Source organism: Microcebus murinus, chromosome 16 (genome assembly GCF_040939455.1).
Source record: "Microcebus murinus isolate Inina chromosome 16, M.murinus_Inina_mat1.0, whole genome shotgun sequence".
Classification (NCBI taxonomy): domain Eukaryota; kingdom Metazoa; phylum Chordata; class Mammalia; order Primates; family Cheirogaleidae; genus Microcebus; species Microcebus murinus.
The window spans coordinates 31,272,217-31,490,375 of record NC_134119.1 but is presented as its reverse complement, the minus strand read 5'-3'; the positions used below and the strand labels follow the sequence as shown (position 1 = coordinate 31,490,375).

Genomic DNA, 218,159 nt, shown 5'->3' with positions numbered 1-218,159 from the left:
TGCCGGCAAGGGTGCACCCCACTTTATAGACCACTGCTCTAGGGAACAGGAATCCAGTGAATAGTTTTAAGCAGGGGGAAGATACAGGCATATTGTGCTTTCAAAAGATCACTCTGACTATAGGGTGGGGATTGTAGGGGCACCGCTGGGCAGCACGCTTGGACACTAGTGAGGAGACTGGTGTACTGGTCTAAGTGGGAGATGGCAAAGGATGGGATCAGGCCATTGACCATGGGGTGGAGAGGAGGGGATGGATTTGATAACTCTTTTGATGACAAAATGGGCAGTTACTGGGTGAAGGGAAGTGCTAGCTTGCCAGTGAAATGAAGCACATGGATGGGTATGATGACTCATGCCCGTAACCCCAACACTTTGGGAGGCTGAGGTGACAGGATCACTCGAGGGCAGGAATTCAAGACCAGCCTGGGAAACATACTGAGACACCTTCTCTGCAAAAATTAGCCAGGTATAGTGGTGCATATCTGTAGTTCCAGCTACTTGAGAGGCCAAGGCAGGAGGATTGCTTGAGCCCAGGAGTTGGAGGCTGCAGTGAGCTATGATCGTACCACTGCACTCCAGACTGGGCAACAGAGCAAGATCATGTCTTAAAAAAAAAAAAAAAGAGGTAGTGGAAAGAGATAAGGTGCCTACCTCTACCTCTTCCGTTTACCATTGTACTAGAGGTCTAGCCAGTGCAGTAAAGCAAGAAAAAGAAGGTGTCAGGATTGGAATTCCCTGATGGAGGAGGACCATTCTTCAGTCAAGAGTATACCAGTAGCTGTGCTCCCCTGCTAAAAACCTCCAAACAAGCTCTCAAGAAATAAAATTGTCATCATTCATAGATGATATGATTGTGTACATAGTCAATACAAGAGAATTTACAGACAAGTAAGGGTTCAGCAAGACTGCTAAATAGATCGATCTACTAAAATCAATTCATTTCTATACATTTGCCACAAATATCTAAAAAATGAAAATTTAAAAAGACAGATTTAAAATAACACAAAACTCAGGCCGGGCATGGTGGTTCACACCTGTAATCCTCTGGGAGGCTGAGATGGGTGGATCGTTTGAGCTCAGGAGTTTGAGACCAGCCTGAGCAACAGCAAGACCCCATCTCTACTAAAAAAATAGAAAGAAATTAGCTGGACAACTAAAAAAAAAAAAAAAAAAATATATATATATATATATATATATATATATATACACACACACACACATATATATAAATTAGCCGGGCATGGTGGTGCATGCCTATAGTCCCAGCTACTCGGTAGGCTGAGGCAGGAGGATCTCTTGAGCCCAGGAGCTTGAGGTTGCTGTGAGCTAGGGTTACACGATGGCACTCTAGCCCAGCAACAGAGTGAGATTCTGTCTCAAAAGAAAAAGAATTATTAAAATAACACAAAAATCACCTAGGAGTAAATCTAACCAAATTCAAGTATTCACAGGCACTTAATCAATGACAGAGATGGCACTGCAGGTACCTGGGGGAAGGATGTACTATTCATTAAGTAGTGCTGGGACAATTGTTTATCCATTTGGGAAAAAATGAAATAGAATTTCTACCTCACACCTACACACATTTGAATTATAAAACTTTGAGATGTTATAGAAGAAATTCTTTATGATCTTGGGATTCCTAAAACAGTACAAAAACTCCCACTAACTTTAAAAGACAAAATTGATAAATTTGACTACATTAAAACAAAGAATTTCTGTTCATCAAAAAACAACATATAGAGGTTGAGAAAACAAACCACAAATTTGGAGAAGATATTTGCAACACATATAATTAGCAAAAGACTAGTATGCAGAATATATAAAGCATTCATATTAATTGAAAAGAAAAAACAAACCACCTATTTTTAAATGGGCAAAGACATGAATGGAAGTTTTACAAAGAGAGATTTGAGAATCTTCTTAAAGAGAAAAGATAGGTTATAACATATGAATAGATGCTTAACCTCATTAGTAGAAAAATACAAATTAAAACCACAATGGAATACCATATCATACCCACAAATTGGCAAAAAATTAGAATTTGATAATAGGAAGTGCTGGTAAGGACATAGAACAATAATTTGTAATCCACTGTTGGTGGTAGTGTAGACTGATGCAACCACTTTGGAAAACAGTTTCATATTACCTAGTTAAGTTGGGCATAAGCACACCCTATGATGAAGCAATTCAACTCCTAGATATAGATACACACAAGAATGTTAGAGCGTTATTGTTTGTAGTAGCAAAAACTGAAATGACCCAATGTCCAGCAATACCAGATTGTATAAATTGTGATATATTCCATTCAGTGGATTATTATAGAAATTATAATAAATGAAATGCAGCTATAGCATCTACATGAATGACTCTCAAAAATAATGTTGACAGAGAAAAGCAAGTTGCAGACGAATATATACAGTGTAATTTCTTTTATACAAAGGCAAAATGATCAGTCAAAACAAAACAATGTATTATTTAGGGATAGTCATATAGGTAGAAAAATCTATTAAGAAAAGCAAAGGAATGATTAAGACAAAAGTCATTGTGGTAACTCCAGGGGTGTGGAGAAGAGGCATGTGAGGAGGGACATAGGTGACTTCAGGGGTAAGGCAGTTGTAAAGTTTTCTGGTGGTGAAAGAAGCAGAGAGAGAGAGAGAGAGAGAGAGAGTGGGGCCAAACAACGTGGCTTTATTGAGTGTTCCCAGGTGAGGTTTGCGGGTCCCAAGAGAGGGAAGGGGGCCGAGAAGTCGCTTCACCTCCGTTTGGAGGGAGTGCGGGCCTTTATACTATTTGGGGTGGGCTAGGGACTTTTGGCGGGAAAAGCTAGGATTTTTCCACTGTGACCTTCCGCGGTTGTTGAGAAATAGGAGGGGCTGGTGGTATTTGCGGAATCCAGGAACGGAAAACGTTCTTTTCTGGGTGGACATCCAGGTGTGGTTGTTTTCAGCGGGGCCTGGCAGTTGTCCTTGGTTGGTTTGGTGAGCCTTTTCTTTTTTAACTAGGGAGGGGAGGGGTGCCTGCCACCAGCTTTACAGCAGTGTTTTATTCCATGGCACATGGGTCAACTGGATATAAGTGGTCACAGCAGCCATAAGTATGAGTGAGATGGCCCAGGAAGAGAGAGCAGAATAAGAGGAAAAAGGAACATCGACCATTGAAGGTATTGGAGGAGAAGAGGGAAGTTGCTAAGGCCAGAGAAGAAGCAATGAGAAGAGAGTCAGGGAAGTGGGAGCCAAGAGCAGTGGTTTGCAGCAGGGAGGTAGTTTGGGATGCTGCCCTGAGGCACACCAGTTACATTGCACCAGGTTCCCTGATGACCTTGGCTGGAGCAGTTTCAGTGGAGGCCTTGGGGGTGGACACCATACAGGTGAGGACTGAATAGGAGATGAAGAAATGCAGACCCAGTACGGGGCCAACCCTAAAAAAGTTTGAGTGGGGGAGGAAGGAGATGGGAGGGTGGGGGTAGAGATGGCATGATCTGGGGTACAGATAGGGTGGCATGAAGGGGTGGAGAAATTCCTTGAGAAATGTAAAAGGGACTTCAGGTGGCCAATTAAAACCAGAAAGAGGCTCATGCCTGTAATCCTAGCACTGGGAGGCTGAATTGGGAGGATCACTCAAGGTTAGGAGTTCAAAACCAGCCTGAGCAAGAGCGAGACCCCCATCTCTACTAAAAATAGAAAGAAATTAATTGGCCAACTAAAAATATATCTAAAAAATTAGCCAGGCAGGGTGGTGCATGTTTGTAGTGCATACTTGGGGAGCTGAGGCAGGAGGATTGCTTGAGCCCAGGAATTTGAGGTTGCTGTGAGTTAGGCTGATGCCACGACACTCTAGCCTGGGCAACACAGTGAGACTCTGTGTCAAAAAAAACAAAACAAACAAAACAAAAACCAGAAAGAGATATATTTTCACACTCATCAGTCCAACAAAACCTTGTATCAGACTAGGGGTGACACAGGTGTGGATCAAAAAGCCCTTCCAGGCACTGCTGAGAAAGTAAATGGTAAAACTACCTTGGAAAGCAACTGGCAATATCTAGGAAAGTTAAAGATGCACCTTCAGCCCAGAAACTCCACCCCTAGGTACACTTATGCCCCAGAGACACCCACTCATGGGCACCAGGAGACAAGTAAAGAAATGTTCATTGCTGCATATATGCAATAGCCACAGGCTGTGTACAGCCTGCATATTAGCTAAACAGGACAACAGATAGAAAATCATGGTACATATACAATAAAATACAGTCAGCCTCTGCATCAACAGGTTTTGCATCTGTGGGTTCAACCAAACTCAGAATGAAAATATTCAATAAAAGTAATAATACAATAAAAATAATACAAATTAAAAAACACAATATAACAGCTATTTATATAGCACTTACATTTTATTAGGTATTATAAGTAATGTTGAGACGATTTAAAGTACACAGGAAGGTGTGCATAGGATATATGCAAATACTACCCTGTTCTATATTAATAGAAGGAACTTGAGCATAGGCAGATTTTGGTATCCATGGGGGTCTTAGAACCAATTCCTCCCCATACCTGGGGATGACTGAACTATACAGCAGCAAAAGTGAATACACAAGCTACATGCATGACTCACAAATATAATGCTGACAGAAAATGGCAAGTTGCAGAAGGGTAAGTACGGTTGATATTTATGTCAACCTAACAGGAAGAGACTGAAGAACAAACTATGACTTAAAGACTTGAGCCAAAAGTGAGGACAGCTGCCTGGAAGACACAGACCCAAGTAACCTTAGATAAGAGCTCTGTTTGGCTTTTGTTACAAGCAGGTTTTTAAAGGCAAAATGGAGGGACAGGGAGTGGGCCCATATAAAGTTGTTTGTCAGGAATTCTCATTGGTTTACAGAAATATCATTGATTAGTGATTGGCTATACATTCTTAAGGGCGTGGGTTATAGTGACCAGTGCAGTGTGGCATTATTAGGCTAATTTATAGCTATCAGTGACAATAGCAAACAGTTTAAGGAGATGAATACACAGCTCAAAGGCGGGAGTATGACCTGATTGCTGGCTCATTTTAATGTCTTTTCTGATAATTTAAAAGGACTCATTCCTCAGATAAAATACATAGAGGTTTTATTTTTGAGACAAGAGTCTCACTCTGTTGCCCAGGCTAGAGTGAGTGCCGTGGCATCAGCCTAGCTCACAGCAACCTCAAACTCCTGGGCTCAAGCAATCCTCCTGCCTCAGCCTCCCGAGTAGCTGGGACTACAGGCATGCGCCACCATGCCCGGCTAATTTTTTCTGTATGTATTACTTGGCCAATTAATTTCTTCCTATTTATAGTAGAGACGGGGGTCTCGCTCTTGCTCAGGCTGGTTTCAAACTCCTGACCTCGAGCAATGCGCCCGCCTCGGCCTCCCAGAGTGCTAGGATTACAGGCGTGAGTCACCGCGCCCGGCCTACATAGAGGTTTTAAACACAGAAAGAACTTTTAAGAATTGTTTAATGATGTACACATAGGTGATAAAAATATAAAGAAATGCATAGAAATTTGCCTAAACTCAGGGTGGTGGTTACTTGGGGGACGGGGAAGGTCAGGGATGTGCTAGGTACCTAACATACAGCAACTTTCTTATAGTCTGTGTGGTGGGTATCCTTTGGCCCATTTTACAGATGAGGAAACTGAGACTCAGGGAAGTGAAGTGGCTGAAATTTCAGTTCCGCTTGGTTTTGACATTGAATTCACTGGCTGAACAAATGAAAGAACCTCTTGGGCTCGCTCTCAGGCCCTTCCGGCCCATCGCGGGAGGTCTACCGGCGCAACCGGTAACTTCTGACTCCTCTCAGCCCCGGGGAAGTCGGTTCCGGCCCCGCCCCCGTGCGTTGGGCCCCGCCCCCGTGCGTTGGGCCCCGCCCCGGACGGCTCAGCCCCGGCGGGACTCATGAATATGCAAGCACACGGAAGATATTTAAAGGCGCCGGCGCCACGCGCAGATCCCTGCCCGGCGCCGCCCGCCCGGTTCAGTGCCCTGCGCGAGGCCCGCCCCCTGCGCCCGCGTCCGTCACCGCGTGCGGAAGCGCTGCCAGCATGTCTGACAAACTGCCTTACAAAGTCGGTGAGTTCCAGGGCTTGCGGCCGGCCGGACCCGCCCCGCACCGCCAGAGGAGTGTTGGGGGCGGCGGCTGCAGGGCCCACCCAGGGCGCTGAGGACCCCCGCGACTCGCAGGCTCGGCGCGTTCCTGGCCGCGCGAGGCCACCTGGAGGTTGGAGTTCACGCGCCGCCTAGAGCCGGCCGTCGGAGGCGGCCACGGACTGCAAGTCCCAGAGTGCCCCGCGATGCTCGGTGCCGCCGCGCGGGCTGCGGAGCCGCGAGCGGGCGGCCTGTCCCGCGAGTAACGGGTGGGGAGGGCGCACCTGGCCGCAGCATGCCCCAGGGGCCCGGGTCTTGCCTCCCGGGCCTGGACCACACCCCGGCCAGCTGGGTGGTCCAGGACCAGGGCCCACCCCTCTCTGGGCCTCCTGCAGGGCAGGCAAGCGCCCTGAAGCCCCGAAAGGTGTGCGAGGGGCGGCCTGGGAAGCTAGCCGAGGCTGGCGCTAGTCCGCGCACCGGGGACTTTGGGCTAGTAATTACTCAACAGGGACAGCTGTGCAGAGAATCTCCACGAACATTTGGAAAAATGGTGCTGTCCTACGGATTGAACTCTGACATACTGATAGTTAACGTTTATTGAGCATTTACTGTGGGATGGGCACTGCCTTCTAGCTTTATTCAAGACTAATTCATTTTATTCTCCTGGCTCTCTGGGGGGACTATTCTCATTTTATAGTGAGAATCCTGAGACGCAGAGGTAACTTGCCCCCAGTCTTAACAGCTAGTAGGTGGTGGAGCGTCTAGACCTCTGAGCACACCCTTTTCACCATGTATACAAGCGAATACACTTGGAACAACTCTAATGAATTTTTAGCAAAAATCAGTTCAGTCTGGCTAGCAGCTTTTAAAGTAACTTCAAGACACCACTAAACCTGGGGAAAGGCACCAGCATTTATGGAGCGCTTGCTGTGTATCTGGAGATTTGCATGTGTTTACAGGATAATCTTTATGGAGACAGATGTTAGCCCATTATACCAGGGAAGAAGCTGAGACCCGGAGAGAAGGTGACTTGCAAATATTTTGTTGAAATAGCTCAAGTAGCCACCAGAGTAGACTGTTGTCCCCATTGTGTGGATGATGAAACTGAAGCCCAGAAAGGTTCAAGGTCACATGAGTAGTGGAGGTGGAATGGGGGCTTGTCATACTGTGGAGAGGTTGGTGGGTCAGGGTTGGGGGCACTGGGTTGTGTGGGTGGAGCTAAGGCTGGATTTGGAAGTAGGGGAGTGGCTGGGTGGGGATGGAGGAAGGAAGCTGCGCCACACTTTGCCCATGTGGCATCTTCTTTAATGCTCAAAGCACATAGCAAGGTTAAGGATGATTATCCTCACTTTACAGATGAAGAAGCAGGTTTAGAGAAGGTCTTGCTGTTCCTTTTGGTTTGTCCTGGGACCCATGTTCCTATGACTTCTGCAAGTCCTCAGCTCCAGCTCTCCTGGGCACCAACGGCTCTAGAGTTTGGAACACTAGCCCTTCCTGCATCCTTGGAGTTGAGGGTCCCCTGGAAAACCACTAGGCTGGCACAGTTGCCATGAGGGCATTGAAGCATTTATTTTTAGCTAGAGGGATAGGTGGTGGTGGGGGAAAGGGTAGACCTTAGCAGGACAGGACAAAACCTATTGTCTCATACAGCCTTTAGCCCCATCTGGCCACCAGTTCCACCTCTGCCATTGACTGGCTTATGGAACCTGGGGCAAACTCCTCTCTGGGTCCTTTCCTCATTGGTAAATGCTGGGAGTTGGACTAGGTTCAGATTTGTGTCATTTTTGTCACCTCTGTCGCATGCCAGCCCTCCCCCTTTAGTTGTGACAGCAGATATAGTCAGTAAACATTTGTTGACCCCTTCTCTGTGCCAGGCTTTGCTGGACACTGAGAAAAAAAGATGATCCAAGGATCGGATGGGATAGACATGAATACAGATAATGTAGTATTGTTTGTTTTATGTGAGCAGATCTGTCACTTCTCTTATCTCCAAGGTCACTACCTCTGTTCTGATCTCATATAGGTCTGTCTCCCTGGGTCTCTTGCTCCACAGATTCAGGCAGGAGCCAATGGGGTCTTTTCAAAAGATAAATTTGGTCTTTGAATGATACCCCCTTAAAACTCTAGGCTTCCCACTGCATTGGGAGTAAAATCCTGACTCCCTCTGTTTGAGTCACCAAGGCCCACTCTCTTCCTTTAGTGGGAACCCTGTTTCCAGGGGTTTTTTGAGCACCTACTGTGGGCCAGGTACTGTATTAGGTACTTGGGAGGAGCTGTCCAGACTGAGCTGCTTGGGTTACGGCTCTGAGGTAAGAATAAGTTAGCTTGTCTGGAGACAGGAGGTCTGTGTGCTAAGGGGCCAAGTGGGGAGTGGGATTTTATTCATGGGTTAGGGGAAGCCACTGGAGGTTTGTTTTGTTTGCTTATTTTAGTAGAAGAGTAGAGGTCATGTAACTTAAAATTTTTTAAAGCTTGCCCCCTCTGGCTGCTGTGGGGAGAATGGTATGTGGGAGCAGGGGGACCCGTGAAGAGGCTGTGTTAGTGACCAGCTGAGAAGTGGTGGTTTATATGAGGGTGGTGAGATGCAGTTGGATTGCATGTATGTTTGGGATGTTGAGCCAAAAATGTGCCGATGGAAGTGAAAGGGAGAAAAGAGGAATCAAGAAGTCATACACAAGTTTTTGGCCAGAGTAGCTGGTTGGATGGTGGTTTCATTTCCTAAAATGGGAAAATTGGGGGAGTAAGGTAGGGGTGGGGCCAGGAGTCATGAGGGCTCAAACTTGATACATAATAGATTAATAGATTCATTGGACAGCCAAATGGAGGTGCTGAGTAGGCAATTGGATTAAATGAGTCTAAAGCTCAGGGGGAAAGTTTGGGCTGGAGTTAAATATGGGAGAGTCATTGCTGTGGAGAAGGTATGTAAAGCCATAAAACTGGATGAGCTCATCTGTTAAGAGTTAGAGAAGAGGGAGATAATAGAGCCCCAGGGCTCCCAGACATTAGAGTCTATTAGATGAAGAAGAACCAGGAAGGTAGGTGGAAAAGCACAGGAGGACAGAGCCATAGAAGCCAAGTAAGGAAAGGGTTTTAGGAAGAAGTAATTAGTGGGGTCCATGCTGCTGGGAGAAACATGAACATAGGTTATTGACCATCAGTGGTGGGGATCAGGCTGGTCTTCCAACATCTTGAGAAGAGCAATTTCAGTGGAACAGTGAAGTCTTTGATGTGAGAGGATATGCAATTAGCCCCCACACAGCAGGGACAGCTCATCTATTTTAACAGAAAAGAATGCCTGGTCTATAGCTATAGGTCAGGAAGACTAGCGGATTCCACAGAGGGAAAGTGGCATGGTTCTGAATTCTTCTCAGTGAATTGTGAAGTGAGGTTGTCAGTTGATGGGGAAAGGTGTTGGAGGTTTGGAGAGAGTGGAAAAGGAGAGTAAATTTACTAGGAAACATAATAGGATTGCTGCAGTGTGCAATGTGTTCCTTTAAAAGACTTACGATCTTCATAAATGTGACCTTGGTGGGGTTGTGATTCTCCTCTTGCTAGGTTCAATGGCATAGGTACAGTGGAGGTTTGGGTTTAACTGGGTTGGAATTTTGCCCAAGTGAGTTCTCAAAGGGAGTGAAGAGGGGACAGTGGAAATTGGGTTAATGGATTATAGGTTCTGACCTGACAGACCTCAGCCACATTGGAGTTGGGGCTCTGGAGAGAGAGAATTGGAAAGATGGGACATGGCCAGAGTTGGTTGCTTGGAATCCAGATTTCCAAGGGAGAGTTATTATTGGTGATGGCCTGCCAGGGTAGGAGGGATGGGATGGAGGGTGGTGCTATGAGGAAGGGGTTGTGTTAAGGTGCATTGGGAGTGGTCCCTCCTGTGGGGGAGGAGTAATTCATCTCTGAAAATTATTTAGATACACTATAGAAAGCAGACTGACTTAGTTTTATTATTTATTAATTCTTAAGTTACTAAATTTTCTACAGGATCCTTTCCCTCTTTCTGTCCTATCCTTTACTTCCTTGGGTGATTGGCAGGATCTAAGCTTCTCTAAAGATAAAAATCACCTTGAGTCCCATCTTAGACCTGTTGAATTTAATTTTCCAGGGGAGATTTACAAGCATGCCAGATGAATATATCCCTTATCGGGGACATTTTCAAGCATTGACCTAGGGACTGACAGGAATGGGCCAATGTGGTGGAGGAGGGAGGAGGGTGAGATGATTAGAGGGAAGAGTACTGAGATAGTGAGGTAGCTTATCATAATATCTTTCTTTTCTGCCTGAGAATTTGGACAATTTTGAGTGGTAGGTGGAGCCCCAAGTATACCTTTTATTACTAATAACATTAAAGCCAGAGGATATAGATTAGTGTGAGATTCAAATGATCCTGCTAACTGAATCCCCAAATTCAGCAGTTACTCACCAGTTACAGGCAAAGTGAGCCTAGGTAGGTCTTTTTATATGGAAGAGCAGAGAACATCCACTTCCTGCAGGTGGGCAAGTAGGCGTTGCTTGCAGAAAGAACAGAGAGCTGAACTGAGTGTGCCCAGTTAATTCCTCTCAGATTTACTAAGCAGACTAGCCCACTCCACCTCCATTGGGGCAGGTAGAGGCCAAGAGTATCAGTTATACTGATGAGTTCCCAACACATAGAAAGAAGCATTTTCACATCTTCAAGGAGATCAAGGAACTGTGTTAATTCCAAGGTGTTAGATAATATTTATGACTGTTGAATCATCAAGATTGATGACTTGGAGAACTAAAATCTTTAGGGAATGAGGGGTGATGTGGAGGTTGGTAGGCAGCAGCAGAAAGGAAGGGTAGTGGGAGGTATACAGTCTGATAGTTAATTTCCAAAGGGACACATCTTTGAATTATAACTTCCATGTCCCTTTGTAATTGTTTGATTAAATGTGTTCTCCCACAAGGCAGTAAGCTGCAGTTAGGCAGGGACCAGGTCTTTCTTGACTACCCAGGCTCCATAAACACTTGTTGAACGAGTGAGGGAATGCAGTGACAGATCGGTAAGCCCTGGTGTTTCGAGTCCACACGTGGATTGGGGTCCATACATGGTGACCGTTTCTCGGTTGGTGGGATGAGGCGGCTGAGACATGGAACTCGCCCGGTTTTCCCCTCTAGCTGACATTGGCCTGGCCGACTGGGGACGCAAGGCCCTGAACCTCGCGGAGAACGAGATGCCGGGCCTGATGAGCATGCGGGAGATGTACTCGGCCTCCAAGCCGCTGAAGGGCGCCCGCATCGCCGGCTGCCTGCACATGACTGTGGAGACCGCCGTCCTCATTGAGACCCTCGTCGCCCTGGGCGCTGAGGTGAGGCCCACCGCTGTGTGACCCGAGCCAGTCCCCTGCCCTCTCTGGGTTCAGCCAGGGACGAAGACGACTGGGGGCGGTGCGGAGAATTTCAGGTGTGGAGACGACCTCAGGCCCAGCAGGGCTCCTCCCTGTCACTTGGGCTTCCTCTCCATTTCTCAGTGCTGCTGCCCTTTGTGGTGAATGTTCTAACGCAGATTTTCTCCCTGACTGGGAAGATACCTTCTGACACCGCCTAACACGTCGTTCTGACTGAGCTCTAGGAGGAAAAACTCAGCCCGATTGTCCCAGTTAGGATTGGCTCTCATTGGCCCTTGCCTTTCCTGGACCAATCATGGCTGCTAGGAGGATTGCGTGCTCTGATTGGTTTAGCTTGGGTCATGTGTGTCAATGATTGACAGCTCTTCCAAGAGCTCAGCAAATCAAGGAGCTAGGTGGTTTCCTAAAGCATGGCAGGGCATGGCACGGCAGCCCAAACTCTACTACTCCAGAGTTCACTCCTTGCACCTTTTTCTTTAGAACATTCACTCTCTTGATAGTCTAATTTTATGACCTTAAATACTGCCTTATATGGTGATGACTCCCAAATTTATGTATTATCCTGGACTTCTCCCTTGACCTCCAGACTTGCATATGCAGGTGCTGATGTGTCATCTCCACTTGGAAGTCCAGTACATGTTCCAAGCTGAACATGTCCAAACTCGTGACTTTCTGCCCCCTCCTCTTCTCGAAGTCTCCCCATATGAGTAAATGGTAACTCCAGCCTGCCAGGTTCTCTCGGTTCAAGAACATGGGGGTCATCCTGGATCTCTTTCTCACCCCAACAACTAATCCCTCGCACATCCTGGTAGCTCAACCTTCAGAATATATCCAGCTTCCCACTTCTACTGCTACCATTATAGTACTATTTCTTTTTTTTTTTTTTTTTTTTTTTTTTTTTTGAGACAGAGTCTCACTTTGTTGTCCAGGCTAGAGTGAGTGCCGTGGCGTCAGCCTAGCTCACAGCAACCTCAAACTCCTGGGCTTGAGTGATCCTTCTGCCTCAGCCTCCTGAGTAGCTGGGACTACAGGCATGCGCCACCATGCCCGGCTAATTTTTTATATATATATCAGTTGGCCAATTAATTTCTTTCTATTTATAGTAGAGACGGGGTCTCGCTCTTGCTCAGGCTGGTTTTGAACTCCTGACCTTGAGCAATCCGCCCGCCTCGGCCTCCCAAGAGCTAGGATTACAGGCGTGAGCCACAGCGCCCGGCCTATAGTACTATTTCTTATCCAGACTCTTCCTCAACAGCTTCTTCACTTGTCTCCTTGCTTTAGCCCTTTCCCTTCTGCACAGCACCAGAGTGATGTTTTAAAACCTGAGTTGGATTTTGTCACTTCTCTGGCTCCCATCTACTCACCCAGTGTCCCCAGCCTGTGGTCCTAGAGCTGGCTGGGCCTAGATTCTAAGCCTGTCACCCTACCTCCACAGCTTTCCCCTGTTCCTGTGCAGTGACCACAGCCTGTTTTGCTGGCTCTTTCAGGTGCGATGGTCCAGCTGCAACATCTTCTCTACCCAGGACCATGCAGCAGCTGCCATCGCCAAGGCCGGCATTCCAGGTGAGTCCTGCTTGGTGCTGGGTCACGTGGGATGTATGAAGGGGCTCTGCTTCTCTGTTTTTGTCACTGTCTTCTATAGCAACAGGCTTCCTTATGGCAGGGAGAGGGGTCATGGCCACAAAATCTTAGCCCAGTGAAACTTAGGAAAGAGCTACTTTGTTCCATTGTTATCTAAACTCTTTTTTTAAATTTCAGCATATTATGGGATTACACATTTTTTATTTTTATTTTTTTAGACTATTCAAGCGGGGTTACAAATTTTAAAGTTTCAAATAATGCCCTTTCCCCCCTCCTTATCTAAACTCTTTATTGACCCAACTCAAGCCTTGTGACCAGGAAGGGGAGGATCTTATGACAGGGAACAACAGGATGTAGAGGAAGGAAGGTTCCTTAAAGGAAGGTTGTGGGTCTGTTTCCAAAGAATTAGGAAGCGATATTGGGCAGGAAAAGAGCCCCAGAGGTTGGTTCATTGCCTAGGGTATGGTGGTCTAGGGGCCCAGGGATGGACCAGGACTAAAGAAAAAGCTGCTTTGTCACAAGCTGCTAGGCACATGTCTGTCTGGGCTTGGGGAGGGGAGTGCTTAGATCTGACCTAGTGATTGAATAAGACATTCAAGATTATATCTAACCAATCATAGGTAGAGGGGAGATACCTCCAGAGACTGACCAGGGCTGAATGGGCATATCCCCCACTCCTCAGCCTTGGCTGGGCTTCATGGTCCTCTTCTGGGAAAAGCCTTGTTTTTAAGACCATTGTCTGTTCCACATGTGGGGAGGGGCAGCTGGTCTGGCTTGGCTGGTGTCATTTGCTCACAAGAGGCTCCTGGGAGCCTCACACCCGAGTCCCAGTCATATACCACATGAAGGGGGGAGCGTAGGCTGGCAGGATATAGCCGTCAGTTCTGGTGCCTACTCTGCAATGCCATCCTTGGGGACCCTGGTGCATCTTAGCCCTTTTCTGGGTGTCTGTAGGTGGTGATGATGGTGATGCCTGCTTTACAGGTTTTCTATGAGGAGAAATAAGCTAGGGCATGAAGCAGTTAGAGTAATGTCTGGCATAGAGAAAGTGCTCCATATATGGTAGCCGCTATAAGTAATTTTTTGGCCACACTTTGCCTGAAATTAGCCACTACAGAGGCTGCTGGGCACTCAGTCCTTTCAGTGCAAAACAAACTCTGGATTCTGCCTCGTGGAACCCACAATGGCTGTAGGCATTGTGGATGAGAGCCTCGGTCAGTGTGGTTGATGCCCCTGTCCTTGGGGCCCAGGCAGAAGGGGACGGGAAAGGAAATAATTACTTCCTGATATGTATATCTGGGCAGCTGTACTTGGCCTCTGTCTCACTTAATCCATACTGTTGTGAGCCCCATTATAAAGGAGAAAACAGGCTCAGGCTCAGAGAGGCAAAGTGGTTTGCCCAAGGTCACACAACTGGTGAGCAGCAGAGCCAGAATTTGAACTCAGATGTATCTGGTTCCAAGTTGTGTTCTTACCACTGTTGAGTCCTCAGAGGGGCTGGAGGTGGCTGGGGCTGGGAATTGGAAAGAAGATAGTATTGGCTCTGCCAGGGTTGTTCCCTGGAGCAGGTACGGGTGGGAAAGGCCAGGCCCTGACGTGCCACTAATCCTCCAGTGTACGCCTGGAAGGGTGAGACGGACGAGGAGTACCTGTGGTGCATCGAGCAGACGCTGTACTTCAAGGACGGGCCCCTCAACATGATTTTGGACGATGGTGGTGACCTTACCAACCTCATCCACACCAAGTACCCAGAGCTCCTGGCAGGTGAGCAGGGCAGGGGAGGTGGGCTGGTGCTGGTGGCCGGGATGGGGCCTGCTCTCCCACACACAGGCAGCAGGCCTGGCAGGACTCCCAGTGCCTCGGGCAGCACAGTCTGTAGGAGATGAGAGAATAGCAGGTTCTGGCAGGCATGCTGGGGCCTGGCCTCCTGACTTCTGATAGTGTGCGGCTGGGGCAGCTGAGGGGGCCTGGCTGAGATGGCAGCTCATAGGCAAGCACAGGGCCAGGGCTGGGAACGGCTGGGAAGGAGCCAGCTTTATTCAAAGCAAGGCAGGGGCAGAGTAGTGGGAGGAGGGCGTGCAGCGAGTACAAAGGCCCTGGGGCAGGACAGTGTGGACTATTCAGGAAACAGAAGGGAAGCCAACATGGCAGCAGTGAACAAAGGGAGCCTTCAGTGGGAAATATTATAGGATGTAGTTGGAGCTTTAAGGAAGGCCAGATGTATGAGGACCTGATAGGCCAAGAGAAGAGTTTGGCTTGATTCTGAGAGCAAAGTGAAATAGTTGGAGGGTTTTGAAAAGATTGAGAATACGCATGTTAAAGTGGCTGCTGGCTGCTGTGTGGAGGGTGGGTAGTGGCAAGACCACGCCAGAGGTGTGATGGCAGGGACGAGGGCAGTGGCAGCGAAAACAGAAGTTGGGAGTTGCTGGGAGGTGGAATCATCAGGCCTGGCCGTGGATTCCCTGATGGAGGGCGTCAGGTGGCTCCTACCTCGTGCTGGCCTGGGTGGTTGGGTGGACTGTGGTATCAGCTACGGAGATAGGAACCCAGAAAGAGGAGTGGCTTTAGGGGGCAAAGAAGAGGGCTTGGGATGAGTTCAGGCATGGCCTCCCTGAGGCTCATCCCTGCCCCTCCTGTTCAGGCATCCGAGGCATCTCTGAAGAGACTACGACTGGGGTCCACAACCTGTACAAGATGATGGCCAATGGGATCCTGAAGGTGCCTGCCATCAACGTCAATGACTCTGTCACCAAGGTGAGCCTGAGGGGCAGTGGCAGCTCCAGCTCCCAGTGCAGCTCAGGAGTAGGCCCCTGAAGGAGGCTGCCCAGGAGGGCTGCAGGCTGGGACATGAAGCCCCTGTCTGAGGGGGGAGAGGGTTACAGATGGAGGGTAATAAGTGCATTAAAGAAGGAAGGGGCTGCACAGGGGGCTTCAGAGCTGGGTTTCAAGAGCTTTGTGGCTTTTGGTATGAAGATCTTCGAAGTTAAGCAAATTGTTTGACTGGGCAGTCTCTCCTAGTAATTGATAGTGGGAGAGGCTCTGGATGGGCAGAGAGAGACTAGGGAGAGGTCTCAGAGCCGATCAGGGTGAGGGGCGTGTGGGGTGTTGGCTGGCGGGGGGTCAGAAGGTGGTCAGCCAGGCTGGATGCTGTGGGCCCCAGGGCTGTGCCCACCCCATCGCCCCTTGCCCCCCCTCTCCTTTCAGAGCAAGTTTGACAACCTCTATGGCTGCCGGGAGTCCCTCATAGATGGCATCAAACGGGCCACAGACGTGATGATCGCAGGCAAAGTGGCAGTGGTAGCGGGCTATGGCGATGTGGGCAAGGGCTGCGCCCAGGCCCTGAGGGGTTTTGGGGCCCGTGTCATCATCACCGAGATTGACCCCATCAATGCACTGCAGGCTGCCATGGAGGGTACGATAGGGTGAGGGTTGCTGTCAGCCACTGGGGCCAGACGAGGGGCAAGGCCACCATACATAACCCACGGCCACTGTCTCTGCATAGGCTATGAGGTGACCACCATGGATGAGGCCTGTCAGGAGGGCAACATCTTTGTCACCACCACAGGCTGTGTTGACATCATCCTTGGCCGGTAGGTGCCAGGTGGGGCCAGGGGAGCCAAGGATGGAGGTGGGCCTGGGACTGTTCTTTGTCCCTGACAGTCTCCCTTGGGTTTGGGGCCTCCCATAGGCACTTTGAGCAGATGAAGGATGATGCCATCGTGTGTAACATTGGACACTTTGATGTGGAGATTGATGTCAAGTGGCTCAACGAGAACGCTGTGGAGAAGGTGAACATCAAGCCCCAGGTGAGGAGCTCCAGCCTGCCAGTGGGGTGGGCGGATGCAGGGCTGAGGAGGGACGCGCTGCTGTGCCTGACAAGGAGTGCAGCCGAGGAGATCTGCTGCGACCTGCGCAGTGGGATGGGAGGAGGAGGGCCTGGTTTCAGAGCCAGGCTCGAGGGGTCAGACTTTATCCTGAGGGCAGCCAGAATCCTGACGGCGAGGTTGCTGTTTTAAAAGGATCACTCTTACTGTGTGCAGGAGGAAAACAGTGGCAGGCAGGGAGAGGGAGGCTTTCAGAGGAGGGTCTTCAGTCCTGCAAGTGATGATGGCAGCCTCCACTTGGAGAGTGCCGGCATGGCCGGACTGGCCGCGGGGCCAGGATGGGGAGAGTTAGAAAGGAAGCTCAGTTTCTGGCTGGAGCAGCGGTGTGATAAACAGGCCCGTTGACTGAGCTGGCAAAGAGCAGGTTTGCGGTGGGGAATTAGAAGAAGAGTTCTGTGGGTATGGGAGGTTTTATTTGGGTTATATTTATTGTGGTTTATGTTTTCCCTCTGATTATGAAAGTAATATATCTCTGGAAGACAGTTTGGCCTTGGGTGCTAAGAGCTTTAAAGTTAAACTCTAGTACTCAGTGTTTTGTAAAAAGAAAAATAAATAAATAAAAATAAAGTTCAGTAAACTCTTTGGGCAATCTTTCCTAGTAATTGATCCTCAGGAGGTAATTGAGTATATGTGTAAAATGTTCACGCTTTTAAAAGGGGAAAAAACCCACTTACTGTGGGGTGCTTGGAGTTGGTGCCCACGCTGTCTTTGAGACGTTGTACAGATGTAGACACAGAGCTGGCAAAGCCCTGATAACCTCCAGTCAGAACCACAGCAGAAGCCCAAGCCCCAGGAGGCAGACAGGCAATTCTGTGAATGTGTACTGCATGTCACAGGCCCTGCACTGCTGCCCCTAGGCCCTCTGCCCCAGAGTGGGGCTTCTCCTTGGCCAAGTCCTACGCTAGCTCAGGAAAATCAGTTCCTGGCTAGACAGAGGGCGCCTCCATCTCTGTGCTTAGAAGGCCTGGCACTCAGCACAGCGTGGGGGTGGGCAGGGCATGCTTCCCTGGCAGCCACGCCCCTGAGAGCCAGCCAGACCTTCTGCAAAGGCATCACAGGGCTACATTGTGGTGACAGGCACCACTCTCCCATGCTACCCTCCAAAACTGGACTCTGTTCTCACCCTCAAAATCCTTGCCCAACTTCATCTCTTGTCTGTCCTGTGAAGGACCCATGCACGTAGGCCATCTTGGACCACTCCCTGAATATCCCCCACAGCTCCAGCTTCTGGTCATCTGTCTAGACAGCTCCTTTTGTTTGGATCAGAACACGTGTGCTTCTCTTTGCCCATCCTCTCTGCTCACCTCAAGAGACCCTCTTCCTAGCCAGCCCGTCAGGCAGAGGCAGGGCCCACACTCTCGGTACAGCACCACTTGGAGCCACACCATGGGCCACTTGAATAGGAATCTCTGGGAGTGAGGCCAAGGGTATCCCTATTTTTTAAAGCTTTTGAGGTGATTGCAACCTGCAGCCGAAGTTGAGCACCATGGCATTGAACCTTTACTAAGCCTTACTAAGCTGCATTCAATTATTTGGTGGTTAGCGAGAACATTGCATCTGTCCTCAGGCTGTCCAGACTCAAAATTGCAGCCACTTCTTAATGTGTGGCTCTGGACAAGTGACTTAACCCTGTGAACTTCATTTTCTTTATCTGGGAAATGGGGATGATAGCACTAACATCACAGGGTTGTTTTTAGGATTAAACGTGATAGTTATATGTAAAGGACTTAGTACAGGGGATGCGGTAATAATCATATTAGCTACTACTTACTGAGTACCTGATATGTGCTTTACACGTGTCAGCTCATTGAATTCTTACAGCGGTTGTGTGATGTCTGCAGCTCAGAGTTGCTTAATACAGATCAGCTATTATTAGCTGCAGTGCCAGGCCCCATGCTGGAGGTCGTGCAGTGGCAGTGCCGGCCCCTGTGGGCACTGTTGGAGGCAGGGAGGCCTGCTGGACGTGGGGGTAGGGTGTGGCGGGGTGGACTGTGGAGCAGTGCCCCGCCAGCCCTCACCATGGCTCTGCCCACTTGCAGGTAGACCGCTACCGGCTGAAGAACGGGCGCCGCGTCATCCTGTTGGCCGAGGGCCGCCTGGTCAACTTGGGTTGTGCCATGGGCCACCCCAGCTTCGTGATGAGCAACTCCTTTACCAACCAGGTGCTGGCGCAGATTGAGCTATGGACTCACCCAGACAAGTACCCCGTTGGGGTTCACTTCCTGCCCAAAAAGGTGGGTACTCACCTCTACCTCAAGCCAAGGGTCCTGCGCCTAACCCTGGGCTTCCCATGCAGGGCTTGCCAGGGCGTGTAGAGCAGTGTCCTCAAACTACGGCCCGTGGGCCACATGCGGGTGTTTTTGCCCATTTGTTTTTTTACTTCAAAATAAGATATGTGCAGTGTGCATAGGAATTTGTTCATAGTGTTTTTTAAACTATAGTCCGGCCCTCCGACGGTCTGAGGTTACAGTGAACTGGCCCCCTGTTTAAAAAGTTTGAGGACCCCTGGTGTAGAGTGCCGGCCTGTCTACCTTCTTAGAGGTCCTCTACAGTGTAGAAATCTTTCTCCCCAGTTGACAAAGGAGTAAACTAAAGCTGAAAGTGGAGAAAGAGTCCTTACAGCACACCCAGGGTGGCAGGTGAGAAGAGCCTGGGCTTTGAGACACTCCCAGATTTGAATCTCAGCCTCCCCACTTAGAGGCTGTGTAACTGGAAAAATTATTTGCCGTCTGTGCCTCCATTTCCTCCCCTGTAAGATGACGGTAATAGCACCTCCCTTAAGATTTCCTGTGACTGGGGATTTCCCTTAGATTGGGGTCACGAATCCACATGCCCACAGGCATTGGGCAGGTTAATGAGTGAAGCAGGCTGGATGGGAGCTGAAGAGAGCATGCCCCACATGCCAGATACTAAGGTCTTTGTGAAATAATCAATTTTTTAACATAGCCAACTCATTACAGTTTTAAAAAATAACTGGGTAGGTCAAGTTGGATATGTCTGTAAGCTGAGTGCTGTCCACAGGCTGCAGGTGTGTGGCCTTGGAATAAGGTGATGCATCACTAATCGTGGCATCTTATGTGCCATGGGTATGTGGTCGGCATAACTATGACGAGAGGTCCTCTGACATCAAATCCAGTGCTCATCCTAACACCCCCTGCAATCCACCCATCCCTCAGGGTCAGAATTGCTATGTTTTAGTCTTGGCTCTCTTTGCACACACATGGACTTTGCCACTTAACCCTGTCTGCTCCTCAATTTCTCTGTTCAGCTATATGGTAAGGGTAGCTCTTGCTCTTCTAGCCTTTGGCTGCTGGAGAGGTTGTGATGGGGTCTTCAAACTACCCATCCACCCCTTGGAAGGCGGGTTCTGTCCATTGAGACAAAAGCAGGAAAAGGTCTTGGGGGTCTCCTCAAGGCATGGGCATCTGTCCCCAGGGCCAGCCAACCCCTTCCTCCTGGTCTCCCTGGGGCACTTTTGCACATTTGCTGGACCAAATGTTTTACCCATAAAGATTTCAAAGGGGTACCCTGTTCTGTGCAGTCAGGTGCCCAGGCTTGTTGTGGAATTAAAAAAACTTTTCATTTGATCCCCCCATATCTCACCCCAGTCAGGTGAAATATGGCTGTGAATTTGGTGAGAAATTGGTCAGGTCTTGAAATGAGGCCAGGGTTGGAAGTGAAACAGGAAAAGATCTCACCTCCTGCCCTAGCACCTGGGCCACTCCTTACCTCCTTCCTCCATTGTTGCTAAGACGTGGGAAGACAGAACTCCGGGACAGGGCATTCCTGGCTTCACACTATATGTTGGCATGGGATAACAATTGGTTAACAACAATGAGAGTAGCCATCATTTATTAAATTACCTACTTGCACTAATCACCCTGAATATCACTGATCTTTATAACAGCCATGAGAGATAAATGATCCATGCTACAAATGTGGACACTAAGGTCTAAAGATTTTTGACTTGCTCTCACCAGCTGTTAAGTATTAAGCCAGAAGCAGAACCCAGCTCTGTCTAAGCTGTTACCCATTATGACATGTCACACTGCCTTCTGGTGTGGGGTGTTGGGAGAAGGAAAAGCTCTGGGCTAGTCCAGGCCATGAAAAAGGACAGTTCAGTGTGTATGCTGGGAGTTGGAGACCGTCATTCTGCTTATAGAACTGACATGGACTCGGGGCTGGGCTCTGGTCCTACCTTTGCCTGCCTCTCACTTGAGCACATCGTCACCTTCTCTAGGTTCTTCTCTTTATCTGTTAAATACCAGGAAAAACCCTGCCTTTCCTACTACTGAGGGGAGTTTGTGAGGCTCTAATGGGACAATGGATATGAAAACACTTGGGACTTGGGCTGGGCTGTGGCCAAAGGCTGTCATGCCATCATGGGATAGTACTTGGGGCCCTAAGGGGTAGGGTACAGAGAGGCCCCACCCAGAGCCAGAAGTGGAGAAAGTCAGAGCCACACCCAGAGTTGACCATCTTTAAGTGTGGCCCCTTGGCCTTCTACTCAGGCTCCTCTTAGGCGTGTCATCACTGGTCAGAGGTAGGGGCTTGCTTTATCTAACTCCAGCCTGTGTCCTCCTTGGTTTCTGTTTGATCTCTTCAGAGCTACCCTAGAGGCCATAAGCTGGGGTGCTTGAGACACGTTTTGGGGCTTTGGAGCCAGATGGTCCTGGGTCCAAATCCTAGTTCTGCTGGTCTCTAGCTGTGTGATCTTGGGCAAATCATTCTGCCTTTCTGAGCCTGGATTTCCTCACTTGTAAAAGGATGGTGGCAGTTTTTTTAGTCAAGATCCATTTGGTGGCAAATGGTAAAAACCCTGTTCAAACCAGTATATTAGTTATCTATTACCTTGTGACAATTTAACCCTCAAAACTTACTGCCTTAATGCAATGAACATTTATTATCTCAGTTTCTGTGAGTCAGGAATTTTGAGATCAGCTTAGCTGGCTGATTCTGACTCAGGTCTTTCATGAGGTTGCAGTCAAGATTTCTGCCAGGGCTGAAGTCATCTGAGGACTTGACTGGGGCTAGAAGATTCTCTTCACATCACAGTTGACAGGAGTCTTAGTTCCTAGCCTGTGGACCTCTCATGAGTCACTTAAGGGGGGGAGGGAGGAGGAATTAGGCTCTACTTCTCGAAGGAAGGAGTATCAAAGAACTTACAGATATATTTTAATCAAAAAAGGAACTGGCCGGGCGTGGTGGCTCACGCCTGTAATCCTAGCACTTTGGGAGGCCGAGGCGGGCGGATTGCTCAAGGTCAGGAGTTCAAAACCAGCCTGAGCGAGACCCCGTCTCTACCAAAAATAGAAATAAATTAATTGACCAACTAAAAGTATATATACAAAAAATTAGCCGGGCATGGTGGCGCATGCCTGTAGTCCCAGCTACTCGGGAGGCTGAGGCAGTAGGATCGCTGAGCCCCGGAGATTGAGGTTGCTGTGAGCCAGGCTAATGCCACGGCACTCACTCTAGCCTGGGCAACAAAGTGAGACTCTGTCTCAAAAAAAAAAAAAAAAAAAAAAAAAGGAACTGTATTGGTTGTATAGTGGAGAAGTCTAGGATTCAGATACCGGATCCAAGATTCAGTGTTGTCATATCTCTAGCTTTCTCTGTACATTGATTTCACCTGTCAGGTAAGACCAATACCCCTCCCTGTTCAGGAATCCCAGTGGAATTGGAGCACCCCTATCTCTATGTGTGATGGAAAATATGTCCTGTCTGTAGATAAATTCTAGAGAGGCATTTTGGTTAGCTGCTTGGGTTGGTGGAAGATGAGGAAGGAGATATAATTGATGGTCCTGCCTGGGCTGCTTGGTGGGGAGGATTGGCATGGTTCGCTCTTGAAGAGGAGCTGGGCAACCAAAACAACACATTCGCTGCAACTGGCTGTGAGGATAGAATGAGGTAATGTTGGTAACACACATAGCAGATACCACAGCAGAACCATTTCTGCCTTTGCTGGCGGCTGGATGCAGTTAAGGGGTCCTAGAGCATGACACTGATTCCAGGTCTTCTGTGTTTCTCCCCAGCTGGATGAGGCAGTGGCTGAAGCCCACCTGGCCAAGCTAAACGTGAAGCTGACCAAGCTGTCTGAGAAGCAGGCCAAGTACCTGGGCATGCCCCGTGATGGCCCCTTCAAGCCTGATCACTACCGCTACTGAGAGCCGGCCTGCCCTTCACCTTCCAGCCGCTGTCCTTGCCCAGGCCCCACTTCTCCCCAAGAGCAAATGGCACCAACTTTGCGATTGGTTTGTCAGTGTCCCCCCCATCGACTCCCTGGGGCTGGTCACTCAGTCTGTGTCCTCTGCTGTGTCCCTTAACGGTTTCAAGTGTGGCAGGGGAGTTGAGAGGCCCCTCCTCCAGGGCTGGTCATGATGGAGGTACAAGAGAGACAGCCACAGGAAACCATGAGCTCAGTGGTCTTGGAACTGCTCACTAAGTCAGTCCTCCTCTAGGCTAGAAGTTGGTAGGGGTGGTCACGAAGCCCATGTATTTTACCATCGAGGCTTTCACCTGGCCTATGGACTTATTCTACCCATGTGCTTGGTTTACAGGTTAACTAGTCCCTTAGTCCATGACAGATGAGAATGAGCTTTATTTTTTTATTTTTTTGAGACAGGGTCTTGCTCTGTCTCCCAGGCTAGAGTACAGTGGTGTCAGCCTAGCTCACAGCAACCTCAGACTCCTGGGCTCAAGTGATCCTCCTGCCTCAGCCTCCCGAGTGGCTGGGACTACAGGTCCGTGCCACCACACCCAGATAATTTTTCTATTTTTTGTAGAGATGGGATCTCACTCTTGCTCAGGCTGGTCTCCAGCTCCTGGCCTCAAGCAATCCTCCCACTTTGGCCTCCCAAAGTGCAAGGATTATAGGTGTGAGCCACTGTGCCTGGCCTGAAAAGGAGCTTTATTGAAGGGTAAGGAGGAACTGTTGGAGTTTGAATGTTCCTGAGAGCCTGGCTAGTCCTGGGCCTTTTTTTCTTAAACCTCATAACAATGAGGTTGGTACTTTTAGTCCCTATTTTATAGGGGTTAAGAGTAGACAATTAAGGGACAACCAAGAAAGAACTAGAGAAGTGACAGTCAGAGGTTGGGAGGGGCCAGAAAAACATAAAAGCAGGCATAGATCTGCCACTACTTTGTAACATGATGGTTCCTATCACAACCCTGGGTCAAAAAGATTAATTTGGTTTATAATGTTTATATAATGTTTACAATGTTAAAAGAAAACAGGAAGATGGGTAAATAAAAGTTTTGGTGCCTAAAAGAGTTTTGAGCCTTTGATATATAGATAATCAACTGCCAACAACATATGGTATGAACAAAGGGTTATAATCATGTACTGATGAAGCATTGAAAAGATAAGGGATTGTCTGCTGTGTGGGATGGCCTAAGGGCTGCAGATAACCCCTTAGGCTTGGAAGATGGGTGAAGAGGGAACTTTTTTTTTCTTCAGCTGTGTCTCTTGTAAATAATTTGTTTCTAACCCAATCTGAGGCTGTCATTTAATAGGTAGATTTAACCCATTTATAATTATTATAATCCTTGTTTGTATTTATTTCCTCTACTTTATTTTTTGTATTCCTATTCATATTTTTTCTCCCTATTTCTATTTTAGTTATCCAGTATACCTTGGGGGGGCTATTATTTGTTGAGCACTTACTAGGTGCCAGGGACTCTGTAGTTGATTTACTTTATTCTTACAACAATCTTAGTAATGGTATTTATTTTTTTAGAGATGGAGTCTTGCTCTGTCACCCAGGCTGGGGTGTAGTTCAGGCATGATCATAGCTCACTGTAACCTTGAACTGGGCTTAAGCAATCCTCCCACCTCAGCCTCCTGAGTAGCTAGGACTTCAGGTGTGCACCACCATGCCTGGCTAATTTTTTCCAAATTTTATTTTAGAGATGGGGTCTCACTATGCTGCCTAGGCTGATATCAAACTCCTGGCCTCAAGTGATTCTCCTGCCTCAGCCTCCCAAAGTGCTGGGATTATAGGTTTGAGCCATCACACCCAGTAGTAATGATATCTTAATTTTATAGATGAGAATGGAGACTCAGAGGTGGCTTTTCTAAAGTCACACAAGAGGCCTCATCATGATTTGAATCATAGAAAGGTGGGTGGGAAGTTGGGCTCCCTCTTACTTGCCTAAATGAGCATTTACTGAACTCCTATTCTGGTCTTGTAAATCAAATAAAAACAAGAAGAATCTGCCTGGGCAGGGTAACTGGAGACAGGAGACAGGGTAACTAACTTCCACTGAATGGAAGGCTTGATGGAGATGCTGGGATGCTTGAGATCTGACCCCAGCTGGCTGGGATCTCAAGCTGGAGGGAGAAAGCAGGTGCATAAGCAGCTTTGTCATCTGGCGATTCCCTTTTCCTGTCCAGTTTCAGAGTTCAGTGCCTGACAACAGTGGGGAAAAAGGCACCAAGGAAGAGGTGGTGCTTAAACTTGATTTTGAAAGAACTGAAGATTTTTAATAGGAGAAATTGAAGGCAAGGGCATTCCAGGCAGCAGAAAACAGCTTATGCAAGAGTGTGCATGGGGATAAGGGATAGGAAAGAGTTGTTGGGCTGTAGTGTAGAGGGAGCTATGTGATAGAGGGCTAGACAGGTGACCTGGAGGAAAGGAAGGAGAGGCCCTGACCACCAGGATGAGACCTTTGGTTTTAATCCTTGAGCAGCACAGACCCCTGGAATATCCCCACTTAATTGAATATTCCAAAATTGTTGCTTGTTGGTTTTTGTATTCTCAGCCTCTGGCTGTGAGGTGTATTACTGCCAATTTCCTAACGAGGAAAGAGGCTCAGAGAGGCCAAGTGGTCCAACCCAAGATCATACAGTAGGTAGTGACACCTGGACTCCAATTCAGGTTGATCTGAGTCCAGGACCACACTCTCATGTGAGACAAATGAGGAGTGTTAAAATGAAGACTGTTCCACTTAAGGCATGATGTTGTAGCAGATGGTAGTGGCTGGGGTTGGTGCTTTGTTTAGTATTCCTTTCTTCAGAGTTGAGAGTTGAACAAACAAGAGAACTTGAGGTACCTACCATAGGCTGAGGCTGACTGTTCCTCACAGATCACCTTTCCCAGCTGGGAGTCCGTAGCCTTGTGCTTGGCATTCCCTCGCTTGTATCCGGTATTGTAATTCCATCTCTTCTATTTGAGTGCAAATGCATCTGAGTGACATAAGGAAGGCCTAGTTTGCCGTATTTTTTTCAAGTGTACTGAGTGGGGAAGCAAAATCCTTGAGTCATGCTAAGTGGTCCATGGTCACAGTAGCATGAAGGGCTGAAAACTGCTCACTCGGGCTTAGATGCTCATCAAGGTGTTCTGCCCATAGACAATTAATTCTCACCTTTTTTTCCCTGAGTGCGTATAGTTGAAGTTGAATAAATTACATGCATATATGATGTGGCTCTGCTGTAAATTATAGACTTTGGTACTTCAATTAGTACCAGGTGATAGGGGACCCACTTCTCATCTGATCATGACACCAGTGGTCAAAACGATCAGACTGAGACACATTACATACCCACTGCCATTTCTTGTACTCCTATTGTGTGGCAGGCATTATGCAAGCATTTTTTAGGTATGATCCTTTTTTTTTTTTGGAGACAGAGTCTCTGTTGCCCAGGCTAGAGTGCCATGGTGTCAGCCTAGCTCACAGCAACCTCAAACTCCTGCGCTCAAACAGTCCTTCTGCCTTAGCCTCCCAAGTAGCTGGGACTATAGGCATGTGCCACCATGCCTAGCTAATTATATATATATGTTTTTTTTAGTTGGCCAATTAATTTCTTTCTATTTATAGTGGAGATGGGGTCTCACTCTTGCTCAGGCTGGTTTTGAACTCCTGACCTTGAGCGATCTGCCTGCTTCACCCTCCCAGAGTGCTAGGATTATAGGTGTGAGTCACCGCACCGAGCCGGTATGATCTTATTTGTTCCTCAGGATAACTGTGTAGAGACTTGTCTGGGGCTGTAAGGAGCAGTGAGAGTGAGCTGGCGTTTGTACTAGGTAGGACTCAGACCAAAATCCAAGCCCCTTGCACACCCACAGGACCAAGTTTAGGAGGAAAGGAGCCTGGTTTCTGTCTCATCAACTCTAGGATCAGTAACTCTGGAACTGTAACCCAGGTCCCCTAAAGGCAGGGCTGCCACAAGAGAGGAATGCCCACAACCCCACCTCAGTTCCTCTCCCATGGTGGCTGTTGGGACAATGACTTCTCAGTAGAAACGAGAGGGAGGCTGCTGTTCATCTGAGCTAGGAATGTCAAACACCTTAAGTTGTGTGGCTGCTCTGAGGGGCCCCTGCCTGTGTGTAAGTAGCTCCCTTCCCCCTAGTCTGTCTCCTCCCACACAGGAAATACTTTTCAAAATGTTCTCTTTGAGATCCCATGCAGTCCCCCACCTCCGGTCCTCCGGGGGTTCTGGTTTCTGTTAGCCTTTTCCTTTCCTATTTGGAGATACCCTGTCAATTCCGGAACGGTTTTTTCTTTTAAACCAAAAAAAACCCCCTCGTTTCACATCTGGTCTCAGACTTATCTCTGATCTCAGGTCAGCTAATCTATCTCATGTGTGACACAGACCAGGTACCCACGATGAAAGATGATGTCTCCTGCTCTCCCGTGCCAATTCCTGATGTCTGAGCTACACCATCAAAGCTCAGAGAAAGAAGGAATCGGTGATATCCAGGACTAGCTCTGGCTGGGTTTTTCTTTTTTCCAGGAAAGAGAGAGGGGAGGATGAGGCCTGGGGGGTTTTATGGAATAGTGGACTGAGCTTTAGAAGGAGACGACCTGGGTCTGTCGTCAACTCACTATATTATAACTCTGCAGGGATAGAAATACTTGCCTCAGATGATTGTCTTGAGGCTCAAATGATATGTGTGAAGAGCTTTAAGGACCGTGTCAGACACCAGCCGGTGCAGGTGGAAGGGAGCTATTTTGAGGGCGGGGAATTTAGAATACTTAGAAAATACCGTAGAGAAATTATAGGATCTTAGAACTAGGGAGAACCTTGGAGTTCTATAGAGCAAAATGCAACAAATGGAGGCCCAGAGAGTTATGACTTAATTGAAGTCACTCTTTCATGTTTGGATCTCTTGCTCGGGGTCTCTTTCCTGCACTCCAAGCCCTGTGTCCACCTCCATGTGACAGGCTGCGGTGGGAGGCCCTGCCAGGCTATAGGTGCTGGGATCCCTTTAAATTCCAGAAGTAATGAGCTTCAAGGACTTGGAGGTATCATGGGGCCTGTTTATGGCAGTGAGAGCTACAGGAGGCAGCAGGCATAGGGGTCAGCTCTGCTTTGGGGGTCTTGAGCTTTCAGGAGACCCCAGGAATCCAGATTCTCATCCCTGAGATCTACTCAGGACTACCCCAGGGGACAAAGAAAGCTAGGAAACCTGCTTGAGGTGGTGGAGACAGCTGGGGGTGCTCATGTGGTCCAGGATTTGTTAATCAGCTTCAATCAATTCCTCATTGATTTCTCCAAATTGGCTCAAAGACAGGCACATGGCTTACGTTGGTCCAGACTCAACACCAGGACTTTAGGACTTTTGCTAGAAATCTGTTGTGCAAGAGTGACCCCAGGAACTTACTCTCTGGGCTGCCTGGATCCACTGGGAGCTGTGCTTGGACAGATTCCCCCAAGACTACAGGCTTCCTCCCCCTGGCTAAAGGAGCTACAACTTCTAAAGGTCCCCAAAGTGCTGGGCAGTGGGGCTTTATCTGACAACTTCCATAATCATTGGTACCTAAATGCACACTGCCTAGCACCCTAATAGTCTGATCACCCCTACTCACGGTTGCTCTCATACTTGCCCTGTATTACAAGGGAGAGAAACAGGTGGGTGCCTCCCCTGGAACAGACACCCATAGCATGTCCAACAGAATGCCCTGCCTCAGTGTGTCTCTCCATGAGGACCTGTGCCTGCTTTTCCTACTAACTGTTGGCTTGTATGTATCTGCCTAAAGCCTGTTCCTTAACCCAGTGGTTCTTAGAGTTGAGCATGCCTCAGAACCACCTGGAGGCCTTACTAAAACACAGATTGCTAGGCTTCTCTGCTAGAGCCCTGATTCTGTAGGTCTGGGGTAGGGCCTTATAACATTTTAACAAGTTCCTAAGTGCTGCCAATGCTACTGGTCCATACCAAGTGTAGAATTTGCCCCAGTGCCTATTACACAGTAGGTGTAGGTGGCAACTGAAGAGGAGACCCACCTGTCCTCAAACTGTAGAAAAGGCGATCTCTTCAATGGGGCTGCCAGACTTGGCAGGAATGTGAGCCTAGAGTTGCTTCTTTGCCCCCTTGTGGGGAAGCTTGGCTGAGGATGAAGCCAACACAATTGAGAAAAATGACACATTCCAGAGGACTTGTGAGCACCTGAATCTACACATGTTTTATAATAACCAGATCTACCCTCTGGACTTTTTAGTGACATGAACTAAAGAAAAAAAAAAAAAAGTTCTTTTTTTTTTTAATTAATACTTAAACCCGTCTGAATTGGTTTGCTGTCTGACAATTTCAGGAGTCCTGCTGTAGTGGAGAAGACATGGAAGGCACCAGGTTGTAGAAAAACGAAGACTTTGAATATAGGGCAGAGTCTTGGACTAACGTAATCTCTTCATGGTTCAGATGGGGAGGGGACTTTGCCCAAAGCTAAACAGCAAGTGCTGGAATTTGGACCCCCTGCCTCTTTATCCACTCCCTCTCTGTTCCTCTCATGGCCTCTTAAACAAGTACTGACCCAAGAAAAGAAGTAGCCCTTTCTCTCCAGGAGCTCCACTAGTGAGGGGATTTTTTTTTTTTTTAAATCATCATCATTTTCCAGTAGTTTTGTTTTTACTATTGCTCTGGTAGTCTGTATAGCCATTGAGTCCAGGAGTTCTAGAGGAGCCCTAGAAGATGTGAAAATCTTCAGGACTCAAATGAATGAAATTATTTGTTGTGCTTCCCAAGCAACAAGAAGCCATAATCATTGTCATCATCATCATTACCACCATTCAGAGGTGTCACTTGAAAGGGGCGGCCTTGCAAAAATAACAGGAAAATACCTAATCCCACAATTTCCCCAGGAACAGTTAAAAGATGAATCTTATGAGTTCTCTCAGTAACGGGCACCTGCAGTTCTGTTTTGCACATCTTCTGAAAAGAGCTGAATGGACAATGGAAGGAAAAGACGTGTAAATCTCTCTTTCAAAACAGATTTTTGAGAATCTGCTTTTACAGAGTTCCTGAGTAAACAGCAGGAGACTGAGCTACAGCCTCAACCACATCTCAAGGATAGAGTCGCATCTCCTGTGACAAAATCCCTTCTCCAAGGAAAGGCAGGAAACCAAGTCTTGGACTTTGACATCCTTGCAGTTTTTGTTCTCTACCTGCTGCTGCTTTTGTTATCAACTGACAGCCATCAGTTGATCCTGTTTTTTCTGTTCATCCCCCCTAAAATCAGTGACTAATTGGCCTCGATGCTGGCACCCCTTCTCTTTCTTTGGGATGCCACACCATCTCTCCGCTCTCTCCTCCGCCTCTTTCTCTTTCTTCCTCTTTCTCTCTATCCTTCTGAGAGGATAAAATAAACTTTTTTTTTACTTTTACTTTTATATCTTAATTTCTGCATGAGAAATCTTTCTCCACCTATGCTGTGATGACCTATTAGGCTTTCCACCCCTAACACTCCCAGACTCTACAACTCCCAGCTGGGAGAGCTGGTCATTAGCTGCTGTTTCTATGTATCAGTAGGAAGCTCCTTTCTAGAGTGAACACAAAAGCATTTGGCAATTTTTAAGGATTTTACCTATAAAACAAAAGACATTCCTTCCTTATTTCCTGACTACAACTCCCCCCCGCCCCCCCCACTGCCCCAACACACACACACCCTGTACCCTTGGTACATGGAAAAAGAAAGTAGTAAGTCTACACTAATCTTAAATTTACTACAGATGGTTTGGCTAATTCAGTTCAAATTAAATTCTTTTCTTTGCTTATCCTGTCCCTTTCACACATGGGAATTAGCCCTTGGAGTTAAATTCCTTTATAAAGTTCCTATTGTATGACTGGGGGTAATTTCTCAATAGTGGGTGGTAATGCTAGATCTATGGTTGCTCAAACAGATGGAGGAGTTTAGAATAAAGATCTAATGATTACCAATTAGATTGGCCTGTTGGTCACAACCCAAGAGAAGGGGTCTGAGGCCCTGCAGCTCTTTACATTATCAGGGTGTGGTTTTTGAAGTACATTGCTTCTGTGGAATCATAAGTGTCAATATCTACTTTTAAAAACATTGAAGCCTTTTAAAACATGTAATAAAAAACACATGTTTAAATGTGCTATGCAGGCCAGGCACAGTGGCTCACACCTGTAATCCTAGTACTCTGGGAGGCTGAGGTGGGAGGATCACTTGACGTCAGGAGTTCAAGGCCAGCCTGAGCAAAAGCGAGATACCCATCTCTACTAAAAATAGAAAAATTAGCTGAGCATGGAGGTGTGTACTTGTAGTCCTAGCTGCTACTCAGGAGGCTGATGCAGGAGGATTGCTTGAGCCCCAGGATTTGAGGTTGCTGTGAGCTAGGCTGATGCGAGGGCACTCTACTCAGGGCAACAGTGTAAGACAATGTCTTAAAAAAAAACAAAAAACAAAAAGAAAATATGCTATGCAACAAATTTTAACACACCGAAAACCACCTGGACCAGATGCTAAAATAAACTCCTTGCTGTTTCTATTTGATAGAAGACTGTTCTGAGGTCATAGGGTGAGCTGTTAAAGCTTTTTTTTGCAATAACTTCTCTGTAAATTAGACCTTTCTCAGTACTGTGCAACCAAAACAAAAGAGGAAAAAAAAACTGCTGAGGATGACACTGGAGGGCAACTGTTAATCTCTAATCCCTGATTTCAAGTTTTTATATACATTATTATAACATCACACTAATTAAAACTGCTTTAATGTATATTATATAATGAGGTTCCTACTTAAAATTTCAGCAAATAATACCTCTCTGTAAAATAAAAAACTTGAAAACTATTGCTTTGGATTATGTTGCAGAATTTCCAGGGTTGGAAACATACTCAGAGTAAGTCTGGAGTCTAGCCCTCTCATAGTGGCAAGTTGCATTTTGCTCCCTAGCAAATATATCCCTAATTTTCTCTTACAGAATGAACCCTCCCACATTATAAATGGACTTGTGGGACTGTCAAAGTTTGGGTACCACTTTCTTGAGTATCACATGAGGTCACTCAGACTCTCTCCCCTGGGAATTTGAATTCTGAATGGTCCAATGCAAGGACTGAAGAGGTTGGGAGTTGACTTATCCCTGTGGCCTTGCCCTGAAGACATTGTCCATTGGTTTCTGCAACCTGGCTCCTCTAGTACCCCTGAGAGTCTTGTCTTTCCTGAGGTCTGTTGTATAGCTTTTCCTTTGAGGTCCCCAAACCTCTCCAGTAAACCAACCCCCACCTTTTTTGTTTTTATGCTTAAACTAGCCAGAGCTGTTTCTGTTGTTTGCATCCAAAATACTCTGATTTACTTTTCACTTTGTAAATGGGGAAATGGTAAATGGGGAAAGAAGTCACATCAAAAGTTACTTGTTCAAAGCCACACTATGATAATTTGGGGCACAAGTTTAAGGCTATGCCATACAGGAGGAAATGATCCTGAACCAATAGGCACAAAGGTAAAGCAAATCTTTCTAGGACAAAGTTCATTGTGTGTGTGTGTGTGTGTGTGTGTGTGTGTGTGAGAGAGAGAGAGAGAGAGAGAGAGAGAGAGATTGAGACAGAGATAGAATGAATAATGGTGTTGGAAATGGGGTGTCCAAGATCTTCATAATGATGGAACCATAACTCTAAGCCACAAATGTGAGTTTTCAGTTCTAGTCATCAGACCAGGTAGAGTTTTGCAGAGGTCCAGAACCATGGCCTCAGTACCCTAAGGCTTGAGGAGGAATTTTGAAAAGGTGGAGGAATCTCAGGATTTCAATCTGAAGGGGAACTTGGGCAGGTAAATACCTGACCAGGGATCTGAATAAATAGAAGAACTGAGAGTTTGAGGGACTAGACCACATGCTAACAGTGGTTCCAGCCTCTAACAAGAGCCAATGAACCGGCCAGGTGCGGTGGCTCATGCCTGTAATCCTAGCCCTCTGGGAGGCCGAGGCGGGCGGATTGCTCGAGATCAGGAGTTCAAAACCAGCCTGAGCAAGAGTGAGACCCCGTCTCTACTATAAATAGAAATAAATTAATTGGCCAACTAATATATATGGAAAAAATTAGCTGGGCATGGTGGCACATGCCTGTAGTCCCAGCTACTCGGGAGGCTGAGGGAGGACTTGAGCCTAGGAGTTGGAGGTTGCTGTGAGCTAGGCTGGCACCACGGCACTCTAGCCAGGGCAACAGAGTGAGACTTTGTCTCAAAAAAAAAAGAGCCAATGAACCATAAGCTCTGTAAGGAGAGGATCCATTTTGGACTTCTTCCCCACTATATTCACAGTGGCACATAGTAGGTGCTCAATACACATTTGCTGAATGAATGAAAGAATGGGTTGGTCTTCTATGTGGTTGTCTGAACAAAGCCAGGCAAGTAGCTTTGTTACTGATAGGTTTCTAATGGAGTAATTCTTTTCTTTCTTTTTTTTTTTTTTTTTTGAGACAGAGTCTCACTTTGTTGCTCAGGCTAGAGTGAGTGCCGTGGCATCAGCTTAGCTCACAGCAACCTCAATCTGGGCTCAAGCAATCCTGCTGCCTCAGCCTCCTAAGTAGCTGGGACTACAGGTATGTGCCACCATGCTCGGCTAATTTTTTGTATATATATTTTTAGTTGGTCGATTAATTTCTTTCTATTTTTGGTAGAGACGGGGTCTTGCTCAGGCTGGTTTCGAATTCCTGACCTCCAGCCATCCGCCCACCTCGGCTTCCCAGAGTGCTAGGCGTGAGCCACCACGCCCGGCCTCTTTTTTTTTTTTTTTTTTTTTTTGAGACAGCATCTTACTGTGTTGCCCAGGCTAGAGTGAGTGCCGTGGCATCAGCCTAGCTCACAGCAACCTCGAACTCCTGGGCTCAAGCAATCCTACTGCCTCAGCCTCCCGAGTAGCTGGGACTACAGGCATGCTCCACCATGCCTGGCTAATTTTTTCTATATATTTTTAGTTGTCCAGCTAATGTGTTTCTATTTTTCAGTAGAGACGGGGTCTCGCTCTTGCTCAGGCTGGTCTCAAATTCCTGAGCTCAAACAATCCACCCGCCTCGGCCTCCCAGAGTGCTAGGATTACAGGCTTGAGCCACCGCACCTGGCCTCTAATGTAGTAATTGTTAAGCTTTGCTTTCCTGGCCTCACCCACCACTGAGGGCCAAATGGTGCCTGGTTGGTGAACAGTGTCTGGAAAACACAAGAGCAGTGGCTGCAATCTGTTCCCAATAGTCTCATTATTAATGACCTTTACTCAGCAGCAGTTGTGGTACAAGGAACAAAAGGTTCCTGTGCTTGCAGCCTAAATGATAGCAAAACAAGCAACTGGCAGCTTTTCTGTGTGTGGGAGGTGTGTATGTGCGTGTGTGTTCTTGTGTTAAGGCACAGAGAAACAACACTACCTTGGATTTACAACAAGGACAGGAATGATTATTTCCTATTTTATAAACAAGTAAATGGAAGCACAGACACAAAGACTTGTCGAGCGTGCAGAAATGTGTTGACAACCTAGCCTGGAGCACCCAGCTTCTCTTCTTGTGCTCTGTCCAGGTGGTTGTCACTCTATCCATTGCAGGGTCCAGCTGGATAGAGGCGTTTACCTCATCATTTCCATACTAGCTCTGTCCTTATAGGCATAACCTCGGTCTCCAGTTGGGAAAAGGTCCTTGGAAAGAAGAGAGTTTTAAGGTATGTGAAAGGGAAGACTACAAGTGGATAAGTGGGATGGGGACAGGGGTGGCCCCACCTGTGATGGACCCTGAGCCCTCACTGTCCTTACCCACAGAGATACATAGTGGTTACCAGGGCTGGGGTAACCGGCTCAACATTTTTGTGTCTCATAGACTCTCTCTAGAAACATTCTTGGCATAGGCCTTTTTTGTTGTCTTCTGCTACCACCATTGTTTGCAGTTCCCTTGCTCTTGCTTAGACATAGTGATTCCCAGGGGAAGAGCTCCAGCTGCTGAGGGCCACTGACAGGTGGCATTTCTTAGCTTTTCTCCCCACTGGCAGGGATGCCCCCAGCCAACCACAGCAAGTAGATGATGTCATTTGGAGCCCTTCCCCTAAAGGTGCTGGGAATTTCCATGTGACCTATCCACCCCTTCCTCACAGACCCTTCTCCCCACCTCTGCCCCCTCACTCTCTGAAGCACTATCCAGGGGCTCCCCTTCCCTGGGTCCTTCCAGAGATACAAAGCTACACATTAGTTTCTCACAGACCTATGAGAGTCTTTAAGGATAGAATTCCTGGGAACAGCTTGGGACACTTTGGGCAACAGGTTCCTAATATTCAGTACAATGATTGCTGCCTACTCAATTGAGCCCAGGCGCCCACTGCCTCCTTACTGGCTGACAGAGCTGGGGTGGGGAGTGAGGAAGGATCCCTGAATCCTTGTTTCCTACTTAAGAGCCTGAACTCTAAGATATCAGAGTTCAAGACGCCTGGGGACCAGAGGTCGGTGTTCATTTAGCCTAGGATGGGAGAAACTCCTCCCAGGTCCCAGCACCTCTGTGAACCCTTGTTTGGGACCCGCCTAAGGGTCTAGGATCCTCAGCCCACAGCCTTCTGGCTTGAGGGACTCACAGCAAATGTCCAGTCACAGCTGGCTGCCCGCCTTTATCCATAAAGCCTCCCGGGCCCGACAGCCTGGCGAGACTGTGTACCAGGCTGTAACGTTTCCTGGCTTTTTTCGGGGGCGAGCGAGCTCCTTGGAGGAAAGGGCGAAAGACTGAGTGACTGCTCCTTACTGGCTTCTTTCTGCCAGTAAGGAGGCGGCCTCGGTGTTCCCAGGTTTAAAGGTAGGGGGCACATCGTCCCCGACGCCTAGATCCGGAGACGGGATCGCCGGTAGTGCCCGTGCAGGGTGGGGACGACCCCAGGAGACTGGCGCGGCGCAGCCCGCGGGACTTCGCGGCGAGGGGGCTCGGACCGCGAGCTTTCGCGTCCTTTACAGAAACAGCCACGCACCTTTGAGCAGCCTACGTGTACTTTATTTCGATTTTAGCCCAAGCCAGGTCTCCTTGAAGTCCCGCCTCCTGGACGCTCCGCTCGCGCCCGGTCCTAGAAAGCCACCCCGACCAGCGGTCACCTGCCAGAGGGGCGCCGGCGTCCCGAAGCTGCGCGCCCGCCGCGGCGGCCAGGCTCAGCAGTAGGGGTTGAGCACGCGGCAGGAGCAGGCGCTGCGGAAGAAGCGGCAGTGGCAGTAGGCGCACGGGTCGCAGCAGGCTGGCGCTGGCGGCTTGCAGCTGAAGCGGGTGGCCACGCAGGGCGCGGGCGGCGGGGGCCGGGGCTGCGCCACCTTCTTCACCGAAGCTTCTTTCTGCGGGGGAAACGCCAGGCTGCCCGAGCCGACCACACCCGCCCCCTCGTCCTCACCTCTGCCTGGGAACTCGTTGGGCTGTGAAGGCCTGGGACCAGACACCCCAGTCGGGCTGCCCACTGTCCGCTGGAATCGTGCCCATATGGACCCCAGCCGGTCTCTGCTTGCTCCCCCAATCAGGTGCCACCCCATCTGCTCCCCCAGTCAGGTGCCACTCTGCCTCCTCCCCATCCCTGGCTCTGGCCTGGCCGTCTTTTCTCCCTAGGAGGTCCTACTCAGTTTCAGTTTTTGACTTGTGTTTTCTGACTTCCAATCTGTCTGCACTCTCTGCCAGTTCTGCCTTCACAATAGAGACCCACTTCTCCATTTCCACTGCTGCTACCCTGAGCCATACCACCATCTTTTCTCCTCTGTCACTCTGACCCCCTTAATGTAAGTAAGCAGTCCACTCAGTGCACCAAAGAGATTCTCTATGAAGACCTATGATCGCATCCCACACTAGCTTAAACACTCACAGTAGTTTGTCTTTGCGCTTAAACTGAAACAGAAACTTTCTTTTGGCCCTTGAGACCCTCTGTGGTTTAGCACCTGTCCACTTCCCAAGCCTGACTCTACCAAGCTGTGCCGATGGCCTGCCTTCTGTGCACGGAACATAGCAAAGGAGTTCCTGCTGCAGGACCTTTGAGCTTGCTGCTCCCATTCCTGGGGACATTCTTTGCTAGCTGTCCCATATAGGTGGCTACTGGGTATTTGAAATGTGTCTAGTGGAACTGAGGACATGAATTTTCAAATTTTATTTAATTTTAATTAATTTAAACTTAAAATTTAAAACTGAAGCAGTGTTAAAAATTTTTTTCCCATTAAACACAACTTTGTTTTGTTAGAACTATGTTTCACCTTGTTGAAAATTGAGCATTGGAATTGAGATGTGCTGTAAGTGTAAACTATGCACCAGATGGCAAAGATTTAACAAAAAGAATGTAAAATATTTCAATAACTTTAAAAAGAAATTACATATTGAGATGTAAATATTTTGGATATAAAATATATAATGTTAAATAAAATATTAAAATTAATTGTACCTGTTTCTGTTTACTTTTAAAAAATGTGGCTATAGAAAATTTAAAGTTATATATGTGGCTCATGTTGTATATCTATTGGACATTGCTGCTCCAGGTTACTGAGTTTTTCAGTCTTTACCTAAACACTGCTTCCTTAGGCCTTCCCTGACCACTCTTCCATTCACTCTCTCTCATTACCATGCTTTATTTCTTCCCAGCCTTTATCATCTGAATTTAGTCACCTACTTACTGATGTGCTTGCTGTGTACCTGTTTTTCCCCACAAGAATATAAACTCCCTGAGAGCAGAGATATATCTTTCTTGTTCACTGCTATATTCCCAGTGTCTAGCATGTAAATTTATTTGTCAATTATATATTCTTATCTGTCAATAATCTGATCTGCTTATTCACTTTACAGCCAGCAAAACAAGCCTAGAGAGGAACAGGGACTTTTCTCAAGATCACATAGTTCTAGGTGCTACCTCCTAATACCTAGTCTAATATTCCTTGCTCTAGTTACAGTTAATCTGATAAACTGAGGCACACTAAAACAGGAATAAAGTGTGCATTTCATCAATGCTTTAACCCAGTATTTCCCAAAGTGTGAGAACCTGTATTAATGGTGATATTATTTTAGGTGGTACATGAATATTAAATGAACCTGAATTACATAGAAATGATTCTTTTTTCAATCCCTTTCAACCTGAAAGGCTCAGTGTTGTATCAGTATGTCTTTAATGCCTCTCCAACACTTTTTAATCTGCCTTTTAACAGAGAGATCAGGCCTCACGTTTAGAACCTTTGGCAAGCTAATACCATCCAGCCAGAATTCACCAACAATGTTTTATTTTCACGTTACCTATTTTTATAATATTTTATTTTCATGTTACCTATTTTTATACCTATTTTTATCATCACCTTCTATTTATGGCAAGTGATACTGGTTTCTTATCATAGTTATATACAGTTGACCCTTGAACAACGTGGGGGTTAGAGGAACTGACCCCAGAGCAGTCCAAAATCTGCATATAACTTCTGACTCCCCCAAATTTAACTACGAATAGCCAACTGCTGACTAGAAGCCTTACTGATATATAAATAGTCAATTAGGCCAGGCTCGGTGGCTCACGCCTGTAATCCTAGCACTCTGGGAGGCTGAGGCGGGCAGATTGCTCGAGGTCAGGAGTTCGAAACCAGCCTGAGCAAGAGTGAGACCCCGTCTCTACTATAAATAGAAAGAAATTAATTGGCCAACTAATATATAGAGAAAAAATTAGTCGGGCATGGTGGCACATGCCTGTAGTCTCAGCTACTCGGGGGGCTGAGGCAGCAGGATCGCTTGAGCCCAGGAGATTGAGGTTGCTGCGAGTGAGACTGATGCAACGGCACTCACTAACAAAGCAAGACTCTGTCTCAAAAAAAAAAAAAAAACCAACAGTCAATTAACACATATTTTGTATATGTTATATGTGTTATTATACTGTGTTCTTAACAATAAAGTAAGCTAGGGAAAAGAAAATGTTACAAAGACAATCATAAGGAAGAGAAAATACATTTATAGTACTGTACTGAATTTTCAATACTGTAAGTTTACATCATCTGTTTATAAGATGAATTGTCCATCTCAAATGGCAGCTACAGACTTCAGTCTGTGGTACATATCAAGCAATTTAACTTTTTCTTGTAATGTCATGACTTTTTTCTGCTTCTTGGGAGCACTTCCAGCATCACTAGTGGCATTTCATATGAGTCCCATGGTATCATTCAAGTTTTATAGTATTGCATTAAACTTGAAAAATACCCAAGAACTGTGAGAAATCACTTGTTACTGCAATACCCAGTTTGCTAGAGAGATGAACTAACTTGGAGATGATTTGCATTATATGGTGTTTTAAGAAGATACTAGCAATACTTGAGTTCACTGCAATGGCAACAGGAGGTGGCTATGAAATTATTACAGTAGTATAAGATATACTATAGTTAATTTTATGTAGTTATGATTTAATACTACATCTTTTTTTTTTTTTTTTTTTGAGACAGAGTCTCACTTTGTTGCCCAGGTTAGAGTGAGTGCCGTGGTGTCAGCCTAGCTCACAGCAACCTCAAACTCCTGGGCTCAAGTGATCCTTCTGCCTCAGCCTCCCGAGTAGCTGGGACCACAGGCATGCACCACAATGCCCGGCTAATTTTTTCTATACATATTAGTTGGCCAATTAATTTCTTTCTATTTATAGTAGAGACGGGGTCTCGCTCTTGCTCAGGCTGGTTTCGAACTCCTGACCTCGAGCAATCCGCCTGCCTTGGCCTCCCAGAGTGCTAGGATTAGAGGCGTGAGCCACCACGCCCGGCCAATACTACATCTTTTTTTTTTTTTTTTTTTTTTTTTTTTTTTGAGACAGAGTCTCACTTTGTTGCCCAGGCTAGAGTGAGTGCCATGGCGTCAGCCTAGCTCACAGCAACCTCAAACTCCTGGGCTCAAGCGATCCTCCTGCCTCAGCCTCCCGAGTAGCTGGGACTACAGGCATGCGCCACCATGCCCGGCTAATTTTTTATATATATATCAGTTGGCCAATTAATTTCTTTCTATTTATAGTAGAGACGGGGTCTCGCTCTTGCTCAGGCTGGTTTTGAACTCCTGACCTTGAGCAATCCGCCCGCCTCGGCCTCCCAAGAGCTAGGATTACAGGCGTGAGCCACAGCGCCCGGCCTTTTTTTTTTTTTTTTGAGACAGAGTCTCGCTTTGCTGCCTAGGCTAGAGTGAGTGCCTTGGAGTCAGCCTAGCTCACAGCAACCCCAAACTCCTGGGCTCAAGCAATCCTGCTGCCTTGGCCTCCCAGAATGCTAGGATTATAGGCGTGAGCCACTACACCCGGCCTAATACTACATCTTTATATTTGTTTATATTTCAACTGTGAGTGAAGTCTTGTATGGTCTGTAATTGTGTAAGTATTGATAAATTTTAAGTTTTTATAATAGATTTGTACATACTTTATGGTAGAAAATGATAAAATAGACTAGTATCTACATATATTTTATGTATTCATAACATACCTAACTTTTTTCTTAAGTTTTTCACTATTTCTAGCCTACAAGTTTCACCTGTGAGTTTTTCAAATTGTCACAGATCTCCAAAAAATTTTCCAATATATTTTTTTAAAAAAGCATCCACATGTAAGTGGACCTGCACAGTTCAAACCTGTGTTGTTCAAAGGTCAACTCTTTTTTTTTAAGTTTTAATTTTATTTTTAAATTTTATTATTATTATTCTGTGGGTTTTTTTTTTTTTTTTTTTGAGACAGGCTCTCGCTCTGTCACCTGGGCTAGAGTACATGCTGCAATCATAGCTCACTGGAACCTCAAACTCCTGGACTCAAGTGATCATCCTGCCTCAGCCTCCTAAATAACTGAGACTACAAGTGTGTACCATGCCTGGCTAATTTTATTATTTTTTTGTAGAGATGGGGTCTTGTTATATTGCTCAGGCTGGTCTCAAACACCTGGCCTCAAGCTATCCTCCCTCTTTGGCCTCCTAAAGTGCTAGAATTACAGGCATGAGCCACTGTGCCTGACTTTAAGTCTTAATTTTAAATAAATATATTAAATAAATAGGTGAAACTCAGATGTGGCAAAAATTGTAAAAGTGGTTCTAAAATGACTGAGGTTTGGGAAACACTAGATTCACCCAAAAGAATGAGTGATGGTGAAATTTCACGCAGGGGGCTAATTAGTATAGGAAACTATTTTTTAGCAGATAAGCTATTTTGCCCCCTAGACTTCTATGGGGGATCTAGGCCAGAAAGTCTTTAAGGTGGCTTTCAGTTTCTTTTGTTAATGTGGGCCTGGAAAATCTTTCATTTAAGTTCCCAGCCAGAGTCCGAGGGGTCTTCCCTTTTAAGTTCAGTGTAACCCCACAATGAGAACTCCCAGGCCTACCTTAGAAGATCTCTTCTTTTCTGCTTCTTTTCTGCTGATCCTTTTGAATTTCTTGTTCAGAGCTTCAAAGAGAAATGGAAGGAACAAAGCCAGATGTTTCTGGGGGCCCTGAGTGGCAGTGAAGTGGGAGGACAAGATGGGGCCCTGGGAAGTCTTGGGGTCAGAGAGGAGGGGTTGACTGGATGAGTCACACCGTGAGACTTAGGCCAGCAAGTTCTTGTTAGCCTGCCTGCTGATCTGGAGCCAGGGACTGAGGGCAAAGTGTCCTCTGAAGGAAGGCAAATGGGAAATCCAAGGAGGCCCTAGTCCTGTGGCATTTGTGAGGGGTCTGGTCCCTTGACCTAGTTGGTCCTGGACCACTCAGAGCCACCCCAGGTTCCCCTTCTTTAGTCTCCAGTCTGGGTGCAAGAACTTTGTGACACCCAGAAAACAGACTTAGTATCATGTACATGGATGCACCTGTATTTTCTATGTTCCTATTTGTCCATTTCTCAGAACTTTGGAGCCAGGCAGACCTGATTTGAATCCTGACTTTGCTGACAAAACAGCTGTGTGGACTTAGGTAACCTATTTAATTTCCTTGAGACTCAGTTTTCTCATCTGCAAAAAGGGTTCTGTAATACCTACCTTATAATGTTGCTTTGAGGATAAATGAGATATGTTTATAAAGTGAAAAGTCTGGCACATTGAAGGTGATCAATGAATGTTGATGCTTCCTTTCCCTGCCCTTACTTCTCTGATATATCTGGAATATCCTCTTTTCCTAGTAAAAGGCAAGGCAGTAAGGAATATTGTTAATAATTTTAAGCTTAGTTTCTATATTTAAGCACTTGGATTTGAATTCTGGCTCTGTTGATTAAGAACTATGTGATCTTATGCTAGTTACTTAACTTTCCTAAGCTCAATTTCCTCAACTGTGAAGTATGAATAAAAACAGTACTCACCTCACAGTGCCTACTGTAACACACACAATATGTGGGTTATTATTAGGTGAAGTCAACCAGAAGATCTCCAATGCCAGGCTCTAATGCCCCTCATATTTTTCCCTGAACAGTCATTCTTAACCCTGGCATGAAAGGACTGGTTCATTCCTGAAGTTTGTTATTATTGATAGGAGTTCTGTGATTCATTCAGTCTAAGAAATGCTAAGTTAAACCAAGTTCACCAAGTATCTTGACTTTAAGCTTTTCCAGAGCCTCTAACAAGCTAAACTGCATATTAGATTAGTGACATTTGGAAAAGCAGTGCTTTTCCAAATCAAATGAGTCAAGGGACACTCTATTCCCCCATGATTAATTCAGGGAATGAGCAAGAAGAAGCTGTGACCATGGCAGTGGGTACTGATAGTAGCCCAAGGAGCAGGCTTGACATCCTGCAGCCCCTTCTCATGGGTCAGAGCCCAGAGGCAGGTCCCAAGCCAGGTGACTTACCCACAATAGAGACAGAAGAGAAATCCAGTAGGTTCATGGAGGAGTTGCTCCTCAGGACCCTGTCATCCCTGGGCTTCTCTTCAGGTGGTAGGTGGCTGTAGGTAGTGAAGAAGCACATGAAGACCAGCAGGGTAGCCAAGAGCAGGCGGGTGACATCCATCCCAGGAAGCCTGAGTGGGACAGAGAAGGTGGTCAGGTGGGTGGGCCAGGGGGAGTGTCAAGAGGATGTGCCTTCTTGCTTTGTTTGTGTTTCTTTAAGCTGGTGTTCTGACCCCATTCTGCAAGTGGAGCCAGAAGACTAGCAAGGCTTAGGATGGGGAAAGGGAATTGATGAGGGAAGAAGAAAGAAAACAGGAGATGGGAAGAGGAAGAGAGAAAGACAAGGACAAGAGGGAGTTGAAGCAAAGAGAAAAAGAATGCATTGCATTCATCTCTGCTGTCCAGAGGGTGCGTTCTGGTATTTTTTAAGCTGGTGGCCCCAGGAAATGCTAGGCCTGGGCAGAGTTGTTGAAAGGCCTGCCTTGTAGTGGTAGAGGCTTCATGAAGGTGCAGAGAATAAGGCTAATTAAGACTCAGTGAGAAAGTTGCAGGGAAAAATGGCTCCTTTAGACTAGTGTGTATGTCTCTAGGCTTCCACATCCAGAGGGAACAAATGCAAGCATGGTTTGTGTCAGGAGGATGGGCCTATGGACATAGGCTAACTGGACTGATTTGTTTATTTGCTAGCTGGATTCTGATTGAGGAAGATGGATCTCACAGTGGGTTTCTTCCCATGAGTGCCTGGGTTTGCCTCAGTCATGGCTCAAAGCTTCAGCAGCATTTTTACCTTCTTGAGTATGGGGTCCCTACCTCTCACCCTCATTTCTACATTTTATCTCTGGTCTGGGAAAATACTGACACTGCCTTTTCAAGGTTCCCTCTACTCTAGCCATAGGCCCTGTAGGAGAGAAGAGAATGAACAGTTTGCTCATGCTGGTCTTGCCCACCCCTGGGCTTCCCCTTATAGCAGCTTGGCCATTTTCTATTCTAATTTTCTCAGTCTTTAGCTGGACAAAGTCAAACTTTCTGCATGTCTGTTACATTGCAGGAGGAGGGGGTCCAAACAGCCACCTCACAGCCTCATTCCAAGCTTCTTGAAGTTGGAGTGGACAGTCAGGCCCATCCTACGGATGGAAGAGGAGCTTGATCACCTTCTTCAGGTAGAAGGAATTCCCTGGGAGGGAATGTTGTAGCCTTTTTTGTGTGACTGTGTGAAAGTGTAGGGTTCCACGGCCCCTCAGCTAGGGAACTTGACTGGGTCCTCACCTGCATATCTGTGGCAGCCTTGTATGGCCTAAAAGTGACCCACTCTCCAAAGGGGGGTGACCTGGCCCAGGACTTATACGGGTGCACCTTAGCCAAGACATGCCTAAATCCCTGCAAGGGGAGCAGCCAGGCAGACAATTAAAAGACCTCCCCACCCTTGTGTGACTCCATTCACAACTTCATCATGGAAGACATAGAGTCCAAGCCCACAGTCCTGAGGTGCATGTTAAAGAATTTAAGAAAGGATTTTCAGGTGACTATGGAGTTAAGATGGCTCGTAATTGCCTTTGCACACTCTGTGAGCTTGAATGGCCCTCCTTCAGAGTCAGGTGGCCTGATACCCGCACATTTGATGTCCCAACTGTCTGGGCAGTTTGGAGAGCAGTCACGAACACTCCAGGACACCCAGACCAGTTCCCATACATAGATTCTTGGCTAGAAATAGCTCAAAATCTGCCTCCCTGGGTTTGGTTCTGCACAGAAAAGGGACAGAGTAGAGTTCTCTTCGCCCAGAAGCCTGGAGGAGCTAGACGTGGATCAAGTCCCAAGAAGTCAGATGTTAAAACTGTCCACCAGGGATCTCCAGAAGATGTCTTGATTCTGGCTCCACCATATAATCCCACTGACTCAACCCCAAAGCCACCACCACCTATGGCCCCGGACACCCCACCACCATCTGTCTCAGCACCTCCAATGCCAGAGCCATCCTGGTGGCGCACTGTCTCTGTTCTGCCCAGAATCTGACTCTGGCCCTCCAATTACCAGTCTGGGAGGTCCGAGGCCAGACCTTTGTGGTGGATGATGGAACTGTCCAGCCGGACAGCCAGTCCTCTACTATCAACCCTTTTCTACCACAGACCTCCTAAACTGGAAGCAACATACTCCCTCCTACACCGAGAATCCCTTCTACATGGTGTTCGGGGCTAAAAAACCCACTAATATGAATAAGGTTGCTCAGGTTACACAGAAGGCAGATGAGACGCCTAGCGACTTCTATGAGCGTCTCTGTGAAGCATACAGGTCCACACGCCGTTTGACACCAGGCACCAGAAAACCAATGACTGGTAAATGCAACCTTTGTGGCACAGGACTACCTGGACATACACAAATTTGGGAAGTTGGAGGGTTTCGCTGGAATAAACATCACTCAACTGATGGAGGTGGCCCAGAAGGTCTATAGATATCAGGATCGGGTTGCCCAGACAGAAAGTGACAAAAAAAGAGACAAAAGGTCTCACTCCTAGCAGCAGCACTTAGAAATCCTAAGGACCCCCAGAAACCTGGCCAACACCCAGAAAGAAGACATTGAAGGAGGGGGATGCTGAGACCAGACCAATGCGCTTATTGCAAGGAAACTGGACACTGGAAAAATGAATGCCCCCACTGGAAGACTGCCCTCCCCGCCCCCAAGACAGAACTCTCCCCGAGGCTTCCAGCTGGAACCAGAAACTCAAGATCTCATTGGACTTGCCAGTGTTGGCTCGGAATAGGGTTGACCGGGTTTCTTCAGCCTTGTCCCCCAGGAACCCATGGTTGTTATGGATATGGGGGGCCAACCAGTGACTTTCATGATGGACACTGGAGCAGAACACTCGGTGGTGACAACCCTGATAGCCCCGTTCACCATTCAGGAAACAACTATAGCAGGAGCCACTGGGGACCAAGTTGCCCGACACTTCTGTCAAGCCCGAACTTGCCAGATAGGGGGGACATAAAGTGACACATGAATTTATATACCTCTTGGACTGTCCGATCCCTCTACTGGGGCAAGATCTCCTACATAAATTAGGAGCCCAGATCACCTACCATCCAGAGAGTTCAGCCAGTCTCTTGCTCCGGGCCCTGGGATCCCTCATAATAGCAATCACAATCCCAAGAGAGACAGAATGGCAATTACATAGCAAAGCCAGAGAGGAAAACAATCCTCCTGATTTCAGACAGGACTTTCTAACAGTCTGGGCAGAAGACCACACCCTGGGCTTGGTACACCTGTGGCCACCTGTGATAGTGAAGATAAAGCCGGGAGCTCAACCCATGAGAAAACGACAATATCCTATCCCAAAGGAAGCCTGGGAAGGAATCCAAAAACACATAAACAGGCTCCAACAGGAAGGTATCATCACAGAATGCCAATCTCTCTGGAATACTCCTCTGCTCCCAGTGAAAAAGCCCAATAGGAGCTACTGGCTGGTCTAGGACTTACGGATGATAAATGAAGCCACAGTAACTCTCCATCCTGTGGTGCCCAACCCTTACGCTCTTTTGGGACTCATTCCGCCAGATGCTGTGTGGTTCATTCACCTGGATCTAAAGGATGCATTCTTCTGCTTATGTGTGGCACCATTAAGTCAGCCTCTCTTTGCCTTTGAGTGGGAGGACCCCTGCACTGGGAGGAAGAGACAGCTCACATGCACATGAATGTCACAGAGCTTCAAAAACTCATCAACCCTATTTGGAGAGGCACTAGCAGTGGACCTAGCCTCATACCCAAGGGAAGAGTTTGACTGCACTCTCCTGCGATATGTAGATGATCTTCTCCTGGCAAGCTGGACGGAGGAAAGTTGCCATCAAGCCACTTGGGCCCTACTCCAGCTGCTCGCCGAAAGAAGATATAAGGTCTCCTGGAAAAAGGCCCAAATCTGTAGAGAAAAGGTTAAATACCTAGGTTTCCACATCTCCCAGGGATGGAGAGCATTAGGACCTGAACGGAAACACACAATCTATACCAGCCCAAGACCCCCAAATTGGAAACAACTTCAAGAATTTCTGGGAATGGCAGGATTCTGCTGCATCTGGATCCCAGGACTCTTATTACTAGCAAAACCACTCTACGAAATCCTATGTGGACCTGAGGCCAGAAAATTCAAATGGGCAGAAGAAGCCTTTAAGGACATAAAAACCTTCCTACAAAAGGCTCTAGCAATAGGATTGCCAGACTCCACTAAGGACTTCAGTTTGTTTGTGCATGAGCGAGAACGTGTGGCAGTAGGGGTCCTGACTCAAACTGTGGGTCTGTGACAAAGGCCTCTGGCATATCTATCCAAGCAGTTAGACTCAGTGGCATCCAGATGGCCTTTATACCTCTGAGCACTGGCGGCCACAGCAACCTTAGTTAAAGAGACCGACAAACTCACTCTGGGTCAACGGATCCATGTGTGGATCACACACCTGTTATAAACCTCCTTGATAACACAGAACACCAGTGGCTCTCCAGCAGCTGGTTAGTCCAATATCAGGGACTATTGTGTGAAAATCCACAGATAACCCTTGAAACTGTAAGGACTTAGAACCCGGCTATCCTCCTGCCCATTGAGCCAGGACTCCCAGACCATGATTGCATGGAGTTAATGTAAGAAGTTTATGTCAATAGGCCAGACTTCAAAGACAGCCCCCTGCCGGCCCCAGAATTGGTGCTTTTCATGGGTGGCAGCAGCTATGTCAAGGATGGGAAACGAAGAGCGGGCTATGTGGTCACTACACATGAGAAAGTGATCATGGCAGGATCACTGCCAACCGGATGGTCCATGCAAAGAGCAGGGCTATGGGCTCTGATCCAAGTCCTAAAACATGCAAAAGAAAAGAGGACAAACATTTACACTGACTCAAAATATGCCTTTGCCAACTTACATGTCCATGGAGCACTCTACAAGAAAAGGCGGCTACTCACTATGGGATGCAAAGAAATCTAAAACAAAGAAGAAATTCTCCAATTACTGGAAGCCATATGGGAACCAAAGGAGATTGCAGTTATTCACTGCTGGGGGCATCAGAAAGGGACAGACTCAGTGGCCACCAGTGACTGGCTGATCAGACAGCTAAAGTGCAGCTCATCAAGAGCCCTCTAAAGACAACCCCCAAGGTATCACTCAAATCCTACTAGCACTGAAATGGCTAGAGAAACCAAGTTATACACTAGAGGAAAACCAGTGGGCAGAACAAGAAGATGCTACAAAGAATGAACTAGGATGGTGGCATCTATAAGACAACAAGTCTTCATCTCTTGGAAACTAGCATATATTATTACTTCCCAATATCACACTCTGTCCCACATGGGAAAAACAGCCCTCACCAATTTGCTCAACAAATATTACTACATTGCCAGACTCTCATCCCTTACTACAACCATCTGTGCTTGCTGCCAAGTCTGTACCAAGAATAACGTGACAACACAACCTAGGCCCGCCCCAGGCATCCAGTATGCAGGAACTTCCCCCTTGAAATATGTAGAAATTGACTTTACTGAAGTAAAACCATGCAGGAGATACAAGTACCTGTTGGTTATAGTGTGCACTTACTCAGGCTGGGTTGAGGCTATCCCCACATGGACTGAGAAGGCCAGGGAGGTAGTGAAAATCCTCCTAAAAGAAATCATACCTCCATATGGACTACCACTGTCATTTGGCAGTGATAATGGGCCTGGCTTCATGGTAGAAATTACACAATCTCTGGCTAAAATATTAGGAATCAAATGGAAACTCCATACTGCTTATAGAACACAAAGTTCAGGGAAAGTAGAGCACATGAACTGAACCCTCAAAACCATTCTTGCAAAGCTATGTCAGAAAACACAACTACCTTGGATAGATCTACTTAGTCTAGCACTCTTCATAATCAGGTGTGCCCCAGGGCCAACAGGATACTCACCCTTTGAAATTCTGTTTGGAAGGCTCCCACCCACAATTAAAACTATCAAAGGAGACATCAGACAGCTAGGGGAAATAAGTCTACATACACAACTTATTCTCCTGCCTAAAACCTTAAAACAAATCAACCTGGCCCGGCGCGGTGGCTCATGCCTGTAATCCTAGCACTCTGGGAGGCCAAGGCGGGCGGATTGCTCAACGTCAGGAGTTCAAAATCCGCCTGAGCAAGAGCAAGACCCCGTCTCTACTATAAATAGAAAGAAATTAATTGGCCAACTAATATATATAGAAAAAATTAGCCGGGCATGGTGGTACATGCCTGTAGTCCCAGCTACTCGGGAGGCTGAGGCAGGAGGAAGGCTTGAGCCCAGGAGATTGAGGTTGCTGTGAGATAGGCTGATGCCACGGCACTCACTCTAGCCTGGGCAACAAAGCAAGACTCTGTCTCAAAAAAAAACCAAAAAAACAAACAAACAAAAAAAACAAATCAACCATACTGTCTTAGAAAGAACTCCCATAGCCTCAGGACTCTCGGTCCATCCCCACCACCCTGGAGACTCAGTCTAGGTTAAAGCCTGGTAAAAGTCACCCTTAGAACCTACTTGGACAGGCCCTTATACTGTTGTTTTAGTCACCCCTACTGCTATTAAAGTTCCAGGTATCACACCTTGGATCCATAACTCTCAAGTGAAAAAGGCTGTGCCTGACAAATGCCTGGACTCCTGGACAGCACATCAGGACCAAGAAAATCCACCCAAACTCCACCTGCATTGGAAACCCACCAAGGCCGAGACACCAAGGACTGTATTAGGTGAAAGAACCAACTGGCCCCAGGCATCGCCACCGGACTTTTGGCCTTACTACTAGGAATAGTACACTATACGACAACTCCTAGAGACTGGACAGTTGGGGGGAGAATAACGTTTGTTATATTATATTGGGCCACTACAGGATGTTTCTTCTACCTTTGGCAATCACTCTAACCTTCTTATGCTTATCTACCAAGCCACACCCAACATGCTCAGCTCATGCACAACAGGGAAAGCCTGTGTCCAAATGCCATCAGGCCTCTGTTACTGTCACTCTGGTGGATTTGCCTATACTACCTATATAGCAAGGAGTTGTTATATCACAGCCACCCAATGTACCTATGGGGGAAAGATGTTTTGGACTGGAACCATTACCAGAGACCCGGGAATATGTCACTACCAATATGGAAAGCAGGCATGTTGGACATATTACACCCATGCAAGGATGTCAGCTGGAGGGAGAGTTCAAGATCCAGCAATAGATAAGTACAACAAAAAGTTAAAACAGAACTTATCAAAATAGGCTCAGCAACACCAGCACCATACAAACACCCTGATCTAAGTGGTGTATGAAAACTTAAAGACCCTATTGAAACATCCCCACTAACTACTAAGTTTTTAAATATAACCCTTTGGGTCCTACCCAACCATACCTCATGCTGGATCTGTCTCCCACTCCCAAAACGTGTCTATGTTAGAATCCCAGTACCCCCAGAGTAGAATTGGAACAATGGTACATCAGAAGCAGGGACTAACTGGACTGTTCTTCTAGGCCAGTAGCCAACAGTGTCAGACTGGCTATTACCCAGAACCAGAACATTACATGTTATAGTCAGACACAAGGTAATGTCACAGTGGGAGAAGTTCCTGGAGAAATTTGCACACAAAACATAACCTCTCCTTCCGGTAATAATACAACCTGTGCCCCTAGAGGAATCTTCTTTCTCTGTGGGAACCAAGCTTACTCCTGCCTTCCAGACAATCGGACAGGGAAATGTGCACAAATCTTCCTCACACTGGACATATCTATTTTCTTTTCTTTTGTTTTAACAGAGAAAATTTAATATAGGGAATTGCTACACAGGGGCTGAAGAATTGAAAAGTAAAAAAAGTAACAAGGGGAAGGGGTGAGATTTTTGGAAACTGGGAGCTTGGCGGCAGTTCTCAGTGGAGCTGGGACGTGGATCTTGGAGGAGGGGGCAGTGCCCAGCAGGCGCTGGCATCCTTGAGACAGCATATGAGGCTGGCTCTGGAAGTTTGGAAAGAAGCTAGAAGGGGAGGTGACTGCTGCTGCCATAATCAAGTGCTGGGTGTTCTGGACATATCTATTTTCAATAACGAAGAGTTAGAAATAGCCTTGAGCCCTCATCCAACAACTCGACAAAAGCGAGCCCTCCTAGCCAGCCTCCTAATAGGGAGGGGAATAGGCGGGTTAGGAACATCATTAAACATTTATTACAGACTTTCTAGAGAACTAAATGAAGACATGGAATGGGTAGCAGACTCCCTTCTATCCCTTCAAGCCCAAATAAACTAACTAGCTGTGGTAATCTTACAAAACGACCGGGCTCTGGACGTCCGTACTGTTGAAAAGAGGGGACCTTGCATTTTCTGCTACTATGAGAAGAATGCTGCTACTATGTAAATCAGTCAGGAATCATACACCAAAGTCAGAGAATTAAGGGAGAGAATTAGAAAAAGAAACCAAGACTTAGAACAGTCATGGGACTTTAACCTGGGATCATGGGCTACATGGTTACTACCCCTAGCCAGACCCATAATAACTGTACTCCTCCTAATAACTTTGGGTCCTCTCATTTTTAAGTCAATTACAAGATCCATAGCAAACACCGTCTCACAAAGGACAGCCCGACTCATGGTTTTACAAGGGTATCATCCATTACATGATGCATTATAAAAAGAATTTTGTAATAACCATCAACGGGGGGAAATGATAGAGAAATGGAAAAATTCCACTAGATAAAATGCCTCCCTTTGGGCAATCTCCTATGTAACCACTAAACAGCTGCCTGTTATGATAAAATAAAAGAGAAAGAAACACCAAATTAGGCGCTCAGAATTTGGTGGCGAGTCCTCTCTGAGCCTGCTGGCATAATAAAACTTGATTCTCTACACCTTCCTTGTGCCACTTGGTTTGTTCTTGGTCAGTTCTGCCGGAACGAAACTAAGCTCCTCGTTTCCCCAGCTTAGTGGGTTTCTGAAAAGAACATTGTTTTTTGTCTCCTTAGCATCAACTATGATCTCCACCTCCACCCCCCTGGCCCCGTTTTAAAGAGGATCCTAAGTCTAAGTCTTAGATATACATTTTGGGTGATATGTGGCCTAATCCCTAACAATAATGTTGATTACAAGTCTGAACCTCCCCTGGTTCAGAACACAGACAAGATCATTCTTTCCCCTACCCAGGGACATCCGCATAATTGATTCTTCTTTTACTCCCTTTTCCTCTTCAAACATCCACTTTATCTTAGGTAAGATGTAGATTTCCTGGGCCTCATACGAATGTAACCATTTGCCTCACTATTAACCACCCTCCTTTGCCTTTCTGTATGCCATCTCCCTTTAAAAACTGAGTTCCCAACCTGAAGAAGTCAGAAAGAAATGAAAAGGATGCCAGCTGCCAGCTAAGCAGAGCATCATCAGCATCATTGTCATCGCAGAGGAAGTGGAAAAAGAAGAGAGTGTTACAGCAGGTGGTCCCGAGGACAAACTGAGCAGCGCACGGAGAGTCTTGGAGTGTCGGAGAATCAAAGTTTACTCGTAGGCAGGCTTAGAGGGGCCTTGCCACCAAATTCTGAGCACCATCTACCCAATTTTTACTACTAGTTTTAGGAGCTAGACTTAGCCTGCAGACCCAAAGTTACAATCTGTATGTCCTTGTTTATGGGAGGCCAGCAAAGAATTTCTTGATGAATGATCCCTTCATTCATCAATTTCTTGATGAATGAAGGACTGGCAGGAGAGAACCGACTCTCTCCTGCCAGTCCTTCATAGATGCCTGAAGCCTTTTGCCATTCTGGGGAGATCTGGCTGATGCATAAACTTAGTAACAGCTATTCATTTGGAAGGGGGTGTTGCATGACTCAGCATCCAGGATTGATCTTCCCTTTTGCATAAGGAATGGAGGGGGGTCCTGAGATTTTTATTTTCCTTTACATTTTAAACTAGTATGAGTCTTCTGTTACTCTCAACCCAAAGTATTCTTTTTCTTTTTTTTTTTTTTTTTTGAGACAAAGTCTCGCTTTGTTGCCCAGGCTAGAGTGAGTGCCATGGTGTCAGCCTAGCTCACAGCAACCTCAAACTCCTGGGCTCAAGTGATCCTCCTGCCTCAGCCTCCCGAGTAGCTGGGACTACAGGCATGCGCCACCATGCCCGGCTAATTTTTTTGTATATATTTTTAGTTGGCCAATTAATTTCTTTCCATTTATAGTAGAGATGGGGTCTCGCTCTTGCTCAGGCAGGTTTTGAACTCCTGACCTCGAACAATCCACCCGCCTCGGCCTCCCAAAGTGCTAGGATTACAGGCATGAGCCACCGCGCCCGGCCCCAAAACATTCTTTTTTTAGATAGGGTCTCACTTTGTGGAACAGGCTGGAGTGTAGTGACACCATCATAGCTCACTGTAACCTTGAATGTCCAGGTTCAAGAGGTCCTTCCCACCACAGCCTCCCAAGCAGCTAGGACTATAGGTGCATGCCAACACATCTGGTTAATTTTTTTTTTTTTTTGAGACAGAGTCTTGTTTTGTTGTCCAGGCTAGAGTGAGTGCCGTGGCGTCAGCCTAGCTCACAGCAACCTCAAACTCCTGGGCTCAAGCGATCCTGCTGCCTCAGCAGCAGGGTTGTCTGGGATGGTTCAGTCTAGCAGCAGGGTTGTCTGGGATGGTTTGTAGGTTAAGACTGAGGAAAATGAGCTGAACTATATTTGAATGAATTCCCTTCCTCTCCTTAGCAGTGCCTCTCTAATGACACTGGCTGAGCCACTCAGCTTGGAGAGCAATTTCTCCTTCTCTCTTGTTCCTCACACCCAATCAATCAGTCACTAAGTTCTAATGATTTTCATTTCCCCTATTTCTCACATACATCCATCCTTTTCCATTGTTTCTGTCCCCAGGAGCACAACTCCTCCCATCTGTTCTTCCGTAAGAGCTGGCCTCCTTGTCTCTAGAACATATAACCAGGCTAAGCTTACTTTTATAGCCCTATTTTCCTTCATTCACTCATTCCTTCTTTTATTCATTCATTGACACATGCATACATTCATCTATTCAACCAATATGTATTAAGTGCCCACTATGAACCAGTTCTCTGTTACATTCTTGGGTTACAATTGTGACCTAGCCAGATATGATGCCTGTCCTCACAGAGCTGATATTCTAACTGGAAAGACTGACAACTAAATAAGTTATTCTAATAAAGCTGGTGCTATGGGAGACCTAAGCTAGAGTGGGTGCTAAGGAAGCTGAAAACAGAGGGATGAATTGGAGTTAGCTGTGTTGGAGAAGAGAGTAGAGGTGGTGATGGTAGTGTTGTAGAAATAGGAGTCAGATCACCTGAGTGAACTGGGCATTTATATTGCTATATGTCTGGCATGGTGGCTCATGCCTGTAATCCCAGCTACGCAGGAGGATGAAGCAGAAGGATCACTTGAGGCCAGGAGTTTGAGACCAGCCTGGGCAACATAGCAAGATCCCATCCCTATATATATATATATATATTTTAAATGGCTGAATGGCCCTGGGTCCATCTGGGTCTCAGCTTTCTCATCTATAAAATGAGATGACAAGACTACATGATTCAGTACAGAGTATGAAGCAAAGAGTAGAAATTTAATAAAGATTTGTTTAGTGAATGAAACAATCTAAGAATCCTTCTATTTTTTCCTTTTTTTTTTTTTTTTTTTTTGAGACAGAGTCTCACTTTGTTGCCCAGGCTAGAGTGCTGTGGCATCAGCCTAGCTCACAGCAACCTCAAACTCCTGGGCTCAAGCAATCCTACTGCCTCAGCCTCCTGAGTACCTGGGACTACAGGCATGCACCACCATGCCCGGCTAATTTTTTATATATATATTAGTTGGTCAATTAATTTCTTTCTATTTATAGTAGAGACGGAGTCTCGCTCTTGATCAGGCTGGTTTCGAACTCCTGACCTCAAGCAATCCGCCTGCCTCAGCCTCCCAGAGTGCTAGGAGAATCCTTCTATTCTAAAAATTCTATGAATCCTGTCTTAGTCCATTCAGGCTGCTATAACACTACACCGTAGCCTGGGTGGCTTATAAATGACAGAAATTTATTTCTCACAGTTCTGGAGGTTGGGAAGTCTAAGATCAAGGTGGCAGCAGATTAGATATGTAGTGAGGGCCCATTTCTGCACAGACAGCGGTCTTCTCACTCTGCCCATTTCTGCACAGACAGTGGTCTTCTCACTCTAATCTCCCAAAGTGGAAAGGGTCTCCCTTAGATCTCTTTTATAAGGGCACTAATCCCATTCATGAGAGCTCTGTCCCCAAGACCTATTTGTTATGTTTACTTAGAGTGGGAATCTGAAAAATATCACAAAGCCTGTGAAACAAAAGCCGCAGGAGTCTGGAGAGTCCAAGGTTATAAATCTAACTTCGACCACAGACAGCTGCAGAGATGCAGGCTTTCCTATCCCCCCTGAAAAGGACAAAGCTACTCCCTCCCCTATCTCTGAAGGTGTTAATCACTCCCCCCAGAAAAACCCTCTATAAAACCCAAGTCTTTCCCCTCCCTCGGGGTGGATGGTCTTTGGCTTCCACCCATCTGCACCCAGATGCTCAAAATAAAACAGCATTTTGCTACACCCGAGGCTTCCTGTGTGTCTCTCTCAGCTCTGGATCAAATACTATTCACTTTCAAAGGGTTCCACCTCCTAAAACTATCACCATGGGGGTGAGGATTTCAACGTGTGAATTTGGGAGGTCATAAACATTCAGACCATAGCAAATCTCTGATTTCTGATTCTTGCCTCCTGGTCATCGTTCTATTGGGACAGGTTAAATAGTTATACAAAGAAAGATTTTATAAAGTGTATCCTTAAGAGTAGAAGAATTTACAAATGCAGGAGTATGACTGAATCCGACTAAGCCCTGGAAAAAAGGTCATGAAAAATCATGACTAAATGCAATGGTTTATGTAACCCAGGAATCTTGTTCATATGTGTGTATGTATGTGTGTGTGTCTGTACACACATGCATACTAATGTGTAAGGACTCTGATTGAGGGAATACAGGAGACAATAGTGTCCAGACCATCCCTGAGTGGGTAACACTAAGTGTATGGACTGTATATTGAGAGCATCTCCTTAGCTACGGTGATGGGGATAACTTGTTATCTTAATCCTTTAGGGCCAGGGCCTTGGTCTCCAAAAGTGAGGAAAGGATTATAATGTCCCAGTGATGGGAGATGGCTAACTACCTAGTGGAACAGAGGTATAGTGAGAGATGAGAACTGAAGAGGTGAAGGCAGCAGAGTCTTTTGTTGTTTTTGGAGATGGGGGTCTCATGATAGGCTGGCCTTGAATTCCTGGCCTCAAGCAATCATCCTGACTACAAGTGCATACTCAGCTCTCTTTCTTATTTTTATTTTAATCATTTTGTTTGTTTAAGCAGAATCTTCTTGAAGACAGTGTCAGCTGCTGATCTTACTAGGTGTTAATGAGGCAAAACCCTTTCAGTCTGCCCTCAGCTTTCCTAGTGGCACCAGTGAGAGCAGCCAGTGTGTCTAGGCAGCCAGCAAGCTGGCACTAGAGGGAGGGTGACTGGGCTCAGTTGGTTGTAATAGTGGCTTCCATCAGTCCTGCCAAGCACCAATGAGCAGGGACCTGGGGATCCTGGTAAAGCTCATCCTTGTGGAAGAGTGACCAGAAGCCAAGAACTGTTCAGCTGGGGCCTCACATAGAGGAGCAGCTGCAGTCTCCAGCAGATTCATAAAGCTTAGCGGTGATACAGGCAGCTTTTCCTTTGATTAGTCTTTTGGAAAAAAGCATATACATGGAAAGAAAAGGAAAGTGATAGCAAGAGAGAATTCTTAACTTTGAAACTGTCTGCAAAACTTTGTGCATATGTGATTTTTCAGGGGAGAGGGTATATAGCTTTCTCTGGATCCATAAGGGGGGGTGTCTCTGGCCCTTAAAAGCTCAAAATTTTTGTATATGATATCCCTAAAACCTGAGTGGGGCTCATCCAGAATCACAGACACATGAGGGCAGGGGAGGTTGTTTTCTTCTTCAGTTTGGGCAATAGTTTAGTTCTATTATGGGGCAAGTGTCTCATTCAAAGAGGCATATCATTCTAGAGTGATGCTGGTTTAGAATATCTTAAAGTAATACAATACTGAAATAATTTGAAGAATATAAACAAAATATGATCCCATAAACACCAGAACATCCTCAAATATGTACATGTTTGCATATAGAAAGTCTGAAAGGATAAACATTAAAATTTTTTTTTTTTGAGACAGAGTCTCACTCTGTTGACTGGGCTAGAGTGCCGTGGTGTCACCCTAGCTCACAGCAACCTCAAACTCCTGGGCTCAAGCAGTCCTTCTTCCTCAGTCTCCCAAGTAGCTGAGAATACAGGCATGTACCACCATGCCCAGATAATTTTTTTCCTATGTATTTTTAGTTGGCCAGTTAATTTCTTTCTATTTTTAGTAGAGACAGGGTCTTGCTCTTGCTCAGGATGTTCTCAGACTCCTGACCTTGAGTGATCCTCCCACCTCAGCCTCCTACAGTGCTAGGATTACAGGCGTGGACCATCACACCCGGCCAATGTTAAAAATTTAATAACAATTACTCTTTAGGAGTGGAATTGAGGATGGGGAGTGAAGTAGAGACATGCACTTTTTACTTTATGTACTTTTGTATTTGAGTGTTTTTAAAATAAGAATATCATTGCTTTGTAATAAAAAACAAAGGGTTTTTATAAATAAACACTAGATGCTACTTGACATATCCTCAAATGATTTAAAGAAGCTGGATGGAAAGTTATATTTGATTTGTGAAAATGAGCCTGGGAAACTTGCAGGACCTTCCTCTCCTCTTCTACCTTAAATTCAGGTTAGAGTTTGTTCTCAGCTCTGTCACCAAAACATAAGGCTTTCTTGCAGTATATCTTCTTTTTACCTGAGGCCCCTTCTCTGCCCTGGGACACTCTCAAACCCTATTGCCCTTCTGGTTCATCAGCTACTGTTTCTGAAATGCCAAAATTTGGGAAAGGTAGCACGATTTTTGTTGTGGTTGTTTCTTAGCCAAACTAGCTGTCCTAAACTCTGAAGGGTGGGCCCCAGAGGAGAGCTGTCTTCCTTTCATAGTTATCTAGATTCTGCACACCAGATGTTTAGCAGCTGCATGGGGAATCTCACTCCCCCCAACATCTTTCATCCAGCTGGGCAGCTTGTTTTAGATCTGCTGCAAGAGCCTGGCTGGGGTGAGGATAGGAGGCTTGATCAGGGCCTTTCATTAATGTTCACTGAAGCTTCTCAGTGATGTCTGCGATCAAACATAATTTCTGGGGTAGGATGAGCGTGGCAATATGTTTGATCTCCTTAGTTTTGTCCTAGAATAGCCAGTCAATCAACAAATATTTTTTGAACGCTATGGGAAGCTTCACCTGATGGCTCCCCTTCAGGTGAGTTAATTATTGTGTCTTCCCTAAACACAATGTATTGTAATTATTTATTCATTTGTCTGTCTCTTCTGGACTAAGGACTCATCAAGGACAGAACCTGTGCCAAACTCACCCCTTCCCTGTGCTTAGCACCAATTCAGGCCTCAGGAAATGTTTCTCTCATCAATTTACTACCTGGTCAATATAGATGAATAACAAAGACTCTTTGGCTTTAAAGAGCTTGCTGTCCTGCAGGGAAGAAACACAAGAAACTAACAAAAAAGGAGGAGAGCAGTGCTAGTGTTGAGGAACAGGTGACATAAATGCCTTGGGTAGGCAGAAGAAAGAAGGTGGTTGAACATTACAGGGTCTTGGATGATTTTACGAATTACTCTCAAGCAAGAACCTCTCTAATTTCCTTAGCCTCCTTCCAATTTTGGTCTGCAGCTCCTAACGTGCTCCACACTCACCTCTGTGAAGATTGTGCAGGGTCCTCCCTATCTCACATTGTGCAGCAGGCTGGAGTGCCTTTCTCCTCTTGCCTCTGCTGCCTTGCCCCTTCCACTCTCTGAATATGCTGGCCTAGAGAGAGGCTTTCTTCTATAGCCTTTCAGGCCAATGGTGCCTAGATGTGCACAGCCAAAGCCAATTACTGAGATTTCCATCCTATTTTAATCAGTTATGTGAGCTGGAGATTTCTTAAGAAGCCAAACCACATCCTGGGCACATCAGTAAGTCCTGCAAGTCCAAATCAAGAAGGTGCCCCTGAGGATGTGGAAAGTAGTGGGTGGCCTGAGTCAAAGTGACTGATCCTCTCCCAAGAGATAATTCTAGGTATTCATTACCTCTCTTCCGATAAAACAGGGAGACCAAATTCCTCCTCATTCCTATCTCCTAGGGGGTAAGTTATACGCAGGCTACCTAAATTTGTCAGGCCCTGTGCAAAATGAAAATGCAAGATCCTTTGAATTGATCCTTTGAATCCTAAAAAATTAAGAGATGGGGACAGGAGAACATTAAACCAAATCTGAGGCAGTGTAAGCATGGGCCCCTGTGCAATTGCACAAGTTGAATGCTCATGAAGCCAGCTGTGGTTATAGGATTGAGAAAGTTGACACTGAAAATATGATATGGTTGCCATGAGGAAGTTTGCAGATGGGGGAAACATTAAATTACACGCACACCAGGCATGGTTGTGTACGCCTGTAATCCTAGCTACTTGGGAGGCTGAGGCTGGAGGACCACTTCAGCCCAGGAATTCAAGACCAGCCTGGACAACATAATGAGACCCCATCTCAAAAAAAATTATACTTAGTAAAATTTCAGCAGTAAGTTATTGAAAGGATGGTTGGTCTTGCTAGTGAAATAACAGAAAAATGAGCTCTCTCTGTACTACCTCTCAGGCACCCTGCGGAGCTCTGTTTTCACAACATATAAAAGGACCCCAGCAGATAAAAATGAAATGTAATTTTTTTTATTTTATGATTGCTAGACCTACTGACTAAGACTGCCTTTCTAGAGCTTGGTTTTATAGCCTCGAGGAGTTCCTGGATGGACAGCAGCGGGGACAAACTTCAGGCCTCAGAGCCTGCCCCAAATCATACCTGCTATAAGCCTGCCACTAGAAGGAGTGGATACAACAGTTCATGGTACCCTGTTAATTTGGCTACAGCCATAAACCTTCTTCACCCTTTAAATAAAAAGCCTGAGTACCCGATTTCTCTCTTCCAACACTATCTCCCTCTCTTACAATGTGTTGACTCTTTTCTGCCCAGGAAAAAGTAAAAAACTTCTATCCTAATCTTTGTCTGGAGAAATCTTTCTCAAAACCCCCATGCACTAGCTCATACCCTAACAGTTATATAATAATGAGACTGCCTATAGACATCATCTGCAGCTGTCTAACCAGGGCTCTGGGCATCAGATATCTCAATGGAAAGGAGTGGGGCAAGGAATGGACCAGCTTTCAGAAAGGTGGGTTCTAGACCTAGCCCTGCCACTAACTCGCTGTGCAACTTCTGGCAAGTTACTTTCTTTCTATGGGTATCTTTTTCTTCATCTATATGAGAAAGGATTTGAATTAGATTTTTAAGTTCTCTTCTAACTTTAATTGCTGTGATTCCAAATAAGTGGCATCAGAGGGCTGTAACATATTCCTTTTGATAGGAAGGTCTTGCCTTCTGAGAGCAAATCTGATTTCTGGAAATAGACAATGATTTGTAGCTAACTCTGGGAAGGATAGTATTGTTTTTGCTAAAAAATGAATTGTGGTCTAAGTCATGTGATTTTATAATTTAAAAATGATTTTAATTTTTGGCTGACATAACTAGAATTGATACAGTCAGTTCAGTGTTTTTCCTTGAATTTGCAACATTGAGAGGCCATAAATTCAGTCTAATGTTGCAATTTGCTTAAAATATCTTTTGAATTCTAGACATGCATTCAGAGGCAATTTAAAAATAATACAAGAAAAAGCATCACATAAGATAATAATTACAACTCATACAATAAGAAAGAAACCTGTTTCAGTTGAGGACCAGGTATATCAAAAGCCCCACAAGTAATCAAGAGCCATGTAAATATCAATTTAAATTAGTTTTTTCTAAAAGTACTATTTAGGAGAGGGGCATATAAAATGTTAAACTCACTAGATTTTAGAATTAAAAAGAGGAGAATAAAATAGGCAGAAAAGGAAAAGAGAGGAGAAAGAAAGATAAGTACAATGGAAAGAAAGAAATAGAAGAGTAGTGGGGATTTTAGTTGAACAGTAAAGGGAACTTCAACTTTATCTGTAATTTTTTAAAAATAAAAAAGGTAAAGCGGCCAGGCACGATGGCTCATGCCTATAATTTTAGCACGCTGGGAGGCCGAGGCGAGAGGACCGTTTGAGCTCAGGAGTTCAAGACCAGCCTGAGCAAAGAGTGAGACCCCGTCTCTACTAAAAATAGAAAGAAATTAGCTGGACAACTAAAAGTATACAGAAAAAATTAGCCAGGGATGCTGGCCCATGCCTGTAGTCCCCGCTACTTGGGAGGCTGAGGCAGGAGGATCCCTGAGCCCAGGAGTTTGAGGTTGCTGTGAGCTAGGCTGACACTCTAACCCGGGCAACAGAGCGAGACTTTGTCTCAAAAAAAATAAAAAATAAAAAGGTGAAGTAAACATGGTGATAAATAAGGACAATTCTGGGTGGAGGCTACATGATATTTTCTATACTTACAGATATTTTCACAATATCAAAAAAGGGGGAAAAAAAGAAGTAAGTTGTACTCTAGTCTAGTCTCTGTCTCTGGCAGATCACGGCCCTTGGAAAAGTCAATTTGGTTCAGAGCTCTTGTGTCTTGAGATTTCCAAGAGTGGACAATTATTTACAGCCAAGCTAAGGTGAAGTTTCTATTTCTCTCTGAATGGGATGACTTTCTTTGACCAGAATGATACATGGCTCACTCTACCTGTGAGACCAAGGTTTGTGACTTAGTGTTGCTCATTCCTAAGTGGGAGAGGTGAGGAGAGGAGTGGGGGAAGGAAAAAGCAGCCCAGTCAGCATCAGTTGGAAGCAGCTGTTGTCAGATATGGGCTTATGCTTGACGCCCAGCATGTTCCTATACAACCGTGTGTGGGGAATAGAGAACAAGATGGTTGTGCACTTCTGGATTTATAGCTTCTGGTTTGCAAACAACTTTCTATTTACCTTGTCTGGAATGCCATAGCTATTCCCCATCTCCTTCTCCAAATCCTACCCTTCCAGGAGCCTGCTTAAGTCCTACCTCCTCCAGGCCCACTGTTCTCTAGGCTACCTCTGGGCTCTTGCCTTCTGCCAGACAAGAGGAAGTCCTCTGGCCAGGGGCTGCAAAGGGCAAGATTAACTGCCCTGGATTGTCATCTCTTGAGGTTCCTGGGGAAAGCCAGTCTTACCCCATGTTGCTCTAAATTCCTCTACATGTTGACTCAGGCCACAGAGCTCCAAGATACTGTTTCTAGTTAATGCTTTTCTTCAGACAAGGAAGAATAAAGCATGCTCCGATGGTCTGAGTTCTATGGGAAGGCAGAGTGGGAATAAATTACAAAGTAGAATTTAAGCCACATTCTGCCTCAAAATATCTCCCCTTAATTAGCCAGGTTCCAAAGCCTGTTTTAGGGTCACTAGGGCAATGCAAATGATCTTAGACATGAGAGTAGCAATTAAGTTGGTAGTAATTAGTGCTACTGGACTGAATTAATTTTCTATCTTCCTATCTAAGGGCAGAGCTCTGAGGAAGGGAATAGAGGAAGAAGCAAAGAAAGAAGGGTCCAGAGAGCTTTGGGACATGATGTCAGGAGAACAGATTCTGCTGAGGCTGGAGATGGGACACCAAGAGGAACCTTTACTAGCTTCCCATTGTTCTTGAAATAAAATTCAAGTTTCCAACAAGATCCTGCTACCCTCTCTGATCTCATCTGATAGGGTCTCCTTCTAAATCACTGCATTCTAGACATAGTGTACTGCTGTTCCTAGAATATGCCAAACTCTTCTCCACCTCAGGCATGTACACCTACTATTTCCCTTGTCCTAAATGTTCTTTCCCTAGACTTGAACTTGATTCCCTCAGCTCTTCACATGGCTAGATCACTGGTAACCTTTGGGTCTTTGTGCAAATATCAACTACTTCTTTGACCACTCTATCTAAAAGTGTCTTTCCCCAGTTTCTTTCTATCCTGTTCATCCTATTTCTTCATAGCATTTATCACAATTCGTAATTATCTCTGTTTATCTCTGCATTGCCTTTCCCTCCTTTGTAGAATCGAAACTCCATGAAGGCAATTCATTTTGCTACCCCCAGTACTAAGCAATGCCTGGCACAAAGCAGGCACTCAATAAATATTTGATGAAAGAATGATTGAGAAGAGAAGAAAACCAACAAACCAACAACAGGTCAGGGGCAATGGCTCATATCTGTAATCCTACCACTCTGGGAGGCCAAGGCAGGAGGATTGCTTGAGTTCAGGTGTTCTAGACTAACCTGAACATGAGCAAGGCCCTGTCTCTATAAAAAATAGAAAAATTAGCTGAGCATGATGGCACATACCTACCTATAGTCCCACCTACTCAAGAGGCTGAGACAGGAGGATGGCTCCAGCCCAGGAGTTTGAGGTTGCAGTAAGCTATGATGATGCCACTGCACTCTAGTTGGGGTGACAGAGTGACTCTGTTTCCACAAAAAAAAAAAAAAAAAAAAGGAAAAGTAACGACAGAATGTCCTGATTTGTTGATCTCCTTGGACTAATAGGAACAACAGGACAGGTTATAAATCAGATTGGAGGTGATTTAATGTCCTTTCCTTGGCCTTTGTTCTGTCATATTGGGGCTTGGAAGACATTTCATCAACATCCCTTATTTAAGTGTTAGGATAGACTCAGGACTTTGGCTTTTCTTAACATCTTGGATCTTGTCTTTGACCAAGAAATTTAAAAGAGATAATCTAATTTGTGGATAAAAGTGACTGGCCCTAAGTCTAGAGTAGGACTATAAGAATCATAGGGCTTTAGAACTAGAGAAGATCTTAAGGAGGTCATCTTGTCCAGGGCACCTAAACCGGACTGTGCATTACAGTCATCAGGGATGCTTTTCCTACCCAACCTAACGGTACTTTATTAAGGCATAATTTATATGTAATAAAATGCACAAATTTTAAGTATCTATCTTGATGAATTTTAACTTGTACATATACCTGTGTAACTACCACTCAGATAAAGGTATAGAGCATTTCTTTTTTTTTTTTTTTTTTTTTGAGACAGAGTCTCACTTTGTTGTCCAGGCTAGAGTGAGTGCCGTGGCGTCAGCCTAGCTCACAGCAACCTCAAACTCCTGGGCTCAAGCGATCCTCCTGCCTCAGCCTCCCGAGTAGCTGGGACTATAGGCATGCGCCACCATGCCCGGCTAATTTTTTTTTTTTTATATATATATATATCGTTGGCCAATTAATTTCTTTCTATTTATAGTAGAGACGGGGTCTCGCTCTTGCTCAGGCTGGTTTTGAACTCCTGACCTTGAGCAATCCGCCCGCCTCGGCCTCCCAAGAGCTAGGATTACAGGCGTGAGCCACAGCGCCCGGCCTAGAGCATTTCTTTCATTCTTAAAAGTTCCCTTGTGCCCCTTTCCAGTCAATACCCATTTCCATCCATCAGAGGTAACCTCTATTCTGATTCCTACCACTAGATCGGTTTTGCTGGTTCCTATATTTCACATAAGTGGAATCATATTGAATAAAGCCTTTTGTGTCTGACTTATTTTGCTCAACACAATTTTTTTTTTTGCTATAACAGAACACCTGAGAGTCAACATAATATTTTCAAGATTATATCCATTCTATTATGTGAACTAGAAGTTTGTTACTTTTTATTGCTAATTGGTATTCTACTGTGAATATACCACATTTGTTCATCTGTTCTGTTAGGGAGCTTCTATAAAATATAAACCCCAAAACCTTCCCTAGGCCCACTGAATCTGAATCTCCAGGGGTGGAACTGGGAGACATGTTTTTCATAAGCTTCCAGGTAATTGTGATGTACACCCATATGTGAGAAACACTGATCTGGTCCATCCATGCTGGTTCCATAGATGTGGAAACTGAGGCCTAGAGTAGGAAAGGAGTTTCCCAAGTAGACACTTGAATCAGTAAGAGCCCAGACTAGAACCTTTTCCACTGTACTGTTCTTTCCACTGTAAGACAACTCAAACTGCTAGTTAGTGACAAAGGCAGAGGCATGAATAACAATGGCTTCCACTTATTGAGTATCTGCTATATGCCAGGCTCTGCTCCAGGCACATTATGTGTATTTAATACTCTTACCAACCTGAGGAAACTGAAACCCAGAGCACAAGGTCACAGAGGTAGTGAGTGACAAAGAGAGGGGTCAACCTCAGGTCTGTCTAACTCCAGAGCCACACAAGAGGTTGGTACATTTTCCTGAAGTGAAAAGAAAGAAAACTACAAACTCTCTGGTTTGCTGGTCTGCCTCAGTCCAATCTGCAATGGTAGGAAAAACAAAAACAAAAACAAAAACAGCCCAAATAGTATTTACTCCACTTCTTAAGCGTGGTTTTATAATCCCTTCAGTTCTGTACACAAAGTACTCCAACAGTGAAATCTGTCAACTCTCTGACTAAAAACATACCAGCTAAAGGCAGGGTGATCTGTTGGCTTAATCCCCAGCTCTTCTTCCTCTACTGACAAGTCTCCCCCTGGGTGGGGACTGTAAATGCTGCCAGTGGGGCTGTCAGGGATGGCTGTCCACATCTGGAAAGCAAGCTTTCCAAAGTGGAAAGGGCCCTGACTCTTTCATCAGGGAATAAACCCACCCCAGCAATCTGGGACTGGAATGAGTCACAGACACATCTGCTAGTTGAGATGCTGAATCCGGAGTCCTGAGAGTCTGGCGGTCTCCATTTTCCAATAAGGAGGGTGTCTGAGAAGTATGAGGGAACAGGCTGACATAGGGAAGTGGAGATCTCTCTTTTGTAGCTGGTGGGGTTGGGGCAGCAGGATGGGAAAGAATAGAGGGGAAGAGAAGAAAGCTTCTGGATGCTGACAAAGACTCTCCTTGACCAAACTTTTGTCAAGTATCTCTGTACTTCTTAACTAGGCCTCGAATTTGGCCCCTAGTCCTATCTTTGGCCTGCTTAGCCCAGTTTTAGCAAGAATCCTTCCACCCTTGGTATCTAATCAAGTTCCTCAACCCCCACCTTTGATCCACAGTACAAGTTCTTGACCTGCCTTTAGCAAGAATCCTCCTTGATGTCTCCTCTTAGCAATTTTCTATCCCCTGACTCCCTCACTCTGATCTTTGGCTATAAATCTCCAGTTGCCTTTGCTGTGTTCGAGTTGAGCATAAAATCTCTCCCCTGTTTCCATATCCCTATTGCAATAGTCTTGAATACCCCTTTCCTTACCATTTAAAAAAGAATCAGAATAATATTTTAACAACAATAAATTTTTTTATTTTTTTTATTTTTTTTATTTTTGGATCTCACTATGTTGCCTAAACTGGTCTCAAACTCCTGGCCTCAAGTGATTCTCCCACCTCAGCCTTTGGAGTAGCTGGGACTACAAGTGTGCACCACCATACCTGAAGCAACACTAAAATTATTTGATCTCTTGGGCTGTATCTATACACATAGACTGATTTCACTATTGTGACTGAATTATTGGCTCATCTAACTTTTATTACCAAGAGATTCCAAATTGAATAATGTTTTAATGAGTGGTTTTAGTTTTATGTAGACAGCCTGCTTCCGGACCATTCTGAGACCAAGAACCATATGGCAGTCCCAGGCTCTATGTAAAGGGCCCTGAGTTAGAATTTTAAAGAAGGCTTGAGGTTGCATTCCTTATCAAGAAACAAAAGGAAAAGAATCATTCAGATGGATGCTTGTCAGTATGAAATCTGTCTCCCTGTTTCACTGAAACAGGGGTCAGAGTTCAGGCTTCCTAGATAGTCATTCCAATAGCGTATAAGGAATAAAATGTTGGGGGAATCTGCTAAATTATTGGTTTTTTTTTTCTCTTGTTTTTCTTTTCTCTCTCTTTCTTTCTTTCTTTCTTTCTTTCTTTCTTTCTTTCTTTCTTTCTTTCTTTCTTTCTTTCTTTCTTTCTTTCAGACAGGGCCTCACTCTGTTGCCTGGGCTAGAGTGCAGTGGTGTCATCATTACTCACTGCAGCCTCGAACTCCTAGGCTCACATGATCCTCTTTCCTTAGCCTCCTGAGTAGCTGGGACTATATATAGGTGCATGGTACCACACTGGCTAATTTTTAAAATTTTTTTGTAGAGATGGTGTCTCGCTATGTTGCCCAGGCTAGTCTCCAACTCCTGGCCTCAAGCAATCCGCCCACCTCGGCCTCCCAAAATGCTAAGATTACAGGTATGAGCTACCGTACTCTGCCTAAATGATTTCTTTAAATCTCCTGACATCATTTCTTTTAGCTTGTTTTATCTTTCACTCAACCAAGACCTTACTGGTTACTATATTGATTTTGTTTTTGTTCTTCAGAAACCACTTCTCTTCCTCTTCTTTACCCCAGTAATCATGCTGTCTTTTGATTTCTGAATTCCTTTTACTTGGAGTGCATTCTGCACAAGCACTCACTAAGCATAGCCCAAACTGAGCTGATGGCCTGTGACGGTGCTCAACAAATTCACAGCAGAAGGAAGAGAAGAGGCTTTAGTGTCAGATGAAATTTTCTGCAGAAAAGGATCAAGTCAGTACCAATGAAATACAGCAGAATAAACCTTAATAATATATATGAATTAGTTCTGTTTGGAGAAAGTGGAAAGGGTTTTAAGATAGACATCTACGAAAGTATTTTTTGGAGTGGGTCAAAATCTCTTGATCCCACTAAGGCCCCCAAAATAACCAAATAAAATAAAAAAAATGATTCCAATATGCCATCCATTTAGCCTCCTTGAGCCTCTCCAAAGGAAACAATAGAACAAATGCCCAATGTCACTGCCCACGATTGAAAACATTAACGTGAGGTTTTTTAATGGGCATTAAAATGTGTCAAAATGGGCATCCATTCTGAAAAATCAAACACTTAGAAAAGAAAAGGAAAATTGGTGATAAATTGAATGTTGGCTGTTTCAGCTCTAATAAATATAAAATGAGGCCAAGGCATGGTAACCTGTTCTTGTATACTCTTCACATTTTACCCTCCTACTCTACTCTTCTATTTATCACCTTTTCTAGTTCACCCAGAGGGCTGGGTGCAGTGGCTTACACTTCTAATCCCAGCACTTTGGGAGGCTAAGGTAGGAAGATTGCTTGAGGACAGAAGTTCAAGACCAGCCTAGGTAACATAGTGAGATGTCATCTCTACAAAAAAATAAATAAATCATCCAGGTGTGGTGGTTGCATCTGTAGTCCCAGCTACTCAGGAGGTTGAGGTGGAGGATCACTTGAGTCCAGGAGTTGGAGGCTGCAGTGAGCTATGGTTGCACCACTATACTCCAGCCTGAGCAACAGAGTGAGACTTTGCCTCAAAAAAAAAAAAAAAAAAGAAAAAAAGAAAAAAAAAAACGGAAAAGAAAAAGAAAATATCAACAAAACCAAAAGCTAGTTCTTAGAAATTACCAATGTAGGCCAGGTATGGTGGCTCATGCCTGTAATCCTAACACTCTGGGAGGCCGAGGAGGGAGGATTGCTTGAGCTCAGGAGTTCAAGACCAGCCTGAGCAAGGCTATTTTTATTTCTATTCTAAAAATAGAAAAATTAGCCAGGTGTTGTGGCACATGCCTATAGTCCCAGCTACTCACAAGGCTGAGGCAAGAAGATAGCTTGAGCCCAGGAGTTTGAGCTACAATGCTATAATGACGTCATTGCACTCTAACCAGTGTGAGGGAGCAACACTCTGTCTCAAAAAAAAAAAAAAAAACACCAATGTGATTGATGAGTCTCTGCTAAGACTGATCAAGAGAAAAGAACAAATAAATAATATTAGGAATGTCAAAGGTAACACAACTATAGCTGTATCAGAGATAAGAAATCAAATTTAAAAAATTTGGCCGGGCGCGGTGGCTCACGCCTGTAATCCTAGCTCTCTGGGAGGCTGAGGCGGGCAGATTGCTCAAGGTCAGGAGTTCAAAACCAGCCTGAGAAAGAGCGAGACCCCGTCTCTACTATAAATAGAAAGAAACTAATTGGCCAACTGATATATATATATAAAAAAAAATTAGCCGGGCATGGTGGCGCATGCCTGTAGTCCCAGCTACTCGGGAGGCTGAGACAGAAGGATCGCTCGAGCCCAGGAGTTTGAGGTTGCTGTGAGCTAGGCTGACGCCACGGCACTCACTCTAGCCTGGGCAACAAAGCAAGACTCTGTCTCAAAAAAAAAAAAAAAAAAATTTATGTCAATGTGTTTAAAACTGAGGTAAGGGGCCAAGCGCAGTGCCTCAAGCCTGTAATCCTAATGCTTTGGGAGGCATAGGCGGGAGGGTTGCTTGAGGCCAGGAATTGGAAGCTGCAGTAAGCTATGATTGCACCACTGTACTACAGCTTGGGTATCAGAGTGAGACACTGTGTCTAATTGTCTAAAATAAATAAAAAAGAAATGAACCAATATTACATGTGCAGACTAATACTCAAATCTTAAATTCTGTACTGTGAGAGTCATTTAAAATCTGATACTACAAGCAAATTTCTGAAGACATTTAAAGAAGCTCTAAAAATGCGACTCTGGGGTCAAGGTTGATATTTAGGAGTGCTTTTATCTTAGGATAATTTATTTTTTACTGCAAGGAAATAGAAAAGGCATGGTAAAGAGAAATAAGAAGCCACTAGTTAGTACAAAGATTGATTGCTTCCTTTACACTAAGCTCTTAACCACTCTGATCCATAAAAGTGAATCAAATAAATCTGTTTAACTTTCCAAGAAAATAGGATGACTGTCAAATTTTAAACTTTCCTAAGTAGCAGCAGCTTCACTCATTCTAGAATCAGATTAAAGTTGCAACCTAAACTTATATGCTTCCCCCAAGGAGCCAAGGCACTTCAATTTTCACCTTGTAGCAGAGGAGATTTGCTGTTTGTCTGTAATTTCAAAGATAAGAACAAGAAAACAACCAATCATACTACAAAAATCATATCAAGCCTTCACTCCATCTCAGAGGCAGGAAGATTCTTGTAGACTCACAATGAAAAGAGGAAATGTTTCATTAGCTGAAAAGCAGCAGTAGGCAGAATCAGGAGAGCAGGTTTTATAAAAGAAGCAAAAGTAAAGGTTATCCTTTATTTTACAGAGGGAATCTCTAGCAACCCAGGTCATGTGAACCTTAAACTCAGAGAGGGAAATAAAATCTCTGCAGGCAGCAGAAGAAAAGAAAGTTGTTTCCTTCTACTTACAGTGCAAGTGACTATGCCCTTTATCAGCCTCTTTAAGGGCAGCCAGAGCAGAGCGTCTTTCCTGTCCTTGGGTAGCAGAGGCAAGGCGTGTTGCTGTGAGATTTTTTTAAAGACAACAAGAGCTCCCAGCAGTTGGTTTCCCCATCTCATCTCTTTGCTTTCCACCAAGCAAAACTCCTGCTTTCATATTCATCCCGGTTGCCACAAGTCTTGTGGTCTAGTCTCCCTATATTTCTCTCTAGACTTTGGAATTGGAATTGATGTTGACACTGAGGTTAAAAGGGATTAGTAGGGAAGTGGTTGTTCTGAGGATACTGCATGGGCAGAGTTTAATGAGAATTTAATTCAGAATGGATCCCAGGAGACAGAATGAAACTTAGGCCTAGTGAGTTAACCTAAAAAAATAAATCCTTCCAAAGAAGGGTTTTACTCAGAAATTCTTTGTGTTGGCTGGGTGTGGCGACTCATGTCTATAATCCTAGCACTCTGGGAGGCCGAGATGGGAGAAAAGCTTGAGCTCAGGAGTTTGAGACCACCTGAGCAAGAGTGAGACCTCCCCCCCACCGTCTCTACTAAAAATAGAAAATATTAGCAGAGCATGGTGGCCCACACCTGTAGTCCCAGCTACTCGGGAGGCTGTGGCAGGAGGATTACTTGAGCCCAGGAGTTTGAGATTGCTGTGAGCTAGGCAGACACCAGGGCGCTCACCCGGGCAACAGAGTTAAGGGTAGATTGCTAAAACCCAGCCTACCTTATTAGTAAAATCTCTTTGGGAAATATTGGTCTCAGAATTTTCAGATTTCTATTTAGATTTTCACCAGTTTAAGGGGCTTCTCTCTGCTGACTCCATAAGCTATTAGGATGCAGCTTTCCTCTTCTTACTCATTTGGTTTTTCCTTGAATCAACTAAAATTTACAAGGTCATTCCTCACTGCAGGTTTGAGTGGGAAAAAAGAAAAAACAAACAAAAGAATTTACAAGGTCATGTGAAACCTGATCATACAAATTGAGTCATTCTTGTTATACTCAACTAAATCAGAGTCAAGGGGCCAGGGGAAAGAAGCATTCAGGGAACAAAGCATCTGCTTTAAGAATGAAATTTTCTACAAGTCTAGGTGCTGAAAAGCCCTGCTGTAATCTTAAAACCAATTTTACCTAGTAGCTGCTGAAATGACCTGCTGTGACTCTAAGACTAGTTTTATCTACCGCCATCACCCACTGATCCCCAGCCTGCCAGCTCCCAAAAGCTTCCCTAGTGCCAATGAGCTTTCTTTCATGACAATACATAACACTTCTCTTTGTAACAAAACTCCTAATCTTCATCTTCTCTCTGTTCCTCAGACATACTGAAGGCCGCCTTGTCTATGTGTATGCCCCAAATTGCAGTTCTTTCTTCCAAAATAAAATGTTTTTAATTTAGAGATTCATCTCTACATTTTAATTTAACTTCAACAGTGACAATTTATTACCCTCTGGATGATGTGAAGCTCAGAGGCTCTACAGAAGAAAGCAAGTTAAAACAGAGCTCTGCAGCAAGCATTGTCTGTTTATCCTTATTTCTAGAAACCAATTTCTTTTTGGTGGTTTATTGAGACGAAGACAACTGGAAAGACAAATAAATAAGGAGTCAGGAGACCTGGATTCCAGATTAAGCTTTGTTATTTTCTTTCTGTGATCTTGGGCAAGTCACATAAGCTGTCTGAACCCCACAATCTCATCTACCTACCACACTGGGCTGAAAAGATCAGATGAGATGACGTAGGCACATTGAAAACTGTGAAGCATTCCACAAATGTGAATGTTTTCTAAATTTTAATTCATTATATGACCCACCAGCTAGGCCCTTTGGATAGATAAGGAATTGGAATATGGGGTTGGGAGAAGGGGAGCAACATCCTGAGTCTGATGAATATTGGCTGATGGGATGGGGAATGGGGGTTGAGTGAAGTGGAAAAGAAAGATGAGGGAAAGAAAGCAGAAAAAACATCAAGTTTCTAGAGAAAGCCTTGGCTCAGGTGCTAATTGGGGCTTATACTCCTAAAATATAATGATGCTCAAGTATAGAGCAATGGTATGTAGGTGAACAATCAAAAATTACTTCTTTAAAAAGAATTAGTCAGGAGAGGATTCTGGGAAGATGCCAAAGTAGGAAGCACCAGGAATCTGTCTTCTTACCTAGATAAAAATCGCACTGGCAAGAATCTGTAACTATTTTGGAACTCTGGAGTCTATTTTGAAGGCTGCAACTTCCAGGGGAAGGCTTGGATGGTAAAGTGAGGTTAATTTCAGTCAAATCCAGCAATTAGCACAGTAGCAGCTACCCATCCCCCAATCCCAGCCTCATCATGGCAGGCAGCTGTGTACATGTTCCTGCAGCCGCTTGCACAAAGCTTGTGGGAGCCAGGGTGGGAAAAATGGATCTTGCTCTCCAAACACTTGGGATCTTGCTCTGATCACTACTGCTTCTGATCACTTAGGTGCAGACAAAGAGGCCAGGGCCATTATTGTTGCTCCTTCCCCATTGTTGGAAGCCCCTACCCCTCCTGATGAAGTGACCGCCAGAAGATTTAAAGGGCTGGTGCCCCCCACTTTTTCCTCCCTATGTTTTTTCTATTTTTCCCCTTTGGGAAGCATTAAAGACTAGGGCATTTAAAAATAACTACAGGCCGGGCGCTGTGGCTCACGCCTGTAATCCTAGCTCTTGGGAGGCCGAGGCGGGCGGATTGCTCAAGGTCAGGAGTTCGAAACCAGCCTGAGCAAGAGCGAGACCCCGTCTCTACTATAAATAGAAAGAAATTAATTGGCCAACTGATATATATATATAAAAAAATTAGCCGGGCATAGTGGCGCATGCCTGTAGTCCCAGCTACTCGGGAGGCTGAGGCAGAAGGATCACTGGAGCCCAGGAGTTTGAGGTTGCTGTGAGCTAGGCTGACGCCACGGCACTCACTCTAGCCTGGGCAACAAAGCGAGACTCTGTCTCAAAAAAAAAAAATAAAATAAAAATAAAAATAAAAATAACTACATATATAGGGAAAATTAGAAAATGACTACACATGCCCAGGGGAAGGTGCAGGCTCAGGAAAGACCTGAGAAGACTTTACCACAGGCTGATTCTTGGCACAGAGATAGCCTAAAACAATCAACAAAACAAAACAAACAAACAACTCCCCCCAACAATAACAAAGCAAAGCCCAAGGAAGGGAGAGAACCTGATTTCCAGAGTTACCATATTATTAGATGCAAATGTCCAGTTTGCAACAAAAAAAATCACAAGGCATACAAAGAAACAGGAAAGTATGGCAATTCAAAAGAAGTAAATAAATCAACAAAAACTGTTCCTATAAAAGACCTGATGGCAGATCTACTACACGAAGACATTAAAACAATTGTCTTAAAGATGCTCAGAGAACTAAAGGAAGATGTGGAGAAAGTCAAGGAAACAATGTATGACAAAAGGAAAATATCAATAAAGAGATAAAAACCTAAAAAGAAACCAAAGAGAAATGCTGGAGCTGAAAAGTACAATAACTGAAATAAAAAAAACTGCACTAGAGAGATTCAAAGGTAGATCTGAGCAGGCAAAAGAAAGAATCAGTGAACTTGAAGATAGAAGTCTGAGGAACATAAACAAAAGAGATTAAAGAAAAGCGAACAGAGTCTATGGAGCATGTGGAACACCATCAAGCAGAACAACATATTCACAGTCCCAGATGCCTGGGAATCCCAGGAGAAGAGAGAATATTTGAAGAAATAATGGCTGAAAATATCCAAAGTTTGATGAAAGACTTGAATATAAACATCCAGGAAACCCAGTTGTCAGGTATCAGTCTGAAATGTCAGTTCTTGGCAGGCTCATGGCCAAAGAATGACCAGACACACCAGAGTAAGGCAAACACAAAAATGAGGTTTACTGAGGAGAGAAAGATAGGATTATAGAGCAAGAGCAAGCTATAGGTTTACAGAGTGGGGTACATACACCACAGATGATGATGGGACCCATTGTTGCAGCAAAGGCAGAGTAAAAGGAAGGGCAAAAAGGGCATGTTTATGGTCTGCCTCTTGTTTTGTAGTGCCTGGATTGGCACCTCCCTTGTGATTCAGAGGTCACCATGGGACCACTTGATTGGACAGTTGGGAGTTGCATGACCTGAGTCTTACTATGTATGTGGGTTGTTTTAGGTCACTTTCCAGACTCTATCATACCTATGCTGCTTGGCCCATGGGCTAGAGAATCTTCTGCATTCTTTTGCAGTTGGTGCGCTAAGTGCTGATTGACAGATTTGTAGGGTGTTCCCTCCTAACCCAGGTATGGAAATTGCTTGGGAAAAGGTTAAGGTGGGGCAGGACCAAGATGGGAGCCTGGGACCCACCCTTGTCCTTCTTCCCAGATGGGGCAATTGCACCAAGGCAAGACTCCCACTTTCATCCTTAGGAGACCTGAAATCCCTCGTTATCTACCTAACACAATGAATTCTCAGTAAGATGAACTAAAAGAGACCCACACAAAGACACATTATATTCAAACTTTGAAAGCCAAAAATAAAGAGACGATCTTGGAAACAGCAAGAGAGGAGTAGTGACTCATCACATACAAGGAATCTTTCATAATATTATCAGCAGATATCTCATCAGAAACTTTGGAGGTTGGAGGCTCCCATTCAAAATGCTGAAAGAAAAAAACTGTTGGCATTTTGTCATGACAAGGGGTCTGTTCGTCATCTGTGGCAAATGTATCTTGTTCTCACTCTGTAAACCTGTATCTTACTATTCCTCTATAATCCTATCTTTCTCTCCTCAATAAGCATTTTAAGCATTTTCATGCTTAAAAAAAGAAAAAGAAAAAGAAAAAAACTGCTACTAAGAATCCTATATCTAGATTCTCTCAGTTGATGAAAAAAAAGCATTTGACAAAATCCAACACTGTTTCATAATAAAAACACTCAACACAAGAAGGAAACAGCCCCATCAAAAAGTGGGCAAAACACATGAATAGAAATTTTTCAAAAGAAGATTGACAAATGGCAAAAAAAATATGAAGAGAGCAAGAGTGAGACCCCATCTCTACTATAAATAGAAAGAAATTAATTGGCCAACTAATATATATAGAAAAAATTGGCCGGGCATGGTGGCACGTGCCTGTAGTCCCAGCAACTCGGGAGGCTGAGGCAGAAGGATCGCTTGAGCCCAGGAGTTTGAGGTTGCTGTGAGCTAGGCTGATGCCACGGCACTCACTCTAGCTTGGGCAACAAAGTGAGACTCTGTCTCAAAAAAAAAAAAAGACAGAAAAAAAATATGAAGAAATGCTCAACATCACTAATCATTACCACTTTATCCCTGTCAGAATGGTCATTATTAAAAAGTCAAAAAACAATAGATTCAGAGAGAAAGGAATGCTTATATACTGCTGGTGGGACTGCAAATTAGTACAACCTCTATAAAAAGCACTATGGAGATTTCTCAAAGAACTAAAAGTAGGCCTACCATTTGATCCAGCAATCCCACTACCCAAAGGAAAAGAAGTCATTTTATCAAAAACACACATGCACGCAAATATTTATTGAAGCACAATTCATAATTCCAAAGGTGTGGACTCAATCCAAGTGCCCATCAATTAATGAGTGCATAAAGAAAATGTGAGGGATACACACACACACACACACACACACACACACACACACACACATACACACATACATACCATGTAGTACTATTTAGGTGTGAAAAGGAATGAAATCATGTCTTTTGCAATAATTTGGATGGAAGTGGAGATCATCATCCTATGTGAAGTTTCTCAGTAATAGAAAACTACATACCATACCTTCTCACTAATAATTAAGAGTTAAACAATGGGTACATATGAGCACAAAGAGATATAAAGGACACTGGAAACCAAGAAGAGGGGAGGGTGAAACGGGGGTCGAGGCATAAAAACTTACCTATTGGGTAAAATGAATACTATTCTGGTGATAGGCACACCAAAAGTCCTGACTTAAGCATTATAGAAGGTATCCATGTAACAAAACATTTGTATCACCTTAATATTTGGAAATTTAAAAAAATTTCAGCAAACTAGGAATAGAAGAAAACTACCTCAACATAATAAATGTGATATATAAAAAAACCCACAGCAAACATCACACTCAATGGTGAAAGACTGAAAGCTTTTCCTCTAACCTCAGGAACAAAGTGGGCTATAGGAACAAGACAAGGATGCCAGCTTTCGCCACTTCTATTTAACATAGTACTGGAAGTTCTAGCTAGTGCAATCAGGCAGGAAAAAGAAATTAAAGCCATCCAAATTGAAAAAGAAGAAATAAAATTATATCTGTTCACAGATGATATGATTTTAAATATAGAAAGCCTAAAGATTCCACACAAAAACTGTTAGAACTAATAAATGAATTTAGCAAAGTAGCAGAGTGCAAAGTCAACACACAAAAGTTAGTTGCATTTTCATATACTAACAGCGAATAATCTGAAAAAGAAGTTAAGAAAATAATTCCATTTAAAGAAGCATGAAAAAGAATAAAATACTTAGGAATTAAGATAACCAAGGGGGTGAAAGACTTGTACAATGGCCGGGCAAGGTGGCTCACGCCTGTAATCCTAGCTCTCTGGGAGGCTGAGGCAGGCAGATCATTTGAGTTCAGGAGTTCGAAACCGACTTGACCAAGAGCAAGACCCCGTCTCTACTATAAATAGAAAGAAATTAATTGGCCAACTAATATATATAGAAAAAATTAGCCAGGCATGGTGGCACATGCCTGTAGTCCCAGCTACTCAGGAGGCTGAGGCAGGAGGATCGCTTAAGTCTAGGAGTTTGAGGTTGCTGTGAGCTAGGCTGACGCCATGGCACTCACTCTAGCCTGGGCAACAAAGTGAGACTCTGTCTTAAAAAAAAAAAAAAAAAGACTTGTACAATGAAAACATTGCTGAAAGAAATTAAAGATATAAATAAATGGAAATATGTCACATGTTCATAAATTAGAAACCTTAATATTGTTAAGATGTTAATACTTATCCAAAGCAGTCTTTGGATAAGATTCAATATAATCCCTATCAAAATCCCAATGAAATTTTTTTTTGCAGAAAAAGAAAAAAAACCCATCCTAAAATTTGTGTGGAATCTCAAGGGACCCCAAATAGCTAAAACAACTTTGAAAAAGAACAAAGCTGGAGGACTCATACTTCCTGATTTCAAAATTTACTACAAAGCTGCATTAATCAAAATAGTGTGGTATTGACATAAAGACAGACATATAGAACAATGGAATAGAATAGAGAGCCTAGAAATAAACCTTCACATATATAATCAAATGATTTTTGACAAATATGCCAAGACCATTTAATGGGGGAAAAGAACAGTCTTTTCAACAAATGTTCCTGGGAAAACTAGATATTCACATGCAAAACAATGAATTTATTTTTTATTTTTTTGTTTTTTTGGGGAAAACCATGTGGCTTTATTATACAGTCCTTGACAAGGTTCTGGGGCCCCAAGAGAGGGGGCCCCAGAAGTTGAAACAATGAATTTAGACTCTTTCCTAATACCATATACAACAATATACTCAAAATTGGTCACGGATCTAAATGTAAGAGCCTAAAATATAAAACTCTTAGAAGAAAAGAAATAGTCATGAAAGTAAACAGACAACCTACAGAATGGGAGATAAGGGGCTGATAACTAGAATATACTTAGAACTCATGAAAATCAGCAAGAAAAAATCAAATAACCCTATTAAAAAGTGGGCAAAGGACTTGAACAGAAACTTTTCTAAAGAAGACAGAAGAATGGCCAACAAACATATGAAAAAATGCTCAACATCTCTAATCATCAGGGAAATGCAAATCAAAACTACAATGAGATATCACTTAACTCCAGTGAGAATGGCCTTTATCAAAAATTCTCCAAACAATAAATGCTGGCGTGGATGCGGAGAGAGAGGAACACTCCTACACTGCTAGTGGGACTGCAAACTAGTTCAACCTCTGTGGAAAGCAATATGGAGATACCTTAAAGTGATACAAGTGAATCTACCATTTGATCCAGCAATCCCATTGCTGGGCATCTACCCAAAAGATCCAATGACACTCTACAAAAAAGACACCTGCACTCGAATGTTTATAGCAGCACAATTCATAATTGCAAGGCTGTGGAAACAGCCCAAGTGCCCATCAATCTAAGAATGGATTAATAAAATGTGGTATATGTATACCATGGAGTACTATTCAGCTCTAAGAAACAATGGTGATATAGCACATCTTATATTTTCCTGGTTAGAGCTGGAACCCATACTACTAAGTGAAGTTTCCCAAGAATGGAAAAACAAGCACCACATATACTCACCAGCAAACTGGTATTAGCTGAGCAGCACCTAAGTGGACACATAGGTACTACAGTAATAGGGTATTGGGCAGGTGGGAGGGGGCAGAGGGGAGGGTATATACATATATAATGAGTGAGAAGTGCACCATCTGGGGGATGGTCATGCTGGAGACTCAGACTTGTGGGGGAGGGGGGAAATGGGCATTTATTGAAACCTTGAAATTTGTACCCCCATAATATGCCGAAATAAAAGAAAAAAAAAACAAAAAACCAAAAAAACTCTTAGAAGAAAATACTGAGCAAAAAGCTTTATATCATTGGATTTGGCAATGGTTTTTTGTATATAACACCAAGGTCACAGGCAACAAAAGAAAAAATAGACAAATTGGATTTCGTTAACATTTAAAACTTTTGCACATAAAAACACACTATTATCAGAGGCAACCCACAAAATGGGAGAAAAAATTTACAAATCATGTATCCAATAGTGGATTGATAGCCAGGATATACAGAGAACTCATAAAATTCAATAACAACAAGAAACAACCTAAATAAAAAATGGGCAAGGGACTTGAATAGCTATTTTTCCAAAGAAGATATACAAATAGCCAATAAGCACATGAAAAGATATGCAACATCACAAATCATATAATTTTCCTTTCTTTTATTGTCTTTGATTTTGATATCGAAGTTATGCTACCTCCATAAGATGAACTGGGAAGTGTCCCTCTTTTTTTTTTTTTTTTAACTCTCTGGAAACTTTGTGTGAGATCGTCAATTCCTTGAAAGTGGTAGAACTTACCTGTCCAGGCTTATCAGAGTGCATCATATAGATAGTTATAAAAATTTAAAACTGTGATCCAATTTTTTAATAGTCATAGGACAATTAAGTTTTCTATTTTGTCTTGAATTAACTGGAATTTATTTCTTGTGTTTTCAAATTTGTTGGCCTAAAATTGTGTATACTGTTCTTCTTATTGATGTAATCTCTTATCACTTGCTATATCACCTTTTATCTTTTATAATATTATTTTTGTGTTCTTTTTAAATTTAATTGTACCAGATGTATTTTCAAAACACCAATTTGGCTTTGTAAATCTTCTCCATTATATATGTGCTTTCTTTTTCACTAATTTCTGCTCTCATTTTTATCTTTATTCTTTTCCTTTCTTTGGGTTTATTCTGCCCTTTTGCTTTTATTTTTGTTTTGTTTTTGCTGTTTAATAACTTTATTTGGCAATCAGTGGTTAGTTCTTATCCACATTGACTGTAGATTTTTGAAAGTGGTAACAGATACATAATTAACCAAAGTATAGAGGTTGGTTAGTGAATCTTCATCCTCACTAAGTTTGCTAGACAACTGTGAACGGATATGGTATGGGACATTCCTTCTAATACAGATAACTTTGGCATCTTATTCCTTTGGCCCACACAGCTTTGCTCAGTCTGGTATCAATGCTCACATCTGGAATCTCCATCTTCTTCATGGCAAATTTCCGGATCTCTTTGAGTGCCCAAGGGGCACGCTTCTTGAAGCCCACTCCATGGATGTGCTTGTGAGTGTTCATGGTGTATTCTTGGGTCAATAACTCATTGATGGGAGAATGGCCATTCTTCTTCTCACCACCGTTCTTTGTGGGAGCCATTCTGCTGGACCTAAGTTGTGAAAGCTTATTCTGCATTTTTTCTCCTTAACTTTGTATGTTGGATGCTTATTTTATTAATCTGGAATGCTTCCAGAAATGAAAGGCAAATATATACATTTTAAACTTTATTAGATATTGCCAAATTGCTCTCCAAAGCATTTGTACTGATTTATATGCCTATAGGAATATAGGAGAGTTTTTATTTCCTTACATTGTTACCAATCGTTGGTATGTCAGACTTCAAAAGTTTTACTCATTAGCTATGTCTTATTTATCATATTTCCAGTGCTTAGCACAGGGTGTGGCACAGAGTAGAGTCTGGAATTAATTTTGTTTGCTGAATAAATCTACAGGGAAATAGAGTTCACTTTAAAATATAAGGAAGATTTTAAAATGGAAGCTGGCACGAGATAAGGTATGAAAGGAGGCCATGTGTCCTCCATTACTGAAGGTTTCGATGCATGAACTGGATTATTGCTTGGAAAGGCTATAATAGAGGAAATGTCTTCCTTCTAGTAGAGTGCAAAATTTTAGAGCCTTTAAAGTTTAAATCAAATCTGAATTTTAAAGAGATTCTATATAGTTGAGAGAATGGGACTCACATTTTGATGATGGTTGTAGTGAAATGAGGGGAAAGATTGAAAGCTTAAGTTAGGGCAGGCTTAGGCAGTGGCATTGGGAAGCATGTGGGCATGGAAGGGCTGTAAAAAGTGGTCATGAAGGAATACTATATAGATGGTGGAATAATACCAAAGGCACACTTTGCTTACTTTGGAATTTGTCTGATGTCTACACCCAAATGAGAGCACCATGAGGATAGAGTTCTCTTTTGTAGTCTTTTGACTATCTTGTAGCTTGTTCTTTGTGTAGAGTAGCAATAGAGTTATAAGCTTTTGCTCTTTGAAGAGTCAAGGAACTACAGGCTAAGAAAGCAGAGACTAGCCCTAACCCTAAGCCATCTTTGGGGATAATAGAGCAAATCTAATTGTTATAGTCTGATTAGAAAATGCTACTTGCAGTATAAACATTTACAGAAATACTGCTATTTATACACACTAACATATGCCAGGCATTATGTTAAGTGCTGAGGATAGAGAGATGAAGATAACTTATTTTCTATATTCAAATTGTTAATAATCTAGTAGGACCCAAAGTCCCAATGTAAATCCAGATAGGATCTGTAATTAGGCTAGGACAAGTCAACATATGAAATTATTACTCTTTGAAACTTGATATTCCCAAAATTTTATTAGCTTTCATGGATTTGAAATTTGTTGAATTTAACTTCATGATATGAAATTCAAGATACTTCAAAGGAAGATACAAGCACCCTGGAGCTAGAACTGATACTTTTAAGTATTTAATAAAGCCTTATTTATTCACTTGGGGCCTTCAACACTCGCACCAGAATCATGGGGGATAGGAGATGCTTATCAAATATACAATTTCCTGGACCTCACTCCAGATCTACCAAATCAGAATTTCAGAGGGTGGAGCTATGGGCTCTGCAGCTGAAACAAGCACCTCAAGTAATTCTGATACAGAGTAAGGTTTATGGATTCCTACAATAAAGTGACAAAACCCATAACAATTCTCAATTCCAGAGAGTGGTGTCCCCTTGACCTCTAGCAGCTCAGAGATCACTTAAAAATTACAGCAGTGGGGGAGGGCGTGGTGGCTCACACCTGTAATCCTAGCACTTTGGGAGGCCAAGGCAGGAGGATCACTTGAGCCCAGGAATTTGAGGTTGCAGTGAGCTATATGACTCCATTGTACTCTATGTAGCCCAGGCAACAGAGTGAGGCCTTGTCTTAAAAAAAAAAAAATTACAGCAGTGGAAGAGGCTGGTTCTCCTGATGCAGGAGAGTCTTTGACATTTAACTTTAGCAAGAATACTGCTGAAGGATGGCCATGTCCTTCTGGAATTACCAAGCACCCTTTAGCCAGACATATTACAGAGTCAATAAATTCTCATTCAGACCTCTCATTCTCTCTCTTTTTTTTTTAGTTTCTTTTTTTGCCTTTCTTTTTAAACTTGTCACCCAACTAATTATTTTTTTCTATTTTTAGTAGAGACAGGGTCTTGCTCTTGCTCAGGCTGGTCTTGAACTCCTGAGCTCAAGCAAGTCTCCTGCCTCAGCCTCCCAGAGTGCTAGGATTACAGGCATGAGCCACCACACCTGGCCCAGACCTCTCATTCTCTATCTTGACACCTATTCACACTGTTTCCCTCTCAATGTTTGCAGATTTCACACTCTACCTTTCCCCACCCATGGTCTGGGTCCCTCATTGATCCTTAATGGAAGAAGCAGATTTTCACAAAAACTTCTGTGGCCATTGTTATTAAAGGAAATAACATGTGAGAAAGTATCTAGCACTATGCCTGGTATTAGCAAGTGCTCAATTTGTTGAATGGAAAAACTAAAACAAAATATAATATAGTATCAAAACAAATTCATTTACTAAAAATTATAACCAAGGCAGAAAAATCTCATTTAAATGATTAATAATCATAATAATATAAGTTTAGACATAAACATGATTCTCAAATGGATTAGTTCTTTTTTTACTGAGACTATAAACTAGCTCTATCCATCTTTAGTCCTAGAATATACATACATACACACACAAGTCTAATGGGTGGCAATAGCTTAAATGAATATAGTGAAGGCCTATTTTAACCTGAAGTTAGGTTCTAAATTCAGTAATATATGGTGAAATTGCTTATAGTTAAAATTGCTCTTGAAATTCCTTAGGAAAATGTCATGTTGAAGATCTACTATCAGTGTTGGAACAGATTGCTGTAACTCCAGTTGAGCACCAGTCTAAGGAGCTGGCTTGCATTTAGGGGCCATGTGTAAAGGCATTCTTTAATCGCTAGACTGACAGCTCCAAGAGAGGTTCACATAAGAATTGAGACGGGCTGAGAAAACAGCAGATGTCTACTTTCCATTTCACACTCATAAGATTATTGAGTGGAACAGTGGAGGAATCCCCAGCACTTTTTAAGTCCCTCCCTCTCTTCCTTCTTTCCTTCCTTTTTGCTTAGCAATATGATTGAGTTTATACTATCTCTGTAAAGCCTCTTGATGATACAAAGTCTTAACCCAAAGGGGCAAGTCTTGAGTGAGAACATTTCTACCAGTAGGCCAGGCAATGAACTGAAGCATTTTTTAGATTGGGTTGGCTTTCCTAAAGGTCTGAAATCACATAAAGCAAACATTTAGGTTCTCAATGACATACAGAATATTAATTCATTCAATTTTGACAAATAAAAATATTTATTGAGCACCTGTTTTGTGCCTGGCATCATGGGCACTGGAGATATAATAGCAAACAAATTGGACAAGAACTCTGCCCTCCTGGAGCTTACAGAAGGAGGAGCTTACTCCTTTACTACTTTGTAAATCCTTCCTTTCTTAATGTTACTCAAAGTGAAGGAGAAATGAATTTATGGCTGTTTAAACAGACATAAATAACAGTCCAAGGCTCGGGTTACCACTTCATTATCCTGAATTATAGTCACCACCAGACTGGCAGGTCCTGCCATCCACAGATGGAACATATTAGAAAAAAATAATAATAACAAAAAAACAATAAAAAATATACAAATAAATAACAATATAGCATAACAACTACTTACGTAGCATTTACATTGTATTAGGTATTATAAGTAATTTAGAGATGATTTACAGTATATGGGAGGATGTGCACAGGTTATATGCAAATGCTATGCGATTTTATATCACATAAGAGACTTAAGCATCAGTGAATTTTGGTATCTTGTGGGTACTGGAACTAGTCCTCCTTGGATACCAAAGGATGACTGTACTAGTTGTTTTACCCTCTAGAATGATCTGAATATGGTCTATCCCAACAGTAACAATGACAGCTATCAAATAGTGATTTCTTGCCATATGCTAGCCACTGTGCTAAGTGCTTTACATAGCTTATCTCATTTAATGCTCACAATGACCTTATGAAGTAGGTATTATCTTTATCTAACAGTTGAGAAAACACAGGCAAAGAGCAGTTAATATGACCTGTTTTGAACTATTTCACTATACTGCCTCTCAATTGTCCCTTCATATCACATAGAGGAAAATGTAGTTGTTGAATACTTTCTAGGTATGCAGCCCTGGGCTCATTCTATAGGGAAAACAGAAGTAAAAAGATTTTGTTCTTGATTTCAAGGAGCTCATCTCTCATCCTCATAGATGGGTCAAGGAAATATTTCAATGAAGAAACAGGAATAGAGGTGTTCAGCATGACCCTGGAGTCAGACTGCAAGTCAAGGCCAGCCAGAGTCAGGGCTGAGATGTGAGCCGTCTAATGTTGAACTGGTAGAGGTTCTTCTCTCCCTCTCAGAGGACCCCAATCCTGCCCCAACTTCCCATCTTTTTTTTTTTTTTTTTTTTTTTTTTAGGCATTCCCAAACATTCTGTATCCCATCTTTAATTTCTACCCAATTCCCCCTTGCCATTCCGGGAACTCCAAAGGCACCATGGGGATCCCAACCTGTTTTTTTTTTTCCCTTTTTTTCCAACCTGATTTTATGAAGGAAACAATGGGAGAGAGTTTGAGGCACTTGGCTTTGGCCTCTGCAATCTGGGGGTTTGGAGAGTTTGACTTGAATCTGACAGTAAGAGAAAAATTACATTTCCAAATATGAAAGGAAAATCTTTAGGGAAAGGTTTTCATGCCTCCTCAGGGACAAGTGAAATAAGGGGCCATCTTTCTGAAGCCCAGACCATATGACACATTCTTCTACCACAGCTATTTCCTTGTTTTTACAGAACTAACTGCCTCATAAATTGTTGAAAGATTCAGTGCTGAAGAATGGACAATAGGAACACATATTGCTACTAGGTTTCATGGGTATTCTGAACTTGTAAACTCTTTGGAGATGTTAGAGGGCGCTGTGATTCAAAGCTGCTGTTTACTACTTGACTTCCTACAGTCACAAGTTGTTTCGCAATAAGCCTCAAGTAGTTTTTGCCTGGTTGTTGTCTTCTGTTTTTTTATTTTTTTTATTTTTTATTTCAGCATATTATGAGGGTACAAATGTTAAGGTTACGTATATTGCCCATATCTCCCTCCCCCCTCGAGTCAGAGCTCCAAGTGTGACCGTCCCCCAGACGTTGCACATCTCACTCATTATGTTTGTATATACCCATCACTTAATACATCTTCTGGTTCCCCAGGACAGATGAGGAATCCTTGCTATACACTCTCATAGCAATCTGTACTTTTCTTTCTTAAAGTCAATATGATTATAATTGTTTTGTGTAATTTTTTCAATGCCTTTATTTTCCTTCTAGAGTGTAAGCTCCATGGGGGATGCATTTAAACGTTTTGTTTGCCACCACTGTGTCCCCAGGCCCCAGTGTGGGGCCTAGCCCCAGAGATGCCCAATTAATGTACGGTGAAGGACAAATGAATACATGATCTGGAAATCATAGAATTTAAGAACTGAAAGAGACTTTAGGCTTTGTTTAATGCAATCCCCTTAGGTTATAGAACAAAAAACCAAGTTCCAGAAAAATGAAGAGCTTTTCCCATTGTCACATATTGTTTTCTGGCAGACTCTATGCCCAAACTGATCCTTTTAATTCCCTTTTCTCGACCTTATTGTACTTACAATTACTTAAAAGTTTTAGAATAAAGGCATTAACCAGTAATTATAGATTCAATGGTTGAATAATGTCATCCCCCAAATTCATGTCCACTCAGAACCTCAGAATGTGACCTTAGTTGTTTTTTTTAAAACTATTCTCTGATTTTTTTATTTTCATTCACCAAAAAGATCATTTGCTATAAATACAGTCATGTGCTGCTTAACGACAGGGATATATTCTGAGAAATGTGTCATTAGCTGATTTCGTCCTTGTGCAAACATCATACAGTCTACTTATACAAACCTAGATGTTATAGCTTACTATGCACCTATGGTATAGCCTATTGCTTCTAGGCTACAAACCTGTACAGCATGCTACTGATCTGAATACTGTAGGCAATTGTAATACAATAGTAAGTGTGTATCTAAACATAGAAAAGGTACAATAAAACTACAGTATAAAATATAAAAATGGCTGGGTGTAGTGCCACCTGTAATTCCAGCACTTTGGGAGGCTAAGGCAGGAGGATTGCTTGAGGTCAGAAGTTTGAGACCAACCTGGGAATGAGTGAGACCCCATCTCTACAAAAAACAAAAAAATTAGCCAGGTGTGGTGGCATGCACTTCTAGCCCCATCTACTTAGGAGGCTAAGGCAGGATGGCTTGAGCCCAGGAGTTTGAGGTTGCAGTAAACTATGATAATGCCACTGCACTCAAGCCCAGATGACAGAGCAAGACTCTGTTACACACAAAGAAGGCATGCTTATATAGGGTGCTTACCTGAATAGAGCTTGCAGGACTGGAAGTTGCTCTGGATACGTCAGTGAGTGAGTGGTGAGTGAATGTGAAGGCCTAAGATTTTACAGTACACTACTACAGACTTTATAAATATTGTTCACTTAGGCTACACTCAATGTATAAAATTTTTTTTTCTTTCTTCCATAATAAATTAACTTTAGCTTATTGTAACTTTTTTATTTTATAAATTTTTTAATTTTTCAAAACTTTTTGACTCATAACACTTAGCTTAAAATATGAACACATCATATAGCTGTACACAAATATTTTCTTTCTTTATATTCTGATTCTATATGTTTTATTTTTTTTCACTGTTTCTTTTTATTTCAGCATATTATGGGGATGCTTTTTTATTTTTTAAAGTTTTTTTTTTTTTACTTTTTAAATCTTTTTTGTTAGAAACTAAGACACAAACACATACATTAACCTAGGCCTACCTGGGGTCAGTATCATCAATATCATTGTCTTCTTCCTGCATATCTTGTCCCACTGGAAGTTCTTGAGAGGCAATAACATGCACGGAGCTGCTGTCTCCCATGGTAACAATGCCTTTTTCTGGAATACCTTCTGAAGGATATACCTGAGGCTCTTCTTGAGGAAGTGGTATTCTTTTCAGAAATTTGTCCATGGTGGTTTGCTTGGTTTGTTTCTTTTTAAAAGTCATAGACGTGCTTGTAAGCAGAACATTCTTCTTTATTAATGAAAACCTTTTGGTGTTGGGGTCTGTGTATGCAAAGTTTTTAAGGAGGTTACTGAGGTCTATAAAAGCTTCTGCTAAACGCTTCATGGTGATTTTTCTGGGAGGTTCCTTTTTTCTCCCCCTTTTTTCTCTTGCTTCTTGTTCAGCTGTTCCGGTTCTAGTTTCTACAACTTCTTATTAGTCAGTTAGCTCCTCAGGAACCACCCCTAGAAGCCCCTCAGTGTCATCCTCATCCACACCCAGGTTAAAGTTGTTTGCCATCTCAATCACAGACCTGTTAATTTTTGCAACCTTCTCATCCTTGGTAAATCTTTTGAATTCATGGACAAATCTCCTGGATGTCTTCTTTCAGATGCAGTTCATACACTTCTTGGTGACATCATCCCAAGCCCAAACAAAGTTTTGATGTAGTCACAGATGTTGTAATCCTTCCAGAATTGTATCTGTGTCTTCCTTAGTTGTTGCAATAGCCTAGGCAGTGGTCCTTCTCAGGTAGCAGATGGCTATAACTCCCTGATCCATTGGATGTATCAAAGAATTGGTGTTTAGAAGGAGAAACACCATTCTGATAGTGAGATAAAGATCATCAACATTATCAACAATAACCAAAATCTTGAAATTTGGTATTCTCCAAATAGTACTATGGTATTCTCCAAATAGTACTTCTCCATTTCACTGGCATAGCAATTCGGGAGGACATGTCGGAGGAGGAGCTGGGTCATCCATGGCTTCTTATTGCTGCTGTCATAGACTGGCAATGTGTACTCATGTATATGTTTGAAGGCCCTGAGGTTCTCATTGTGCCAGATCACAAAGAATTTCAATTTGTAGCCTGCTCATTGCCCCCAAGCAACACTGTTACCTTGTTCTTAAAAGTCTTGAAACCTGGCACTGTTGTCCTCTTTATGGATGAAAGCCCTTTCAGGCATTCATTTTAGAATAGGGAGATTTCATCCAAATTGAAGATTTGCTCTGACAAGTCATTTTCCTCCACAATCAGCTTATCTAGAGTTTCTAAAAATTCTTCAGCTGCCTTCACATCAGCACTCGCAGACTCACCTCTCACATTCACATTATGTAGTGTAATGAATAATGATTCTTGAATCGTTTAAACCACCCAGAGCTAGCAGTAAATTGAACATCTTAGTTGGACCTTTTCTTTTCTTTTTATAATTTAAGTAGAGAGTTTATTTGGGCCAAGTATGAGGACTGCAACGTGGGAACATAGAGTTGTCTTGAATATGTCCCCAGCCTTTTCTTTCAACATCACAAACACACTTTTTGCTTTGATCATAATTATCATGGTGCTGAGAGGGATACGCTACTGTGCCTGCTCTTCAATCCAGGCATTAGAAGTTTTTCCATATATAATATAGGCTCTTCTTGAATTTTTGTTAATCTCGTTGCCTTCAATAAACCAGACCCTTTAATTTGGTCATTTTGTTCTTATTCTTCAAGATCGTAGCTGTTAGGTTTATTCAGGGTGGGAACCCGAAATGTATGTATAGGATGAAATGCGGTTAATGGAAAACTTAGATCGTGATCATAAAGCCTGTGAAACAATAGCCGCAGGGGTCGAGAGAGTCCAAAGGTTTTAAATCTGACTCTGACCACAGACAGTTGCAGCAACGCTGGCATTCCTATTGTCCATGATAAGGACAAAGCTAATTCCCTATCTCTGCAGGATGAGACTGATGCAGGGGTCCCAGAAATTGTTTGGTTGAAAAGAATTTATTACAGCACTGTTCTGGTCCTGTTGCTTTAGTCCTTCCAGAAAAACCCTTTGTAAAACCCTAGGCTTTCCCCTCTCTCATGGTGGATGCTCTTTTAGGCCTCAACCCATCTGTATGCAGATGCCCAAATAAATGGCATTTTGGTACAGCTGAGGCTTCATGTGTCTCTCTCTTGGCTCCAGACTTAACATTAGCTATGGTGGAATAGGACATGTCTGACTGGTGAGCAATACAATCACTAATTTTCCACCTTTGTAGTCCTTAATCACTTTTTAGTTTCATTCCAAGTTAATCACTTGACCTGGCCTCTTACTGGCCACATTAGCTGTAGATTTTGTATGCTTAGGAGTCATGATGTCATGATGAACAAAACAACATGAGATTAAATCAAGTACAATTGCATCACTAAATGATGCAATCAAGAGATGCAGTAAACATGAGATGTATGAGGCTGCTGCTGCTGGCATAACATGGCATACATGTTGTACATGTTTTTACGGTACACTTTTTTTTATATAAGTAGAAACAGTACACTTTAAAATCATATGAAAGTATAGTAAATACATAAACCAGTAACATTTATTATTCTTATCAAGCATTATGTACTGGACACAATTATATGTATTATGCTTTTATGCAACTGGCAGCCCAGTGGGTTTGTATATACCAGCATGAATACTCACCACAAACACATGAGTAATGAATGCATTGTGCTAAGATGTTACCAACAGCCATGATGCCACTAGGCAATAGGAATTTTTCAGTTCCCTTATAACCTTATGGGACCATCTTTGTATATGTGGTCTATCATTAACTAAAATGTAGTTGTGTAATACATGACTGTATCATCTTTTTTCCAAGTAGATCCTGTGTTTAAGATAGTGATTTGGGATTTACTAAGAAGTTAGATGTCAGGCAACTTGCTTGTTGAACTCAAGATAATAACAACATAATAATTAAATTTGATTGACAGTTTACCCTGTGCCAGGCTTTGTGCTAAACAGTTTATGTGATTTATCTCATTTAATGCCCATAGCAACTCTTCGTGCTATTATTTTACAGATGAGGAAGCTGGAATTAGAGAGGTTAAAAAACTCATCCAGGGTTTTACATCTATAACATTCTTTAGTAAAAGGTGAAAGATGGCTAGGCCTGGTCGCTCATGCCTATAATCCTAGCACTCTGGGAGGCCAAGGCAGGAGGATTGCTTGAGCTCAGGAGTTTCAGACCAGCCTGAGCAAGAGCAAGACCACATTTCTTTTCTTTCTTTCTTTCTTTTTTTTTGAGACAGAGTCTCATTTTGTTGCCCAGGCTAGAGTGAGTGCCGTGGCGTCAGCCTAGCTCACAGCAACCTCAAACTCCTGGGCTCAAGCAATCCTTCTGCCTCAGCCTTCCGAGTAGCTGGGACTACAGGCATGCACCACCATGCCCGGCTAATTTTTTCTATATATATTAGTTGGCCAATTAATTTCTTTCTATTTATAGTAGAGATGGGGTCTCGCTCTTGCTCAGGCTGGGTTCAAACTCCTGACCTCGAGCAATCCACCCGCCTCCGTCTCCCAGAGTGCTAGGATTATAGGCGTGAGCCACCATACCCGGCCAATAAAACCACATTTCTACTAAAAATAGAAAAATAAATTAAAAGGCAAAAGATTATACGATCTGAAGAGAAATCAGAGTACAGCTATACAATTGATAAGGCTGGGGTTCAAACCCAGGAAGTATTAGTCCAGTGACTTCCTTCTTAAAACAGTATTCCATAAGAAGAGCTCCATGCTATTCTTTTGTCCTCCCAAATGAAATTGGCTTTATTATTTTTCTTCTGCTTAGAAAAGTTGGTATGTTTATACAATGCTCATCAAAAATCAGACAAGACATAAGAATCTAGGAGAAAGAGAATCACTAGAAATCTAGTACCCATAACTAACCACTAACCATATAATCATTTGAATGTATTTCTTGCAAACTCTTCTTCTATGCATATTTATCAAACATGCCCTTAAAAAAAAGAAGAAAGGCAGCATCATACTACATGTAGGGAAATAGTATAGTGATAGGTTCAGAATTTAGGCTCTGGAATCGGCCAATTTCAGTTATAATCTCAGTTTCTGAGCTTGAAATCTTTTTTAAAAAACCTTTAAAGACTTCTTTAATGTTTAAGTAGAAAGATTTATCATAAGATTTAGCAATTAAGAATGGGATACCAGTTCAACAACTAATTTGGGGACAGTGATTTTACTTCTCAGAATTTCTGCATGTTTAACAATAAAATGTGTACCACTAGTAAACCTTACCAGCAAACTCACCCTGAGGATTGGGATTGCTCTCATGTATGTGAAAATGCTTTGTCAAACCAAGAATTAAGCAAAGTTAAGTTGATGTTAAAATAAATGTAAAAAATGTACCTCTCATTAAAGGAAAGAATTTTAGGACAGGAAGGATTAACTTTTAAATGAATATAGCTCATCAAGTAGGATTTTTTTTTTTTGAGACAGAGTCTGGCTCTGTTGCCAGGGCTAGAGTGCCATGGTGTCAGTCTAGCTCACAGCAATCTCAAACTCCTGGGCTTAAGCAATCCTTCTGCCTCAGCCTTCAGAGTAGCTGGGACTATAGGCATGCGGCACCATGCCTGGCTAATTTTTCCTATATATATTTTTAGTTGTCCAGATAATTTCTTTCTATTTTTAGTAGAGACAGGGTCTCGCTCTTGCTCAGTCTGGTCTCAAACTCCTGACCTCAAGCAATCCTCCCACTTCGGCCTCCCAGAGTGCTAGGATTATAGGCGTGAGCCACCGTGCCCAGCCAGGATTTTAAAAATATTTTAAGGGCTGATTGCTTATGTCTATATATTTTATATATTCCTTTGTGTTATTATTGATAAACACATGGAGTATTCAAAACAAAAATTTACATATTCAAATAATTATTCATATTCAAACATTATCACAGTTTAGAAATCTAAGGTATTTTGGTCCATTTGAATGAAAATAACATATAGAAGATTAAAGGAATAAAGCGGCATACGCTCTGTACCTATTATTAAGATTTAAGAGATATTTTCATATTGCCATATTATGTTTAGATTTTTCTTTAGGAGAACAAACATGTCACAAAACAATTAAAGCTTAGGCCTCCTTATGTCATCTCCCTTCACCTCTTTCCAAAGGGATACTCACTCTCCTGAAGTTGGAGTGTATTATTCCCATACAGATTCTTACACATCATGCACATATGTATGTACTCATAAATAACACATAGTATCATTCTGTATTTAAAAAGTTGCATAAATAACATTTTGTTTTGTTTTGTTTTTTAATTTTTCTCTTTTATTTTTTGGCCAATTAGTTTCTTTCTAATAAATAACATGTTTTAAATTAATATTGTTTTGAAATTTATCAGTGTTGATACATGTGCTTAGTTTTCTATTATAAGAATAAAATTATTTTTGCTTTCACACAGAATCAATTATGTTGTTTCCACTTTTTTTCCTCATATTACAAATAATTCATTGGCAGGCATTTTTCTTCTTTAATGAGTGCTATTCAAATGAATTCTGTTACTGAAAGTTTGGCATTTGTCTCCAAGACTGCGTCAGAGGAATGAGGACAAGTGGTTTGAGGAGAAGGTAAGAGGAGTTTATTAATTTGCCAGCAAATGAGGAAGCTGGCAGACTTCTGTCTCAAGGTACTAATGTCCTCGAGCTTGAAATCTTGGGCCAGGTTTCCATCCCTCATATTCCTCATCTGCCAAATGCAGATAATAATAGCACCATTCTTATAGGTTTGTCATGGGTATATATGACATAATACCTATTAAGTGTTTCATACAGTGCCTGGTACAGAATAAAATATTCAATAGATGTAGCTATAATGACAACATGCAAGCTGTGTAGCCTGTTTTTTCACTTAACATGTTGTAGACATTTTTCCATGTCAATAAATATAGATATACAGCCACAATTTCAATTTCTGTGTAATATTCCCTATCAATAAAAATTTTGTTTCTAGTTTTTCCTTATTACAAAGAACACAGTGATGAACTATTTGTTCATTCTATTTTTAACAGCTTTATTAAAGCATAATTGATATACAATAAACTGGCATAAAGTTTATAATTTTGACATATTTTGATATACTTGTGAAACAATGACCACCAGCAAGATAATGAGCATATCCACCACCATGAAAAATTTCCTCTGTCTCTTTGTAATCCTTCTCTCCTAGCCCTCTTGACCTTCCCCACTTAACCCAATCTCCAGGTAACCACTTATCTGATATGAGTCACTATGGGTTAGTCCTCATTTTCTAGAGTTTTATATAAGGTAAACCATACAGTATGTACTCTTTTTCTGGCCTCTTTCACCAACAAAATTATTTTGACCTATATCTATATTGCTGCATGTTATCAATAGTTCATTTCATTTTATGGCTGAGTAGTATCCCTTGCCACAATATACCACAATTTGTTCATTCATTCACCAGTTTGTGGACATTTGGGTTGTTTCTAGTTTTTGGCTATTACAAATAAAGCTGCTGTGGACATTCATGTACAAGAATGTATGGGCCAGGTGTGGTGGCTCATGCCTGTAATCCTAGCACTCTGGGAGGCCAAGGTGGGCGGATTGCTTGAGGTCAGGAGTTCAAAACCAGCCTGAGCAAGAGCGAGACCCCATCTCTACTATAAATAGAAAGAAATTAATTGGCCAAATTAGCCGGGCAGGGTGGCACATGCCTGTAGTCCCAGCTACTCGGGAGGCTGAGGCAGTAGGATTGCTTGAGCCCAGAAGATTGAGGTTGCCGTGAGCTAGGCTGACGCCACGGCACTCACTCTAGCCTGGGCAACAAATACATATACATTTTTTTTGGGTAAATATGCAGCAGTGGAATGTATATGTTTATCTTTTTAGGAAATTGTCAAACAATTTTTCAAAATGGTTACACCATTTTACATTCCTTCCAGCAGTGTATTATTGAGAGACATTCCTCCTGCATATCTTGCTGGATATGCCAAGAGTGCAAGGTCCTGACTGCCCTTTACCCAGGCCATTTCTCAGGATTATGCTTGCAGTGAGCAATCTTGAGGGATAAGGTAATGTCACCCTCTGGGACAAAAACCAGAATTGTTTAAGGCTTGTTATGAAATGGCATGTCCCCCAAGCTCAGGGTTCCTCTCCTGTAATGCAACCTGCCACATGCATAGGCATCCATCTGTGTGTGGAGGGTAAGTTCATTCCCAGTTTTTCCATCTTAATTGATTGTGGTTATTCTGTTTGAAGTAACAAAATTAATGCCCTCAAGAGAAAGATGCTGTGTACTTAACCATCTGTGAGGGTCAAACAAATACTATACTAAATTGTTATCACCAGTATAGTTGGTGAATTTATAGTATTATATTAATACTTCTTAGATGATGTAATCAAGTGTCAAAACCATATTTTTGGAGTTAAAGCAAAACAAATTTGGGTTTAAATTCTATCTTTTTTTTTTTTTTTTTTTTTTTTGAGACAGAGTTTCGCTTTGTTGTCCAGGCTAGAGTGAGTGCCGTGGTGTCAGCCTAGCTCACAGCAACCTCAGACTCCTGGGCTTGAGTGATCCTTCTGCCTCAGCCTCCCGAGTAGCTGGGACTACAGGCATGCGCCACCATGCCCGGCTAATTTTTTATATATATATCAGTTGGCCAATTAATTTCTTTCTATTTATAGTAGAGACGGGGTCTCGCTCTTGCTCAGGCTGGTTTTGAACTCCTGACCTTGAGCAATCCGCCCGCCTCGGCCTCCCAAGAGCTAGGATTACAGGCGTGAGCCACAGCGCCCGGCCTAAATTCTATCTTTATCATTAACTAGCTACATAACCATGGACAGGGAATTTGAGCTTCAATTTTCTTATTTGTAAAATGAGGATAATACCTTTCTACTAGAGTTGTTATGAGCATTAAATGAAATAACAAATACAAAGTGTCTATCCCAATAGTGGTACATAGTAAAATCTCAATAAATGGTAGCTGTTATTATAAAAAGCACTTGCCTTACTAGTACCATCAGCTTTTACATAGATATTCAAATTTAATAAACTATAAGCCAGGTAAGGACATTGTTGCTTTATTGTAAAGCTGTCACTTGTCTTAAAATTAAATTTTGTGACTTTCTTGGATGACACTGCCTTGCAGATAACTTATGATGAAGTTTTTCAATAACACTTCTTAAGTAAACCAAATTTGCACCCATAATAGCCCAAGAAATTATATTAGCTAATGAATATAAATTATGTGCAATACACAGGTAGTCTTTTTGTCAACATGGTTAGCTGACATAGGAAACACATGTTCTAAGATAGTTGCACATCTAGTTATTACATAAATATTTAAAAATCATCCAGTAGAAGAGGAAGATTAAAAAAAAAAAATAAAAAAAAAATAAAAATAAAAATCAGTATTATTTTTTTTTTTTTATTTATTTTTTTTTTTTGAGACAGAGTCTCGCTTTGTTGTCCAGGCTAGAGTGAGTGCCATGGCGTCAGCCTAGCTCACAGCAACCTCAATCTCCTGGGCTCGAGCGATCCTTCTGCCTCAGCCTCCCGAGTAGCTGGGACTACAGGCATGCACCACCATGCCCGGCTAATTTTTTATATATATATATATCAGTTGGCCAATTAATTTCTTTCTATTTATAGTAGAGACGGGGTCTCGCTCTTGCTCAGGCTGGTTTCGAACTCCTGACCTCGAGCAATCCGCCCGTCTCGGCCTCCCAGAGAGCTAGGATTACAGGCGTGAGCCACCGCGCCCGGCCTAAAAATCAGTATTTTTATATGCCAATAATAACCCAATAAAAACTACAATGGCAAAATAAATCTCATTCACAGAAGAAACAATAACAAAAATGAAATAATTAGGAATATGCTTAAGCAATTATGAGAACCTATATGAAAAATGCTGTAAATTCTACTGAGAGACATGAAAAAAAGTTGAATAAGTGGAAAGATAAGCTATCTTTCTCAATGGTAAGAATTATTATTATAAAATAAAATTTCCTCAGATTAATGTATAAATTTAACATAATGTCCCTCTAAAAATACCAATGTAATTTTTATTTTTTGTAAATTGCATCTGATGTTGATTTGAGAAAAACTGTGAAAATAGCAAAATATTGAAAAAGAAGGACAATAAGGAGAGCACATCCTATGAAATGTTAAAAAGCATTATAAAGTTATAATAATTTTAATGATATATTAATTTATATAATATTTAATAATATAATAATTTTAATTGTGTGGTACTGGAACCAGAATAGATCAATAGAATCAAATAAAGCCTAAAAATAGTCTCAATAATGTTGATGAGAATTTTCTATATAACAAAGGTGACTATATTTTATGGAGCCTATTGGTAGGGCAGCAGAAGGTATAAAGATGAAAAAGATTCAGTATCCAATCTAGAAGGACAGTTGAGATGAGAGCACAACTTTTAAAATAAAATATTAACAAAAAGGGTTAAGTGGTATAAGGAATAAATAATTAAAGAACTATAAAATTCAAGGAAAAGAGAAAAAAGTCTTGGTCAGGTCTGCCCAGGCTTTGAATGTTAGATCTTGCTTTGTGTTCCAAAGATTGTCAGTACACCCTGGTTGTGCAACTTCAACCAGGATTGGGTCAGTGTGGGAGCCAGAGAGGCTACTCCACCACACTTTTAAGTCATTTCATTAGAGTCGCCTCAGGAGTCCTGGTGGGACAATCCCAGGAGTCCTCTTTGGTTGCCTTACTTGATTTTCTCAAGCAAGTCCATTCTAGACCCTGGAATATGGGAGCCCCTCCCTTTTAAACTCCAGTCCCCACAGGGTCATTTAAGAAAATGTACGCATGTTTCTGATTCATTACTATGTTATAATGATCATTCTTATAAACCCTTTTGACGTCTATACGCCTTTAGAGCCACTCAGTAGGCCTGTCTGAGCCAGTCTCCTGGAACATGAGTTTCCTTCTCCTTCATGGCCAATGGAGCAGGATGGCTTTGATCAGAGAGAATGGTCTGGCAGTCACGAAGCTGGGTGTGGTTAAGTCACAGGGATCCTGAGAAGGCCTATGCACAGACACCAGCCCAATTATCCTGAGGAGGCAGCTCATCTTTCCCTAAATGTTTCTTTCTCAAGGGAGCTCCTGAGTACCTTCTGCATTACCATCACCTTAAGATCTTGTTAAAGATTCCTGTGTCTCACTTCAGATTTGTAAGTCAGATCTCAAGATCTAGGTCCTGAAAACATATTTTTCACAAGATTCTCTGCATGCCAGGCCTTCTAAAATGCCTCCTCCTCTGTCTCTAGTTTTGGAGTTTCTCAATACTGCCTTCTAAGCAATGATTCTGACTCGAGGGTCCTTACTGGTTTTTCAAAAGATCCTTCAAAAGCCCTGTGACCTAAATCTGCCTGGAAGACACTGAAGTCCTAAGCTACTTGTTAGCTGTAGATCATAGGAGTTACAGACTCATCCTCAGCCTACAGCCTTTTTTTCCTATTCTCCTTCCTCCCTGTAGTCTACCATTACCAACCCAATTCTTTTAGGTTTTATAAGCTGTAAGTGGGTATTTCCTAGGTAAAAACCAATATCCTGGAGCTGAAGATTCTTTTTTTTTTATTTCGGCATATTATGGGGGTACAGATTTTAAAGTTTCAACAAATGCCCTTTCCCCCCCTCCCCCCACAAGTCTGAGTCTCCAGCATGACCATCCCCCAGATGGTGCACATCTCACTCATTATGTATGTATATACCTGCCCCCTCCCCCCTGCCCAATACTCTATTACCGTAGTACCTATGTGTCCACTTAGGTGCTGTTCAGTTAATACCAGTTTGCTGGTGAATATATGTGGTGCTTGTTTTTCCATTCTTGGGATACTTCACTTAGTAGTATGGGTTCCAGCTCTAACCAGGAAAATATAAGATGTGCTATATCACCATTGTTTCTTAGAGCTGAATAGTACTCCATGGTATACATATACCACATTTTATTAATCCATTCTTGGATTGATGGGCACTTGGGCTGTTTCCACAGCCTTGCAATTATGAATTGTGCTGCTGTAAACATTCGAGTGCAGGTGTCTTTTTTGTAGAGTGTTATTGGATCTTTTGGGTAGATGCCTAGCAATGGGATTGCTGGATCAAATGGAAGATTCACTTGTATCGCTTTAAGGTATCTCCATATTGCTTTCCACAGAGATTGAACTAGTTTGCAGTCCCACCAGCAGTGTAGGAGTGTTCCTCTCTCTCCGCATCCACGCCAGCATTTGTTATTTGGAGACTTTTTGATAAAGGCCATTCTCACTGGAGTTAAGTGATATCTCATTGTAGTTTTGATTTGCATTTCCCTGATAATTAGAGATGATGAGCATGTTTTCATGTTTGTTGGCCATTCTTCTGTCTTCTTTAGAAAAGTTGCTGTTCAAGTCCTTTGCCCACTTTTTAATAGGGTTATTTGATTTTTTTTTTTTGCTGATTTTCATGAGTTCTAAGTATATTCTAGTTATCAGCCCTTTATTGGATTGAAGATTCTTTATATCCACACGCCCTATCAATTCTTTCTTTAAAATGTCCCCTGGGCTCCTTTCTTTCTATTCCCTCTGCCATACCCTAGAGATCTTCATTGCCAGAATTAAATTGACACACAGCCTCTTAATTTAAATTGTACCAATCTTCCCTTTCTCAAATCTTTCCCATCTATTATCTGCTCAAAGCCTAAAAGGATTCTTGGTATCAACCATATCAAGTCTAAACTCCTCATTCTCCAGGCCCTTTATAATCTATCCCATTTTGCTTATTAGACTTTATTTCCCACTATTCCGCATATGCCTTCCATTTATTGCCCACAAGCATGTTCTGCTGATTTCAACTCATGGGTCCGGTTCATCTCAGTGTCCCCATGGCATGGTAAAAGGAGGCAGTGTAGAAGCCCAATAAATGTAAGCTGACTGAGTCAACAACTGGCATTCATTTACCCTTTCAATGTCCTCTCTTTATTATCCCATAAATTCAGGTCTTAGATTTGTTTGAAGACTTCCCCAATTTCTCCAGCTCATATGACATCCTCATTCATTGGGGGAAAAAAAAGGAAAGTAAAAAGGAAGGAAGCAATAATCTACACAACAGAGAATGGGCTTTAGGAGTTACAAAAGGACAGGGAAGAGAAATAAAGGTTAGTAGTCTGATAGCAATCACTTCTTACTTATTGAGGGAATAACTCAGTCATGGAATATTCATTGACTTTCTATAGTACCATATAATCTGTATCATTCCATTCATAATATATACATTATTCATGTTCCTTGCTAAATGTTTGAAGTACATTCATTCTGCTTCCCTATGTTAATTCAGGAGTAATTTCTTCCTGCTTCTCTGATTGTCCATGTTGAATTAAATGCTCCCTCTCCATGGTCCCATAATACCCTATGCTTACTTTTAAGTTCAGTCTCTTTGTACTGAAAATGCCCATTTATGAGTCTGACTCACTCTTCCTTACACTATGAGTTTCATGAGAGAAGGATCAGACTTACTTGTCTCTGTATTCTCTGTACCTTTTATAGGTATATCAATTCTGAACATATAGATGCCACATAAATGATCTCTGAAGTAAGTAGGTGTTGGCATTGGAGGATAAGGACCATTTGTTTTATTTTTTTTGTTTTTGTACTTTGAGTACCCAGCATAGATATTCAGAAAAGGTTGTTAATGTTAACATTTCTGTGCTCTATTTCTCTCACCATCCACAACCAACCTTACCTTGCCCAACAACAACAACAACAACTAAAAACCCTAACAACTGAGCACTTAGTAAGCAAGTGCTCAACAGACTACTATTCACTGAGATTAATGCTGATGACCATTGTGAGAGAGAAGCAGTAAACAAATTTATTAACTATACTTCTGTTTAGAAACACTACTACAGAGTCTAACTGTTCAAATAAGAACTTCTGCCTCTCTTTCCTGCTTTCAGAGATTAGGCATTGGAGCCAGGCAGAATTAGGTGTGAATCTTGGCCTGCAAACACACTAGCTATCTGACCTTGGGCAGGGATGGGGAACCTGAAGTCTTAAGGCCACATGTGGCCTTCTAAGTCCTTAAGTGCAGTCTTTTGACTGGATCCAAATTTTACAGAACAAATTTTTTTTTATTAATATATCTTTCTTCATTTTTTATCTTAATACTTTTATTTTATTTTTAACATTGTTACCAAAAGTTTGGCACTTGTCCCCAAGGCTGCATCAGAAGAATGAGGACAAATGGTTTGAGGAGAAGGAAAGAGGAGTTTATTAATTTGCTGGCAAATGAGGCAGTTGGCAGACTCCCATCTCAAAGTACCAACATCCTGTTTCTGAGCCGAAGTACCAGACTTTTAAAGGTTCTGATCCATCCCATCTTTGACTAAAAAAAACTTGTGACCTCCACCTGGATTCATCCTATCTTCACCTAAGATAATCTCATGACCTCCACCTGGACAAGTCCCTTGAGCCATCTCCTGTGCACAAAGAACAAAGGACACTCCCCTGCCCCTCCCAACTACTGGGCTGAGTCAGTGATAATAGGTTTTAGTTTTCAGAAAAGGTAAGGGGTTTTGAAGAGACAGAAAACATTTTTACCCTTTTTCAGGCCATTTTCTCTGTTATAAAATGAACGTATTTAAAATAACAAAGAATAAAGTAACTTTCAGTGAAATAATCCTCCCAGATTGACCAGCACGATTAGAATATTAGTAAGCCATAACAGCTAAATTAACAGCTGCTGTACTCATGATTTAGTTCTAACTTCCCCTGCCTGCCTACTGCATGAGGCTAGTTGCCGAGGGTTTATGGGAGTCAAGTGCACCAGTCTGTTATGAGATTTTGACAAAGGGATACTGTATTTCTGTTTGAAGTGGAGTTTGTGAATAGTTGCAAGCTTGACAGTAGTTTTTAATTCTGTCTGCTTAACAGCCCATCACTTCAGGGAAGACCAAGGAAATGCTGAGGAAGAAAATAGGTTTTTAAAATGAGGTTTGGAAATTGCAATATTATCTTGTTTCTGCTAAAGAGAAGATGATTTGCTTGCTTGGTAATACTTCAATATCAACATTAAAGAAATTCAATGCTCATCAGCATTATAACACTCTTAAGGACCACAAATATTTTAAATTAGAGGGAGAGGCATGAAAGGTTGTATTGCAGAAATTAAATGATGAAAAGCAAAAGCAAAGACAGTTCTTTCAAGCAGCAATAAGACCTGGAAATAATGCCACTGAAGCAACTTATATACTTGGAAAAAAAGGGGGTCATTCAGTGATGTAGAAATTGTGAGAGAATGGATTGTTGAAGTTGTAGGATGCTTAGACCCCAATAACATTTCAAAGTATAAACAATTGCCTCTTTCAAGGAGAATTATAACTGATTGGGAACATGAATTAGCCTTCAACTTAACAGAACAACTTCATGCAATATTTCAAAAGGAAAATATATATTATTTAATCACTTTGGATGAATCAACTGATACTACTGACTCAGCACAGGTTTTATACTTCATTTGGGTCATAACAGAAGATTTTCTTTGCTACAAAGAGTTACTCGCTTTGGGCACTCTTGTGAACAGAACATGGGCCATAGATATCTTCAACAACTTTCAAGATAAATGTCATGAAGTTGAGCTGAATTTGGTAAATTTAGTGAGTATATGTATAAATGGTACACCTTCTTTGACAGGAAAACACAAAGGGTTTATTGCACAAATATAAAAAAAGGTATTAACGGATCCAGATACTCTAATTTCTTTTCATTGTATCTTACACCAGCAAAATCTCTGTACTAAAGTTACTATCTTAAGTGACACTTTGCCACAGTTTTAAGTATTTGTTACTAAAAGTTTGGCACTTGTCCCCAAGGCTGCATCAGAAGAATGAGGATAAGTTGTTTGAGGAGAAGGAAAGAGGAGTTTATTGGAGGTTGGCAGACTCCCAACTCAAAGAAGCAATGTCCTGTTTCTGAGCAGAAGTAGAGCTTTTCAGAGCTTTTAAAGGTTCTGATTCATTTCATCTTTGACTAAGACAATATTGTGACCTCTGCCTGGACAATTCCCTTGAGCCATCTCCTGTGGCACAAAGAACAAAGGGCACTCCCCTACCCCTCCCAACTACTAGCCTAAGGCAGGGGATATAGGTTTTAGTTTTCAAAAAGGGTAAGGGAGTTTTGAAGAGACAGAAAACATTTTACCCCCCTTTCAGGCCATTTTCTCTGTTACATATTGTTAACTATATTCATACAAATGCAACATAGCATTGTCAGTTTAATAACATGCTAAAGTTGACCAAGTTCAGTGTGGATTTGCCATGTCATTCTAAATGCATTGGCTATTGCAGGGACAGGTGTTAGCCAAAACTGTATCTCTGCAAGAACAGATAGTTAAATTTTAGGAAGAACAGAATCAGCAATGTGAATTATTGAAATAAGTTTTCTATAGGAATGTAGGATTTATGTGTGATATCATGTCAGATCAAAACAATTTGAATATTTCTTTGCAAGGTAAAACCAAGTCTATATATAATATGAGGCAAAAAATCCAATCCTTCTTCTTCAAAAGGAAATTTCAGATTAACATTTTTCCCAGTTAGCAAAGGTCATTGATGAGCAGGATGATATGTGTAAATCATTTGAAGAATATGTAGTTGTTATAGACCTATTAATTGGAGAATACAATGAAAGGTTCACTGACTTTGAGAATGACATCACACTCAGATTAGCATTTCAGCCTCACCTAGTTGATATCACCAAGGCACCTAAAGAACTACAGATGGAATTGACTGAGCTCTCAGTAGATGATATTTTAAAGTCACTGTTTGATGCTAACAAAGATCAAATTGAAATACGGAAAAATGCAGAATATTCATCCCTTCAGCAACATGAATGAAAAATGCTTTCTTGCTTTTCAACCACATTGCTGCAAATCTATATTCTCTATCTAAGCCAAATCAAGATGCCCTTAAGGTCACAAATGACTGATATCCATTTATAAGATCAACTGAAACTATGGACCTCCATGCTGCAATCAAATATTCAAATGCTTTCCAACAAAATGCAGACATGATGAAGTCATTAAAAGGTTAACTTTAAAATTAACAAATAGTTTTCATTTTTTGAAACTAAGTACCTAGTAGTTAGATTTTTATGAAATAACGTACATTTTTAAGTATATCTAATTGAATTTTCTTGAATGTGGCCTTATTTGATTACAGCTAAATTAATGCAGCCTTCAACAGAAAAAGTTCTCTACGCCTGACCTTGGGTATAGCCTTTTGGAATCTTAAATTAAAATGGAGATTACAACACCTATTCTGTAGGATCATTATGAGGACTGAATGTGTAAATATAAAAAAAGGTGTCTTTGTACCATATTTGGCACATAATAAGCATTAAAAAAAAGTTAGTTCTTACTCCTTCCTCAAGAGGGTTGTTTGGATCACCTCTTTCCATATAGTATCCAGTGGATTATATAACATTATCTAGTTTAACCTGAAGTTAGGTGACATTCATTCATTCACTTATTTTCCTTGGCCTCCCAAAGTGCTGGGATTATAAGTGTGAACCACCTGGCCCACCCAATGTTAGGCTTCTTGTTCTTATACTAGCTGTTCCCTAGGAGCTTTGAGTCTATGTCTATTTACACTTAAACATGTAACATGTATGTGTGTGGGAGTCTATATGGCTGCCTATATGTGTCCATCTCTATAAAAGAGCCATAGGCTTCCAGATATTCTCACATTTGGTTTGAGAAACTTCAGAGGATTAAGTTAAAATTGCTGAATAGGGCATATTCTCCTCTCCTCCTGCTCCTGCCACCTTCATCAGCCTGATTTTTCCTCTTAAATGACAGTACAGTGAGAAATTCCTGGGATTAAGCTAGAGTGAGCAGATTCCACTATCAACATCTAAAAGCAAATAGGAGTGCTCCCCGGTAGTACCCAGCTATAAGATCTACATACTGCTATAGCTCCATAATATAAAAGGATAAATGATGACACCACTTTGCCTGGATAAAGGTAATGAGCAAGAGGATATTTTCCTCAATCTCCCTTTTTTGTTGCAGGCTGGTGGTAGAGAGGGTGTGGCAGATTTATAAGGCACATTAATTAGCTTTGGTAAGCAGCTCCATCTATCAAATTCTGTCTGAGGCCTTTCTCTCATTCCAATCTGAGGATCTGTGGTAGTTTTTCTCCCTAATAATGCTGAAGCCAAATCTCCAAGCTAGTAATTTTCCAATTATCTCTGGAATCATGAATAAAGCTGAACATATTTTCCAAAACAAAGTTAATTTTAATGAACTTACATTTTTAAAAAGTATGTCATGGAGTTCTACTTCCGGCAAAGGCTGACTAATTGGGATGTTTCAGCCAAACCTCTTGCTGAGAACAATTACAAAAGCTGGATAAATTGTTATTTCTTCAAACACCAATTTGAAGACATAGAAGAGTCACCAAAGCAGTGAGAAATTTACTAGTCCAAGATCTGGAGAAAAAGAGAAGCCAAGAAAGGTGAAGCTGGTGTTGGGGACACTTTACCTGAAGATAATTGTTGATTCAAAAAACAAAACCAGGCCAGGCGCAGTGGCTCACGCCTGTAATCCTAGCACTCTGGGAGGCCAAGGCGGGCGGATTGTGTGAGGTCAGGAGTTCGAAACCACCTGAGCAAGAGCGAGACCCAGTCTCTACTATAAATAGAAAGAAATTAATTGGTCAACTAATATATGTGTAAAAAAATTAACCGGGCATGGTGGCGCATGCCTGTAGTCCCAGCCACTCAGGAGGCTGAGGCAGGAGGATTGCTTGAGCCCAGGAGTTTGAGGTTGCTGTGAGCTAGGCTGACGCCATGGCACTCACTCTAGCCTGGGCAACAAAATGAGACTCTATCTCAAAAAACAAAACAAACAAAAACAAAAGCAAGGCTGGGCGTGGTGGCTCATGCCTGTAATCCTAGCACTCTGGGAGGCCAAAGTGGGTGGATCACTCAAGGTCAGGAGTTCAAAACCAGCCTGAGCAAGAGCGAGACCGTCTCTACTATAAATAGAAAAGAAATTAACTGGCCAACCAAAATATATAGAGAAAAAATTAGCCAGACATGGTGGCACATGCCTGTAGTCCCAGGTACTTGGGAGACTGAGGCAGAAGGATTGCGTGAGCCCAGGAGTTTGAGGTTGCTGCGAGGTAGGCTGATGCCACGGCACTCTAGCCCAGGCAACAAAGTGAGACTCTGTCTCAAAAAAAAAGCAGCACTGGGAAGCTGAGAAGCTCAAAAGAGCTTTCTGCAGTTTCTCAGCTATGCCTGATGAAACAAAATTGTAGTAAGAAGCCTAAAAAGGAGGAAGGGCCCTGATAAATAACCCAGGCTTTTGATTGGTACTGTGAAAGGCTTTGCCCTAGGAATAAGGGCAAAGTGGAAATAGACCACCTCTCACAAGGTCTAAAGCCCAGTTTTGAATTTCTTAGACACATATTAGATGAAGGTTTTCAACCTCTATCCTGTTTGATTGACAGAAATAAAAGTTAACCCTCTCTGGAAGGGAGATAACATCACATAAAACTTCAAATCATCTCTAGAGTTCAGCAGGCTTTTTTTGAAGATATTGACAATGTGGTCTTAAAATTTACATGGAAATGAAAAGGACCTAGAATAACCAAAACAGTACTGAAAAAAGAACAGACTTATTTATATTCCAGTGTTCAAGATTTACCATAAAGCTATAGTAGACAGAAATAGATTAGTGGAACAGAATCATGTCCCAGAAATAGATCCAGATATATACAGTCAATTGCTTACCAACCAAGGCACCATATCGATTCAATGGGGGAAGGAATGACTATTTAATGAATTGTGCTGAAATAACTGGATATCTCTATGGAAAGACAACTCTGAGCCCTATGGCATTCTATGTACAAAAATTAATTAAAGATGGATCATAGACCTATGTGTAAAAGCTAAGACCATAAAGCTTCTAGAAGAATTTCTTTGTAACTATGCAGTAGACAAAGCTTTCTCAGGTAGAAAATAAAATGTACTAACTATGAAAGTAAAAACGAGATAGTGGACTTCAGAAAATTAAAATTTTTTGCTTATCAAAAAGCACTATTTTGTAAATAAATATAATAAGTAATAAATTTAATAAATAAATAAAATAAATATAATAATATTTGTAAATAATAATAAATAATTACCAGAATATATAGTATAAGGAACTCAAACATCTCAATAAGAAGAAATCAAATAATCTGATTAAAAAATGGGGCAAAGGATCTGAGTAGACATTTCTCAAAAGAAGGCATATAAATGGCCAACCAGTATATGAATAAGTGCTCAATTTCACTAGTTGAAGGAAATGCAAATCAAAACCACAATGAGATATCTCACCCTTGTTAAAATAACCATTATCAAAAAGACTGAAAACAAATGCTGGTAAAGATGTGGAGAAAGGGGAACGCTCATACACTGTTGGTGGGAATGTAAATTAGTACAGCCATATATAAAACAGTATGGAGGTTCCTCAAAAAACTAAAAATAGAACTACCACATGATCCAGTAACCCCATTACTGGGTATATATGCAAAAGAAAGGAAACAGGCATATCAAAGAAATATGTGCATTCCCATGTTTATTGCAGCATTATTCACAATAGCCTAGATATGGAATCAACCTAAGTGCCCATCAATGGATGAATGGATAAAGAAAATGTATATATATTAACATATAATGAAATATTATTCCACCCATAAAAAAGAATGAAATCCTGTCATTTGTAACAACATAGATGGAACTGGAGGATGTTATACTAAGTGAAATAAACCAGGCACAGAAAGTCAAATATTGCACTCATACATGGGAGCTTAAAAAAAATTGAGCAAGAGACCCCATCTCTACTATAAATAGAAAGAAATTAATTGGCCAACTAAAAACATATAGAAAAAATTAGCCAGGCATGGTGGTGCATGCCTATAGTCCCAGCTACTTGGGAGGCTGAGGCAGAAGGATTGCTTGAGCCAGGAGTTTGAGGTAGCTGTGAGCTAGGCTGACTCCAAGGCACTCACTCTAGCCTGGGCAACAAAGTGAGACTCTGTCTCAAAAAAAAAAATTGATCTCATGAAGGTGAATAAAATGGTGGTTACCAGAGGCTGGGAAGGTAGTGGAGAGGGGAGATAGATAACAGTTGGTTAATGGGTGCAAAAATATTAGTACAATTAGATTGAAGAATAAGATCTAGTGCTCCGTAACACAATAGGGTGACTGTAACTAACAATAATTTATTGTATATTTCAAAATAGAGAATATATTTGGAATGTTTCCAACACAAAGGAATGATAAATGGTTGAGGTGATAGATATTATAATTATACTGATTTGATCATTATACATTATATGCTTATATCAAAATATCACAAGTACCCCATAAATATATACAACTATTATATGTCCATAAAAATAAAAAATAAAATTAATAAGGTAGAAAAATCACCAGGGTCATTTTAATTGAGGAAAATAAATTTCATAAAATTCAACATCTATTAATTGTTTAAAAATCACATCAAACTAGGAATAGAAGAAAGCTCATCTTAGACACAATTCTTTAACAGGATAAGAAAAGCCTCAGTAATCAAAATAAGTAAGATTTTAATGCAATATTTTTTAAAATTAAATTTAACATAAAAGATCCATAGTAAGCAAAATATCAAAATTTTAAATAAAGACAGGAATCAGTATTTTGATTTCTTCTTTTGCCTCAGGCTCCAATATGATTCAATATGGCACTGTGGGAAATGATATTTGCAACAAGTACACAACAAAGGGCTCATATCTATAATATTTAAAGAACTTTCATAGGTCAATAAAAATATCAGACAACCCAATAAAAAAACAGGTTCAAGACCTGAACAGCTATTTTATAAAACAGAATAGCCAATGGCCAATAAGTAGATTAAAAGGTGCTCAACTTCATTAGTCTTCAAGGAAATGAAAATTAAAATAAAAAAGCATTTCACTAGACATCCATCAAAATGGCTAAATGTAAAAGATGGACAATACCAACTACTGGTGAGGATGAAGAAAAAATTGAAATTTCAGACATTGCTGGAGAGAGTGTAAAATAATATGACCACTTTGGAAACTAGTAATATCTGTAAAAGCAGAACACACACCTGTCCTATGATTCAGCAATTCCACTTCTAGATATACCCAATGGAAATACATTCATATGTTTATAAAAAATCTGTTCAAGAATATTCCTAGCACCACTGTTCAAAATAACCCCCAACTGGAAACATCCCAAATATCTATTAATAAAAGAATCGATAAATAAATTGTGGCATATTAATTCATGAAATGCTATACAACAATGAGAACAAACAAAATACTACCATAGGCAATAATAAGAATGAATCTCACAAACCTAATATTAAGGAAAAGAAATGATACATAAAAACTCATACACACACATACATATAAAGCCCACAAACAGGCAAAACTTAATTTGTGGTGTTAGAAGTCAGGTTAGGGATTATCCTTGGGAGAAAAACGGACTTGAAGAGGGAATGAAAAGGCTTCTGAGTGTTGTTAGTATCTTATTTCTAGATCTAGATTCTGGTTTTCTGGGTATGTTCACATGGTGAAAATTTATCAAGCTGGACACTTCTCTTTGTGTTTTATTTCAATAACAACTTTACTTAAAATAAAAGCGTGTCCATACCACTTTGGAGTCCAGGAAAAAGGTAAATGAAGATTTAAAAAATTAAGCAATCAAGTCAAAAAGTCAGCTATCACAACCTAGGGGATCTGACTCCATTCACTGTCCCCCAGCTAAGGCAGATACTTTAGGCTGTCATCTTATTCACAAGGATCCTGGCCAGTAGAGGAGGCAAGTCTTTGTTCTTCCATTTGATGCTTAGGAAAATGGAACCCCTGAGCAGGTCAAGTCTCACAGGCAGTTAGAGGTGGATCAAAGACCAGAATCCGCTCCCTTAATTCCTGGTCCTGAGCTTTGTTCACTAGAGCCAGCTATTCCTGTAAGTCAGGACACATGAGCTTGCTAAGCCTAGCTTCCAAGCAGCAAATGTTTTCATTTGGGTTCAGCAAATTTTTCTGTTTCCCTAGTTTATAGTAATGCCAGGATGGAGCATTTTCCCCTAACTTATAGTAATGCCAGGGACGAGGTATCTGTTTTAAGTCAGTTCAATGAAATAAACAGATAGTCAGTTGTCACTGTGTACACTTCCCTGAGGGCAAATGTCAAGGGGCACAGCTCCAGGACATAAGGAGACAATTTTATTTTTATTTTATTTTTATTTTTTTATTTTTTTGACAGTGCAGGAAGATGTCATAAGGAGACAATTTTAAATAACCACTATTCTGCTTCCTAAAAGACCAATTACTGGCTGTTTGTATTGAATGAGTCCTAATGGCATTTGAGAGCAGAATAACCTAAGGGAAAAGTGAAAATACTAACACCTGAGATTCTATCTGCTTCAACTATTTCTAGAGAAGTGAGGAGAATCACAACTCTCATCCTTCCATCTTTTAAACAAGATTCAAATTGTGAATGTCTTGAATTTAGTACTTTTGTTCTGATTCTTCTAAAAAAAATACCTGAATATAAAGAGAAAAATCTGTAAGCACAGGTTCAGGGAACAGATGGAGACCAAACTGGTGGCTGTCTAGCAGGCAATTTATGGCTGCATCCTACCTTTGTGGAAGCCATCAGAGGGGCTTATGGAACCCTTCCCCCCACTGGCAACACTCCCATTCCTCATCTTTTTCCTCAAGAAAGCTGCCCTGTAAGCAAAATACAGATTTCTAAGGGCTTTGGGGAATACTTGGCCCCCTAGATCCAGCTACACAGTTATTGAAATTAAATACAGACTCTAGCTTTACAGTTCTTTCCATTTTTCTCCCCAAATCTGACTAGATCTTCTCAACCCAACTGAAGTCAGTTTTCTCTCAAATCACACTCTATTTCTTTGTGTACATTTTCCCTATGAATTGTATTCTTTCTTATCTCAGTTAATAATGATGCCCTACCTGAAACCCCCTCGCAGACATCTGATCTTTTTGTTTTCTGTTTTCTATTTTTCTTCTATAAGAACTCTTCTCCCTTTCTGATGAATATCCTGGCTCTGGTTCCTTACCTCTTTTGCCCAACTCTGAACACTTGACTCCTTTACTTTCCTGTGCCAGACTGTAACAGCATTTTACTAGAATGCTTACCCATATGCAGAAGTGCTTACAAGAAAGAGTCAAGATGTAACTGAGATATGGTAAGTTTTATGTTATTTTAATCTTTGAGATTCCTCTAGATTGTCTTGAAGAACCAGAAACAGCTCCTTTCCCAGATTGCATTCCATCCCACAGCCACTTACACAAAATGAGGATTATTGCAGTGGACAGTAAAATAGCCCACTAAAAGTAATTGTCTCAATCGTGGCTATACATTTCCCTATGTACTTGAATTTGCAAGAGCTCCAAAGCAATAGAATCTGGTATTGGGTTTCCTGGATCCACAAAATTCTGTTTTCAAAGCCTCAGCCTGACAGAGGCTGAAACCAAATACTTCAACCTTCAATTTACTAATACTTCTTTTGAGGTAAGGGTCAGTCTCCTTTCTTACATCTGTTTAACAGGATGTTGGAGTGACTTAATCAAAAGGGCCCCCCATTCCTGGTAATTACCTTTGTATGGGACTATTCTGCTGAGGGTTGTGCCCAAAAGCAAAGCCATCAGTGTAAGTGCCCGGATCCTTAATGAAATCCCTGTGGCTTAAGAAAAGTAGATGCAGGCACAGTCCCTACCTTGAACATGAATCAGATTCTTCTTTATTTTTACAGAGCAGTTTGACCAAAGGGAACATCTCATTCTCAGGGCTCAGCTCAGGAGATTTCTAACGGCATGCTTCCAGGACATGTTATGTTCCATAACACCCTGGGTTTGCTCCTCAGATTGTCTGTGTTGTGGGCTCAGTGCAACATGGCTGCTCCCTCTCCAACGGTTCTTCTCTGTTCCTACTTGTATCTCAGTAGGGCTCTGCACTCGGGCACAGTGAAGGGTACTGAACTGACCTGCAGCCCTTTCTTTTCTGGTACCATCTCAGCTACCTGCCTACAAGGCATGGGCAGTGGCCAGCCGCTTTTACAATAATTTAGGTGCTTACACGTTTTGGAAAATTCCAAATAAGAAACTGTGAGTTTGAAACTCCAATTAACCAAATGTACCAGGCAAAAATCATCCAGGCACCTTAGCCTAGGGACAGTTTTACCATACAAGAAGCAAACAAAGAAACAAGCAAAAAATAAGAGGACGAGGAAGGAAGGAGAGGGAATGGAGGCGGAAGAAGAGAAAGCGGAGAAGAAATTGAGCCCATGGATATATTACAACAGCAAAGATATCATGTTGTACCAAAACACCCTTTCAGAAATAGAAAGAAATTTCTTCTTTCCCCACTGAGGCTCACCTTTCTATACAGGGCCCTGTTCCAGGAATCGTCAGTAGCTGCTCTCTGTGGTCAATAAGAGATAATTCCAGATCAAAAGAAGGGTTCTGAAATCAAGATGTAGATCAACAGTTTTACCAATGGAATCCGGGACCTCTGGTGATCTATGAAGAGTCTTCCAGTCGTTCTGTGGGCTGGGTCAAAATGCAAGGCGCATGAAATGTGTTGGGTGGTTTTGTTTTCTTTCTTCCTTTTTTTTTCCCCCTTTGAAACAAATTTCCACTGAAGATTTGAATCAAATTTTTAAAGTGCCAAAGCAAATATTTTTAAAGTGAGGTACAAATAATCACAAGGGATTCAGCAAACACCCTCAAAAGAGTTTTTTGTTTGCTTGCTTGTTAATTTAATCTAGTAAATAGGTGAGACTCTTGTTCTGCTTAAGTAAAGACTAATAATTTCGAGGCTCACCAATCCAGATGAAAAGATGAAGATTGCAAAGCCTACCTTTTTCAGAGGAGAAAAGTAAGATTCTTTCTTCTTGGGGTTTCCCATTTCCCAGTATCATTTATTCTTCGTCCTCCTTCTCAGCACTGCTTTCTAGCTCAATGTCCAGAGTTTAAAGTCAGGAGCAGCCACTATCAAGAACAATCTCTCTCTGCTGCCACTGCTGTCTTTATTTAGGTTTTTCTTCCAGGGAGCAGGAGCTCAGGTGTGGGGTGAAGGGGACATCAAATGCAGCTGCAGCTTGGGAAAATCTCTTTTTCCTCATCCTAGCTCTCCTGCAAGAGTTAACCTCAGGAAAGCCTGGGCTGCTAGAGAAGTGTTTTGTGAGTTATCTAATGACCCAGTTGCTAGCCATACAGCACAACAAAGCTGCCCATTTAGGCTCCAATAAAATTTTGCATTTTTACCTAGGTCTGCTTTTCCTTTCCTAACAGAGCAACGTGTACTTTCAGCTATTTGTTGGACTAATTTGGACAGCCATAGTTTCCTAGAAGAATTTCAAAACAGATGGGCTGCCTACACTATAGGTAAACAGTTTGGAAGCTGTAAATTAGAATGGACTTGGAGGCCTCTAATTGGGTTTTGCTGAAGTGTTTGCAACACCATATACCTGTTTAGATAATTCTGTCAAATGTACCAAGTACTTTCCAATAATTCAGGTGCCAGCTAGTATTACCCAGATGCTGTTAGCCTCTTGCTCCTTTGGTGCAGACTCACACAGGAATAAAGGGAAGCAATATTTTTCCCACCTTATTTGATAATGTGAATACAACTTGTTCAAATTTTTAATGTGATTGAAAAAAAAAAAGAAAAGAAAAAGAAGAAAAAAAGAAACCTATCCCAACATCTGGATGAAATTTATTACATACCTTTCTGGGACCCCTGGTTCCTGAATGCCTCACTAACGATCCCTCTTCCAATTGTGCAGAGAGGCTCAATGAATCAGCCTGTCAGGGAAAGATATTTGCTGCCAGATACTGCAAGTTTGATTTAAACAGGTTGTAAAGATGCTGTAACTGTGACCAAACCTCTGGCAGTGGGAGGTGTGGCAGCACATGCCACATAGGCATATTCACACATTTCTGTGTGGATATCCAGTAGGAAAGTTATTCGCCACTTCTGGAGAAACTGGAAGTTCTCTACTGAACTGCACTGTATCTCAGCCTTAGAATCTGCCTCATGCATGTTTATAACTGACCAACTTCTGTCAAGGTATCCCCACTTGACTATCATATAACCTTATTTTCTTCTTAGAACTCATCATTATTTGAAATTACAATTGACCCTTGAATAACACAGGCTTGAACTGTACTTATACGTGGATTTTTTTCAATAAATATATTAGAAAATTTTTTGGAGATTTGCAACAATTTGAAAAACCTCTCAGATGAAATGTGTAACCTAGAAATATGAAAAAAATTAAGAAAAAGTTAAAAAGTTAAGTATATCATGAATGCATAAAATATATGTAGATACTAGTCCTTTTTATCATTTACTACCATAAAATATACACAAATATATTATAAAAATTTAAAACTTATCAAAATTATGCACGCATGTACAGGCTGTACATGATGCCCTTCACCATCAGGAGAAATGTGAACAAATATAAAGATTTAGTATTACATCATAACTGCATAAAATTAACTGTAGTACATACGGTATTACTGTAATAATTTCATAGACACTTGCTGTTGCTATTGCAGTGAGCTCAAGTGTTGCCAGTATCCACTTAAAAAGTCATGTGACACTAATCATCTCTGTGGAAGCAGTTTGTCTCTCCAGGAATTTGCGTATTGCAGTAAAAAGTGAGCACTCATGGTTTTTGAGTATTTTTCATCATGTTTAGTGCAATACTGTAAACCTTGAATAATATGATGGGACCCATATGAAATGCCACTAGTGATGCTGGAAATGCTCCCAAGAAGAAGAAAAAAGTCATGACATTACAAGAAAAAGTTGAATTGTTTGATATGTACTGTAGAGTGAGATTTGCAGCTGTGGTTGCCTGCCATTTCAGACAGACAATTCATCTTGTAAACAGATGATGAAAACTTATGATATCAATAAATACAGTACAGTATTTATTTATTTATTTATTTATTTTTTTTATGGTCCCCAACATTTTCGGCATACAGTACAGTATTGTAAAGTATTTTCTCTTTCTTGTGATTTTCTCTCTCTCTTTCTCTCTTCTTTCTTTCTTTTGACAGAGTCTCACTCTGTTGCCCTGGCTGGAGTGCCGTGGCATCAGCCTAGCTCACAGCAACCTCAAACTCCTGGGCTCAAGCAATCCTTCTGCCTCAGCCTCCCAAGTAGCTGGGACTACACAAGCATGTGCCATTGTGCTCAGCTAATTTTTTTCTATATATTAGTTGGCCAATTAATTTCTTTCTATTTATAATAGAGATAGGGTCTCGCTCTTGCTTAGGCTGGTCTTGAACTCCTGAGCTTGAACGATCCACCTGCCTTGGCCTCCCAGAGTGCTAGGATTACAGGTGTGAGCCACCATGCCCGGCCTTTCTTGTGATTTTCTTAATAACATTTTCTTTTCTCTAGCTTATTTCATTGTAAGACTATAGTATATAATACATATATAAAATATGTGTTAATCAATTATTTGTTATTGGGAAGGCTTCCAGTAAATAGGCTATTTGTAGTTAAATTTGAGGGGAGTCAAAAGTTATACACAGGCCAGGCATGGTATCTCACACCTGTAATCCTAGCACTTTGGGAGGCCAAGGTGGAAGGATTGCTTGAGGCCAGGAGTTCAACATCAGCCTGGTCAACATAGCAAGGGCCTGTCTCTACTAAAAATATGAAAAATTAGCCAGGTTTGGCGGCACACACCTGTAGTCCCAGCTACTCAGGAGTCTAAGGCAGGAGGATTGCTTGAACCCAGGAGTTTGAGAGGTTGCAGTGAGCTATGATCAGGCCACTACACTCCAGCCTGGATGACAGAGCAAAATCCCATCTCTAGAAAAAAATAAGTTATACATGTATTTTCCACTGTAAGGGGGGTCAGCACCCCTATTCACTGTATTATTCAAGGATCAACCGTATCTTGTTTGTCTATTTGTTTTGGTCTAGTGTAAGCTCCATGAAAGTATCCCATCTGTCTTGTACACTGCTGTATCCTCAATGTCTAAAATAGTGCTTATAGAACAGCAGGTGTTCCATAATTATGGGCCATGCTAAAGAATGTGGATTTAGTCAAATCAAGTCAATCGAGATTATGTCATGAAATTCTTGGATCCTCATGTGACCCCTAATGAATGGTAGTGTGTGAGCAAATTCTCTCCATCTATGACAAAAATCAATCAAAGGACTCTTGACTTGATACCTGGGGTGTCAATGGGAAAAGTGTTGATGCTGGGCCATCAACCCTCACTTAGGACTAGTGAGATGCTTGTGTCCTCACTTAGGACTAGGCTGAGATGCTTGTATCCCACTGAGGGTCTCGCAGAGTCAGGACCAGGCCATTCTCTACATCCTACAACCAGAGGAGCTCCAGGTAGCTCTGACAGGGGGCAGCAGCCCATGGACAGACTAGGTAGGGTGAGAGGAGTGCATTCATCTGTAGTGCAAAATTTAAGAGGGTACCAAAAACCCCAATAATCAAAATAAATGATATTTTAATGAAATATTAAAAAATAAAAATTTATTCAAAATAAATAAGTGATCAAGGGAGCTCTCTTCTATTATTCTACTATCCAGCTCATTATGTAAGGGCTAGATGGGGTCCTGGGCTAACTCTCTCATGGGTTCATCAAACACTTCCTGAGATCAGGGAAAAGGAAAGCCTAAACTAGGTCAGGCCCAGGGAACTAGAAACTGGCAGTACCAGCCCTACTCTTCCTAGTTACTCTGGAACCCTACACAGAAGACTGGGGATCCTGCCACAAAAAACTAAAAATAAACTACCATATATGATCCAGCAATCCCATTGCTGGGTATATATCCAAAAGAAAGGAAATCAGCATATTGAAGAGATATTTGCACTCTTATGTTTACTGCAGAACTATTCATAATAACCAAGATATGGAATCAACCTAAGTGTCCATCAGTGGATGAATAGATAAAGAAAATGTGGTATATATACACAATGGAACATTATACCACTGTAAAAAAGGATGAAACTCTGTCATTTGCAACAACATGGATGGAACTGTAGAACATCATGTTAAGTGAAATAAGACACAGAAAGACAAATTTCACATGTTCACACTTATGCTGGAGGTTAAAAAAACAAAACAAAACTCATGGAGCTAGAGAGTAGAATGATGGTTATCAGAGGCTGGGAAGGGTAGTGGGGAGGGAGGAATGAAGAGAGGTTGGTTTAATGGGTACAAAAATATAGTCAGAAGGAGTAAGATCCAGTGTTTGGTAGCATAATAGAGTGGTTATAATTAACAATAACTTATTATATATTTCAAAAAAACTAAAAGAGTAGAATTGGAATGTTCCCAACACAAAGAAATGATAAATGCTTTAGGTGATGGATACCCCAATTACCCTGAGTTTTGCACAGTGTACGCTTATATCCAAATATCACATGTACTACATAAATATGTACAACTCTTATTTATCCATAAAATTTAAAAAGATAAGGGATCCTAAGTTTGCTGCTTACTTCCAACCTGGAGCATCCCACATCTGAGGCTATAAAAGTATCAATGTGGATCCTCACCCATAGCCTGGGCTACTGCCTCTTCCTGTAGGAAGTACTTTGGGAAGAAGGCATGAAATAAGCACCACTTCAGTATTGGACAGGATAACTGGCTTGAGGAATTGACTGTCTTATTTTCTGTGGTGTCAGCCATTCTGCTCTTCATGGAAGAATGGACCATTCGTATCTTCCTCCACACTCTCCACCCCAAAAGAGAAACCAGGGCTTTTTGTTTTGGACTTCAGGCCTTCTCTCATCTCAGAAAAAGAAAGAAAGAAATCAACAGCCTTTTGATTTTGAAATCAGTCCAGAGACTCAAAGGCAATACAGCTGTTTTGTCTGACAGAAAGAAGGGCTCTTAGGATTAGAAGAGGGAAAAGGAGAGAGAATTTCCTGAGTCTGGCCTTGAGGGGATGGTGCTGAGGGGCACTTTGGCTCCCTTGTATAGCCAGGTCCCACTCCAGATCTCCCACAGACCCCTAGGACTGCAGGGCCTTGAATGGGGATGACTATGTGCTCAGGGAGGTGAGCAAAGGCACTGCTATTCTGGAGCCTCAGTAGAGGTCTCCATGCCACAACAAGACCTGGAGAAAGGGCCCTAGAATAGATCATTATATGGGCAAAGAGCACCAAGGGTGGCATGCACCTTTAAATTTTTTTATTTATTTATTTTTTACAGATCATTCTCATTCTGTTACCCAGGCTAGAGTGCAGTGGCATGATCATAGATTATTGTGACCTAGAGGGCTCCTTCTACCTCAGACTCCTGTGTATCTAGGACTACAGGCACATACTAGCATGCCTGGCTAATTTTTAAATTTTTAGTAGAGATAGGGTCTTGCTATGTTGCTCGGGCTGGTCTTGAACCCCTGGCCTCAGGCAATCCTCCACGTTGGCCTCTCAAAGTGCTGGGATTACAGGCATGAGCCACCATGCCTGGCCTGACAGGCACCTTAGACTGAGAGACATCTTCCCCCAAATACCTGGAAGCTCTTGAAAAAGGACCTAGATTTTCTACCCATTGATGGATGACAGCCACGGGTATTTAATTTAGACAGTTAACGAAATATGACATTTTCACCACCTGTATGTCATGGAACAAAGTAATACCTGTTAACAGTGTTTAACACCAGCTTCCATACTTTCCTTTAAATTATTTAGGTTTCCTGGTTTAAAGAAGCCTCCAGCTTGATTTGTTTAACCCTGTCTTTCAGGAGTTGAGCTGGAAGTGTTCCAGGATATGCGCATATGGGTGTGCATACTGCTCTGTAAGCCAGCCTTGCACTTGGACAGCATTCTAGGCCCTCCCTTACCAATTCAGTGCGAGTCTGAGTCAAAGGTGGACTCAGACAAAGACATCCTGCAAAAAAGAGAGGAAAGAAAGCTGGGCAGAAGTGGCACGCAGGACTGGGATTGCTCAGGACTGGGGCTGCCCAAGCCTTGCTGTGCAACCCATCCACACATCTGCACTGCCCTCAGGTGGCCATACCAGAGTTCTGCTCTGCACTTGGGGAGAAGACTATATGAGATGTGTGGTCTCTTCCAGCTGGAGCTCTTTGGAGACAGAGTAGTGGGGAGCCGTAGGGAGAAGCCAAGACCTACAATCACCAATTTGGGCACTGGAATGCTTAAGGAATATCTTTTTGCAATGTCACTATGTAATTGTTGGCATAAACTTAAAATAGATTCAGTTCACTAACTAAAATGTTTGGAAAATTAGAGCAAGAGAATGCTAGGTTACTGAGGTTTAACTAAAATATTTTTTTAGTTTCTACCATTGAAGACATTTTTTAAAAGGTAAGACTACTTTTCTGAGATTTATTCATTCAAATAATTATTGGGGGCATAATTTATGTCATACATTATGCTAGCAACAGATATAAAGATATATTGTCTCTGCCTGCAAAGAACTGACAGTCCAGAAGATACATAAATATAATGTAATCATAAGAAATAATAAATAACAATAATGAGGTCTGATCATTGATAGAGGTACACATAAAATATGCAAGCACCTAATGGGCCAGAAGATGGGACTAGTCGGGGAAGGCTTCTTGGCAGAAGTGATATCCAGCTGAATCTTAAATGACAAATAGGATTTAGCTATTGTGAGCAGGGAGTTAATGACAGGAGACCACATATCAGACAGAATGGCTAGTGCTAGCAAAGGTATGGAAGAAAACAAGAGTGAGGGCAGGAAGGCCCTTAAGAATCAGAAGAAGCAGACAGGGAGGGCCTTACATATACCAGGTTAAGAAGACTGGATTATATCCTGTGGTATTGCTGAAGGGTTTTAGGCAGGGGAGACACAAGGGCAGGTTTAATTTTACAAATATGCTAGCAGAGGTGGGGAGGATACATTGATGTGACACATCTGGAGACAAAGAGACTAGAAAAAACAATGTGAAAGCAGAATAATACAGGAGAAGGACAAGTGAGTACCTGAACTAGTGAGTTTGAAGAAGAGGCAGCAGATGCAAGGGCTTTGGATGCAAGGGGATGAGGGCCAAGGAAGCATCAAGGAAGGTGCCTAGCTCAGGTGATTGTGTGGTTGATGGTAATCCTGATGAGATCCAGAATTGCAAAGGAAGAACAAGGCTTAGTGAGAAAGGGGGTGAGTTCTGTTTACTATGAGGTACCTGTGGGATACACCAAAATATAGATATCAAGGATTATCTCATAATAAAAAAGTTCTGGGGAGAGATCTAAACTAGCCATGGAGATTTGAATGTTATTAGCATATAGATAGTAATTAATATAGATAGTAATTAAAACCAGGGGACCAGATGAGATCCCAGGGAGAATGGGAATAGAGACAAGGACAGAGTGCCACAGACTTAAATTCTGGAATGCGCTAGGAAAGCTCATAAGTAATATAATCTTGTACATTTTTCTGGGGCTTTGGAGTTTATCAACTGCTTTCATATCCATTATCTTAATTCTCATCTAGGGGATTCTGTAAATTAACTGATAAAACTAGGTGTGGCTGGGATGATGCCAAGGCTGCAAGAGATCCTATCCATCAGAGAGGCAGGAGGTGGGGCCCATATACAGTGTTGCAGAGGAAATTTTATTCCCAGTTGTGGGCTTGAAGCCCCAGGTTAGCATGATACAGTATGATTCCTAAGAGGACTTGAAACTTTGTCTGGACTTCTGGCTAAGAGCATAGCTGGCCAGTGGCCCTGGGTTGGAAAGGCTTTTGGGGGACGGTCACAGAGCTGACAGGAGCTCTGCAAGGGTCTCATCTCCAGAAGTAGGTGCAGCAGCCCAGCCTCTGCATGTCCTAAAGGCAGCAATCCACTAGCTCCAGCTGAGGAAGGGTTGCAGGTCGGGAAGAAAGGCATCCTTTCCAAAGATAGAAATAAAGCAGCAAGGGCATGTGCTCCTTCCTGAGTGCCTGAAGTTAGTGGGAGGCATCAAGGCTGACGTGGCCCTAGGAGGAGGTCTGCGGGACAGTGTGGCAGAAGGTCTACTTCTCTGGTAGAGTCCTCACTTCCTCCAAGCAGTCTCACCCACTCTGAACATACTTCCATAGCATTTAAGAGTTTTACTGTGTTACATGTACCATTATTCACTTATTCATGAGCTCCCTTGAGTTCCTCAGACTTTTTATCCATGTGGCTTCTCTAGGGCTTGACTTATGCTTAGGGGGAACAGTTAGCTACCCGTGTGGCCAGAGGTTCCAGGCACCAGAGACAGAGGGTGTCATAGAAAACCTTGACTCTGTTCCTCATTGCTTAAGTGACCAAGAACAGCTTGTGTTTAACCTCCCTGAGCCTCACATGATTGCTGTGAGGATTAGGGAATACTCAAAAAGCCCAAATTAATGACAGTCCTCTATGGTATCATTATTGTGACAGTTTAATCTACTACAAAGATCTTATCTTGCTTATCTGTTTAAAAATGCCCACCATTAAAATGATCTCTTTAGGTTCAAAATCTAAGAGCCCTGTTATAATGTTTACATTATATTGTATGATTCATCATTATACTTATCAGTCATTATCAGGATCCTGAATTGGTTTAGGTCAAGCAGAGGGAAGGAATGGGTCACAAATGGTAACTTTGCTTGGGCTGGGGAGGGGAGAAAAATGTTTCCCAAACTTCAGTCATTTGGTTAGCAACGTCAGGATTTCAACCCCAAACCATCTATATTATTACTTACTTAATATTTTTCTTTAAATCAATTAACTTTTGCAAAATGTAAATGCATTCATATGAAAAGAAAACTTTATATCATGTCAATGTCATTTGTCTTAAACAGACTATAATCCTGGAAAAACTAATAAAATAGTCTCAGTAGAGTCTAAGTAATTACTGTTCCCAGAAGAAAACTCTAGGCCTGCAGTCTATTTTCTTGGTTAAAAAAGGAGATAATAGGCAAGCACAGTGACTCACACCTATAATCCTAGCAATCTGGGAGGCCAAGGTGGGAGGATTGTTTGAGGCCAGGAGTTCAAGATCAGCCTGAGCACCAATGCGACCCCTGTCTCTACAAAATAGAAAAATTAGCTGGGCATGGTGGTGCACACCTGTAGTCCCAGCTACTCGGGAGGCTGAGGCAGAAAGATTGCTTGAGCCCAGGAGTTTAAGGTTGCAGTGAGCTATGATAATGCCACTGCAGTCTAGCCCAAGCAACAGAGCAAGACTCTGTCTCTAAAAATAAAGAGATAACAAGTTTGAGAATATGTTAATGACATATTAATACCATAATACCATGTGACATTCTTCTAGATGAATCCAGGCTTGAAAGTGAACTAAAACGGGAATTACTTTCTCATGATATGATTCTTTAATTTATGCTTATCCATCTACCGCCTAAAATCATCTTCTGTATAACTTAAAGTCATTTCATGTAGCACAAGCAGTACATGTCCTAAACTTTTGTAGACAAAAGTTCTGGCACATTAGGGAAAATCAGGCCTGGGGCATGAGGGCTGAAACCTGAGATGAGTACCAGAAGTAAACAGAAGAAACTACATTGGAGGACCATCAAAGGCTAACTTCACCTCCTTTACAAGTTTGTGGAAGTGCTTTAACAATCTGTGTAAGATTTCTCTTTTGTATGCCCTTTGGCAACTAGGATAGAGTGGCACACATAATAGGTGCTCAATAAATACTTGGAGGCTGGCTGACTGAACAAAACGGTATAGGACCCTGAGAAGCCAAGAGGAAGATTTGTTTTCTGAAACATACTCCCTCATCTCCCACCTCCAACCAATAACAGGCTCGGCCTGAAGTCTAAGCATTATGTGGAAATGCCATATACCAGCAAAGAAGAATTAGTTCTAAGGACTGACCTATACAAATAATAGTTCTTTTTCTTTTTTGGGACTTGGAGATTTGGCTTTTGATAAATAACTATATTAACTTTTGTAATAGTACTAACCTATTTTCAAGTGATAGAACAACTCCAAAGTATTTACCCCTGTTAAAGGCCATTTACAGTAGGTGGTGTGATCCAGGCATGTCTTACATTGAACTGAAAACAAGCCATCAAGGAACACTCCATGCCTGTCATACCTAAGAGATTGATACTCTAGGTTTGTATCTATTAGAGTATATTTTCTTGATTTTTGTACAGATGACATTAGTGATGATACAGAAGGCCTGTAACTACTATTTATAAAATAAAAATCTGCGTCTCTCAAAGGCAGTTTAGGAAATTCAGGGTCCTCCTAGGAGAAAGATTAAAACATCATCAGTAGATACTCAGCCCTGGGAAAGGCCATCTTAAAGTGACCAGGCCTGTGGGCAGAGATAAAACTGACAAACTTTACATACTTGGCTTTCGTCTGGAGGAGGGAATTGACTTTTTCTCTGAGAAGGAGAACTTTGGAGGCCAAAGAAAAGGACAGGTTGAAAGAAACTCCTTTATGAAAGGGTATACAGCCAAGGAAAAGATTTCAGAAATCTTCTGGCCAATGAATCTTTCTCTCCAGCCTAGTTGGTGGTTGTGACCAAATACCAAAAAGAACCAACTTAGGACTAACACTAGAATTATAAATAAATAATTTATGACTCACCTCCTCCTTTCTGGATCATTAATGGCAATTTCTAAATGAGCAATTGGTTCTTTGTGCCTCATCAATCAATCAGTGAATTCCCAAAGACTACCATTTCAGTTTCAACCCAAGTTAAACATAATCAGGAAGTTAAATCCTACTGTTGTCAGTGCTACTTTAAATTCCAAAGTCAAATATAAATGATTTAGGAATTGTCTATTGTCTTAGAGAATTCCTGCCAAGCTCCCTCCAGAGAAGTGAGGATTGACCTCATTATTTATTAAATCATGTCATCATCAGCGGCCCATTTTCTTCCCAGCTTTGGTGATGGCATCCTTATATCAGCAGAGCAGAGTTAAACTGTCAGATTCCTGAAGCAATTCCTCTTTGGACTTACCTGTGGAAATCGCTGAGTAGGAAGGATCGGTGAACTCAGGGTCCAGGCTTTAGTTCAGTGACTTTGGCAGCCTGACCAAAGCTATCCCCTGCCTTCCCACTGCTTTTTATGCAACCCTGGGCTGTTAATGACCTCCAGCTGTGGAGCCATCCCTCTGACTACTCACTCTGCCTGGCCTCCCAGATCTTCAGTGCTTTCAGGGCTGAGGGACCTCTGTATTTTACTGCTCTATGGTCTCTTCTGCCTCAAATATTCCTACCTCCCAGGATGCTGCCAACTTGGCAGTGGTTTCCATGGTGTGAGTTCTTTTGCTCATGGCAACTGAGCTATCATGTTGCTATTGTGGAAGCAGCCTGAAATTAAGGGGAAAAAACTAAATTGTGGAGACCAAAGGTAATTGGTGCAATTGAATTTCATGAGGTATATGGGTCTCCCTAAAGTACAGCTTATAGTGTGGGGGCATAAGTGATAATTTGAAATGTCACTTAGCCATGAAAGAGTTCTGGTAGAGCCCGGATCCAACAGACATTTGAACTAGAACTTCGTTGGCTGCCATTCTCCAATCTAAATCATGTCTTTCCCACTTACTAGCTATGTGACCTCAGATAAGTTATTTAACCTCTTTGAACCTCATTTTCCTCAGATGTAAAATGGGGGCAGTGATACTAACTTTACAGTGCTAATGTGAGTTTTAAACAAGATATGATACATATGGTACATAGTAGATGCTCAATGAATTTCAGTTCCCTTAACCTTATCTGTTGTATCCTGGAGGGAATCTATTCACCTGTTTTACCTCTTGCTTAGTAGACAGGATGAGGCTTGGGTTGGAGAATATGTTACTCAAGGGCAAGTCTAGAAAGGATGTGAGGTGGATAGCCCAGGTAGTCATAGGGTTTAGTGTTTCTCTTTCTCAGATCCTAGGTTACAATGGGAAGACTAAGAGGTCCTCTGTCTCAGTTCATCTGCACCTCAAGAATGCTTACAATGTTCATTTCTGGGAAAATCTTCTCAGAAGGCATGACCAGGACTCCACATGATGTAGCCCAGCCCAGAACCTTGGAGATGGCAATGATTTTAATCTTATGGTATGGGGTGAAATATGCTAGGCCATATATATGGCTTTTATTAATATATATGGCTCTTAAGAGTGTAAGCAGTTAACACAAGAACATGACCTTTCCAGGTGCATATTATGAATAATAATTTAAATGGTTCTCAATTTTTGAAGCAGGGATCCTCTCTTATTCATGTTTATTCTATTAAGTATCTACCATACTGTTTTGTACATTGAAGTTTTTGATTAAATCAAATTGAATTGATTGAGTGTCACAGAACATGAAACCGAAGAAAAAATCTTGAACTTAAAATTGTTGGTGAGCAAGATCCAGAAGATCAAAAGAACCAAGAAACCAAAGTTGGCTGGTATCCTTTCTTTGCTCATATAACTTTTATCTGTGGACTTTCATTATCTGTTAGAAAGTTATTGTGAAAAAATGCTCAATATCACTAATCATCAGAGAAATGAAACATAAAACTACAATGGGGTACCAACTTACACCTGTCAGAATGACCACTATTAAAATGTCATAAAACAATAGATGTTGGCATGCATGCAGTGAAAATGGAATGCTTAAACACTGTTGGTGGGAGTGTAAATTAGTACAACCTCTATGGAAAACAGTACAGAGATTGCCCAAAGAACTAAAAGTAGACCTACCATTCAATCCAGAAATCTCACTACTGGGTATTTACCCAAAAGAAAGAAGTCATTATATCAAAAAGACACATGCACTGGTACGTTTATCACAGCACAATTTACAATTGCAAAGATACGGAATCAACCTAAGTGCCCATGAATAGATAAAGAAAAAAATACACACACACACACACACACCCCACAAACCATGGAGTACTATTCAGTCATAAAAAAGAACAAAATAATGTCTTTTGCAGCAACTTAGATGGAACTGGAAGCCATTATCCTAAGTATCTCAGGAATGGAAAAACAAATACCACATGTACTCACTTATAAATGGGAGCTACTGATGGGTACACATGGTCATGCAAAGTGGTATAATAGACTTTGGAGACTCAAAAAGGGGGAGAGGGGGACGGTCAGGGATCAAAAGTTACCTATCAGGCACAAAGTATACTATTCAAGTGATGGGTACACTAGTGACAGGTATGCTAAAAGCCCTGACTTCACCACTATGCCATTCATCCATGTATCAAAAAACCACATGTACTCCCTAAAACTATTAAAATAAATAAATAAATAATAAAAATAAATTTATCATTGCATTCAGGAAGACTACCTTAGAAACGTGTTGCTGGTAGGTAACAGGCTAGGACAGGGGCCAGAATAGATCATCCTTTTCCTGAAGCTATGCCTAGTTACCAGGAAGTGAGACTCTTTTTTTTTTTTTCTCCATTCCTGTGGGGTGGGTTAAGATAACAGTGTGCCACCAGCCATTCTGTATTCTCACAGCACTGAGAGCTTGGCTCAAACCCCCTCAGGCTGGGAAGAGTGCTGATCTTTAGGAGAATGTAAGTTTCCAGTTAGTTGTTACCCCCACTATGTGCTTATGGAGTATTTGCTGCTATAGTTTATTAGTTAAAATTCTCCTTTCCCTTAAGGTTTAGTTTTGCTACTTTCAGGCTTATTGGTATGATTTTTTTTCCCTCTGAGAGCTGAAATAGAAGTGTTCCAAACTGGGGGAGAGAGAAGTAGAGAAAGTGATTTACTCTTAGAGTGGATTGGGGTGCTTATAAATTACTGATGGGATTGTTTCCTCTAATATATTTTTTTTTTTTTTTTTTTTGAGACAGAGTCTCACTTTGTTGCCCAGGCTAGAGTGAGTGCTGTGGCGTCAGCCTAGCTCACAGCAACCTCAAACTCCTGGGCTCGAGCAATCCTGCTGCCTCAGCCTCCCGAGTAGCTGGGACTACAGGCATGCGCCACCATGCCCGGCTAATTTTTTACATATATATCAGTTGGCCAATTAATTTCTTTCTATTTATAGTAGAGACGGGGTCTCGCTCTTGCTCAGGCTGGTTTTGAACTCCTGACCTTGAGCAATCCGCCCACCTCGGCCTCCCAGAGAGCTAGGATTACAGGCGTGAGCCACCGCGCCCGGCCTCCTCTAATATATTTTAACTCTTAAGTGCAAAAGCAGTGTCTACGTCATCTATGTATCCCTCTCCTAGGGGTTCCATGGTGGCTGTTTGATAAATGCTTACTGATTAACAAATAAGCCAAATATAACCAATATTGCAAAGAGAGATGTAAAATCGGTGGTATAGGTAATAAACACTAGAGAAGCTCAGAAGAAAGAGAAATCATGTGGGCCAAGATGGTGAGGGAAGGTTTATGGAAGGGATGCAACTTGGAAGAATTTGACTCTCCATATAGAGATGGGATGGCATATGGAAAGGGCAGGGGCTTCCAAATCACTTACATTCTGTGAGCCTCAATTTCTCATAGATGAAAACATTTTTTTTAAAAAATGTTAGGGGAAAAAACATTTTTAAAAATGTTTTTAACATTTTTTAAAAATGTACTGTAGGGACAGTAAACCTACATCATAGATAAAGAGTAAATGAGATAGCTATATAAAGTAATTAGCACAGAATGTGACACACACAAAAGAATTTTCTGTACTCTGCAATTTATCTTTCTTTTACTGACCTGTATAGCCATCCCGTTGGATTTTAAAGCTTTCCTTGCAGTATTCTGGAGTTCATGGTGTCATTGCCTTCATCAACCAAGGAGCTTTCCAGACATAAGAGGAGATATTCCTGAAGTCAGGGAGGCTCTGTTCCCTCTCTAAGGATAAATGAGATAAATAAGAATGGTAAATACTTTTTATTTTCTATCCTTGAACACATATGACCAGATAGGACATGAGAGACCTTTGATAGGCAAAACACCTCCAATTTTACTTACATTTCCAACTTACAAAACTTTGTTATTGAAAGAGTTCTTGGAGATAATTTAGTATATATCTTTCATATTTACATATTAAACAAAACAACAACTTTAGCCTAGATCAATTAAGTGATTTAATTGGCTAGCTAGTGGCAGGACTGTGAACTATACTTGATGTTTTATCCAGTGTTCTTTCCAATGTATCAGTGTTCTTTCCAATGTATACACTTAAATGTTGGAAAGTCCCATTCACTTTTCACGTTTCCATCAACATTGGCAGCCCAGTATTTTGGTGGGATTCAGAGGCATGTCCATAGGCACTCACTTATAAGTGGGAGTTATCCCTGTCCATTTATATTTTATATAATTATTGGTATGATTAGATTTAAGTATATCATCTTGCTATTTGCTTTTTAAAACATTTTTATTGAGATATAATTCCTATCACACAAAATTCACTGTTTTAATGTGTACATTTCAATGGTTTTTGGTATATTCACTGTGTTCTACAACTGTCATCACTCTCTTATTCCAGAACATTTCCATTGCCCCCCAAAGAAGTCCCCTACCTATCAGCAGTTAGTCCTCATTCCTCCCTTATCCCATTCCTGGCAACCACTAATGTCTTTTCTGTCTCCATGGCTTCACCTATTCTGGAAATTTTATATAAATGGAATAATACAATACATGGCCTTCTGTATCTGGATTCTTTCACTTAGCATAATGTTTTCTAGGTTCATCCATGTTGTAGCATGTTATAGTACTTCATTCCTTTTAATGACTAAATAATATTTTGTTTTATGAATATATCACATTTTGTTTATCCATTCATCATTAATGGACATTTAGGTTGTTTCCATTTTTTAGTTATTATGAATAATACTGCTATGAACATATACAAGTTTTTGTGTGGACATACATTTTCAATGCTCTTGGTTATATACCTAGGAGTGGAACTGCTGAGTCATATGGTAATTCTATGTTTAAGTTTTTAAGGAATTGTCAAGATATTGTCCCACAGTAGCTGCACAATTTTATTGTCCCATCTGCAATATATGAAGATTTCAATTTCTCTACATCCTTGACAATATTTGTTACTGTTCTTTATTATTATTATTAATGCCATCCTAGTGGATATAAAGTTGTATCTCATTGTAGTTTCAATTTTCACTTCCCTAATGCCCAATGATATTGAGCATATTTTCATGTGCTTGTTGCCCATTTTTATACCTTCTATTTGAATCCTTCATCCACTTTAAAAATTTAGATATTTGCCTGTTTTGTTGAGTTGTAAGAGTTCTTTTGATATTCTGGGTATTAAACCTTTATCAGACATATGATTTATAAATATTTTCACTTTCTTTATGGTGTCCTTTGAAGCACAAAAGGTTTCTAATTTTGATGAAGTCCAATTTATCTATTTTTTCATTGATTGCTTGTACTTTTGGTGTTGTATCTAAGAAACCATTGGCATTAACATAGCTCACCACAACCCCAAACTCCTGGGCTCAGGCAATCCTCCTACCTCAGCCTCCCAAGTAGCTAGGGACTATAGGTACGTGCTGCGATGCCTGGCTTATTTTTCTATTTTTAGTAGAGATGGGGCCCTGCTCTTGCTCAGGCTAGTTTCAAACTCCTGAGCTCAAGCAATCCTCCCACCTCCACCTCTCAGAGTGCTAGGATTACAGATCACCATATCCGGCCCTTTGATCCACTCCGAGTTACATTTTTGTATATGGTGTGAGGAAGGGGTCTAATGTCATTCTTTTGCATGTGGATATCCAGCTGTTTAAGAGACTATTCTTTCCCCTTTCAATGATCCTAATACCCTTGTTAAAAATCAATTGACCATGGATGTGTGGATTTATTTCTGGACTTTCAATTCTTTTAATTTTTTTTGTTTACCATTTTATTTATAATTTAAGAACCTTATTTATTTATTTATTTATTTTTTAATCTGTGTGAATGCAAAGTTGCCAAGAAAAGAACCTTATAACAGAATATTTCCATTTCCTTCCTGCCTGTCTTTTTGTCACATCTTTTACTTTATATGTTATAAATCTCACAGTACTTTTCTGTTATTTTTCCTTTAGTCAATTATTTTTAAAGAAATTAGGCCAGGCAGGGTGGCTCACACCTATAATCCCAGCACTTTGGGAAGCTGAAGTGAGAGGATTGCTTAAGCTCAGGAGTTCAAGGTCAGACTGGGCAACATAGTGAGACCCTGTTTCTGCAAAATAATAATAATAATCATAAAGAAATTAAGTTATGAGGGAAAATGTTTATATTTACCCCACACATTTACCATTTCTGATGCTTTTAGTTATTAATGTGTTGTAGATCTAAGTTCTCATCTAGTGTCATCTGGTATCATTTTCATTCTGCTTGAAAAACTTTCTTTAATATTTCTTATACTGCAAGCCTATTAGCAACAAATTCTCTCAGCTTTTATCTGGTAATTTATTTATTTCGCTCTAATTTTGAAGAATATTTTCACTGGATATAGAATTCTGGGTTTACTTTTTTCTTTCTGCATTTTAAAAACCTAATTCAATTGTTTTATGGCTTGTATTGTTTATGATGAGGAATTGGTGGTGATTCTTATCATTGTGTCCCTGTATGTAATGTGTCTCTTGTTATTTTTAATTTTTAGAAATTTGATTATCACAGTCTTGATTACTTTAGCTAGATAATAAGTCCAGAAATTAGGCAGACTGATTCCTCTCACTATTCTGTCTTTCAATCATTTAAATTGCTTTAGCTATTTCTACTTCCTTTGCCTTTCTATATAAATTTTAGAATAATCTTGGCAATATCTACCAAAAAATCTTGTTATGCTTTCATAGGAATTGAATTAAAGTGCATATTAAGTTGTTTTTTAACAGTCCAGAAGTCTTTTATTTTTACACCTACTATGCCATGAATCCATAGGGAATAGGTTCCAGCAGCTCGGGCTCCTTTCCATTGGTTCTCACAAAGTGTGCTTCTCAGGGTAGAGCAGGCTGGTGCTTCAGTTGAACCCAGGTATCTTTCTCTTTGGCTTTCTTCTTTTTCTGATCATTGTATTTCACATGTTTCAAGAAACTATCATAGCTCTTAGAGTGCTTAATATGTTAAATATCCACATTAATTCTCTTAGCAAGAATATTACCCTTAACTTATTTGTTTACAACAATGCCAATAGCATGCTGGGTTACATTGTACAGTCTTCCAGTTTAGCTATGGTAACATTTCTGGGCATTCCTTTTGAACAGTACCCATTCCCTTGATGTCTACAATATCACCTTTCTTGTAGATTCAGATGTATGTAGCCAAAGGAACAACTCCATGTTTTTTATAAGGCCTATAGAACATATATTGGGTGCCTTTTCTCTTTTCCTTTGTGTTTATCATTTTGGAGAATTACTGGAAGATGGCAGTTCTGGCCAAAAGGAAAGCTATATACTAATCTTGAGGAGAATTAATATCTTTACTATGCTAAGTCTTCTAATCCATGAATACAGTCTCTCCATTGATTAAGATCTTTGATTTCTTTTTCATCAGTGTTTGTAGTTTCCAGCATACAAGTCCTGTACATGGTTTATTGATTTATATCTAAGTAGTTCCTTTTTTTGGTTTTGAGCATTTATAAATGGCATTATAATGCTATTTTAAATTTTGGTGTACATGTGTTCAATGTCTGTACTTAGAAATACAATTGATTTTTTGTATGTCTTGCACCCTATAGCCTTGCTTAACTGACTTAATAGTTCTATGAATTTTGTTGTGGATTCCCTGGGATTTTATATGTAGATAATCATGGTATCTGCAAAAAGGGACAGTTTCATTTCTTCCTTTCCAATCTGTATGCCTTTTATTTTCTCTTTTTGCCTTATTGTACTGGCTATAACTTCTAGTACTGTGTTGAATAAGAATAGTAAGAGAGGACATCCTTGCCTTGTTTCTTATCTTGGTGGAAAGCTTTTAATGGTCACTCCAGGTATTTTATTATGCATACATAACTTATCACAGCCAACTTATGTCATCATTTTACCAGTTCTAGTGAAGTATAAAAACTATACCTCGCTGTACATCCACTTACCTTCTCTGTATAGTAATTGTTTGGGCTATATAAGGCAAAAAGAAAACCCAAGGAATTCATCACTGTGTGTTTCCTCAGGGAGATACCTAGTCAGTTTGCCTTCTTTTTTCCATCTTTTAGAGCCTTCTTATATCTTTTTATACATACAATCCAGTGTTGTTAGTTGTACTTAGTGGGAGACATAGAGAAAAGTACATCTAATGCATCTTCCTGGAAATGGAAGTCCTCAAATACTGTGTTTTTCAGTTCTTGAAGTCTAATCTCTTTTATTATATTCACGTCTTCCTTTAAGTCCTTAAGAATGTATTTATAAAAATCTGCTTAAAGCCTTTGTCTGCTAATTCCATCATCTTGTTATTTTGGGGTCTATTTCTATTGATTAGTTTTACTCCTGGCTTTGTGTTACATTTTCTTGCTTCTTTACCAATCTAACAACTTTTTATTATATATTGGACATTATATATTTATTCATTCATTTATTACTTATTTATTCATTTATTTAAACATCTTTTTGAGATAGAGTCTCAGTCTGTTGCCCTGAGTAGAGTGCCATGGCATTAGCCTAACTCACAGCAAACTAAAACTCCTGGGCTTAATCGATCCTCCTGCCTCAGCCTCCTGAGTAGCTGGGACTACAGGTGTGAACCATGACCCTTGGCTAATTTTTCTATTTTTAGTACAGACTGGGTCTCTCTCTTGCTCAGGCTGGTCTTGAACTCCTGACCTCAAGTGATCCTCCCACCTCGGCCTCCCAGAGTGCTAGGATTATAGGCATGAACCATCACATCCAGCCTACTTAAACATTTTTCAATTTCAAAATATATATAATATAAAATATTTTTATATATAAAATATATAAGGTGGTACAAATGTTTTTGTTATATGGATACCTTGTATAATGCTTAAGTAAGGGTTTTTAGTGTGCCCATCACCAGAATAGTGTTCATTGTACCCAATAGGTAAGTTTTCACCCCTCACCCTCAATGCCCTGCCCTCTTTTTGATTTTCCATGACCTTTACATCTCTTTGGTGTGCCCATCATTTAGCTCCCAATTATTAGAGAATACATGTAGCATTCCCATTCCTAAGATACTTTGCTTAGGATAATGGTCTCTAGTTCCATACAAGTTGCTGTAAAAGACATAATTTTATTCCTTTTTATAGCTGAGGAGTACTCCATTATATGTATATCACATTTTCTTACTCCACTCATGCATACTCCACTCATGCATTGATGGACACTGAGGTTGATTCTACATCTTTGCAATTGTGAATTGTGCTGCAATAAAAATTTGAGTGCAAGTGTCTTTTTGATAAAATGACTTCTTTTTCTTTGGGTAGATACCTAGTACTGGGATTGTTGGGTTGAATGGTACATCTACATTTACTTCTTTGAGGAATCTTCATACTGTTTTCCATAGAAGTTGTATTAATTTGCAGTCCCACCAGCAGCGTAGAAGTGTTCCTTTCTCTCTGCATCCACATTAGCATTTCTTGTTTTTTGACTTTTTAATAATGGCCATTCTGACAAGAGTAACATGGTATCTCATTGTGGTTTTAATTTTAATTTCCCTGAGGATTAGTGATTTTGAACATTTTTTCGTGTTTTTTGGCCATTTGTCTATCTTCTGAAAAACTTCTGTTCATGTCTTTTGCCCACTTTTTAAGAAGGTTGTTTGCTTTTTTCCTTGCTGATTTGTTTTAGTTCCTTGTAGATTCTGGATATTAGCCCTTTATTAGATGTATAGTTTGCAAATATTTTCTCCCATTCTGTTATTTACTTTTTTTTTTTTTTTTTTTGAGACAGAGTCTCGCTTGTTGACCAGCCTAGAGTGAGTGCTGTGGCGTCAGCCTAGCTCACAGCAACCTCAAACTCCTGGCCTCAAGCAATCCTTCTGCCTCAGCCTCCCGAGTAGCTGGGACTACAGGCTTGCACCACCATGCCCGGCTAATTTTTTCTATATATATTAGTTGGCCAATTAATTTCTTTCTATTTATAGTAGAGACGGGGTCTTGCTCTTGCTCAGGCTGGTTTCGAACTCCTGACCTTGAGCAATCCGCCCGCCTCAGCCTCCCAGAGTGCTAGGATTACAGGCGTGAGCCACCGCGCCCGGCTTGTTATTTACTTTCTTAGAGACTGGGTCTCACTCTGTTGCCCAGGCTAGAATGCAGTGGTGTGATCACAGCTAACTGCAACCTCAAATTCCTGGGCTCAGGCAATCCTCCCACATCAGCTTCCCAAGTAGCTGTGACTACAGGCATATGCCACCATGCCCGGCTAACTTTTTTATTTCTTGTAGAGACGGAGTCTCACTATGTTGTCTAGGTTGGTCTCAAACTCCTGGCCTCAAGTGATTCTCCTGCCTCAGCCTCCCAAAGTGCTGGGATTATAGGCATGAGCCACCATGCCTGGCCTTACTTTGTACATTATGGATGCTATGTTGCTGAGTGGCTGAATTTTGTTGTCTTCCTTAATAAAGCATGGAGATTTTTTTTTAAATAGGTATAATAGTTCTTATTTTTAAGCAAGTAGTTAATTTACTTGAGGATCAGTTTAATCCCTTTGAGGCATATTTTAACATTTTGTTACAAAGGCTCTAAAACAGGCTCTAAAACAGTCCTCAAACTATGGCCCTCGGGCCATATGCCCCCCGCCTAGGACGTGAACTGGCCCCGTTTAAAAGTTTGAGGATCCCTGCTCTAAAACAACCTTTATACTATGTGCAAGGCTAGTGCAATTCCTACAGCAGTATCTTTCTGGAGTCTATACTGAATGCCCAGAATGTTCAGCAAGGTCTCTTTATTCTGGCTTGTGGAACTTAAACATCTCCCTGCCCAGTGTGAGCCCTAGTAGTTGTTTTTTTCCTTAGTAGTTCTTTGCTCTGCCTCATGGAATCTCACCAATACATGTGCAGCTTAGTACTTGTCCAAAGACTCACAGGCGGATCCCTATGTAGATTTCTGGTGCTCCTTCTCTAAACAGATCCCATTTCTATGGTACCTTATCCCACAAACCCCACCTATCTCATCACTTTGAGTTTCAACTTTTTTTTTTTTTTTTTTGAGATGGAGTCTTACTCTGTGGTCCTGGCTAGAGTGCAGTGGCATCATCATAGCTCACTGCAACCTCAAACTCCTGGGCTCAAGTGGTCCTACTGCCTCAGCCTCCTGAGTATCTGGGACTACAGGAACATGCCACTGTGCCTGGCTAATTTTTCTATTTTCAGTAGAGATTGGGTCTCACTCCTGCTCAGGCTGGTTTGGAACACCTGAGCTCAAGTGATCCTCCTTCCTCAGCCTCCCAGAGTGCTAGGATGATAGGCGTGAGCCACTTCAGTTAGTCTCAATGTATTTTCTTAGCTTGGTAAGATCACCAAATTCTGTTTGGTCCTTTTCCTTGTCCTGTAGCTTGAGATTACTTCCAGGCAGAAGGAAAGAGCAATCATGATGTTCACCTTATTTGTTTCCTTCTCTCAGGGATTACAGTCCTGCATTATCTATGTCCAACATTAGAAGACATTTATTTCATATGTTTTGTCCAGTTTTAGAATACTTTTATTATGAAAGTACTCATCAAATACTACTTACTCCATTATGGTCATAGTGGAAATCCTGTTTTGTGTTTTGAAAACTTTGGCTAATAGAGATGGATTGAAGAGGGGGCAAGAATAGAAGCAGGAAGAACTGTCAGGAGTCTATTTCAATAGTCCAAGAATGAAATAATGGTGGCTTCTGGATTACTTTGGATATGGAGAGAGATGGATGAGTGAGCTAATGCTTATTAGTTAGTAGAATCTTATAGGTTTTAAACACGTCTTAAATAATTCATATGAAATAAAAATAATCTATTTTGCCTTCTCCTTTCCCAAATTCTCTCTCTCTCTATCTCTTTCTCTCTCTCTCTCTTGCTTGCCCTTATATGTGGGAGACAGATAATTATTCTCATTTTTCAGATGAATAAACTAATACCTGAATGGTGGAATTACTTGCCCAATTGTTCCAAAGAATAAATAATGAATCCCAGGTTCCCAGATTGCTGAGAGTTCCATTAAGTGCTGCTTTCAAATTGGCTGAAACTATCATACCAGATGACATGGAGTCTTTAAAGTCTTTGAAAGCTTCTACTTTTGGAGAAAATAAACTATTCCTTCAGGATGTCTTTGTTTTGGAATTAAGTGCTCCCTTTATATCTAAGATAATTTGGCTCATTATTATCCATTAAAGAATCAAACTTATTTTATTTTGATGAGACCTTTCTTTAAATGACTTATAGTAGGGTCTGGCATAATGAATCCTGCCCCCCAAAGCATGATGCTTTGGGCATAAAATACTCACGGCTCCATAGACTAGAGTTTATTTAAATTATTAAAATGATTTAAAAGTCCATTATAATGACCTTACAATCATAAAACCTAAGTTTTTCTTCCTATTTGTCACTGTCCTCATATAACACAATGAATAACATTCTTTTGATCATTGTTTTGTATTCATTCCCCCACGTAATAAAGAGCCAAGACATGCCATAGGCAAAATTGTGGGGCTGATCGATTTTGTTCCCTTTATTTTCTTGACCCGTCTCCATCCTTTGCTCAAGCTGGACGCAAACTCTTGGGCTCAAGTGATCCTCCTACCTCAGCCTCCTGAGTAGCTGGAACTATAAGTGTGTGCCACCATGCCTGGCTTAAAGCTGTTTTTCTTCCATTTATGGAGAATCAAAATATTATGTGATAAAAAAGACTGCAGCATGGCACAGTCATCAGACCTGGGCTTCAAATCTGCCCAGGTCTGGACAGGTCTTGGGATTTTGAGTAAGGTTCTTAGGGAGCTATATTAATAGTACTTATCTCAAAAGTGTTAGGATAATTAGAAGAGATAATATATATAGTGTTTTGCACATTAGCTTGCTCACCCATTTCTTCTTTAATTTTATGAGAATTGATCTTAGCAATGTTAGTGGGGTGGATGGGCAATAAAGAAGTATGGCACATAACTCTTTTTGGAACTCTTAGTCACATTAAGCTCTGGATTAAATTTTGCTCCTTACTCCTCTCTCCTACAACTGAAAGGACACAGTTCTTTATTTCTCTCATTTCTAATACTTCTAATAATATTTTTGGCTAGGTCAGGTGGTTGTGCACATAAGAGAGCATTGTCAGGCAGCCAGTTTCTGTGTTCCCTCAGGGCATCTATCAAAAAGAAGGTATTTGATTTCTTGGCGATCTTCCCACTAGACTGTAAGCTCCTCGAGGGCAGGAACTATAATTTGCTTATCTTTGAATCTCAAATTCCCAGCAGAGTGTTTGGCACATATTTCACACTTGACAAATACTTATTGAATAAATGAATAATAATATAATAATTATCACAATGATCTCCTGTCTTTGACTTGCTTACCACCTTCACAAGTCTATGTATATGTCTCTGATCACTCAACAATTCAACTATTATTGAGAGCCTACTATATGCAAGGCTATATATGCAGTGCTCTGGAGGATTCAGAGATAAAGAAGACATGGTCTCATCTTCAAGAAAGTGACATAGATTATATAAATTCAAGGATCATAGTCTTCCTCCCATCAATATTTTCAATGGCTCCTTGTTGCTCATAGGATAAAATCCAAACTCTTTAGAAAGACATTCAAGGCCTTTGTAAGGCTGGGCCTAACTCTTTTTTCCAACACCATCTTCTATTACTCCTCTCTACACATATTGGAGTGGCTTTTATTTCTATCTACTCAGCATCCTTCCTAACAGATCCTTTCTCTCAGGCTATCGTGAGTAATTGTGGGGTGGGATCCTTCTTTCTTGACATCTGATTCTCCGGGAGAATGAAAACATTCTCCCTTCTCCCTTTTGAGTAAAAGAGCTCAACCAGTTACTTATTGAAACATATATTCTCCTCTTCAACTGATTGGTTTCCTTATTGCCTCCTGCATACAGCTACTATTTCTGCTGGTACCTTTATTCACTTACTCTTTTGGAAGGCCTTCCTCTAAGATCTCCATAGGAATCATAGCCCAGCACTATTATACCTTCCTACTCTGAAATCCCTTTCTTTTGTCATTTGGAATATGCTGCCTATTTTGCTTTTTCCTTTTCATATATAGATCCCTTTTCTCATTGTAGAACAAGGGTTCTCTGAGTGTGGTCCAGGGATCCATGAAGGTTCCCTGAGAACCTTTCAGAGGGTACATGAAGTCAAAACTATTTTCAAAATGAAATTAAGACATTACTTGACTTTTTCACTCTGATTCTCTCACAAGGGGAATTTTATAGACATAGGATATCACAACAGGTTAAATGCAGAAGCAGACATGATAACCCAGTTGTCTTACTAAGCCGACATTAAAGAGAGTCACAGAAATATAAAACAATGACAATATTTTCACTACTTTTTTGTTTTAGAAAATATAGTTTTCATAAAAATATGGTATTTATGTTAAGTTTTAATGGGCATATTATTTCTTTTAAATGAATTAATAATCATTTAAAATGTTTTCATTTCCAATTTCTAATATAGTAAATATTGATCAATAAAATTCAAATAAACAAGAGCTCTTTGAGATCTTCAAATTTTTCAGAGTATAAAGAGGGCCTGAGACCAAAAAGTTTAAGAACTGCTGCTCTAGACTATAAGAGGGCAGGAAGCAGGCCTAATAGTATCTCCTGTAGGGGCAAAGGGAAAGCTTCCACTCCACTCTATGAAGGGTCACTGAAAACAAACTGACAATAGGCAGATTAATAGGAGAAAAGGCATATAAAATTTATTTTAATGTGCATGAGGAGAAAATCACAGAAGAGTGATTACTTCACAACCCAATGGGGTACAGATGCTAATATATTAATCTATATAAGGGAAAGGTGGTTGCAGAAATGTGGATGATTTTAAGGGGAAAAATAAATGATTTTTAGGGAAATCCAATGGGCTTGGAGAACATACAATAATGTGGGACAAAGTTTATTGGGCCTGCAGAGCAGACAATAATTTATGACAAAAATAGGTCCAGATGTATTAATAGTCTTCAGTCTCTCTTCCTGGGATATGAATTAAATTAATGAAAACTCAGGGGAGGGACCAGAGGTAACTGCTTTCTTCTTTGGCAGATCCAGACTTACAGTAGGTAATGGAGTATCATACTAAAGCTTCTTTCAGTGTCTGCTGGTCTCCAAGGGTCTTTAATTAAAATCATCAGCATACCAGGGTGCTATACTTGGAGGTGAAATTCCTTGGTCTTCTTCACTCCATTGCCAAGTGAATTGTAAGATTTCAATAAATGTTAACTGATTATTTGGGGCACAAATGTCAATAAGTGAAAGCAATTTTTAATAGGGAATATTTTATCATCATCTTAGATGTTACTTTTTTTTTCTTGCCTAGGTACAAGTCCTTAGGTATAATAATCTTATCTGTTTCTTCTGCTTTGTGTTCATAAATGAAATAAAAAATGAGTATAGCCCAAGCATGGTGGTTCACACCTGTAATACCAGCACTTTGGATGGTGAGGTGGGAAAACTGCTTGAGGCCAGGAGTTCCAGGCCAGCTTGGACAATATGGCAAAATCTCATCTCTACAAAAAATTAAAAAAAAAAAAAAAAACAGCCAGGCATAGTCCCAGCTCCTCAGTAAGCTGAGACAAGAGGATCACTTGAGCCCAGAAGTTGGAGACTGCTATGATCACACCACTGCACTCCAGCCTGGGTAACAAGAGCTAGACCCTGTCTCTAAGGAAAAAAAATGAGTATAAAAATACACTTTATTGAACCTTAGGGTGTTCCTGGACCATCAATATAGGGGAAAAGGTACTGCTAAGACAAATTGAAACCTTGCAAAAAGTTTGCTGGGAATGTTGATTTGCAGGTGCCCCCACCTTAGAATGAGAGAGCTTTAGCGAGGAGGGAAAATAGCATCACAATGGGGGTCTGCAACCTATGGTGAATTGTATAGTTATTTCATTATATATTACAATGTATTATAATGATAACAGAAATAAAGTGCACAATAAATGTAATGTGCTTGAATCATCCTGAAACTATCAATCATCCCTCCCGCCCCCAGCCTATCCATGGAAAAAGGTCCCTGGTGCCAAAAGGTTGGGGACCACTGTCATAACAAAATGCCCAAGGTTAAGCAGAAACAGTTGCATTAAAGAGCTGCTTGGCACAAACTATTTGATTTTAATTGCATGGAAGATAATTGGCCCAATTGGTTTGTAAAAGATTTAGAAACAAAAGTACACCAGGGAAAAATAAAGAATGACCAAGAACTGCTAAAACAAGACAATGAGAATCATTTCAACCTAAATTATTCCTTAAGGCACAGTCTCTGCAAACTAGGAAAATATTTCAATTAAAGTTTTCTAACCTGCCTTGGAGCTTTATTTAAGAAGCCATGAGTATACTGAATTTTAAAAAATGGCCTCCAATAAAACTTTAATTCTCTTTCTTATTAAAGGATTTTATATTTCTCTGTCCTTTGACCTAAGAGTCTCATAATTTAAGTTGTGAAAGCTTCTAAGTCTTGGATCAGTTTTAGTTTACAGTCTTAGATTAAGCTGATAGTCTTCCTACAAAATCCCACCTATCAAGACTCCCATCAAGTCTTTATTCTCTATCTCAGGGATCAGCAAACTTTCTGAAAAGGCTTTGCGGGCAATAAGGCCTCTGTGGCAACAATTCAACTCTGCTGGCTGGAAAGATATGTAAACTACTGGGCATTGCTGTGCTCCAAAAATACTTTATCTACAAAAGCAGGAGGTGGGCCAGATTTGCCTGCTTGCTAATGTAGTTTGCCATGCCTGGTCTATCTGATCAAACCTAAATGCCTCACTCTGGCACCTCAGAAGGACATTTCATCATTTGTCTCTGCCTAATCTACTGTTCCCCAACATTAAGTCTAGTTCCAGTCCAAGTGTCCTCCCATTTCCCAAATGCTCTGCTTATTCCTGATTTTAGGACTTTGTGTATGTGGATCTCTTACCAGAAATAGCTTCTTCCCTTCATTATGCCTTTTCAAGTCCTCCATATTTTAGGGTAGGACTTTCTTTATGGAACCTTTATGGACAACTCCAACAAACATTCCTTTCTCATTTTTCTCAACCCTTCAAGACTATCCATAGCCCTTAGTGGAGCAAAATATTTTTTTTTTTTTTTACAGCAGCCTGTATCTGTAAGAGCAAAATATTTTGAATTTATTTCAAACCATTTAGTCAATTACAAGAGACAATACATCAGCTTATATAGTCTCTAATTATCTTTTAAGGTAAATCTTGCCTGGAGGGCAGTAGCCTATTCAGAGTTAGATTTACTATAAACCTAATTAAACTTTAGTTTTAGGGACCTTCACTTGCTCAGGTCTCTGTACTTAATTTTGTCTTTAAAATTCTATATTTTCTTGGCCGGGCGCGGTGGCTCACGCCTGTAATCCTAGCTCTTGGGAGGCCGAGGCGGGCGGATTGCTCAAGGTCAGGAGTTCAAAACCAGCCTGAGCAAGAGCGAGACCCCGTCTCTACTATAAATAGAAAGAAATTAATTGGCCAACTGATATATATATAAAAAAAATAAAAATAAATAAATAAATAAATAAAATTCTATATTTTCTTACTTAAAGAGGGCTTCCAAATTTGTGTAAGCTTCAGGATCTGCAAAACCTGGATCTGCTCCTGGGTTTACCACAAGGCCTAGCATAAAGCTGGTATAGCAGAAATTGCTAATAGTCCCTTAATATCCATTTTTCTTGCTGGAATGCCTCCCAGGCTGTTGCATGAGGAAGGAATCCACATCTGTTTTGTTTAAGTCACAGCCTCTGTATAGCGGCTTAGACCTTGCATTATAAGCTGGTCACAGTAAGTGTCCTAAAATATTTATTGAACTAAATGTGGCCATTAACTAAGAAACAGATTGATGCAGATCTGCTATTTAGAATCATTCAGATCCTCATCTTCCCAAAGAATTTTTGCTACATTTGTATTTTATAGACTATCAAAACAGTGATAGGATATATTTGCATAATAAAAGAATGTGTGGTTATAACTACATTTTCTGTTTTAGAGAAGGCAATTTACTTTTGGAGCACCTATATAAAGCAAATTTGAGTAGCAGACTGCATAGGTGGCCTCATTAAAATGGGTCACTTCTTCACTTGAGCACAACTCGTCAGTACTTTGCTTACCAACTTCCACCTAACTTGGCCCTCAGTTGTATGATGTTTCTAATGGGATTTATTCTACTATTCTACTTTTGTAGGATTAAAACTTTCCATAATAAAAAGGTTTTTTTCTCCAAAAGCTCATGTGGAACCAGATCCATAATAAAAAGTTTTTAAAAACACCTGAACATGTGTAAAATATTTAGATTTTTAATCCCCTCTATTTTCACCTACCCCAACCCTAACCCTCACCCCATGATGTTGTTGTTCTTCAGACCACTCTCTGAGAAATACTCAGAATGTCTACTTCATCTCAAGTGACACTTTAAAATGAAGATGTTCTTCATTACGTTAGTTACTTGTTATTCTGCTTTTTTAGACATTTTGCTTTGATTTTAAAATAACACTCTCAGGAGATATCACCCTTACCCTCCAAGAATGACTAAATATGTTAGCTATAGATCTCTCCCACCACTCTGGAAGTAGTTAAAATTTCCAAGAAATTTGTCAAGTGACACATTAGAATACACCTGATCGGCTGGGCGTGGTGGCTCACGCCTATAATCCTAGCACTCTGGGAGGCCGAGGCTGGCGGATTGCTCAAGGTTAGGAGTTCCAGACCAGCCTGAGCAAGAGCGAGACCCCATCTCTACTATAAATAGACATTAACTGGCCAACTAAAAATATATATATAAAAAATTAGCCAGGCATGGTGGCACATGCCTGTAGTCCCAGCTACTCGGGAGGCTGAGGCAGTAGGGTCACTTGAGCCCAGGAGTTTGAGGTTGCTGTGAGCTAGGCTGATGTCATGGCACTCACTCTAGCCTGGGCAACAGAGTGAGACTCTGTCTCAAAAAAAAAAAAATACATCTGATCCACTGTACTTGTCAGAAAACTTTAGGTTCAAACCAGGTTTTTTGGCTATTTTAATGATCTTAGCTGCACTTCTAAAGTTTATATAATCTGCTTTTGAGCACTTTTCACATTTTGCCCTCCTCCTCTACTCTTCTGTTTACCGAAAGTAACTGCCTGGCAAGTAACAAAACTCTCAGGGAGAGTGGGGGTCTTGATCCATAGTTTTAATCACTTGTGGCAAATGAGGAGAGCACTGGAAATGTTCTCCAAAGCAGTGTCTCCCCAAGGAAAAGTGGCAAGGGGTTTTTATGAGGTAGTAGAGAAAGAAAAGATGTGTCATCACATGTAAGGGTGTAGTTTCCCTTACGCATGTGTGGTTAGTTGTTATGCTCACACACGTTGCTTGTTATGGTAATGAAGCTATAGTCCCTCCTGGGGTGGAGATGTCAAAACCACAAGAGGGTTTCAGCCTAGGTCCAGTTGCTTGTGGCACAAAGATCCAATTATTAAAGGACGTCTTGTTGGGAGAACAAGAGAAGCTGCCTCAAATCCATCTCTCCAACTAAGGGAGATCATGGGCTTTTAAAGGAGAGAGGATTATAAAAAAAACCTCAAAAAACATATAGGGGTTATTGAAATTTGTTCACAGAGCCAGTTACAGAGACTTGGCATTGCTGACCTCTCCCTTCCCAAAACACTATCCTGCCATGTTTTTGATGCAGTGGGTGTATGATGAAGGGAGGAAAGCCCCCTTAACTCGCCAAGTGGGTTCTTAGCTTCTCACTGGCAGAATGTGAGAGTGAGCCAACTAGTGACAGAAAGTTTATTGAGAGACAGACAGACGATATATCCTACAACATGGACAGTGTAGGGGGTTCTTTCTTGAGCAGGAGTGGAGGACAACTTATGGGGCAATGATAACATCTTAAATATTCACAAACCCCATTAGGAAACAGCTATATGTGACCAGCATTGTCTTGAGTTTGGGACATAAAGGTTAACCAAAAACTGCTATCACAGAAAGGTAAGCACAAATAGCTTGTAATTCATCCACCTCAGGTGGTCCTGAGTGGCAATTTGGCTGGCAACTTCCTTGTTCAGGTTGGTTAGGGTCTGGTATTGGCCAAAGTGGCTGTACTCAGGCTCTGTCAACCTTCTTTCTTTGCCTTATCCTTACATTAGTTTCTGGGACATCATTCCTTCCTCATTCTTCTGTTTCTCTGATGGCTCCCTTTTCAGACCCACTTGGTAAGCATCCTCCCTCCCAGCCTCCTAAATATTAGTGTTACCAATGGTTCCATGGTACCTAATCTTGTAGGTTTTTTGTGAAGGTTAAATGAAATAATGCATATAAAGTACTTAGCACTATGTCTGGCACATAGTAAAAATAATTCAGTAAATGGTTGGGATGATAAAGATGATGATAATGATGATTTCATTATTTTCTTACAGCTTCATACACTCTCTTTGGGTGATGTCACCCACTCTCAGTGCCTCAATTCCTATATATAAATTGATGACTTTTAAATCAGTATCTCCAGAGTTGGAGACTTCTTTTTTTTTTTGAGACAGAGTCTCACTCTGTTGCCCGGGCTAGAGTGCCGTGGTGTCAGCCTAGCTCACAGCAACCTCAAACTCCTGGGCTCTAGCGATCCTTCTGCCTCAGCCTTCTGAGTAGCTGGGACTACAGGCATGTGCCACCATGCCCAGCTAAATTTTCTATATATTTTCAGTTGGCAAATTAATTTCTTTCTATTTTTAGTAGAGACAGGGTCTCGCTCTTGCTCAAGCTGGTCTTGAACTCCCAAGCTCAAACGATGCGCCTGCCTCGGCCTCCCAGAGTACTAGGAATTCTTTAAAAATACATATCTTCAACTGCCTATTGGACATTTCCTGACTACTGTTAGGTAAACTTAGGTACATTTATAGTAACTTTCATATGTCTATTAAAGTGCCATTATCATACCATAGTTTTGGGTTAACGTGTTTGACTCTCCATTACCAGTTGGTCTCCAACTTTTCCACTTTACCTGGTCTACATGTGCAGCAAATTCCTGTAACATAGGGAATAGCCTGGGGGGAAAAACTGCAAAAGATGTTTCTGTCTCTTTAAAATTTCCCCTAGCCTTTTTTGTTTTTTTTTGAGACAGAGTGTCACTTTGTTGCCCAGGCTAGAGTGAGTGCCATGGTGTCAGCCTGGCTCACAGCAACCTCAAACTCCTGGGTTCAAGCAATCCTGCTGCCTCAGCCTCCCAAGTAGCTGGGACTACAGGCATGCGCCACTATGCCCGGCTTTTTTTTCTATATATATTAGTTGGCCAATTAATTTTCTTTCTATTTATAGTAGAGACAGGGTCTCACTCTTGCTCAGGCTGGTTTCGAACTCCTGACCATGAGCAATCCACCCGCCTCGGCCTCCCAGAGTGCTAGGATTACAGGTGTGAGCCACCGCGCCCGGCCTCCCCTAGTCTTTTTTTGGGAACTGAGACCTGTAACCCTGTCTTGGGTAGATGGTTGGGAGGGGAAGGAAATGTCTTTTGTTTTTTGTGCTGCAAGATAGCTCAGCTGAATGGTCAGCTCCATCGCAGGCCCCATGGCTGGCCAGAGGAGGTCTGGCTGGACCTCCCAGGTAGGCAGAGATGGGGCAATTAGAATCATTAACTATAGTTAAACAACAATAGCCTAGAACTGAGGGACCTCTCTTTAAAAACGCTATATTTCTGCTTATATACAGGAATTTCGACTTCAAGATGATTGCATTTTTCTCCTTTGCTGGCAAAGTAATAAACTTGTCTTTCCTTCTCCTCAACCACTTGTTCTTCTGATGTGGCCTTGTGGGCAAGTGCCAAGCTTTCAGTAACATTCCTACCAGAATAAGGCTGGATAAGGCAGTACTTTGATAACTGGCCCTTGAAAAGGGCATATGCTTTCGCTGGCCCCACTTCAGAATCACTGCTTGACTGGATGCTTCCTAAGGGCAGGGATTGTTTTATTCATCTCTGTATCTCTAGCACCTGGCATGGTAACTGCTATAGAGTGGATACTTAGTAAATGTGTCTGAACAAATTAATAAATAAAATTAGGACTAGTTTATACTGCAAACCCTCTCATATGCAGAAAAATAAAGCTAGATGTAGGATTTTTAAAAAGTTAACAAAATAACACTTTTTATGAATTCTAATCCAGTTAATTTAATGAAAGTTAATGAAACCAAATTGCTACTTAACTCAATATAGTTGGTCTTAAACATTAACTTTATTACTTTATAAAATCCTAGTGTGTGCTTTCTCCCTATACATGGACATGTTCCACAAGCCCATTGGTAATGACTGGGTTACCAATTTCTGCATACAGGCCATGCCACATTATGTGGATCGTCCTGAACCCACGTGAAAAATATTCCTAATTATTTGCAGGCAGTATATGAACACTCTGGAGTGATTTTCTTTTCTGGCAAAAGAATCCCTGTCTTCTTTGTGGAAATTGGACAGGTTAGATGCTCATCCATAAAATAAATGATCACATATTAATATTTAAGACATCCAGAAAACAGCCATTCTCAGGTATATTAGTGGGTATTGTTGGTGCTAAATTATACCATTTTAAATAGACTTCTTTCTAAAAACAATCATCAATTGGAATTTTTCATGAACCTCAACAAGTTAAAAGTGAAATCAAGTCAAAGACAAATGTAGCAACAACTGGCAACACCTTGTCCTATATTAAGAAGCAAATTTTCTGGCTTCTGAAAATAAAAACAGTGTCTCCTCAGTCTCAATGTATGGGTGCATGACAACAGATTTCCCAGACCATTGGGCTGTTATTAAATAAGAGTATTTTGATAATTTTATTCACTGGAAAATATGCATTGAGCTATAAATATATAGCAGAAATTGCAGAGAAGAAAGTTTCTGCATCCCAGGATCTTAGAGATTAGTGGGGGCTACAGATTAATAAACCAAGGAGGGGAAGGGCATTTCTAGACAGAAACAATAGCACATATAAAGGCATAGAGGCCAGGGATAGTACAGCTCTTTCCACAGAGTCCCTGTGTCTAAAGGATAGGGACCAGATGTGGGGGCAAGGATGTTGAGGATGGAGAGAGAGGAAAAGGTCAGATATACAATATTAAGAGGGCCTTATCTACCATGCTGAGAGATTTGGATTTTATTCAGTAGGCAGTGAAGAATTCTCTAACAGTAATGAAGAGGAAAAGACTGGCGGGGAATTAAATTAGAGGTAGGGAGATTAGTTAGATGTTATAATAATAGTCCTAACTTAAGGCAGGGTAGATGAAGATTTTCTCTTTATCACTAGCTTTAAGCAAATTGATTATGATGTTCCTTGGTGTAGTTTTCTTCATGCTTCCTGTATTTAGTGTTTGTTGAACTTCTTGGTTTACAGTTTTCATCAAATTTTTAAAAATTTTGGCCATTATTTCTTAAAATATTTTTTCTGTACCCTCTCCTATCCTTTGGGGACTCTAAGTACACATATATTGGGCCATCTGAAGTTGTCTCACAGTTCACTGACGCTCTTTTTTATTTCTGAGTCTTTTTTCTCTCTGTGTTTCATTTTGGATTGTTTCTATTGCTAGGTTGTCAAACTTTTTAGTTTTTTCTTTGACAATGTCTAATTTGCTGTTAATCTCATCCAGTATATTTTTCATATCCAATATTGTATTTTTCATCTCTAGAAGTTAGATTTAGGTCTTTTAAAATACCTTCCATGTCTCTGGTAGGTAGATAGTGAGGGATTCTGGGTCTCCAAGGGATGAAAGTGGGTGCTGCTGCAATTCACTCCCCAAATGGGCTTTCAGAGAGGCTCATGGGAGAGCTGCATGCACAATAAGACTCAGATCATGTGACTACCAACTGTCCAATCAAAGTGATTCCATGGTGACCTCTGAACCACCAGGGAGGTCCCAGTGCGGACACTAGAAAACAAGATGCAGACCATAACAAAGTCCCTTTCTTGTGCCCTTCCTTCTGCTCCCCCTTTGCTGCAACAATGAGTATGGTCATCATTTGTGGCATATGTACCATGCTGTGTAAACCTATACCTTGCTTTTGCCCTATAATCCTATCTTTCTTTCCTAAATAAATCTCATTTTCATGTTTGCCTTACTTTGGTGTGTCTGGTCATTTTCCTGCCATAAGAGCACTAAGAACCTACGTTTTCACACTAAAACCTGACATCTCTACTCATCTTTTCTTTTCTTTTTTTTTTTTTTTTGAGACAGGGTCTTGCTCTATTACCTGGGCTAGATTGCAGTGGTATACAATCATATCTCACTGCAGCCTCAAACTCCTGGGCTCAAGCGATACTCCTGCCTCAGCCTTCCAAGTAACTGGGACTACCGGCATGCACCACCATACCCAGCTAATTTTTCTATTTTTTGTGGAGACAGGGTCTTGCTCTTGCTCAAGCTGGTCTCAAACTCCTAGCCTCAAGAAATCCTCCTGCCTCAGCCTCTCAAAATGCTAGGATTATAGGTGAGAGACACCATGCCTGGCCTTTACTCATCATTTTCAATCTTTCCTTTAGCTTCTTAAACATATGGGATACAGTTATAACAACTGTTCTAATGTCTTTGTGTACTAATTCTGTCTTCTGTGTAATTCTTCATCTGTTTCTATTAGGTTGATTTTTCTCCTCACTATGGGTAGTATTTTCTTGCTTCTTTGCAGGCCTGATAACTTTTTTTGAATGCCAGATATTGTGCATTTTACCATTTGGGGCTGGTGCTCTGAGGATTGTTCTTTCTGCTCTTTTCTAGTGGTACTTCCTCCAGCCTCAGGTAGTTTCCTCAAACTCCTATTCTGATCAGTACTCATTTTAGGAGGGGGACTGAAGGGTAGGAAACAGGGTAAAAGCCCAGGAAGTGAGTATGTTTTACCTTCTGAATTACTTATGTTGTTAGGGTAACAGAATTGAGTTCTGGTTAGGATTCTTGGTAGACCTTCAGGAAATAGAACAATGTTCTAAAAGGATTGAAAAAAAATATATAAAACCTTAAGGATGGGTCATAGCCAATAGTGAGAAGGGTCAAAACTCAATTCATAAATAAATGACCTAGGAAGTCCCTGGATTGTTCTCTTTACTCTGGAATCTTTTCCTTATTTGCACTGACCAGGTGTTAACTTTATTCCAGGTCTAAAATATTTACCTCCTAAATCTAAAGGTATTGACCTAGTCAACTCTAATCCAATCTTTCTTAAGGGACCAATTTTATTTTCATATCTCACTGTATGACAGATATGAGTCTGAGAAGCCTAGGAAAAGATTTTTATTGTATATTTGAAGAGTTATGTGCAACTGCTAAGCCCATATTTTTGATAACTTAACAGGGATAGATTTCATTGACAACTTCGAATATATGATTCCTTAATTTGGAACTTTTAAGGATGAGAGTGTGGGAAAACGTAAGCTGTTCTTGAAATATGATGAATATACCTTTCAAATCAACATATACTTTCAGAGACATTTTTCTTTACATAAGAGTAAAGAGCAACTAGTCAACCCCAGCACGTTTTCAAAAAGGGTTTAATAGCGGAAGCTCCAAGCTACCCTATATTCCATCCACTACACTTAATCCCAAAGTAGTCAGATTTCAGCAAGTCAGAGAAAACAAGCCAAAAGGGCTTTCAAAACAAGAAAAACCCAAGCTTTCTATTGGGCTTTCTTGTGGGGGACTGTGTTTGTCCTTTAATGCCTGTCTAATTCGGCTGTAGAAAGAAGGAGGAAATTGTCAAGTGTTATCTTGCAGGAGGCATTTGATAGATGCTTTTCTTATCTTGAAGAACAGCTGTTTTCTCCTCAGATATTTTCCATTCAAAGTGAATTTCTACATCCCTTTAAAGAGCTGCAGCTTTTCCACAGGAGAGAAAACTGGTGCCAGCTTCTAGAGAGCAAAAAGTTTAAATCCTATAGAATTTACTACATCAGGAGAAAGGAATATGGCCTGCACTTTGAAGTGTTCTTTAGTCCTTACCCCACTTGCTTAGAAACTTCACTCCATCTCAATTTCTCCTCCAAAGCATATGTCTCTGAGGAAGAAGGGGGACAGCACAAAGACATTTTTCCAGTGGCAATTCCCAGATGTGAGCTGCTCAGGATGATGACATGTAGCACTGCTGTCAAGTCAGGACAGTTATGCTCTGAGTTCTTTTAACACATGCTTTCATGTAATTTTAACAAAAGAAGCCTAAATTTAGTAACAGGTGACAAAATTCCACCCTTTCTACCGCAACCTCTCATCTAATGATAAAATGACCTTATTCTCCCAAATCATACATGATTTGTGTATGGGTTGTGAGTAATTCTAGTCTAATGGTAGGATAATTAAAATATAACTGGGTTTTAGGTCTTTGTTCTAATGTAGTGATCCTAATATTTAAATGAAAATGGTTGTAAGAACAACAAAATATATGTAGCTCTATGCTTCTAAACGATTTGAAGAGGCACTTTTAGAAAAAGTGGTAAAGAAGGCTTGAAAAGAGACTGAGTATGATGTGAGCAGATAGGCTAACTTGTATGACAGGGAAAGGAATGGCTAGTTTGAACATTTTTGCAGGATGGTTTCAAAGTGGTACCTTGGTACTTGGGGTTCAAGAGGCTCTGAAGTGGGCATTTTAAACCCAAAAGTTAGAAATGGCCATGGAACATAGCTTGGGAAATTGCTATTTCTACTATGATTAGGAAAACTAAATGTGGGAATTCTGGAATGGGCTGAAGTGGACAAGGAAGTTGCCCAGAAATAACTGTAAAGGCCTGCCCTATGTGTATACCCATGCCAAGTTGAAGTAATATGACTGTGTTCATAATTAATGGCCTATAGGTTCAGTAACATTTCTATAAGGAAAATTGATTCATTCCAACAATTTTTTAATTTTAAAAATCTCCTTACTATCTATTTAGGTAATTTACATGGCAAAAGGGATGTTGTTACAGGATGACAGCTAAGAAGGGTTATGATATTAACAGTCATTAAATGTTAATAAAATAACACCAAGTAGAACACCTGGGAAATGTGGACAGAGAGTGGAAAAGGGTACTTAAAGGCAGAGGAGGGAAAACTTTTCCTGGGCTTTCCCCTCAGAGGGGTGGCTGGCTTGGGTCTAGAGGCAATTGCACATGCTAGAAAAAGAAGAGAAGTCAGCAGATACAAAGAAGACTGGGAAGACAGTCATTCATTCCTCTGACCCCACTGGTCCTAGGGAACAAGTTTATCAGGTTCCAATTTGGTCTGCCCTGGGAATAAGGTGAATATGTATGTAATCTTACAGTTTTGAAACTACCCTTTATTAAAGTTAATAAAAGGCCATGAGGTGGGAACTGTGGTAGGGGCCTGAACTCTGCAAAGGTACAGAAATAGTTGAAGTATATATATAATCAGCCATTGTTCCCTAGCTTGCTTTCCTATAAGTGCTTACCACTCAGTAGTCATATAGCTGATGATCATGAAGATTCTTAGCTTTCTTCATTGCTCCCATAGATAACATCACCCTTATGAAATCTAAGGCTAGTCTTTGAGATATCTTCCAGACTCTGCATTCTGGTGGACCAAGTGACCAAACCAGACCAGTGGCCCATACCAAGGAAGCACCTCAACTGGTCTTGTGATCTGGGAACTGACTCAGCACGAAGAAGACAATTTCTGTTTCCTGACCCTATGAATTCATCCCCAGCCAATCAGCAGACCCAATTCCCTAGCCCTTTGCCCACCAAACTATCTTTAAAAACCCTGGTTCGCAAATTCTCAGGGAGATGGGTTTGAGAAATTCCTCCCAATCCCATGGTGCCTGCAATATTAAACTCTTTCTCTGCTGTAATCCCTGCTGTCTCAGTGTATTGGCTTCCTCTTGAGCAGTGGGCAATGAGTCCGGTTGGTGGTAACAGTTTGACTTTTTGATTTATGACATTTTCAAAGCCTCTGATTCTATTAGAGAAAAAAAGGTGTAAAGTTACAAAAGCCACCTACCTTTGAAGTTGCTTCCTTTAATATTTGCATTTAAGCAAATATTAAAGGAAGAAACCTCAAATGTAGGTCATTAGTCACCAAGTGTAAAGATTCATAGGCAATACCTATCTTTTTCAGTTTTGATGAAGAAGGCTAGATACCAAGAAGGCTGGTAGTTCATTAGATCTGAATTTTAAGAAGGGTTCAGAAAAAGTTGATGCCTTATCATTGTCTACAACTGTGTTTAAAACTCATTAGACTGGTATTCTATAAATTGTTCTTGATTCCTCCAACCTTATTTCCCTTTACTACCCAGTCTACACCTGTGATGAATAACTTGTGACCCACTAGCTTCACAGTTGAATTTCAGATGCTGCCTTTCAGCTTGGAAAAGTAGTAAGAACTTATTTAATCTGCTGCGAGGGAAATTTTGGGGGCTTACTCTGGCTTAATATATTTCTTTGGTTAAACTTTACCATCCTGTTGTGAATTATAGGCTCCACAAGGACAGAGACTATAGTCATCAGGCTCACTGTATATCTCCTATGCCTAACACAGTGTCTGACACACAAAAACAGTCAATAAATATTTATTGGATGAATGAATAAAAGAATATCCTAAAGCAGTGGTCCCCAATCTTTTTGGCACCAGAGGCACCAGGGATCAGTTTCATGGAAGATAATTTTTCTGTGTCAGGGGCAGGGGGGTTGGTTTCAGGATGATTCAAGTGCATCACATTTATTGTGCAGTCAGACCTCTCTGCTAATGATAATCTATATTTGCAGCCACTCCCCAGTGCTAGCATCACCGCCTCAGCTCCACCTCAGATCATCAGGGCATTAGATTCTCATAAGGAGTGCACAACCTAGATCGCTTGGATATGCAGTTTAGGGTAGTGCTCGTGCTCCCTATGAGAATCTAATACCACCACTGATGTGAAAGGAGGTGGAACTTATGTGGTGATTCCAGCAATGGGGAGTGGCTATAAATACAGATGAAGCTTCCCTCACTCACCTGCTTATGTCCTGCTGTGTGGCCTGGTTCCACAGAAGGGTACTGGTCCTTGGCCTGGGGGTTGGGGATCACAGCCCTAAAGCACTGGAAGACTATAGGATTGGGATGGCCAGAGAGTGTGTGGGGGATAGGAGAAGAAATAAACTAGAAAGACAGAACAAGAACAAAGGCTGAGGTAATCTTAAGAATGATACTTTCTGAGGCCTAAGGTTTTTTTTTTTTTTTGAGACAGAGTCTCACTGTGTTGCTCAGGCTAGAGTGAGTGCCGTGGTGTCAGCCTAGCTCACAGCAACCTCAAACTCCTGGGCTCAAGCAATCCTGCTGCCTCAGCCTCCCGAGTAGCTGGGTCTACAGGCATGCGCCACCATGCCTGGCTAATTTTTTCTATATATATTAGTTGGCCAATTAATTTCTTTCTATTTATAGTAGAGACGGGTTTTTGCTCTTGCTCAGGCTGGTTTCAAACTCCTGACCTCGAGCAATCCACCCGCCTCAGCCTCCCAGAGTGCTAGGATTACAGGCGTGAGCCACCACGTCCGGCCAGGCCTAAGGTTTTTGAACCAGCTTTATGGGAATTTGTTTACAGAGAAATGGTCAGAGCTAAGAAAGTGGCAGAATTAGAACAGTATTCTAAGAAGATGAACATGGCAGGAACCTGAACGACAGATTAAGTTGGATGAGACTGGAGCCAGGGAACTAAGCAGGAGAAACTGGTATAGTCAGTGGCCATGAGAATGGACCAGAGGCAACTCATTAGACGGACACTGCAGAGGTGGAATCTAGTGTTCTTATAAATGACAGAAGAAAATAAAACAAAATAGGTAAATAAATAAAACAAAAAAATAAAAATAAAAAACAAACAAGATGACAAAGAGTCAAAGGTGGTGCTAAGGTATCTGGCCTGGGAAATTGCCACAGAGGTAGTGATGGCAGCAGGAGTGGCAATAAATAGGGGACACAAGAACCAGACAGGTAACCAAATCACTAGAAAAATTCAATAAAAAGCTATAATGGGAAAAAAAAAGAAAAAACAACCAGCCAACCAAACAAATAAACAAAACTATAGTGGAGTGTCAAGAACATCCAAACAATTAAAGTTTAAGCACTCTACCTATGAGTACATACTGAAAAAAGATGAGATAGGCTGGATCCTTAAGTTTGATTTTTTCCCTTCCTGAATCTCTTCATCCTTACCAGGGGCAGAGTTAGGCCTGGCCTCATGGGTAACTCTGTTTCAAGTGTTAGTAGTTGTTTCAGCCTTGATTATACCTAAGATACTCAGCAATTAAACTATAAGGACATGAGAAACAAGAGAAGGCTCTTTTTTATTGAGCTTGCCTGCATAGACTCTTGAGATCTGCCACATGAGCCTGCTTTGATTAACTCCACAATGAACTCTTCCCTGTTATTTCCTCTGCCTAGGCTATTCTAACAAGGGCTATCCTTCTTCTCAGAACTAAATCTTACTCATCCTTCAGTTTTCAGTTTAAAAGTTATTTCCTCAGCAATCCCACATCTGAGGGATTTGAGTGAGGCACACAATTCAAAGAAATACTAATTATTATACATAATAACAAACTCAAGTCAAAATGTCCTGTTAATCATTTCTTGCAAACAATAGTATTACTAATAATGAGTTGACAGTGACAAGGCATACACATAAATGATATTAAAAAGAACAGCTGCTCTTCAAGGGACCTCAAGGGCCATGAATGAGAAATAAGACATGAAAGTTTGAAATAGGAGACATTTGGGGAAAGACTTAGTTTTTCCTTTTCTAGTCTCTTTATAAATTTTGCCTTTTGTTTTCAAATTCTCTCTTGTGGCTCTCTCTCTCCCTTTTTTCTTTCCTTTTGTCTATTTGCTCCCTTCCCTTGTCTTAGTGATATTAAACATGTCCCACCAAATTCTAGCATTTACCAAATTCAAACCACATTTTTTCCTTTCCTGGCAATCAGATCCAAATAGCCCAGGGAAGAGACGTGTTTTTCTCAAATGTTAATGCAACTACTATCCAACTAACTCCTGTGACCTGGGGCTCACATCGAGGGATCATTGTAGGTAACTCAATAAATAATAGCCACTGTTATTCTCAGTAACAAATATCTGCCTTCCACTCCCACCTACAGACATAAAAATATCTTTTGGGGGTAGCAAGAGCAATAAATAGCAAGTGTATGTAAGCTCTTTAAAAATACTTTTCATTCATGATCTCATTTAATTCTTTCAACAAACCTGTGAGATAGATATTATCATCCTCATTTTATATATAAGGAAACTGAAGTTAAGAAAGATAAAGTGTCTTTCCCAAGGTTATTCATCTAGTAATTGCCAGAACTAAGGCTCCAAGTAAGTCCCAACTCCATATTTTGTGAGTTCTTTTTTTTACCTTACTAAAAATAAATCTCCATAACAAGAATAGGAAGAGTGACAAGTAAAGGAACAGGATCTAAACCTAGGGAGCCTTATTATATAATAAATACATAACGTAGGTGAAGAATCTTTCATGGAACTTCTTACTGCCTCATTCCACCTACCTTTCTCCCCGTTCAAAGCAAATGTGCATAAACATCCTGTATCACAGAATTTGTCCTAGTGGGAAGAGTCATCAACTGCTCACAAGCTACTCTATCCAGAGGTGATTTATATCTAATCAGGTAGCAGTCTGAGACTAGACTCTCTAATTTAGGCCCTAAGCATTCCTTGCCTGGATAATTCTAAAAGCCTCTAACAAGCCTCAAGTGGAAAAAAGTGTTTTTTTTTCTTCTGGGAAAAGACTCTAATTAACCTTCTTGGGTCATAAGCCTGTTCCTTGGACCAATTACTGTTGCCACAGGAATAAGGGACTATGATCGTCGAGGCCTGAGACAAATTCTTCATGCTGCCCTTCCTCCATTCCCAGCCACACACACACATACTTTGGCTAGTGGTGGTGGGTGGTAGGATCTTCCCAAACAAGTCTATTAGCTATAACACATGTTAAAGTGAGTGCTGACAAAGACTTGTACACAAATGTTTATAGCAGCTTTATATAGCCAGAAACTGGAAACTAAACAAATGTCCACCAATAGTTGACTAGATAAATAAAGTATATTACATAAATCTAATAAAACTCTAGCAATACAAAAGAATAAATATACAACAACATGAGTGGACCTCAAAAACATAATGCATGGATGAAAGAACTCAGACACAAGAATATATAATACATGATTCCATTTAATTGAAACTTTAGAAAAGACAAATATAATTTTTTTTTTTTTTTTTTGAGACAGAGTCTCGTTTTGTTGCCCAGGCTAGAGTGAGTGCCATGGTGTCAGCCTAGCTCACAGCAACCTCAAACTCCTGGGCTCAAGCAATCCTCCTGCCTCAGCCTCTCGAGTAGCTGAGACTACAGGCATGCGCCACCATGCCCGGCAAATTTTTTCTATATATATTACTTGGCCAATTAATTTGTTTCTATTTATAGTAGAGATGGGGTCTCACTCTTGCTCAGGGTAGTTTCGAACTCCTGACCTTGAGCAATCCGCCCGCCTCGGCCTCCCAGAGTGCTAGGATTACAGGCGTGAGCCACCCCGCCCGGCCCGACAAATACAATTTATAGTGACAGAAATCTATAATGGTCGCCTGTGTGGGTGTGTAGGGGATGGGATAGACAAAGAAGCGGCACAAGCAAAGTTTTTAAAGGAATGGTAAAATTCTACAGATTGATTGCATAAATATGCACAATTACTATGTGCCAACTAAAAATAAAATAAAAAATTCTATAGATTTGAGAGACGGTGGTTACACAGGTGTATAAATTTGTTAGAACTCACCAAGATATACACTTGAAATGCATGCATTTTATTGTATATAAATTATGCCTTGATAAAGGTGATTTTAAAACATATCTATATAATGAGTGCTGAGATGCTGTGATAATAATCATAATACTGATCTTTCAGGATAAAGCCCAAATCTTCTTTAGTTGGACTTCTATGTGGCTCACGGGGGACTTCTGTAGTCCCATTTCTCACTGTGCACCTCTCCTATACTATACTTTGGTATCTCAAATTAACTGCAATTCCCTACAAATTCCAAGCTGTTTCCCTGCCTCTGAGCCTTTCCCATGCTGCTTCCTCTGCCCATCATAGTCCACCAGGCAAACAACTCTTAGGACTCAGCTCAAGCATCATTTGTGCTATCTTTCTAGAATCCTTTAGGTAAAATGTACTAACCCCTTCTTTTCTCTGCACCAAACCCTTGTGAACAAAAGTTCTCTTAAAAGGAATTTAGAGGGAAGACACTTTATTCGAGTGAACAGTTTGCAAACCATGGAGACACAGCCTTTGGTATAAAATAACTATGTCTTCCAAAGAACAAATGGAGGGTTTGTCTTTTTTTTTTTGAGACAGAGTCTCACTCTGTCACTGGGGCTAAAGTGCCGTGGTATCAGCCTAGTTTACAGAAACCTCAAACTCCTGGGCTCAAGTGATCCTCCTGCCTCAGCCTCCCCAGTAGCTGGGACTACAGGTGCACACTACCATGCCCGGCTAATTTTTTCTGTTTGTAGTAGAGATGGGATTCTTGCTTTTGCTCATGATGGTCTCAAACTCCTGACCTCAAGCAATTCTCCTGCTTCGGCCTCCCAAAGTACTGGAATTACAGGCTGGTACTATTTGTTCTCTGGCTGTGACATCAGAGTTTCAGAGGAGAGCTATAATCTGAGACAGTATAATCCACCAACACTTTATATTTCTCAAGCATTGAAAATATTATGCTAAAATGCTTTTTAAAATTATGAACAGCTTTCCTGCTTTTCATAAACCCACATATATTTCAAGGGAAATATATATACCATATGGATTAAATCCATATGTGTTTCAAGGGAAATTTAATTCCTGTTTGGGTCATTCACACTCAATCCATCACAGTTTTACTTTTAAGAGCTATTTGATGTTCAAAAAGCCATTAGAACTCCCATAATGCCCATTTCTGAAAAAAAAAGATGTGGGTAAAATTAAGCAAAACCAAATGTTAACAAAGTCCTCAAGGATTAAGCAGAATCTTAATGAGGAAAGTTATGCTACACTGTTTTTACTTTTCAGACTTCAAGTCTGTATTGACTAGAGAAGCCCTCATATCTTTATTACATATTTCATATATGTGTAAGAAATGTTACATATTTCTTCCAAGGGATTGTGAAAAAATGAGATAAGAAGTAGTTTGATGGGCACAGAAAAGTTTGGCATTCTGTTTCCAGCAATATTTCAGTCTAGATTTTCTGAAAACCCTCTGCTACAAAACACCTATAATTGCTGAATAAATATCATAAATATTCTTTTAAATGCATATTGAGAAGAATGCTCCTAAGAAAGTAAAAATTCAGGATATCCTCCCTGCCCTCCCCCCCACAGTCCAGTGACATAAAATAAAGAGGGAGCTAAAATTAGGGGGGAAACATGAACTGACCTAATAGATGTGGGGGTGGAGGAGGTCGCTTATCTCAATAATCAAGGACCTGGCATTTTGACAGACACACAGGGAGAGAAAATGAAGCAGAGAATTAGAACCCACATGCCCAGGAAAAACTTGGACTTTCTGTCAAAAAATTAATTAGAGTTTTTCCACCACTGTAGGGAAATAACAAGGAAGTACACTTTGCATGAAAAAAGTCTTCCTCAGCCGAACGCGGTGGCTCACGCCTATAATCCTAGCACTCTGGGAGGCCAAGGCAGGTGGATAACTAGAGGTCAGGAGTTCGAAACTAGCCTGAGCAAGAGTGAGACCCCATCTCTACTATAAATAGAAAGAAATTAATTGGCCAACTAATATATACAGAAAAAATTAGCCGGGCATGGTGGCGCATGCCTGTAGCCCCAGTTACTCAGGAGGCTGAGGCAGTAGGGTCGCTTGAGCCCAGGAATTTGAGGTTGCTGTTAGCTAGGCTGACGCTAGGGCACTCACTCTAGCCTGGGCAACAAAGCGAGACTCTGTTTCAAAAAAAAAAAAAAAAGAAAAAGAAAAACGTCTTCCTCAAGAATTCATAACCATAAGCCCACCCTCAGGTGGGTTTGAGAATCATATTTACACTGATCACATGTTTTTGGAAGCTTCAAGCCAAAAAAATAAAGTAAAACATTGGTCCTACATCAAGGCAGTTGACAAAGAGTAAATACTAAACCTCCCTGTAGAGAGATAAGCTCAACACAGATCACCCAAAATTCACATAGAGAAAGTTCTGCCAAAGATGAGCTCCTAAAAATTACAAAATAGAACTTAAAAATTACATAATGTGCAATGAAAATTTCACAAGAAGAGTCATCCCATGAGCTCATCAATAGACACCATTAAGAAAGTGATGAAAAAGCAAGCCACAGACTAGCAGAAAACATTCACAACACATATTTATCAAAGGACTTGTATCCAGAATATACAAAGAACTCCTACTAATCCATAAAAAAGAGACAACAACTCAATTAAAAATCTGGAAAAACAGTTTAAGCAAATACATCACAAAAGATATCCAAATAGCAATCAAATACATGAAAAGGTGTTCAATATCATTATTTATCTAGGAAATGCAAGTTAAAACCAAAATAAGACACCACTACCCATTCACTAGGTTGGCTACAATTAAAAGACTGACAACATCAAGTGTTCATGAATACGTGGAGAATTTATATCTAGATTACATAGAAAAACTCTAACAATTTAATAATAAGAAGGCAACTCAATTAAGATATGGGCAAAACAACTGAACATTTCACAACAGAAGATATATGAATTACCAAAAGAACATAAGAGAAGATACTCTACTAGTCATCAGGGAGATGTAAATTAAAACCACAATAAGATATCATTTCACACTCATTAGAATAGTTAAAATAAAAAATACTGGCAACACGATACAGGTGGCCAGAGTGACAGTAAGTCGATTTGGCCAATAACACTTTAAGAAAATCCCTAGTAGGCCGGGCGTGGTGGCTCACGCCTGTAATCCTAGCACTCTGGGAGGCCAAGGCAGGCGGATCTTTTGAGCTCAGGAGTTTGAGACCAGCCTGAGCAAGAGCGAGACCCCATCTCTACTAAAAATAGAAAGAAAATTACTTGGACAGCTAAAAATATATAGAAAGAATTAGCCGGGCATGGTGGTGCATGCCTGTAGCCCCAGCTACTTGGGAGGCTGAGGCAGCAGGATTGCTTGAGCCCAGAAGTCTGAGGTTGCTGTGAGCTAGGCTGACACCAGGTCACTCACTCTAGCCTGGGCAACAAAGCGAGACTCTGTCTCAAAACAAAAAAAAGAAAGAAAGAAAGAAAAGAACAGAAAATCCCTGGTGTGAAAGATGAAGGAAAGGTAATGGTTTCCTGAAAGTTAGAAACTATATAACCAAATTACAGGGTCTTTCCTTACAAATCTCAGCTGTTGAACAGTAAATTGATTGGAGACTAAGGAGGGATCAAAAGCAGGGAAATGTATGGAATCTGATAACCCTGTAACTCTAGGAATTGGAAGTGGGTAGAGATTAGGGAGGGGTATCAGATCCTAGACTTAAAATACCCCTTTATTTGCTGATTATGAAACTACTGTGTTTCCCTGAAAATAAGACCTACCCATAAAATAAGCCCTAGCAAGATTTCTAAGCATTTGTGCAATATAAGCCCTATCCTGAAAATAAGACCTAGTGATGAGTGTGGCTACGAAGCATATCTGCACAGCCCATGCATTTTGTGGCGGAGCAGTAAAGAAGACGAGCAGGTTACATGGATAAGAGCTACTCATTTAATGAGAGCTCTATTGCTCGACATGAGAGTTTGGAGCCAATGGTTCTAAAGTAAATAGAGTTGCAAGAAATTCAGGATGGAATTTGCGGCTTGGAGAGTTATGATAATGTTCCAGAAGATGACTTAACTATATTTGAATAAATGTAGATTTTGTACCATACTTAAAAAAATAACACATCCCCTGAAAATAAGCCCTAGGGTGTCTTCTTGAGGAAAAATAAATATATGACCCTGTCTTATTTTGGGGGAAACACGGTAGCTGGACAATGGTAGAGAAAAGGGAGTAAATGTTTGTGCATAGGCTGTATAATTTATTCCTTGCTTCAAATACTTGTCTAATGAAAATCAGTAGAGGATGGGATTTTAAATATTCAGCTACTGTGGTAGATATTACTGTTCACCAATATATCAGCTTCTCTCCCTGTCACAGCACTCTTTGCAGGATTGTGCATTCTGCCCTGTTGAACTCAAGGGTAAGCCATGTGTATTAGTCGTCTATCACTGTGTAACACCTTACTCTAAACCTTAGTAGTTAAAAACAGTAAATATCTATTATTTCACAGTTTATGTGGCTCAAGAATTTGGGAATAGTTTAGCTAGGTGGTTCTAGCTCAGGATCTCTTATAAGGTTGCACTGAAGATACTAGCTGGGATTGCAGTCATCTGAATGCTTAAATGGAGTAGGAAGATCCTCTTCCAAGAGGGCTCATTCATAGGGCTGTTGGCTCCTGCCAACAGTACCTGACTGGCTTTTGGTAAGGGCTTGAGTTTCTCATGGCATGAGTCTAACCACAGGGCTATTCAAGTGTCCTCATGACATGGCAGCTGGCTTCCTCCAGAGTTAGTGATACAGAGAGACAGCAAGGAGGAAGTTGAAATGCCTTTTATGACCCTGTCTTGGAAGTCAGGGTCATCACTTCAGCCATATTCTATTTGTCAGAAGTGACTAAGTGCAGCCCACCTTAAGGGGAATTAGGCTCCACTTTCCAAAGGGAGGAATGTCAAAGAATTTGTGGACATATTTTGAAAACTACCACATCATGTGGTTTGTGTTGACCAATAAAATTGGTGACATGTGACTTCTGAGCAGAAGCTTTAAGAGCCAGCGTGTGGTGTGTCTTTCTCTTTACCTTCTTCCACAGACAGGCAATGTTTCAGAGAGAAGACCTGGAATCCTAGAGTAAAAGTGATGTGGAACAGAGCTGCAGCCAGCCTGCAATGAACAGAGCTGCAGCCAGCCTGCAATTCTTAGTGTGAATGAGAAATAAACCATTGCTGCTACAAGTCATTGAGATTTGAGTACTATCTGTCACCACGGCATAACTTAGCTTACCATGAATAATATAGCCCCTTTTTTTGGACCACTGCCAAGTGTGCTAGGCATAGTACAAGGTAGCTAACAAGTATCATTCCATTCACTATTTACAATGGTGGTAGGTATTATTATCCTTACTTTATAGATAAAAATGCAAAAGCACAGAAAAGTTAAACAGAAAAGTAATAGAGCTGTCAAGGTAGCTTTTTCCCCCACATTCCATTTCATTTCTCCAAACTTTCAATCTGTCCAGAAATAGCTTCTTTGGAGTTCAAAACAAATAAAACCAAAAACATTACAGAATCAGAGTCCCAAGATTAGAAGAGATCTTAAAGATCATTTAATATAAATCCTGAGTTCAATATCCTTGTCAAATGTGCAGCCAAAGATTGAAACACCATCTGTGATTAAAAAAAACAACAACTTATTACCAACCAGGCACCTTTAGTCCCAGCTACTAAGGAGGCTGAGGAGGGAGGATCACTTGAGCCCAGGAGTTTGAGTCTAGCCTGGGCAATATAGTAAGATGCTATCTCTTAAAAAAAAAAAAAATTAAGGCTGCACATTCTATATTTGAACTTTTCAGGTTATAGGGGAATTCTTCCTTATATTCTGCTGATCCTCAGTTACTACGAACTTTAGCCACTGGTCATGACCTTGGGTCCACACATAGAAAGTCTAAATACTTTTATAACTGACTGGCTTTCAGATAGTTTGAGGCAATTAAAAAATTGCTGCCTACTACTATCATTTGATCTTCTCTTTCTCTAAGCTAATCAGCTTACATCCTTCCATTTCTTATAATATTTCTAATATGATTCCCTTTGCCCAGTCTATTTTTTCTTTTTATTAATAGCACTTTTCACCTTCTAACGAACTATATTATTTATTATGTTTATTGTCTGTCTAGTCTTGCAAAAATGTAAGTTCTACCAGGACAAGGATCTTTGTTTTGTTCACTGATGTATCTCAATGTCAAGAATGGTACCTGGCACATAATAAATGCTCAATAATAGTTATTGAATGTTGATTTCTACTCCTTATTCTCTCCCTTGAAAGTGCTCCAGTTTATCTACAAATTTTCTTTTTGTTTTTTTTTTTTAGCCACATCCTCTATTCTGCAGGGCATCTACAAATTTTCTAAAGATGATATTCCAAGCAAGGTCTGATAAGCATAGGTTGTTTCTTACTAGTTCTCTCAGAAGTTTACCATATTTCTAAGCTCTCACTGAAGTTTCCAATAAATCCACTGATTGTGACCAATATCCTAATGCCATCTTCTGCCTGCCATTGGTTGTAAGTTGTGACAAATCTTCAGAGATAGGCTTGTCCTACCTGTTCTACTGAAAATGTCCACATTCTCTTGGGTCTCTCTTTATCACCCTTATCCCTTTAAAAATCTCACTATGTCTGTTCTATTGTTATTCTTTTAGAGTTCTAGTAATGTTTTTGTGCATTCCCTCCTAGGTAAATTTGTGCATTTTAATGAACAACTTGATCCTAGATAAACTAATGGTGAGAATTTTAGGAAATAGGGCAAGTACAATTGCTTGCTCGGTAATGAGGAAGATATTATTAGGCAGCCATGCCACCCTTGAAGAGACAACATTGTCCCTGTCTGGCATTCACAATCACTCTTGGGGAGCATGCAATAAAAATTTATAAAGCTGTTCCTAAGCTTCACACAGTGCATCTTTATGAAACAGATTCTCTATTTATTGAGTGAAACAATGTAAAGTTTTAAAAACTAACCAATAAAGAAACAAAGGCAAAACGTTTTTTTTTCTTAGCCTTTAACATTTAGGAAGGGGATCTGCTCTTTCTCCAAAAACAAGTATGTTAATTTACTCTGTCTGCAAAAGGAACAAAAGGCTAGAAAAAGCTGTGTTCTGTTTACTAACACCCCTTAATAATTATTATGATTGGGACAATATTTGTGGCCTTATTTGGGGTTATACCAAGGAGCAGAGTAAGGACAAAATAACATAATAATGAAGTTAATGTGGTCGTGTAAAAAGAAGAAATGACTAGAAATCTGAAGTGCTAGAATCTAGTACGTGCTTTGCTACTATCTAGATGCATGACCTGAGCAAACTGCTTCACCTCTCTGAATCTCAATTTCTTTATCTGTAAAATGTTGGAAAATGACGTGGAAAGTCTTCAGCTTTCTAATGTTAGGTTTAGGTTTTTTTGGTTTATTTTTGAGATGGAGTCTCACTTTGTTGCCCAGGCTAGCGTGAGTGCCATGGCTTCAGCCTAGCTCACAGCAACCTCAAACTCCTGGGCTCAAGCGATCCTGCTGCCTCAGCCTCCTGAGTATCTGGGACTACAGGCATGCACCACCATGCTTGGCCAATTTTTTCTATATATATTAGTTGGCCAATTAATTTCTTTCTATTTATAGTAGAGATGGGGTCTCACTCTTGCTCAGGCTTGTTTCAAACTCCTGACCTTGAGCAATCCGCCCGCTTTGGCATCCCAGAGTTCTAGGATTACAGGTGTGAGCCACCGCACCTGGCCAGGTTTAGTTTTAACACAAAAAGGTATACACAGTTTTCTAGTATTGGAGTGATGGGCTGGTAAATGTTTGATAATCATATAAATGTTTAATAATAACTGGCTCTCTGGGGGAAATGTTCTATTTTGCTATGTAACAAGACAGTGGTGTAAATACTTGCACCATGGTCAGTTTTCAAGCTACCAATGATTTAACAGCCTGTTAGCAAAATTTCTGAAAATTTAACCATCAGCATTCAGAAGCAAGTAAGAGTAGGCTGCAGCACACCACTAGATAGAACTCTATTTATTCATGTGACCATTCATTCATTCAACATGCAATCATTGAGCATTTACTATGTGTAAGGCACCAAACTAAATGGAATACAGAAAGATGTGTAAGACCTAGTTCTTGTCTCCAAGGGGTTTAGAATCAAGTAAACAGAAAATGAATACAGATAACTCCAATGCTAAAGAAAACATGACAAATAATATAGAGAAGGCAATACATAAACTACTATAAAAGTTCCAGCGAGAAAGAGACTATTTCTTACTGAGGTCATGTGAGTAGAAAGGACCCTAGGTAAGGAAAAGGGAAGATTTCTCAAAAAGAATAAGGATATTTAAAGGTATTTTTTGTTCAGAAAAATTATCTAGTAGAAGAAAAGTAACATTGTATGTTGGAAAACCAGGAAGCTGAGAAGAAATACTTAGAGGAAACTAGAAATAAAGAGGCCAAGAGGTGATTATACATGTAGGAGAATAAAAGTCACTGGGAAAAATGCCTCCACCGGGAAGAACAATGTTTTTTTGTTTTTTTTTTACTGGTTCATCATTTTATTATTTTTTATTTCAGCATATTATGGGGGTACAAATGTTAAGATTACGTATATTGCCCATGCCTCCCCTTTCCCTTCAAGTCAGAGCTTCAAGTGTGACCATTCCCCAAACATTGCACATCTCACTCATTATGTTTGTATATACCCATCCCCTCCTCCCAGCTCTCACTCGCCCGACACCTGATAAATGTTTTCCTATATGTCCACTTAGGTGTTGATCCATTAATATCAATTTGCTGGTGAGTACATGTGGTGCTTGTTTTTCCATTCTTGAGATACTTCACTTAGTAGAATGGATTCCAGCTCTATCCAGGAAAATATAAGAGGTGCTATATCACCATTGTGTCTGAAAGCTGAATAGTACTCCACGGTATACATATACCACATTTTATTAATCCACTCATGAATTGATGGGCACTTGGGTTGTTTCCACAACTTTGCAATTGTGAATTGTGCTGCTATAAACATTCGAGTGCAGGTGTCTTTTTCATAAAGTGACTTTTGATCTTTTGAGTAGATGCCCAGTAATGGAATTGCTGGATCAAATGGTAGATCTACTTGTATCGCTTTGGGGTATCTCCATATTGCTTTCATGGCCAGGCGTGGTGGCTCTCGCCTGCAATCCTAGCACTCTGGGATGCTGACGCGGCAGGATTGCTGTAGGTAAGGAGTTCGAGAGCAGTCTGAGCAAGAGCAAGACCCCGTCTCTACTAAAAGTAGGAAGAAATGAGCTTGACTACTAAAACACATATATATAAAAAATTAGCTGGGCATGGTGGCACATGCTTGTAGTCCCAGCTACTTGGGATGTTGAGGCAGGAGGATCACTTGAGCCCAGGAGTTTGAGGTTGCTGTGAGCTAGGCTGACGCCACAGCACTCTAGCCTGGGCAACAGAGCAGGACTGTCTCACAAAAAAAAAAAAAAAAAAAAGATTTCATGGTGTTGTGGGTTTTTAGATGTAATATAGGTGCTGTAAAATGCATGTAAACCGTAGCAGTTGGCATTTCTTCATGCCTCACTAAGCTATCTGACATTGGTTGAATGTAACTTGCAGAACATAGTTGGATATTATAATCAAACTAATAATAATCACACTTTGGGTGTCCTTTATCAAATCTTTTTCAGGCAGTACTTTTTAAAAAAATGTAATTTTCTGAAGATAGTTTATTAAAGCTGTTGACGATGGAACACAACAAAAATGCCTTTCTGCTGTTATTTCTTTTTCCATTTTTTTTCATTTTAGCATATTATGGGGGTACAAATGTTAAGGTTATGTATATTGCTCATGCCCCCCCTGCCCCCTGGAGTCAGAGCTTCAAAGTGTGACCATCCTCCAAACGTTGCCCTTCTCACTCATTATGTTCATATATACCCATCCCCTTCTCCTTCCTCCCACCCACAGGACACCCGATAAATGTTATTCCTATATGTCCACTTAGGTGTTGATCTGTTAATACCAATTTGCTGGTGAGTACATGTGGTGCTGGTTTTTCCATTCGTGAGATTCGTCACTTGATAGAATGGGTTCCAGCTGTATCCAGGAATATACAAACATGAAACTATCACCATTGTTTCTTAAAGCTGAGTAGTACTTTGTGGTATACATATGCCACATTTTATTTTCAACTCATGAATTGATGGGCACTTGGGTTGTTTCCACAGCTTTGTAATTGTGAGTTGTGCTGCTATAAACATTTAGGTGCAGGTGTCTTTTTTGTAGAGTGTCATTTGATCTTTTGGGTAGATGCCCAGTAGTGGGATCGCTGGATCAAATGGTAGATCCACTTGTATCGTTTTGAAGTATCTCCATATTGCTTTCCACAGAGGTTGTACTAGTTTGCAGTCCCACCAGCAGTGTAGGAGTGTTCTTATCTCTCCACATCCATGCCAGCATTTATTGTTTGGGGACTTTTTGATAAAGGCCATTCTCACGGGAGTTAAGTGATACCTCATTGTGCTTTTCATTTGCATTTCCCTGCTGATTAGAGATGTTGAGCATTTTTTCATATGTTTGTTGGCCATTATTTTGTCTTCTTTTTGAGAAGTCTCTGTTCATGTCCTTTGCCCAGTTTTTGATAGGGTTGTTTGATTTTTTCTTACTGATTTTCCTGAGTTCTAAATAGATTCTAGTTATCTACCCTTTATCAGATGTGTAGCTTGTGAAAATTTTCTCCCATTCTGTGGGTTGTCTGTTTGCTCTCTTGACAGTTTCTTTGGCTGTGCAGAAGCTTTTTAATTTGATTAGGTCCCATTTATTTATTTTTGTTGCTTCTGTGATTGCTTTTGGGGTCTTCTTCATAAATTCTTTGCCTAGGCCAATGACTAGAAGAGTATTTCCAATGTTTTCCTCTAGAATTCTAATAGTTTCACACCTAATGTTCAAGTCTGTTACCCAGCGTGATTTGATTTTTGTGAGAGGTGAAAGGTGTGGGTCCTGTTTCAGTCTTTTACATGTGGCTATTCAGTTTTCCCAGCACTATTTATTGAATAAGGATTCTTTTCCCCAGTGTATGTTTTTGCCTGCTTTGTCAAAGATTAGTTGGCTATATGAGGATGGTTTTATATCTGGGTTCTCTGTTCTGATCCACTGGTCAATGTCCCTGTTCTTGTGCCAGTTAAAAGCTGTTTTAATTACTACAGCCTTGTAGTATAGTTTGAAATCTGGTAAATTGACACCTCCTATTTTGTTTTTATTGCCTAGGATTGATTTTGCTATACGGGGTCTTCTCTGGTTCCATACGAAGCGTAAAACTATTTTTTCTATATCTGTGAAAAATGATGATGGTATTTTAATAGGGATTGCATTGACTCTGTAGGTCACTTTGAGTAGTATAGACATTTTAACAATGTTGATTCTGCCGACCCATGAGCATGGTATATTCTTCCACCTGTTTACATGCTCTGCTATTTCTTTCTCCAGTATTTCATAGTTCTCCATGTAGAGGTCTTTTACCTCCCTAGTTAAATATATTCCTAGGTACTTTATTTTCTTTGTTGCTATTTTGAAAGGAATTGAGTCTTTGATTTGGTTCTCACTTGTACTGTTAGTGGTGTATATGAATGCCTCTGATTTCTCTGTATTGATTTTGTATCCTGAGACTTTACCAAATTTATTTATCAGTTCAAGGAGCCTCTTGGTTGAATCCTTGGGGTTTTCTAGGTATAATAATATCATGTCATCAGCAAAGAGTGAGGTTTGATCTCTTCTGCTCCCATTTGGATGCCCTTCATTTCGCTCTCTTGTCTGATTGCTGTAGCAAGGACTTCCAGCACTATGTTGAATAGAAGTGGAGATAGTGGGCAACCTTGTCTTGTTCCAGTTCTAAGTAGAAATGCTTTCAATTTTTCCCCATTCAGTATGATATTGGCTGCGGGTTTGCCATATATGGCTTGTATCATTTTTAGGTAAGCCCCGTCTATGCCTATTTTGTTAAGCGTTCTTATCATGAAAGGGTGTTGAATTTTGTCAAATGCTTTTTCTGTGTCTATTGAGAGGATCTTTTGGTCTTTGTTTTTGCTTCTATTTATATGGTGAATTACATTTATAGATTTGCATATGTTGAACCATCACTGCATCCCTGGGATGAAACCCACTTGGTTGTGATGGATTATTTTCTTGGCAAGCACCTGGATTCAATTGGCTAGGATTTTGTTGAGAATTTTTGCATCTATATTCATAAGGGATATTGGTCTATAGTTTTCTTTTTTTGTTGCATCCTTTCCTGGTTTTGGTATCAGCATTATGTTTGCTTCATAAAATGTGTTGGGGAGGATTCCATCCTTCTCAATGTTGGTGAATAATTTCTGCAGGATAGGCACCAGTTCTTCCTTGTGGGTGTGGTAAAATTTGGGTGTGAAATCATCTGGTCCAGGACTTTTCTTTTTAGAAAGGTTTTTTTATTGCTGTTTCAATTTCAATACTTGATATTGGTCTGTTCAGGAATTCTATTTCTTCCTGGTTGAGCCTAGGGAGGCTGTGTGTTTCTAAGAAATTGTCCATTTCCTCCACATTTTCCAGTTTGTGTGCATAGAGGTTTTTGTAGTATTCATAAAATATATCTTGTCTCCGAGGCATCAGTTGTAATTTCTCCTTTATTGTTCCTGATGGAGCTTATTAGAGATTTTTTTCTGCCTTTCATTAGTCTACCCAAAGATGTGTCAATTTTGTTTATTTTTTCAAAGAACCAACTTTTTGTTTTATTAATCTTCTGTATGGTTGCCCTGTTGTCAATTTCATTTAGTTCTGATTTGATCTTAATGATTTCACTCCTTCTGCTGTGTTTGGGGTTGGTCTGTTCTTCTTTTTCCAGCTCTTTGAGATGATTCATTAGGTTGTCTATTTGTGATCTTTTCAATTTTTGGATATAGGCATTTATGGAAATAAACTTTCCTCTCAGGACTGTTTTAGCTGTGTCCCACAGGTTTTGGTAACTTGTGTCTCCTTTGTCATTTAGTTCAAAGAATCTTTTGATTTCCACCTTGATTTCCTCATTTATGAAGTGATAATTGAGCAGAAGGTTATTTAGTTTCCATGACTTTGTGTAGAAATGAGAACTCCTGTTAGGATTGATTTCTACATTTATTCCATTGTGGGCTGAAAAGATACATGGTATAATTTCTATTTTTAAAAATTGTTTGAGACATGCTTTGTGTCCTAGGATATGGTCAATCTTAGAGAATGACCCATGAACTGATGAGAAGAATGTATATTCAGTTGTTTGGGGGTAGAATGTCCTGTAAATGTCAGTCAGGCCTGTTTGTTCTAGAGTTCTGTTTAAGTCCATTATTTCTTTGTTGATTTTCTGTTTGGAGGATCTGTCCTGTGCTGTCAGTGGGGTGTTAAAGTCTCCAACTATTATGGTGTTGTTGTTTATCCATTTGTTTAGATCAAGTAGAGTTTGCTTTATGAATCTGGGTGCACCAATGTTGGGTGCATATATATTTAGAATTGTTATGTCTTCTTGTTGAACTGTACCCTTCACCATTATGTAGTGACCTTCTTTGTCTTTTATTACTTTTGTTGATTTAAAAACTAAGTTATCTGTAATCAGCACCACCATGCCAGCTTTCTTTTGGCTTCCGTTTGCTTGAAATATTGTTCTCCACTCCTTTACCTTTAAGTCTAACTGCATCCTTGCAAGTTAGATGTGTTTCCTGAAGGCAGCAGATACTTGGCTTGTATTTTATTAATCCATTCGGCCATCCTATGTCTCTTGAGTGGGGAGTTCAAGCTATTCACATTTATTGAGATAACTGATAGGTGGGGCAGATTTCTGTTCATTATGTTGGGTTGAACTTTGTTGCTTTGTTTTCTCTCTTGAGCCATTGTGGTATCTGGGCTTTGATCTTTAGCTTTGAGTAGATTTACATTCATGAGTGTTTATTGTGCTGATCCGTGGGTAACACTGTTTTGAGTACTTCTTGAAGGGCTGGTCTTATCTTGGTGAATTCCCTCAGTCTTTGCTTATCTGAGAATGTCTTGATTTCTTCTTCATATACAAAACTTAGTTTTTCAGGGAATGAGATTCTAGGCTGGGCATTATTCTGTTTCAGAAGAGTGAGAATGGGGCCCCAGTCTCTCTTTGCTTGTAAAGTTTCAGAAGAGAAGTCTGGCGTTATTCGGATTGGCTTTCCTTTGTATGTTACTTGCTTCTTTCGTCTTACAGCTCTTAGAAGGGCCTCTTTAGTTGATATTTTGGTCAGTCTGATGACTGCATGCCATGACGTCTTCCTGTTTGCATTGAATCTCCCAGGGGTCCTTTGAGCTTCTTGAACTTGTATCTGGAGATTTTTAGCAAGGCCTGGGAAATTTCCCTCTATTATATCTTCAAATAGCTTGTCCAACCCTTGAGTGTTGTCTTCTTACCCTCCTGGTAACCCTGTGACCCTCACATTAGGTTTCTTCACATAATCCCACATCTCTTGTAGGCTTCACTCTTTTCTCTTGTTTCTCTGCTCTATCTCTGTGACTGATTTATTTAATTGGAAAGTGTTATCTTCAATCTCTGAGATTCTTTCTTCTGTTTGATCTACCCTGTTCCTGAGGCTTTGCACTGTGTTTTGTAGTTCCCTGAATTGATTCTTCATTTCCAGAGTTTGGTTAGACTTTTCTTCATTGTTTCAATTTCTTTAGTGAATTTTTGTTCCAGGTCCTGGAATCTTTTTGCATTTTCTTTGTGTTGGTTATCCAGTTGTTCTTGCAAGTGGTTGAATTTTCTTATGATCCACGTTCAAAATTCCTCTTTTGTCATTTTAGTGGTCTGATTTTGGTTCATATCCATTTCTAAGGGAATGGTGCTCCTCTTTGGGGGTGTGCTTTCTGTTTGGTTCTTTGTGTTTCTAGAGTTCCTTTGCTGATTTCTTCCCATCTGGATCAGTTGTTGCTTCTTGTCTTTAGGTTTTTGTTTGGATAATGACATGCCCTGTTTAGTCTCTGAGCCAGTAGGTGGTGTTTGTGGGTGAGATTCGACCACATCCTGTATGAGTCAGTAGGTGCTGTGAAAAAGGTGTGCAGAATGTCCTCCCTGTCAGTAGGTGGCGCTTGCTTGGAGGAACAGGCTACACTGCTTTTTGGGGTCTTGTATCCAGTTCTTGTTCCTCTGGAAAGGCACTCTGGTGCCTCAGGTGGTGGGTGGGGCCCTGGGACTTCCAGGTGTGTCCTTATTTTCCACCACAGTGATGGCTGGTCTGGGAGTGAGTCTGGGTGGAGCTGGGTAGGGTAAGCCTGCCCTCAGGCACTACAAATGCTGTTAGCATGGGTCAAATTTCTGTTCTCTTCTTCTGGGAAAAGCTGTCAGGGAGGGGCTGGAATGGCCCTGCTCAGTCAGAAAGTCTGCGTCTGGGCGTGGGGCTGCTGAGACCCACAGTCTGGAGCGGCCTTGCTCCTTTCCACCCTCCCCAACTCCGCAGCTACTCCTGGGCCTCTGCCAGCAGGCCAGACCTCACGCCACTGGGTCTCACCTGGCTGTGATGCCGCCCGGGAGTTTCCCTGTGTAGGATCGCCACCTGGGCTGGGCACACGGTCCCTCTTTGGAAGGAGGGTTGCCCTCAAGGACACTGATCTGCCCCTGAAGGCACACACACCTCAGTAGGCTGTTAACAAATATCCCTTCTGTGCCCTGGGCAATGGGATACCTGGGGGCATGGGATCTGGTCTACAGGTCTGACCTCTGGGCCCCGGAGTTCAATCCCTAACCCCATCAGGGTGAGGAGTGCCAGTCCTAATTACCCACGGGGAGCCCAAGCTGGGTTGTTGTCTCTCAGCCTCAGGGTCTGCCCTGTTCTCCTGGAATCACCGGCCAGCAGCACCTGGAAGGGCTGGCGGGTAGGGAGCTCACCATCTGAGTACCCCTCAGTCATCTGTAGGGCCCCAAAAGGGAAGGTCCCATTCCCTGGAGATGCCTCTGGCTGGTGGCTATATTGTCTTTCTTGGAAGCCAAGGATAGGGAAGGGGGAGGGGAGAATGGAGCAATATGGCGCCTGCCGCGAGGCTCGGATCTGGGGAAGAACAATCTTAAACTGGAATGAGTTTAACACCATTAAAAGGAATTGAACTACAATTTAGGAAAGGAGATATTAATAGTAAGAGAGCCTTTCAAAGGAGACCAATTTTTATAGTTTATAGTTTAGATTCTTAAAGATATTAACAATGAGATCATGTATTTACTGCTAGTAATCTCCAGGAAATCAAAGAGAATAAGGAGTCTAGAGATATATAAAGATGGCCTCAATTTTTTTTTAAGAGATGGGGTCTCACTCTGTTGCCCAGACTGGAGTGCAGTGATGCCATCATAGCTCACTGACGTCTGGAACTCCTGGGCTCAAGGGATCCTCCTGCCTTAGTCTCCTGAGTAGATGGGCATACAGGCATGGGCCACCAAGTCCAGCTAACTTTTATTTTTTTATTTTTATTTTTAATATATGAGGTCTCACTATGTTGCTCAGGCTGGTCTTGAACTCCTGGCCTCAAGCAATCCTCCCACTTCAGCCTCCGAAGCCACTGGGATTACAGGTGTGAGTTACAATACCTTGCCCAAATTTTTACATATAGGGAAAAAGGGATTTCCAGAAATGATAGACCAGTTGGTGACTTCAATTCCTTGCAATATTCTAAAATTAAACAGATGGTTTGTGAACACTTGGAGAAAGCAAAATAGAGAACTGAGCATGAGTTCACTAAAATAAGTCATACCAAATGAATCACATTTTCCATAGATATGGCTGGAGAACAGTTAAATGAAATACATCCTCCCTTAGGGATGATGTATCCTGATTTGAGATTCAAATTTGACAGATTATCTCACGGTAACAGCAGGGATACAAAGGAGAGATAGGTGCCACTTGAGAAATAAAATTACTTGAAGTAGTAGTTGCCTGCATAGTTGTCGAGGGAATGAACAGTGTGAAATTAGACAAAGGTCTGTAGTAATAGGCCGCACTTGGCCTTGACACGTCAACATTTTTATCAACAAATTAGAGCCAGGTGTGGTGGCTCACACCTGTAATCCTAGCACTCTGGGTGGCTGAGGCAGGAGGATTGCTTGAGGCCAGGAGTTCAAGACCAGCCTGAGCAAGAGCAAGAACCCATCTCCAAAAAAATTAAAAAATAAATAAAAGAAAAAACAGGCCGGGCGCGGTGGCTCACGCCTGTGATCCTAGCACTCTGGGAGGCCGAGGCGGGCGGATAGCTCGAGGTCAGGAGTTTGAAACCAGCCTGAGAAAGAGCGAGACCCCGTCTCTACTATAAATAGAATGAAATTAATTGGCCAACTAATATATACAGAGAAAAAATTAGCCAGGCATGGTGGCGCATGCCTGTAATCCCAGCTACTCGGGAGGCTGAGGCAGGAGGATCGCTTGAGCCTAGGAGTTTGAGGTTGCTGTGAGCCAGGCTGACGCCAGGGCACTCACTCTAGCCTGGGCAACAAAGCGAGACTCTGTCTCAAAAAAAAAAAAAGAAAAACAAAAACAAAAAACAAATTAGAGAAAGTGATATAATCTATGCCTACAAAATTAATATATTACACTAAAGATAGGAGATATAACTAAAATGGTGAGTAAAAGAACCAGACTGGAAAAAAAAAAAAACTTCAAAGGCTGAACCAGAAGTATGATATACTACTATGAAAAGAAAAAAGTCATATTTAAAAGAGGTATAATATCTAGTAACTGTTCAGATCACTGCTGGAATATGATATTTAATTACTTAATCTCTTTGAGCCCATTTTCTTGTTTGTAAAACAGATAAATTTAGTATGTATTTCACAGGATTGCTTTTTGGGGGTACTCTAGTGTTTTGGATAAAATCTTTCCTTTTGGCTGCGTACAATTCTCCATGCCTATAATCCCAGCACTTTGGGAGGCTGAGTTGGGAAGATAACTTGAGCCCAGGAGTCTGAGACCACCCTGGACAACATAGTGAGATCCCCCATTTCTACAAAAAATAAGAAAAATTAGCCAAGCATGGTGGTGCACACCTACAGTCCCAGCTACTTGGGAGGCCAAGGAAAGAGGATCATTTGAGCTCAGGAGTTTGAAGCTAAAGTTGAAATTGCCCTTTATAAAATTAATAAAAGGCTGCAAGGAGGGAACTGTGGTAGGGGCCTGAACTCTTGCAAAGGTATAGGCATAGTTACAAAAATAACCAGCTATTGTTCCCTAGCTTACTTTACTATAATTGCTTACTGCTCAGGAGTTACATATACCTGATGGGCACAAACTTTGTGACTTCCCTAATCACTTCTATAGATAACATCACTATTATAAAATCTAGACTGGTCTTTGAGATATTTTCCAGACTCTGTAAAAGTCTGGGTGGACTGACTGACGCCAAACCAGACCAGTGGCCATGCTTAGGAACTGATTCAATAGGTCCTCCAGCCTTTTTACCTGGTAACTCACTCAGTGCAAGAAGACAATATCTGCTTTCCAACCCTATAAATTCATCCTCAATCAGCAGACTCAATTCCCTAGCCCTTTGTCTGCCAAACTATCTTTAAAAACCCTGGCCCAAAAATTCTCAGGGAGACAGATTTGAGAAATTCCTCCCATCTCCTCACTCAGCACCCTGTGATATTAAACTCTTTCTCCACTGTAGCCCCTGCTGTCTGAGGGTATCAACTTCCTTCTGTGCAATAGGGAATATAACTTGATTGGGCAGTAACACAGTGAGCTATGATTGTACCACTGCATTCCAGCCTGGGCAGCAGAGCAACACATTGTCTCAAAAAAAAAAAAAAAAAAACCTTTCCTTTTTATAAAAATATAAATCATTAAGGAACTCCATCTTTGGGAAGAAAACAGACTTGTGTTTTTACTTTACTGTTTAGTTTCAACTTAATCCTAAATTTAACAATGAAAATAAAATTTTCCCAGAGTATATGGAACTTTCTGTCTTTTCTAAAAAGGGAATTACAGGAACATTTTATGACAAAGATTCTCCTCACAGTATCAGTCAATAAACTTCTGGAAACATTTATTTGGTGCTCATTTCTCCTCTCCTCTCCTCTCCTCTCCTCTCCTCTCCTCTCCTCTCCTCTCCTCTCCTCTCCTCTCCTCTCCTCTCCTCTCCTCTCCTCTCCTCCCCTCCCCTCCCCTCCCCTCCCCTCCCCTCCCCTCCCCTCCCCTCCCCTCTCCTCTCCTCTCCTCTCCTCCTCTCCTCTTCTCTCCTCTCCCCTCCCCTCCTCTTTTCCCTTCCCTTCCCTTCCCTTCCCTTCCCTTTCTTTTTTCGAGGCAGAGTCTCACTCTGTTGCCTGGGCTAGAGTGCCATGGCATCAGCCTAGCTCACAGCAACCTCAAACTCCTGGGCTCATAAAATCCTTCTGCCTCAGCCTCTTGAGTAGCTGGGATTATAGGCATGCACCTCCATTCCTGGCTAAATTTTTCTATATATTTTTAGTTGTCCAGCTAATTTCTTTCTATTTTTAGTAGAGGCGGGGTCTAGCTCTTGCTTAGGCTGGTCTCAAACTCCTGAGCTCAAACAATCCTCCTGCCTTGGCCTCCCAGAATGCTAGGATTACAAACATGAGCCACCACACCCAGCTGCTCATTTCTAATGGAGAAAACAGTAAAATAGGATATATGGGAAATTTCAGAGGCAAAGATACACAGGCATACCTTGGAGATATTGTAGGTTTGGTTCCACACTACTAAAAATTTGCAAGTCACATGAATTTTTTTTTGGTTTTCCAGTGCACATAGAAGTTATGTTTATAATACTATGTATAACTTATTAAGTGTACAATAGCATTATGTCTTAAAAATGTACAAACCTTAATTAAAAATACTTTATTGCTGGCTGGGCGTGTGGCTTACGCCTGTAATCCTAGCTCTCTGGGAGGCTGAGGCAGGAGAATTGCTTGAGCTCAGGAGTTCAAGACCAGCCTGAGCAATAGCGAGACCCCGTCTCTACTAAAAATAGAAAGAAATTACTTGGCCAACTAAAAATATGTAGAAAAAAATTAGCTAGGCATGGAGACGCATGCCTGTAGTCCCAGCTTACTCAGGAGGCTGAGGCAGAAGGATGGCTTGAGCCCAGGAGTTTGAAGTTGGTGTGAGCTAGGCTGACGCCATGGCACCGTAGCCAAGGCAACAGAGTGAGACTCTGTCACAAAAAAAAAAAAAAAAAGAAAGAAAATATGTTGTTTAGGGTAGCCACCTTCATTAATTATCTTAGTTTGATCTTCTAGATAACTTGCTGCAGCTTCCCTATCAGCACTTGCTGCTTCATCTTGTACCGTGTTTCCCCAAAAATAAGACCTACTCATAAAATAAGCCCTAGCAGGATTTCTAAGCATTTGCGCAATATAAGCCCTACCCCAAAAATAAGACCTAGTAATATGTGTGGCTACGCAGCATATCTGCACAACCCATGCATTTTGTGGCAGAGCGGTAAAGAAGACAAGCAGCCCTTCTCAGCTGCCCCATTGTGATAGCTACTATCCCAGAGGTGACCCAAAAGGTGCGGGCAGCCCCACCAACAAGGTCAGCTCCCCCTGTCAGGTCCCAGCCATCCTGTGCGTACTGCAAGCTGAGGCTTTGAGGGAAAAATAACACATCCCCTGAAAATAAGCCCTAGGGTGTCTTCTTGAGAAAAAATAAATATAAGACCCTGTCTTATTTTCAGGGAAACACGGTACTTCTGTGTTATGGAGATGGCTTCTTTTCCTTAAACCTCATGAACCAACCTGTGCTAGCTTCCAACTTTTCTTTCTGTAGCGTCCTCACCCCTCTCAGCCATCATAGAATTGAAAAGAGTTAGGGCCTTCCTCTGGATTAAGCTTTGGCTTAAGGGAATGTTGTGGTTGATTTGGTCTTCTCTCCAGACCACTAAAACTTTCTCCATATCAGCAATAAGATTGTTTTGCTTTCTTATCATTCCCGTGTTCACTGGAGTAGCACTTTCAATTTCCTTTATGAACTTTTCCTTTGCATTCCCAACTTGGCTATTTGGCCTATCTTGGTTTTGACATGTCTTCCTTACTAAGCTCAATCATATCTAGCTGGTTTCGAACTCCTGACCTTGAGCAATCCTCCTGCCTCGGCCTCCCAGAGTGCTAGGATTACACGCATGAGCCACTGCGCCTGGCCTTGCCTGTCTTTTTGATAAAAGCCATTTTAACTGAGGTGAGATATCTCATTGTAGTTTTATGTGCATTTCTCTAATGATGTCGAGCATTTTTCATATGCCTCTTGGCCATTTGTATGTCTTCTTTTGAGAAATGTCTAATCAGCTCCTTTGCCCATTTTTAATTGGATTATTTGGTTCCTATGAGTTGTTGGAGCTCCTTATATAGTCTATTAATAGTTGTTAATCCCTTGTCAGATAGGTAGCTTGCAAATATTGTCTCCCATTCTGTGGGTTGTCTCTTCACTCTGTTGATTGTTTCCTTTGCTGTGCAGAAGTGTTTTAACTTGATGTGGTCCCATTTGTCCAACTTTGCTTTGATTGCCTGTGCTTTGGGGGTATTACTCAAGAAGTCCTTGCTCAGACCAATGTCTTGAAGTGTTTCCCCAAAGTTTTATTTTAGTAGTTTCATAGTTTCAGGTCTCAGATTTAAGTGTTTAATCAATTTTGATATGATTTTTGTATATAGTGAGAGATAAGGATCCAGTTTCATTCTTCTGCATATGATATTCACTTTTTCCAGCTCCATTTATTGAAGAGACTGTCCTTTCTCCACTGTATGTTATTGGCACCTTTGTCAAATGTAAAGGTTATTATAAATGTGTTTATTTATTTCTGAGTTCTCTATTCTGTTCGGTTGGTCTATGTGTCTGTTTTTATGCCAGTACCATGCTGTTTTAGTTACTACAGCTCTGTAGAATAATTTAAAGTCAGTTAATGTGATTTTTCCAGTTTTGTTCTTTTGCTTAGGATGGCTTTGGCTATTTTGGGTCTTTTATGGTTCCATATAAACTTTAGGATTATTTTTTTCTATTTCTGTGAAAAATGTCATTGGTCTTTTGATGGAGATTGCATTGAATCTGTAGATTGCTTTGGGTAGCATGGACATTTTAACAATATTGATGCTTCCAGTCCATGAGCATAGAATTTCTTTCCAGTTCTTTCTGTCCTCTTCAATTTCTTTCATCAGTGTTTTATAGTTTTCATTATAGAGATCTTTCACTTCTCTGGTTGTTTATTTCTAGGTATTTTATTTTATTTATAGCTATGGTAAGTGGAATTACTTTCTTGGTGTTTTGTTTTTTTTTTTCAGATTGCTTATTATTGGCATGTAATAATGCTACTGATTTTTGTATGTTGATTTTGTATCCTGAAACTTTACGGAATTTATCAGTTCTATTAATAAGTTCTATTAACAGTTCTTTTGTGGAGTCTTTATGTTTCTCTAGATATAGGATCATATCATCTGCAAATAAGGATAATTTGACTTTTTCCTTTCCAATTTGAATGCCCTTTATTTCTTTTTTGTCTGATTACCCTAGCTAGAACTTTCAATACTATATTGAATAACAGTGGTGAAAGTGGTATCTTTGTCTTGTTCCAGATTAAAGGAAAAGCTTTCAGTTTTTCCCCATTCAACATGATACTAGCTGTGGATCTGTCATACATGGTTTTTATTGTGTTAGGATAAGTTCCTTCTATACCCAGTTTTGTGAGTTTTTATCATGCAGGGATGTTGAATTTTATTGAATGTTTTTTCAGTATCAATTGAAATGATCTTTTGATTTTTGTCCTTAGTTTTGATGATATTATGTATCACATCAATTGATTTACATATGTTGAACCATTTTGCAACCTTGGGATGAATCCCACTTGATCATGATGAATAACCTTTTTAATGTGTTGTTAAATTCAGTTTGCTAGTATTTTGTTGAGGAATTTTGCATCTATGTTGATTAGAGATATTAGCCTATCATATTTTGCTGCAGTTGTGTCTTTGTCTAGCTTTGGTATCAGGGTGATATAGACCTTGTAGAATGAGTTTGGGAGTATTCTCTCCTCCTCAGTTTTTTGGACTAGTTTAAGTAAGACTGGTGTTTGTTCTTTGAATGCTTTGTAGAATTCAGCAGTGAAGCTATCAGTTCCTGGGCTTTTCTTTGATAGCAGATGCCTCTCCCTTCCCTTTTTTTTTGAGACAGTGTCTCCCTCTGTTGCCTGAGCTAGAGTGGTATCATCATAGCTCACTGTAACCTCAACTTCCTGGGGTCAAGTGATCCTCCTGCCTCAATCTACCAAGTATCTGGAACCACAGGCATGCACCACCATGCCCAGATAATTTTTCTATTTTTTGTAGAGACAGGGTCTTGCTTTTGCTCAGGCTGGTCTTGAACTCCTGGCCTCAAGCAATCCTCCCTCCTCAGCCTCCCAAACTGCTAGGATTATAGGCATGAGTCAGCCACCATGCTCAGCCACAATGGAAGACTTTTTATTACTGCTTCTATCTCATTACTTGTTTGGTTTATTCAGATTTCAGATTTCTTCCTAGTTCAATCTTGGTATAGGTTGTTTGTGTCTAGGAATTTATCCATTTCTTCTAGGTTTTCCAATTCGTTGGCATATAGTTGCTCATAGAGTTGCTTTGGATTTCTGCAGTATCAGTTGTAATGTCTCCTTTTTCATCTCTCATTTTATTTATTTGGGTCTTCTCTTTTTTTCTTAGTTAATCTGGCTTAAGGTAGGTCAATTTTGTTTATCTTCAAAAAAACCCCAACTTTTCATTTTGTTGATCTTTTGCATTTTTTTTGGTTTCAACTTCTTTATTTCTGCTCTGATCTTTATTGTTTATTTTCTTCTACTAATTTGGAGTTTGGTTTGCTCTTGTTTTTCTAGTTCTTTGAGATGCATCATTAGCTTGTTTACTTGAAGGCTTTCTACTTTATGATATAGGTACTTACTGCTATAAACTTTCCTCTTATTACTGCTTTTACTGTATCCCATAGTTTTTGATATGTATAATTTTTATTGTTTAAGAATTATATTCTTATTCAATATTCTTATTGTTTAGAGGTTGCTGATAATCCCTAATAAGTACACTGGAACATATTTACTATTGAGAGGGATTTAGTATGAAGCAGTTATTTTTTGACATTATACACTGTATCTGAGCTTCTGGAGTAATCAGCAGAAGTGGGAGGGCCAACACAATATTATAGCTAAGGTCACAAAGCCAAAGTAATAGAAAGGGGACTAAACCTTATATCTCCTAATTGCATATATAGGACAGACTCATGACATTCACCTTGAGGATAACGTCTTATTGAAGTTCCAGACTATCTATAGTATTCATTTAATTCACAATAATAAAAAAAAACAGCCAGTAAAACTGATTAGAACTCAGAGAAATGAACACTCTAGCATTCTACTTTATTTCTCTAACTTTGGGGATGGCAGCACCAGTGATGCTCCAAACTAAATGTGATACCTCAAAGAAAAGGCCGAGATAGGGCCTTATTCTTCTCAAATATCTGTGGTTGTTACTTTCTAATATGCCTCCAGGATGAATTTTCTCTAAAGAAAATTTATATCATAGGTCTAGATGGACACTGTAGACTTCCTTTTCTTTCCTTCTTTCTTCTTTTCTTCCTTTCTTGTGCACGCACTCTTTCTCCCCCACTCTTTTTTTCTTCGTTATTTTATATGTTTATCAAAGTAATACTTGTAAATACTTTAAAAAATCATATGGTTAAAAATAGTCATGTGAAACTAAAAGGCTCATAACAAAAAATATCTGGAGTATATTTTTCCACACACACATACAAAATCTAAAACAAAAAGAAAAAAAAAGAAGGAAAAAAGCAGTGGCCTCCCCAAAGCCTGGGACACCCTTCAAGACTTTTTTACTTGCTTCTTTTCATGTTTATCAACATTTTCCCAAATAAAACATTTATACTGCTATTTATTGATTTATGGATTTTAAACAGTACCTAATATGAAAGATGAAAATTCTATACCTTATACTTTCCCTCCCTCCAGCCTCCCAATATTGTTATTAATATATCACAACTTTTTTTATTAAATCAATGTTTGATGTTAACCATATTATGACTTTACAAATGTGGCTTACTTCTGGATCAATTAGTCATATTATGATTACATTTCCTTCTTATACAATTTTTGCTCTTCTTGGAATTAATAATTGTCTTTGGTTTTTGTTTGCCAAATTTTCTGTATCATCACTAATTCTTGCCAACATTATCACTAATACTTTCCAACAGAAATATAAAAATGCCTAAACTATTTTCAACATAGTCAAACATGTCACAATCTCTATCAGGTTCACTGGAAACAATCCCCTGGAGCACTTCTTTCTCAGTCTCTCTAAGTCTGTACATAGCTGTCATCTTGGGACTTCCTTCTGCTTCTTTCCTAGGTTTATTCCACTTCCTAAAACCTATTTTTAAAAATTCTTTATAGAGTTGGGGTCTTGCTATGTTGCCCAGGCTGGTCTCAAACTCCTGGCCTCAAGTGATCCCCCTTCCTTGGCTTCCCAAAGTGCTGAGATAACAGGCATGAGCCACCACCTTTGGCATATTTTTTTCTTTTTTAGAGACAGGGTCTTGCTCTCTCACCCAGGCTGGTGTTCAGTGGCCTGATCACAGCTCACTGCAGCCTTGAACTCCTGGGCTCAAGCGGTCCACCCACCTTGGCCTCCCAAAGTGCTGGGATTATAAGCTTTGAGCTATTGTACCCTGCCATTGATTTTTATATCCATACATATTTATGAGGTATATGTGATATTTTGTTACATGGATAGAATGTGTAATGAAAAAGTCAGGGTATTAATCAGACTTGGCTTCTCTAAAAAAAAAAGAAAAAAAAAGAAAAGAAAAGAAGAAAAAAAATAAATTTAACAAATAAGTAAAAAAAGAAAAAGAAAAAGTCAGGGTATTCAGGATATCCATCCCCTCAAGCATTTATCATTTCTATGTGTTGGGAACATTTCAAGTCCTCTCTTCTAGCTATTTTAGAATACATAATAATATTAATACATTATTGTTAGCTATAGCCACCCTACTCTCTGCTAGAGAACATTACAACTTATTCCTTCTAACTGTATGCTTGTACCTATTAACTAATCTCTCTTCACCCCCGCTCCCACATACACACACACATACAACACAGACACACCCCTCCCAGTCTCTGGTAACTATGATTCTACAGTCTACCTCCATGAGATCAACTTTTTTTTTTAGCTTCCACATATGAGTGAAAGACAACATGTGATATTTGTCCTTCTGTGTCTGGCTTATTTCACTTAACATAATGACATCCAGTTCCATTCATGTTGCTGCAAATCACATTTCACTTTTTTTATGGCTGAATAGTAATCCATTGTGTAAACATACCACATTTTCTTTATCCATTCATCTGTTGATGGACACTCAGGTTGGTTCCATATCTTGGCTATTGTGAATAGTGCTGCAATAAAGTTGGGGTGCAGGTATCCATTTGATATACTGACTTCCTTTCCTTTGGATAAACACTCAGTAATGGGATTGCTGGATTGTAGGGTAGTTTTATTTTTAATCTTTTGAGAAATCTCCATACTGTTTTCCATAATGGCTATACCAATTTACATTCCCACCAACAATCAAACAGTGTATGACTTCCCTTTTCTCCGCATTCTCATCAGTATCTGTTATTTTTTGTCTTTTTGATAATAGCCATTCTAACTGGGGTAAGATGATATCTCATTGTGGTTTTGATATGTATTTCCCTGATGACTGGTGTCATTGAACATTTTTCCAAATACCTGTCAGCCATTTGTATGCCTTCTTTTGATAAATGTCTATTCAAGTTCTTTGCCCACTTTTTAAGGGACTGTTTATTTTTTTGCCATTGTTTGAGTTCCTTTTATATTCTGGATATTAGTCCCTTGTCAGATACATAGTTTGCAAATATTTTCTCCCATTCAACAGGGTGTCTCTTCACTGTTGATTATTTCCCTTGCTGTGAAGAAGCCTTTTAGTTTAACATAGTCCCATTTGTCTATTTCTGGTTTTGTTGCCTATGCTTTTGGGGTCTTAGCTATATAGCCTTGTAATATATTTTGAAGTCAGGTAATGTTATGCCTCCAGCTTTGTTCTTTTTGTTCACAAAATTGCTTTGGCTACTTGGACTCTTTTTTGGTTCCATATGAATTTTAGCATTTTTTTTTATGTCTTTCTTATTTTATTTTTTTTTTTTTGAGACAGAGTCTCACTCTGTTGCCTGGGCTAGAGTGCCGTGGTGTCAGCTTAGCTCATAGCAACCTCTAACTCCTGGGCTCAAGCAACCCTTTTGCCTCAGCCTCCCTAGTAGCTGGGACTACAGGCATGCGCCACTGTGCCCAGCTAATTTTTTCTAAGTTTAGTTGTTTGGCTAATTTCTTTCTGTTTTTAGTAGAGAAGAGGTCTTGCTCTTGCTCAGGTTAGTCTCGAACTCCTGAGCTCAAGCAATCCTCCTGTCTCGGCCTTCCAGAGTGCTAGGATTACAGGCGTGAGCCACCTGGCCTGGCCCTGTCTTTCTTATTTTAGTAGAGCACATCCTCCTGTATTTTCCTAAGAAAAGGTATGTGGAGAGGGAGGTAAATTTTTGATCCTTGCATGCCTAAAAATATCTTTTCATCCCTCATACTTGATTGATAACATGACTTACTAAAGAACTGTAGGTTGAAAATAATTTTCTCTCAGAATTTTGAAAGCATTGCTTCATTGTCTTCTAGCCACCAATGCTACTATTGAGAAATGTGCTATTGTTATTACCTATTCTTTTACAAATAATCCATTCCCCCTTCTCTGTTTTTTTTTCTTTCTTTTTTTTTTTTTTTGTGAGACAGTTTCTTGTTCTTTCACCCTGGCTACAGTGTAGTGGCATCATCATAGCTCACTACAACCTCAAACTCCTGGGCTCAAGTGATCCTCCTGCCTTGGCCTCCCAAGTAGCTGGCACTACAAGTGCATACCATTATGCCCTGCTAATTTTTCTATTTTTAGTAGAAATGGGGTCTCACTCTTGTTCAGGCTTGTTTCAAACTCCTGACCTCAAGCAATACTCCTGCCTCAGCCTCCCAGAGTGCTAGGATAACAGGCCTGAGCCACCTCACCGGGCCTCCCTGCTCCCTCTTTATCTTCTACCACCATGATTTTTTAACCTTCTCTTTATTCTTTGTGTTCAGAAATTTCATGATGATGTATCTTAGTGTTTTGAGGTTTTTTTCCTTTCATTGTGCTGGGCACTCAACAGGCTCTGCTAATCTGGAAACTCATGTCCTTCAGTTATCAGATATTTTCTTGTAGTTTGATAATTTCCTTCCCTCCATTTTTTTTCTACTTCTATAAATCCTATTAATCTAATGTTAGACCTTATAGATTCATCAACTAATTATCTTTTCTCTCTTATTTTCCATGTGTCTTCTTGTTTTATTTTCTGTAAGATTTTCTCAACTTTATATATTAAGACTTCTGTAATTTATTTTTCTATTATATTTTTAATTTCCCAGAGCTGCTACTTATTCTCAGATTGTTCCATTCTGGGAGGAGCACTTTATCTTTGCTTTATGGATGGATGCAGTATTTTCTACTACCTCTTATAGTAGCAGTGCCCAACTTTTTTGGCACCAGGGACAGGCCTCATGGAAGACAATTTTTCCCCAGACCAGGGAGGTTGAGGGAGGTGGTGAATGGTGAGAGATGGGGAGCAGCTGTAGATACAGATGAAGCTTCGCTTGCTTGCCTGCCGTTCACTTCCTGCTGTGCAGCTAGTTCCTAACAGGCTATAGACAGGTACCGCTCTGCAGCCCAGGGATTGGGGACCATGGTCTTAGAGGATGCTTATTGTTTTTTAAAAAATATTCTTCTGCTCTCTTTAGTATGTTTCCTTTGAGCTTTTCTTTTCCATTTATATTTGATGCTGCCTTTCTTGGTGAAGGTTTACCTTAAATATCTGGTGATCCTTTGCTGTCCTTTTATATTTAAGAGTGAGTCACTAAATAGGTGTTTGGAATCTCTCTCTTGTCATTTGGTAGGTCTCATTGTACCCATGATAAAGTAGGTACCAAGCTGTTTTCTTGGGGAACCTTCAAGTATCAGTATCTATAGATCTTTCCTCTGGGTTTATTTAATTTTAACTTCCTCCCCAAATTAATTCTCCAATATCCTACCTGGAGAATATAAGCCTTGCTGTCAGCATTGTTAGAGCAAAATTCAGCAGGAGGGCTGAGTGAGTTTCATCATTCAGCATGTAGATGATTCATCTAATCTCTGTTTTCAGTCTAGTATCCTCCTAATCTTGTCTTCCCAGCTATTATCTTTAGCTGTGCCTGGCATCTCAGAGTCTGGAGCTTCTCTAGTTCAATTGCATCACAGAATAAACATGCAGGGTCTGTCAAAGAAATGAATGGGTAGTTGTCTAAGTGAGCAGGATGTGGGAAGATATCTGGTAGTTTAATTTCCTATGAAAACTTTCAGCCAATCCCCTTCTTTTCAGCACCTCACATCACCTCTGCTTCTGTACCATCTGTTCCCTCCAATTCCACACATTCTAGTGTTCTGCAATATGAACCTGATTGTGTCTTGTTAGAATGCACCTCTGCAAGCATTTAGAATTGTTTTCACAGCTCAACTATGGCTTTCCATCTTCCAAAAATGTGTTGATATCATCTGCTACTGTCTTCTTTCTTATTCTCTTCATCCTAGTAGGCTGGTAAACCTAAAAATTTTAACTCACTGTCGTTTTAGTGATTTGGAGGAGTGAACAAGGGATACACATTTGTGTTTAATCTGTGCACGCATAACCAGAAGTACAAGAATGTCAAGATGCTCACTCTTTAATTCTACAAAAAAGAAAAGTTAGAACCAAAAAATTCAGAGATAAAATTCTGCCCTCATTGGCCAAAGTGGAAAAAAGTAGGAGTCTGAGAATTTCGTACTGAGTCCGAGTTCTATTCTTATAATTTACTGGTTGGTTGATGTTAGGTAAGTTAAATTTTCTGACAACCTGTTTTCTCATCTGTAAAGTGGTGATAATCATCCCTACACAGTCTATCTTACTTGTAATGACCAAGATAATTGATATAAATGCATATACATCATATATCATGAACTCTATTACTAATAGGCATAATCGAATACATTTTGAGAGGCACTATAACATAGTAGAAAGAATATAAGCTTCAGAGTCACACAGACTTCGGCTTGAATTCTCTGTCATTTATTGTACTTTCTTGGATAGGTGACTTAAACTCTCTGAGTTTTATTTTCCCCATTTGTAAAATGGGTATAATATTATTAACTTGACAAGATGGTTGTATTAAAAGAGATAATGCATGTAACATATCTGCTACAAGGCCTGACACTAGGTACTCAATAGATGTTAATTCTTCCTCTTATCCTAATTTGGGACCAGCTTTCTTATACTAACATGAGAATCCTGAGCTTGTATTTCCTCAGTAAATGCTAAACCACATTGATAATTAGCAACTTAGATCATCAACAATCCTCATAAAAGCTACTTATTTGATGTTTTCTTGGGACCAAATTATAAGGTGAGCAGCCCAAATTGAAAGGGTTCAGCATACAAATCCTTTGAAGTGGTAATAGGTTACTACTGAGGCATCTTTTTTTTGAGACAGAGTCTCACTTTGTTGTCCAGGCTAGAGTGAGTGCCGTGGCGTCAGCCTAGCTCACAGCAACCTCAAACTCCTGGGCTTGAGTGATCCTTCTGCCTCAGCCTCCCGAGTAGCTGGGACTACAGGCATGCGCCACCATGCCCAGCTAATTTTTTTATATATATATCAGTTGGCCAATTAATTTCTTTCTATTTATAGTAGAGACGGGGTCTCGCTCTTGCTCAGGCTGGTTTTGAACTCCTGACCTTGAGCAATCCGCCCGCCTCGGCCTCCCAAGAGCTAGGATTACAGGCGTGAGCCACAGCGCCCGGCCTACTGAGGCATCTTTAGCAACATTTTGGTATGACATAAGACGCGAAACTTGTAATGAATATTAAGAGATGAGGGACACCAGAATACCAGGAAAAACCACTACTCAAAAATTATCTTAATAGTTGTTTTGTTTTTTTGGTTTTTATTTGATCCTCATAAAAATCCAGAGCTTGCAGGGTTTATGATCCCATTTGAAGATGAAAAAACAAAGGAGCAAATTGTTTCAGACTCATCATTCATCGAGAACCACCAAGAACCCCAACCTTGGTTTTTGACTCCCAATTCAGTGCTCTTTTTAAAAAATTTGTGATAAAATACGTATATATCATAAAATTTACCATCTTAACCAATTTTTAAGTGTACAGTTAAGTACATTCACATTGTTGTGCAATCAGCCCCGATAACTCTTTTCATCTTGCAAAACTAAAACTCTACCCATTAAACAACTCTCCCTTTCCCCTTTCCCCCATCCCCTGGCAACCACCATTCTACTTTCTGTTTCTATGAATTTGACTACTCTAGGTACCTCATACAAATGGGATAATATGCTATTTGTCTTTTTGTGGCTAGCTTCTTTCTTTCTTTATTTTGAGACAGAGTCTCACTTTGTTGCCCAGGCAAGAGTGAGTGCCATGGTGTCAGCCTAGCTCACAGCAACCTCAAACTCCTGGGCTCAAGTGATCCTACTGCCTCAGCCTCCCGAGTAGCTGGGACTACAGGCATGTGCCACCATGCCCAGCTAATTTTTTGTATATATATTTTTAGTTGGCCAATTAATTTCTTTCTACTTTTAATAAAGACAGGGTCTCGCTCAGGCTGGTTTTGAACTCCTGACCTGGAGCAATCCACCTACCTCGGCCTCCCAGAGTGCTAGGATTACAGGAGCCACCACCTCCTGCATAGCTTATTTCACATAGCATAATGTCTTCAAGGTTCATCTGTATTGTGGCATATAAGAATTTCCTTCCTTTTTAAGGCTGAATGATATTCCATTATATATATATTTTGCTTATCTATTCATGCATCATTGGACACCTGTGATGCTTCTACCTCTCAGCTATTGTGAATAATGCTGCTATGAACCTGGGTATACAAGTATCTCTGAGACCCTGCATTCAGGTTTTTGTTTTTTGTTGTTTTTTTTTATATTTATCCAGTAGCTGGATTGCTGGATCATGTGGTCATTCTATTTAAAAATTTTTGAGGAACCACCATACTGTTTACCATAGCAACTATACCATTTTACAGTTTTACCACCAGTACACAAGGGTTCTAATTTCTCCTTGCTAACATGAGTCATTTTCTGGAGTTTAAAAAAATTTTTTTAAATAGCCATTCTAATGGGTGTGAGGTAGTATTTCATTGTGGTTTTCTTAAGAGTTTCGAAGTCTTCTGTACAGATGTCAAGTTACTAAGTAACTCTGGGTAACATGACCAACAATTTATAGTATTAAGTGCCTATTAGATTTAAGATGGTGTAGGAGGCATAGTTTTAACATATGGTTCTTGCTCTCAAGGATTTTATAATCTAGCTTGAAGGACATATGTATTTAAAAATAAATAATGCAAGACAGCAAAGTCTAACTGCTCTTCAATGACATTATTAAGTATTACATTATGATAGAGAAGGGTAAAATTATAATAGGCTGGGTTGATTAGCAACGGTTATAACTGATACTTGAGGATTAACTCACAATAACCAAATTCATAAGAGACTGTGGTATAAAGTATAACTCTAATTTACTAATACACATTCATTCACTCATTCACCAAATACTTACAAAGAATCTACTTTGTGCTAGGCATTGTTCTAATGAACTAGGGACACAGCTGTGATTAACATTTTCCTGTCTTCACAGAGTTACCTTCTCTGTGGAATATAATATAATATAGAAGGTATTTTTCCAGTGACAAAAATATTTGTATTTGCTGTCCAGAGCATTTCCTTTTCAGTGTAGAGGTACCAAGGAATCTAAATTGGCAATCAAAATACTGTTTGGTGAATGATCAGAAAAAGATGGTATTAAGATCCATTTCATTCAGGCGACAGGGAAAGCTAATATATGCCATAGAGTAAGTTTACCTATTGACTAGTTTAACAATGTTCTTTGGATTCATGATTTCTCTGTCCTGAACACTGCTGGATGGAAAAACAGATCTTGGCTTATTACTCTTTCTGGGTTCCAGGTGAACCATTTCAATTCTAACATATTTTTTCAGACATATTACAATACAATTGATTTTAATTATGTTAGCTCTAGTCATTTTTACTATATATGATTAAATAAAGGCTCCAACTTCAACTATTTCACTATAAGCAATAATGCTATATTGTTGGATATTACTGGATTTTCCTCCATTAATTCAACAAATATTTACCAAATATTTATTAAGTTCCTAAAATCAGCCAGGCACTCTGATAGGTACTGGGAATATTGGAGTTAACAAAACAGATTTTTGTACTTATCCTCAGGAAATGTACATACATTCTAATAGTGAAGATTAAGAAAATCACACTAAGTGCAGTGGCTGTTAAAAACAAACAAAACAACAACAAAGAAAATCACCAGTAAACAACAGACCAATAAACAAATTATGGTAAGTGTTATGAAGGGTCAAGATGAAAATGTTGGAGTATTCAAAAAAGAGATGACAATCACATGGACTATGCTAGTGGCAGTGGGGATGGAGATAAGTGGTTGACTTTGAGATCTATTTTGCACAACCAATCAACAAGACTTAAAAATGAACTGGATGAAGAATGTGATGGAAAGAAAGGAATCGGGGAACTCCTGAGTTTCTGACTTAAGCACCTGGGAAGAGACCTTTAACTGAGATGAGGAAGACTTACTGTAGGAAATAGAGTTCTGTTTTAGACACAAAAACATTGAGATCTCTGTGAGACAAGCAAATGTGGAGAAGTAGGTACTTGGATGTGTGCAGCTGGAATGCAGAGGAGAGGTTTGGATTGGAATATGGATATAGAAATCATTGACATAACAATGCTATTAGAGAGAGTGTTTCCTGGTCAACTTGCTTAGAATTAGTGATTCCTAAATTCCTCAGTGCCACATTTAAAGATAACCTTTTAAGTCATTTCTACATTGACTAAACTTAAGAATTCTTATGATGCTATTTGGAAGTTTAAAAAAGGGGGGGATTAATTCCTACTAGTGTAGTTCTCAGAGGATAATCCCATGCCAGATTTCTTTGGGAGAGCCTCACTGTACCTTCTGTCTACTATATCAACCCAAAGATAAAAACAGGGTTACTAGATGCTTTTCATTAAGAAGAAGCTCAGTTACATTTCTCTTTTTTTCACCAAAGCTGACTCTTAAAGCCTTAAAGGGCTCATCTAATGAAGTACTCATAGACAAAAAGAGTTGAACAGGTCTGAATTTCTACATGGATTAGAACTCTATCTTAAGTATGTTTTCTGTAAAACATGGGTGTTAAATATCACCCATGAGGATGTGTGGCCTTGCTTACCAAGTAAGAAAAGAACTGGACTGAGAATCATGACATCTGGGCTCTATTTTAAGTACTGTCATTATTTAACTTTAAGTCCTACTCTCTATAGACTTTTTATTTCATGGGTCAAGTGAAGACTATGGAATATTTTAAAGCCAGTAAAAACATATAATTAAGCATACAATTGAAGGACTATCATCATTAGCTTACTGTTGGGCAGCTGGAGATCTGGGGTGGTGTTGTGCATAAAGAATGGCCTAGAGTGAAAATTCCAGTAGTCTGTTTCTAGATTTCTCACCATTTTTTGTGGACTCCATAATTTGGCTTCTATATTTACAAAACAGTAAAATCACAGTGATTTCTCTTACACATATGAGAAGATTAATAAATGTCTATATGCTTTGCAGATTCCTAGATGAAAGAAGTTATGAAAATATAAGTGATTATTTGCATTGATGCTAAGTAGGCTCTATCTCTTGCAAGAAAAAGCTTAGCTATCATTGCTTTGTGACTTTTGCCAGTTCCCCAGGGAATCTTGGCTCTCCCTGGAAGACAAACTACTACCTTGGAGGAAGCCTGAAATCTCTGAAGGAAGCCTTCTTGTAAGCAGCCAGTTCAGGAAGGTTATACCTGGTACCATGCTGTAAAGGAAAAGAGAAATCTTTTCATCAAAGTGGTCAAGACTATTTGCTAAACATACCAACATTTCCCAAATAGGGAATGGAGGTACATAAAGCCCTCATTAAGACTTTCTTAGTGTGACTTTGTTAGTGTGAACTGAGTAATTTAAGGGTGACTTCTTATGAGCTCCTTTTTTTTTTTTACCCTTATCACTTCTCTTTGTGGTTTTTTTTTTTTTTTTTTTACTTCATTTGTTTTCTCTTTCTCTATCTTCATTTTCCTAGTTGAACAAGCTTTTTAAAAACTTAGTCCATGGCCGAGCATGGTGGCTCACGTCTGTAATCCTAGCACTCTGGGAGGCCAAGGCGGGTGGATTGTTCGAGGTCAGGAGTTCAAAACCAGCCTGAGTGAGACCCCGTCTCTACTAAAAATAGAAAGAAATTAATTGACCAACTAAAAATATACATACAAAAAATTAGCTGCACATGGTGGCACATGCCTGTAGTCCCAGCTACTTGGGAGGCTGAGGCAGTAGGATCACTTGAGCCCAAGAGTTTGAGGTTGCTGTGAACTAGGCTGATGCCACGGCACTCACTCTAGCCTGGACAACAAAGTGAGACTCTGTCTCTAAAAAAATAAAAACTTAGTCCACATTATTTTCTTCTATCTTCTTCAAGACCTCCCTACTTAACGCAATTTGAGCGTGCCCCAAACATTTGCTCTCTCTCAAAGGTCCAAGAGGAGATAAATGGTGTATACCAGTGGTTCTCAAGCAGGGGTGAATTCACACACACACCCCCGACCTGGGACATTTGGCAATGTCTGGAGACATTTTTGGTTGTCACAACTAGGGGGAAGGTGCAATTGGCATCTGGTGGATAGAAGCCAGGGATGCTGCTAAACATCTCACAATGAACAAAGCATGGCTCAATTTGTCAATGGTGCTACTGTTAAGTAACCCTAGTATGCACAGATATTGGTAGCTGAAGATGACTGAAGTTTGGAGTTAGCAGTCCAGACTCCTTAGGGATTCAGATTCTCAAGGTGGTAAAGTGGCAGCTGCTGGCATAAGATTGTCTGAACTTCGTTTACCAGGTTCTCTGTTTTGCTGGATGTATATGACTTTGGACTAATTATTCAACACCACAAAGCAGTTTCTTCATCTGGAAAAAGGGGCTAATAAAGTATTTATCTCACTAAAAATGTAAGCTCCTTGGAGGTAAGGACCTGCCATGCTTACTTAGGGACTAGTATCCAGTAGGGAATACTAAATATTTGTGGATTATCTTATGCAGTTGTTTTCAGGCCTTAAGCAGAGAACATATATTAAGTAATATGGAGTACAGTGAGAAGAAATGCAGCCCTGGATAGCAGGGAGCTAGGCTGGCACTATCAACTAGGATGTGCTCCCTTGTTGAACATAATCAGTTTCACAGGACATCAGCATCAGACAAGACCACTCTGTGAACATGATAGGTCAAAACAAAAACAAAACCACTCCATAGGCCGGGCGCTGTGGCTCACACCTGTAATCCTAGCTCTTGGGAGGCCGAGGCGGGTGGATTGCTCAAGGTCAGGAGTTCAAAACCAGCCTGAGCAAGAGCGAGACCCCGTCTCTACTATAAATAGAAAGAAATTAATTGGCCAACTGATATATATATAAAAAATTAGCCGGGCATGGTGGCGCATGCCTGTAGTCCCAGCTACCCGGGAGGCTGAGGCAGAAGGATCACTCGAGCCCAGGAGTTTGAGGTTGCTGTGAGCTAGGCTGACACCACGGCACTCACTCTAGCCTGGGCAACAAAGTGAGACTCTGTCTCAAAAAAAAAAAAAAAAAAAAAAACCACTCCATAATGACGTCTGAATAGGAACAAAAAAAGGAACATTGTCCCAACCACAAAAAATGACCAGATAGCCCTCAATTCTAACCTTTTTTTACCAATCATAGTTTTAGCCTCACTTGGTTCTTCCTTTTTATGTAAGAATTATTAAAATACCCTATCACAGAATTACTTCCACCTCCTGATAGCATCCAATCTCTGCTTCCTTGAACCTTCCCACAAATTACATAACAGAAGCCCAAACCCTATAAATTCTTTCCAACACTCTCTTTCTGAAATGTCCTGCTGTCCCCCAGGATGTACCAGCCCCGTGCAAGGCGACCATAAGCCCAATTTTGTTCAACCATAGGAGTGTTCTCACGGTCTTTGGTTGGAGGACATTGACAATAATGAGAGATCCCTAAAGAGTAGCTGCTATTAGGCCTCAAGGGAAATTGCATGATGCCCGGAGAATTCAATCAGACTTCATAAACAGGTATTTTGAGGCTTCTCTACAGACTGCCTCTTGCCATTTCTCCTTAGGGGACACCTTCTCTCCTCAGTCTACCCCTGAGGGGAGACAGGGAGGATACTTTTAATTTCCAACTTCCTAAGTATAAAGCCAGCACGCTAAATTTCACAAGAAGTAAAACCCCTTAGTGAAGTGTGTGCCTTCAGCTCCAACTTAAAATTTCCTCAAACTCTAGAACACCCCAGAGGCATGTGGGAAAACTAAAGCTCTGACAAGTTCACATTACGGAGTGTCTTACCCACTACCCTAACCCAGGAGGAATGGCCTCGAATTCACTTTACAAGCAACGCAGGACTCTCCGAAAGGCTGAGACAACGGACATCACCCGCAGGCGAACCTTCTGGCTGCCTTTCGTTCCAACGTCGAGCACAGGTCGCTGGGCTACTACAGCGCAAGTGCCCGCCTCTTCTAAACGGACTACAAATCCCGGCATGCCTGGCGCCGCGGCGTCGCCTGGAAACTCGCGCCACACGAAGCGCGCTAGTTTGGTTCTTCTATGCGCCTGCGCTCTGGCGGGCTCTGCGCAGGCGCATTTCCAACGCTTCGAGGAGAGGGCGGGGTGTCGTTCCCTTTCGCTGATGCAAGAGCCTAGTGCGGTGGTGGGAGAGGTATCGGCAGGAGCCGCGCTGCCGCCGGGGCCTGGGGCTGACCCGTCCGACTTCCCGTCCGTGCCGAGCCCACTCGAGCCGCAGCCATGTCCGGGGACGAGGTGAGAGTCTGAGCCCGGCGCTAGGGCTAAGGACTGAGGCGAGAAGACGAACCCACCCCAGTGTGGGAGACGGGGCCTGCGGCCTAGCAGCCGGACGCCGCCATGTGGGGCAGCCGGGCCTAGGCGAACCGGAGCGGTAGAGCCGGCGAGCACTCCGGAGGCGCTGGCTTGGCCGCACCCCACTCACCTCAGGGTGGCGGCTCTGAGGCGGACCTCGTACAGTGGCCGGCGCTTCCGGATGGAGAGCACACGTTGGGTCTCCCTCCCTGAAGGGGCTTGAGTGTCCAGTTAATACCCGGAACGAGATTGGGGTTGGCGACCCCTGCATTCCTTTCCGCTAGGCACTGCGGCCCCAGCCCGCCTCCGTGGGTGCACGAGGTGCCGCAAGGGGCCTCCCTCGGCTCCGGTGGAACACACTTTCCTTAAAAAACTTTGTAGACTGGCTTTTCCTGGCCGGTATTCTGCCCTTGTTTTCCTCTCGAGCATTATTTTTTTTCAAAGGACGAAAGCGTGAGAGAGAACAAGAGAAAAAGAGCCTTCAGCCTCAAAAAGTGACTAGCCTTTCTGGAAAGTTTCTGGGCAAGAGTTTCTGACCTTCCCTTAACAGAAGGCTCATAGCGATGTGAGCGGGAAGCCCGGGTTGCGAAGCTGCCTGGATCTTTTACTACAGTGGTGATTGGATCTGAGCGAATTTCCTCAAGTTCTTTTTTCCCAGATTTGTTCTAGTTGATGTAAAATCAAACGACTTAAAATGAGGTTGATGTTAAGTGTTCTCAGATATTGCTTAATATTGGGCGAGGGGAGAGCTACAACTTATTGGTGGGTTTTTCCCATCCCCAAAAAGCTTGTGAAGAACTTATAATTCACTTATTCCATAGGACCTTGGAGAAAAATAAGAGTAAGAATTCGAGGATCTCTAGAGAGTTGTCTAAGTTATAAGAATGGTGTTTTACGCTTTTTAAAAGTGTTTTACGCTTTAAAAGAAAAATACAGGGCCTGGCTCTGTTTCCTGTGCTTGAGTGCAGTGGCGCAATTGTAGCTCACTGTGATCCTGGTCTCAAGGGATACTCCTGCCTCAGTCTCCCAGGTAGCTAGGACCACAGGCATGCACCACCATGCCCGGCTGATTTTTTAAAAATATTTTGTAGAGACGGGTCTTGCTGTGTTGCCTAGGCTGGTCTCGAACTCCTGGCCTCAAGTGATCTTCCTGCCTTGGCCTCCCAGTTTCACACTTGTTTTGTTCCTACTTATTCTCCAAACTTTTCATAACCTTTAGCAAATACAGTATTTAGTGTAGTGCGAGATACTGTGAGGTGTTATTCTGTGTAGGGTTTCTGTGGTAAAGTGTTCACAGTGTAGTAAGGGAGGTAAGAGATAAGCTGTAATGGACGGTAAAAACTAGTTGCCACAAGACGTAGAAATAGGGCTATCAACATCGCTAGATTGGGGGGGGGTGGAGGAATCATTTTTAGAAGTGGGGTAAGGCTTTGAAAGAAGTGGAAAATGAATACACTACTGAAGGATGAACAGGATTTTGTTGAGCAGAGGTGGCAGAACCAGCATTCCAGGAAAGGACTTTGGAAGCTAATAAAATATTAAGTAGCTTGGTACTTAGGTATACCAGTCTAACTTCATTTTATACACAGGAAAGTAGGGCCCACCCAGGGAGGTTTAACTTGCCCAAGGTCATGCAGCAAGTGGACCTAGAATCCTGGCCTTTGGCTTCCACTGTGTCAGGTGGAGGTTAGGGTTAGAGGGAGGTGTGAAGAATAGGTGTAGGTTCTGATTCCTCTTGTGCTCTTGACTAGGTAAGTGTTATTAGGCCAATCCCTTGCTTTCTGGCAACTTTACAGACTTGTGAAGATCAAATGAGACTCTGTACTTGGAAATGATTTATAAACTCCCAGGGACTTCCCAGAGGGAGAGTTACACTGCCCAGTCACAGGATAGAGGATCAGACACCCTACTATTAAGAAATAATTTTTCTGTTTTTTCACATTTCTTTTTCCTTTATTTATTTATTTATTCTTCAGGTAGTTGAGTGTCAGTATCTTTTTCCTTTAAACAGCTTGTTAATATATAATTGACAAAATAAACTGTACATATTTCTTTTTAAACCTGGTAATTAAGCCAAAAAATAACCCTTCTTAACATAGTGGAACCATAATCTTTAAAAAGCAATATTCTAGAAATATGGGTGCTATCTGGTCAGGAAAAAGTCCTCTAATCCCTAAGCATTCTGTATTTTTCAGACCATTTTAAAATTTTTTATTTTTTTTTGTCCCGAAAATCGTGAGCTTCAATAGACATTTTTTAAAAAAGTGCTCTCAATATTTAAGACTTGCTTACTACTAGGACTCACTCACAAGGTGTCAGGACGTTGGGTTTTCACACAATATGGTAAGATGTTTTTGCAAAGGCTTTAAAAGTTTCTGATTAAGAATGGAATTTGTGTTTTGTGTGAAGTTTATGAAACAGAAGAATTACAAAGAAATAAATATTTCCCAGAATCCAAGCATTTGCCTGTACTCCCAGCTACTCAAGAGGGTGAGGTGGGAAGATCACTTGAGCCCAGGAGTTTGAGGCCAACCTGGGCAGCATAGTGAGATGCTGTCTCTTAAACAAAAGTCCCAGAATCTTATCACCCAGAGATGACAACACTGTTAACATTTGTTCTGCTCATCCTTGGAAGGAACTTTAGATGCTTTTCTCTAGGTTCTTTTGTGGACTCACACCTGCCTTCTGGGTGTAGACCATAAGGTTGATTTCATGGATAAGGTATGATAAATGGGAGGAGGTTTCCAATTTGAGAAAGCACATCAGGGTAATTTTAGGTGATATCCCTTTTTCTTGCCTTCTCCAGCCCAGCACATGAGAAATTGAAAATAGAAACGTCATGCTTTTGAAGGCTTTGTTGTAAACTTAAAAAAAAAAAGCTCAAGTCATTGTGTAGTTTTCCATAAGTATACTGTCAGCAACTATTTGCTTCTCAAATCCAAACTAGTCTCATAAAAAAAATGGGATGTCAACTGATAATTTAGAAGTCAGATATGAAAATGTTAAAAAGCCATGATTTTGCTCAAGACTGACGATGCCTTGTTCTTTTTGGAGGTCTGCTTTGGGTGCTGCTTTGGGATCCCTGGTTTCCTTATTTGTAAAGTACTTTGCACGGTGGTATAAAAAAAGTGAGACATGGGTGTAGGTTAAGTATCCAGAGACAGTAATTGAAAGAGAGATTAGTTCAGTGTTGTAATTCCTGCATGTTTATTATCCTTTACAAGGCTACAACCAAACTGTTTACCTGTAGAACTAAATAAGAACATTTTTCAAAGGATAGGAAGGCTGTTGTGAAACTGTCCTCTGAATTCAGGATCCCTCCCATCTCTGGTGTGTTTTGCTAAATAATTCTTAAAAGGCAATTAATATTCCACAGAACTTGATGCTTGAAAAAGTGCAGAAAATGGGTTGTAAGACCTGCCAGAACCAAATTTATAGTCTCTGGAGTGCTGTCTGTTCTATTGCCAAGTCTCCCTATTTCAAGAATGAAGATGAAATATAGCTAGCTCCCTATAACAGATTGTAGTACCATATGTAGGGTGATCCAAGGCCAAGTAGTAGGTCAGCAGTGGAAGACTCCTTTCTCTTTGCTCTTCTGTCTTGGAAGGAACACTTTAAGCTTGTCAGGTATGTTCTTCAGATTGACTGTATTTCAGAATTATTTATACAGTTGGATCTTCGCTAAGGGGGAAGAGAATAACTTTGTAATGAGGCTATATAAAAATTTCCAAGATGTTTTGCAGGTATGGTACTTCTCTATATTGAGTGAGGACAAAAACTACCCTACTTTATTACAGAGTGTAGCTTGGTTTCAGTTTAGCTTAGTTTCCTTAATATACTTGGGACATATAAAAATTTAATTAGAATCAATTTTGGGAATTTTTTGAGTTTCATATGTCTGGGAAATTAGATCACTTAAGTTGAAATTTCAGTGATAGAAATCAAGAGACACCATTCTTTGTGAACTATATAAAGCATTATATAAATTAGAATTGCTAATATTTATTGAGTACTTATGTGCCAGGCAGTATGCCAAGGGTTTTATATCTATTTATTTACTCATTTCATCCTCCCAATAACCTTGTGCGGTTTTGTTTTAGTTCTACTACTTAGTCCTTCCCTCCCTCTCTCTTTTTTTAAAATATCTTCCCCAATACTTATCTCTGTTTTATAGATGAGGCATGGAATAACACAGGGATGAAATGGAGGATTTGAATCCAGATCCAGTCAGTTGGGCTACAGACAGACTAGTGCTTTTCTTTTTTTCTTTCTTCTCCCTCCCTTCCTCCCTCCCTCCCTCTCCTCCTCTCTCCTCTCTCCTCTCCTCTCCTCTCCTCTCCTCTCTCCTCTCCTCTTCGGTAGGGTCTTGCTCTGTTACTCAGGGTAGAGTACAGCTATGGAGAACATAGCTCACTGTGACCATGAATTCCTAGGCTCGAGTGATCTCCTGCCTCAGCTTCCCGAATAGCTGGGATATAGGGTACAGGCGTGTGCCACCACATCCAGCTAATTTTTTTTTTTTGTAGAAATGGGGTTTCAGTATGTTGCCCAGGCTGGTCTCAAACATCTTGTGTTCCTTCCACCTTGCCCCCCAAAGTGCTGGGATTACAGGCATGAGCCACCACACCCAGCCATAAGACCTGTGTTTTAAAATATTTCGTTATACTGTCCATAGCAGGGGCATGGTAGAATGTGGACAAGGATTGGTGTGGGGTTCAGGAAAAAAATACTTGGGATTTAAATCCAGTTCTGTTTGACTTCAAAAACCTTGCTTTTTCTACTCTTTCAGGTGTCTGCCCTGTATGTTGTCTAAAGTATCTACTTTTTTTTCAACTGATCAGTGTGAGCAGATAGTCTACAAGTTATAAGTTAATTTTTCACTTACTCTGTAGTGGACATTTAGATAAAAATAACCTAAGAGAACTTTTTTTTTAATGTACAAATATTTATTGTAGTATTATAGTAACAAAAGCTGGATCAAATCTGAATGTTCCAGAATAGAGTACCGATCAAATAAACAATGAAACAATATGAAAAATGGGCTCATCGAATTTGAACCTATCAGCTTTCCATTGTATCGGGACAAATCTAGAAAAATATCAATTTCTCTAATTGATATTTATTATATATTGCTATCTTGAATATGCCTTGGCTCTTCCCCACTATAATAGGTAATGAATTGCAAATAAACTAGTCAGTTGTAAAGTTCAAAGAAATGTTGAGAGCATTTTGAGGTTTCTAGTGCAATAATCTACTCTGAATAATTCCTAAGAGAACTTTTAACATTTCCACAAACAAAAAGCAGAGTAAAGGTTGTGTGGAAGTCTCTCAGATCTTTGCTGTATGAAAGGTTGCTGATGGAGTTCCTTAAAGGTTTGTCTGAACTTGAGGATAAAATTTAAAAAAAAAAATTTTTATCAGATCAAGTCTCAAGTATCCTGGTATATCAACCCCAGGTTACTAACCTTGAATAAAACATTCATAACCTGCTTAGGCACTGGTTTTCTTGTCTATAAAGTGAGGGGCATAGCATAGGTTATTGGTAAGGTCCTTTCCCTAAATTCCATAATTCATTCATAATGTCCAGATTTATTCATGAAACTAAAAATGCAGTTGCTGTATCTTGTGATACTTTACAAATTTAAAGATGTATACATGTGTCAGCACCCCTCTCCCCCTTATATTTAATAATATAAAGAGGTTTGGATGGATACTTTATTTTTTCATAAAATCTTTTTTGGTATTTTGCATCACGTAGTCTTTTAAGAGTATGCCTTTTGATGATAAAGCATAGGAAATGTGAGCATCATTAAAAATAATCACTTGGTCTCTTTCTTTTTTATTGTCTTTAAACAGATGATTTTTGATCCTACTATGAGCAAGAAGAAAAAGAAGAAGAAGAAGCCCTTTATGTTAGATGAGGAAGGGGATGCCCAGACAGAAGAAACCCAGCCCTCAGAAACAAAAGAAGTGGAGCCAGAGCCAACTGAGGACAAAGATGTGGAAGCTGATGAAGAGGACAGCAGGAAAAAAGGTGAGTGGTTGATGTGAGAGAATCACTGTTGTCCTAGGAGCCCAAGCTCCATCAGTGTTTTGTATTTTGTACATGCAGTGACTTCTCAGCCTGATAAGGCTGTTCCAGTGAATTAAAGGCCATCAGTAGTCTGTGTACATTGGACTTTTCCAGATTTCTGATAGGCTTCTTACCGGGAAGTTTCCACTGACTTCACAAGTTGCAAAGATGATGAAACCTTGTTGTTCCAGAGCTGATTTTCCAGTCTAACCTGTCAGATTTCTTCTCCAACTTTAACGGTAATCTCGTTTGAGTGTAGGCAGAAAGAAATAGGGCCAAGATAGGCAGTTTGGTAATTTAACAAATCTGAGAATGTATATGAGAGGTTAAAATTAAAGCCTAAAATGTTTGGGATTAGACACCAGCTTTAGTTATTCGCTCCTGTGCTATAACATGGACATAATTTGACTATTAGAAATTATTCTGTAAATATTATTTGCATTTGTTGACTATAAGACTATGTTGGGTAGGGAAAACTGACATTCATTGAACATCTACCCCATACCAAGTGTCTTGTACATGTTTAAAACAAACATGGAAAGTAAATCATTCCTGTGGTAATAAGACAAAATGAATTCACAAATAGCTCTTTGGAAAACTGTAGCAGAGGGGTCCTAAAATATTCCTGGTTTATACACAGCAGAGCAAATGGAAAGCTTACTGAAGAGAACCCATTATTACTCATTAATGGTCAATAAAGTTTCATTGATATTTGTATTTACTGTGCAGCCTTGTTTTAAGGAATGTGAAATAATTTATAAGGCCTTTGGATGATTGATTTATTTTATGAAATGTTGACCTAGGCACTAGAGTTTAGGTGAACAATGCATAGCCCCTTAGGGAGATAGATAAGCAAGCTGGTAATAAGTACCTCAGTTGGAGTAAGTGGAAGGTACTATCTAAGCACCCTGGGGACACCTAACCCGGTAGAGGGGAAAGGATAGGCTTAGAAAAGGTTTCTTGGTGGAAGTAACTTCTAACCAAGATTCTATGAGATGGAGGTAAGAGCTGTGTGGGAGGACCCGTGGTAAGGCTTGGAGGTGAGAGACCACAAACACACTGTACTAGGAACTGAAAGTAGTTCAGTAGGGCTGGAGCGAGGGATCGGGGTATGGGAAGTGAAGGGGTCAAGGCAAGTAGCAGAAGTGGGGAGATAAGGCTGGAGAGTCGTAGAAATTATGGAGTCTGACTTTGTCTTAGGAACAGTGAGGAATGATATGGTCAGGTTACTATTAATAAATAAAAATCTTAATTCAACATGGTCCCCTAATCAGATTTTTTCTACTAAGCTTTGAGTTGACCTGCCATTGTTTTTTAGAATCATAATTTCTGTGATTGTGGAGGGAGTAATGTACTGCTAATTAATACTCAATCTTTCTTTTCTGGTGACTTGATTAATGTATAACTGAAATGTGTTGGCATAATTCAAAATTTGATGTTTTGCCTTCTAGTTGTTGTTAATATTGTACCACAATCTTTTTAGATACTTCTGATGATCTAGATGACTTGAACTTCTTTAATCAAAAGAAAAAGAAGAAAAAAACAAAAAAGATATTTGATATTGATGAAGCTGAAGAAGGTGTAAAGGTAGTATTGCTTTCTTGTTAAAGGTAAAATTTAACTTCTTGAAAGGTTGCTAATAGCTGATGTTTCTCCCCCTTTGTCTATCTTACTAGCTTTGCTTTTGTTATTAGCACTTAATTGCCACCATTTAGTTCATTTTGGGGGGAGTATATCTGACTAGGTATCTTAAAGGGATTATGGTTCAAGGAATATAAATTTAGGTCTTACATATTATATTGTATTATATGCCATAAAATGATTACAAGATGCCCCTTGTCCTTAACCATACTGAGATTGTTTGGCTGAGGAGAGAGATTTCTGTGAGAAATCCTGTGGAGGAAATAGTCCTGTGGTTTCTTCCCTTAAACTTTGGTAGCATGTTGAATATGCACAAGTTTTTTGGTGTATCTCTGACCAGCAAATAATGAACCCTGCAGTGGTGTCTTCGTAACTCACTGCAACCTTAAACTCCTGGGCTCAAACCATCTTCCTGCCTCAGCCTCCCAAGTAACTGGGACTACAGGCACGCTGCACAACTCCTGGCTAATTTTTCTATTTTTAATAGAGACAGGGTCTCACTCTTGCTCAGACTGATCTTGAACTCCTAAGCTCAAGCAATGCTCCCTCCCTCTTCAACTTCCCAGGGTGCTAGGATTACAGATGTGAGCCACTGTGCCCACCCTCAGAATTATTTTGAATAAAGAATAGGTAGCTAGGTGAGCAGGTAGATGAATAGGATGGTAGATGGATGAAAGGGAAGGAAAGTCTGTTCTTCCCCTACTTAGAGCTAGAACATTTAAGACCCTGTCCAGGAGTCACTTTAGCAGAGCCCACACATCTGTTTATAAAACCCAAGATAACAGCAACTTTATTTTATTTTATTATTTTTATTTTATTTTATTAGTTTAGTTGTTTTGTTTAGTTTAGTTTAGTTTAGTTTAGTTTAGTTTAGTTTAGTCTCGCTTTGTTGCCCAGGCTAGAGTGAGTGCCGTGACATCAGCCCAGCTCGCAGCAACCTCAAACTCCTGGGCTCAAGTGATCCTACTGCCTCAGCCTCCCGAGTAGCTGGGACTACAGGCATGCGCCACCATGCCTGGCTAATTTTTTCTCTATATATTTTAGTTGGCCAATTAATTTCTTTCTATTTATAGTAGAGACGGGGTCTCACTCTTGCTCAGGCTGGTTTCGAACTCCTGACCTTGAGCTGTCCACCCTCCTCGGCCTCCCAGAGTGCTAGGATTATAGGCGTGAGCCACCGTGCCCAGCCAACACCAACTTTATACATACACACACACACACACACACACACAGTGAATGCAACAGTGAGAACACACATACCAAGTATCCCATTTTGTGTCCTCTACCAAAATATTTTTAGTTTATTTGCTCAAACTCAAATAAGGTGTATCCCACATGTAGCAGGACATGTATACAGTAATTCATTGAGTTTTAGAAACAATGTCATTAATTTGATGACTTGATTAATTCTATAAATATGTATTGGTGATTACAGTAAGTCAAGCATTGTGTACAATTGCTGGGGTACTGAAATAAATAAGATACATTTTTAAAAATTTTTCTTTGGCATTGTTGTCACTGCCACCATTCCCTCCCTCTTGGCCTCACCAGACACAACCCAGCACCGACTCTAGTTCAGGGATAATTTAGAATTCTTTACCTGGATTCATCTTATTCTCTCTCTCTTTGGGGATTCTCTTCTTTTCCTGCTACTATAGGGAAATTGTGAAAGAGAAATGCTCTTATACTGAACAAATGGAATTTATCTATCTTGGATGACAAGGTGACACAGAGATGTGCCACAGAAAGTCTTGGTTAGTAAGGCTTTGTTGGATGATTCCTCCAGTAGCTTTTGTCCTTAAGAGTCACTGACAACCTCTACTCATAATAAGTTAAATGCTTGGGTACTTTTTTTCTCTGCTGTTGAAGTCATGACATAAGTGGGTGTTACAAGTATCCTGGTCATCAGGCAAGTCATGGATGTTAAGCTTGAAGCTGAAGTATTTTTGAGGTCTTGGGTTACTCTTCCACCTGCATGTTTAGACCATTATAGGGCTTTTAAAAAGCCTTGAAAAACACTTTTTGTTATTCTCTGCCTTTTGCTCTCTTGACCTCAGTTTGGAAGTAGATCTTATAGAATAAAATAAATAATAGTATAGGACCAGCAGTTGGCTGGTGTGTGTTAATGTGTGCTAATTTATATTTAGCATTTCTAAGTTTTTGTGTATTGACGTAGAGAATAGGTCAATATCTGGTTTCCAGTTTGTATGGTATCTAGCTAATACCATGGGCTAATTGATCTTTGGTGGTCAAATGTGGCACCAAAACTGTTATGAGTAGAAGGCTAGCAGGTGCTCCCAGCATGGGTGGAGAAAGATTTCTCACACAGAAATTAAGATATAAAAGTAAAAAAGTTTATTTTCTCAGAAGGATAGAATGAGAGAGTGAAAGAGAGAAAGGAAAGGGCGGTGGGGAGAGAACAGGGAGATGGTGTGGCATCCCACAGAAAGAGAAGGGAGATGCCAGCAGCAAGGCCAAGTGGCTCACTGATATTAAGGAGGATGAAGAGGAAAAAAATAGTGATGGCTGTCAGTTGGTCAAAAAAGCTACAGCAGGTAGATAACAAAAACCACAAGGATGTCAAAGTCCAAGACTTGGTTTCCTGCCTTTCCTTAGAGAAGGGATTATCACAGGAGATGAGACTCTGTCCTTGAGATAGGGTTGAGGCTGTAGATCAGTCTCCTGCTGTTTACTCGGGAGCTCTATAAAAGCAGATTCTCAACAAACCATTTTGAAAGAGAGATGTTTACATCTCTTTTCCATCCATTCAGCTCTTTTCACAAGGTGTGCAAAACAGAATGGCAGGGTGTCTGTTAGTGAGAGAACTCATAGGATTGATCTTTAACTGTTACTGGGGAAGTTGTAGGATTAGGTATTTTCCTGTTATTTTTTCAAGGAATCCCCTTCCAAAGACTACACAGCTGGATTTGGGATTCCAAATCTGAGCTTCATTTACTCCCAGGTATTCCAACTTTTCTGCTGATAAGATTTCTGAAATTATTGTAGCCGTTGTCACAGTCCATTTTGCAGGCACACAAGAAATAGCTATTAATTGATGAGTAATGTTGATAGCACACTTTAGGTTAGGGAGCTAGATCACCTGGTCAGAGGAAGAGACATTAAAAGGCAGGAAACTAAGACTGGCCCTTTTTGCTCTTCTGAGGTGTATATGGCTCATTCCTAGGCCATTTAATATATCCTATTTACATCCTATGGCAACTAATCTTGGTGTCAAGATTAGTCTCCATTCGTCACTTGACCCTAATTCTGCATGGGTTCTGCCTTTCTGTCTTTCATAATATCATCTCTTAGAGTGATGCCCCAAACCCTCTCCATAGTCTGGTGCCAGGCTATGGTATAATAAAAAATAAATATATTGTCTTTGTCCCTAGATCCTGGCACACAACTCCTAAAACCCTTGGAATCTTCAAAGTGGAAAGTGTCTCTTATATGCTAATATGATGATTAGTGGCTAGGGCTCCCTAGATAGCTTTAGGATGTGGGCTGTAACCAGAAAGAGAAAGCCCTGATTAGAGGATTGAAACTTTCAATGCCCACTGCCACCTCCAGAGTGGGAAGGAGGTCTGGAGATCCAGTTGAGTCATCTGAGGCTAATTTAATCAATTGTGCCTGTGTAATAAAATCCCTAAACAAGGGTTTGGAGAGCTCCAGGTTAGTGAACACATCAAGCTGCTGCTAGGAGCGTTGCATGCCTGCAATAACATGGCAGCTCCACACCTCTCCACCCCATCTGTCCCCCACCTTTCATACTTTGTCATCTGCATCGCTTCCATTGGGCTCTGAGTTATATCTTTTATAATAAACTGGCAATAGTAAGGAAAGTGCTTCCCTAAATTCTGTGAGTAATTTTAGCAAATTATCGAATCTTGGAGTTAGGAGTGTGGGAACTTGCCAAATTTTTAGGCAAGTTGGACTATAAAACTTGGGGAACCTATACTTGGCAACTGGCTATTGAAGTAAGGTCAATCTTGTGGGACTGAGCCCTGACTCCAGGTAGTATGTGTCAGAATTGAATTGAATTGGAGGACACCTGGTTGATAGTGGAGAATTAGTGTGGAAAAACACTGCATATTTGGTGTCAGCAGGAAAAACTTCTAATAACTACCTCAGAATCACTAGAAACGTCTTTATTTTTTATTTTTAAAGTAAAGACTGGTCTCACTCTTGCTCAAGCTGGTCTTGAACTCCTGAGCTTAAGCAATCCTCCCGCCTTGGCTCCCCAGAGTGCTAGGATTGATTACAGGGGTGAGCCACCACACCTGGCCCTAGAAACGTCTTTAAAATACTCCTGAACCCTGTTCCTGCTGAAGATTGTCAATCAAAAGATTCAAACTTTTAAAATTTCCCAGGTAATTCTGACAGTAGCCTGGTTTGGAAACATGGATAATTATAATAAAATCCCAAGGCTAAAGAATGAGTACAAGGGATAAAGGGGTGGGGGAAGATCTGTGACTTCAGTTTTGAATATTTGATATTTTCCCCCTCCAAAGTGATGTCAGCCTGTATCATATTTAAAACAGAATAGCCCTAGTGTCAAATTGTTGAGACCCACTCATCTCAATTTCTTAGGATCTAAAGATTGAAAGTGATGTTCAAGAACCAGCTGAACCAGAGGATGACCTTGACATTATGCTTGGCAATAAAAAGAAGAAAAAGAAGAATGTCAAGTTCCCAGATGAGGATGAAATACAAGAGAAAGATGAAGGTAATACTGGGGACTCAGCAGCCCATTTCTAGGTTACACAAGCCTTTGGCCTTAGTATTTTTTTTTTTTTTTTTTTTTTGGAGACAGAGTCTTACTCTGTTGCCCAGGCTAGAGTGCTGTGGAATCAGCCTAGCTCACAGCAACCTCAAACTCCTGGGCTCAAGGGATCCTACTCCCTCAGCCTCCTGAGTAGCTGGGACTACAGGCATGTACCACCATGCCCAGCTAATTTTTTCTATATATATTTTTCGTTGTCCGGTTAATTTCTTTCTATTTAAAGTAAAGACAGGGTCTCACTCTTGCTCACGCTGGTCTCAAACTCCTGACCTCTAGTGATCCTCCCGCCTCAGCCTCTCAGAGTGCTAGGATTATAGGCGTGAGCCACCACACCCAGTGTCTGGCCTTAGTCTTGATTGAGGGGTGAGAGGGGACTTCTTTTAAAAATTTTTTCTTGCCCCTTATTTCTCCCATTGCCTGATAACGGAAGCTGAAAGGAAATAATATCTAACTCCATAATGGCAGTTAGATATTTCACGGGGGAAGAATTTGGCAATTCTGATTATATTAAAAACATGCTGATTGAGGCTTGGGAAAACTTCTGTAGGTGATTTTTAAATAATGTTTAAAATGTGTTTTGTTTGTAGTTTTATTAGTTTCTAAATGCTATAGGGTCTTTAGAGAACTTTAGTATAGTCAGCAGATGGGTTTTTATGGATGTGGATGTTTCTTAAGTGTTTCAAAACAGTTGGACTCTTTTTCCTCTAATTATTCTAATGCATTATTTTATCTTTTGTTTGTTAAGTCAAGAAACATTTTGGTGTGTTATTACAAACTCCTAATTAGAGAGGTCTCTATTAAGGATCTTTTTTGAAAAAATCACAACATCCCTATCTTAAAGGGTTGATTGTGAACCTTGGTCCCTTTATGCTCGAGGCTGCCATGAATGCAGTTGTGGAAAGGAAGACGGATTTCTTCGAAGCTTTCATTTCTCTAGATCTGCCCCCACTCCCTTTATATTGTAGCAGGGCCTATCCCTAATTCTTACAGTCTTTGTTATCTGTAGCTCTAGAAGATGAAGACAGCAAAAAAGACGATGGTATCTCATTCAGTAACCAGACGGGCCCTGCTTGGGCAGGCTCAGAAAGAGACTATACATATGAGGAGGTAAGACAAACTCTGTTGTGAAAAGGGGCTGAGCTGTTTATTAGAGCTCAAAGGCAAGATAAATGTTCCTTGAATTGGAAGGGCCATTGAGGTACAGATTGATTGTAAAATAGATGCAGAGAGGTCACTTAGCCAGTTTGTAGCATTTCCTGATGCCTACCTGTGGGGTAGCCTGCCCAGAGTATAGCAGTCAATGTAGTACTCACTGTCCCTACCTGAATTCATGCAGCCCTCCAGGAGTCAGGAGGACAGTGATGACAAAATAGCTACTTTGGGTCAGGGTAGTCTGGAGTTTGCTTGTTTGGGCTTTCCTGAATATTATTTTCTATGTATCACATATTTTCCCATAGAAACAACAGAATTAATAAAGACTTGTTCATTTAACTTTGAACAAGAGTCGCTGAACATCCATAATGGACTAAATCCTGGTCAGGGGTTGAGTCCCTGCCCTCTAGGAGCTCCTAGACATATAGTAATGCGTGTGTACATTTAGTAAAAAGCGAAGTATTCTCTGTTACAGCAAAGTGACTCAAATGGGAACTTTATATTCCTGCCATTACTAAGAATGTTCATGAATACCACTTTATAGTTACTGAATCGAGTGTTCAACATCATGAGGGAAAAGAATCCAGATATGGTTGCTGGAGAGAAAAGGAAATTCGTCATGAAACCTCCACAGGTCGTCCGAGTAGGAACCAAGAAAACTTCTTTTGTTAACTTCACAGATATCTGTAAACTGTAAGTTGGTTAATGGAGAACCTTGATCCCAAATACCAGATTCTTAGTGAAGTTTTAAGGATGTTAAATGTCCTTATAGTGGACTTTGGTGTAGGCAGAAAGATTGCACAGGTGTAGGGGTTAGTTTGAGGGAGGTCACAGTTCAAATTCACCAGTTCTTTCAATTCATAGGTCTCCGGGTTCATTTTATCAGGGCATCCAGAAGTGAGAGAAGTCAACTCATGCTGACCCATGAGGGTGGATCCTAACCAGATGGAATGAAGAGTGGGGAGGCTGAGCCTAGTGTGTGGGAAGCCTCATCAGTCAGTCTGGGGTGGGCCTGCCAAGCAAGCAGTGAGCTCCTTGAAAAGTGACTGAATGTGGTGTGCCTCTTCCTTGTACAGGACACACTTAATGAGATTTCAGCTTTCTCAACATGATATTCCATGCCAGTGTCAACCCCATGTTACTGTCTGGGCCTGGCTTTTCTCAGAGCTCCTTGGCTACACATTTTCTGGCTACTGACTTTATCTACTATGTGTTCTTCAATTTCATGTAATACATGCTTGTTATAGAAAAAATAGTAAACAAAAGGGACAATTACTCAAAAATCCCACCTCCCAGAGATAATCACTAGTTTTCGTTACTTATATGTATTACTTATTAAAATATTTTAGACTTTTTTGCTAATGACAACAGTAGTATATGCTGATTTTAGAAAAATTAGAAAATAAAGACATGCTAAAGAAAACGAAAAAGCATCTGAAAAGTCCACCATTAAGGGGTAGGTAACCGTAGGTAACCGTATTTTATTTTTATGTTTAGCCAGTTTTATGTACATATTTTAAAATAAACTAGTATACTGATTCTTAACCTATTTTCTCAATATATTATGAAAGTTTTACTCATTAAATAGTCTTTGTAAATGTTTTAAATAGCTACACAACATATTTTAACAGTTCCTTAAGTTAGATGTGGTTGATTCCAGGTTTTTATTATCAGAGAGAAAACTTCAGGGAACATCTTTATACATATATGTTTACAGTAGCTCAGAATAGAGCCTTAAGGCCAAAAATTCCTAAAATGAAATTACTGAAATTAAAAGGAATGGATATTTTTATGGTAAACATTGGCAGATTGCTTTCCAGCAAGCATGTATCAGTTTATACTCCTGCCAGCAATGCAGGAGCTTGCTTGTTTTATTGTCTTTTCACCAACTCTTACCAACTTCATTTTGAGGGGGAAAAAACTTAAAAACTTGTAATAGTATTAATAGTATCTACTTGTTGGAACAAGTTCAAATGGTGTCAGTGTATAGATTTAAAAAGTGAAAATATTGAATGGCATTGCTCTGTATTTGCATTTTTTATATTATGTGTGTACTTTTTTGAGGGGTATATAAAGCTGTTTTACTCTAAAAGCACGATATTACACCACTGAATGGGATGTATCATAGTTTAACCTCTCCCCTAGTTGGTGAATATTTAAGCTGTTTCCATCTTTCTGCTGTTGTGCTACCATGGAATATTTCTATCTATAGAGTTTTTTTTTTTTTAAATTTTTAAATAGTAAATATATATGGATTAGCATAACAGATATCTAAGTATCTGTCACCTAGGTTTGGTGACCTTTTGACACATTTACTTAAGGTCTTTTTACTTCTTTAATAGGGTCTTACAGTTACAGTTAAGGCTGCCTTTGTATCTCTCTCTGATTCATTTCTCCTTCCTTCCCAGAGGAAGATGTTACTCTCTAAGTTGGTGTTTACTTTTTCTATCCATGTTTCTAGGCACTTCTGTGTGTATTCATAAACTATAATACTGTCTCTTAGGCACTGCAATGTAAATAAGTGGTATCATATATATCTTTATTTCAGAGTTTAAATAAACTGCAATGAAATTCATCTAATACCTTAATAACCACAGATCAAAACAGTGAACAGGATGGTGTTTTAGAAATTTGGTCAAGATTTCCATGCAAGATAAAGTTTATATATGCGGTTTTCTTTTTAGATTACATCGTCAGCCCAAACATCTCCTTGCATTTTTATTGGCTGAATTGGGTACAAGGTAAGAAACTATATTCACATTTACATACACTGGACATTTCATAAGAACCTCTCTTAACTTGAAAAGGTTATGAAACATGTTTAGAAAAAATTCACCTGATTATTAGAGGAATTTTTAGGAGGAGTGAAATCACTTCATTTCTGTGGGAGAGCGTGGCTGCTTAAAAATGGGCTACAGAGTTGACAGCTCCTCTGAAGGCCTGCTGGTCTGCCAAAATGAATACCACAGATCTGCCATGTTCAGAGTTTTCTGTGAGTAATTGAACTCCTGGGCGTTTTTATGGAGCAAATATTAGATTTTAGAGGAATTGATAACAAGCTATTGAAGAAATACAGCTAATAAGTTGATGAGTGGCATGGGGAAAACCACTGAAACAGGAATCCAGGATGAAATAACTATTTCCATGTCTTCAGGGCTTGCCTGTTGAAGGCACTGAGCCAGTCCATCCCCATTCAGGAGGCCAGGATCTCATGAGTTTGACTTCTATAAGGGCAGGAAGCCAGATGTCCCTTTAAAAATAAGTAATGTAGACTTAGATCATAATAATGATGACTAATGCATATTGAGCACCTATTGTGTGCTAGGCAGTGTGCCAGGTGTGTTGTTTGTTTGTTTGTTTGTTTGTTTGTTTGTTTGTTTGTTTTAGATTTTTTTTTCGGCATATTATGGGGTACAGATTTTAAGGTTTCAATAAATGCCCTTTCCCCCCCTCCCCCCAAGCCAGGTGTGTTTTTGGATGCCATCTCAATTAAATTTTACAACAGTTCTATGAAGTATAAAGGAATATATCCCTGTCTTCAGATATGCAAACAGGTTCAATGAAGTGAGGTTATCACATAGCTAGTGTCACAGTCAAGAGACAAGTCAGGTCTGCCTATCTCTGGAGCTTGAACTCTTAAAAGGCTTAATTAATATCTATGTCTCACAGGCAGTACAGAATAATGTGTTCTGTTCTCTTCCTACTCTCTTAAAACTCAGTTTGTTGGAATTTGCTATACTTGGTGTGGGGTTAAGGAGTAGTTGACTTAAAAATGGTAGATATGTAGGACCTGTTGTAGAAGAATTGTATTTTAAATACAAATTTGTTCTTCAGGTCTAAACTCCAGGAAAAATAACATAAATATATTATAATCATTATTTATTTTTAACTTGCATAAACTAGGAAACGATCAAAAGCTAGCAGTGTTTCTTCTGCCTCTCAGAATAATCTACAGTTTTTGTAGAGGTGGGGTAAATTATAACAAGTTGTGACCAGTAGATTTATGGTCAGTGACTTAGACACACGGTTGTTAAGAAAATTCAATTTTTTTTAACAGTGAATGAAAAAAAAATTTCTACATCAAACATTGGAATCACTGTAGCCTGGAGATTAAGGGTTACAGTCTGTGGAGGATGATATTAAACCCTTGTAGTTAAAGAAGAATCACAAGAGAGGTTCTTGCAAAAGTCATGTTTTATGATGACATACGGAACAAATATAAATTTAACTCTGCATGACTGAATTTTATTGTTTCACTTTGTGATTTGTAATTTTTAACAAATGATAACATCTAGTCTAGAACTTTGTTTTGCCAAAATTGCTTGTCAGCAGCTTTTTCTTGGAAACGTGTATCATTAAGTACCATTGACAGTCTGTGGCCTGTGATTTCAATTGTACTTTTCTTTTTTTGGTAATAGCTTTATTGAGATACAACTCATATGTTTAAAGTATACAATTCAATGGTTCTTAATATGTTCACATACTAAAATTAATATGTGTAACTACCACCACAATCAATTTTAGTATATTTTCATCAACTATACTTTCACCCATGATTGAATCGAAAATATTTGGTGCTTAGAATTTAAAAAATATATATGGCTCCTTTCATATTTTTATATTTACAGCTCCCTCCCTTGCTTTGCCCACTGTATACGTTCAGTAAAAGTTTGTTTTCCTTTGTTGGATGATGGACTGTCACACACAATTAAGGAATCAGTTTGTTTTAGACTTCAAATCAATTTTAAATCTGATTGTTGTCACTGGAGATTTAATTGGTTGAAATCGGATTTAATGTTAGTATAGCTTAGGGCATCAGGCACCAATTACTTAATCAAAAATAAATTTTGAGAAACCAGGTAGTATAGCACCAATCCTAGAATATCCTATGCCATTGAATATATTTTGAATTTATTAAGTATAAAGGTGCTGGAATTGGTTCCTTTAGTAAAAAAACAATAATAATGGAGATTTTCGTTTTCTCTCATAGTGGTTCTATAGATGGTAATAACCAGCTTGTAATCAAAGGAAGATTCCAACAGAAACAAATAGAAAATGTCTTGAGAAGATATATCAGTAAGTGTATAATTTAATTTCATTACATCACTGAAATGTTCTCATCTGGCTACAGTGTTTTGGGAAAACCTTTTGTTTGTAATGAGCCTGGAAAAGCTGGCCTTCTAGAAAAATCAGGGAGAAAGTGATAGTGAAGGGGCAATGGAGCAAGGAAGAGGAGTCTGGGAAGGGGGTTTGGATTTTTTTAAGAAGGCCCAGCTGATTGAGGCAGCTGGTTGATTCTAGGCCAAGTCAGAGAAACCTGCCTATGATTCAGCCGGGCCCTGGCCCCCCCCCCCTTTTTTTACCATCCTAATCATAAAAGTGTTATATCTGTTTATAATAACCCCTGAGTGGCTCTCCTGTAGACTGAACCAAGAATAGGCAGCTGGGAAGCATCGCAGCAGACTGCTTGTGTTTTCTTATCCCTAGATTAGCTAAGCTTCCCTGATCTGGGTGCCCAGGTGAAATGTCATCTCAGCCTGGGCTTGTGGAGTTAAGTGTAAATGTGTTCCAGAGGGCAGAAACCTCTACCTTGCTACGGCCACCAGGTGATGCTGTATGTTGCTTTATTTGCAGAGGAATACGTCACTTGTCACACATGCCGATCACCAGACACAATCCTGCAGAAGGACACCCGACTCTATTTCTTACAGTGCGAAACTTGTCATTCTCGATGTTCTGTGGCCAGTATCAAAACCGGCTTTCAGGCTGTCACGGGCAAGCGAGCACAGCTCCGTGCCAAAGCTAACTAATTTGCTAATCATCGATTTTGCAAAGTGTGTTGTGGAGATTTGGCTGGACGGTTTGCCATCAGAGTGGATATACCATTGTATTAAAAACAAGATAAAAAGCTGCCAAGTTCTTTGGCGAGTGGTTGGTTGGTCTGAAATCCTTGCAAGATGCTGATGCTCAAGCTGTTGACATACTCATTGCCTACTTTAACACCTGTCAGAGAAACATGATATGGGGTAAGGAGGTGCTTTTTTAAAATCGTTCATAGACTTCTGTAAAATGCAAGATAAATTAAAGTTATTATAACAGTGATTCTTTCAATTTGGTTTGTCCTTCAGTTTTCTTTTCTAGAGAAATTGTGCTTGGTGATTTCAACAAAAAAAGTTTGTGCCTGGGCTCTGGTGAGGTCTCTGTATCCTTGTCCTGAGAAACTAGACATTTGCAGGCACTTCAGCTTTGCGGCCATTTCGCTTCTCAGCTTTTCTTGGAATACATACAGTAGACACAGCTTCCCAGGAGAGTGTGGTGGGAATGTGAGATCCTGGAGGATTTGTTTTCACTGTCCAGGAAATGACTACATACATCTGAATTGTTTTCCTTAGGTGAGGACTGTTGCTACCACCTCACTGCCAAGTTCTCCAGCTGTAATCACATGAGGGAATACAAGGTGCTAGGGATCCTCCCTCTTTAGAATTTTCTTCCTTATCCATCACTAAGAGGTCTTAGAAACATAAGCTCTAAGTGTGTCTTGTAACTGACATGCTAAGAAAAATCCTAGTTGGGCATCTCTGCTTGTGAGGAAGTGATGTGTGTGCACCACAGTGAATTCTGAGAGTCCAAGTGGTAATGCTAGAGAAAGCTTTTCTTTTCCTTGCCAACTTGTGTTCTGGGTTTGAAAAAGGCCCACCACAAAATGCTTTTATATTTTCTGAAATAAAGTAACTTTTGAATGTGACCATGAGAAACCAAGAGATGCTGCTTGTGTGGTGTTGTGCTTCCTGAGGATTTGGCTAGAAGGGTACCTAGTCACTGGCACATGGGGCAGAAGGCCATCTCCCTATCTGTGCTGTGATCTGCCCTGTTTGCACTTGATGAGAGCATACATGCTAGCTACTCCTCTCTTTCTTGTTGCCAGACTGTTCATATTGAAGTGGCCCAGGAGCAGTCACTGAGAATATCTTGACCGTGTTGTTTTTAATCACTGTGTCCTTAAAGTACAGGCCAAGTGTTATAAGTACCTTGGCTGTGAAGCAGTGGAGGGTGCTTTCCTTCCATCCAGTAGGTTCTCTTGAGGGGACCACACACTGGCTGTAGCTGCCATCAACTGCCATGATGAAGCCAACTGCTGTTTATGACCCCATTTTCCTTTTTTTTTTGTATCTATGCCCACACAATTCCCAATGTTGGATATTACTGTGTGAATAAATCAAGGATCAGTGCCTCTTGTATAATTAGTGCTCCATTGTTTTTGTGTGTATGTATGTGTATTTTGTTTATTTCTTTACTTAGTGGGACTCCTTAGGGGAAGAAGGCACGGTACTTTACAGTTTGACCGGTTGGCAAATAGTTACTATATTGATGATTTCAACCCCAGGTTTTAACTTCATTCTTAAAGCAGAGTCTCAGAACTGATACTGCCTCTTTAGGATACTCCTGTTGAGACACTATTTGATTATAATTGGGTTGACTATATATTGAACCCATTGAAAATGATGATTTGCCCTATATTACCCATATACAGTAGCATCAGCCCATTTTATCTCTACTGTCTCTTCCAACCATAGCTCAGCTGGAAGGAACCTGGCGGTGGTGACAAAGCAAAGGCAGTCAAGGGATTCTGATAAAGATCAAGAGCTACCTTCAGGTTGTGAGAAGGGAACCAGATCATCATTTCCAAAGGGACTTAGGAAACAAGTTGAGGACTGTTCCTAAATATGCAAAGACAATGGTAAAAGTTTGAGAATAAGTAAAAAGGTTTTGTAACTACCTGAGGAAAGACTTTAGTATGGTGATGTGTAGTTTGTATTTTCTTTCTTTTAGAGACAGGGTCTTGCTCTGTTCCCCAGACTGGAGTGCAGTGGCATGATCATAGCTCAGTGCAGCCTTGAACGCCTGGGCTCAAGTGATCCTCCCACTTCAGCCTCCCAAGTAGCTGCAACTACAGGCACCTGGCTAATTTTTAAAAACTATTTTGTAGAGATGGGGTCTCACTGTGTTGCCCAGGCTGGTCTCCAACTCTTGGCCTCAAGCGATCCACCTCAGTGCCCCAAAGTGCTGGGATTACAGGTATGAACCACTACACCCTGCCCCCACTGATGAGTATTTTCATCATCACATAAAAACATTTAAGTTCTACTCTTTAGAAAACCTTCTTGATTCCATACCCCTTCACCCTTACCTACAGAAAAGCTTAAAAAGCTTTTCCTGAGGTATCTACTTGGCTCACTCCCATACATCTTCAGGTCCCTGCCCACTGGATGTGTAAGAGTGTTGAGAACAGAGATTTTTTTGTTTTGTTGTTCACTTAAGTATCCCCAGTACTGAGAGCAAGCAGTGCCTAGAATGTTGTAGGTATTGCATAAAACTTTGAATGAGTTTTTTAAAAAGGTGTACAGGATACACAGAATTTTGTAGCCCTTCTCCTGTTGCTTGCCATACATCTTTTAGGATAAGTTCTGCAGAAAAAATGTTGGGCTGGACAGCTTGGAAGAAGTGCTGCTGTGGTGCGTGAGGACCCGGCTCTGTACCTGGGCTCTCCCATCCTGATCCTTTGCCCTCACAATGCTGAGGCTTTACAGTGGAACAGAACGTTAGATTTCATAACATGTTCTTAGAAGTTGAACTTTGTAGAATATAGTGTTTTTAATTGAGAAAATGAAATTATAATTAAAAATGTTAAATTCCCATAATCTTACTACCATGCAACCTTTTAGTATCAAGACATTTTTCCCAGTTAATATAGTCTTTGTAATTTTAAAAGACTGCATAGGAGTCCATCCATGTTATCCCATAGTTACCCTAGCAGATGCTCGGTAATTTTTTTTTACAGGCAAGGATCTCCTTATGTTATACAGGCTAGAATGCAGTGGCTATTCACAGGTGTGAATCTTCGTGCACTGGAGCCTCAAACTGGCATTAAGCAATTCTCCCAGCTTAGCCTCCCAAGTTGTCAGGACCACAGGTGTACACTACTGCCCCCATTTGGTGGCTAATTCTTGATAATGTTATGAGTGTGGGCTTTGAACAGTCCAGAGTGCCAGATAGTCCTCCTCTACCATTGGTTATAGTCCTGTATTCTCATCTATAGAATGGGAAAATGCCTAAGTGCTTAACCCAGGCCTGCATGGCACATAGAACTCTTTTTCTTTTGCTGGGCTGAATTTCCAGGGTCAGAGGACAGGAAATTTTTTATGGCTGGTAGTACTTGTAACCGTATCCCTTTTCCCAAAGGGAAACCAGTTGGCTCTACCAAGTGTATGCTTTTCACACCAAATCTTGGGCACTGTAGATACTGCTTCTGTTTTTATGGTGACGACAGGATTAATGACTTGTTGAAGATTGCTCTTGGGGATTGTTGCCTGTCTCAGTGATTCTAATGAACCCTGCCAACCTTGGGCATAGGGACACCAAACTCTTGCAAGGATTTGCAGCAGAGGTATAGCCCTTGGACCTTTGTCTCCCTAATCATGGTGCTCTTGAGAAGAGAGGCCCAAACGCCCTTATTGGGTCCTTTGTAGTTGCCATGGCTCCTGTCCTTTTAAATCTTCCCTGAATAATATGATACTCCAGAACGCTTATAAAATCTTGTCCCTGTCATTTAAACTTGGCTTCTGTTTTATTAACACATTTGAAACCATTGGAGAACCAGCTGATAAACAGTAATGGATATTATTCATATTAACTAACACCATTTTGGCTGGGAACAGTGGCTCATACCTATAATCTCGGCACTTTGGAGGCCAAGCTGGGAGGATTGCTTGAGGCCAGGAGTTTGAGGTTGTGGTGATCTATTATACAACAGCACTCTAGCCTGCGCAAGAGTGAGATCCTGTCTCCAAAAAAGAAAACAAACTAAAAAACTCTACCATTTTCAGTTTTCAGTGGATGTCTTTTAAAATTCTATTCATAAGCTATAGTACTTCATGAGCTATTAAATGAGCCAGAAGCCAAATCAAAGCCAAAAGATCACATGGGAAGTTAGCCACATTTAATCATTTAAGTGGCAATAGCTTTAGTATCGTTAACTATTTTGGCCTCTATGAGGTAAGACTCATTTTCAGTTCCATATGTACGAGTGTACTATGACAGATGCCTCTCATATGGCCCAGAATCAAGGAAGTTCTTAAATAATAATTTACATAAATAAGCAGCTAACACTGCCAAAGTCTTTACTATGTGCCAGGCCCTGTTCTGGGTGTATATACACGTGCACACATACAGTCACACACTGCATAATGATATTTTGGTCAGTGATAGGCTACATATACGGTATTCCCGTAAGATTGTAGTGGAACTGGAAAATTCCTATCACCTAGTGATATAGCTTAACACAATGCATTATTCATGTGTTTGTGGTGATGCTGGTGTAAACAAACCTATTGCACTGCCAAAAGTATAGCACATACATTTACATGCCGTACATAGTACTTGGTAAGACTGTGTTACTGGCTTATGTATATACTACTTATCATTACTTTAGAGTGGA

At 41.0% G+C, this 218,159-nt stretch overlaps 3 protein-coding genes, 2 long non-coding RNA genes and 1 pseudogene across 5 annotated transcripts; 3 read left to right on the top strand and 3 right to left on the bottom strand.

The window, feature by feature from the left end:
• The first annotated feature begins 5,943 nt into the window (after positions 1-5,943).
• On the top strand, positions 5,944-24,219 carry AHCY (adenosylhomocysteinase). The gene is made up of 10 exons (XM_012754694.3): positions 5,944-6,094; positions 11,255-11,445; positions 12,972-13,047; positions 14,680-14,829; positions 15,707-15,819; positions 16,270-16,477; positions 16,568-16,655; positions 16,754-16,871; positions 18,989-19,183; positions 22,985-24,219. The coding sequence occupies exons 1-10, from the start codon at positions 6,067-6,069 to the stop codon at positions 23,114-23,116; spliced, it is 1,299 nt and encodes a 432-aa protein (XP_012610148.1). The 5' UTR covers positions 5,944-6,066; the 3' UTR covers positions 23,117-24,219.
• A 10,294-nt stretch (positions 24,220-34,513) lies between these two features.
• On the top strand, positions 34,514-37,533 carry LOC142876884 (uncharacterized). The gene is made up of 2 exons (XR_012923735.1): positions 34,514-34,824; positions 36,143-37,533. It is a non-coding gene; the product is annotated as an uncharacterized LOC142876884 (long non-coding RNA).
• Positions 36,281-112,256, bottom strand: ASIP (agouti signaling protein). Its single transcript, XM_076011046.1, has 4 exons — positions 111,462-112,256; positions 42,883-43,052; positions 41,453-41,514; positions 36,281-36,457 (listed from the first exon to the last, which is right to left on the bottom strand). The coding sequence occupies exons 2-4, from the start codon at positions 43,040-43,042 to the stop codon at positions 36,281-36,283; spliced, it is 399 nt and encodes a 132-aa protein (XP_075867161.1). The 5' UTR covers positions 43,043-43,052; positions 111,462-112,256.
• LOC109729701 (large ribosomal subunit protein eL31-like) lies at positions 79,731-80,136 on the bottom strand (annotated as a pseudogene).
• A 13,754-nt stretch (positions 112,257-126,010) lies between the features above and the next one.
• Positions 126,011-193,801, bottom strand: LOC142876883 (uncharacterized). Its single transcript, XR_012923734.1, has 3 exons — positions 193,488-193,801; positions 190,841-190,917; positions 126,011-126,844 (listed from the first exon to the last, which is right to left on the bottom strand). It is a non-coding gene; the product is annotated as an uncharacterized LOC142876883 (long non-coding RNA).
• On the top strand, positions 193,792-213,766 carry EIF2S2 (eukaryotic translation initiation factor 2 subunit beta). The gene is made up of 9 exons (XM_012754695.2): positions 193,792-193,958; positions 199,872-200,049; positions 201,572-201,675; positions 206,320-206,455; positions 207,519-207,619; positions 208,209-208,357; positions 210,349-210,405; positions 212,655-212,740; positions 213,299-213,766. The coding sequence occupies exons 1-9, from the start codon at positions 193,944-193,946 to the stop codon at positions 213,472-213,474; spliced, it is 1,002 nt and encodes a 333-aa protein (XP_012610149.1). The 5' UTR covers positions 193,792-193,943; the 3' UTR covers positions 213,475-213,766.
• The last annotated feature ends 4,393 nt before the right edge of the window (positions 213,767-218,159 follow it).

Bases quoted from the DNA above. Each gene is read 5' to 3' on its own strand.
- AHCY (XM_012754694.3), top strand. From the start codon at position 6,067: ATGTCTGACAAACTGCCTTACAAAGTCG. The intron at 16,478-16,567 runs GTACGATAGGGT...GTCTCTGCATAG, and splicing joins ACTGCAGGCTGCCATGGAGG to GCTATGAGGTGACCACCATG. The intron at 16,656-16,753 runs GTAGGTGCCAGG...GGCCTCCCATAG, and splicing joins GTTGACATCATCCTTGGCCG to GCACTTTGAGCAGATGAAGG.
- ASIP (XM_076011046.1), bottom strand. From the start codon at position 43,042: ATGGATGTCACCCGCCTGCTCTTGGCTACCCTGCTGGTCTTCATGTGC. The intron at 41,515-42,882 runs GTAAGTCACCTG...TTCTCTTTGAAG, and splicing joins CTCTTCTGTCTCTATTGTGG to CTCTGAACAAGAAATTCAAA. The intron at 36,458-41,452 runs GTAGGCCTGGGA...TTTCCCCCGCAG, and splicing joins AAAAGAAGAGATCTTCTAAG to AAAGAAGCTTCGGTGAAGAA.
- EIF2S2 (XM_012754695.2), top strand. The intron at 201,676-206,319 runs GTAGTATTGCTT...TCAATTTCTTAG, and splicing joins AAGCTGAAGAAGGTGTAAAG to GATCTAAAGATTGAAAGTGA. The intron at 207,620-208,208 runs GTAAGACAAACT...ACCACTTTATAG, and splicing joins GAGACTATACATATGAGGAG to TTACTGAATCGAGTGTTCAA.